This window comes from Typopeltis vanoorti, chromosome 12 (assembly GCF_054136105.1).
Source record: "Typopeltis vanoorti isolate ZY-2024b chromosome 12, IOZ_Tvanoo_1.0, whole genome shotgun sequence".
Taxonomy (NCBI): domain Eukaryota; kingdom Metazoa; phylum Arthropoda; class Arachnida; order Uropygi; family Thelyphonidae; genus Typopeltis; species Typopeltis vanoorti.
The window spans coordinates 103,087,942-103,376,299 of NC_143560.1; the positions used below are offsets into that span (position 1 = coordinate 103,087,942).

Genomic DNA, 288,358 nt, shown 5'->3' on the forward strand with positions numbered 1-288,358 from the left:
TCTCTCCTATCATATACTCTCTTTCTGTTGTGCATAAGGACCTACTCACAATAACCATTGATCCAATCCACAGCTTTGAAGAGGTACTACTCTCAACTTATCCTACTCATTTGAAAAACTATGCAGTATTCTGATATCTCAGGCTACAACTAATGTCTTAAACATTATTCTACATGCTATCTCCAAAGAGGCAATAACAACCTTGTTATGTTCAATGCTGCCAAAACATAGTTTTGCCTTTTCTCATGCAAAAGAGATCTCAGCTTGCCTACCCTTACTATCAATAATATCAAATCACCTGACAAGATCAGATCTCTTCGCTTTGACTAACGTTTGCCTTTATTCATTCCTGGCATAAACACATCATATCAATAACCTCCTCAGACCTAAGAAACTTGGCAATCTCTTACGTTCCAGAGCATGTTTTTCACCCATCCAACACTTCACTATATATCTGTACATATCCCAAATCCATCCATTTTAGAATACTACTTTTATGTTCTTGATGTCATCCAGTGGCATGCCATTAGGCTCATAGATGTATTCGCAGACTCCTTTCAATCTTTATCTCATAGGTGCAATGTTTCAGCACTGTGTCTATTCTACCTATTCTGCAATTACTCCTATGGTCACTGCTCCACTGAATCAGCAACTATGATTCCTTCACTTTATATATATATATATATATATATATAGTGGCAAATGAGTTGCCTTGACTTGCACTACTTTGAGGGTCAACTAGACTTCTAATACGTACAGGTGCAAACTTGACTTGTTTGTCTGTTTGCTTACTTGGGAAATGGAGTAAAGCCAGATTTAAAACAGCTTGGTATCTTTAACATTTATCATACCCAAGGTAAAATATTTTCTACATTTATATCTCATCCAGAGATTTTTATTTAATAAGGTTAAAATACCTTATGGTAACTTGTTCTGGTAAAATACTTATAAGTTCTGTATTATTAAAATCTTGGTATTTCTAGCGTGGCTCCCACTGATGTGACCTCGATAGGGGTCGGAACTGGTGGGGGCTGGCTTTGAGAGACTCTGCTTGGGAATAGGTTTTTGCCTGTCTCTGAGTAGGGCCACAGCTGAGATTATGGTTCTGGCTGGTGGTGGGGTGAGCCTGCCACTTGATAGAGCCAACACTAAGAAGCTCTTCCCGGTGACAGGGTGAGCCTGTCACTGAGTGGAACAACGCTGAGTTGGACGGTCTTTTGGCCACTATGGAGTGGTCTAGGGATCGTTCGAATTTTTAGAGAGGTCTTTACTAAAATACACCTCAATAAGGGTCGCAACGGGTGGGGGCTATTATGAGTTCGCTCTCTTAAGGTTTTTGCCTTAAGGGAGCAATTTGAGTGTCCAGGGAGAGTGTTTTCCGGCACTGCCCGGTGAGGGGCTTTGTCAGTGAATGCTTTTCTTCGGAATATGTGCGGTTCTGCTCGGTGGTGGTGGTGGTGGTGGGTGGAAGGCCATCACTGAGTGGAGCCAACGCTGAGATGGATGGTCTTTCACCCACAATTGAGTGGCCTAGGGATCGTCCGAATTTTTAGAGACGGCTTTACTTATTCATAAGGTCGAAACCTGTCTGGGTAGTGCTGTAGCCAATGAAGTTTAACTGAGACTCGTTTTGCCAATATGAGTTTGCTCTCTTAAGGTTTTTGCCTTAAGGGAGCAATTTGAGTCTCTGGGGGAAAGTGTTTTCCAGCACAGCCCAGTGAGGGGTTTTGTTGGTGAATGCTTTTCTTCAAAGTAGGTTCTGCTCGGTGGTGGTGGTGGGTGGAAGGCCATCACTGAGTGGAGCCAACGCTGAGATGGACGGTCTTTCGTCCACAATTGAGTAGCCTAGGGATGGTCCGAATTTTTAGAGACGGCTTTACTTATTCATAAGGTCGAAACCTGTCTGGGTAGTGCTGTAGCCAATGAAGTTTAACTGAGACTCGTTTTGCCAATGTGAGTTTGCTCTCTTAAGGTTTTTGCCTTAAGGGAGCAATTTGAGTCTCCAGGGAAAGTGTTTTCTGGCACGGCCCGGTGAGGGGATTTGTCAGTGAATGCCTTTCTTCGGAATATGAGCGGTTCTGTTCGGTGATGGTGGTGGGTGGAAGACCATTATTGAGTGGAGTCAACGCTGAGATGGACGGTCTTTCGCCCACTTTATTGAGTGGCCTAGGGATCGTCCGAATTTTTAGAGATGGCTTTACTAATTCATAAGGTCGAAACCGGTCTGGGTTGTGACCCCTTGCCTTTAATACATAGCATCATGCATCTCCTGAAGGAGATGGGCTGTGCATTAAGGGTAAATATTAAGAATAGCGATCAGAGCTTATTCTAATTTTACCATGAGTTGCCTTGCTTTCACTACTTTGAGGGTCAGCTAGACTTCCAATATGTGCAGGTGCAAACTTGACATGCTTGTCAGTTTGCTTACTTGGGAAATGGAGTAAAACCAGGTTTAAAATAGCTTGGTATCTTTAACGTATATATATATATATATATATATAACAGAAACTTCGTTTCAGAAGTTTTGATATTTTCGCCAGAAAGAGTTTGCACTACTTAAAAAACATGTCCACTAACTCAGTTCTGTATATTAGTCTTTTATTTGTGCATTTTAATAAATGTTGCAGATATTTACTGTTATTTGTAAGTTCTTTGATAGTTATTTGGAAGTTTTAAAATTAATTTGTCTCGTCAGGGGGCGTCGAGAGAAAACAACATGTGCATGTGTTGAGACGTTGGTTTTGGGTTATGTTTGTAAGATTTTAATTTTTAAATTAAGTGTATTGTAAATTTTCCAATTAACGTGATTTTTATTTAAAAGCAGGAAGTCTGAAATTTTCAATATGCAAGTTTCAAACCCAAATAATGTTAAAATTTATAATTTAAGTGTTGGAAAATCGCTTCCAGAGGTGAGTACTTCAGAATGGATCAGTAATAAAAATGATTAGTTTCGATATGTACTGTAGAGTAAAGAATTAGTTATAAATTGAACAAAAAAAAAATGGAGATATGCAGAATAAACCTAAGCATAAAACATTTCCCGAGACTTGCACTCATCAAGCTGTGCGTGAGACGAAAAATTATGTACATTTACTACGAAGTATAAATTTCATATTTTTGTATTTTCTGGTATATAATTATAAAACTAAGCAAATCCATTATGGGATTTTGTTTATCGCAAAAACCTGAAAAGGGATGTAAACAAGTATGAACCTAGCCCTAGTTATTTTATCAATTTGATAAAAGCACATCACCTGCTATTACAATTATTATTTAAATAAACAGGGGAATTGGGAGTGGTACACCTGATTCTACTAGCAATGGAATGTGCAAGCATACCATTTCATCTTTTTATCTTAGGGAAGAAAATAAGAAGAAAGCATAAAGCTCTGGATGATTTAACTGTGAAAAATGCAAACCTACTGCTATCATTTATCTCTGAACTCATTAAAATAGGATAAGGCAGAAGTATGAATGCCAGCTATTTTAGCAGTGAGCTGCAAGCATTTTTACCAAATGCCATCTATTCTGGCATTTGGTAAAAAATAAGGCATAAATAACCATGAATCTCCACATAAAATTCAGCGTTAGCTATTAAGTAACAAATGGTGTTTATTAGGTGATCATAAGAATAGCTGTCAAATAAGTACCATTAATTGTTTATAAGGGGAAAATCAAAAAGTTGCATATAACAATGGCAGTAGCATATCAGAAACAGTGCACTCGAAATCATCATATTTACCATATAGATAGCAACTTTGAACATGTCTTCCCATTTGAAATTGCTGATTTCAGTATATCTTATACAGCCTTGGATACAAGCTTTACTTTCTGATTGTGCTGTTATTGTACTTTCTGATGACATGCTGTCATCAGAAAAAGGTTTCATCTGCAATGAAACTGTAATATGTACAGAAGAAATTCTTTTGTTGTTGTTGTTTATGTATGTGAATATATATATATATATATATATATATATATATATATATGATCCATACACGCAAATGGCCACGTGATCTATAGCACATTAGTGCCATTTATTGACGGAATAGAAAAAAAAAGAGCATTTCATTCACATTTTGGGCTTCAACAGCTGAGGGTTGTAATCTTTTGGGGAAGGCATAGCAGGAAAGACTGTTCCAAAGGTCTCTGAAGTAGATGCAATGAAGGAGGTTGTTTGGTGAATTAGTTGGTTTGGTGAGTTTCAAAATGGACTGTAAAAGGGTGTTGGTTAGCAGGGGCTCTTGTTTTAAAATCAGTTTGGACTAGAATGAAGAAATAATAGTGGACAATTTGGCAGAGCACTGTCTATCTATGAAAGTATCTGATTAGGTTGACTCAGTCTAATCTTAACAAATAGGGATGCATAAAACTTCCCAAAATTTGGGAAACAATAATTATAAGATGTTTCAGTTTACATCCTTGCCTGCCTATAAACACCCATAGCAGGTGCACCACCTAGAACTTGAGAGTCACCCACGTGTTTCATTTAGTATTGTGTTGTTTTTGTGTGTGTGTTACAAGTGTTATGTATACTCCCTGAAGATGTCTCAGTGACTGAAATGAAATATTGGAAGCATTAAAATTAGTTTTTGAACCTTTCCTAGTGCTGTTAATACTCCATTAAATTTCCAATACGATATCCTCCCGGCACACTTAAGCCTTAACACACGGATAGTGAAAGTTATCTGCAAATACGATCTTCAGCCACTTTGAAACCTTTCATTCAGCTAGCTGCCTTCATCTGTTCTCTTTAAGATCATCTACTTCATCCTCTTGGACATCCTACATTGTATAATGAAATCTAGGTTCCTTGCGCTTGCAGTTTAGCCTACTTTGGACAGACTGGTAAATCAGTTAATATCTTCCTTGAAGAACACAAAAATTGTATCTACGATGATCTCTGTGGCAAGTTGGGATTGGCAGACCATGCAGGTTAATTCTTCACATGGAATATAACATAAAAATCATTGTTGGTTTGAGAGACTATTTTTTTTAGATCAGCATCAACTATGAAGCACTTTAGCAACCTCAAGCAGTATGTGGTTGCATTAATTTGCTGAAGATCTGGGAAACTGTCATTCTGAGACCTGATTGCCTGACTTCTTTATGATTATCAAAGACATCACATTGACTTAGTTCTGTTTCAGTTACAATTTGAATTGCTTTCCACAAAGATGCTAGGTAGAAAACCAGCAAAATATTGGTAAGCAAAAAAAAAAAAAAAAAAAAAAAAAAAAAACATTTTAATAAATGTATTTTTTCCTCACTCTCGGTCTTGTTTATGCCATGAAATGTACAGTTATGAATGACATGTACATTGTATTTGGAAGGAGAGTGCTAGGGTGTTGGCGGGATAGTGAGGATTGTCAGATATTCTGGTTGCAGATGGACTGTGTTAAGGCATTTATAATGTCAAATACATTTACATTCCCTACCTGCTTGATCACTGGAATTATAAAAGGAAAGCACCCTGTATATGATTACTATATACAGGGTGGCACATAAATCAGGAAGGGATTTAATTTACCAAATTTACCAAAATTTTTTATTTATTAATTATTTTTATTCTTTTTTTTTGTTGCATTGTTCAGCTGATTTTGGGGAGTTATTCTTTGACTGTTTTGCTAGCTTCATCTAAAAAATGAGTGGTATTGTATGAAAAAAAAAAAAAAAATCTCAAAATGTTGAGTGTGAGAAGGCAGGAATTTTGGATGCAGTTTAGAAGTGGCTGCTTGACCTGATGCTGTTGTTTCATCTGTAATTGAAACAATGCCATAGCCATTACTACAGCAGTATCCCTGATAATAAAAAAAGAATACTGGCAAAGTGGCATTTTTTTAATTGCAGCCAATTTCCACATGTTTTGTTTATTTATGTATTATTTTTATTTATATATTTACTGAGACTTATCTAGTAACATTTGTAGCAGGCAAGATTGAATTTTGCTTACTGGACTTAGAAAAAATTTTGCAGGCAATCTTTCCTTTATATTATAAAAATATTTGAAAAGAAGCCAGACAAATTAAATAATCTGAGGATGATTACTACGTACAGGGTGGCACATAAATCACAAAGGGGTTTAAACATTTAACAACTTTTTTATTTATTAATTATTTTTATCCTTTTTTTGTTATAATGAAATACGGAACCTGGAGATTTTTATTTTAATTAGTTACGAAAAATCACATCATGTAAATACCTTCCATTTTCAGCTTCACAAAGACAAGCCCTTCTACTGCATGTTTTATGACTGCTGTTAATATTTCTGGTGTTAGCACCCTAATTTCTGCACAAATGCTCTCCTACAACTGTTGGATTGTCTGAGGCTTGTTCACATACACCTTTTCCTTCAGATAAACCCCTAGGAAGAGGTTAGGAGCTGTCAGATCTGGAGAATGTGATGGCCACTTAATTGCAGATCTTCGTGAAATTATTCGTTAAATGTGCCTCAGGAGTTCTATTGTGGTTCTTTCAGTGTGGGCAGTTACTCCATCTTGGGTCTGTCCTCATTATGGCCTGATATCGCTCTCCAGTGATCGCTACTGCATTACCTTTATCTTAAAAGAAATAAGGTCCAATATGCTGGCCTGGTTGGCTGAGTGGTTAGCGTATCTGCTCTGCAGCCAAAAGGCTGCAGGTTTGAATCTCACTGTGGGCATGAATGTTTGATTGTCTGTGAAAATGCTAGTGGTACTGGTGGCCGGTAGATGCCGTTGGTGTAATTGTAGTTCATTGTAGTTGGTGGATTGAGTGATGGAGACAGCTGTACATTATATTATTATTATGTAATAATAATAATAGTAATTCCCTATGATGTTACACTGCACCAGACTGTGTGCTTGAGAGGAGTGCAATTCATGCTTATGAAGAACCCTTGGATTCTTCAAACTCCAAATTGCTTTGTTCTGAAACCATTGAGATGAAAGTGAGCCTCATTGGATATAATCAGATGGTGAATAAAGTCATTTTTTTCTCTAGCCCGATTGATGAAAGTGGACCACAAAATTTACATCTTGCCATTGATTTTAATTCTTGTGCCAGTTAGATCTTGTATGGGAAAAGATATAAATAGTTTTAAAATGCACTGCAGTGACATCCGAGACACATCCAGCTGGCCAAAACATCTTCAGGTCGACTTTCTTGGTTCTTCTTCAATACTCTCCTGCACATGTTGAATGTTTCCTCTCTCCTGGCTGAACGGAATCTCCCAGATCGTGGCAAGTTGCTTACAGAACCTACTTACTGAAAAGTAATGAATCGTTGTTTCCAAGGGATCATTTCTGGTATTAAAATGGCAACAATATGCACTTTGTATTAGAATAATCTAATGCTGATTTTCAAAATAAAACTGCACAATTTTGGTTTGTTGTTAGGTTGTGAACTTTCCATGATTAATTTTCCAAATGTTCCTTAGAATACCTGAAAAAAAAAAGAGAAAAAAAAATCAAAAAAGTTATTCACATTTCAAATCCTTTCTTGACTTATGGGCCACCCCATATATATACACACACACACCCATGTATAGTAATTTGTGAATTTAATCTTCATGTAATTCAAACCAAAAAGATGTTTAGCATGGTACTGTATTCTAATACAATTATTTAAAACAACAGTTTCACACATGTAAAGGAAAGCGCAATTTATTAAGTACACCCATATATTTTGCTCAATGTATCATGAGCATCATTCAGGGTGAAAGCAGAAGAATTGGCTATAATATTTAAATTATAAACACATAGGTGAGTCATACAGTATGTGCATACTTCCATGTGTATCTGTCTTAGCTGTATAAGTAGGAGAAAACTATTCAAGTTCCAGAAAAACAGCTATAGTTATGTAATTAATAATTATAAACAATTACTAGCAATTATTTCCAAAAATATTAGTGATAGGTATTTAGTCTGTTTGATTAAGATTGATAGTAGTGTAGAGCTTCACACGATTCAAGAAATGGATGATTAAATTTAATAAATTAAAGAGAATTTAATATAATTTATTAAATATAATAGAATTCAATAAATCATAGTTTCATTTACTTGTGTGAGATTGTTATTTTAACCCTCTCATGCATGAATTTTTATATTCATTTATAAAAAATTATAATGGCATGATACAGTACCATTTAATCTTACAGTATTACCACAAATTCATTAATTTTGCTAAATTTATGTCCTGTACATGTAAAAAATGATGCTCTCATCTGAGGACATCATGCACTAATGCCAACAGACTACAGACATATTTCTATGGAAATGACTTAGACTAAAGAATTTATTTTCATTGAAAGACATTACAAGTATGACAAAATAGATTATAAACAATTTATATTTTGCTGAAACACTGCATGAATGATCAAAATTTGGATTACTTAGTACATACAAAAAAGTAGAACAATTAGAATTTACAGTAGAGCTATGTAAATCTAGAAGTCTTATTCTCTTTGCCTCATTTTTTATGGAAAGACTGAAAACATTCTGGACAGATCGGAACCTCACATCTACCACAGATGTATCTTGTTTTACTCTTGCAGTGTACATCTCTGCAACGATTGGCATTAGCACCTGTTGTCATCTTTGGGAAGTGTCCACTGCTGTCAAAATGTTTCTCATGTGGCACAGAGTGAGTTTTGTGTTTCTTTAGTGCAGGTGGTGTCTGACTTGAAGGGCATCCTCGTTTCTTTGTACCTAGCTGAGCTAAACCTTGATATATCAAAGCAGTTACCACTCTTCATTTGAATTCCAACAAATCTAATTTTTCTTTTTCTTCCCATTTCCAAATGATCCATGCATTACAAACAAGTACACTCAACATATGGTAAAAAATTCCCATATACCATCGTTTGTTCCTGGTATCATTTCGATACAAAGCCACAAGAGAGTCCATAAAGTCCACTCCATTCATATGTTTGTTATAACCAGCTGCGAGGTAGTGGAATTTCAACATACTTTTTTTCCTTTCCGGCTGAACCTCTGACATACATTAACAGACTCCTTTCCTAAATAGCTGGATACCACATGTACTATTGAGTTATCAGCCCATCTAGTGACAGTAATACAATCAAAGGACGTGGTAACTGACATGTTTCCTCGTTCCATCTTCTGAAAATTCTTTTCATTTTTCAGTTTCTTGTCAGCACCTTGAAGTCAATTCTTCTGCATGAATCCATGTAATAAATATTATCTTCCTTTAGTTTCTTAATTAGGGGGATGCTCATGGCGAAGTTGTCTGCATATACCTTGACATTCTTACCAGCAAGATCATGACAAGGCCTAAATACTACATTTTCACTTGCACTGAATGAGTCTGAATTTTGTCTTCCAGGATCTGCACCTACATAAAGGTCGAAACAATATACATAGCCCACATTTTGAAACCCCATTTTTTTGGTTTCTTAGGTAAGTAAGTATTGTTTGAGTTGTGAACCCTTGAATGGAATCATCATCTCATCTATGCTCTAAAATTCTTTTGGGTTGACAGCAGCATGGAATGTTTCATGAAACTTTTGCAGCACTGGTCTTATATGTTTGCTTTGTCTTTATTGTTAGTAAGTATTGTGTCTGAATCAACAAAATGCAAATATCGCCTTATGTCCTCCCATCTGTTCACTGACATAGCATCAGCTATAACATCCATGTTCAGAAGACCAATACTGCCTTACACATGGGTATTTTATGTATGTCATGACAAGTATAATTCCAAGGTAAATTTTGAGTTCAGTCACAGTAAGTGCTAAATTATCTTTGCCTTTATGGCATGCATGCAGATTAGTGTGTTTCACAATTTCATCCATCAATTCATCTGGAAATAGCTCTGAAAAATAATCTACAGGGCTCTCTCCATGAATATTTACTTGGTGTTTTCCTCTAAACTGTGGTTCAGTACCAGCAGAGGGATTATCTTATTCACTAAACCACACTGGTTGTCTCTGCAATAGCATATGACGACCAAGTCATATGACAGTGGTGTTCAACCTTTTTTACTACACGAGCTACTTTTCTATAAAAAGTTATTTGGCAATCTACTCTCTTATATATAAGTTATTCGTCGATCCACTCCCTTATATAGATCACGTCCCCCCAACCTGATATCTGATTATGCACAAATAAACAACTAAAAAAAAATACACAACTAAAACTTTTATTTGTGTATTTAAAAATTTATTTATCACTTTTAATTATTTTAATACAACAACAAAAAAAAAAAAAAATATATATATATATATACAGGGTGTTCGGGATAAATTTGACAGTTTCGTAAGGAAAAAGAAAATCTTCTTTGTATCTATTAAATTTAATGAATTGACAAAAAAACATTACAGGCAGAGTTAATTACAATACTATCAACAAGATTTACTCAAAATAACCACCATTAGCATCGATCACAGCTTCAATTCTGCTTCGGAACCTCGAACAAGCTGATGCTACAGTCTCCCTGGGAAGGGCCGCAAAAACTGTTTTAATTTTATCCATTAACTGGGCTTTTGTATTACTGGAAGTGCGATTGGTGTCTTTTTCAACTGCGCCCCATACAAAATAATCCATGGGGTTAAGGTTGGGGAGTTTGGAGGCCAAACATTTGGACTGGTGAAGTCGTAGAAATTTTCAGACAACCATTTTTGACTTTTCCCAGAGGTGTGGCAAGGGGCCGAATCCTGCTGCCATACATACGGCCTACCATTGGCTAGCCTTGTTATCCAGGGCTTGACTACAGTTAGCAACTCCACGAACAAAGCCCGAATTCCAATGCCAGGGTTCTTCAACACCTGTTCCTGCAGATTTGCGAGGAATTCTGCTGTACGAACGCAATCAGATCGTCTGCTAGGGATCTTTCTTCTTGCTACATCTTCGTAGTCACCATTGCAAGTCTCTAGTTCATGCCTGATTGTTTTTACTGTATTCAGGGAGCATTGGGCAGCAGTCGTAATATCCTTATTTTGATGGCGGGCACGAATCATCATGATACAAGTTATTCTCTTCCATGATTCAGGTGGGTTCCAGCTATCCATCCTTTCTGACATCTTGTATATGAATGAAGAAGGGTCCAAACTTTTAAATGAAGAGAAGTGTGTGTTAATACATGTAACTTACGGAAAAATATAATTAATTATAAATATGTCAAATTTATCCCGAACACCCTGTATATATATATATATATATATATATATATTGGAATAAAATATTTATTTCTCTGTTTTGGAAAACCAAAGTTAGAAAAAACAACAGATTGATTACAAACTCACAAGTAACAGGAAATGCTGGTTGATTAAAAAAAAAAAAAAGTTAATATGAAATTTGGCATTGTTTGGACCTTGCAATATTTTCATAGTCAAGTTGATATGAAGAAGTGGCCAATCGCAGACAATCATCCAAATGATCATTTGTAATTTGGTTTCTTAATTGATATTTTATGACGTTCATATTTGAAAAAGCGGATTTTGACAAGTATGTCGATCCGAAACACGACACCATTTTTCGTGCAATATCAGTTAATATTGGTAATTTTTCATGTGCATACTTCCAAATGACTTCATTGTTTATTGATTTTAAATGTAAACTATTCTGAATGTTTATTATCTCAAGTTCTACTTCAGCTTGGTTTATATCAAACAGCCCACTAATTTTATAAGTTAAGGGGATAAAAATCCCTTATTGTTTTTCAGCCAGTAAGCGAAACTAAGATCGAAAACTACGATCTGTAACGTTTCATGCCGACGAACTGTCAGCGTATCCAAGCGTAAGTGATCACTTGGTAGTGCCACACCACGGCAACTCGTTGCAAAGGTGGAGCAAGCTCCCTCACTGTTCTTGATATTTTCTCATAATGTAAAACACACAGCTCTTAAGAGATGTAGTACTGTTTTACATTATGAGGAGAGGTCACTACCCAGACCGGTTTCAACCTTTTTTGAGGTCTCATCAGTGAGTAGCTAGACCTAGAATATCAGAGTTTAAGTGAAGAAAACTTACATACTTTTGCTATACGATTGCCCGAAAGGTGTGTCACTATATTATATTATAACATAGTATAACTAAGATGAAAAGCCAAACGGCTATTTTTTTTTTTTTTTTTTTTTTTTTTTTTTTTTTTTTTTTTCTTTCTGGCAAGGTTGATATAACAATAAGGGATTTTCTGAAAAACAATAAGGGATTTTTATCCCCTTAACTTATATCAACCTCGCCAGAAAAAAAAAAAAAATAGCCATTTGGCTTTTCATCTTAGCCCACTAATTTTATTTGAATTTCTGTGATGTTCAAGTTTTCTTGAAATGGATTATTGATAAAAGATGCAATCATTTCAGTTTTACTAAAATCTTTAAATCTTGAATTTATTTCTTCCTCAACTAATTCTATTTCACGAATATATTCTTTTAAATCATAGCGAAGTATTTTTGATTTTGTTCAAAAAAATTTTAATAAATATGGGAGATGTCTAAATTTGCAGTCATTTATATTTTTCTTTAATAAAAGTTAGTATTGTTGGAAAGTTTTTTATTGAACTTAACACGTCAATTAAATTTTTATCTCTACCTTGTAAGTCTAAATTTCAATTGCTTAATTTCGTACAGAAATTACTAAAAATGATAAGTGTAACAACCCTCTTTTATCACTCAATTGTAGATAAATATCTCCTTTTTCATCAAAAAAATTTTTATATCGTTAATTAATACAAGAAATCTTTCTAAAAATTGACTTCTCTGCTGACCCAGCGAACATTATTGTACAATAGAAGTTCCCTATCATCATCATCATCTGCCTATAATTTAAATAACTGCCATTGCAGGGCTTTTCCTCGAACAGAATTTACAATTTTAAATGTAATATCCAAAACATCTTTTGTGTTTAATCTTTTACTACACAGTACTTGTTGGTGAATAATACAGTGGATATTTGAAAAATCTGGATATTTGGCATCGTTTTTACATAATAAAATGAAGCCTGACTTATTACCTATCATTGCAGGAGCACCATCAGTAGTAATAGACACAAGCTTAAAAAGTGGAAGTTTGTGTTGTTTCACAAATTCATCAAATGCCGAAAAAAATGTCTTCTCCCCTAGCCCTTCCCAATAATGGTATAATTTTCAAAAGTTCTTCTTTACTTGAATAATCTTGAAATACCATGCGAATAAATACCATTAACTGATCAATATCAGATGAAGTTGTTTGATTCATCAAATTGTAATGAAAACGCAACACACTGGTGAATGTCTAACATTAACTGAGTATTCAGATCGGCACTTAAAATTTCAACTCTTCTCATAACCGTTGTTCTGGAAAGTTGTAAATCTTCAATATTCAAAATGATTTCATTTTTATTTTTAAAATCAGAAAATAATTCTGCTGCGGCAAGAAACGATTCTTTTATTAACTCTCCATCAGTAAAAGGTTTTTTTTGCTTTTGCTAATAAATGACACACTTTCAAAGATGCAATAGTGACCAATATCGATTTATTTATTACTTCCGAAATCATATTTTATTGTCCAGAAAGTCCTGCCTTTAAATTTATAATTTTTGATTTACGTATTTTGGAATTTTTGGGAAAATCTTCATCATATTTTGCATGTAGCGATCAAAAATATCTCTCAATATTACCTTTTTTTGGAATTGCTAGAGATGAATTATGAATTAAACAACAACACTTCCCATTTACCATTGTAAAGAAAAAATCCATTTCTCACCTTGTGAAAATGATATGTCTTCGATTTCTTTGATACACTCATGATTATCCTCAAAATAAATGAAACGCATACGGTGTGCTTTTGTTATACGTCTACTTTTGCTGTCCAGTCATTACTGTGACATTGTAAACTTTTATTATTATTTAACTTTGTATACTTGTAATTCCTATTAATTACTTGTGATGTCTTTTACTCTATACTTTATTCTCCGTTATTCTAATTTGCTGTGTGCGCTTTCTCTCTCTCAGAATCTCTCTTGTTTATCTTATTACATGCTATGTTTATCTATTTTTCACATTACAAGTCTTATGCCTAAGATATTAGAAAATTTATTTAAAATGAGACCGTGCCACTAATATCTTTGATTAGCAAAAAGAACTCAAATATACGGCTGGTAGATTTCTCTCTCTCTTTCTCTAACACAAATTCCTATGTTAAAACTTTCACAAACAATCATGGTCTATTCTTTTTCTTAATTTCATGCTTTGGCCAACTCACTTAGATTCCTACTCAACAAGTCCGATTTATTTTAGAAACAGTGCAGTTGTAAATAAACAAACAGGCAGCACTCTTTTAACAAGAAAGTCAAATGACAATTATTTACATTGCTATGAAATATACACAATTTTAACGTTAGGGAGATTGCTTTCTCTATCCATCTATAAAAACTCTGTAGCAAAAATTAGAACCTTCTTTCTTCAACATTAAATACTTTCTTTTAAGCTTACACGGTGATCCGAATGCATTTTTGAAAATTATGGAGACAACTACCGTGTTTGAATAAAAACTTTAGTTTAATATAACTAAAATCTACATTCGACGTTTCGACCTTTATGTCAAGGTCATCTTCTGGAGCATACAACTATACACAGAAAACAAGCTACACTACAATCAAACTAGTTTGTTAAAGACACTGACCAACCGCTACAACAATTGTTGGCCTGACCTCTGGTGGGAAAAAAAAAAAAAAAGAAAAAAAATTATACATCAACGCTAGAGTCCTATTATTAGTGTTATCTGTTGGTTGTAGAAATATATTGGGCACAACAACAAGTTTCTATCTATATTCATATATTAACATCATGTACATTCCAGCCAGTTGGTATGGAATGGTTTCTAATACTAGCTGAAGATTGGCTAGAGTCCTGACTTATGCTGGATCTTATATATTAGGTAGGCTGAATGTGTGCCATCCAGATGCTTGGAATTTTCATGCCATCTTTGTTGTTGATATTTGGGTGGTTTATCAGGATTTCGCAGGCTTCCTTAAATTTCCTTTCGTACCAAGTTTTTGTGCGGTGTAAAGAGCAGGTGCTTTTCCAGTTGATTTGGTGTAAGGTGTTGAGTGCGTGGTCTGAGAGGCTTGCTTCACCATAATGGTTATATTTAATGTGTCTAATGTGTTCTTTCTTGCATATAGGGATTGTCCGTCCTGTTTCACCAATGTACAGTAAGTTACAGGTGCAGCGGATGCAATAGACTCCAGGATGTGCTAATGGGAGGAGAGGAGTTGAATATGGTTTTAAGTTTAGTGGGTGGTTTAAAGGTGGCATTGAGGTTATAATGTTGTAGGATTCTGTTGATTTTTTCTGATAACCCTTTAATGTATGGAATGGCTATGGTTTTACTGTAATCTAGATTCGTTTTTGTGGTTGTTTTATGGAGTATTTTATTAATAGTATTTTTGTTATAGCCATTATTTATGAATGTGTTGCTGATGATTTTTAGTTCTTGTTTTAAGGCTTGCTGGTTAGACCAAATTGTTGTAGCTCTGTTTTTAATCAGGGTGTTAATGACTCCATTTTTGTAATGGGTGGTGGTATGAATTAGCATGTATGTATTGGCCAGTGTGTGTCGGTTTTCGGTAGACCGTGAAGGATAGACTGCCTGAAGGAAGATGTGTGACTAGTGTGTCTAGGAACGGGAGCGAATTTTGGTTTTTGATTTCAATGGTAAATTGTATGCATTCGTGTTGTTTGTTCAGATGGCTAAGGAATGTGTTTAGTGTTTGTCGTCCGTGCAACCCAGATTGCGAACATGTCATCAATGTATCTAAGCCAGACTGTCGGTCTTAGCGTGGCGGAATCAAGAGCCCTTTGCTCAAAGGTTTCCATGTAGAAGTTAGCGATTGGGGGAATAGTGGTGAGCCCATGGCTGTACTTTTTGTAGGTAAAATTTGTTTTGTCACACGAAGTAACCGGACTGTAGTACGTGGGCAAAGAGGGCCGTAATGTCGGGCAGAAATTTGTTCTGTAGTAGGAGAATTGTGTCATTGATGGGGACATTAGTAAAAAGGGCAGAAACGTCGAAACTGACTAATAAGTCATCTTTGTCGAGTGTTATGTTTTTAATTTTGTTTATAAAGTGTTGTGTGTTTTTTTATGTAGGAGGGGGAATGACCTACCAACTCCTTGAGTGTTGCTGCTAATTTCTTGGCTAAGTGGTAATTGAGACTGTCTCTTCCTTCCACGATTGGTTGAAGGGGCACATTTTGTTTGTGTATTTTTGGGACCCCATATATTCTGGGGGGGGGGGGAGGCATAGTGGGGTTTGAGTTTTTTAACCATGTCTGGTGACCAAGAAGTGACGGACTTGAGTAGTTTCTCTGTTTTATCCTTTATCCTTTTTGTTGGGTTATAATTTACCATTTTATATGTGTTGTTATCGGCTACTAGTTGATTCATTTAAAGTATGTATGTTGACCTGTCAAGGACAACAGTGGCATTGCCTTTATCCGCTTTCATTATTATTATGTTTTGTTTGGCTTTTAATGACTTAATTGCTGCTAATTCTGTTTTTGTGAGATTGTTCTGTACGGTTTTCTTAGTGTTCAGGACATTACTAGTTTCTAGTCGTATTTTATCTGCTATATTGTTAGGTAGGGACCTGATGCCGCTTTCAATGTGGTAGATAAAATCCAATTTGTTTACCTTTTTAGGTGCTATTGCATAGTTCCAAAATTCCAAGGATCTGGATGGCACACATTCAGCCTACCTAATATATAAGATCCAGCATAAGTCAGGACTCTAGCCAATCTTCAGCTAGTATTAGAAACCATTCCATACCAACTGGCTGGAATGTACATGATGTTAATATGTGTATATAGATAGATACTTGTTGTGCCCAATGTATTTCTACAACCAACAGATAACACTAATAATAGGACTCTAGCGTTGATGTATAATTTTTTTTTTTTTTTTTTTTTTTTTTCCCCACCAGAGGTCAGGCCAACAATTGTTGTAGCGGTTGGTCAATGTTTTTAACAAACCAGTTTGATTGTAGTGTAGCTTGTTTTCTGTGTATAGTTGTATGCTCCAGAAGATGACCTTGACATAAAGGTCGAAACGTCGAATGTAGATTTTAGTTATATTAAACTGAAGTTTTTATTCAAACACGGTAGTTATCTCCATAATTTTTAAAAATGCATTAAATACTTTCTTTAACACATAAGGTTACCTAAATGTGTGTTAAGTTATCTTTACACATTTGATACCTCTAACATGCTAATTGATTCTCTTATGGACGTTTCTTAACACTATTAAACATTTTTCTTAAAAGTCTTTCTTGTATCAACTGTAACAGGAATTATATAAAAGTTTTGAACATACAAAGGCACTGTATCTCACATACAGTCAAAGGTCTTTCACTAAAAGTTCTATGGCAATTATTTAGTCTCAGATCTTCTTCAGGAAATTTTGGCTCGGCTGCATCTCATCGAGAACGTAGTGGGCTCATTCAGCTCCAGCAAAAGGTTACTCTCCATCGGCGAAAAGAAAAACTTACGAGCAAAGGTGCTTCGGGAAATTTGCCTTGCCTTTTCTCCTCTGCTTGGGCTCGCCGAAAATGCCTGGACGACTGCCTTCTTTTTTTGCCGTTTCAACAGCAAGAACTGCCACCAACTGTTAACTGGATCTCTCTCTCTCTGGCCTGGAAACTTTTCTCCGGCAATTTGAAACCTTGTCTGCGGCCTAGAAGTAGTCTCTCTCTAGCGACGTCTCAAACTGAGAAGCTCCTTTCTGGAAGTGGGAAACTCTTCTCTCAAGCAATGTGGATCCGGGCAGCCTCTCTGACGGCGACTCTGGACCGGGCGGCCTCCTCTCTGACAGCAATTCTGGAACCTGGATCCCTTCTGCTTGCTTCAGGCCCTTTTTATTAGGACTCCTCTGAGACCTCGCATGAAGTTTGACAACCCCCAAAGAATCGGTATGAGTCTTTCATCTTAAGTTTCAAGTTCGGCACACCTTTGGTTCTCGTCTGCTTTCTTTTGATTGTAAGTTGCCGGCCATCGGAAAGTTGTTTGAACTCTTTCTGACTGACTTCGGAGATGTTTACACTTAGAGCCTGCAAGCCTTTCTCATACATACAAGTTTCAATAACAATCTTTCTAATGCCACCATGTACAGCTTCGGCGACAAAAACATTGCCTTTGTTTTTAACACTCTAACATATTCTTATTAAAGCAGTATATACAGTTAGCTTCAAAAGAGTTATTTACAAAAACATCTAATACAAACTATACCGAGACAAACAAAGTTTATTTTTTTACAATATTCACATGGGACTTAACCTAAGTAAAAAATCGATGTAATGTGTTGTGGAATATTTAATATTTAAGCTATAATCGAGTTTTTACAATTTGCTTATAATCGTATTCACTTGGCTCGCTGTTTGACTTCCACTGATCCAAATTAATTCATTTACCCGGACTTATAAGAAAATTACTGATTTGACAATTTTAACGAAAAATAAATAAACAATAGCAATACACTTAAAGCGAATTAAAAATAATACAAAATAATGGTAAAAAAAATTATTATTATTATTATTTGACACCTCCAGGGTGTCTAAAGACTCATCGAGGGAGAGTGTGCCAACATCATCGAACGATTTGTCCCCTTCCAACTACTAACTGCGCTCAAACTTACTTAACTATGCCATTAGTAGCAGAGGCTCTACCAATCGACCAACCTTTGCCGGCTATTATGTTTTCAGTTTTAATTAAATTTGTAAGTAAGGAAGAATACACAAGAGATCGACCAAAAATCGTTCTGCGATCGATGAGTTGAACACCCATGTCATATGACTAGTGTGCAAAATACAGCATATGCTGTATTTTGCACACTAGCTGGACATTGAGCATTGTGAGTCTGACCAACAGAGACACTAAACATTATTGTCTTCACTTGAACTGTCACTCTCTGTAGGATCATCATCAGAATCACTCAGCTCCAAACTATCTTCAGATTCCTCCAACAGATTTTCAATCTCCTCTTCAGTAAATCTCTTGTGGTAATAGTCCTTTTTTATGCCTGATGGACCTGGTTTTTGGTTATCCATCTGTAAAAGAGATGGTAATGCCAATTAACACACTTACTATTCATTATTCTGCGCTGTTAGCCTAGCGGCATATGCGCTTCACAAACATATGCCTGGGGAAGGAGTGTCCTGAGTTCGATTCCTATTGCCGACATGAGGAGCTTAAGGATCTTCCTTGGCCACAGCCAAGTTAGCCAGTCTGGGGTGTGGACAGCAGGGTTTTTTCCCTCAGTTTATCTGGAGTTTTTCATCCCATAAGCAGGCAAACCAGCCCCGTGTACACATGGATCTACAGCCATAAATACTTAACCCCCCACGAGGGGGCTCAGCTCGCCCCAATAGGGACGGGGGAGAAAAGTGAGGTAACTCCATATGAATAAATAAATAACTATTCATTATGTTTGCAAAAATGAAATAAATAAAATTATAAAAAATATTGTACAAGAACTTTCTAACCTCAATTTGCTACATTGATTACCTTACAAACATATTGTTCTCATGTGAGGACAGGTTGTTTTCAAGTTTGTTTTATGTATATGGTAATAAACACGAACAAATTAAATATTCACACTTCATCTATAAGGTATAACAATATATAAAACCATACTAGCCTTTCCAAAAAAACTGATAAAATCACCAAATTTAAATCAACAAAACAGCAGCTTTTCACTTCCTCCTTGATACCACCATGCACTGCAGAGAGATTGGTATTCCTGTAACTTTGTTGAAACTCCTGTCATCTGGTGTGGTTTCTAAGAACACTTTGGTCTTCTCAAATGAGGACTATATGCATGCAATAACATTAAATTATGAATGAATAATTATTATGAGGGAAAATATGTGTCCTCATATGAGGCTCTTATGCACGAGAGGGTTAAATACCTAATTATGTCTGCCATGCATGTTCCTATTAAATGACTGGTACTGTATTCGCTTTGAGATTCGTATGTGTTCCCTGTGTTGAATTTTGAATGAAAATATTTTTACTAAGAAATATCTCATTCAGAATTTTACAAGAAGAAAAAAACAAAAAGGAGAAATGCTTGTAAATAAGTGAAGATACCAATTTTGTTTAAAGAATTGTACTAAAATGAACTTTGTAATATTAATTAAAGGCAAAAGATGTCAATTTTTTGTAAAGAGATTATAATGTAAGAAGTTTCTCTATAAAGATATATGTTAGAGCATAATAAAGAAGGATCAAAGTCCATTAACGACAACTTCAGATAGATTGTGTAGCTGGCGGCAATTTGCTTACATGCGAACGGCACGCGCACAATGTTTTTTCTGGGAAGACGTGGCAATCATACGGAAGATTCCAGGAAGATAGGAATGAATCAGGAGTTGGGCAGAAAGTTTTGAGTGAAAGAGGGTGCTAGAGATAAGAGGTGTAAAACGTGTTTGTCCCCCTGTTCAGGGCTTTTTAGGTTTTTTTCATCGGGAGTTGCTGGAAAGTTCCGGTGGAGTTGGGAAGAGTTCCAGTTTGTGGTCTAGTCGATAGCGGGACAGCTATTCTCTGCTGTCGTTTCGCGATGTCGGGGGGGGGGGAGGAATAGACAAAGAAATGAGGTACCTTTCCGAGTAAGCCTGAAAAAACTGGCCGCCACATACACCCACGTGGATTGATTCAATCCATGCTGTTTCCATTCGAGAATGTGATGAAAGGACAGAACAAAAAAGGCCAAACCTAGCCGTGAGTTATAATCACCAAGGACAAGATCAAACATTCGGAGGGGAATTATAAAGAAAGGATAGACGGAATAAGTTACAGGAATGTGGTAATGTAAAACCCTTTATAGTTCCTTTGTTAACAAAGAACGGAATAATGTGTCATGGAAGAAATGTGATGTTAGGTTATATAACTCTAAACTTGTATGAAGGACTATAGCGAGATTTTAGATATCAGTGTTTAGAACCAAATAGCTGTTTCTTTAATATTTTTTTGAATGAGTAGTAGTTAACTTGCCATAAGTAATGATATATAGAATTATTGATGTGAATGTTTTAAGAATATGTGTAAGATAGTAAAGATATTTAAGCGATGCTAGCTAGAATTTTGTGTAGTGTAATGAGCCTATTCTTAGATGTGATATGTGAATTACAGTTGATATGTCTAACCATATAACTTGGGATAACTCTATTCCCTTTGAGTGTTTTTATTGTAAATGTGTAATCTTTTGAATCTAATAAATGTATCTTGATTATCTTAACCTGTTTTGTGCCTTGATTTGAATCCAATGCACCGCTTGCTAATATTTGAATCTGAGTGGGAGAGAAATATATGATAGAGACCACAACTGCAATCTAAAGTGTTTTAAGAGAGATAGACAAAATTAATATAAGGAGTAATTAAAAGATTGATTTACTTTGTATATTTTCTGAGGGCTACTTCTTGGTTAAAAGGAATTTCTAACCTAGGGATCTGGCTGGTGCAGCTTGAACAGATAAATATTGCCAGAACCCGATTAGGAGGTAATTCCAGACCATTATTGCTGAGGATCGGACTCTATTCAGAAGTCAATTCTTTGTCAATTTATTTAATATACGTAATCATTCTAAGAATCGGCCAAATTGTGTTAATAGATATAACGGCGAAAAAGATAAATGATATAAAAGATATAAGTGAGATAAGAGACAGAAGAAGAAGAACACACACACAATATAAAGAATAAATTAAAGCTATGAGAGCCAAATATAACACCTGGCTGATTTGTCTGTTGTAATTTCTTAAGGTGGAAAAAATTTTCACCTGTATAAGATATTGGCTAATTTAATTTTAGTTGTAAAGCACATATAAAGATCGTCTCATCTTAGATAGAAACTGAACCTTGGTTTGAATCATGTGAAGTCAAAAGGGAATTTCTGTTCCATCAACCATGTCAGAAGAAATTCACATTCCCAGTAGCCATATCATATACTGCCAGTTTCTTCTATTAGCAGTGACAGAAGATTTTTTCCCTTCTCCCAGTACAGGAAACCCTCGTATAACGCAGTTTCGATATAACGCGGTCTAAAATTGTAGTAACCCTTGTCGAACGCAGTACTTATACAACACGGTTCCAATAAAAACACGTCTACAAATTGTAGTAACCCTTTATCTTTTCATATATTTTTCACCGCGTGACTTAAAAATCAAATTTTATCTTCATTAAATTTGTGTCTGCCTGTATCCCGCATGTAATTATAAGTAGCGAATTTATATTAGGTGAAATACCCTTTTGCATGCATGTACCTCAATTGTTTACCATATAAAACGTTTATTGTTGAAAATTGTCCTTGTTTCTCCCAGGAAAGTGCATGCATTAAAAATCATAAGCGTGTTCATCTCAAGCTGAGCACTTTTATTTTCTGGTGAGTTACATACTATTCTAACTATTTTTAATGTTTAACTATTCTAATTCTGATGCCTATTTTAGTGTTCTTGTTTATTAAAATTCTCTTCATTTCCATGAATGCCAATTTAGCTTTGCCTATTCTATTTCTAATGTCCAACTCTGAAGTTCCTTTTTCTGAGATCCAGCAACCTAAATATTGAAATCGTTCCACTTCTTCTAAAATCTTTCCTCCAAATCTTATTTTTACATTATCTCCTATTTTTCTACCCATTATCATTATCTTGGTCTTTTTTGTGTTAATTCTTAGTCCATACTCTTTACAAGAGTTTTCAATTCTTTGAATAATTTGTTGTAACCCATTTTCACTTTCTGCCATCACCACTACATCATCCTCATATCTTAAGTTATTAATGATTCTTTCGTTTATTTTTATTCCTTCTTCTACATCCTCAAGTGCCTCTCTAAACATTTGTTCACTATAAAAGTTAAACAATAATGGTGATGACTTACATCCTTGTCTGATTCCTCTCTCCGCTGGGAATTCTCCTGTTTCCTCTCCATTTACACATACTGATGCTATTTGTGACCAGTATAATCTCTTTAAAATTTCCAAGTCATAAGAGTCAATATCAGTATTTTCTAAAATGTCAAAAAAGGCTTTAATGTTTCACTGTATCAAATGCCGTTTCAAAATCTAGAAATCCCCAAAACAACTTTCCACCATGGTTTAGTGTTTTCTCCCCAATAATTCTTAGACAAGTTATAACCTCTCTAGTTCCTCTGTTGGTTCTGAATCCAAACTCTTCCTCATTCATTTCTTTTTCTATTTTATTCCTAATTCCCTCTAAAATTATTTGCTCCAGAATTTTTGCTGTGTGAGTTATAAGAATTATCGTTCTAAAATTGTTACAGTTAAAACAACAGTTTGGAGTATTGCAAGTTATGGAAGTGAGTCATGGACACTCAGAAAGAGAGATATGGAAAGAATTAATGCATTGGAAATGTGATGTTATAGAAAGATGGAAAAGATTAGCAATACAGAAAGAATATCAAATCAAGAAGTTTTAAGACGAGTTGGGATGGAAAGAACACTGCTAAAGAATATTATGCAAAGAAAGACCAGATTTGCAGGACATCTTCTGAGAGGTTCTTCGGGACACCTGACAAGAACTATATTACAAGGGAAAGTTGAGAGGAAGAGAAGACGTGGAAGACCAACTAGAGAGTGGTTTAATGACATCGTTGAATTGACTGGTTTAAGAAAGATGGAAGCGACAGACAGAGAGAAATGGAAAAGAGCTGCTCATCTGCTGCAACCCCCTCTTGCTAGAGGATGCTACTGGACAACGACGAGTTACATACAATATGTAATGCTTGCTTTTTTGCAAGCATTACATATTGTATTACGTATTGCATTACTATAAAAAATTATTTTTATAGTAATGGCCACAAACTGCAACAAAAGGGAAAAACCAACATTGAAAACAAAATTAATTTCTCTCGAAGAAAAATATTCAGAATCTTAGATCGGTTGAAAAATGGAGAAAAACCAGGAGTTTTTGCAGGGACTTTGAATTTAAATGAATCAACAATTCGAACAATCAAACAAAATGAACATAAAATCCAAGAAAGTGTTTATTGCTGGGTCAGTGATAAGTGCAAAGCGCGTTGCTCGTGTACACGCTATTCTAATGGAGAAATCTCTAATGATTTCGATAGAAGATTGCACCTCAAAAGAAAATTCCTATGGATGGAAATCTTATTAAAGAAAAAACTCTCAAAGTTTATAAACATTTATAGTGCAGACCAGGTGTTCAATGCGGATGAATCTGGGTTATATTGGAAAAATGTGCAAAAACGTATCTATATTCGAAAAATGAAAGATGAGCTCCTGGATTCAAAGTTTCCAAAGATAGATTACTCTACTGTTTTGTAGTAATGCATCAGGTGATTACATGACAAAACCAGTGTTTATTAACCGATCCTCAAATCCTCGTGCTATGAAAGATTAAAATATGCACTATTTTATTTTGCCTAAAACATTTATGCATTATGTGCAATAAAGTTTAAGTACAATTTGTAATTTTTATACCATGTATTTGTTTCATAGTTTATATGTTTTCTTAACTTACATGAATTACCTGAAATTAAATAAAAATATATTTTTTTGTTGGATATGTCATTGTTGTTTATATAATTAAAAAAAACGATTTTGGAACATAAGCCCTTCCTTTTCTATGTGATCTGAGACTCGCATAATGCGGCATTTCTGCGCAGCCTAACATCCATGTTATACGAGGGTTACCTGTATATTATTCATTATGAACAATTTCATTTATGAACTATTAAGCTAGAAATCTAGCCTCTACAGCTTGTTGGTTTCGACGGAGCCCTTTGGTTGAAAGACCTAGGTTCGAAGAACCTTTTCAGGGCTGTCTCATACAGAGGTGGGGAAATTCTCTCCTGGAAACTTGGGTTTTTCATCAAAATAGGAAAGTTGGCCTCACAAACACACAATATCTATACAATCAGCTTCATCTGGCAACTTGGGATGGATGCACTCAAATGCAAAATATTTCCTCAGGGAACTGTAACACTTCCATCTAATCAGATAAAGGTGAAGATTCATCACTCCATCTCATGGACTTTCATTTCTTTTCAAACCAGTCACGATGTTCTTCACACTTGGGTAGGCTCTGCTGTTAATTGTCACATTGATGTCTGAGTTATATGCATCTATACTTCCATAGAATTTCCACATTGGACTTTCAAGATTTCTGCACTACCCTTCCTTTGGTCTCATGGCTTCCTGGGCCTTGCTTGTATTTCTTGGCTGGTGGGGGGTGGGTGGGTGGTTATCTACCAGTTAATAATGTTGCCTACAGTCGGTTTTGAGTGCTGTGGTCTTTTAAGGGTGTTACAAATTGATGTTAATTTAGCATCTTATTTACTTCTATTCCTCCTTCGCACAGCACAACTACTGCTTCAGTTCTTTTGATCCACACACCTGCTCAGACTAAATAACAAAGACTATCCTCACAGAAATAAAGGCTTTCATCCCTTATTCCATTCCAAATTCTCAGCCATCATCCAACCCTTGGTTCTCACAAAAGTGTGCCAATGCTGTGAAAGAAAAAACCTCTGCTTACTCAAATTGGCTCAAGAACCAAAATTCCAGCTGCCCTCTCTGCCTATACTGCAGCTCGCAACAGTTGCAAAAGAAAGGATCAAATGCCTCAAACTCACCTCCTGCCCAAATGGCAGTCTTCCTGGTCCCTCTAGGAGGACTGGAGGGACCAGAAATTGCAGCAAAGCCATTGGGTGCAATTTCTGCCTGCCCAGGTTTCCACCATTCTCACAACCCGATGGTACTGTAGTCACCTCACCAAGAAACAAGGCCAACTTACTTGCTTCACTCCAGCCTATCCCAAAGAAAGGTGATAAAAGTCAGTGAACGAACTACCATCAAATTGCTCTCACTTCTGTTCTCTCAAAAATTATTCAGGTCATCAACAACAAACTCTTGAACCACCCAGAGCCATACTAACTAATCGGTGACCAGCAGTATGGATTACACCACTTGCAATCTATAGTTGATCTTCTTGCTTTCATCACTCACCTATGGACTCAGGCCATGGAGAAATTTGGAGAAACTCATGTGGTTGCCCTTGACATTTCAAAGGCATTTGATTGGGTTTGGCACAGGAGCCTACTCTCCAAACTGCCATCCTGTGATCTTCCTTTCTCACTCTGTAACTGGATTGCCAACTTTCTCACCTGGTGGCTTACTATGTTTCATGGTGGAGGGTTAACTTTCCTCAAATTTCCCCACCAGTGCAGGAATACCCCCAAGGGTTCTGTTCTTTCACTCACTGGCTTCCTGTTGTATATAAACGACCTGCTCTCTCAGACTTCCAATCCTGTCCATAGCTTTGCTGATGACAGTATGCTCCATTCCTTTTCATTCAACAAACCTTGTAGTGCTCAAGTATTAGAATCCCCAAGATCTGCCAACCAAGGGCCTGAACTCAGATCTCCTAGCTATACACCAGTGGGGCAAGGACAACTTTGTAAACTTCAATGCCACCAAAACTCAGTTCTGCTTGATCTCTTGCAAGAAAGAGCTCGCATCCCTCCCTCTTTCCTTCAGCAATACTGAGGGATTCGAACATGATTAGATTTCTTTTCTTGGATTGACTTACACCTCTGATCTTTCCTGGCACAACTATATTTTAACTATAGCTTCTGCAGCTGCCAAAAAAATTTGGTGTACTTTTTCACACAAGTCACTACTTCACACCTTCACAGCTGCTAATTCTATACACAACCCAAAACCACCCAACCATGGAATATTGCTCCCATATTTGAGGTTTTGCACTGAAGTCTTCTCCAAAATATTATACATATTATTTCTGGGAAAATTTCCATGTTATTTCTCTAAAAATAAACTATTATTTTAATGGCTAATATAGCCTACTTTCATTTAGGAGTGCTCCTTTTTTTGCAGTGTCATTGGCTCTTTATCCAAATTAACATACGAAGAATAAAAATAGGAGAAATTTTGGACATACCTTTTTGAATGTTTTCTGTCTCCTTATTTCAATGATGTGCCTTCATATGCTGTTAAAGGAAGGTGAGGTTTTTTTTTTGTGGGGGGGGGAGTGGGGGATAAAGTAATGCTAGGGAATTATTTGAAAAAACCAGGGTTTATAATATATGTATAACATTATTATTATTAAGGGTTGGGTAGAGAGCGTTTTAAGAGGGGGAGTGTGAGAGAAGGATCTGAAGATAGATTTTTTTTTTTTTTTTTATAGCTTGATTCTATCCAGAAGAGGGCACTCTGGCTAATCCTTCTCTCACAGGCATTCAGGTTCTGCCTTGTGCCTCTTCTAAAGATACTTTCATGGGCAGTGCTCTGCTGAATTGGCCACAAAATCATTAAAACTATCCACTGCTAACCAACACCCTTTTACAGTCCATCCTGAAACTCACTGAACCAACTTCACTGTCTTCTCTTTCATTCCATCTACATCTGTCCTTTGGAACGATCTCCCCATTCTTCCACCCTTAAAGATTACAACCCTCAGCTGGTCAAGCAAAATGTGAGCAGACTCTTCCTCCTCCTCTCTTCTATTCTTCTTGCAAACACACGATGTGGAATATATATATATATATATATATATATATATTGATAGATAGATAGATATAGATATATAAACCTGTTTTTGAAGAAATCTTATGTTTTTCAGTCAGTGGAGTTGTAAATGACAGGAAAATACATATCAGTTACTGGAGAAGGCTCTGGATCTCTGCAAAGTGTTTGGCATGCCCTTGAAGGGTATCGCTCACACTACATGTTAGTAAAACTGAACACCTACTCTGGGGGCTAAACACAACATTAGCTAATTAAAAAGATGGCATTGGTGTTTTACTGAGTGATGATAATATCTATCACCTAGTAGGTTTAGTTGGCATTTTCTCCACTTAGGAAGATATCCCATGATATTGGGATTATTTTCTGATAACAGCCCTTAGTGGAAACATGCTACACCTGAAGAAAGGGAGTTGAGTTGACTTTTCTGGTAGAGGCTGTATATTGTCCATTCATATCCTAATTTTAAGTTGTCATTATTCAGTTTTCAGTTAATTTTCCATTGTGTTCTCTAGAACTATCAAGTGGTACTTTTTGATATACTAGTAAAAATCCAACTATATATCAAAAGTTAATGCATTTTTTATTAAACTTACTCCAATTTGGCTTAACTAGACATAAACTTTGCTTTTCTTAATTTTGCCACTATGAACGAGGTCAGTTGAATAACTTAACATATTTTAATAGAAATCTTGGATACTACGTTTCATTAAATTGTTTCAGTTGGTATGGTATGGATGATTCCTTTTGTTTGAATCCTAGAGACAAAAATTCTGCCTCTCTAGGATGTAAAGAACTTTTATGTGGAGACTTTTTAGCTGACAGTGAATTAGCCAGTAACATATGAGGGCAGCAGGGTTTTTCATCCTGCATTAAGTAAACCAGCTAATAAGGATGCAGACATGATACACTAGGATCATGGCTTTAAGTGTTTTAATCATAATTCCAGAACAACCTAAGCCATTAATTTCTTCCTAAACCAGTATGGAATTATTAACATCAGTGTGTTTGTCAATAAAAACATGCCAGTTGAAACTAAAATTGAACTGCACAGAAATCTTTTCTAGGAATCCATATTTTATCAAAAGCCAGAATTGATTATTGCATATTCGTCTAGCCAGAGGTCTATAATATCCGAGCACAGATAAAACAGCTCTTATAGATGATTGTGCATTTTTCAGAAAGCATTTTAAAATCTTTTAAAATGCATGCTTTTTAAACATATACAATATTTAATCATTGTTGTGTGTAAAAGTTTACTTTTCATAAAAATAACATAGTATGTGTAAAAATATATTAAAATTATGGTTGTGAATGATTCATACATTGATTGCTTGCATTTGGATTAGGTATGTGTAATAGCTGGATTGAATTTAGGTAAAGCAATTAGGTGAATCAAGATATTTAGAGTCAGGAGAATAAATCAAGTGTGAGTTAAATGGATGAATACCATCTTTAAGCTGGAGCTACAAAGACAAATTTGTGGAGGGAATTTGAGGTGAAAGGTGACCAACAGGCAGGTTCATGAGTAGTGCAAAGCATAGGCCAGAAGGGTGACCAGTTTGATAAGAAAGGCAGAAGCAGAGTATGAAAGGGAATTAGCAGTGCAAGCCGAAGATAATCCCAAAGAGTTCTTTTGGTATGGTGCAAGTAAAAGGAAGAATGTTTATGGCAGAATGATTTTAATGATATCACACTGGTGGTAGGAATAACAGAATCAAGCAAAACAGTAGAATTAAAAAGTGAAAACATTTTACAAGAGTATATCATCCAGGTGAAGACATTGCAGAACACGAAAGACAGACTATGAGGACAGATTGAAGATCTGGAAACTGAAGTAAATGAACTGTAGGTGCATAGCATATTACAGAAATTTAATTTGAATACAACTGTGAGATTAGATGGTATACCAGCCTCGAGTTTTACGAGAAAGTGCTAGGGAATTGTCAGTGGAAAAGGGGTGATATGATTGAGACATACAAATTACTCGAGGGTTTTTAGAAGATTAATACAGGGGAAATTTTTCAGAACAGGGTTGGCACTAGGGAGACCTAGAGGGCCATTCTTGGAAACTGATCATTAGTTAGCAGGGGTATGAGAATTAAATTTTTTGCTTCGAGATTGGTGAATGAGTGGAATGGATTGCCAGAGTCTCAAAGCAAAGTATGATAGATACTGCCCAAGTGTTTGATAGTGCTCGGAATGATCTTTAGGGCCTCCCTCAATAAGTCTATAGCACTCCATGGAGTAGTCCATAATAATATATTTTAATAACTAAACTCAATTATTTAAGATATATTTAAACAATTGAGTTTGGATTTAAGAGTATCATGAGTGAGCTCTGCTGAAAGATACTAGTAAATAAAAAAAAAAGTGATAAGCATTAAAGTAGGCAGATTGTGAATTTTTAATATTAATATTGATTAATTTTCTGTAAAAATTGGTCCATATTTTAAATCCAGAATACTTTCTTTAATCTAGTGGATTTCAGAAAGGAAGAGAAGACTTCTTCAAAAAAAAGATATTGGTAAGCTACTTTATTTTTATTCTGTTCTGTGCACTTATTATAGTTGTGCTGGTTGAGTAGTATGTTATACTTTATATAAATTCATGAATTTATATTCTTGTTCCTTTGATATTAACTGTATGGATTTCATCCAACGTTACAGAAAACGTTTTAGTAGATTAACCCATAACACTTATTGAGTTTGAAAAAGAATTTGATATAAAGTTAAAAGAAGTATTTTATTTAACATATTATTATTATTATTATTATTATTATTATTATTATTTGACACCTCCAGGGAGTCCAAAGACTCATCGAGGGAGAGTGTGCCAACAACATCGAACGATTGGTCCCCTTCCAACAACTAACCACACTCCAACTTACTTAACTGAGCCATTAGTAGCAGAGGCTCTACCAATCGACCAACATTAAAAGAAAGACAAATACCAAATAATATTCTAAAGGCCATCTTAAGTATATATGAAAATAATCAGATACAAATAAGATTAAATTATGAACTATCGTATCTGAGAGAGATAAATCAAGGAGTCTGGCAAGGATGTCCCTTTTAGCAACTCTTTTTGATATTTAATTGAATGAAATAATAATAAAATTGAATAAAAATTTCCATCAAGGGATTAAACTTTCTCCTATTGTAAACTTAAACACACTCCTTTTTTTTTTGCTTATGATGAAATAATGATTACAAATTCTGAAGATAACTTACAGAAAGATATTTTAAATTTAAATGAAATAGCCAAAGATTATGGAATGATAATATCAACAGAAAAATCAAAAACGATGGCCTTTAAAGGACAAAATCTAATAAGAACTAAAACAAGATTTTAGAACATGTGAATTCATTTAACTACCTAGGATGTATGATTGTATATGTGTATGTAGTATTTATGACAAAAAAGGTAAGTCAAAGGAAATGATTGTATTGGTTTTTACAAATGATTTGAGAGGCAAGAAGTATTTCATGATGGAGGATGTAAAGGAGTTGTTAGAAGAGGCAGAACTGAAGAGTGAAAAAGTGAATATTGTAAGTCTCCTACCGCACTATGATAAAGGTGAACCAAGGAGGAGGTCATTGATAGCCAGTGAGTCTATATATAGGTTTTGCAGAAGGTAGGATCAGTGGTCTGTGTTTGATAGAAAGAAGGATTTGTACAATGCTGTTCGACTGCATCTAAATGGTTTTGGTGTTACGTGTTTAGAGAGAGAGAGAGCTTTGCTCACCAGCATGCTAAAGCATAAATTCAGGGAAATTTAATCAATTAGGGTTGATTAAATTTTGTTATTAAATAAGAGGTTGATAATCAATTATTATCAACCTCTCCTTGAACTCATTATAAATGGGTTCAAGGAGAGGTATGATAGAATGGGTTTCCTGCGATGTTCAGTCTCCATGGTGGTATGTATAATAATAATAATTACATATGAAAATGAATTAATGTATTAATTTATAATATAACCAAGTGAAAAATTTTCAACAATAATCCTAAAAATTGCAAAATAAAAATATTTTGCAATTTTTAGGATTATTGTTGAGGATTATAATTAGACCCGTTAAAAATATCGGGTCTAATTAACTCTGTATTTAAATCTAATCTAGTTCAAACACAAACTACAAACACAAGCCTCTTCTAACAACTCCTTTACATCCTCCATCATGGAATACTTCTTGCCTCTCAAATCATTTGTAATCAAGTATACAATGCATTAGCCCTACCAGTCCTATTGTTTGGAAGGGAAATCTGGACAATAAAACAAAAAGAAAAACAAAGATTAATAACAGCTGAAATGAAGTTTATGAGAAAACTGCAAAGTAGACTCTATTTGATTACAAAAGAAATGAAGAAATTATGAAATAACTAAACCAGGAATCAGTAATAGAAAAAATAAAGAAATATAAATATATATGGATAGAACACATTGAAAGAATGAAAACAGAAATAATAATTAAACAGAATGGAAGAGGAAGGATTAGCAAAACAAGTGTTGTCTGCCAGGTTAGCAGGGAAAAGGCCCAGAGAAAGATTAAGATATAGGTGGATTGATATGGTCCAAAATGCCTTAGAAGATAGAAATATAAGATCTGATAGTGTTGGAGTCTTGACAGGTAACAGACTAATTTGGAGGAAAATTGTAGATAGGAAGTTAGTAATGACGTAAATTTTTCATGTAGTACTATCATATCCTGTACACCCCTTGAGGGTACATGATAGGAATTTGATGATGATGAGCATATGATGAAGGGGACAGGTATGGGAGAGTATTGGACCTGGTCATAAGATCAGAAGAGCTATCCATAACCAAGGTAAGAACATTGACTCCAATTGTTGAAATGACCATGTGGTCTTGACTTGGGAGATTGTAAAACATGAGGAATATTCTATCAAGAAGGGGTATTTGTGGAACTACAATGCAGGTGATTATGACATGCTTAGGAAGAAGCTTAAATCTGTACCATGGCATAAACCACTGCAGGATCAGGATGTTAGTAGTTCATCTTGAGGAAGCAGTATTAAATTGTGTGCTTAGGGTAAGGGGGGTTAATTGGGTAGGAGTTAGATGGCCGAGTAATATCATTAAGCACGAGCTGCAGAAGAAGATGCTGTGGAGGGTGTATAAAGAGAAAGGTGACCAGCAAAGTCATGAACATACAAGGCTCCTGAAAGAAAGATGACTTTGCAAGATAGGCAAAATCAGATTATAAAAAGAATCTAGCCAGGCAGGCCAAAGGATATCCCAAAGAGTTCTTTTATTATGTGGCAAGTAAGAGGAAGAATGATTATGAAAGCTTAACCTTAATGAATGATTGGTTATGAGGAGACAGAAGCAGATAAAATAGTTGAATTATGAGGGATCACTTAAGGGTATATAATCCTAGTGAGGTTACTGTTTGTGACAGACACTGATTAACCTTAATGAATGATTGATTATGAGGAGACAGAAGCAAATAAAATAGTTGAGTTATTGAGGGATCACTTAAGGGTATGTAATCCTAGTGAGGTTACTGTTTATGACAGACACTGGTGTGGGAACAGAGGTCGATCAATTGGAGGTTCTTAGTATATTGCAGAATCTCAATGTAATACAGCTTTGTGATTAGATGGGATATCAGCTAGGGTTGTGCAAGGATACTGGCAATGCCTGTGACTAGGCTCTTCAATTTCGCATCATCAGCAAGCAACTGATGATGTGAAATTAGGTAGAGTAATAGTTAATCAAGATGATGTGGAGAGTTGCAGGACGATTTAAATAGTCTATTAGTATGGGCAAAAGTTAATGAGTGTCAGTTTAATGTGGAGAAATGTAAGGTTATGCATTTTGGGAAAAATAGATTACAAGTTTTGTATCACATTGATGGCACTGTACTCTAGGAAATAGATGAGGCTAGAGATTTATGGGTGTGGTAGACAGAGTTAAAGTTTAGAGGACATATTACTAAGGTATCCCATAAGATTACTTGGCTATTGAAGAACACATTAACATGTAGAGATAAGGAAGTTGTTATTCCTCTTTATAACCCTGATATGCCCACATGTGAATTACTATGCTCAAGTCTAGTCCTCTTGAGTTTCTTGGAGATGAGGGAAGCGGTGGAAAGTATTCACCTATGGAGTGGTCTTTGGAATGTTCTCTATCAGGATATGAGGGATTAAGTTGGTTGATAGGAGAAAAAGAGGGGATATTATAGAATCATTTAAGTTGCTTAAAGGGTTTTATAGGATTGATGCTGGAGAAATGTTTCAGCACTTGCTAGGGAGGCCAGAACAAGGGTCATCCTTGGAAGTTAAATAAAGGTGTGGTTAGTAGAGGTGTGAGGACTAGTGAATGAGCGGAATGGGTTGCCAGAGTCATTTGTGAGTGCTTTGTCTGTTAATGGGTTTAAGGAGAGGTATGATAGAATGGATTTCCTGCGATGAGTGTTCGGACTCCATGGAGGTATGTATAATAATAATAATTACATATGAAAATGAATTAATGTATTAATTCATTGTATTAATGTAAAATTGTAACATAAACATTGTAAAATGTATTAATTTATAATATAACCAAGTGAAAAACTTTCAACAATAATCCTAAAAATTGAAAAATATTTAAAAATAACGAGTCTAATTAACTATGTATTTAAATCTAATCTAGTTCAAACACAAACTACATTAAAAGTATACAATGCATTAGCCCTACCAGTCCTATTGTTTGGAAGGGAAATCTGGACAAGAAAACAAAAAGACAAACAAAGATTAATAATAGCTGAAATGAAGTTTATGAGAAAACTGCAAAGTAGACTCTATTTGATCACAAAAGAAATGAAGAAATTATGAAATAACTAAACCAGGAATCAGTAATAGAAAAAATAAAGAAATATAAACATAAATGGATAGAGGATACTAAGGCAGGTGATGTGAAGTCATTAGCTTTTATATATGAGTTGCCCAGTCCTGAAATTACTTCAGGTTCAAACTTTGTTTGCTTACACTTGGATAAACTATTAAACCAAGAATATAATTTCTTGGCATCTTTAATTTATAGTATAACCAAGTGGAAAAACTTTCAACATCTATCTCTAATCCAGAGTATTTTAATAATGTGTGACTCCTTTTGGTTACTCATATATGGGAATATGACTTTTGCATTATTTCACCCTTTGTATAACTTCTGGATCTGGCTCCCACTGATGAGACCTCAATCAAGGTTGAAACTGGTCTGAATGGTGACCCTTCCCATAATGCTTAGCATTATGCATGTCCACAAGGTTGCGTGATTTGCATTATGGGATTCTAAGGCAAATGATGTTAAGTCATTAGCTTCTATATACAGGTTGCCCAGTCCTGAAATTACTTCAGGCACAAACTTTGTTTGCTTACACTTGGATAAAGGATTAAACCAAGAATATAATTTCTTGGCATCTAATTTATATCATAACCAAGTGGAAAAACTTCCAAAATCTAAGACAGTCTTTAGTTCAGCACCTATAGGCATACTGTTTATCTGGTCTTAGAGGGTATGCACACTGGAATTTTAGTTATCTCTTTTCCTATTACAGTTTAAATTTTTTCTGCTAATTATGATTGCAGTGTGCTTTTGTGGCATGCATACTGAAATACATATTTATATAGGAAGTGTTATAAATTTATAATTGTTTATTAGATAGAATGAATAATGGCCAGTGCTAGGCTTTTTTTTTTTTAATATCAACCCCACATAGGTATCCTGACCATTGCACTGTCGTGTACAACAGTGCAATGGAGGATAGAATCTTTGAGGGTCATAATCATTAGGAAAAATGGACATTTCCAAAGAATAAAGGTAGATATGGGATAAAAGAAAAAGAAGAGAAGGTGGTTTGACTGAACTATGTGTGGAAAGTGAATTTAATCATCAACTCTTCCTGTTCTTATATGTTTAGAGGAAAGGCCAGTTTGTCATTGCAACATCTATGAAAATACCTTTAAAAAGACATTGCAGAAACAGATTCTCTATAAGAAAGCAGCTGGAATGAGTTTGTGAAAGGTGTCATATTTTAAGTAAATTGCTCCTCTCTTCTGGATACCAGCAAAGATTCTTTGGATTGATTTTAGTACATTGCTGCCACCACCCCAAATGTAAGAACAATATTCTAAGGTTGGGCATATATGGGATTTCTACAGTATTAAGAGTTGTACGGGTGAGAGATAATGTTCTAAATTAAAGTGGATACCAAGTTTTTTGTTGCTAAGGTCACCTGTGGATATGTTTGTACCAAGTAATGCTAGATGTGAAAAACTGACTGGAGATCAAAATATTATCAAAAAATAAGGGAGTAGTGAAGTAAAATCTTTCTTCTTAGAAATAGAACATGGTTGTGTTTTGGTAACATTGAAATTCGTTGGATTACCTTCATCCTACTTCAGAAATGTTGAAGAGATCAATGTTTAGATGTTAGTTATGGAAATCTTTAAGTTTGAATCATTTGGTTATTGCAAGGTTTTTTTCAAATAAAGAAGAGGAATGGAGTCTGCTATTATCAGCAGGATTTGAGGTTAGTGAAAGTAGGCTGTTAATATATATGAGAAAGAATATGGATGATGAAATCACAGAATCCAAGGGTACCCTGACACTGAAAGCAAAGTTTGATGAGAGAAAACTATCTACCATGACATGCAATCAACAACGAGAAAGGAAACTGGCAACCCGGTTGCAAAGAGTAAAAGGCAGACACTAAGATGGTATCTTTATATGGAATACTAATTAAGGTGGTGAACACTGATTAATTGGTGGTATTCCATAGTGTAGAAATCTTAACGATAATCTTCATTATATTCAAGACAATTGAAGTGGGAGCAATATAACGATAGTTTGGCTGATTTTTATCTTCCTTTTTAGACGTGCTAGAGAAACGCATCCTTCCTTCCTTTGCTGTTGGTTTAAGTGCCAGATGAGTATGATAACTTGTAATACAAGTGATACAGGATGGATGTTAATTCTGGAGCATGAGACTTCAGCACAATTAGAGAGATACTATCTTCACTGACGTATTAGTGTCTAGATCAGTGGTTCTTAACCAATGTGAAATCTGTTAATTGGATGGTAAAAATCATCTACCACTGAAAGATATTCACAAACATCCATGTTACAGGGTATTTGAACCTACAGTTTGTAGGTTGGAAAGTGGGTATAGGAAAGGCAAAGGAAGTTGGTCTTAGAGTCCTAAAAGGTGCCCCCTAGTGGGCTAAATTGGATGCCTTGGCCATTGGGCTGACGATCTTAGAATGTAAGCTTCCCAAATTTGGGGCAGTATCATGCACCCAAATTTGTTGAGGTTTGGGAAGTTTTTCAGAGCTGAGGCTGATTCAAGAAATAATCTTTTGCATTTGTACTCCTTACGGTGTAATAAAGTGATCTTCTTCCAGTGTATTCTGTGGTGGGTGTCCAATGCATGGTCAGCAAGCCCTGAGCGGCTGTATTGGTGGAACTAGATGTAGTCCTTGTGTTCAAATATCCTGATATTGGTTGTCCTGCCTAAACTGACATGAAAAAGTACAGCAGGTATTCACTTAACATGCTACCACTTATTGTGACATCTGCAGTGCCATGATTTTCTTTTGGAGCACATCTAAAAAATATCAATGAAATCTGTTAGATCATGATTTTTCAAAACATGCACTTTTTTCCCTCCAAATGGGTGAAAGCGATAACACTTATTAATGACAGGTATATAGTTGGGAGCAGAGCAAAGTGTTGAACCTCATAACATGTGATGACATAAAATAAGTATTAAAGAAAATATGCATTCAATGAATTTTTCAAACCCACATTTTGCCTATTTATGTATTAGAGATTTCGTTTTACCTCCAGATTAGGTGATTTCATTATCCAGTGTGATACTCTGCTTACTATGTGGAAACCCTGCCATGAAGACCATGTTTGGTCTTCAGAACAAGGTTTCCAAATTATGTAAAAATTTTATAAAATATTAAAAATAATAAAGCAAATGTTTTGTCCACAGTGCTAATGTACTATTTTTACAACCTTTTGTGGATTGGAACTGTATTAATCTAGTTATTTAGGCACAGATGTCACTAAAGAGAATAAATTAAATAAAGAAAACTTCTCTGTCATATATATATGCTTTGACTTTGAGTATTCTGTTGTGAAATGAGTAATTGAAAGTAGCTTGCATGGCATTGTAAGCAATGTGGACAAAGCAAATCTGAGTCAGAAAGAATGTAGAATGAAATAAAAAAAGTAGAGCTTGGTATTGGTAAGAAAGAGGTGAACAAAAGTGCAACAGTAGAGAGAGTGGAAGAGTAGTATTGAAGTAGATATGAGAGATGTGAAAATGAATGAAGATATTAGAAGTGAATTGGTGGTGAGGTTGAGGTAGGAATTAATGCTGGTGCAAAATGAGAGAGGGATTTAATGAGTGCTTACTTTTCTAAGATAGATCAACTAGATGTGTGTAACATGGTGCACAGTGCTACACTGGATGAAAAGTTAGAGTGCATGAAAATGTGGTTGCAGAGCTGTTGCATAACCTGGATAAGAATTGGTCAATAGGGATAGATGTGTTAGATCCTAAATGAAGGAATCTTGGAAAGAAATCATTCATTTGGAATCTAACATATAAAACTTGCTGACAAAGAGAAATACCTGCACATCAGCTGTAATTAAAACTTCTTCACTTTATGTAAAATTTGTATTCTTTATTTTAAGTACTTTATATTTAAGCTGTGGTGATTATATTAAGATTTCATTTTAAAGTATGTCTAAAAAGAGAGATAATCTGATTTAAATTTAAGCCTCACTTAAGTTATGTATAATTTACTGTGAGTGATCTAAAAAGTTGCTAAGTAATAATTCCTGGAAGGCATAAAGCTACACGTGTACAGCGTAACGCTAGCAGTTATAGCTTACTCGGAAAATTACGTCGGCATGTATTCTGTGAATCCAAGCATAACAGCGTCGTAAAGGCAAAGGATGAACCCAAAGGGGGTGAAAAGATAAGGGCCGTGTGCAAAAAGGGGACTGAGAAAAGAGGGCGCTCTATAGAAGAATATAAGGGGTTGAGCCCGTATTGGAGGACTCTCTGGTCATAACATTTTCCTGTTTTGGTGGTTTGGAAGTTAGCGGGCAGTTTCGCGTAATGGGGGGGGGGTGAAGTGTGTGATAAGATGTCGGACTGCGAGTGTTCTTAAAATGAAGTAGGATTCTATGCAAAGCTGAAGGTAAAAATTCCAGTCCTAGCAAAATCAAACCGTCGCTGAAAAGTCCCATCGAGTTGTTCCTGAAACGCAAAGATTTGAGTCCGTTTTTGGCAGAAGGAATGAAGATAGCGTAACCCCTACGATGGCGTATGGACAGCCAATAGATGAGAAGTATCCAGACATACGTGTGGTGCAGAACGACGTGGAAAAAGTTCGTTAAGGTGCAATTAATCTAATTTTGTGTGAAAGTTCATTAGAAGAGAGAAGATTGTTTACGAATGTGAAATTAAGAACTGTATTCTAAAGAACTCTGTGTTTAGTCTCAAATTAGAAAGTTAACCTCCTTTGAGAGTAAGAAGAATTGTTTGGAAGAGATCTTTTGTAAATTTTGTATGTGATAGGATTAATTTAATGCGATAAGAATAGTAGAATTTAGCATCTCAGTGACATTAGAATGTTTGTTAGTTTTCTCTTACGAGTAATACTACTGAAAGGAATTTAGCTTAACTTCATATTATTTGCTATCTATCCCAATGTGCAGTTACTGTGTTTGGCATGCCTTATAAGATTTAATTAGTTTAGAATGTGTTAATCTCTTAGTTTGAGTTTTATTTAGTATTGAGCATAATTGAGTGTATGAATTTTGTATTGTGTTTTAGATATTCCAACAAACATGTCATATTTACCCGAACCTGAGTCATGCCTGATTACGATTCCAAATTACCACTTATAAAAATAGAACCTATTTGGGCAGGAAGGATTTAGAGAGTGAATATAAATATAGATTTAGGTCACGACTGCAATAATCTGAATCTATACGGCAGTTTAAATAAGATATTGTGTAAGAATCTAGTATTGTCTCCCTGAGTAAGGATCCTTTCTACTATAGGATACTGACTGGTGCAGCAAAATATAAATTTGCCAGTATCTGAAGAGGAAACAATCCTGTATATAAGAATAAGATTAAAGTAAGAGAAGAAAGAATAAATAACGAAAGGTAAATATATAACAATAGAGCAGCCGGTAGGATTTTGATTGAATAAGGTTTTAGGTAAGAAAGGATAGACTTAAGTAAAACAACTAATTAAGCATAAGCCATATAGAAACACTTTTTAACAGATGGAATATCAGCATGTTTGCTAAAGGAATGTTCAACTCAATTGGCTAGACCTTTCACATGTTTATATAACTTAAGTCTCAGCTCAGGAATGATACCACAGGAATGGAAGGAAGGAATGTATGATAGTTCCATTGTATAAGGGTGGTGCAAAAGCTGATGTGTCTGATTACTGACTTATCAGTATCTCTGATATGGTAGGGAAGATTTTAGAGAAGTTGGTAAGAACTCGCATACAGAAATGGATAGACAAACAAGCTATACTCTGCAAGAAGAAGCATGGCTTTACTAAAGGATGGTCATGTTTTAGCAATTTGCTCATATTTTATAGCAAGGTTATTTTGGATTTTGCTAAAGCATTTGATAGGATACACATGAAAGGCTGTTGCATAAACTCAACAATGTGGGATTAGAATATAAACGCTTGACTTTGGATCAGTGGATGGTTGATAGACAGATATCAAAAAGTGGTATACGGTGGGTGTGAATCTGTCAGATTTAAGGTGGTCAGTGGTGTACCTCGGGGTTCAGTCCTTGGGCCATTGTGCAATTGTTTGCCAATGATGGGAAGATAGGCAGGGCAGTCAGGGATGCTACTGATATCTAGCACTTGGAAAATGATTTAAATAGGCTGGAAATTTGGGCAAAAGAAAATGACTGTCAGTTTAAGTGTAAAGTTATGCACTTTGACGTGATGAGATTTCCAGCGGTGTATTATATTAGCAGAGTTATGCTACAAGAAACTGATGAGGCTAGGAATCTTGGCATAATTGTGGATAGGAATTTGAAGTTCAGAGGTCACATAGCAAAAGTTTCAAATTCAACTCAGAGGATAATTGCAATGTTGAAGTGAATCTTGACACGTCAGGATAAGGAAGTTATTTTGCTTCTTTATAAGGCCTCAATATGACCACACCTGGATTATAGTGTACAGATTTGGTCTCCTGAGTTCCAAAGGGATAAAGAAGATGTAGAAAGGGTGCAAATAAGGATTACAAAAATTATATCCAGATTATGAAAGTGAGATTATAAGGACAGATTTTGAGTATGCGGATTACAGACCAGTTTACAGGAAAACAAGGAGTGATATGATAGAGGAATATATAAACTTTTGAATGGGTGTTATAGCATATCGTCTGATGAAATTTTTCATTATACTGAAGGTGGGGAGAGAATACTGGGACATCCATGGAATTAAGTTTGTTTGTAGCCGAGCCTGTATAGATCAGTAGAATTGACGTTTGCCCTCTACAACGTTTGACCGCACGACGAAAGGTTCGAATCTATCTAGTCGCCGACTAGAGGAACTTTTTCTAAGACTTTTCTCGACCGGTTCCAGAGTTAGTCGATCTCTGGCATGGGCTAGCTGGTTTTTCGTCCTGTAAACTCAAGAAAATCGGCCGTCGAACCCACACTATTTTCAGACATTAAATATATTGGGTTAGGGACCACCAGATGGTGGCACTTACTAGCCATCTTCTTCACTGCATGCCGATCAATTAGTGATAGCCTTGGGCCAGCTATCTCTGATTGACTACCAGTGGAGATTGAACTGCCTACTCAGTCTCCAAATGTTAGATAGGGCTAAAAAAACGGCCTCGCCTACTCCTTATACGGGGACAAAAAGGCATTAGCTGATTTTTTTTTTGATTTTTTTTATTTTTTAGTCAAGAAAGGGGTAAGAGCTAGGTTTTCCTCTCACAGAGCAGTGAGTGAGCAGAATAGTTTGCCTTTAAGGGTAGTGAGTGCATATAATGTGAATGAATTTAAGAGAAGGTATAACAGTTGGTTTGCGTGATTTATAGCCTCCCTCGATGAGTTTTTGACTTTGGAGGTCTCAGATAATAGTAATAATAATAAAATGTTGTGTGTGTTGGAGAACTGTAATAGAAATTTGAATACAAAAGAATGCAGTCACATAGTAGCTAGAAAAACCTGTTACTGGAATATGTTATATAAAATGCATCTATATGTATATGTGTGCATGCTGGGATAAAATGTTATTGAAATATGTGTATGTTTAAAATATATTTAATACAATTGAGGATAAATTTTCAAAACTTTTGGAACAGAAAACCATTATAATGTAAGTTAGATAGGTGTAGTAAGTTTTCAGCACTTTCTTTAATTAATACATTCAAAGTTATAATTGCAACTGTGCCAGAGTTTAGTATTATCTCAGATCGGTAGCTAGTGTTTTTAATTTCTTGTTGAGCCAGAATTATGAGGTTTGGTAAGCTGAATATGACATGTTCATATTTAGTGATATAAATCTCATATGACTTCATGTTCCTGTTCCTGCAGCTTATTCTGGAATAAGCTGCAGGAACATGAACCATGCATGGTCAACACCAGGTAACAGCAATGGTGACAATTTGTCTTTTTGGAGAAGATAAAAAATTACATGTTTGGTGCATGGGTTTTTAAAGTGGTGGTGAGTTTGGAATTTCTTCAAAATCTTTGCTGCACTCAGCTGCCTTTTATAAGAAATAGGAATTCTGCAGACTGTGAGAGAACCAGAGTGTGTTGCCAAATTTTGATAGTAAAAAATATTTTTGTCCAAATTACAGCACACTTTTGCCTCTTTATACAATTATATTTATATAAAGCCTTCTGCCAGCCTAATATCCATGGAACATTGGGTTATTTTGCTGCAAATGCTAAATTAAAGTGCCACTAATTGAACATCATTAACATGACAATGATTACATCATCAACTACCGTAGGCTTAGTAGTTATTAGCACAGCTGCACTGTTAAGTTTAGCTATTCCAACTTCATTAGTTTGACTTGAACCTAATGCAAAGAAAGCCAAGACAGTGAACATACAGCATAACAACAGTTATTTGCAATTCTAATCTTTAAAGGTACCTGTGGCATGATTATAAATAATAAATTACACGATTACCACAGTAATTAACTTTAATGAAATAAAAATACAGATATTTCATACTGAAAATAATAGTACATCATCAGTGTGTAGAAACAAGCAATCAAAGGAACCAGATTACAAAGTGTTGACACTAAACGCAATATCCAGTGGGATAAAGCTCGTCTTCTCCATAGATGCAGGTGTAAATATGAACGCCTTTTCAAAGAAAGTTGTGAAGCCCTTTTACATTGGCCAAATCTGAATCGGAACGATTGTCTCCCTCTCTCCCAAAAGTTTGGGATATTCTTATCTTATGTAACCATCAAAAAATAGTTGTTTAATAATATTATTTATTAATACTAATTTCTAGCACGTGGCAACAGTTTTATTTGGTAAACCACCGACTGCTGTATGTACATTTTAATTCGGTTCCTTTGATTGCTTGTTTCCACACACTGATGATGTACTGTTATTTTCAGTATAAAATATCTGTACTTTTATTTCATTAAAGTTAATGAAATACTGTGGTCATCATGTAATTTATTATTTATTTGGAATTCTGGTTCTCATGGATGGGTGATTCTTCATACTGGTTATCGATATGTCGTATATGGTGAGACACTTTTGAATGAGTCCATGGTACAAAGTAAGTTTCGATGATATCTCGACACTAAACATTCATTGGTATCAAAACAAAGATGGCTCTTGTAACAAAAGTTTTGGAGAAAGCACCAGAAGCCAGCTCTCTTGGAATTGAGCTTATTACAAAGACCAGTTAGCCCCACAGCTGAAAGTCTGATAATGCCATGTTGTCAGGAAATAGTCACAGTCATGCTAGGCGAAGCTGCTGCTATGCAAAGGTCCTTTGTCTGACAGTACAATCAGTCATTTAATTGAAGATATATTGTACAATATTTTGGTCCAATTGGCCAGCATTTAGACATTCTTCATCAAAAGTTTGCTGCTTACTTTCTTGACATCGATGTTGCATGTTATGGTAAGTTGAGAAATCCATTCAGCCAGTTCACCATCTAGTGATTCAAATGCTGCAAAACTTTGTAGGAATATGTTTTTCATCATGCAGAAGCGATATCTGAGGAGAAAAGATAGTTCCTTAATCACCAGGCAGTGTTGTAAACACCAAATGCATGGAATTTGTATATCATGCAACTTGGCAGGTGCCAGGAGGGGGGTTTAAAAAGACTGATACAGAATTTTTCCCTTCATTCTGGTTATTAATACAGTCCACAGTGATGGCACTAACCTTTCTCCAGTGTACTTTGCTTGTGAAGCTGTATTACCTAAACAATTGCTGTTGCTGCACTCTGTGAATTTCATTGCTTGAACAAATGTCAATGAGGTCCACTATCTCCATGTGCTCTACAATGAATGATTAGTCGTTTTGAAGAAACAGGATCATCGGGAGTTAGACCTAGCAGAGGTTGCAAACCAATCAGTTCACAACAAGTGAATGAAGTTGCTATTGCCATTGTGGAGCAGGCCCTGAATGACAGTGTTGGTTCCTGCAGTGTTTAAGCTGTATCAAGATACATGGACTTACACAACTGTCTGGAAAATTCTGCGGAAGATTCTGCATTTGTACACATTCAAGATAACTCTGACACCGGAGTTGTGTCTGCTTGAGTTGGATGCTGTATGGCAGTGGATGATTTTGTGAGGAAATGAAGCTCACTTTCACCTGAAGAGAGCTGTGAATATCCACCATTGCCGGGTATGGGCTACCAAAACTCTCATGCAATCCAGCAAATTCTTTTGCATTCATCCAAGTTATTGTCTGGTGTGAGTTACAGCTGTGTTTATCATGGACCATTCTTCTTTTTTGAGGACATTCGAACATGAAATAAAAATGTGCTTGTCCAGTATTTCTCCATGAATAAAGAAGATCTGCGCCTCCAAACAGGTGCACATTTCACATTGAAAACAAGGCACTTGTATGATGACATTTAAAATCTCTCTCAAATTTTCATATTTGTCCTGTCTTACTGTAAAAATATATATTGCAATAGAATTTGAATATAGTCAGTGTAGTGTGAACTGTAAATTTACAGTTATTACATGAGCGTCCAGCATTAAGAACACAGGTGTGCCGTGATGGAAATTTGCATTGCCATGTGTGCCAGTCTGAAAAAGTTTGAGAACTACTGAAGTAGAAATAAGAAAGTTATTATCTCTCTTTATAAGACTTTGATGTGATTTCACATCGCTGGTTTATTGAGGTTCTTGGGAATGAGTATTAGAGCGGATTCAGTTGCAAGTGACTCAAATGGTGACAGAGGTACTCCATATAAGGATAGATTGAAGGTTTTATATGTTGCACAGATTGGTTGATAGGCAGAAAAAAAAAAGTAACATAGCCGAAACATATAAGCTGCTAATGAAATTTTTAATACCTGACACGAATACCATCCATTGGTCTGCTTTCAGCCTTTTGCAACTGGATTGCCATCTTCTTCCCAAGTCACCCACTACATTTGATGATAGATGATTTCCTCACCATTGCAGAAGTACCTTAAGAAGGCTGACTCACTGACTTCAGATCCTATTTGTAACTTATGCTGATGACAGTGCATTCAACTGTCCTTTTCATATGACACACGTGTTGTGCCAGTCATTAGAAGCCACAAATCCTCCATAACTAATGCCTTAAATTCTGATCTCCCCCACTACTCTTCAATGGGATAAGGGTAACCTTATGCACTGCAACATTACTAAAACACAATACTTCATAATTTTCCTGCAAGAAAGGTCTCATGTCACTCTCCCTCCCTAACTTTTCATAATACTTTGATATCAAAACACAATTAGATATTTATTATTATATTTACGGCTATTTTGCCTGCTTCTGTTTAGGAGTGCCCCTGTTTAACTGTCATTGGCTTTTTTACTCACAGATTCTTAGGGCATTGTAGATGTATATTTACTAATAAATATATGTAGCATAAAGGAAGAAAAATTTACACGTACCTTTTTATGGGTGTTGTGGCTTTTCTTCTTTCTGTGATGTCCAAACTACTGTGTGTGTGTGGGGGGGGGTAGGCAATGTGGGAGAATTAAATAGAAATGGAAAAAACCTGGGTTTTTTGAATAATATATATATATTATATTATTAGGGATGGGTAGAGCATTTTTTTATATTTATATAGGGTGGGAAAGGATGAATGGGTTAAAAATAGCAACTGGTTTTTAGAGGTGGGGGAAGGGTGGAGTTGACGGGGTGCAGTCCGTTTTGACTATGCTTGGTCATCGTCTGAACACATGGAGGAAGTGGATGCTATGTCAGGTCGGGTAGGTGTTTCTGCTTTTGAAGTGTTTGTGTTACCGCCTATTGGTCGGGGTTGTGACCTCAATTTTATGTTGTGAAGCTTCCAAACCTCGGAGATTATGTAGGGCCTGTGGACATTTATAGAGTTCGCGTCACATTTTATGGCTATTGTTTCCGATATTCTAAGCATTGTTTCATTGTCTTGTCTGTCTATTATGATGGCCTTGTCGATCTGCAGGGTATGTTTTTGTTCAAGGACGTGAACAGCTATTTCCGTTTTTCCTGTGTTGTGTGTTTGATTTTTCTTTTTGATGTTGCATTTTTTAGTGTTTAAATGTTCTGGAATAGGAATGTTACAATCGTGGAAGTGTTCTTGCAGTCTTGCCCATAAAGACCTGATGGTGGAGTGGAACCCGTGTAGGTGATATCACAGTCTTTTTGGCAGGGAAATTTATAGATTACGTTGTGGTGTTCAAATGTTTCTTTTTGTGTGAGATTTAGTGGGTTTTAGGAGATTTGCCAATTTTTGGTTTGTGGTGAATACCAGTTTGTAGTCAGTATGTTTGAAAATGTATTTATAGGCTTTGTATGTGTTTTGCGTGTATGGTAATTTGATAATTTTTTGTGTTGGGAAGTTTGTTTTGGTGGTTTTTGGCCGCCTTGTTTGCGTAATTTATTAGTTGTGTAGGATAGTTGCGATTTTTGAAGATCTGTATTAGTTTTTTTATTTCTGGGTTTAGATTACTCTGATTGGTTGAAAATTTGTATGCATTTATGAATTGTGATAAGGTGACCGATTTTTTAACAGAATATGGATGGTATGAGTGGAAATGGAGATAGTTACCGATATGCGAGGGTTTGTGGTATACTTTCTTGGCTATTTTGTTGTATGTTCTGATTAATATCGAGTTTAAGAAATTGATGGATTTGTTCTGTTCAGTTTCTATGGTGAATTTTAGTCTGTTGCTGTAACTGTTTAGGGACGCTTTTAAGGTTGTGATGTGTGTAGGATTTCCAATGAAATATAATTTCATTGAAACTGAAAATTAATTTCATTTGAATTTAATTTCAAATGGATTTCCAATGAAATATAATAGTTTGTTAAGAGGAGTAACATGGGAGTTTTCCCAGAAATAATATCCACAATCAGATATGTCTTCTTGGGCTGCTACACCTCCAGCTTTTCCTGGCACAAACACATCTCATCCAGAGCTTCTGCAGTTTCAAAAAAAAAAAAACAGCTTGATGAACATTTTCATACAAGCCACTACCTTGCATCTATGCAACCCATTAAGACTGTATAAATCCCAGATCCAACTAAACATGAAGGCTGCTTACACATTTGGGCATCCAAAGCCTCACCAGCATTGCTTAGTGCTATTCAAAAGAGGATGGTCAGATTAATTAATGGATTTGCTTTCTTTGTCTCTCAGAATCACTTTACTCCCTTTCTCACATAGATGTTCAGGTTTCTGTATTTTCAGGGACTTTCATGCTCAATGCTCTGCTCATTTGGCCTCTATCAATACTCCACTTTCTTCCAAAACCATAAGAACAGCCTTCAGCTATTCAGAAAGCATGTCAACAAATTTCTTCTTACCTACACTCAGCACTGATGTGCTGTAGGTCTTGTGACCTTTTGTTTATGGGTCAGATTAAAAGGTGGAATAAGAATGAGAGGGTTATCCCCTGAAAGATGAGTATATGAGAGAGAATGTGTTGGCAAGGATGTAGGTATAGATGCTTTGCTTGGAAAGTGGTGAACATATTCAGAGGATTTCTTACCAGAGGCAGTTGTGAGTTGTGTAAACAACTGACATAAATGTCTGAAAGTGGATGTATTATGGAATACTGAGGCAATATGATATGATGTAAACAGCCTCTATCTATACCTCTAATCATGAAGATAGTTCATAACCAAAGTTTGCACGCACTTTACCCAAATGAGTGCATAACTATGCATATAAAAGATTAAAACAAGAATATAATTTCTTGTTAAATATAATTTACTTTTTTTGGATACAGACAAGTATTAATTAGTACAGTATGTGTAAAACAATATGTGAGATTGATTAGGATTTGTTTTTATCTCTTTCTGGCATAAATTAAAGATTACATGAAGTTATGAGGTATATTGAAAGGATTTATCTAGATATGCAACATTAATTAGAACTAAAATAAGATGTTAATGGTTTCTCTTTCTTTAGGTTAATGCTCAATAACCTAATTTGAATGGAAAAGAGATGGAGTATAACTAGAAAATAGTTGCATTCACTAGATCATCGGTTCCCAATGGGAGGTACTTGCTGGGCCGTTCAGGGGTACACGAAAAAGAATCAGTAATGGTGGAAAAACAAGTAAAGTAAACAAAATGCAAAACGTTAGTTATGGAACAATAAATATCAGAATTTAAAAACAAGGGGTTCAATTTATAGAAATGGGTTTAAAAGGGGGTTCACAAGTGGAAAAAGGTTGGGAACCACTGCACTAAATTAACAAAGGAACAGCTTAGACAGGAATAAGCCAGTTTTTGGAAAACCAAAAGTTAGATAAAGACAGAAAAGTTTATAAGGATTCAGTGAATGTAGTGCCCATATTTGGATCATAAAAAAAAACAGGATCCGCGCGGTTAGCCTAGTGGCTGTGAGCTTTGCAACCTCACTGCCTGGGGAAGGAGTGTCCTGGGTTTGATTCCCGTTGGTGACGTGAGGAGTTGAAGGACCTTCCTCAGCCATAGCCAAGTTAGCCGGTCTTGGGCATGGACAGTAGGGTTTTCCCCCAGTTTATCCTGGGGTTTTTCATCCCACAAAGCAGGCAAACCGGCCTTGAAAACTTGAAAATCTCAACATGACAGACATAGGATACACTGGGGCGTAGGGCTGACCACCTTTTCCTCTGAACGGTTTGAGGTCCGATGATTAATAAACCCTCGACACTGCAAGGTAAAAGAGGGAAAAGAAGATGAGATGAGAAAAACAGGATAGATATTTGACATTGTTTTAATGCAAAAAAAGGTGGGAAAAAACAAAACAGATCGAGTGTTCCCATAGAAAAAGAAATCTATTTAAAGGTTGTTTAGAGGTGAACTAATATTGTTTCCTCAAATGACTAATTCATAGAAGCTGTGTATTTGTGTGGGGATAGGGATAAATCATATTTGGAATTTCTAAAACATAATACTTTTTTATTAAGTTAAATTTATTCTTCTGATTGCAAAAGATATTAATTTATTTCATGTTGTCAAATTGGGTATTCTCAGATGGCTAAAATTGGGAACTAGTATTTATATATATATATATATATATATACTTTTAACTGCCCGTTAAATGCCTAAATCCCTGAAAGGATGATGACTATTTATGTTATACTGAAAAGATTGAGAGCGCATAAGATTTTACTATTCTGAAAAACTATTTAGACTAAAATACACAAAAATTATTGAAGAAAAAATGAAAGAGTTTGAGAACAGGAATCAAACCTTGGAGATTCAGTGCTTGAAGAAAGCCCTGATTGATTCAGCTAGAGAGAGAGACATGTGGTGAAGTTGTCTGCAAGGATAGAAAAATTAGAACACCATGGTGGACACAGGAAGTTAAAGAGGCAGTTAAAGAAAAGAAAAAAGCATATCAAAAGTTCCTGGCAAATAAGTCAGCTTGTGCTCTTAGAGAATACAGAGACAAATGTAAGAAAGCTAAACACTGTGTGAAACTAGCTAAACAAAAGTCATGGGAGGACTTTGGCAAGAATATAGAAAATAAATATCAAGAAGATGGCAAAATATTCTGGAGGTTGTTGAAGAAGCTTAAGAATGGAGGAAAGAGTGCTGTAAAAGGAGTTAGAGATGATAAAGGTGACATGAAAATGGGAGAAAAAGATATTCTTGAAGTATAGAGTAATTACTTTGAAAACTGCTAAATGAAATGAGCAGTGATGATAGCACAATGGTAAAAAACACTGACCAGGCATGCAGTCAGGAATACATATCCATACTCGAAGTAGAAAAAGCCATCAAAGTTTTGAAATGTGGAAAGACAGCAGGAGTAGATGATATTCGACCAGAAATGCTGAAGTATGGTGGTATAAGAGTTTTACAGTGGCTGCACTGCATAGTTCAGAAAGCCTGGACAGAGGGACAAATTCCCGATGATTGGAGTAGAGCTCTCATAGTACCCATATATAAAAAGGGAAATAAAACTGAATGTGAGAATTATAGAGGTATTTCCCTACTCAGTGTTCCTGGCAAGATCTATGCAAGTATACCTGAGAAACGGTTGAGAAGAATTGTGGAAGAAAAGCTTGGTGAAGAACAAGCTGGATTCAGGCCAAATAGAGGCTGTCAGGATCAGATCTTCACTTTACGACAAATAGTCGAGAAAACATGGGAATATAACAGAAATCTGTATTTAAGTTTTGTCGATTTGGAAAAGGCATATGACAAGGTGCCAAGAGAGAAGCTATTCAATACGCTACAGTTATATGGTGTCAATGGGGCATTATATCAAGCAATACTTAGTCTGTATTTGAGTTTGTAAGTCAGCAGTTAGAATTGGAGGAAGTACAGGAAGATGGTTTAATGTTAAATCTGGTGTGAGACAAGGATGTACATTATCCCCTCTGTTATTCATTATCTATATGGATCACATTATGAAGGAAAGTGGTATTAAACACGTTATCAAAATTGGAGATGTTAATGTCAGCTCTTTGGTTTATACGGTTGATGTTATACTTCTAAATAAATTCGCTACAATTCTGCAAGATTCTCTGACTAAATTGAATAACTGTTGTAATAGATATGGTATGAAGGTCAGCATTAAAAAGACAAAGACAATGAAAATAGGCAGAATCATTGAAAATGTCAACTGTGTTGTGAATTGAGAACCTGTTGAACAAGTGAAACATTTCAGCTACTTAGGCATGATTTTTAGTGACGATGGTAAATTAAATATAGAAATAGACAACAGAATCAGCAAAGCTGGTATGGTGGGAAGTCAATTGAATAAATTCATATGGAATAAGAGAGAAATTAGTCAGAACACTAAATTAGCTGTATACAAGACAGTGTTCAAACCAGTTTTAACTTATGGATCTGAGAGCTGGGTCAGAAGTAAAACACTTGACCAAAGCCTAGAGACCGCAGATATGAGAGTCCTGAGAAAGATTAGAGACGTGAACAGATGGCATCAATGGCAATATCATATTAAAAACAAGGATATTAGGAAAAAACTAGACATTGTCAGCATCCAGGAATATGTTAGCAGAGCTAATCTCAGGTGGTATGGTCACTTAAACAGAATGGGCAAGGAAAGATTAGCAAAACAAGTATTGTCTGCCAGGTTAGCAGGAAAAAGGCCCAGATGAAGATTAAGATATAGGTGGATTGATATGGTCCAAAATGCCTTAGACGATAGAAATATAAGATCTGAATGTTTGAGTCTTGACAAGTAACAGACTGATTTGGAGGAAAATTGTAGATAGGAAGCTAGTAATGATGTAATTTTATCATGTAGTACTATCATATCCTGTACACTCCTGGAGGGTAAATGGCAGGAATTTGATGATGATGATGAAAAACTATTTTTAGATGGTTACTTGAAACGTTTTGCCAGTGTATAAATATATGTACTCTGCACTGGCTGATTGGAGCTGCCTTGTTCTTACACCAATGTATTCAACAATTATTCGTTCATTTTTATTTTGTATTTATTTATTATTTTACATACAGTGCAACCAAAAATTAAGTTATTCACCAAAAATGGAGCTGCATTATTTTTGCAGCAATGTCTTCAATTGTTGATAGTAGATACTTTTGTATCTCTACTTGATACAGTGGTAGAGTTGGAAACGTGGAATCAGAAGTGTAATTTGATTTATGAAAATCACCAAGGAAGATTACTTTTATTCAGAAAGTTAAGAGAATAAATAGCAGATTACAAATTATTGAGATAGTGGATCATAAGGCAAGAATTAGGTTTATAGTCTTGATATATGTTAGCCAAAGAACTTATATACAAATATATTTTTAAGATGGAAATGTGGACTGAATTAGAAAATGCAGATGTGCATGATCTTGTGAGTTAAAGAAACTGACAGATGAGTTTTGGTTTTTTTTTAAAAAAAAAAAAGAGGGAGAGAGAGAGAGAGTATAGTTCATAAGATTGCAGTGATCTTCACCAAGGTTACTCTTTCTTTTAAGGTTACACGGTGATCAGCATTCATATTTATGAATTTAGGGACACAAAACACGTGTTGAAAAGATTATTTTACTGATTAATAATAAAATAATAACTTTACGTTTCGACCCCTGTATTGAGGTCATCTTCAGAAGGATACATGTGCATAACACACATATATCCTTCTGAAGATACATGTAAAATAATAAAAAAGTAAAATAATTTTTTCAACACGTGTGTGTTTTGTGTCCCTAAATTCACCAAGGTTAGAAATGATGTTACATATCTACCTTGAACTCTTGAAATGAATCAGAATGTTTTGGGAGGTTTGACTTCTCATGAGGCTAAATAGCACAAGAAAGTTATAAACTTTCTCATTAAGAGTTTATTCTTAACCAGAAAGTTTTTATGACTTAGCATAATTTTGCTAGGAATATTTATATAAACATTTCTGTTTTATTAGGTTAATAGTTAAGAAATATCCTTTTTTTTTGTGATAAAACCATTTAATAAAAAACATTTTCCTTTGTCATACTCTTTAGATGTAAGGAAGCGAATAGAACTTATTCAGGATTTTGAAATGCCAGGAGTTAGTACTGGCATCAAAGTAACTAGAGATGGACAGTATATTCTTGCAACTGGTAAGTAAAAAAGATATGCATCAATTTTTAATTACTTTAATATTACAGTTTGTAATAATAATTATCTACTTGTAAAGTTGTTTGGAGAAAAGGTACGATAATCATTCACTCTAGAATGTTAATATTAATGCTCTTTTCTCTGAAATCATTAAATTAGAAATAGGAGATATTTTTATAAATAATTATGTTCTATTTGAATATCTGGTAGAATGTAATTATTTGGTGTTATAAAAGCTGCAAATCACTTAATCAACTGGCTTATAGGTTAACAGTTAAGAAATATGCTTTTGAAAATAAAAATTTTTTCACATTTGGCCATTGAGTCTCCATGGTTTGGCTCTTGTTTTAATTTCTCTGATCAAATATCAAATATGTATGTTTTAGTCTACAGTTTACCTCTGAAAACTACTCAACTTTTTATCCTTTTTAAAACTTTTATACATTTTACCTCCATTGTTTTTTTTTGTTTTTTTTTAAATTTTTTACCTGCAGAGAAGTAAACTATAGCATTAATGCCATTGGTGAGTTAAGGAATTTTTGTCCATTTTGACTCTTGTTTTAATTTCTCTGATCAAATATCAAATATGTATGTTTTAGTCTACAGTTTACCTCTGAAAACTACTCAACTTTTTATCCTTTTTAAAACTTTTATACATTTTACCTCCATTATGTTTTTTTTTTTTTTTTAATTTTTCACCTGCAGAGAACTAAACTATAGCATTGATGAGTTAAGGAATTTTTGTCCATTTTTAATTACTTTAATTTATTATTATTATTTTTTATTTATTTAATGTTACCTATTCTGGAAACCTTGTCCTATAGACCAAACACATCAAGCATATTCAAGCCATTTCTAGCCTCCAGTAAGCAAGGTTGCAATCTCGCATCATATAATGAAATTCATCTCCTATTTAAATTTAGACATTCATAAGCATCCATGCCCATGGTGAGATTCAAACCCACAGCTTGTCAAAACATCTATATCTGTAGTATATACAAATATGCAAAGACAAGCTGAGTTACATTTCACACAGTAAGCTAAAGAAACAATGATTTGATCACCAGGTATTCTACTGGCATGACCTCTAATGAAAAAAAAAAAAAGATACAGATAAAATTAACAATTAATTAAATATTTAGAAACTACATCAAAGCCAAATTCTATTTAAGATAACATGGCAGAAACATTCTTTCATATTGATAGTTTCCTTAGAGTAACAATGATGTCCTATTTTTAATATGACAGTTGTTATATTAGATTTAAGACTTAGACGTTGGTTATACATTCTTACTAAATAGCTTAAGAAAATTACAATGTACAATAGAATATACATTAAAATAAAATTTAATATACTTCCAATATTTCGGCAACGTCACGTTGCCGTTATCACAGGAACTTAAATACAAGACACGTGCACACAAGCACAACACACAGTAAATGAGGAACAAAGCAGGAAGCTATTCTTTCTCCTAAAAGTCCTGATGGTTCATCCCCCCCCAGCAGACAATGTTGGTATTCTTGGCCAATTGGGCTGAAGGTCTTGTGATCTAGGTTTCCCAAATTTGGGGCACCCATTTTATCTACCCCCCCCCCCCCCAAAAAAAAAAATCCAAAACGTATTGAAACCAATAAACCACAACCCCCTTCGCAACAAGGATTACTCTAAATCCATCACCGTTCCCTATATCTGAGGCACCTCGCAAAAAATTACAAAAATCCTAAAAAAAACATGACTTCTTGTTACAGACCTTATAAAAAAAATTGGCATCCCTTATCCGCCCCACTAAAGACCAACCTCCCCCCTAGACCTACCTGGTGTATACCAAGTCCCTTGCAGCTGTAAGTTGTCCTACTTTGGCCCAACAGGCAGGACAGCTAATATCAGAATTTTAGAACACAAGGACTACATCCGGTTTCACCAATACAGCCACTCTGGTCTTGCAGACCATGCGCTGGATTCCCGCAATAGAATACGGTGGAAGAAAGCCACAATACTATACTGTAGTAAATTCAAATACGAAAGGCTATTTATGGAATCAGCCTCAGCCCTAAGAAACAATCCAAACCTAAACAAATTTGGTTGCATGAGACTGCCCCGAATTTGGGAAACCTACATCAGAAGACCTTCAGCCCAATCGGCCAAGAATACCAACATTACCCGCTAGGGGGCACCATCAGGATGTTTAGGAGAAAGAATAGCTTCATGCTTCATTTCCCCATTTACTGTGTGTTGTGCTTTCGTGCATGTGTCTTGTATTTAAGCTCCTGTGATAATGGCAACTTGACGTTGCCGAAATATTGGAAGTGTATTAAAATTTATTTTGATGCATATTCTATTGTACGTTGCAATTTCCTTAAGCTATTTAGTAAGTAAGGAATGGTTACAGTTTTATTGTAGTCTGGTTTATCTTTGTTTTTTTTTATTGAGGTCTTGTAGAGAATTTTGTTAATGGTGCTTTGGCTGTAACCATTTTTTAGAAAAGTATTGCTGATAACTTTAATTTCATATTTCAGTGCTTGTTCATTGGAGCAGGTCTTCAAAGCCTTGTTTTTCAGAGTATTAATGACACCTAGTTTTTGTGTTGGGTGGTGGTAGGAGTTTATGTGTATATATTGGCCAGTATATTCTGCTAAACAGTGAAGGAAAGACTGCCAGAAGGAAGATGTGTGACAAGTGTATCTAGAAATGGAAGTGTTTCTGTTTTTCAATCTCAGTTGTGAACTGCATGAGTTTGTGTTGTTTGTTTAGATGGCTAAGGAAAGTGTCTAGTGTCTGGCGGCCATGGGGCCAAATCGCAAAAACATTGTCAACGTATCTAAGCCAGACTTTGGATTTTAAAGGAGAGGAATCTTGAGCATGTTGCTCAAATGTTCCATATAAAAGTTAGCAATAGGGGGGAGATAATGGCGAGCCCATGGCTGTGCCTTCTTTTCATCATCATCATCATCATCAAATTCCTGCCATGTACCCTCAAGGGGTGTACAGGATATGACAGTACTACATGAAAAAATTACATCATTACTAACTTCCTATCTACAATTTTCCTCCAAATCAGTCTGTTACTTGTCAAGACTCCAACATTATCAGATCTTATATTTCTATCGTCTGGGTCAAAGCTGTATAACTGAGAGGAGACCTCCACATAGCCTTTAAAGGAATGCGGAGAACCGACCAGGGCTTCTGACCTAATGTCCAATCCTCACCTTCTCGTGGTGCACCCTGTTGGGTATCTACTTTGATACTGAACGAACGAGGATGGGCTGGCAATTTGGGATTTAGCCGACCAAATTGTATTCTTATTGGTTAAACCAAAATAAAAAAAATGATGGTGCCTTCTTTTTTTAGGTAGAAAGCGTTTTGCCATACAAAATAACCAGAACATAATACATGTGCAAAGAGCGGCGTGATATCGTGAGGGAATTTGTTCTGTAAAAGGATTGTGTCATTGATTGGGACATGCGTAAAGAGGGCAGAGACGTCAAAACTGACTAATAAATTATCTTTTTTTCTAATGTAATGTAATGTCTTTGATTATGTTTATGAAGTGTTGTGTGTTTCTGATATAGAAACGAAAAAAAAAAAAATATAGAATTCTAAAAATAGTTATTTATAACATGGTTGTAAAGTTCAGAATTTCCAAAATGAATGGTGATCACAGTGCAATACTAAAAGAAAGGACTGTATATTCTTGTATCTTGAATCATTGAATCTTATTGACTATGTTATCCACAATAACATAGTCAATAAGATTTTTCCTTATATGTGTTCTCTCCATTTATGTTTGAATGTGGTATTAAGCATTGAGTAATCAATGTTCTAAACAGAAACAGGTGCTTGCTATTATTATTAGTTTTGCTCTTTTCTCCATGTTTTCTCCAAGCATTTCTAAATGTATAATATTCATTTCTCTCTCTCTCTCTTCTACTAGTTCAAGATTTTCTGTTGATACTTCTTATGTCAATGATGGCTGTCTTCAGTTCTGCTTAGACTGTTGTACTGTTTTTCTTCATTTGTAGGATAGCACATGGAAGCTTTGCATTTAGAGCACTGTACAAAACCTTGAAATTAGGCTTATTTCAGCAGTTTTTTTGTGACTCTCCCACTCAGGCCCGGCTGGTGGAGTGTGCAATATACACAGGTGCTGCAGAAGAAAAGGTGCCTAAAAGATGTCAAAAAATATGAGATAAGAGTTTAAACGAACAATGAATGGTACATATAATTATGAATGTACGTCGTAGTCTTTCGTTCAGGCCCCTTCAGATCTTCCCGGAAACACTGAATTGTATCCTGGACCCGATTATATTTTTGATTAAAATTTACGAAAATATACCTAAAATAGTTCTTCTTTATTTTTTGATATATCATAAATCAACTTATAATTGATTGTTGAGTTCCGTGTAAGGGCAGTATCCTAATTTAAATCGGATCAGATGCATGTGGTCTGACCTAAAAGTCGGCTTACTACTGGTAACTTATTCTTCTCGACATTTGAGCCTGTTATATTAGAGGCTGTTAGGGCGGCATCAGCGACACAAAATAATCGGCGAACTCTTGAGTCCAATGCGAAACATTCTTGTAAAATTCTCTTATCTATTTTCATTGAATCTTCAAAATTAATTTATTTATTAATGCAAAATTAATGTAAAGAATATTTGAATAAATCTCTTAACTTTATATTACTGTTTTATATTATTTTGAAAATTAATATAACTTGAAAAAATTTGTATAAGCAGGACTAATCCGTAGGTAACATTTGTACTGTAAAGCGGTTTTCATTTGTTTTTCATTTCCTGATTCGTTTTATTCACACTTTATTCAAAAAAAAACTTTTTTGGAAAGGCGCTGAACATTAATCGCACACACAAGAAAAATACTATACGCTGGTGTCCTGCTCCCACTCAGAAAAGATAAATTTGTAATATGCAAGTACTTTGGTCAGGCTAAGGATCAGATAATTCAAAAACTGTGTTTGCAGACTTGTTTAACATGTTTGATGTTAATTTTCAATCCACTTTGCTGATATTCACTCTAGATTAGAAAATTGTGTAGTATATGGAGGCATTCAAAATTTAGGCTATAGTGAGATTTGAACTTACATCATATATGTGGGAAAGTACAGAAACAACTATCTGCTTGGCCAACAATGTCAACACATGACTTATTGAATCAAAGAAAGATCCTCTCCATCAAAGCTGGGGATAATCTTTGAATTTATTTAGAGAAGATTATTGACATATAGGAAGAAGAGGATAGATAAATGGAACCCCTTCACTTTTTCTTGCATTGGTAGTTTGAAGGGAGAAAAGGCATCCTTCATGTGCGCTTTCTTGTGAATTTCATATCTGACAGGTGTCTAGTGAATGCAGTTTGCACAGAAAACATCTGACAGATCAGTTTACATTTCCATCACTCTTTGAAAATTTTAATTGTTTCTCTGAACCTTTCCATGACATATGTCCAGAGGTGAGTGATATGAACAAACTGATCTCTTGTAGGTGAGAAGTGGCAGGATTGACAGTGGACACTGATTACCAGTTAGAATATGAGCTTTAAAACCTTTGAATAGACCAGATGAAGTTGAGAGAATTAGCAGATATAAGTAAAATATCAATACATTTGAAACAATTCAAGAAATTCTACTAAAATGATTACACCACATCAAAAACCATGCTATTGCAGGCTATAATGTTATCCTCTTCTTAAGGTTAATAAAACTAACCTACAAAGAGTAAATTACAAGGGTGGAATTATCAAACTGATTTCCATTTCAAGTTTCAGATCTAGACAGCAGTTCCTTGTAGTCCACATCATTTGAACACATTCTAGCAGGATCCTGCTAACATCCAGAACTCATCTGAGATACTGCTGTGCTGTGTTCTTTAGGCTAAGGTTTAATTACAGTCCATTATGTGGACAGGTAAACAGTTATGGAAGAATGTCCAAAGAGCTGACATCTTTCATAGCTAATACCATGTGAAATATTAGAGCACTATAACTGACAGCATCAAGCATAGGAAGAATTAGAAGAAATGATTCAACAAAGGTGGTCATCTGCTAACCCATTTCCTTCATCAAGTCCTGTGGTGCTTTTCTTGAACCTCATAGCTTTAGATAGAGGGAGAGACCACATTTTCACTGCAGTCTGCAATGGTTGTTTCATTTTTCTTGAATTGCATAGTATATTGTACATGATAACAAATGATCATCAAATTCTTGTTTTTAACCATGGTGTACACAATATAATGATAGTACTACATGAAAAGACATCATCACAAACTTACTGTCAACAGTTTTCTTCCAAATTAATCTGTTATTTGTCAGGACTTCAATGGTGTCAGCTCTTATATTTCAGTCTTCTTAGGTACTTTCCATCAACACCTAGATCTTGGTCTTCCTCTTTTCCTGCCATCCTGGCAAAAAGTTCTCTTGTTCACCTTTTCTCTCCCATTCTGTTTAAGTGAGTATATCTGAGATTAGATCTGCTTACAAATTCCTGAATGCTAACAATGTCAAGTTCCTTCCTAATATTCTCATTTTTAATATGATTCTGCTATTGTTGCCATGTGTTCACTTCCTTCATCTTTCTCAGAACTCTCGTACCTTTTTTTCTCCAGTCTTTGATCAAGTGTTTTATTTCTAACCTACCTCTCAGATCAATAAGGTGAAATTGGTTTGAACAGTTCACATGGAGAGAAGAGGCTAGGAATAAGAAAAGTCTCATTGACTATGTTATTGTTGATAGTGATGTTTTCTCCCTAGTGCAGGACACCAGAGTGTACAGAGGATTTGAAATTGGAAGTGATCACTATTTAGTCTTGAGCAGGATAAAATTGAATTTCATATTGAAAAGAATAACATGTAAGAAAGTTTTAAAGCGAATAAAAGTTGAGCAGCTCTCAGATGTCAGCTGTAGACTAAAATACACAAACATGATTGAAGAAAAAATGAAAGAGTTTGAGAACAGGAATCAAACCTTGGAGATTCAGTGGCAAACTCTGAAGAAAACATTGATTGATTCTGCCAGAGAGGCATGTGGTGAGGTTGTCTGTAAGGATAAAAAAATCAGAACTCCCTAGTGGACACAGGAAGTTAAAGAGGCAGTGAAGGAAAAGAAGAAAGCATACCAAAAGTTCCTGTCAAATAAGTCAGCTTGTGCTCTTAGAGAATATAGAGACAAATGCAAGAATGCTAAACACTGTAAAACTAACTAAACAAAAGTCATGGGAGGACTTTGGCAAGAATATAGAAAATAAATATCAAGAAGGTGGCAAAATATTCTGGAGGTTGTTGAAGAAGCTTAAGAATGGAGGAAAGAGTGCTATAAAAGGAATTAGAGATGATAAAGGTGACATGAAAACGAGAGAAAAAGATATCCTTGAAGTATGGAGTAATTACTTTGAAAAACTGCTAAATGAAACAAGCAGTGATGACAGCACAGTGGTAAAAAACACTGACCAGGCATGCAGTCAGGAATACATATCCATACTTGAAGTAGAAAAAGCCATCAAAGGCTTGAAATGTGGAAAGGCAATAGGAGTAGATGATATTCGACCAGAAATGCTGAAGTATGGTGGTATAAGAGTCTTACAGTGGCTGCACTGCATAGTTCAGAAAGCCTGGACAGAGGGACGAATTCCCGATGATTGGAGTAGAGCTCTCATAGTACCCATATATAAAAAGGGAAATAAAACTGCATGTGAGAATTACAGAGGTATTTCCCTACTGAGTGTTCCTGGCAAGATCTATGCAAGTATACCTGAGAAACGGTTGAGAAGAATTGTGGAAGAAAAGCTTGGTGAAGAACAAGCTGGATTCAGGCCAAATAGAGGCTGTCAGGATCAGATCTTCACTTTACGACAAATAGTCGAGAAAGCATGGGAATATAACAAAGATCTGTATTTAAGTTTTGTCGATCTGGAAAAGGCATATGACAAGGTGCCAAGAGAGAAGCTATTCAATATGCTGCAGTTATATGGTGTCAATGGGGCATTATATCAAGCAATACTTAGTCTTTATTTGAGTTGTAAGTCAGCAGTTAGAATTGAAGGAAGTACAGGAAGATGGTTTAATGTTAAATCTGGTGTGAGACAAGGATGTACATTATCCCCTCTGTTATTCATTATCTATATGGATCACATTATGAAGGAAAGTGGTATTAAACATGATATCAAAATTGGAGATGTTAATGTCAGTTCTTTGCTTTATGCGGATGATGTTATACTTCTAAATAAATCCGCTACAAGTCTGCAAGATTCTCTGACTAAATTGAATAGCTGTTGTAATAGATATGGTATGAAGGTCAGCAATAAAAAGACGAAGATAATGAAAATAGGCAGAATCATTGAAAATGTCAACTGTGTTGTGAATGGAGAACCTGTGGAACAAGTAAAACATTTCAGCTATTTAGGCACAATTTTTACTGAAGATGGTAAATTAAATATAGAAATAGACAACAGAATCAGCAATGCTGGTATGGTGGGAAGTCAATTGAATAAATTCATATGGAATAAGAGAGAAATTAGTCGGAACACTAAATTAACTGTATACAAGACAGTGTTCAAACCAGTTTTAACTTATGGATCTGAGAGCTGGGTCAGAAGTAAAACACTTGACCAAAGACTAGAGACCACAGATATGAGAGTCCTGAGAAAGATTATAGGCATGAACAGATGGCATCAATGGCAGTATCATATTAAAAACGAGGATATTAGGAAAGAACTTGACATTGTCAGCATCCAGGAATGCGTTAGCAGAGCTAATCTCAGGTGGTATGGTCACTTAAACAGAATGGGCGAGGGAAGATTAGCAAAACAAGTGTTCTCTGCCAAGATGGCAACAAAACGACCCAGAGGATGACCAAGATATAGGTGGATTGATACGGTTCAAAGTGCTTTAGACGATAGAAATATAAGATCTGATAATGTTGGAGTGTTGACAAGTAACAGACTGATTTGGAGGAAAATTGTAGATAGGAAATTAATAATGATGTAATTTTTTTCATGTAGTACTATCATATCCTGTACACCCCTTGAGGGTACATGGCAGGAATTTGATGATGATGATGATGGTTTGAACAGTGACAGTATACATCTTGTTTAGTGTTTAGCCTCATTTCCCACTTATTTCATATAAATTTATTTTCTAATATATTTATTCTTTATTCTCATGATCTTCTACCACACCAGCTTTGCTAATTCTTGGGAGAAGATTATTGACATATAAAAAGAAGAGGATAGATAAATGGAACCCATTGCTTTTTCTTCCATTGATAGTTTGAAGGGAGAAAAGGCATCCTTCATGTGGGCTTTCTTGTGAATTTAACTATTTCCATATTTAATTTCCCATTGTCACTAAAAATTGTACCTAACTCACTTGCCAAAAAGTTTCGATATGCTTTCTTCTTTTCTCTGACTGCCTCTTTTGCTTTCTGAATCTACCATGAATTCTGATTCTTTTGTCCTTGTAGATAATCTCATCACATGCCTATCTTGTTTAATCATTGTTTTCTTCAGGATCTGCCACTGAATCTCCAGGGTTTGGTTCTCATTTTCAAACTCTTTCATTTCTTCTTGAATAATATTTGTGTATTTGAGTGTATATTTCTCCTCTGAAAAGTTGCTCAACTTTAATTTTTTTTTTAAAACTTTCTTAGTTTTCTTTTCAGTATGATATTCTAACTTATCCTACTCAAAACTAAATGGTGATCATTTCTTTTTCGAATCCTCTGTATACACCTAACCCTCGATTTATGCAGTACATTGGTTCTGCAAAAGTGTAAATGAAAAACCATGTAAGTGAAACTTATGTAAATCAAGATCTATGTAGAAAATGTGGGGATAGGTTCCTTAACACTCAATTAAATATTTATGCATCTTTTGAAATACATTTAGCACAACAAAAATTTAAGGATAATAAAATGCGCTATAATTAAACAAATACTTTTATTTAAACAATTTATAATTAAAGATATATACAGTACTGTGCTGTATGTTTGAATAATTGTCTCCTTATATTATTTTCAAACAGTTCACTTTAATAAATAATACAATAGTACTTATGCTAGCTAGTCGATCAGTTATATGCTTATAATAATAGATCATTTAAATCCACATTGTGTAAAATATAATTTTACAACTTAATTATTACATCTAAATATTGCACATGTGTCAGGAGCACTGATACCTCATTGTGCCATAAAATCAAACAACTGGCATGACATACTCAATAGCTGTATATGTTACCAGTGGGTATAAAACTCATAACAATGGGTATAGGTACCTGTATAGCTTTTTAATACAACACACACATATTTTTATTTATTTTATTTCATTTATTTATTTATTTTTGTTATTCTTAAACTGTGTTAAGCGTTAGCCAAAATTGCACTGTGCAAAATTAAAATTTTTGACTGTGCAACACTGAAATCATTCACATGAATTTGAATACTACGTAAAAGGGAGAGTTAAGTATACTTTTGTGTCTTGAACAGCATCAAAATATCACTGCCAACAATAACCTAGTCAATGAGACTTTTATTTCTTCTCTTCATGTGAATTTGTGCATGCCCATTTTTCTGTTGGAACATGGTGTTAGTAATAACTTGTACATGTCTTGGACAGAAATCCAGCAGGTACTTATGTTATTATTAGCCTTGCTGTTTTCTCTAAATTTTCTTAAAACATATAACTGTGTATTATTCATTCTGCGTAAGTTTCATGTAGATGCAGTTGAAAAATATTTAATTAAGATAGATTAATTAAAGATATTTTGATTCATGGATCATTGTCAATATAGTCCAATTGAAAATCAAAAAATTAAATGACAATAAAGGTAAATGGAATCTTTCTTATATGCAGTTGTGAGACAGGTAAAAAACCAGCGGTTACAATCCTGAAACAGTATAGAAGATCTCATCTCATCTCATCTTCCTTTTACCCTCTTTTACCTTGCGGTGTCTAGGGTTTGTTAATCATCTGACCTCAAACCGTTCACAGGATAAGGTGGTCAGCCCTTCGCCCCGGTGTATCCTATGTCCTGTAGTGTTGAGTTCTCAAGGCCGGTTTGCCTGCTTTGCGGGATGAAAAACCCCACGATAAACTCGGGGGGGGGGGGGGACCCTACTGTCCACGCCGAAGACCAGCTAACTTGGCTATGGCTGAGGAAGATCCTTTAGCTCCTCACATCACTGACGGGAATCGAACCTAGGACACTCCTTCCCCAGGCATATGGTTGCGAAGCACACACACCACTAGGCTTACTGTGCAGACCACAGTAGAGAAGATTACCAACCATTTTTCTCCAGCCTTTATGAGAAGATGTGTGTGTAGAGGCTTAAGTGCTGTGAGGACATCATGTTGGAGGCTTAATGGATTTTTTACAACACTCAAAAAGAATTAAAATAGAATTTAATACTTCCTATATTTCGTCCTAGTCACTAGGACATCTATGGGGATTACAAAAACAATTAATGTAACATATGCACAAATAACGCTCCGAAGGAAGTGCCGGTGCTTGACGTAATGGTGAACATCGAACGTGGAATCTGTCGCTTACCGTCGGAGATAGCTAACAACATCAGACTTGACGTAGCCAATATCCTCGCGCATTCTTCTCCGCCAAAAAGTAATTTATCATATGCCCAACGCACGGCTCTCCTGAAACTATGTAAAGAAAAAAGTATCGTCATCACCAGAGCGGATAAGGGTAATGCCACAGTCGTTCTTAATACCAGTGAATATAAGTGTAAAATGAACATTATCCTCCGCGATCGCGCTACCTACATCCCGCTAGAACATGACCCCACAAAAACACAAGTTAAGAAACTTAAAATTTTACTCAAAAAAGTATCTTCCTGGCCCCCTGATGTCACGAAAAAACTTAAACCTTTCCGCTCCCGTCCCCCCCCCCCCCCCCCGAATATACGGTTTACCAAAAATCCACAAACCCAATTCCCCACTCAGGCCTATAGTAGATGCTACCAATGCACCTTGCTATAGACTATCTAAACAGCTGGCCAACTCTCTGATCCCCCTCACCGGAAGGTCCCCTTCCTATATAAAAAACTCGACCCACTTTAAAGCCCTCACAGAAAATTTAACCTTGAAGAAGACAGACATATTGGTAAGCTTTGATATCTCCTCTTTGTTTACCAATATTCCCTTAATTGACACCTTATCTCTCTTAGAAAACGTTTTTCCCTCTGACATCTTAGATCTCTTTTCCTTTGCCATTCACTCTGGATATTTCTCTTGGAACAACAAAATCTACAAGCAGATAGAGGGAACTGCCATGGGTTTCCCCCTCTCACCCCCCCCCTTGCCAATTTCTATATGGAAGATTTCGAAAAACGAGCCATAGACTCAGCCCCACTCAAACCTTCTATCTGGCTAAGATATGTAGATGATGTGTTCTCTATTTGGCCTCATTGTCCAGACACGTTAGACTCCTTCCTCAGTCATCTCAATAGTCTACATCCAAGAATCCAGTTCACTATGGAAAAGGAAAAGAACAATTGTTTACCCTTCCTAGACACCTTAGTCACACGCCTGCCTAATGATACACTTACCTTCACCGTATACAGAAAACCCACACACACAGGCAGATACATTCACAAACTCTCCCACCACCACCCCTCTCAACAATATGGCATTATTAAAACTCTTACCAAGAGAGCCCACAATCTTTGTTCCAGTGGAACCGCCCTCACTAATGAGCTTAACCACATACACAGCACTTTCCTTTCCAATGGCTACAGCGATCACAGTATCAAAAAAAAATCAACTCCTCCCCCATTCCCCTTCCTTCTCGTCAACAAGATTTTAAAAATGCCATCACCATACCTTACATCCGTGGCACATCTGAAAAAATAGCCAAGATACTAAAACAGTACAATCTACACACAGCATATAAGCCCCACCGCAAACTGGCTACCCTTATCCGTTCTACGAAAGATCAGCTCCCTCCTCTCTCTCTGCCTGGAATTTACAAAGTACCCTGTTCCTGTAAGCTGGCATACTTTGGACAGACAGGCAGATCAGCATCCATCCGTCTAGAGGAACACAAGTCTTACATCTTCAAACACAACTATGGCCATTCAGGCTTGGCTGACCATGTTTTGGACACTACCCACAGAGTATCATGGAAGAAAACCACCATGCTCCACCACAGCAAATTCAAGAAAGAGAGACTTTTCTTAGAAGCAGCAGCAGCTCTCAAAAACCAACCAAATCTCAATAAATATGGTTGCATTAAGCTTCCGAAGATTTGGGAAACACTCATCACCAGAGTTCCCACCTTACATTCCAGGCCACCTACTACTGCCCTTAGAGGGCGCTCTACCTAGATAGGACTTTAGTGTCACCCACGTGGTTGGGCTTAGTATTGTTTGTTATTTGTGCATATGTTACATTAATTGTTTTTGTAATCCCCGTAGATGTCCTAGTGACTAGGACGAAATATAGGAAGTATTAAATTCTATTTTAATTCTTTTTGAGTGTTGTAAAAAATCCATTAAGCCTCCAACATGATGACCTTTATGAGAAGAGAAGACATATATTGCCATCCTGTTACATGAAATTTTACTAGCTCACTGATGCCACCTCCAAAAGATAAAATTTCATCTCTACTGCTACCTGGAGTCTCTTTAGTACCATGCAACTGCAAGTTATTCTGCTTTGAACAAACAGGACAATCTGTTTCTATATGCCTTTTTAACACGATTCCTTCAAGAAACTTTTTAACAAGATTTCCTTCAAGAAACTGAACAAATCGGATCTAGCAGACATGGGTTTACTAATACTAATTACAAGATTCCTTGGAATGACACCAAATTACTTGGCTTTTTCCCAGAGTACTTATTGTTACTGGGTACATCATCAGTTCCCTGATATGTACTCTCAATATATTCTATACGTATAGAATATATTGAGAGTATATATCAGGGAACTCATGATGATGAATTGCAATATGCTACTCGACCATGCAAAAAAGAAAAAAAAAAAAAGTAACTTTTTTTTGTATACTATAATCACACACTTGACATAATAAAATTATAAAATATTTTAGATTATACAAATTTAACTGTCTTTTCTTGACAGTTAAATTTGTACACTCTTGACATAATAAAATTATAAAATATTTTAGATTATACAAATTTAACTGTCGTTTCTTGCAATTAATAATGATAACATTTCATCGCTGCAAGGCTTTGCCAATCTTATTCTTTGTTTGACTAGTTGAACTTAAATTGTCTAGTAGTAGTCGGTGTGATGAATGGTGTAATCAGAACTTTATATTGTTCCTTAAAATGTAATGTCCTTCTTTCTTAAGTGGTAAAAAATCACGAATAAATTCTGAAATAAACATTAAGGATTAGTTTCATGTGTCTTATTTTGTACATCTTCAAGATTAAATTACATAATTAGAAAAGAAAAAAAAAATCTTTGTATTAACAGAGAAATTTCTAAAATAACAGCTGTCATACATTGAAGTAGCTAGATGTTGAATATAGCATCAAGATCAGACATATGACTCATTGGTGCTCATTGTGTAGCTTCTGTCATAACTATGCTGGTCTTTGACGTATACCAAAAATCTACATAGCTGTGAATTAGGTTATGACAGAAGTTACACATCACATCTGTAGTCATGTCTGGTGTCTACACCTGTTTTCCAAAACAGTATGATATTTACTGAGGTTCTACTGGAATTCTACAACTTTATTGCTGAACTGTATGCATGAAATGCATGCATTTCAGCACTAACTTGCATTAACTTACCTAAAGTTGTAATGTTACTAGATGCAACTGAAAAGTTATTCTGCTTTGAACAAACAGGTGCATTGCCTATTCAGACTTATGAAGCTCTCTACAGGTAGTAAGAAGCTGGAATTCCAAAAAATCTGGTGCCTGAAATCAAATTATGGCAGTCTAGCCTATGTAGGGACTTCAAAGGAGAAGTTACACTTGTTTGTAACTTCTCCACATAGGTAATGGTCATCTTATTTTTAGAGGGACCTGTAGCATAGTATAATTATTAAAAACAACACGTAAGTCCACAGTAATAACTTTAATTAATAAATAAGGTAGATATTTCGTACTAAAAATAATAGTACATCTTCAGTGTTACAAACAGGAATAGAATACAAGTAACGAATATTCGGTGTATCACTTATTAAAATACAATGTTGTCGCGAGCTAGGAAATGAAAGAAATTAATAAATAATTAATATTTAAGATAATTAGTTTTTTTAATGATTACATAAAATAAAAGTCTCCCAGATCTTCGAGAGAGAGAGAGAGAGGCAATCATTTCGATTTAAATTTGGTCGGTGTAAAAAAGTATTAAAAAAGTCGGTGTATTACCACTACCCATAATATCCAGTGGGATAAAGCTATTCTACTTCATAGATGCAGGTTCAAATATGAACACTGTTGTGTCATACTTTCTACTCATATAACTATCCTTTAGTCTTTGGGTCAGATCCCCGTTAAACTCTCATATGGGTATCGCGTGGTACCTCTGGGGGACAATGGAATTGCCTTGGGATCGAGGTAACACCAGAGTATCAGAGTGTCTGATATCAACCTCTCGTAAAACGCCAAGAAAATTTATATTTCGCTGTGCCACTTAGCGATTAGATTAAACAATATTATCAATCAAGAGGTGATCTCAAGACAGTACTTAAGTGATACCTAGCAACTTTGCAGACGTGGCCAAACTCTACTTTTCTCTAGTCTCGTATTACTTTTATAAGAGGTGCATCAGATTCCAAAATTTACAGATAGTCTTAGTTAGATACAAAAGCAAGGTTTATTAGATATCATAAATATCTACATACAATACAATAAGCTTAATTCCCATCTTAAGGGAGTTCCTGATAGTCAGTATAGAGTTAAAGCAATACAATAATATAAGTATACTTAAAACTGATTATGCTGTAATTCTCTAAAGTAAGATTCTTATTTATACTCTAAAATACCTTAATCATGCATGATTATCACAATAACTCTCTAACTTTGTGTAGTTCAATCAAACCACACAAGATAGCATTTATATCTTTTACAATCCCTTCATTAAATAGCAATTCCTCACTCTAGGCATATTCGTAACCTCCTATAACATATTAAGCAACTCTATCATAATAAGGGACAGTAAGATTTAAGGTAACCCTCTCTAAATCATAGCAGCACAGTCCTAATTAATATCATTAATGTTCTTTCTTCTGTGTTTTACAATGTGGCACAAATCTCATTCACAATCAGTAAAATACAAATGTAGTCTGCCCTTTTGTTCTGTATCGCGTCAACGATCTACCGGAATCTGCCTTTCCATAAACGAAGCGTCCACGTGCTCCAATCTGGTTTTCTATGGACTGCCGGGCTTATTCCTTCTGCAGAGATATGGCTGCCGAGTTCCGCTGCTGCCTTTATCGAAATCCTCCGGAATGGAGGCACTGCCACCCTTCACCTGCTCATGGCACTGCTAGACGAACACACCAGGAGATCCAAGAACAAAAAGCCTCTTCTGAGGGGTGCATGACCCTTAATTTCCACTTTTTTTTCTCGGCGTTTCTCACATTCCGCGATGTCCAGCCTTCTCTGCTATATCGCACATGTGCTAACGTACCGCTATTGCTTGAGGCAAGCCTCTCCCTCACGTTACTGCTCCGTGACCTTTGGACCCCCCCCCCCCCCCATCTTGAATTTGTGCTAATTTAATACATATTACTTTATAAAACTCTGCTAAAGGTTTACACTTCCATTATTGAATTTAACTCATTTGTGAGTGGTACAAAATGCACATTTTTTGTTTTTTCATAGTAAAAAATATTGCTTGATATATTTATATAGCATTAATTTAATACTCAGAGGCAATCACATGTACTTATATTCCTTTTTTGTTTGGAAACACATGTTAGATTGTGATAAGATAGGAGTTCCAAAAAATCCCAATCCAATAACGCCTCTTTAAAGAAAGTTTTGAAGCTTTTTTACACCAACTGAATTTAAATCAAAATGATTGCCTCTCTCTCTCTCGGAGATCTGGGCGACTTTTATTTTATGTAATCATTAAAAAACTGATTATCTTAAATATTAATTATTTATTAATTTCTTTCATTTCCTAGCTCACAACAACATTGTATTTTAATAGGTGATCCACCGAATATTCGTTGCTTGTATTCTATTCCTATCTGTTTCTAACAATGGAGATGTACTATTATTTTTAGTACGAAATATCTACCTTATTTATTAATTAAAGTTATTACTGTGGACTTACGTGTTATTTTTAATAATGGTCATCTTACACATTTTTTCCTATTGAAAAGTGATGACATGTTATGTGTGAGTTCTGTGGTTACTATCAGTTTTATCCATAAGGTATATCCTAATCAACTGTCATTATGTCCATGAGCTCAGTCATCTTAATAATTTGTTTGAGTCTTATATATTTATACTCAGATTTTACAATCAAATTTTATGTTTTGTCAATAATTCATTTTGTGTTTACATTTTTACAGAACATCAGTATTCACAATTATATATAGTATGTTTTATATAGTAAGTTTTATTTATAGAATGTACATATTGTATATACATTTGATTATTAATCAAATATGGAGTTGTTTTTATACTCAGTTTTATGTACTCTTTTTTTACACTACCTTTTATACGTTTGTTTGTATACACTTATTTATGCACTGCATTAAATACTAATTTTCCTGTATTTGAGATTCTGTTTATTTATTTATTTGTTACCTATATATGTATTACCCAGACCACTGTATTGACTCGGTGTGACGTTTGTTGTCTTTGTACCACTAAACCCCCCAAAACAGTCTGACATCTCATTGCTATGCTAAACATCTAGTTGTCTCACTGTTTAGTACAAGCTTTATAATTTTTTTCCCCTCCTAATTTTGTAATTTAATCTTGAAGGTGTATGTGTGCAAAACTATTTATTAAACAGCTTTTTTTTCCCCTTCAATGTATTATCGTTTTTATTAATTTTTTTAAAGTAAGGATAGGCAATTCACACACCATGGAAACCTCAGTTCAGTGTTGTCAACTAATTCTTTTTGTCACTTAATATTGTCATGTTGCCTTGCCTACTGCATAACCCTGAAGTTTCCTGAGCATTGGGTTTGTCTGACAAAACTCACAATGAACCTGAAGTTTTCCATTGCTTTGAAGGAGGGTTAAGCAGAATAATAGCTATATAACAGGACTATACATGTCTAGAAACTGACAGCCATATCCTACATTAGCATTTCAGAGATTTTCTTTTGGTGGGTCTTTGAAACTTGCCCTTGTTTGTAGGAATAGTATAATTCATTTTCACCTCAAAGTAAGGATTTAAACAGTTGAATTGAGGATAAACAGTATTGTGTTATTGCCTTTATTGCCAGAGAGGTTTTTTTCTTTATCTTTATGAAGTATCTTTCACGTAGATAAGAAACTGAATCCTCGTAAAGGAGTAACAAAAATATCAACTTAATTTTGTGAATCATTGCAGTTTTAACAAAAAATCCTGATCCTCATTAAGGCCAAAGAGGATCTGGGGATTTGATTTGCAGATTAAATATTTGTTCTGTTGACATTTATTTCTGAATATTGTTGGGAGTGTAATATTTTTTTTTTTCTCTTGACATATTTTCTCCTGTATGAGTGATGCTTTCAAAATTACACTGTGAAAACTTCCAACATTTCTCTTTTCAAGAGTACAGGTTTAAAATTATTATTATGTGACATCTCCAAGGAGGGAGGTGTCACATAATAATGTGTTTCGAGTTTTCAAAATTCGAATCAAGGAGAACTGGCCTACCAGTCCGGAACTCGGGGGGAGGTAGCCGTCAGAATGCCCCCTTTTGAAGACTAGCACTCAGGGGCTACCCTGAGTGTCGAGTCTTCGAAATTCGAGTCATCAGAATTCAAGGAGAACTGGCCTACCAGTCCGGAACACAGGGGGGAAGGGGGGGGGTGCCAGGTGGTGGAGCCCCCTAGTATATATATAAAATTAATAAAATAGAAAAATTTCCTTGACAACCCATGATACTAAGGTACTATAGATTTGCAAAATAAAAAAATAATAATAATAATAAAATATGCTTTTGTGGGTGGTTGCCACATAAGGAAAAAAAAAAAAGCGACATGCATATGTGAAAACACAACACACACACACACACACACACACACATGCAAAGCAAACAGTAAATTGTTTTTGTTTGATATTATTTTTCTTGAAATATGTTGCAGTTAATTTTTTTTTCATAGATTTGCTAGTTATGTTTTTAAGTTATTTTTCTGAAAATTATGATAAGCTCTAAGTTTTATTCCATTATTTTATTAATTTTTATTCACCCAGTAACATCTTTCTGTTTAACTATTTAATCAGGAATATACAAGCCACGGCTGCGATGTTTTGATGTTAACCAACTTTCAATGAAATTTGAAAGATGTTTTGATTCAGAAGTTGTTACATTCGATGTGCTCTCAGATGATTATTCCAAGGTATTCACCGGTTATTCTTATATTTGAATCCTACTTGTTTTATATTATTACTATTACTGCTACAGTCAACTCTCACTATAGCAAAACTACCAAAAAGAGTCCTAACCAAATTCCTGTAAACACAGTGCTGTTTTAAAGAAATTTTGCTATAGCAAACTATCCATATAACAAACTATATATGTAGTTTCTTCAAGTTTGTTGTAGTGAGAGCCATTTGCATTATAATAACCAAAGTATTATTACATTTTTGTTGTGATCATCAGTTTTGCACGATAGTGATATAGCTGTTGATATATTGATATCTTTTCATTGTTAAACTCTGTATTGCCAAAGAATTAATTGTAAAAACTAAAAGTTAGAAACTCAGTTTCATGTTTTTTTCCTTTCTAATAGTTTCAAATAACAAACATTTTGAATAACTTGAATATTCAGTATTATTCCTTTTCTAGTAATCAGTTTCATCTGAGACACAAACTAATGAAAGACATTCTTTACACTTGGAAGTTTTTTCACTTGGTTAGACTATAAATTATATATTTAGTTTAATCCTTTATCCAAGTGTAAGCAAACAAAGTTTGCACCTGAAGTATCTTCAGGACTGGGGCAACTCATGGTAAAGGTGGATAAATCTCCACATCACTTGCCTTAGTATCCCACAATGCAAAACACATCTCCTTGTGGACATGTATAATGCTATGCATTATGGGAAGGCTCACTACTACCCAGACCAGTTTTGACCTTAAGGCAAGTGATGTGGAGCTTATCCACCTTTACCACGAGTTGCCCCAGTCCTGAAGATATTTCAGGTGCAAACTTTGTTTGCTTACACTTGGATAAAGGATTAAACTAAATATATAATTTATAGTCTAACCAAGTGGGAAAACCTTCCAACATTCTTCTCTAATCCAGAGTAATTTAATAATAAGGTGTGACACCTTTTTTGGCAACTCGTATAGGTAGATATGACTTCTGCATTGCTTCGACCTTGATATAACCTCTGGGTCTGGCTCCCAGTGAAGAGACCTCAATAAAGGTTGAAACCAGTCTGGGTAGTGACCCTTTCCATAATGCATAGCATTATATATGTCCCCAAGGAGATGTGCTTTGCATTATGGGATACTAAGGCAGGTAATGTGGAGCTTTATCCACCTTTACCATGAGTTGCCCTACTCCTGTAGATACTTCACGTGCAAACTTTGTTTGTTTACACTTGGATAAAGGATTAAACTAAATATATAATTTATTCTTGACACTTATTTATGGCAAGCTTTGCAAGAGGTAGCTATTTTCCACTATTATCCCATTTTGTTGAATGGAATGAATTAATTTCAACATTTTTTTAATCTGTTACAGCTGAAAAAGGTTAAACTCAATACTCACTTTTACAATCCAACTTTAAGGTTGATTATTGTTTTTCTTACCTATATTAAGTTTATTTAAACATATCTGATTACTAGTTTAGTTCAGTATAAAACATTTTCTTCTTTTACCATAGTTATTAAAGTATGCCTTGCACAACAAACCCAACAGAGGTCATCATACTTTTTGCATGTGTTTTATTCCCTTGCTTTATAGAGAAAGCTTAAGCTTCAATGATAAGAATTTAAAGAGGCCAGAATGATTTCAGAATTGGGGAAGCAGCAGATGAATGTTACATAAAGAGGCAAAAAAAAAAAAAATCTTAAACCAAAGAAGGTCAAAAAGAGGAGATTCATAATTAGGCATCCTTTTCTTTAACATTTCCATGCTCACCAGTCCAAACACCATAATTGGAGTCAGTAGTTTGGTCTGTATCCTATGTTACTGTGTATTTCAAGAATGTTCTGCTGGTTGAAATTGGGATTCTGTGCAAGACTATTATCATTTGTTGTATTAAATTCTTAATATGTTTAGATTTAATACTGCAAATGACAGTACAGTAAACCCTCAATTTAAAGGACTAATAGGGGCTAAGGGGGTGTCTGTTAAATCGCGATTTTTTTAAATAAAAATATCTCTAACATTATACTGCAATTTTATCAATATTAGCACTGTAATAACAAAAGAAATTGTTTTAAACACAATTTTTAATACAATTTTCACACTTTTAGATAAGTTAATGTTCAATGTTGAGATGCTTGGTTTAGGTAAACTTTCTTTGAAAAACTATCAAGTTTTTTTTTAACTTTTGAATTCTGCTGTTTTTTTATAATTAACTCCCTAATTACGAAATTGTGTGTAATAAAACTGCCACAGAAAGTCATGCCATGCAACAAAAGAATCAATTACAATGCAATTAAAGAACCAATTACTGTAGTGATTCAGCCGACATAAATGAGTCACAGCTCATAAAACACGTTTGGCAAATGATTAAGACATGATCACACCAATCACCAAAATTTGTTAAAAATAACAGGAAATTAATAATAAAAAATAACCTGTTAATTTAAGTATAAGTATAAGCAAATCTTGGTTAAAAGCATTTTAAAATTAACAGGGTGTTAATTTTCACGTGATATATGGACTGAAATTTTGTCCATTCAATCGAGGGTTTACCCTCGATTTAATGGACATGTTCTTAATAAAGGAATACTGTGAGCAAACATATAAATACAATATTAATGACGGAAAAACTTACGTAAAAAGATTATTTAGTAGTATAATTTTCACTTGTGTGTCACAGGCATCTTCAGTACAAATTAAACAATAACTGTCAATTCCAAAATAACAGGAAATTGTTAAAAATAACAGGAAATTAATAACAAAAGTTAGCTGAAAGTTAACACCCTGTTAATTTTAAAATGCTTTTAACCAAGATTTGCTTATACTTAGGTGGCACTTTTTGGAATTGACAGTTATTGTTTAATTTGTACCGAAGATGCCTGTGACACACAGGTGAAAATTATACTATTAAATAATCTTTTTACGTGAGTTTTTCCATCATTAATATTGTATTTATTGCATAACATGCTTTATCCAGAGGTAAAGCATATCTTTCAGTGTTCATCTTTCTAGAAATTAAAACCAGTGGCTGAAATCCTTATCAAGAAAGCCATCTCCAGATTATTACACTTAGTCTAACATGATTCAATATGATTCCTCTGACATATGACAGCATATCATCCTCTGTCATATGTCAGAGGATGATATACTCTGACATATGACATTCCCCATCCACACATGCTCCTTGCCCATTTAATTAGAAAATGGTTCAGCATGATTCATCATTCCATATTATCAACTACAAATCTGTATGAACTAGTCACAGTGTTAATTATGGAAGTGTATCCTGTAACATATTGTTGCTTCTTGTTGTTGATGGCTTATGTACAACTGCTCTCCCACAGAAACCAAAATTGCATAGTGCCCTACTGCTAACACTAAATCCCCTGTAGATTCTTTGAAATCCTAATTCATTATTTCTAAATTAAATAATTAATCAACTAGGATTGGACAAATTCATTGAATTTGTGCAATGAACAACTTCATTGGACTGCCAAGAATTTTGTTTTCCACCTTTACAAGCACATCTCCATAGAAGTATCAAAAATCAGTAAAAATTTCTTATATCTATCTATAAATTTATATATCTATCTATCTATCTATCTATATATACAGGGTGTTCGGGATAAATTTGACATATTTATAATTAATTATATTTTTCCGTAAGTTACATGTATTAACACACACTTCTCTTCATTTAAAAGTTTGGACCCTTCTTCATTCATATACAAGATGTCAGAAAGGATGGATAGCTGGAACCCACCTGAATCATGGAAGAGAATAACTTGTATCATGATGATTCGTGCCCGCCATCAAAATAAGGATATTACGACTGCTGCCCAATGCTCCCTGAATACAGTAAAAACAATCAGGCATGAACTAGAGACTTGCAATGGTGACTACGAGGATGTAGCAAGAAGAAAGATCCCTAGCAGACGATCTGATTGCGTTCGTACAGCAGAATTCCTCGCAAATCTGCAGGAACAGGTGTTGAAGAACCCTGGCATTGGAATTCGGGCTTTGTTCGTGGAGTTGCTAACTGTAGTCAAGCCCTGGATAACAAGGGTAGCCAATGGTAGGCCGTATGTATGGCAGCAGGATTCGGCCCCTTGCCACACCTCTGGGAAAAGTCAAAAATGGTTGTCTGAAAATTTCTACGACTTCACCAGTCCAAATGTTTGGCCTCCAAACTCCCCAGACCTTAACCCCATGGATTATTTTGTATGGGGCGCAGTTGAAAAAGACACCAATCGCACTTCCAGTAATACAAAAGCCCAGTTAATGGATAAAATTAAAACAGTTTTTGCGGCCCTTCCCAGGGAGACTGTAGCATCAGCTTGTTCGAGGTTCCGAAGCAGAATTGAAGCTGTGATCGATGCTAATGGTGGTTATTTTGAGTAAATCTTGTTGATAGTATTGTAATTAACTCTGCCTGTAATGTTTTTTTGTCAATTCATTAAATTTAATAGATACAAAGAAGATTTTCTTTTTCCTTACGAAACTGTCAAATTTATCCCGAACACCCTGTATATATATGTATAATACAACATAACTGATTTACTCAGCTGAGAGATATAGTTTTTGAAAAGATTGAAAGACTAGGGTGCTTAAGGGTCAAACCTGTATAACTGAGAGGAGACCTCCACGTAGCCTTTAAAGGAATGCAGAAAACCAAACAGGGCTTCTGACCTAATGTCCAATCCTCACCTTCTTGTGGTGCACCCTGTTAAGTATCTACCCGGATATTGAACGAATGAGGATGGGCTGGCAATTTGGGATCTAGCTGACCAAATTGTATTCTTACTGGCTTAAACCACAAATAAAATCATGGTACAACATGACAGAATTTCATGCCACCAGGGGCATTGCCTAGTTAAACAAGGGCCCCGTTGCTTTCACCATGGAATCAGGGCAAATATCGAAAATTCAACTACTGGAACAAATCCTGATGCCCCCCAAACCAACATCACCAGAGTTCAAGATTGGTACTATCAACATAAGAAGCCTGAATGGCAAAGAAATGCAGCTGGCTGAGAAATTGGATAAGTACAGGTCGATATTGAGTGAAACAAACAAACGAAAAAAAAAAAAAACTGGTGAGATCTTTCTAAGCAGGCAATATAAAGTAGAGTGATGTGGGCACATAACAGAATGGGGAACTGGACAATGAAACTTATTTGTGCCTGTGGTCCCACAGAAGATTCTACTAAGGTAGAAGTGGAGTAATTTTTGAGGCTTTAGAGAAAGCAAGTTGGTCCTTGTTAGGGATCTAAATAGCAGAGTAGGAAATGATTGTCAGATATACAAAAATATTTTGGGAAAATTTGGAGAAAAGAGCAAAGCTAATAATAATGGCAAATACTTGTTGGATTTCTGCTCAGTACATGGACTGGTTATTACTAACACGATGCACCAACATAAAAATGTGCATAAATTCACATGGAGAGAAGATGCAAGGAATAAGAAAAGTCTCATTGACTATGTTATTGTTGATAGTGATGTTTTCTCAGGATAATACTAGAGTGTACAGAGGATTTAAAATTAGAAGTCATCACAATTTAGTCTTGAGCAGGATAAAATTGAATTTTATATCGAAAAGAAAAACTTGTAAGCAGTATGAGACTTTATAAAGTAAATAAAAAAAGTAAATAAAGTAAATAAAAGTCGATCAGCTTTCAGATATGAACGCTGCTCAACTAAACTAAAATACACAAACATTATTCAAGAAAAAATGAAAGAGTGTAAGAACAGGAACCCAGCCTTGGAGATTAAGTGGCAAATCCTGAAGAAAACATTGACTGATTCAAGAATAGAAATATCAGAACTCCATGATAAACACTGGAAGTGGCATTGAAGGAAAAAAGAAAACATATCAAAAGTTCCTAGCAAATAAGTCAACTTGTGCTCTTAGAGAATACAGAGACAAATGTAAGAAAGCTAAGCACTGTATAAAACTAGCTAAACAAAAGTCGTGGGAAAACTTTAGCAAGAACATAGAAAATAAATATCATGAAGGTGACAAAATATTCTGGGGGCTGTTGAAAAAACTTAGAAAATGGAGGAAATAGTGCTGTGAAAAGAATTAGAGATAATAGAGGTGGCATGAAAACGAGAAAAAAGATATCCTTGATGTATGGAAATGAAAGAAGTAGTGACAGTACAGTGGTAAAAAGCATTCAACAGGCATGCATTCAGGAATACATATCCATACTTGAAGTAGAAAAAGCCATCAAAAGCCTGATATGTGGAAAGGCAGCAGGAGTAGATGATATTCGACCAGAAATGCTCAAGTGTGGAGGTATTAAAGACTTGCATTGGCTTCACTGCATAGTTCAGAAGTCCTGGACAGAGGGATGAATTCCAAATGATTTAAGTAGAGTTCTCATAGTGCCCATATATAAAAAGGGAAATAAAACTGAATGTGAGAATTACAGAGGTATTTCCCTAATGATTGTTCCTGGTAAGATTTATACAAGTATACTTGAGAAGCAATTGAGAAGGATTGTGGAAGGGAAGCTTGGTGAAGAACAAGCTGAATACAGGCCAAATAGAGGCTGTCTAGATTGGATTTTCACTTTACGACAAATAGTTGACATTTACAAATTGTGAGAATAAGTAAATAAAAGTTGAGCAGCTTTCAGATGTGAACTGTAGACTAAAATACACAAACATTATTCAAGAAAAAATGAAAGAGTTTAACAAAGATCTGTCCTTCAAAACACATATGACAAGGTGCCAAGAGAAAAGCTATTCAAAATGCTAGTTATGTGGTATCAATGGGGCATTATGTCAAGCAATACCTAGTCTTTATTTGAGTTATAAGTTAGCAGTTAGAATTGAAGGAAGTACAGGAAGATGGTTTAATGTTAAATCTGGTGTCAGACAAGGATGTACATTATCACCTCTGTTATTCATTATTTATATGGATCACATTATGAAGCAAAGTGGTATTAAACCTGATATCAAAATTGGAGATGTTAATGTCATCTCTTTACTTTATGCAGATGATGTTTTACTTCTAAATAAATCTGGTACAAGTCTGCAAGATTCCCTGACTAAATTGGATAACTGTTGTAATAAATTTGGAATGAAAATCAGCAATAACAGACAATGAAAATAGGTAGAAGCATCTAAAATATCAACTGCATCATGAATGGAGAACCTATAGAACAAGTAAAACATTGCAGGTACTTAGGTAAAATTTTTAGTGAAGATGGTAAATTAAATATGGAAATAGACAATAGAATCAACAAAGCCATTATGGTAGTAAATCAACTGAATAAATTTATATGGAATAAAATAGAAGTTAGTCGTAATAGTAAATTAGCTGTATGCAAGACAGTGTTCAAACCAATTTTAAGTTATAGATCTGAGAGTTGAGTTAGAAAAAACACTTGATCAAAGACTAGAAACCACTGATATGAGAGTCCTGAGAAAGATTAGGGGGTGTGAACAGATGGAATCAGTGGCAATATTATATTAAAAACAAGTATATTAGGAAAGAACTTGACATTGTTAGCATCCAGGAATGTGCTAGCAGAGCTAATCTCAGGTGGTATGGTCACTTAAAGGATGGGAGAGAAGAGATTAGCAAAACAAGTGTTTTTTCTGCCAGGTTGGCAGGAGAAAGATCCAGAGGAAGACCAAGATGTAGGTGGATTGAAACAGTAAAAAGTGCCTTAGAAGACAAAAGTATAACGTGATAATGTTAGAGTCTTGATAGATTGATTTGGAAGAAAAGTATTGATAGGAAGTTATTAATGATGTAAGTTCTTCATGTATTACTATTATAATTCTTGTAGCAAGGCTTATATGTTGGTCATACATAACTAGTAATTAGTTTAAGGAATTAACAAAGCACATAACGAATATTAATTAAAGAAACTTTAATGAATGCCTTCAATATTTCGGCAATGTCACGTTGCCATCTTCAGGTACATACAAATATGGTATGTGCACGCAGGCACTAACAAAAGCGAATGAGGAAGAAAGCAAGAAACTAATATTGTTCCTCAAGTCCTAGTGCCCCCTAGCAGGCTAATTGCGTTGTCTTTGCTGTTGGGCTGGAGTTCTCATAATGTAGGCTTCCCAAATTTGTTGAGGTTTGGAACGTTTTTTAGAGCTGATAATTCCATGAATAATCTTTCGTACTTGAACTTGCTGCAGTGTATTATTTTAGTTTTCTTCCAACGAATTCTGTGGCGAGTATCTAAGGCATGGTCTGCCAACCCAGATGACTGTACTGGTGAAATTGGATGTAGTCTTTGTGTTCTGAAATCCTGATATTCGCTGTCCTGCCTGTTTGGCCAAAGTAGGACAGTTTACAGCTGCAAGGGACCTGGTATACACCAGGTAGTTCTAGGGGACTGGTTGGTCTTTGGTAGAGCAGATAAGAGATGCCAGCTTTTTATACGGTCTATAACACGAAGTCAGGTCATATCTTTTGAGGATATTGGTTATTTTCTCAGAGGTGCCCTGGATATAGGGGATGGTGATAGATTTAGTGTAATCTTTATTGTGGAGGGGGGGTTGTGGTTTACTGGTTTTAGTAATTTTTTTGATTTTTTGAGGGTTGTAACCATTGACTAAGAAAGTGTTGAGAATGTGGTTTAGTTCAGTGGTTAGGGCATCGTGATCTGAGCAGATTAATTTTGCCCTGTTGAATAGTGTTTTTATAACCCCATATTATTGTGAGAGGTGAGAGGGGATTGCTGGTGAATGTATCTGCCTGTATGGGTGGGTTTTCTATAAACAGAGAAAACCAAAGATCCATCAGGCTGGCGAGTGATTAGAGTGTGATTAGGAAGAGGAGGGTGTTGTTTTCCTCTTTTTCTTAGGTGAACTGGACTCTCGGGTGTGTGGGCTGTTTAAGTGTGTTAGGAAGGAGTGGAGTGTATCTGAGCCATGTGGCTAAATAGTGAACACATCATCCACGTGCCAAAGCCAAATAGTGGATTTTTGTGGGGCAGAGTTTAAGGCTTTCTCTCAAAGGTCTCCATAAAGAAGTTGGCCAAGGGTGGGGAAAGTGGTGAACCCATGGATGTCACCTCTATCTGTTTGTAGAATTTTCCTTTCCAAACGAAATAGCCTGAGTTCATTGTGAACTGATAGGGCTGAGATATCGGGAGGAAACTTAGTTGAATCAAGTCTAGGGTTCCTTGAGTGGGACATTAGTGAATAGGGAGGTGATGTCAAAACTGACGATTATGTCAGTGTGTTGGAGTGAGATGTTTTCTATACTGGCCTTGAAGTGGGCTGAGTTTTTTATGTGTGATGGTGTGTTGCCAGTATAGTGTGCGAGCGCTTCGGCTAAATGTTTGGCTAATTTGTATGTAGGTAAATCAATGCCATCCACTATGGGACGTAATGGCGCATTTTGTTTATGTATTTTTGGAAGACAATATAATTGGGGGGGTCTAGAGTTATAAGGTTTTAGTTTGTTAGTGACTTCCACGGACCAAGAAGTGACCTTCTAAAGGAGTCTGTGGAGAGTTCTAATCTGAGAACTTAGGGAGGTAGGTGGTACAGTTTAATACTAAAGCATTAAGCTTACCTGTGTAGTCCTCTTTGTTGAGAACCACAGTAGCGTTTCCCTTATCTGCTTTGGTGATTACTATTTTTTTGTTTTTCTTCATTTCTAGTAGAGCTGCATATTCGTCTTTGGATAAGTTGGTTTTTGGAGGTTTTGCTTTGGTGAGAACACTGGCTACATCCAGTCTGAGGTTGGCGATATGGTTAAGAAGGTTGCGAATCCCACATTCTATTTGGATCATGATTTTCTTGGCAGGTATTCGTTTAGGAGCTAGGGCAAAATTGTGGCCATGTGACAGTACGGTGAGTGCTTCAGGCTTTAAAACTGCGGAAGAGAGGTTGAGAAGCATGTTGAGTGGTGGCTGTGGTAAGGCAGTAGAATTCTTTATCCAGTTCTCATATTTGTTTGAATTCTTTTGTTGCCGAAGCGCATGAGATGTCATAAAGAATCATACAAAAATCATGGCCGAGAGTATCTGAAAGCTCTTCTTCTAGCGCCCATAAGGTTTTGTTTTCTTCAGCAAGGAGAACGCGCATTGCAGTGATTTGTTCTCTTAATAAGGCGAAACTAGTGCAGTTATAAATACGGAGAGCTTTCTGCAAAGTAAAACGGTGCTTCAATTTAACACAATTCGGGATTACCTTGTTATCCCGGCAGCGTTTTAGGAAGGTCAGATGATTTAGTTGTCTCGATATCTTCAACCTCATTTTGCCGTATTGGTGGGACTTTCATCTCCGTGGATGACCATAATTCTTGTATCAAGGCTTATACGTTGCTCATACATAACTGGTAATTAGCTTAAGGAATTAACAAAGCACATAACGAATATTAATTAAAGCAAACTTTAATGAATGCCTTCAATATTTCAGCAATGTCACGTTGCCATCTTCAGGAACATACAAATATGGTATGTGCACGCAGGCACTAACAAAAGCAAATGAGGAAGAAAGCAAGAAACTAATATCGTTCCTCAAGTCCTAGCGTCCCCGAGCAGGCTAATTGCGTTGTCTTTGCTGTTGGGCTGAAGTTCTCATAATGTAGGCTTCCCAAATTTGTTGAGGTTTGGAACGTTTTTTAGAGCTGATGATGATTCCATGAATAATCTTTGTATTTGAACTTGCTGCGGTGTATTATTTTAATTTTCTTCCAACAAATTCTATGGCGAGTATCTAAGGCATGGTCTGCCAACCCAGAGTGCCTGTATTGGTGAAATCAGATGTAGTCTTTGTGTTCTGAAATCCTGATATTCGCTGTCCTGCCTGTTTGGCCAAAGTTGGACAGTTTACAGCTGCTTGGCCAAAGTAGGACTGTTGACAGCTGCAAGGGACCTGGTATACACCAGGTAGGTCTAGGGGGAGTGGTTGGTCTTTGGTAGAGCAGATAAGGGATGCCGCCTTTTTATATGGTCCACAACCCCTTCCCCCCCCCCTCCACAATAAAGATTACACTAAATCTATCACCATCCCCTACATCCGGGGCACCTCTGAGAAAATAACCAATATCCTCAAAAGTATGACCTGACTTCGTGTTATAGACCGTATAAAAAGCTGGCATCTCTTATCTGCTCTACCAAAGACCAACCAGTCCCCTAGAACTACCTGGTGTATATCAGGTCCCTTGCATCTGTAAACTGTCCTACCTTTGGCCAAACAGGCAGGACAGCGAATATCAGGATTTCAGAACACAAAGACTACATCCGATTTCACCAGTATAGCCACTCTGGGTTGGCAGACCATGCCTTAGATACTCACCATAGAATTCATTGGAAGAAAACTAAAATAATGCACTGCAGCAAGTTCAAGTACGAAAGATTATTCACGGAATCATCAGCAGCTCTAATAAACGTTCCAAACTTGGGTGCATGAAACTGCCTCAAATTTGGGAAGCCTGCATTTTGAGAACTTCAGCCCAATGGCCAAGACAACCCAATTAGCTTGCTAGTGGACACCATTAGGACTTTAGGAACAATATTCGTTTCTTGCTTTCTTCCTCATTTGCTTTTTTTAGTGCCTGCGTGCACATACCATATTTGAATGTTCCTGAGGATGACAACATGACGTTGCGAAATATTGAAGGTATTTGTTAAAGTTTGCTTTAATTAATATCCGTTATATGCATTGTTAATTCCTTAAGCTAATTACCAGTTTAGTACTATTATAACATCCACTTGAGTATACATATCAGGAATTTGATAATTGTAATAATGATTAAATGACTATAAGCTGAGAGATAAAAAAATTGAAACACTGTTTTAATTAAGTAACCTGCACAACTAGTTTCATCTTCTTAGAAGACTTCTTCAGGTGCATAACATGATGGAACTACCAACAAACATTGCAAAAGGAAAAACACCTATACATTAAAGCATTAGCGTAAAGGTAAATTAGGTAAAGCATTAGCGTATTAATGTTTGAAGTTGTTCTGTCTATCGCTTCATAGATATTGTTGGGCATGTGCATGCATGCAAGGTCTCATGAATGGCAAAGTTTGATAGAAGCACAATGACAGTCTGTCCTGAATGTACTGGATTGAGGACGATTTATTTAGATTCTACAATTCTTCTTTTCAGTTCATCATAGCATCGAAATATATTTTCTAATTTGTCCCATATGTCTGGATGAATGGTAGTTTTTGTCGTTAGTGTCAGCAGAATTCAGGACATAGTTTGACAGAGCATGTCACATATGGCATAACCAGAGCACTTGCTCTGGTTCTGCCATATGTGAGGTCTCTTTTATGTTCCTCTAGACATAATTCAATGGATTTTTTCGTCTATCCAAAATAAATCATGTTGCAGTTGCACCAAATGTAGTAAATGCTGGGATATTTCAGGTTGTTATGTTTTTGCTTGTGCTTACTGAGCAAGGAACAGAGTTTAAGTAGATTAGTAAAAGAAGTCTGGATGTTATATTTTTTAAGAACGTTGGCTAATTTTGGGAAAGTGGAACTGATGTATTGTAGGGATATGTAGCCTTTTTCACTATTTCTATCTTCAATATGGCGATGAGGTGGATTAAATAGTAGCTTATTAACTGTTTGTTTCGAATAACCATTTTGCTGAAAGGTTGTAAGAAAAAATTGAAGTTCTTTGTTAATATCTTATATATAAATATTAATATATATATATATATATATATATATATATATATATATATATATATAAGCTTATACATAAGGTTTGAAAAACTTACAGCTCATCAGTTCCATGTGTGGTCAAGTGGTTAAGAAGAAAGGATGAACCTGTGTTTTTCATTAACATGTGTTGTGCTCCTTAGGGAATGCAACATGATTTTCACTGTTTTAGATGACTGGTGAATGGAACAAAAGAGAATGGGATATTGGTTCAGCAGATTGGAAACTAGACTGAAAATTGATATTGACCTGCTTTTTTTGCAACCTGGAGAGATTGTGGTGTGTAATATATGTGTTTATACTAGGAAAGGTAAAGTTGTAAGTTAGCATGATCTTGTCTGGAGAACACAGTATTATTAAAGCTAAGAAGATGGAGTGAAATGCTTCCATAGCATTGTTTTTGGTAGCATCATTGACAAGTTGTCCTTACACCATTTCAACGTGGTAAGGAATTTAGTGTTTATGGCAGCGATTCTCAACCTATGGGATGCAAAGAAAGTGGAAATCAAAGTAAAAACTGAAAAACTACTTTATTGAAACAAACGCATTTAGTGAAACTATTCATTGACACAGAAACTGTGTCAATATGACAATGAGGTGGATTAAATAGTGGCTTATTCACTGTTTGTTTTGAATAACCATTTTGCTGAAAGGTTGTAAGAAAAAATTGAAGTTCTTTGTATCTTATATATTAATATATAAATATTAATATTTATATATTAATTAATATATATATATACACAGGGGGCTCTGCCCCCCCCCGTGTCTCTCCCCCCCCCCCCCCCCCCCCCGAGTTCCGGGTTGGTAGGCTGGTTCTCCTTCAATTCTGATGACTCGAATTTTGAAGTTCTTTGTTGACTAACCCACTCGTACATTGAAATTATGTCGTTGTCGGTTATCAAATAGTTTCTAAAATTCTTCATCAACATTGCTAAATGATTTCAATAGTTTGCAAATAAAACTTTGATGTGTTGCTCTTCTGCCTTGTAGGTTTTGATAAATTCATCCACATTTGGAAACATTTCTAATTTTTGTTGCTTTACCTTTTTGTTCCATAACTAGTTTTTTACAAAAAACATTAACTCCGTCACTCATCTCTAATATATGGGTGTATATTTTCCTTGGAGTTGCAGGTTTAATATATTAAGTTTCTCGAATCGTGCCCACAGTAGCTCAATTTCATCACAAATAAGTGGTCTCTAAACTTCTTTGTGATTTTCCTCTTCCAAGAAGATTGCTATTTCGTCTCTTAATTTGTAAACACATTGTAAACATTTTCCCTGTGATAACCATCTTGTCTCGCAGTAAAACAGTAATGCTGAGTGTTCTGCTTCAGCCATGTCTTTGCAAAGTTGAGAAAACAATCCTTATTTTAAGGGTCTAATTTTTATATAATTCACCATGCCATGGTTATAACTGTTGTTAACACAATATTTAGACCAGGACTCATTTCCTTTGCAGCAACAGCTTTTCTATGAATCATGCAATGTGTCTAAATACATTGTGAGGATTTTCCCCTCACAAGGGCTTGTAAACTTTTAAACCTTCCAGGTAGAACTAGAGCACCAGGGCAAATTCCAACAGAATTTTTTTAATGTATGTTTGCCTTGCATATAAAATCGTCCAATATTTTGAACAATTCAGGTGATGTGGCTCTTCTTTCTATTGGTTTACCTAACAATAACTCTTCATCTGCTGATAATCATCGCAAAATTGAACATAAGCAATTAAATGACAATCTTTGTTGCTATCTGTTGCTTTGTCAAGCTGAATTGAGAATAATTGGTTACAAAGCTTCGACAAAAGTTGTTGCTGCATATCTTCACATATATCACCAATTCACTGAGCAACAGTATCATTTAATAGGGTATGCACTGTAGTTGTTTAGTAAAGCTTTCTCCAAGCATAGTTACCACAATATCGATCGCAGCTGGCAGAATTATGTCTTCTCTGATAGTGTCAGACGTTTTGCACCTAGCTATTTTATATGCAACTTTGTAAGAAGCTAGTAAAGCTTAAAACATTTCAGTTTGGCAGCAAAGACCTCTCGAGGTTTGTTAACATAATTGTTATGAAGTGTTTCCAAATGTCTTATAAATTTATTCAGTTTCATGCTTTCAGCCACCAAAATTTTCGAAGAATTAACACAGTGGTCTTTCTTCACCATTTACTTCAGTCTTTGTAAAACTGAAATCTAAATATTCTGCTGCATACTTTCCTGATTTTACTTTTGGAGTGATATTCTGTGAAGCTGAATTTGTTGACATTGACGCTCCACAGTCGTCAGATTCCCCACTTACATCCAATTAAAAATGTATCCATTTTTCTACACTAGAAAAGATTGTTTTTATACCTGTAACAGTTGTTGCAAATAGGAGTTAAATAACGTCGACCATCGACTTCTCACTGTTGCAGTGTTACTGCCGTCTTGCCATTTCAAGCCTTATTTATACTCACAGAAACATTCAAGACTTTCCATGATGAAAGCACGAATGTTTCCGAAAGGCCAATACGATTCAACGGTCTTTGCAGTGATGCCAGATCTATACAATTTTTGAAAGATTTGATGATGTATTTAAATTTGTATGAATATTTAAAAATTTTAATTAATTCATAGTTTTTTTGCTCTGCTAACTTTTATGGGTTTTGTCAGTGTCTCAACACTGGCAAGGGGGAAAAGGTGTGGGGGATGTGCCACAAAAGCTAATACTAAAAAATGGGATATACACACATGAAAGAAGGTTGAGAAACATTGGTTTATGAGAGATCTTGAATCTTGGAATGCATAAGCACTGAAAGGATTCTTAAAAGAGGAACAATGGTTGTATACTTGTTATCAGAAAATCATAGATAGAATTTGAGCTGATGAGAGATCATTTATTTTTTAAGATGTTTGGCTCTTTTCAAAGTTTTTGAGCTTTCTGTATTCCACCCTAGAATATAGTGAAATAGCTCAAAAAAAATATTAAAATGGTGGAAGCTTGGAATGTTTGCACTACAGGACTTGTCAGAAGCAGAGTGATGAGGTGGTGTTGTCATCAAATCCATGGATAGGATTTGAGGTGATTAAGGTGTATTTATATTTCAAGGTATTTGGCTCTTTTTTTTTTAACTGTGCTTTTACCATTCCAACCTTGAATATAGCAAAATACCGCATAAAAGGCTTGCATGGTAGGAAAACAATATTTTTTTAGCGACTCCCAATCATTAGAGATAATAATCTTATAATACCTTAAGTGTTATTACTATGGGTGGGCTGATTGTTAGATAATTTAGAAGTCTACTCTAGAGAGCAAATTTGGAACTTTTTCAAGCTACTTAAGACCACCAATAAGTGGTACGGCGGTCTCACATCAGGCAGTGAAATTCATCTACCACATAAAGGCATTGATAATCCTATATGCCCGTGATACTAATCGATAGCTTGATGGTTGAGTGTAGAAGTGCTGTCTACTTGATCAATCAGGCCAGCAAAACCTTTGAAATTTAATATAAACTCTCCATTTTCATAAGTAATATACATTTTGTTTACAAGCAAGTTATTTTAGCAGTTGTGCATTATTGAAAAGATGGAATGAAAAAGATCTTCATACCTTAAATAACATATGTTATATACTTTTAACTTCACGGTGAAACTATTTTGCCATAAGCAGATTAAAAAACATATTACAACTTCTACATCCCATTAGGTTTTTAGTTCAAATATCTGCTAGGTGGCAGGATTTTTAACTTTACCTTCTTCCTCCTGATCAGAAGAGGGCCAGTTAGTTTCTAGCTAGAAGTAGCAAGAGTCAATATTTGAAATCTGGCATAGGTTCTGTCTAGCACTTGCACCGTATAGAAACATTTTTGGTTCCATGTGTGTGTGTAGCAAAATTCAAGTTATCTGTTTATTCAGGCAGTGTCATTGTCTTGGATAATGATGATAGAATTTTGGCTTTGTTCATTGTATCAGGAAAATGTGGTTCTTGTTTTCTCAATCATTACACCTGAATGAAACTTATCTGGCCTTTAGTTACAAAAAGAGTCTGGATTTTTATTTGAACAAATGTAGAAAAGTGGTTTGAGAAAATGCCATTCTTATTTAATTTGCAGCATTAACTAATGTTTAATGTTATTCCAGTTATTTAAGTTATATTTTAATTTGCTTTATTACAAAAAAAAATGACTGGTTTTTCAGAGAATTAAAATATTTTTTTTCTTGCACTCAATTGCTAAATGAAATATCCAGACCTGAAATTCATGTTGCATTTTTATATGTGATATATCATTATTGTTGTTTTAATTTGGGCTGATAAAAATGCATTACATGGTTCAGTAGATTAAAACTCTTTTTGTAACTAAAATGAATAGTTAGATGATACTAAAGTATTTCAAGATGTTGAATCTAAATCTGCAATCCAAAAAATTCCATCACCTAAAGATTCATTTTACAGAAATATATGCTTTTAATAGACTATCGTGAATTATCAGTAATAATACTAAAACGTTTACATTATTGTCACTTAATTGTGCTTCTACTTTTATAGCTGTTGTGACTCTTAAGGCATGTAGTGCTATGCCGCATGCCTTGAGAACCTAGAAATAATGTAAGTATTTCAACACCAACTTGTTCTGTTAGAGTTTTTATTTGTTCTCCAATATATTTGAATTTCTCCTTGCTTTTATAATGTGTGGTTTGTGTAACAAGAATCAGCAGCAACATATGTGATAAGAACTCTTACTTTCATTACTTTTGATATGAAATAAGGGACTAACTTTTTTTTTTAAAGCCTCATTATTGTTGCATACTTTCTAAAGTTAATTTGACTCCATGGATTCAGGTAAAGATCTGACTTCTGGGTGCCAGTGATTTAGAGAACTAAACAATTAGGTAGCACATTGTTACCTGTTTAACAAATGCATCCGGATCTTCTATGAAAACAGTCATTTGATAGCACACCCAAACTTTTTTCTGCCATAGATCATTACCCAGTATCCACTACTTGACTATCACTGAAAGATATTGCAGTACTGATGGATGAAGAACTTTCTTTTTCTGGTGTGGGTAGGAAGCCATTGTCATCAGATGAAAGCAATTTTAAAGCTGTCACAAAACTCTGTCCACTTGAACTAATCTAATCTAATATTTATCCAAATTACACCTGGATAAAGGATTAAACAAGAATATAATTTCTTGGCATTTTTAAGTTAATATGGTGAAAGACATGCCTATATGACATCTCTCAAGTGGTATTTCAGAACTTTCATCTGCTTCAAATTTTATTTTTTCTGTCATGATCTACAGCTTTTAATGAAGTTCATGAGCTGAAAAATTGGTACTTGTGTGAATGTAAACACATTCACACAAGTACCAACCTTAAAGGCAGTGTTTTGCATTTAATAACATATTTCATACCTTTTGATTTAATAAGTATGAAGGAGACTTGAACATATGCCAAGCTGATGGAAGTAGTACATTTCAATGCCTAACAATTGAAATAATTGTGATTTAAAAGTAATTGCATTACTTCTGGAAGTGCAAGGAGGGTTTCAAAAAACATGACTTTTTAATGCTTTTGAGACAGCTTAGCAATGATTGAACATTATATGTCATGTTTTGAAATATAAGCATGCCATAAATAATTTTATGCCTGGGAAGAGAAAATTATTATTATTATTATTATTACATGACACCTCCAGGGAGTCCAAAATCTCAGGATGAGAGGTCTGGCTCCCACCGACGAGACCTCAATAAAGGTCGAAATCGGTCTGGGTAGTGGCCCTTGCCTTTAATCATAGCATCATACATCTCTGCAAAGAGATGTGCTTTGCATTAGGGGAAAATACTAAGGAAAGTGATCGGAGCTTACTCCACCTTTACCACAAGTTGCCTCACACTTGCACTATGTGCAGGCACAAACTTGACTTACTTGGGAAAAAGGATTAAAACCTAGTTGTATAAAATTTCTTGGTATCTTTAATATACTCTATACTCAAGGTAGAAAACTTTCTACATCTTACTCTCATCCTGAGATTTTTATTTAATAAGGCCAAAGCACCTTGTGGCAACTTGTTTAGGTAAAATTTATAAGCTCTGCATTACTTCAACCTTGGCATTTTTAGATCTGGCTCCAACTGACGAGACCTCAATAAAGGTTGAAACTGATCTGGGTAGTGGTTCTTGCCTTTAATGCATAGCATCATATATCTCTGCAAGGGGATGTGTTTTGCATTAGAGAAAAATACTGAGGAAAGTGATCGGAACTTACTCCGCCTTTACCACGAGTTGTCTCAGACATGCACTACGTGCAGGTGCAAACATGACTTACTTGTCTGTTGGCTTACTTGGGATAAAGGATTAAAACCTAGCTTATAAAATTGCTTGGTATCTTTAATATATATATATATAAGCCAATTGGAAAGAGAAGGCAAGGTAGACCTCAAAAAAGGATATTGGATGGATAATGAGACTGGAAGAGACCAATATGATCTATACCCGTATTTAATGTTATGATGATGATATATATATATATATATATATATATATATATATATATATATATATATATATATACACATACATATACACAGGTAACCCTCGTATAACGCGGTCTACAAATTATAGTAACCCTTGTTCAACGTGGTACTTATTACAACGCGGTTTTGATAAAAACACGGTCTACAAATTGTAGTAACCCTTTATCTTTTCATATGTTTTTCACCATGCGACTTGAAAACCAAATTTTATCTTCATTAAATTTGCATCTGCCTGTATCACGCATGTCGTTATAGGTAGCGAATTTATATTAGGGAAAATACTCTTTAGCGTGCATGTATATCAATTGTTTACTGTATAAAGTGTTTATTGTTGAAAGTTGTCTTCATTTTCTGCCAGGAAAGCACATTAAAAATCATAAGTGGGTTAATCTCAAACTGAGCACTTTATTTTCTGGTGAGTTACATAGGTAATATGTAATGCATTTTTTATGTAAAAAATTTATTTTTATAGTAATGGCCACAAACTGCAATGAAAGGAAAAAATCAACATTGAAAACAAAATTCGTTTCTCTCAAAGAAAAAATTAAATCATGGATTGGTTGAAAAATTGAGAAAAACCAGTGGTTGTTGCAAGGACTTTGAATTTAAATGAATCAACAATTCGAACAATTAAACAAAATGAACATAAAATCTGTGAAAGTGTTTATTGCTGGGTCAACGGTAAGTTCAAAGTGCATTGCTCGTGTACGCGATATTCTAATTTAAAAAAAAATGGAGAGATCTCTAATGATTTGGATAGAAGATTAATTATGAACTTTATTTTATTTTACCTAAAACATTTATGCATTATGCACAATGAAGTTTATGTGCAATTTGTAATTTTTATAATTTTATACTATGTATTTGTTTCATAATTTATATGTTTTCTTAACTTATCTGAATTATCTGAATTAAATAAAAATATATTTTTGTTGAATATGTCATTTTGTTTATATAATTTAAAAAAAAAAACGATTTCGGAACCTAACCCTATTTTTCTATGTGATCTGAGTCTCGCATAACGTGATTTATATAACGCTCCATTTCTGTGGAACCTTACATCTGCATTATACGAGGGTTACCTGTATATATATATATATATATATATATATACCACAGAATGAATACTGGAATGTCTCTGAACTTCATTTTCCTGGACTTCTTTCCTTAAAATCTTAGTACATTGAATGACAAACAGCATTAACATTCCACTAGGGCTTCATGTTTATGAAACAGTACCAGAAAATGTTGAATTCTAGTATGAAGATGTTTACAAGGTGAAACCGTTTTTAATTTGTATTCATTGTTTAATATTTCTTAATTTATATTTTCTTACTTATTGAAAATATAGCAAAGTGTACAAGTGCTCGAATTTTGATTGTTTATATTCATTTTATGAAGTAGTTTTGAATTATATATATGTATGTATTTGTGTGTGTGTGTGTGTGTGTGTGTGTGTGTGTGTGTGTGTGTGTGTGTGTGTGTGTGTGTTAAAGATACCAAGCAATTTTATAAGCCAGGTTTTAATCTCCCTTTTTTCCCAAGTAAGCAAACAGACAAGTAAGTCAAGTTTGCGCCTGCATGTAGTGCAAGTCTGAGGCAACTCGTGGTAAAGGTGCATACACCATGAGTTGCCTCAGACTTGCACTACATGCAGGCACATTAATTGATTTACTTGTCTGTTTGCTTACTTGGGTAAAAAAAGGATTAAAACCTAGTTTATAAAATTGCTTGGTATCTTTAACATAGTATATACCCAAGGTAAAAAACTTTCTATATATATATATATATATATATATATTGGTTTGATTTCATTTTTTGCAAGTCATATCAAAATATAATTAATTTTGATTTAAAAAAATATTTTTGTTAGGTTCCAAAAATTATTCTTGAATATTTTTGACAGTAGATATAATGCAAGGAATCAAAGTAAAAATAAGTGGAAAGAAAATACAAGTGTTTTTTTTTTTTGAAACAAAAAAAGATTTACACGAAAATTATTTATTCATGTAGAAGTTTTATAAAATTTATGTAAAATATAAAAGGCATCTTCAGAACATTGATGGAACACAAAATACAAATAATAGAATTATTTTAAAATGTGCCATCATAGTAAGATAAGACAATTACTAGTCAATAAAATTCCTAATCGACTGGTTTTTGTTGTCTTGTGCTATAAGGGCGCATTTTTAAAATAATTCTATTTGTATTTTCATTGTGTTCTATTGTGATTGTACTGAAGATGCCTTCGATATTAAGGCAATAATTTTACATTAATAAAAATAATTTTCACACCTTTTTTTCCATCTCAAATTATAAACAAATATGACTATGTATCTATTCTGAAACCATGATTGTTTTTTCTTCTTTTCTTTTTGACATAACTGTTGAAGTTTATAGGAAGGAATATTGCTACATAGTACCAGTGGTAGAATAAAGAAAACAGTAAAGGAAAAAATATATTATCAACATTACTCTTAACCACCAACTTATTGTTGGTGAATGGAATACAGCTGAAGAAAAGTTACGATTCCAGCACATCAAATGATTTTAGCTTTGATATTATAAGACTGATGCTGAAAAGAAAATTACATTTTGATATGGAATAGTAACTCTTTCAGAAAATTTACATTTAACGTATGCATTATTCTGCTCATTACATAGATTACACTCTACACTGGAATTGTTAACTATACAATTATTGAAATTGAATGCCTGCACTTCAACTTTGTATACAGTACTTTTGCAAAATGGATTGCAATATATAAGGATTCTTCAGTATTACTTAAAATGTAGAAGGAAAAAAAAGTACACACTGAGTACAAAATAAATTTATCTTTTGGGGAAGTGTATTCATTCATATTCATAAAAAGGAGAAGAAGGAAGCTCTTATTTTCCTTCACTATTTTTTTTTCCTTGAGTGATCTATAGTACATATTACTAGTATCAGGTAACCAAAAACGGTTATGGGGTTTTTCATAAAATGCTTTATTCATTAAAATAAGCACCTTCACAATTTACAACTCTTTCCCAAAGAGATACAAATTTGTAAATTTCGCTTTTATGAAACGTTTTGTCTTTAGAAGTACTAAACCTAGCAACCTCCACTTCAATTAAAAGTGTACACACCAAGTTAGAGTTTACCAATTGACTGATGCATATCTGTGCCTTATGATGCACCAGGCTAGCACTAACCTTATTTGTGATTGTTATTATTATTTATTTATTTACTTATTTTTTTTAAGAACCTTTTTAACTCAAATAGCCTCCATAGCTCAGTTGGTTTCGATGAAAACTTTAGTTGGAAAGATCTGAGTTTACCAATTGACTGATGCATATCTGTGCCTTATGATGCACCAGGCTAGCACTAAGCTTATTTGTTGTTGTTGTTGTTGTTATTATTATTATTATTATTTATTATTTATTTACTTTATTTTAAGAACCTTTTTAACTCAAATAGCCTCCAAAGCTCAGTTGGTTTAGATAAAAATTTTAGTTGGAAAAATCTGGGTTTGAATCCCATCTATGATATGAGGAATCTTTATCGGGCGTTTTCAATCAAATGGTGAGTTAGCTAGTCTCATATGGAAGTGGAGGAATTGTCCTCCCTCAAAACAGGCAAACTGGCTGGAAAAATGCATGTTCTTCCAGCCTAACCACATTGGGTACTTGAGGAATAAGCATTAACTAACCTATTCCATCAGATTTGGTTTTGAATACCTGTACGTGCAATTCAGATCTATATGTAAGTGTAAATCAAGATGGATTAACACAAGGAACCGATCCAGAATAGGATTTTAAAGGCATCCATGTGGGATTCAGACTTATAGTCTTTGTATTTTTATTCTTTCGCAAACCAACTGTAATTTCATATGTTATTGCAATGTATGCATTGTCTCATTTAGAATTTCCTTGAAAGTTTTTTCTGGTAAATATAGATATGCACAAGTTTTTTTCCTCTATAATTTTTTTTTTCTGTCTGAAAATTTGATAACCTAACTCTATATTATAATATATAATTATAATACTAATAATTATTAGTATGGTTAAACAGTCATAATATCTGATATTTAAACTAAGATGCTTAAAAATTAAAAATTCTCATTATTAAGAACCTCTTAATAAATCAGTATTTTTATTTATTTTAAAATAGCGATTAAAACATCTCACTTTTCATAGAGATGAGGTAGTGTGCATTTTTTTAATGCATGTGCAGTAGTAGCTGTATTTTGATATACAATTAAAAATATATTTATGAATTAAATATTAAGAGTATTTAATATTCCATCTATTATAGCTTATTTTGCTTCAATCTGACAGACATCTGGAATTTCATGCTGCGTATGGTCGCTACTATCGATTGAGGATTCCAAAGTTTGGTCGAGACATTGCATATCACTTTCCTTCATGTGATTTGTACTGTGTTGGTGCAAGGTTAGGAGCTGAATTATTTCATTTCAATATATTAAAGGTTCTATAATGCACTTTTTATTTTTTTTATTTCTCTTTATAAATAATATATATGTATGTATATATATATATATATATATTTTTTTTTTTTGTAAAGCTGACATTCCTCTCCATTTCTAATATAATAAAAAAAAAATACTCAGATATTTAAATGCAGCAGAAAACTTCAGTTTTTGTTATTTTGATGTTTTCATCATTGCATAACCAAGATAAGAATTGAACAAAAGGGACAGATGGGATATCAGCAAATGTTAAAGGAATTGTCAGCTGAACTGGATGGTCCTTTGACATGTTTGTATAATTTGAGTCTCAGTGTGTACGGTAGTCATGCTGTAGTGTAAAAACTGATATTTCTTACTACTGCCCTATCAAGGATCTCTGGAGTAGTGGTGGTGAACATTTGAAAGAAGTTGGTAAGAACTTGCATACAGAAATGAGTTGACAGACAAGCTGGGATAGGTAACCGCATAGAGTTATTAAATGAAGGTCATGTCTGAGCACTTTGCCCATATTTTATAATCATGTTACAGTTGAGGATAAAGGGAATGGATACTGTTTGACTTTGCTAGTAATTTGTTAGGATAGCATAGGAAACGCTGTTGCATAAACTGAAGGATAAGGGATTGGAATATAAACTATTGATTTGGATAAGTGGGTGGGAGTGAATCTGCTAGATTTAACACGTTCGTTGCCAACTACGAGTATACTTGTAGTTGATATATGAGCCTCACAAGCCAACTATGAATATACTCGTATGTTGATTACCGACCTCCTATACTAAGCATGAGTTAACCCTTAGTATAAGTACCTTAATTTGGACCCTTTGCTTATGAATAATGCAGAGAGCACATCGGGGGGCTTGGTAGAAGGGAAATAATTTCAGCTAAAATATAGTATATTATATATGTGCCTCAGAAGCCAACTACGAATATACTCATATGTCGATTACCGACCTCCTATGCCATGCATGAGTTAATCCGTAATTTGTAAATCAAATTAAAACTAATAAAATCAATAAAATAAAAACCAATTTATTCAAATTATGAATGAAATGCTTTAAAACAATTTTCCATGCATAATGGTGGTTTTTCCTGGCAAACAGGACAAATGTGTTTCGTGTACATACTCGGCATGGCTTTGTTGGGTGATTCTTTTTTTCTGTAGGTGGTTAAATTTCCAAATAATGAAATCCTGAATCTTGCTGATATTCAGTGATGCTGTAAGCTCATCCATTCCAACAAAAACTGAGATAAATTGATCTCTAAATTTTAACGCAGTCACATTTCTGGTAATTATATTATAAAATTTATGTGCATTTTGAATGTATATTCAAGTCCCAGGTTCAATTCCCGTTGTAGACGTGAGGAATTTAAGGATCTTCCTCAGGCATAGCCAAGTTAGCCAGTCTTGGACGCGGTCAGTAGGGTTTTTTCCGCCAGTTTATCTGGCGTTTTTCATCCCGCAAACAGGCCCCGTGAACATACGCCTCTACAGTCAAAAATATATCCCCCCCAGCGGCAGACTAGGCGACAGGTCGGTTGGGAGTAGTACTAACAAGAAGTCGCATCTAAGTAACACGCGGACCCTGCATAGGAAGTGGGAATAACACGTAGAAGAAGAAGAACAAGAATATCAAAAATGCATATTGCCAATTTCTTTGGCCATCTAATTGTCTTTCGTAAGGCGGAAAAGTAAGAAAGCATTTGATCATGGATAGATCGATGACTGACATACCCAAATTATAGTCCCTAACGATATTTGGTTTTAATCGAATTTTACCATTCCAATTTTTCACTTCAACCATTTCAAATTTGTGCATATTTGAAATGGAAAGAACTTCCCTCTTATCCTTCCATTTGCGATGATGAATTCATTAAATTCATCATAGCTCATATTAGCGTAAGCTTCTAATTCTTTATCAGGGTTTTCTTTTACTGGTCATGGCGAAGCTGAAAGTTTTTAGAGACTAGATGCAATAAACATGGTCATCAGCGCATGTAATATGTATAGGTGGGGGTGATACAAGACACTCGTAGTTGGCGTATGAAACAAAATTCTGTCTGATAAGCCAGCTATGAAATTACTCGTAGTGACCTTGAAGACGTGGGTAATACGAGATTACTCGTAGTTGATGTATGAAACAGAATTCTGTCTGATAAGCCGGCTACAAGATTACTCGTAGTGACCTCGAAGATGCGAAAGCGCTTTGTGTGTGGGAACAAACTATGCCCGAGGAGCGTGGCAGCGAACGTGTTAAGGTTACCAGTGGTGTAACCCAGGGATCAGTCCTTGGACCATTGTTGTTCAGTTTATACATTAATGATATTGGAAAGGATCTGACAGGTGATGTTCAGTTGTTTGCTGATGATTCAGAAATAGGCCGTCATGGATGCTACAGATATGCAACACTTACACAATGATTGGAATGTGTTGGATCTGTGGACAAATGATAATGGCTTTCGATTCGATGTTAATAAGCATATTTGGGTGTGGCAAGATTTCCAGGTAGTATATTATATTGGTGGGATTATGCATGGAGAAACTGAGGATACTAGAATTATGCTGGATAGGAATTTAATGTACAAAGCAGCAAAAATTGCAAATACAGTGCGCTGAGGAATAATTGCAATGCGAAAATAAACATTGACATGTAAAGATAAGGAAGTTTTTTTTACCTCTTTAGCAATCCTTGATATGACTGCACCTGGACTATTATGCATAGATTCAATCTCCTGAATTCTAGGTGTTGAAGAAGCTGTAGAAAGGATGAAAAGAAATTTTATAAACATGGTATCAGTTATGGAATGTAGATTATGAGAATGGATTGAGAGTAAGTATTTGGACTTATAGACGCTTGTAAACAGAAGAAAGTGAAGTGATATAGTTACCAGATAATGATACAACATCCATGAGGTCTGTATTGGCAAGTATGGTACTATCTTATCAAACTATTATAGTCATTGGTTATAATGTATTTTTCTCTGTCAATTGCATTTTTTCTCCAGTTTGGGGGACAAAAAAAGTGAAGTTTCTGGGAGAAAAAAAATTGCCACCTTGGTATGAGACCAGCCAACTCACCTTCAGTGGAAAAGTCCTATAAAGATTCCTTGCATAGACATGATTTGAATGTAGTTTTGCTAACCAAAGAACATCATCATCATCCAAACTGACTGAGCTACAAAGGCTAGAGGCCTTATAAACATCTGAAAGGATGATATAGAATATCGGTTGAGGAAATTTTTTTAAAATATGAAAGGTGATGAGCGGACAAGGGCCATCCATGGAAGTTAAGTTTTGTGTGTGATAAAGGAAGGAATGAGAGCTAGATTTTTCCTTCATAGAGTAGTGAGTAATTGGAACAGTTTGCGTTGAAATAGTAAGTGCATCTAGTGTAAATGAGTTTAAGAGAAGGTATAACAACTGGTGTGGATGATGCATGTCTTTATATGTATATATCTGTGGGGGGGGGTATTTATTTTTAATTACTTATTTCCTCACATTCCAAGTAGTTATAATCTTAATTTTAAAATAAAAAGAAAACACTGTGACTAAACTCCAAATCTAGCTTGCACACAGATATTCATATCCCAGGGCATCGCATTAGCATCTTATCTTTTAAATTAATCCAATAACCATTTGCCTGTTAAGAAATTGAGTCTTCAAATGCCTTATAGCCAAAATAAAAATTTTTAATTTACAAGCAGCAGTTGTATACAACATCCACTATTTTACTACACAAGCGGCACTGTTTTCTTTAAACTAACTTCAAACAATGTGAAAAACTGAAGCTACACAGCTTCCATTTAATTTTTATGAGCAAATAGTTATCCTGTATAGATAAAACTTCTGAAACTTTAGTCTTTTGCTTTTTTATGAAAATTATTTCTTCTTGAATTCACACAGGAGAAAGACTAACACAGAAACTGCTCTCTATATGACAGCAACATAAGCCAGTCAAATTGAAACTTAGATGTAAAATATCTAAGCTGAAGAAAACATATCTTCATCCAGTGCATTTCAGTATTAGAATGAATTAACTTTTTATGTGAAAGTCTCAACATTTTTCTTAAAAACCTTATCAAGAGTTTTAACTTTTCAGAACAAATTTGTCTTCTAAAGAGTGCTTCCCAAAGTTATGGATGTCAAGGCCCCCTTTGGAAAAATTAAAAGATTTAACAGCCCCCATCAAAAAAAAAAATCCTAATACAGATATATATTATTATAATATTTATAGTATTTATATTCAATACAAAACATACACATCAAGCATATTTCCTTCCCACCATCGCAGCACCTGTGTACACTAGCAATGAAACATTAATTTAAAGCGTGAAAAACTTGACCATTTTAAATGAGCACAAGATTTTGCATTTGTAAGCTTTTTTTGTGCTTCTTATCAATACCTTTGAAATAAAGCTTATACGAATAAGCATATATTTACTAATATTCATTAAGCGCCGAAATATGCAGGAAGCAGAATTTGTGAACCAACACCAATGTGATTTTTTCCATTAAATATAAAAAATAACAAAAAAGAAATAATAAAAATTAAATATGTTTCTTTTAAAGATAAAAAATATCTACTTAGTCTTAAAACATTTTAAATTTGTTTTCATTATTTCATGTCCCCCCTCAACAAAACTAGCTGCAGGGGGGGGGGGGCATGCCCCACAGTTTGGGAAGCGCTGTTCTAAATATTTAAAACCATATCAAATGTTAGAAATCATTTACAGACTGAAAATCTTAAATAAAGCAAACTTTACTTGAAATATATCTATGTGAACTGGAGAGTAATAAAGCTCCTTTCAGCTTTAACTAAAATAATCCTATATGGATTAACGACTGCAAAAAAACTTCACTTATCTCTTCAATCAAGGATATCCTCTCTCATTCTTCCATCTCTAACTTCTGTTCAGTCATCTTATATTGAAAACATAGACGACCTTAATTTTTCTCCTGCTGTGGTCCTTTTCTACTCCCCCAACAGCTGAACCCTTAGCAATTTTGATAATGTTCTTTTGCTAGTGTGCATGCTCGGAAATGCAACTGAGCAAATTTTGCTTTGGTCCTCTATTGTGCACTACTTTCAGTGTTCTACATGAAATGACAAAGTTCTTTTCATAGTAGGAAAGTTTATTTGATTATAATTTCAAAATGAAAGTAGCAGAAATTATAAGAGTTCATTTCACAATTTTCTCACATTGAGGTAAGCTCATTTAATCACTTCTGATGATATAGTGTTCCTTTGTTATTAACAACATATTTTGTAAATGCCTGTCTAGATACAAATATAACACACAAACATTACAAAACTTTAGACAGCTATTATAAAAAAAAATATGATTAACCTAATATCTAAGATAAATAAATTTATCTTTCATCTAAGCAAGACTTCAGTAGTCAGAAATAAAAATTATATCTCAAAATGTGTTGCTCATCACATACAAAAAGAAACAAACATTGAACTAGTTACTTTTATAATATGCCTTATTACTACTGATACTTATACTTAATCTGAATTTTAATACAGATATCCTGCAGTCTCTCTTAATGAGTCATTTACTCCCTAAGGTTACTGATGATAATAATTTCCAGTATGAACAAAAAAAGAAAAGACTTAATAAAAAAAAAATTTATTCCACCCTTATGGTGTACATCATCAGGAATAAAATGTAAAATTGAAGAAATTTGTATTAACAGATTAATTACTAAAACATAAATTATGTTTCAGATATCAATCTGTTAATACAGGTTTTTTCAAAAGTATATTTTATTCCTGATGGTGTATGTCATAGAGCATAGAGAAACTGGTTGAATTAACAATTTTTGTTGTTCATACTGGAAATAATATCACTGACTCTTTCCACTCTGGAAGCTTATTGTCCGTTCAGTTTTTCCATAATCAGAATTGAATTTACATGATATCTCCTAAAACAATCAAAACAAAAACTTGTCCTTATGTTGGAAAGATGGATTGAAATCACATGTAGAATATGACCTTTTTTTTTTTTTCAGCTGACGATGACGTAACTGATTGATTAATCAATTGATGGCAGAAATGTTAAAATCTCATGCCAGTGTTTCCACAGCATATGAATGATCTGTGTGGTACAAATTCCTTTATCACCATAATTATGCATGTGATAGTTAGCATCAAATTGTATTGCCTTAGATTGTTTGGAAGATACTTCTTTATTAACATATAATGCATGCAAGTTATTTGTGTGCTTTATTTTATTACATGCTCTATTATCAGTAAAAGAGTAACAAAAAAGAAAAGAAAATTGTGTTATCACCCACGGCATAACAACACCACATCTATTGTGTTGTGTCGCATATATGAAGCAGAATTCTTATTATTATTCCTTCCCTCCTCTTTTACCTTGCAGTGTCGAGGGATTTTCTACATTTAACCGCTACTGTATCACGGATGAGGTGATTAGTCCTGTGCCTCCCAATGTGTCCTATGTCTGTAGATGCACGTGTTCACGGGCCAGTGTACCTGTTCTGGGTGGCGAAAACCTGATTTTCCTGGTGAAAAAACCCCCTACTTCCATATGAGATTGGCTAACTTACCTTTAGTCGAAAGAGATCAGATAAAGGTTCTTCGTGTCACTGACGGGAATCGAACCCAGATCTTTCCGACCAAAGGGCTTCATCTATACTGACTGAGTTACGAGGTTCCTCCATGAAGCAGAATTACGTATTACAAATTTGTCTGCTACATGCTACATAAAGGTTATCTTCATGAAAGAGATTATTTTGAAGATGAAGTGTCCCATTTCATATTATTAACATTGTAGCATTCATATCTAGGGATGTGAAAATTTGTATGCATTCATTGAATACATGGACTGAAAGCATAAAAATGCTACTTTTTGATGTTCCAAAAATTTTATTATTGTTCTCTTTCATCTTCCATTTTTCTCAGAAAATTGCCATTGTATTATATATAATATGGCGCAAAAAAAAATTAAAAAAAAACTACTGAACTTTGACACCCTCTTATTTTATTCAGTAGGTTTTGTGTGTGTGTGCGTGCGTGCGTGCCATACTGTATATAATGCAGTTCTTTCTCAGAAAATCAAAGATTTTCTGAGAAAGAACTTTTCAAAGAAAAAGTTTCAAAGTTTGGTTTCTAGAGCTGAATCTCCAGATTATCCACAGTACTAGTGTATTTTAGGCTAATAGCATTTTGTGATTGGGCCCAAGGGTGGGATTGACATTTTAAAAAAAAAAAAAAAATTCCTAGCCAATAAATGGACAAAAGCAACACAGAAATTTGGCAGATAATTTTTGCCATCTTATTTTCATGTCATTTTGCCTCTTTATAAAGCTTTGATAAGACAACACACATGGATTATTGTGCACAGATTTGGTCTCCCAGGTTCCAAGGGAATAAAGAAACTGTGGAAAGGGTGTGAAGAAGAGTTACAAAGATTATATCCGGATCATGGGGTTTAGATTATGAGGACAGATTGTGAGTATGTGGATTGCAGACTCTGGTTAACAGTAGAAAAAGGGGTGATATGATAGAGGTCTATAAACTTTTGAATGGCTGTCATAGGATATCAACTGATGAAATTTTTCGTTATATGGAAGGTGGGGAGAGAGAACACAGAGCATCCATGGAAGTTGTTTGTTCACAGTCAAGAAAGGGGTAAGAGCTAGGTTTTTCTCCCAGAGAGCAGTGAGTGAGTGGAATAATTTGCCCTTAGTGGTAATGAGTGCATATAGTGTGAATGAATTTAAGAGAAGGTATGATAGCAGGTTTCAGTTTTTTTATAGCCTCCCTCGATGAGTTGTTGACATCCTGGAGGTCTCAGATAATAATAATAATCCTAGCTGAGTATTGAATATCATGTGAGCTTTTTCTAACTTTTGTGAATTGTAGGGTTAAAATCTGAGTTTCTTTGTTTGGAAAATCAAAATCTCCTTGATTGACTGGCTCAGAAAAAAAAAAGGAATTGTAACTCCTCTAGTCAGTGAATAGAATCAAACCTGGATACTTTTTCTGCATCTGCCCAGTCTTAAACACTTGAAAGAGACTGCATCATAAACAAATTAACCTGTAGTTTAATATTAGTCATTAGACAATTATACTATCACATTTTATTAGTATGATAGTACAATTGTGCACCATACATTGAGTAGATATGAATAAGTGTAACATGTCAGGCAGAGACAGCTTGACATCTCACATTACTGACAAGGTTTTAAGCTTATATGAGCTTGAGTAAGTACAAATCTTTTTAGTTTGCAAAGTCATTGCATTTTAGAATTATATAGAATCTCTTAAATAGAATTATTGTCACTGATTTTGAATTGTCCTTTTTATTTTTAATAGTCCAGATGTGTATAGATTGAATCTTGAACAAGGACGCTTCCTTAATTCTCTTGTCACAGATTCAAGGTAAGAATAAATTCATATAATCATTGTTGCTTTTAAGAAAATAGCATATTTTTAGAGTTTGCTTAGGCTTTTCATAAAATAGATGCTGTCCATATTCTCACTTCTTGTCCACAATCTTTTTTTATATCTAATGCCTTTACAGTTAAGAGTTAAATGAATATTTTAACAATAAACTTGAACACCTATTCTTTTCTTGAATAATGATAAATTCAGTACCTCAAGTCAAATATATACAACTTGTGTGCCTTTTTCCTTTGTTTTCATTACACACACAGCAGTAATGTTAACCATGTAGTAAGTTTTAGGTCTTGGTAGTCATTCAGTTTATGTATGAGATAATAAACAATGGTAAGAAGAAATATTTATTAAGTAACTGATGTTTCGCTGGATTTCAAACCAGCATCTTTGAATCACAAATAAATTGCAGTATGTAGGCGATAATGATTTGTGTTGGAAATAATATCATATTGTAATGAATGAATTTGAATTTCCACATTGAAATTTCTGGAACAGAAAACTATGCAGATATGGAATGTAAATAAATAATTTACTAGTTCATATTAATTATCTACAAGCCAATGTTTCACTAGCTTAAGCTAGCATTATCAAAGGCAATTTAATACTACACACTCACTGAAGACAACAAACCAAAATGACCTGGATAACAAGGACAGTTCACGTGCATGGAAGGTGACAGTGGTGCTCTTTGTGGTGATTCCTGTTGTTAATGTTGATGGATAGATAGGTCATTGCACTAAAATCTATGTGAAAGCATACTATCAGTTCTGTTACAGTTAATCAGGTTCTGTAGAACTTATACTGCTTCCAGGAACAGTCTCTCCGATTTAAATTGAGATTTGTGAAGTGGCCTGGTGTTTTTTCCATCTTATGAAGTGGTCTTTCTCTAAGGAATTTTAAGATAGTTTACTTTTTGGTTCTCCATTCCAAATGTATTTTTGTATTCTTTTTTTCCTGACCAATATAGTTTGTCAGGTGATCCTGTCTGTCCAAAATATTGGGGTTCCACATCAGCAAGGAATGCTATAGACACCTGGGGGGAGGGAGAGAGGGGGTCCAGGTGATTGCAAAATAATTGCAATGGCCACACTGTTTGATTTCTAATTAGATGACAGAAATTTCATCGCCTTGTTAAATACATTCACCCTGCTTATCAAGAACATGATGGAAAATTTCACATTTGGTATCTAGAGCAGGGCTTCTGTATAATATGTTCTTAACCTAGCCAAATAGTGTGGAGGGAGGAGCAATGGAACAACAGTGGGATTATTAGTGCTATCTGTTGGTGGATGACGAGTACTCTTGAATTAATGAATTTTGAGGACCCTGTATATCTAAGGTGGTTTAGAATAGTAAAGTTTCAGTGATGTTAAAGTTGCATAATCCCTTAACTAAAGCATCTATTACTTCTTGTGTGAGAGACATTGATGATAAATTAACTATTATATGATTCTGATGCAGATGCTGGATCATTGTTTAAATTTTGTCTCATTTCTGTAAGAGAACATTATTAGCTTCTGATTTGTGCTAAACTTGTCTCTATAATTCATGTTATTTTATTTTTATATATTTATTTTTGTCATTCCCACTCATGAAAGACTGTTATCACATTATGATTCTGGTATCTGGAATCAGGATAGTGTTCTTAAACAGCCTTTGGCCAAAGGTTAGATAATCTTGAAATTCTACTCTGAATATCAAATATGGAACTTTTTTTAAAGCAGTATGATGGTCGCGCATTTAGAAATGAAATTCATCTACCACACAACATCCATAACCATGGTAAAAATCAAACCCACAGCACCATATTAGAACTAAATAAGCTGTGAATTGACTGTTCTGCATTGTTATAAAATACATGGAAAATACAACAGTTAATAAATGGAAATTAGCAGATTGTTTTACTATGAGCTAATATTGCATGAACACATGTTTAAAATGAAGTATTTTTATCAATAGAATAAAATAAAGTTTTTTCATTAGTCAAAATGAAGAATGCCATAATTTTTTTTTTGTTGCATGTTTAATCATATTTAGTACATCCACTTATCACAACTTAATTTTAGGACCTCCTGAATGATGTGAAGTAAGAAAATTATGAGAGTTTTTACATGTCACCATCGTCAATTGTAAAAGTAGAATAAACACATTTTTTTACATTATGATGGAAGATATATGGATCCCTTATTTTATAGCCAAATTCAAAAGAAACCTAAAACAGTTCTGAAAATTTACTAGAGAGCTTATGTAAATATAACATCCAGCATCAGAATTTCCTTGGTTTGCATTACACCACAAAAGACACAAGGTCTGCTCAGGAGCACATACCCATCTTTTATTAGTGCATTAATTAGGTTTCACTGGCCTGACAGCTGTTTTGAACTGCTTGTTCTCAACAAGCCATTCGAAATCGAGGATTTTATATATTTGGCTATAAAATATGGCTGGATCCATAATATCCTCCATCACAATTGTTTTTTGTTTTTTTTAACAAGTAATTTCAACTATGTTGACAATGTAATTTCATATTGCTAGGATTTGCAAAGAACAGGTGCTACAGTTTGAAATGTTTATAAAATTTTTGTTCTGCTTTAATCAATTTTACTTATTACTTATTTACGTGATAAAAATATTTAGCATTCATGACTGAAGTGCCTTAGAAGCACAAAATGTTAAATATGACAATATTGGAGTTCTCAGAAGTAATAGACTGATTTGGAGGAAAATTGTTGATAAGAGATTAATAATAATTAATTATTAAGTAAACTTAATCATATGGTGTTATTACAGTAACCTAAACACCTCTTGAGGATACATGTTAGAAAATTGATGATGACTTAAATGTAATTTATTTTTCCAGCAGATGTAATCTTATCATCAATTTTAATAGCTACCATCATAAATGCAGCTGACAAGCATTCACTCATAGTAAAATAACATTCAATTCTCAAGTGACTGCAATAACTTCAAAGTTCTCCTGAAACAAAATAGTAGATTGGCAGACAGCAGCATGCTTATCAACTGGGACACACCTGACACCTGTATCCTGCCTAATAAGAAAAATTCTTATTTTACGAGAAGCTTTTCTTTTCTTCACAAGGTCTTCACTGAATACAAAAAAGAAATTTATACTAGCATTGTTGCTAGAACAGGACTTAAACGTTGTTTGTGGTGGGACATGGGACAGTATGTGAGTTAGCCACAGTTCTGCACCTTCTACAATTCTTACAGGTTTCGACATAAGAATTTAGTGTTTTATATAATTCCTACTCATATCTTACTCTTTCCTTAATTAACTTATTATTATATCAGATTTTAAAATCAGAAGAGACCATGATTACTCTTAATGACTATATTATTTTATCACTTTAGTTTTATCAAAATGCTGTTCATTTTTTTTGGAAATGGAATGACAGATTTCTTAAAAAACAGATTAGAGTTCCTCCAATTTAGACATTCAGCACTTTGTACTTATAGAGAAAAGTTAATTTTTATAGCATTCATTCAGCTATTTTTTACTCACCTATTTACTATTATCACATATCACACCACTTAAATCAGATTGATTGAAAGAATAGAATCAGATCAATTTAACTTTATAACCACTTTATTTGTCTCCTCAATGTAACTTTGGTTTCAAAGTTCATCATCATCATCATCATCAAATTCCTGCCATGTACCCTCAAGGGGTGTACAGGATATGACAGTACTACATGAAAAAATTACATCATTACTAACTTCCTATCTACAATTTTCCTCCAAATCAGTCTGTTACTTGTCAAGACTCCAACATTATCAGATCTTATATTTCTATCGTCTAAGGCACTTTGTACCGTATCAATCCACCTATATCTTGGTCTTCCTCTGGGTCGTTTTCCTGCCAACCTGGCAGAGAACACTTGTTTTGCTAATCTTTCCTCTCCCATTCTATTTAAGTGACCATACCATCTGAGATTAGCTCTGCTAACGCATTCCTGGATGCTGACAATGTCAAGTTCTTTCCTAATATCCTCATTTTTAATATGATATTGCCATTGATGCCATCTGTTCACGCCTCTAATCTTTCTCAGGACTCTCATATCTGCGGTCTCTAGTCTTTGGTCAAGTGTTTTACTTCTGACCCAGCTCTCATATCCATAAGTTAAAATTGGTTTGAACACAGTCTTGTATACAGCTAATTTAGTGTTCCGACTAATTTCTTTCTTATTCCATATGAATTTATTCAATTGACTTCCCACCATACCAGCTTTGCTGATTCTGTTGTCTATTTCTATATTTAGTTTACCATCTTCAGTAAAAATTGTGCCTAAGTAGCTGAAATGTTTTACTTGTTCCACAGGTTCTCCATTCACAACACAGTTGACATTTTCAATGATTCTGCCTATTTTCATTGTCTTTGTCTTTTTATTGCTGACCTTCATACCATATCTATTACAACAGCTATTCAATTTAGTCAGAGAATCTTGCAGACTTGTAGCGGATTTATTTAGAAGTATAACATCATCCGCATAAAGCAAAGAGCTGACATTAACATCTCCAATTTCGATATCAGGTTTAATACCACATTCCTTCATAATGTGATCCATATAGATAATGAATAACAGAGGGGATAATGTACATCCGTGTCTCACACCAGATTTAACATTGAACCATCTTCCTGTACTTCCTTCAATTCTAACTGCTGACTCACAACTCAAATAAAGACTAAGTATTGCTTGATATAATGCCCCATTGACACCATATAACTGCAGCGTATTGAATAGCTTCTCTCTTGGCACCTTGTCATATGCCTTTTCCAAATCGACAAAACTTAAATACAGATCTTTGTTATATTTCCATGCTTTCTCGACTATTTGTCGTAAAGTGAAGATCTGATCCTGACAGCCTCTATTTGGCCTGAATCCAGCTTGTTCTTCTCCAAGCTTTTCTTCCACAATTCTTCTCAACCGTTTCTCAAGTATACTTGCATAGATCTTGCCAGGAACACTCAGTAGGGACATACCTCTGTAATTCTCACATTCAGTTTTATTTCCCTTTTTATATATGGGTACTATGAGAGCTCTACTCCAATCATCGGGAATTCGTCCCTCTGTCCAGGCTTTCTGAACTATGCAGTGCAGCCACTGTAAGACTCTTATACCACCATACTTCAGCATTTCTGGTCGAATATCATCTACTCCTGCTGCCTTTCCACATTTCAAGCCTTTGATGGCTTTTTCTACTTCAAGTATGGATATGTATTCCTGACTGCATGCCTGGTCAGTGTTTTTTATCACTGTGCTGTCATCACTGCTTGTTTCATTTAGCAGTTTTTCAAAGTAATTACTCCATACTTCAAGGATATCTTTTTCTCCTGTTTTCATTTCACCTTTATCATCTCTAATTCCTTTTACAGCACTCTTTCCTCCATTCCTAAGCTTCAACAACCTCCAGAATATTTTGCCACCTTCTTGATATTTATTTTCTATATTCTTGCCAAAGTCCTCCCATGACTTTTGTTTAGCTAGTTTTATACACTGTTTAGCTTTCTTACATTTGTCTCTGTATTCTGTAAGATTAAAAGCTGACTTATTTGCCAGGAACTTTTGATATGCTTTCTTCTTTTCCTTCACTTCCTCTTTAACTTCCTGTGTCCACCAGGGAGTTCTGATTTTTTTATCTTTGCACACAACCTCACCACCTGCCTCTCTGGCAGAATCAATCAATGTTTCCTTCAGAGTTTGCCACTGAATCTCCAAGGTTTGATTCCTGTTCTCAAACTCTTTCATTTTCTTTTCAATAATATTTCTGTATTTTAGTCTACAGTTTACATCTGAGAGCTGCTCAACTTTTATTCGCTTTAAAACTTTCTTACATGTTATTCTTTTCAATATGAAATTCCTGCTCAAGGATTTTATCCTGCTCAAGACTAAATAGTGATCACTTCCAATTTCAAATCCTCTGTACACTCTGGTGTCCTGCACCAGGGAGAAAACATCACTATCAACAATAACATAGTCAATGAGACTTTTCTTATTCCTAGCCTCTTCTCTCCATGTGAATTTGTGCACATTTTTATGTTGGAACATGGTGTTAGTAATAACCAGTCCATGTCCTGAGCAGAAATCCAACAGATATTTGCCATTATTATTAGCTTTGCTCTTTTCTCCAAATTTTCCCAAAATATTTTTGTATGTCTCATAATCATTTCCTACTCTACTATTTAGATCCCCAACAAGGACCAACTTTTCCTTTTTCATTGTGTCAGTTGCTTTTTCTAAAGCCTCAAAAAATTCCTCCACTTCTACCTTAGTAGAACCTTCTGTGGGACCATAGGCACAAATAAGTCTCATTGTCCAGTTCCCCATTCTCATATTTGCCCACATTACTCTACTTGAGACTGACTGCCATTCAAGAAGATTAGCCTCGTATTTTGTGTTGAATACTATGGCTACTCCTTCTTTTCCTTGATTGTTATTTCCTGAATATAACATTTTGTATTTATTGCTCAGAAAGATCTCACCAGTTTTGGTCTTTTTTGTTTCAGTCACCCCTATTATGTCGATCTGGTACTTATCTAATTCCTCAGCTAGCTCCATTTCTTTGCCATTCAGGCTTCTTACGTTGATAGTACCGATCTTTAACTCTGGTGATGTTGAGTTGGGGTTTGTTTTCAGATTTGTTCCAGTAGCTGACTTTTCGCTGTTCGCCCTGGTTCCCTGGCAAAAACAACGGGGGCCTTGTTTAACCGGGCGACGCCCCAGCCGGCATGAAATTTTGTCATGTTGTACCATCATTTTTTATTTTGGTTTAACCAATAAGAATACAATTTGGTCGGCTAAATCCCAAATTGCCAGCCCATCCTCGTTCGTTCAGTATCAAAGTAGATACCCAACAGGGTGCACCACGAGAAGGTGAGGATTGGACATTAGGTCAGAAGCCCTGGTCGGTTCTCCGCATTCCTTTAAAGGCTATGTGGAGGTCTCCTCTCAGTTATACAGCTTTGACCCTTAAGCACCCCTTTTCAAAGTTAGCCATTTTTAATTTTTTGCACGTTTTGAGATACTTTTTTTTTTCATAAAATAAAAAGCTTCAATTAGATGATTTTGGCATACATATTCCAATACATGCATAAATGAAACATGCAAAAAATCAAAAGTTGTGGCAACATAGAGTAAAAAATGGGGAGTTTGGGGGGGATTGGAGAGCACTTGAATACCTAAAATGGATGACTGTCATCTTGGGAGGAAAACTTGTTGGTCTGAAAATGCAAATAAGAAGTCAAACACCTTGAACATTAAAATGGCAGTTTAAAAAAAAAAAAAAAATCAGAAATGGGACAATCTGGAAATAAGTTGGCTAATTTTAAAAATCTTCCAAAATTGTAAAATACTCTGTAAACCAATAAATATCTGGAAGGTGGAAGAATGGCCTGGAGGCTATTGAAAAAAAGTTTGAAAATGGAGGAAAGAGTACTATAAATGAAACTAGTGATGATACAAGCAATATTAACCCAAAATAAAGATAATTTGGATAAATGAAACAAGAAGTAACAGAATGGTGATATGGTAGAAAATCTTCAAGAGGAATGTGTTCAGCAGTAAATATCAATACTACCTAAGGGAGAAAACACCATCAAAAACCTGAAATTTTCAAATTCCAAGTATATGATATTCAGTCATCATCATAACACTAATTAAGAGTATAGACCTAATCTTGTCCATCCAATATCCTTTTTTTGAGGTCTACCCTGCCTTCTCTTTCCAATTGGCTTATATTTTAGTATTTGTTTAAGATGTCGGGTGTTGGCCATTCGGTTTACATGTTCAATCCGTTTTTTGTTTATAATTGTTTAGTTTTTCTTCTATTGATTTTGTTTTTAGTTCTTTTAAAATGTTTTCGTTCCTTTTTTTGATCTAATAATGTGTATTTTGCAGTTTTTCTCATGAATCTCATTTCACTTGTTTTTATTCTTTGTTTATCTTGTTTGTTTGTTGCCCATATCTTCATATCTCATACTTTAAATATTTCTGTGTTTTTTAAGATTGATATAACAAAAATTGGTAAAATAAGTATTTTTTTCACTCACTATTTTCGCTTAATTAAACGCTTGAGGCCCGATTATTAAAAATAAAAGTTGAATGTAGCCTGCGAGTCTGAAAAGGTTGCCAACTGCTGTTATAGATAATTGCTATGCATGAATATCCTACAGAATTTTATTGCACAGTTAATTTTCTTTAATAATAATAATCAACATTTGATTTTATTTTTCTAGCTCACTCAATAAATGTGCCATTAATCCAGTACATCATCTCTTTGTTTGTGGGACTTATGAGGTAGGTGTAACTTTTCCTGCAGATATGCAAACCCAATCAAAAAATAGAGCAATTTTTGATTAGGATACTTAGAATTAGGATAGGAAAACTTACGAGGGCATGCTGAAAAGTTGTGATAATCACCATGAAGGAATTGAAGAAAGCCTCAATTGGGGTGCCTATCAGAATTTTTCAGCCCCCCCCCCCCCATATAGTCACTGTGAACAGTTAAAAACTATAAAAATTAATATTTAAGGTAGCCTCTCTTATCCTTTGTGTGTGCGGTCATGCATACAGATCATGCATGTATGTGTGCACATACATGCATGATCTGTATTTTTTTGTTCCTGTAATTTTTTTGTCCCTAGTGTTACAAATATATTTCTGGCTTAAGATCTACTGCACTATCACCTCCATCTAGTAGATATTTGGTTTTTAACAGATTCACTTTCAAGCTCCCAATCTTTGTAAGCACCCAACCAACAGTTTTTCTCATCTGATATTCCACATCTGCTTTGTCTCTGTGAGAATCACTTGATCAGCAAAAAAAGAAGAAAAGAGCTTTCCTGTGAATACACTCATTCAGCAGCATTGCTGAATACTATTGAATGAGTTCCTGATTCAATCTTCCAAGGCTGCATCTAAATTGATCTTAAACAACATTCGTGATATACCACATTCCTGCTGAAGTGAGATGCTAATATTAATTCCTCTGAAAGTTCATCACCAATTATTATAACAGATCTAGATCCCTGGTACCTCCTCTATACTATTCCTTCATCTTCTTTTGTAATCTGTAATTTTGCATTATGCAAAATATAGTGTGCCCATGAGGTCCATTTTCATATGAATGATTATGTTTACAAGAATATACACCTCTTAGCTGGAAAAAAAAAAAAAAAACAGGCATGAATAATTGGTGACATCATTACACCCCAAAAATTCATTTTGCACTCTACTCTTAATATAATATTGTTGAATCAGTCTTTGTGTGTACTGTAAATGTGGAGACCTATATCTTGTGTTCACAAGAAGGGGATAATTGCAAATGTAGTCATTTTCATGACTAGATAATTTTTTAACATTTTCCATTTGTCATGTCCTTTCCATTTTCTTCAGATATCAATCTGTGAGTGTTTGCTTATAAGGTGTTCCAGGTCACTATTTACAAAAATGACTTATCCTGTTTTGGAAGGAAAGAGGGAAATTTCAGCAACTGTGAACAAACTCCAGCTGGAGCTGTGCAAAATTTCCAATGATATTACAATTGAATTGGATACTTATAATTAATATATTGAAAATTCTTTCACTTGAACCATTCTTCTAGACCAGGGGTTCCCAGCCCTATGCTCATGGGCACCATAGCCCCCTTCGACCAATTTGTGTGTGCCCACCGCTGTTCAACTGTGTGCCGTATAGTTTGAAATAATCACGCAACAATTCATGGCATGCGTTAATGACACATGACGAGTATTAAACTCATACAATGTAAAGTAGATGCGCATTCGAAGTTGTTCATTCCAGTTTAAGAACTGGAATATCATCATATTCTCCTAATTATGAAGCACTGGCCAATGAAATGCAATGCCAAATATCACACTAATTTACATATATATATTTAAACTTTTATATAATGTAAACTTTTAAGTAATAAAACATTTGATTATAATGTAAACTTTGTATGTATTCATTTAACAAAAGAATTCAAAAAATTTGCTTGAAAAAATAGATGGTGCCCGTCACCCCATCGGTATTTTAGAATGTGCTATAGGAAACAAAAAGGTTGGGAATCCCTGGTCTAGACAGTTTTAATTTTAATCAAGCAAACATAATATCTGTATTATTTGGTAAACAATAATTAAAACAGGTGTCTCTTTTCAGAAATTAGAAAATGGGTTCTGATTTGAGTATGCTCTAGACATGTATGTATACATACATACATACATACATGTATGTATGTCTTGAGCACACTCAAGTATATGTATATATTTATGATTTAAAATCAGATTTAAAGTGCATAATCATATGATAAAAATATGATTTTTTTTTTGCTGATAATATTTTTTTCAAATGTAATACTTTTTTAGTAAAACATATTTCCCATAGTATTTGATCTTAATACTGTGTAGCATAGTATTATCACTATTTTTGTTCAATTACTTCATAGGGTCGGGTTGAGGCATGGGATCCACGATCTAGACAGAGAGTCGGCCTTCTTGATTGTGCTCTTAGCAGTGTTACTAAAGATACTCAGTAGGTATATTATATCTAATATGCTTCTAGCTGTCACTTTGCTCTTCTCTGTAAGTTGAATTGAATAATACATGTTCATGTCTTAGATGTAATTTATTCTCTCTTAGAAGATTAAGTACAGTCATCTCTCATCATAACAAATCCATTCATGACAACATACCAGATGAGTCACTCCACATCACCATAGTAACAATAGTATGTTAATGGCAATTCTCTATAGCAGTGGTTCCCAAACATTTTTGATTCTCGGCACCCTTGCTGAATCCAAGTTTTCCCAAGGCGCCCTATGTCAAATTCTAACAAGTACACTTTGTGAAATAGCGAATCTTTTTTTTTTTAATTAAAGGGCTAGGTAAAAATAAATAAAACACTTATTTAAGATCACAAAAAAAAGTAATTGAACAAATTCAACTAATTATCATTAGTGGGATGGATGAGCCTGTTGATCACTGCACATTTTCTCAAATCTTGGAATCAAACTGGACACAACCACCCTCATTTCCTTCTCCACGTTGATTTTCGTGCGATACTTAGTTTTTATCACAGTGACTGCTGAAAATCTAGCTTTGCACAAATAAGAAGTCGCAAATGGAATTAAAATTCTCTGAGCTTTTTCACTCAGAAGGGGATATTCATCTTTTACTGATATCCAAAATTCAGTTAATTCCATTCTGCTAAATTTTGTTTTCAACATATTGTTGCAAGACAACTCATGAGATTCTCTTCTTCTGCAGCAGTAAATTCAAACGGAGCACTGGCATTAAATGGATCTTGAATCCATGCAAATTTATGGATATTATAATTTTGAAAATATTTCTCAAACCAGGTGATAAGCTGTGATAAGTGTTCTTCAAAAATAGATTTCATGCCTTGAGAGAAATCAACTCCATTGGAGGCCAAAAACTGTTGCAAAAGGGGAAACATTCTTTGCCTCCATCTTCATTCATTTTTCTTTTCCATAGTTTTAATTTTTTTTATAAAAGCTGAAATTTTCTCAATCAACTTTAAAAGCTGCATGTTGCACCCTGCAAGGTGAGATTCAGAGCATTCATCTTTTCAAAATTATCACATAAGTATGCTAGTTTTACCAAAAAATCTTCATTCACAAAATTTTATACTTGTGGCCTTCCTCTTTAAGATAAATGTAAATTTCCTGTTGCAGTTCAAACATACGAGACAAAACATTACCATGAGAGAGTTATCGCGAAGTGCTGTAGTACAAGAAAGACGTGCTCGGATCCCATATCCTCGGAGTTTTTTGAAAAACCTTGCCTTCAACGGCCAAGTTTTTATAAAATTTACTACGTTCACTACATATTCTAAGACCTGGTTCAATGTAGGACTCAGATATTTTGATGCGAGTGCTTCCTGTGAATAACGCAATGGGTCCACAGTGCATCGGGGGCTTGCTTCGAATAAGTGCCTGCAATCCTCTATAACAGCCAGACATAGAATGAGCACTATCAGTACAGACACCACTACATTTAGTCCACTTCAAATTATTTTCGGATATAAAAGTATCAAGGATCTCGAACAAGTCTTGAGCCTTAGCACCGGCAGCGATACGTTTACAAAAGAGGAGGTCTTCTACAATTACCATCTATAAACCGTACATAGCAAATCAAGTGAGCATCATTATTATTATCTGTGGTCTCATCCAGCTGCAACCCAAATTCCTACACTTTTATTTTTTCAATTAATTGATCATTGAGGTATTCTGTGATTGATAGTGTTATTGGACAAAGGCACTTTAGAAAGCAGTAGACTCACCGATCATAATGTTCACCATATCTACAGCAGCCGGTAGAATGAGTTCTTCTGCGATGGTATGAGGCTTCTTATATTTTGTGATTCTATGTGCCACCTTGTAATATGCTAGCAAAGCATTGCTTAGTATTGATGCCTGCTTATAAAAACTACCTTTTTGTTCATTTAACTCTTTTAACTTTCTGGTAAAGTAGTTATGAGATGTATTAACCATGCTGGGATGATTGGTTTCTAAATGGCACTTCAACTTACTTGGTAGCATACACTCTGGTGCCAAAACTGTCATACACAGTACACACATTGCAGCCTCCCTTCACCATTGACTTCTGTCGACGTAAAACCAAAGTCCAAATAACTGTCATCATATTTTTGATATTTACGCTTCTTCACACTCTTGCCACTATTTGGTGGTGTGCCCTCTTCATTTTCTCTCTCACAACGCTTATTACTGTTTAGTAAAAACCAATCCATTTTTAAAAATACATACGAGAAGAAATATTTCAAAAACTTCACTTGACTAAATCACAATAATATTCAGTTGATACAATCTCCAAAAACTAATTCAACACTAAGACCTCGTGAAACCGACAGCTATTTATATACAAACACAAAGTACTGAGAAAGTTCGAGAAACTTAATCATTGTAGAGCGTCATCTAGTAACCATTTGTAGAGGCTTCTGCAAACAGTTATTACTAAGTGGTTACTGGTTTGTACCAGGTTCAATCGAATTGAAAATGGAAATAAAATCATGAAAATTTTGTAATTGCGGCACTCCTATGAGGAAGCTGCGGCACACACTTTGGGAACCACTGCTCTATACCAAACTTTTCACTACAGTTGAGTGAAAAGTTTGGTATAGAGAACTGTATGTTAAAATGGCTAGTCAAGTCCTTCTGGCTATTTTTTTCTAAGTTGCTGTGCCATTTACAAGTACAGTAGAATCCAGTTAATCAGGGCAGCCACTTATTTGGGACAGATCTTAAAGAACAAAACCATTTCAAGAAAATTGCCAGAGCTTTCATTTCTTATTTGGGACAGGAGTTTGCCACACTAAAGATTATCCCTCTGAGGTAGTTGCTTGTAGATGGTCAGTGGTTTGAGGATTATTAGCACAAGAAAAGCAAAGGTTTTAGTATCAAACTACAGCTTATAAATGACTCGTCATTCCTCTCATTGACTCAGGTTACACAGCACATTAACTTCTTGGGAGGCGGGCACAGTTTCTAATTAGCATCAGTTGTATCTACTTGTCATCTTTCATGCTTAGCAAGAATCTAATCAGTAAAGTGTAGAAAATTTTCAGTGCTCTGTTTTTGGACAATTTTATAAAATTTTGGATCCTTACCAAGATGCCATATAAAAATTTTTTGCTAGCTAAAAAAAAATGGTCTTACTAGATCAAATCAAAGGCAGTTCATTCAATACTAGTCATCATCATCTGGCAGAGGTAACTGGAGTACAAAAATTTACGATTGCAGGAAATATACACATCTCATCTGTATTTTAAGTTATTACTCAGACTGCTGAACACCACTGTTAACTTCTGCACCTCATTTCCAATAACTATCAAGACTACCAATAAATAATAAGGTGTCATAATATTAGTATCTATTATGTGACCCCTTTATTATGATAGACATCTTTGAACAGACGGCACGGCAGGTTAAATTCTTAGCGTTACAGTGGTTTTAAACCACCCAGAAGACGAGGCATGGTGTGCGCTGAGGCAATAGTACTCAGAAACCAGTTGCTGTGATTGGTTATTTTGTCAACCAATCAATCAGTGTTGTCATTTGTCACGAGTTACCGTGTTTAGGACACTGATATAGACAAGTTTTTAATATATAATTTTCTGTAACTAATTTATAACTTTTTTCACCCCTATTTATAGTGGGAAACAGTGTTGACAATCTACTGAATGTCCTGTTTCCTGCCAGTTTGCAGAATGTATGATTGTAGTCAAAGGAAGTTGGAACTTGTGTTTAAATAAGTAAAATGAGTTATTTCAGCCTTTCTTTGGTTTAATCCAGAAAAATAATAATTTACCAAGTGATTACATTTTTCAATGTGTTTATTATATGTCTGTATCTCAAAATCATATCAAAATTCAAATTATCTGTGTCACACTTTAATATTTCCGATGATCTAATCTTATCACAAAGCATAAAACGTTTGTGCTTCTCACATAAATAGCATCTATAGCTGTTGTTCATTTGACTTTTATGCTTTCCATATTTAAAATTATATTAACTGATAAATTAAAGTATTCAGTTATCCTACAATTAAATTGCATTGGACCAATTAGGATAAGAGCTGATGTGCTGTGTACTCTTAAAACTTGTATATCTCAATAAAAATGCAGTCATAGTTCCGATTGCTCTGAATTTTATCGTTTGGGTTGCATAAGCCACATGACAGCACACCCATCGTAATGGGCACGTAACACCACTGATATCTTTCTCTATGTATATGTATATACATATATATAGATAGATATTTAAAAAAAAAATTTTTTTTTTTTTTATTTAACTTGTTAAAATATACATCAGACGATAGGTAACAAGGAGTATTTACATATTATAAGTATATATATTACAGAGAAAGAAAAATTTTCCTTTTGGATATACAATAGAGAATGCAACGAATGAATTCAACATTACAGTTCATTTTCAGTCTTAGTTATCTTTCAGATGAAGCATATTGTTGTCAACAATCCAGAAGAGGGTACCAGTTGGATTCTACTCCTCTATGAATTTCGCGACAGTTCTTGTTTCTTTGTAGTACTCAAGTTCCAGTGAAAGCCTGCTTTTTAGTTTCCGACAGAGGATATACATAAGGGTTTGCGCAGTTTCGGTGATGGATGGGTGCTGGTTATTTCTTGTGTGTTTTAGGTAGAAGCTGTAAATGATGGCCTTAGCGCAGATGAAGAGGAAATTGCATATTCTATCTATTTTCTTCTGTGTGGACTAAATTCCAGTAGTGTTGTTGGCTGTGTTCATAGTTACAGGTGCTAGAGGACATAAGTGATCATCACTTTGTTTGTGGGACAGGTTAGATATGTGTGTTCCAAGGTACCTGAAACGTCACAGAATAGACACAGATCCGTTTCTCTTAGCTGAAATCTGTAGAGCTTAGAAGGAGTTGGCAAGATGTTATACCATAGTCTCCACTGTATGTCGGAATCTAGTTTGGCACACTATGATTTATATGGAAGATCCCACTGAAAACTGGGTGGCATATGCAGCCTTGTAGATGAGAGGGTTAAGGATGAATATACGAAGGGCGAGGTTGAAGACACTGACATGAGGAAGTTGTATATTTTCTTGTAGTTGGAGAGAAGAATTGGAAGTGAGGCTTCAGATTGTACAAGATGAAATATTGGCCCTGAGCAGTTTCTAGAAGGAATACGGATTTCCTGAGGTGTAGCGATATCTGGATAGGCTTTTATAATAGCAGCTTGCACCTGTTGATATTGCTTTTCAGTTTTTGGGTTCTTCAGTGGTAGGCTTGTGAATGTTTTTCACTTTAGGGTCTGGGTTAGGAGCTCCTCTATGACTCTTATTCCTGCTCAGTTCCATGTAGGGAAAAGAAAGGGCTGGCCAGTTGTGAGACTTGTTATGTTTCTGTTCGAAAATAGTGGTTCTGTAAGTACAGCTGACTCTGTTGATCCTGTCAGTGTGTGTGTGTGTGATGAAGTTCTATGTTTTTCCACCGCTGTAGAGCATCTCTATAAAAATGAAGTAGTTTAGGAGGAGATGGTGCAGGACTGGCCATTCGGAGGATTGTGGAAAGTGTAAGTCCTCTGGGCGATGATTTCATGATGTAATCGAAGGTGGGTACATAAGTGTGATTGCATTGAAGTGTCTTTAGGAGGAGGATTATCTTGAAAAATCTAATCTTGTTTTCAAGGGAAATGAGGTCTTGACCTCCCTTACTGAGTGGCTTGCAGAGTTGATGGTATGTTGTCCAGTGAGTTTTATTCCAGAGGAAATGTTTGATTGCCTTTTGAATGTGGTGGAGAAATTCTTCAGGAGGTGTGAGTACTTTGAGGGTATGCCATAACACGCTCGCAGCCATCTGGTTAACTATTAGTACTCTTCCTCTAAGTGAAGACATGGAACGAATGCTGTTCCATTTACCTAGCACCTGTTTAAAACAGTTGTGCAGCTGTGTCCAGTTCAGTGTGTTATATATTTTGATGTTGCCAAGGTGCACACCTAAGTAGCTTTGTCCTTCGCTTGACCAGGTACATTCAATCGGGGAACCATTTCTAGCCTTCCATCTGCCTAACCGTGAGCCAGTGGTTTTTGCAGAATTTAATTTGGCCCATGAGGCTTGTGCATATAGTCTGTGTGCTTCCTCAGTTACTGTCATTTCTTCTGCATTTCGGACTATTACAGTGACATCATCGGCATATGTTGATAGGGTTATTTTTTGATATGGCTCTATTATGCTGGTTTCTTTTGGAGATGATGGTATCGTATACTCTTTTTAAGAAGAGTTCTATGGCCAGTATGTATAATTGTCCAGAGAGGGGACATCCTTGCTTGATCCCTCGAGAGTATGACAAAGTGCGAGTGAGCCTGTTGTTAATTTTTTAAACAGAAGTGTGCATCTCTGTAAAGCAGTTGCACTGTTTCAATGATGAGAGGACCATAACCAAATGCCTTTAGGACTTCATAAAGATACTCATGCTCTACCCTGTCAAAAGCCTTCTCCAGATCAAATCTGATGAGTGCTAGGTTTTCATGTTGGCTATTTGAGATGTGGATGAGATCTCTTATTAAATGGAGGTTATCATGCATTGATCTTCCTGGGACAGAGTACGTTTGATGTTGGCCAATAACTTCAGGCTGTGTTGGCTTTATTCGGTTTGCTATAACTTTGGAAATGATTTTGCAATCGGTATTAATTAGGGAGTTTGGACGCTAGTTTCGGATATTCGTGTGGTCTCCCTTCTTTGGTATCAGTCGTGCTACTGAGGTTGTGACGGATTGTGGGCCCATTAAGGTAAGCTTCTTGCAGTGTTTTGAGGAGAAGTGATTCCAGAAGACTTAGAAAAACTCTGACGTGAGACCATCACGGCCAGGAGATTTGTTCTTTGGCAAAGATGTGCATGAGTTTTCAGTTCATCTAGCATGATTTTGATTTCTAAGTGGTTCCGATCTGCTGCAGAGATTTTTTTTTTGTTTCTTTCAGTATTTTGTGAATGGCATGATGGGATGTTCCTGTAGTGCTGTATGCATTCTTGTAATATTGCAGGATTTCAGATGTGATTTTACTTGGATCTTCTGTGATGCTGTCATCTTGAAGTCTGATAGTAGAGATGGAGTTTGCTGCCTGGCATTTTTTTTTTTTTCAAAGAGAAAAAATATTTTGTGGGGGCATCTGAAAGATTTATTTGTGTATGCCACGATCTAAGTAGGGCACCTTTTGCCGATAATTCTGCATGGCTTAGAAGGCAGAATGATATTCAGGGCTTTCTTCTGGGAGATACTTGAGCTGTTCTTCAAGTTGTCAGATTCTAATGTTCCTCTGTTGATTTTTCTGGTGACTGGAGATCTGTGTGAGGGATTTTATTTGTGGCTTTAGGTGGGGCCCATGTTTTCATTGGTTCTGTATCCCCCTTCAAGTGAGTGAGGTTGGTTATTAAAGCCTGAGTGTTTTTTATGTAATCTGGATCTTTGAAGAGGGTATTGTTGAAGATCCAATAGGCACTTCCTGGTTTGGATACTTCCAAAGATAATGAAAGTTGCAGCTTGATGAAGCAATGATCTGAGATGTAGGTAGGAATGTGTGAGATGTTTCTAACTAGAGGAACAGTGTGTTTGGTAATGTAGTATCTGTCCAGTCGTGCTTGGTAGAGTGGTCTGTTAGTTGCTGTGATTGCTGACCTCCATGTGTAGGCCTTCTTATCTGGGTGGTGATGCCAAAAGACATCAATGAGTTCATTATTGTTTATCAGTGTTTGAAGTTGGTTTATTAATGAGCTACGATGTTCGGTGCATTGAAGTCTGTCTTTTTCTTGGTCAAGAGTGCAATTAAAGTCCCCAGCTATTATGATGTGTTCTTGGTCAATGCTGGAAAGATGGTTTTGAATGAAATCCAAGATTTGTGATGCCATAGAATCCTGTTGTGGTATGTAGATATTGAACACATGCAGGGTATTATGGTTTGGTGCTTTTATGTGAGCATACAAGGCGTATCCTGGTATATCAGCAATCACTTTTAGTTTGTAGGGAGATTGATGACATATCCTAAGCTGACCCTTGCTCCATGATGTTGTTGGGTTGCAGAGTGATGTAAGTCATAAGGCCACTCTGCCCATCTTCTAGATAATTTGGATGAAGAGTTTATATTTGTTTCTTGCAGAAGTAATAGGTCTATATGATGTTTTTGTACCTGGTCAAGGACTATTCTGTTGCGTAAAGCAGAGGCGCATCCTCTTGCATTGAGAGAAAAAATGCTCAAAGACATTATGTTTATGAAAGTTTAATGGTAGGTTGAATCTAATATTGGTCCTGGTATTATGTTTGTAGCCCATTAATCAGGTAGTAGATTCACTTACTCCTGTTAACCTCTGCTCTGCCCTTTTTACATTTTAATTTTGAGTGTAGATCCTGAAGTCGAGATATTAGTTCCGGGATTCTTGTGGTGTATTTAAGGGCTATAGTTAATTTGTGAGGGGAGCCTTGCACTTTCTGTATGAAAGATGACAGCTGCTTCATGGTTAGGGGACCCTCAGTGTGGGGAAGTTCCCCCTCAGCTTCTTCCTCATCTAAGTCGTCATGTGGGAGTACAGTTTCATCATCGTCTGAGAACTCTCTTTCTCCTTGGCTGGCTGCAAGTGATGAAAGGCCATGTTTCTTCTATCGGATGAGGTTTTGAATTAGTGGGAGGCTGGGTTGGTGATTCTGGTTGTTGTGTCTGGGGGATTGCTTTTAATTTGTTCATTCGAGTCATCTCTGTTGGGAGGATCCGTGATTTCATGCTGTTTGTGCTGTGAGACTTCATTATCAGAGCTTTGGATCTCATTAGTTGACTGGATCTCCTCTTTTCCAGTTTGGGATTTTCTTGGTTCTGAAATTCATGATTCTGAGAGAATTTTAGGTTTGCTTTTTCTTATGCTTGGATTTTCTTCATGTACGATGTTGTTCTATTCAACTGGTTTCGTATTCTGGGCTGGGATATTTGTTGATGAATCCTTGGTAATATAGGGACATTGTTTCCTAATGTGACCATCTTCATGACAGAAGAAGCACTGTGATGAGGAAGATAAGTAGAAAGTGTAGGTTATTCCATTTATGTCTGTGTTGATTAATTTTGGCAGGTTGCGTAGTGCGTCGTTGTTTGGAAAGTGCATTAATGCCTGTCTTCGAAAGCTTTTAACATGGGCAAATTTGGGCTTTTTCGTGGCTACCGGCAATGTGCATATTTTTCCTGTGACAGAACTGTATCTTGATAACATGGATCTGATTAGTTGATGTGGAATTTTAGGGGGAACATTTGATATGGTTACTTTTGTCGAGGCCAGTGCTATTGGAGCTGCTTCCAAACTTTTGGTTTAAATGAAAAAGACGATATAGCTCTTGTTAATATTTTTAATAAAGTTTTAATTGTTAATAAAGCAAACATTATAGCCAGTTTAGATATTATTTCATTATTTACAAATGTACCAACTGAAGTATTAATTTTACTAAAGGATAAATTATCCAAAAAAATGTTTGCTTTATAAAAGCATTTATTAAAGAAGTAGCCAGATTGAACGCAATGCTTTTATAAAGCAAACGTTTTTTGGATAATTTATCCTTTAGTAAAATTAATACTTCTTCAGTTGGTACATTTGTAAATAATGAAATAATATCTAAACTGGCTATAATGTTTGCTTTATTAAAGCATTGCGTTCAATCTGGCTACTTCCGATATCAAGACACCATCTATAAACAGAACCAGGGCTTGGCAATGGAGAACCCTTTAACCCTGATTCTGGCGAATATTTACCTTGAGGACTTCGAAACAAGAGCTATATTGTCCTTTTCATTTAAACCAAAGTTTGAAAGCGTTATGTAGATGACATTTTTACTATATGGAGTCATCACAAAAACTCTCTCACGGATTTTATTCATCATCTCAATAACCAACATCCAAAACTCACAGCCGAACTAGAACATGAAAACTCCCTACGATTCCTGGATATAAAACTCACGCTGCTCTGGAAAATTTAGAATCTCTATGTACAGAAAACCAACGCATACTAATAGATATCTTCACAATCTTTCTCATCATTTTCCACCACAAAAACTTGGAATTATTTCCACCTTGGGATACAGAGCATGCTCTCTTTTAAACGATCCAGATGAACTTCAAAAAGAAATTAATCACCTCTCACATGTCTTTGAACAAAATGGATATTATAAAAAAACTATTAAGAAATTTGTTATAGATCCTCCTAGGCACCACAATATAGAAACTACCAATTTTAAAGGTAGCATCTCAATCCTATACATCAGTTCAGTCTCCCAAAAATTGGCTAAAGTCCTTAAGAAGTACATCAGGATGTTATTCACTACACTTCCAAAAATCCAATCTCTTATAAGCCATCCTAAGCATCACAATTTGAAATATCCTGGCATATATAAACTATGGTGTGACTGTAATGTTCCTTATTATGGTCAAACTAATAAGTCTATTGAACTTCGTATGGAGGAACATAAAAGAGACATCTATAAAAGATCACATGCCAGTGCCTCATCCAGCCATATTCTTTTCTCTAACAATCCTCATGATGATTTTCAAGGTCACTCAATTTCCTGGGATAGATCTGAAAATATTTTCCATTGCCATGATGAATTTGAAAGAAAGATAGTGGAATCCAGGGAGATCGTCCTTCATCCTGAACATTTAAACAACAATTTAAGCTATAAATCCCTGATAGCCATACTGCTGTTATTCAGTACTGGCGTTCTCGAGAGTCTGCTACCACGCATACAACAAACAATGGCACGTAAAATAGAACAACTTGAATGTTAATACAACGTTTTTTATTTCAATTATGTACTGCAATTATCTGTGCTTCTCAGTTTTTTAGAATCTGCAGTTTTTATTATTGTTTCCTCTTCCTAAAAAGATACCTGATGAAGGTAAAAAGCCGAAACTAGTTGTGTTTTTTATCATTAAAGGTTTTAATTAATTCTCGGTTTTTTAGTCATTAAATATCTTTCTATATATATATATATATAAACTCATAATCCCACTAATGAGAAGTTTCTAAACCTGCATCTCATCGGTGTTGTCAGTGAGCTAATGGTGAGATAGAGAGATCAAACATTATACTTTTCATGTTTTGTGTCTTATCAACTACCTTCTGATGGCCACTTCCAGCCTACAGTCAGGCCAGCAGTTCATAGAATTTTGTTTGCTCTTTCAGATTTCCATGCATTATACAGTTTTGTTTTTAAAAAAGTGAATAGTACTAAGGGACTATCCACCTTTCAGTATTTTTGTTCAAACACAGAAGATCCAAAGCATTCAAAATATTTCACTTTGAACTCCACATAATAGTGTTTGGATATTTTTATTTATTGAAGACCTACTAAAAGTTTGTTAATATAAAATATCATTGTCAGTGATTTTCATTGAACAAGTGTGTTTAGAGAAACTGCAGCAAGATAAGACAAGGCTTGTCATGACTGTAGTTCATGACAAGCCTTTTTAGTTTTCTCCACTTGTAAGATAATTTTTGTGACTGTAAATCAGAGCTTTTAAAAATGTTTGAAAAAACGGAACAAACAAAAAATTATTCATTAAATAATTTATTATATTTTATCTTATAGTGTAGATGGATTGCCATCAGTTACTGCTCTTAAATTTAAAGATGGACTACTGATGGCTGTTGGTACAGCTACAGGGCAGGTATGTGCAATTAAATTGTCATTATTTGTTTTTTAATTTAATTTGATAATCTTCTTCTCATCTCAGGAAATAATTTTTATCTGCCCTCCCCAACCACCTTCCTGGTGTTGTAATAAATGCAGTGCAAATCCTTTTTAAATTAATCTTTGTTTGTTTAGTCTTATATGTAAACTTTTAATAATTTCTTTTGAATAAATGAAGTAATTGTTGATAGAACTATCAGATCTGCTACAAAATCTTTTCACACTGGTGGCTATCATCTTATTACTCAAACATTTAAAAAAGGGGGTGCTTAAGGGTCAAAGCTGTATAACTGAGAGGAGACCTCCACATAGCCTTTAAAGGAATGCGGAGAACCGACCAGGGCTTCTGACCTAATGTCCAATCCTCACCTTCTCGTGGTGCACCCTGTTGGGTATCTACTTTGATACTGAACGAACGAGGATGTGCTGGCAATTTGGGATTTAGCCGACCAAATTGTATTCTTATTGGTTAAACCAAAATAAAAAAATGATGGTACAACATCACAAAATTTCATGCCGGCTGGGGCGTCGCCCGGTTAAACAAGGCCCCCGTTGTTTTCGCCAGGGAACCAGGACGAACAGCGAAAAGCCAGCTACTGGAACAAATCTAAAAACAAACCCCAACTCAACATCACCAGAGTTAAAGATCGGTACTATCAACGTAAGAAGCCTGAATGGCAAAGAAATGGAGCTAGCTGAGGAATTAGATAAGTACCAGATCGACATAATAGGGGTGACTGAAACAAAAAAGACCAAAACTGGTGAGATCTTTCTGAGCAATAAATACAAAATGTTATATTCAGGCAATGACAATCAAGGAAAAGAAGGAGTAGCCATAGTATTCAACACAAAATACGAGGCTAATCTTCTTGAATGGCAGTCAGTCTCAAGTAGAGTAATGTGGGCAAATATGAGAATGGGGAACTGGACAATGAGACTTATTTGTGCCTATGGTCCCACAGAAGGTTCTACTAAGGTAGAAGTGGAGGAATTTTTTGAGGCTTTAGAAAAAGCAACTGACACAATGAAAAAGGAAAAGTTGGTCCTTGTTGGGGATCTAAATAGTAGAGTAGGAAATGATTGTGAGACATACAAAAATATTTTGGGAAAATTTGGAGAAAAGAGCAAAGCTAATAATAATGGCAAATATCTGTTGGATTTCTGCTCAGGACATGGACTGGTTATTACTAACACCATGTTCCAACATAAAAATGTGCACAAATTCACATGGAGAGAAGATGCTAGGAATAAGAAAAGTCTCATTGACTATGTTATTGTTGATAGTGATGTTTTCTCCCTGGTGCAGGACACCAGAGTGTACAGAGGAATTGAAATTGGAAGTGATCACTATTTAGTCTTGAGCAGGATAAAATTGAATTTCATATTGAAAAGAATAAAATGTAAGAAAGTTTTAAAGCGAATAAAAGTTGAGCAGCTCTCAGATGTGAACTGTAGACTAAAATACAGAAATATTATTGAAAAGAAAATGAAAGAGTTTGAGAACAGGAATCAAACCTTGGAGATTCAGTGGCAAACTCTGAAGGAAACGTTGATTGATTCTGCCAGAGAGGCATGTGGTGAGGTTGTGTGCAAGGATAAAAAAATCAGAACTCCCTGGTGGACACAGGAAGTTAAAGAGGCAGTGAAGGAAAAGAAGAAAGCATATCAAAAGTTCCTGGCAAATAAGTCAGCTTTTACTCTTACAGAATACAGAGACAAATGTAAGAAAGCTAAACAGTGTGTAAAACTAGCTAAACAAAAGTCATGGGAGGACTTTGGCAAGAATATAGAAAATAAATATCAAGAAGGTGGCAAAATATTCTGGAGGTTGTTGAAGAAGCTTAGGAATGGAGGAAAGAGTGCTGTAAAAGGAATTAGAGATGATAAAGGTGAAATGAAAACAGGAGAAAAAGATATCCTTGAAGTATGGAGTAATTACTTTGAAAAACTGCTAAATGAAACAAGCAGTGATGACAGCACAGTGATAAAAAACACTGACCAGGCATGCAGTCAGGAATACATATCCATACTTGAAGTAGAAAAAGCCATCAAAGGCTTGAAATGTGGAAAGGCAGCAGGAGTAGATGATATTCGACCAGAAATGCTGAAGTATGGTGGTATAAAAGTCTTACAGTGGCTGCACTGCATAGTTCAGAAAGCCTGGACAGAGGGACGAATTCCTGATGATTGGAGTAGAGCTCTCATAGTACCCATATATAAAAAGGGAAATAAAACTGAATGTGAGAATTACAGAGGTATTTCCCTACTGAGTGTTCCTGGCAAGATCTATGCAAGTATACTTGAGAAACGGTTGAGAAGAATTGTGGAAGAAAAGCTTGGTAAAGAACAAGCTGGATTCAGGCCAAATAGAGGCTGTCAGGATCAGATCTTCACTTTACGACAAATAGTCGAGAAAGCATGGGAATATAACAAAGATCTGTATTTAAGTTTTGTCGATTTGGAAAAGGCATATGACAAGGTGCCAAGAGAGAAGCTATTCAATACGCTGCAGTTATATGGTGTCAATGGGGCATTATATCAAGCAATACTTAGTCTTTATTTGAGTTGTGAGTCAGCAGTTAGAATTGAAGGAAGTACAGGAAGATGGTTTAATGTTAAATCTGGGGTGAGACAAGGATGTACATTATCCCCTCTGTTATTCATTATCTATATGGATCACATTATGAAGGAATGTGGTATTAAACCTGATATCGAAATTGGAGATGTGAATGTCAGCTCTTTGCTTTATGCGGATGATGTTATGCTTCTAAATAAATCCGCTACAAGTCTGCAAGATTCTCTGACTAAATTGAATAGCTGTTGTAATAGATATGGTATGAAGGTCAGCAATAAAAAGACAAAGACAATGAAAATAGGCAGAATCATTGAAAATGTCAACTGTGTTGTGAATGGAGAACCTGTGGAACAAGTAAAACATTTCAGCTACTTAGGCACAATTTTTACTGAAGATGGTAAACTAAATATAGAAATAGACAACAGAATCAGCAAAGCTGGTATGGTGGGAAGTCAATTGAATAAATTCATATGGAATAAGAAAGAAATTAGTCGGAACACTAAATTAGCTGTATACAAGACTGTGTTCAAACCAATTTTAACTTATGGATCTGAGAGCTGGGTCAGAAGTAAAACACTTGACCAAAGACTAGAGACTGCAGATATGAGAGTCCTGAGAAAGATTAGAGGCGTGAACAGATGGCATCAATGGCAATATCATATTAAAAATGAGGATATTAGGAAAGAACTTGACATTGTCAGCATCCAGGAATGCGTTAGCAGAGCTAATCTCAGATGGTATGGTCACTTAAATAGAATGGGAGAGGAAAGATTAGCAAAACAAGTGTTCTCTGCCAGGTTGGCAGGAAAACGACCCAGAGGAAGACCAAGATATAGGTGGATTGATACGGTACAAAGTGCCTTAGACGATAGAAATATAAGATCTGATAATGTAGGAGTCTTGACAAGTAACAGACTGATTTGGAGGAAAATTGTAGATAGAAAGTTAGTAATGATGTAATTTTTTCATGTAGTACTGTCATATCCTGTACACCCCTTGAGGGTACATGGCAGGAATTTGATGATGATGATGATGAAAAAAAAACCTTTGGTTTCAAGAAAAATAATGTGAACAAAAGATCTTGCACTGGGATCACCTATATCTGCTTTTAACCAATTTATTTATGAAGTACAACTTACATAAACACGAACAGTTCACTCTTGAACTTGAAAACATCAAGGCATAATTCCTAGAGGTCTCTGAAGACAACAGTCTCATTTACTTGGTATATAGGAAACTTGTTCACACTGTAAAATACCTTTATTCTTGATCTCATCACCATCCCATGCAAAAGCTAGGAACAATTAAAATGCTGAAGGCCATAGCATGCATTTCTAGTAACAGAAAAGGAATCAAGAACTTGAATGGCTCAGCCACACTCTATTTCAAAATGGATATAAGAACAAGATGATCAACAATATCCTACAACCCCTTCCATAAATGACCATAAAACTCAAGAATACAAAGATGCAGTAACCCTATCTTGTATCTGGCATGTAACAGGCAAAATCATTAAAATATGCGACAACACTGTATAAAAGTAACCTTCATCTACCTGTGAAAGATTTCAAGATTTTTACATTCTCCTAAACTACCCATCTATTCCTTAAAAATCAGGGATTTATAAAATTCACTGTTCATGTAGGATATGCTGTTAGGACAAACAAGACAGTCCAGGAAGATCTCCATGTCAGATCATATTGAAGATATGAAAAACACAAATCTAGAATAGCCTATCATACAACCATGAAGCTCATCTTGTAATATTTCTGGGGAAAACAAATCTCACACATAACTGCATTTTTCCGATTCTCAGAAAATTCAGGAATCTTCAGAAACACAGGGCAGTGAAAACTAAAGCACCATTCTACATCAAGAAGTCTTGTCATTATTTGTCTCACATATATGCCTTGGATATGATACACATTATGTTTTTAAATGCATTTACCTGGTAGTAGTTTAACGATGGATGCGATCAGGCATCATTGCTAAACCAACCACTTTCCGCTGTTATAGAAAGTGGTTTAACGGTACAGTAAAGGTCTCTAGTTTTATTTCACAATTTCTTCCAAATTTCATTTTAATTCCTATCTTAGACTTCATTCTAGTACACTGAAAGTATTCAAGCCAGTGAAATTTTGGAGAAAAGCAGCACTGGTCTCATTCTCATTTGTTTGCATGTGTGCACAAAATAATTTTTATCCTTTTTACATATTCTGTATTGTTGTAATGCTAATAAAATGATTGTGGATATTTTCTTTCTTCAGTAGCTTCAGGACAGTTATTCTGTCTTTGGAGAAAGCTAGACACTGATATCAGTTCGTACAAGATGGCACCAGATGCATAAATTGATTAACATATAAAAAAATAAAAAAAAGTTATGTTTAATTAACTGTATATGCTTGATAGAATGTGTTTAATTGCAAAAATGCAGATATTTATATCTCTTTCATTACCAATATTTAATCATTACAGATACTTATATATGATGTTCGTTCAGATAAACCCCTTCTTGTAAAGGATCATATGTATGGATTAGCCATACAGGATATTGAATTCCACACTGACCAAGACTTGGTAATGTCTATGGATGCTAAAATTCTAAAGATATGGAATCAGAACAATGTGAGTAATTTAAACTTAGTATCTCTCCTCTTGTAAATGTTTTACATAACTGCTTTACATGAATAAATGCTTTAATAAATATATAATTGTGCATAAATGCTTTACATGAATAATTACATCAAAATAACTTGACCTTTCAGCATGTGAATATGCTGTTACATTTTAGTCACAGGCATTAGACATCTGTATCTGTTTTCACAGATATTCTAATAGTCTTGATAATAAATGCTTCTTTATTTTGTTTATTTATTCACTTTATCTGGTGCATGCAGTTGTAGTTTTCCATTTATTTTGAGCAGTTGTTTATGACAACACTTAACTGGATGGGACATCATGAAAGCCTAACCTCATATCCATCTCAAAAAACTTTTTTATGTATAGGCAAGTTTAACCAAAAATATACATTTTTGGTTAAACTTGCCAAGAAATTATATTCTTGTTTAATCTTTTGTCCAGGTGTAAGCAAACAAAGCTTGTGTGTGAAGTATCTTCACAACTAGGCTACTTGTATATAGAGGCTAATGGTTTCACATTAATTGTCATGGTATCCCATAATGCAAAACATCCATCCATTTGTGTCTGTATGATGCTATGCTTTAATGGAAAAAAGTGGTGAAACTACTTGTGTATAAGAAGTATGATTTCTGTATTACTTCAACCTTGGGATCTCTTTCAGATCTACCTACCACTGAGGAGATCTCATAAAGGTCAAAAACTGGATGGATATTGGCCCTTCCCATAATGTAAAGCATCATACACAGCCAAAAGGATGTGTGCTTTGCATTATGGGATACTGAGGCAACTAATGCGAAGTCATTAGCCTAGTTGTGAAAATACTTCATGTGCAAACTTTGTTTACCCTTGGATAAAGGATTAAACAAGAATATAATTGCTTGGCAAGTTTAATTTAATTTATAACCAAGTGAAAAAACTTTCTGCATACATTTTTGATATTTTAAGTTGGTTTCTACACATAACTGGATAGTGTAGTCATGAGGATATCATGATATATGTTTTTTGAATTGGAAGATCTAGAACCCAAAGAACTTTTATGAAGGCTGTGCTTCTGAAATTTCTGTAGTTATGTCAAAATTCTTGAGAGTTCTGGTATAAAGATCAAATAATTCTAAGATTTGAGGGGGGGGGTGACTATTAATATTACTTTCTTATTAAATGTGTGCATTTTTGCATGCTTCTTTCAGGAGATGTTTAGATATAAGGTAAATGACAAGAAGCCTTTGCTGCATCATGGTTTACAGGAATCAAATTAGTATTAAAATTAAATTAAAATCAAATTAAATGGTTTAACAATGGATACATGATGGCATACATACTTATATGGAACTATTGCATTTCAAACCATAATATGCATCATATCCAATGTCTGAGTATATGTGAGTTTTTGATGAACAATGGCAAAACTTGTTATTAAATGTTACCTTAGTTTTTATTGCATTAAGTCGGTGTGCATAGCATTTCTGAAGTTTCCTTGAATTTTTTGCCAAAGTATGAGATAACTTTCATATTGTATGATAGGCTAATCCAGTTTTGTGTTTTATCTTCCTTTCCATGTTCGGACATGCAGATCTGGATTGTTCTCCATCATGTGCAGAACATTAGTAATATCACATGAATATTAAATTTTTTTTAAAAACACCTGGTTTTTTGTGGAGTTTAGGAAGATAATCCCAAAATATAAGGTGTGCAACGAATTCCTGGAATGCACACTTAAAAGCTATATTTGCTTGCCGATAGACTAGTTCCACTGGTCTACACGCAAGTCACCTTCAAAGTGATTCCCTTGTTCCACAATGCATTTAGGTGATTTTGTTGCTGTTGTTCAAAACATTTTTGAAACTTGGTCTTCTGAAATGCTTGCTGTTACTCTCACCACATGATATTGGATGTCAGAAAATCTGTGTCTTTTGAAGGCATTCACTTTGGGAAAATGTCAAAAAAGCAGTCTGATGAATATGGAGGATGGTCCAATTTTGTGATTTATTTTTTAACCAGAAACTTGCAGACATTATTGCATCATGTGCAAGGACGTTGTCATGACGGATGATCTGTTTGCTCATTCAAAATTCAGGTCCTTTCTTATGAAAATCTTGACATACTTACCGGCATTTCTAAATAACATTTCTTCATTGTTTTACCTTGTTTAATTAATTCAAAGTGAAGTGCTTAAGAATCAAAGCTGTATAACTGAGAGGAGACCTCCACTATAAAGGAATATGGAGAACTGGCCAAGGCTTTTGACCTAATGTTCAGTCCTCACCTTCTCATGGTGCACCCTTGTTAGATATCTACCTGGATACTGAATGAATGAGAATGGGCTTGCAATTTGGGATTTAGCCAATCAAATTGTATTCTTATTGGTTTAAACCACAAATAAAATGATGGTGCAATATGACAGAATTTCATGCTGGCTGGAGCATCGCCCAGTTAAACAAAGCCCATGTTGTTTTTGCCAGAGAACCAGGGCAAACAGCAAAAAGTAAGCTACTGGAACAAATCCTAAAACACACCCCAACTCAGCATCACCAGAGCCCAAGATTGGTACTACCAACATTAGAAGCCTGAATAGCAAAGAAATGGAGCTAGCTGAGGAATTAGATAAGTACTAGATCGATATAATAGGATAACTGAAACAAAAAAGACAAGAGCAAATGAGATCTTTCTAAGTTATGAATATAAAATGTTATATTCAAGCAATAACAATCAGGGAAAAGGAGAAGCTGTAACATTCAATACTAAATACGAGTCTAATCTTCTTGAATGGCAGTCAGTATCAAGTAGAGTGATGCGGAGAAAAAATTTGGAGAAAAGAGCAAAACTAATAATAATGGCAGATACCTGTTGGATTTCTGCTCAGGACATAGACTGGTTATTACTAACACCATGTTCCAACATAAAAATGTGCACAAATTCACATGGAAAAAAGAAGCAAGGAATAAGAAAAGTCTCATTGACTATGTTATTGTTGATAGTGATGTCTTCTCCCTGGTGCAGGACACCAGAGTGTACAGAGGATTTGAAATTGGAAGCGATCACTATTTAGTCTTGAGCAGGATGAAATTGAATTTCATATTGAAAAGAATAACATGTAAGAAAGTTTTAAATCAAATAAAAGTTGAGCAGTTCTCAGATGTGAACTGTAGACTAAAATATACAAAGATTATTGAAGAAAAAATGAAAGAGTTTGAGAACAGGAACCAAACCTTGGAGATTCATTTGCAAGCGAAGAAGAATATCCTGATTGATTCAGCCAGAGAGGCATGTGGTGAGGTTGTCTGCAAGGATAGAAAATTCAGAACTCCATGATGGACACAGGAAGTTAAAGAGGCAGTGAAGAAAAAGAAGAAAGCATATCAAAATTCCTGGCAAATAAGTCAGCTTGTGCTTTTAGAGCAGTGCTTCCCAAACTGTGGGCCGCGGCCCCCTTGGAGGCCATAGGTTTTGTTGAGGGGGGCCGTGATATAATGAAAACAAATTTAAAATGTTTTAAGACTAAGTAGATTTTTTTTATTTTAAAAGAAACATATTCAACTTTTATTATTTATTATTTCTTTTTTGTTATTTTTTATATTTTAATGGAAAAATTCACACGTTGGTATTGGTTCACAAACTTTGCTTCCTGCGTATTTCGGAGCTTAATGAATATTAGTAAATATTGCTTATTCATATGTTTCATTTCAAAGCAGTGGTTAATTGTATTTACTTCGAATGCTCTCCAGGGAAGCTCCAAATCTTCCTGTCCCTTTCATCACGTGTTTGTAATCAGGGACTGTTGATATTGACTTTATATACATATCAAAACTCGTTTTATATTATTACTGTCATCCGAGATAGTTTTCTGTTACCAATAAAAGTTTTGCATATACTTCACACATGAAAAAAAGCTTAAACTAGTTCATGTGGAGAGATAGTAACTCGTTTGCATTGGTAAACAACACCCCTCCCTAATAGCCACTATACTGCAGAGGCAATAAAAACAAGTACTTTTATTATGCCAGTGAATAAGGTATGAGGAGTCGGTGTAATATATTTCTCAACAAATAGTGCAATTAGAGACAACTGGGATAAAAACACACTAATTAATGAATCACATGTCCCCTCATACAGAAACTATGCTGTATAGACTGAAACAAAACCATATGTTGCATGGGCAAACACGGTATCTAACTAAACACTACTGTTATTAATTAGATGTGTGTGAGTTCGATTTCTCAAGGCAGCAATAAAATTCAATTGAACGTGTTAAAATTCGTTAAAGTGTTAAAACTAAGTAATATATATATATAATGAATGTTATGGCAGTTTCACATATGGAATTCGGTTGAAGAGAGTTAGCATTTCAACTCAATTGTCAGCTATGCTTTTATCTTTCGGTTGCGCCATCTTTTGTTAATACTGCACCAATCATATGCACGTTTTAATAACCTGCCTTTGCTGTCTGTTTCACGTTAGGCTTAATTACCGTCAAGGGAGAAAAGTCACAAAAGAGAAAAATGTTCTTGGTCCGGGGATTCCCTTATTCAGGTAACATTCACTAATTTCATGTTATCAGTCTGCGGTGTGCCAGTATCGGTAAGTGGTGATATTATTTGATCTATTCTACATTAAAAAATTTAACCCTGAGATGGGTAAGTGGCTGATAAAAAATAAAAAAAAATCCCGCGAACAATCAGAAGAAGCAGAAACAGACTCAAAAAAAAAGGACAGTATTTCATATTTTCCAGAACAGCTCACATCGTTTTCAGAACCAAACGGTAAGAGGCAAAAAATGTAATATATGCATTTGATTTTTGCAATATTCACTGTGTATGTTTTGTATTGAATATAAATGCAATAAATATTATAATAATATATCTCTCTATTACGATTTTTTTTCCTAGGGGGGCCATGAAATATTTTAATTTTTGCAAAGGGGGCCCTGACATCCAGAAGTTTGGGAAGTACTGTTTTAGAGAATATAGAGACAAATGCAAGAAAGCTAAACACTGTGTAAAACTAGCTAAACAAAAGTCATGGGAATACTTTGTCAAGAACATAGAAAATAAATATCAGGAAGGTGGCAAAATATTCTGGGGCTTTTGAAAAAGCTCAGAAATAGAGGAAAGAGTGTTAGAAAAAGAATTAGAGATGATAAAGGTGACATGAAAACTGGAGAAAAATATATCCTTCATGTATAGAGTAAATTCTTTAAAAAATTGCTAAATGAAACAAGCAGTGACAGCATGACAGTAAAAAAATTTCTGAACAGGCATGCAATCAGGAATACATATTCATACTTGAAGTATAAAAAGCCATCAAAAGTCTGAAATGTAGAAAGTTAGCAGGAGTCAATGATATTTGACCAGAAATGCTCAAGTATAGAGGTATAAAAGTCTTGCAGTGGCTGCACTGCATTGTTCAGAAGGCCTAGACAGAGGGACGAATTCCAGGTGATTAAAATAGAGCTCTCATAGTACCAATATACAAAAAAGGGAAATAATACGGAATGTTCCTGGTAAGATTTATGCAAGTATACTTGAAAAACAGTTGAGAAGGGTTGTGGAAGGGAAGCTTTGTGAAGAACAAGTTGGATTCGGACTAAATAGAGACTATCACAGCATTTGGCACGGTCAATTAATTCGTTAAATGAGTTTTTTATATCGGTTTTTGGGATACTGTTGAGGGTTGTGGTTACTGTCGCTTGAACGTTTTCGATGGTATCGTATCACTTTCCTTTGATCAGCAAATGAAGTCAGGGAAAAGGTCAAAGGGTGTGCTAAATCAGGTGAATATGACAAGTGATTCAACACACAAACTTGGTTTTTGCTCAAAAACTGTCTCGCACTGTTCGAACAATGAGATGGTGCATTATCATGCAAAAGTGACCAGTTGCCTGCATCATGATATTCATTCCGTACACGATGAATTCTCGCTGTCAAACATTTCATACTTCTAGATAAAACTCACCATTGACCGTTTGGCCAGGTGGAACAAATTCTTTGTGGATAATGCCCTTGGAATCATAGAAACAAATCTTTACTTTTGACTTCTCCAAGTGACTTTTTTTCAGATGCCCCTCTTCTGGTGGTCTCCACTCAGCACTCTAGCACTTTGGGCTCATACTCAAAACACCATGTTTCGTCACCAGTAATGATCGTTTCAAAGAAATTTGCATCCTTACAAGCGGTTTTAATGAGGTCCTTGCAGTGTTCAGTTCGATACGTGTTTTGGTCATCAGTCAGCTTGTGGGAAACAAATCACGAATTCAATTTACAAAGCCCCAAACTCTCGGTCAAAAAAATGTTGTGCACAGTTGATATTGGAATCCCCAATTCATCTTCGATCAGTCTCATGAACGATTTCGGGTTTTCTTTGATGAAATCACACACTTTTTGGATGTTAACTTTACTCAGTCCAGTTTTTGGATGGCTAGGCTGTTTGTCATCCTCAAGCATCTCACGACCACTTTGAAATCACTTAAACAACTCATAAACTTGAGTATGAGATAAGCATTCATCACTGTATGCTTTTTGAAGCATTTGATGCATTTCAAACACACTGTCATCACTTTTGGCACTATAACTCGGCTTCTAATGAAACAAATGTTATAAATATTTGTCACAACACTAATGAAGATTGCCACTTTTGACAACAAAAAGATACAACAGGTAGTGTCGTTAGCTTCTTCTATTTTCGAAAAGTTCAGTTTCTTTTTGAACAGAAGGTGTATTACAAAGATTTCTATTTTAAGTTTTGCAGACCTGTAAAAGGCATATGACAAGATACCAGGAGAAAGCTATTCAAAACACTACAGGTCTATGGTGTCAATTGGGCATTATATCAAGTAATGCTGGCAATGCTGCTTAGTCTTTATTTGAGTTATAAATCAGCAGTTATAAGTCTGGTGTCAGAGAAGGATGCACATTATTCCCTCTGTTATTATCTATATGAATCGCATTATGACGGAAAGTATTAAACCTGATGTCAAAATTAGAGATGTTAATCTCAGCTCTTTACTTTATACAGATGATGTTATACTTTTAAATAAATCCAGTACAAGTCAGCAAGATTACCTGATTAATTGAATAACTGTTGTAATAAATTTAGTATGAAAATCAGCAATAACAATACAAAGACAATAAAAATAGGGCAGAAACATTGAAAATATCAACAATGTCATGAATGAATGGAGAACTTATAGAACAAGTAAAACGCTTCAGCTACTTAGGCACAATTTTTAGTGAAGATGGTAAATTAAATATGGAAATAGACAGCAGAATCAACAATTAAATAAATTAAATATGGAAATAGACAACAGAATCAACAAAGCTGGTATGATACTGAATAAATTTATATGGAATAAGAGAGAAATTAGTCAAATTACTAAATTAGTTGTATTATTTCTAATCCAGCTGTATTAACTGGGTTAGAAATAAAACACTTGACCAAAGATTAGGGGCATGAACAGATGGCATCAATATCATAATAAAGACGATGATATTAGGAAAGAACTTGACATTGTTAGCATCCAGAATTATGTTAGCAGAGCTAATCTCTGGTATGATCACTTAATCAGAATGGGAAAGGAAAGATTAGCAAAACAGTTGTTCTCTGCCAGGTTGACAGGAAAAAGATCCAAAGGAAGACCAAGATATAGGTGGATTGGTACAGTAAAAAGTGTCTTAGAAGACAGAAATATAAGATGTGATAATTTTGGCGTCTTCACAGATAACATTGATTTTGAGAAAAATTGTTGATAGGAAGTTAGTAATGATGCAACTGCTTCATGTAGTACTGTCCTAATATCCTGCACATCCCTTGAGGATATATATATATATGTCAGGAATTTGATGATGATGAAATGTGTACTTATGATTTGAGTGATTGCCCAGTTCGTTTGTCATCTATCACGTCTTTCTGTTCCTCCTTAAACCTCTTATTCCACTCAAATGCACTGGACTCTTTCATGGCATCATCATCATAAACCACTTTTAACATACCTAGAGTTTCACTTGCACTTTTGTCTAACTTTGCAAAAAATAACTTAATAATAATACATTGTTGTTATTTCCCTTCACTCGATTTTTCCACTGGAAATAACATATCTGTTACTTTTGGTGAGAAAAAGACCGAAAACTACTGGCTCGATTGTTTTGGATATGACTCGAGGTGAAGCATCAATATATTCATTGCACAACCACATGGTTTTTCCAGGAATTTAATTGTTGCACTTCATATGTTTCTATTGTACTGTTTCATCATTTGGCAGGTTCAGTGGAACAACTTGAATTCTAGTCATTCCATTTTTGCTCTTGAGCTAGAAAAACAACAGGATCCTACAATTTCTTGATATACTTCTTGGAAGTCATCAAAGAAAAAGAAAAAAAAAAACTAATTTACTCAGTTTATAAGAAAGACTCGATACAGGAAGATACTGCCATGTTACATCTCCCTACCACCCTTTGCAAAAGATAGGAAGAATTAAAATGCTAAAGATATATAGCATAGCTAGTAACATAGCAAAAAGGGATCAAGAACTTAGATAACTTTGCCGCATCTTATCTCAAAATGAATACAGGTTCAAGTTGATCAATGATATCTATAAAAATTATATAAAATTTGGTGTTGTTACACTTTTTGGAAATCCTTTACGTGGATAAAAATTTATAGTTCCTTTATTTTCCATAATACAATCATGTTTCTTTGTTGTCTTCTCATACTTTCCATTTGCCAAAAATATATATATACAAAACCACATATCATTAGAAATTTAAATTTCTTCATATTTTAACTACTCTACTTATTTTTGTATTAATCCAAAAGTGTTCATGCAGAATTCATCTACAAAGGTGGTCTGAAAAGTTCTTGGCCTCAACCATAGATGGCAAAACTATTGGCAAGGTTTTTTTTTTCTAAGTTGGTACATCTGTCATAAGCATCCATGTGAAATTGCAAGTCATTCTATCAAGTAGTTTGTTTTATACAGCTGCCTGAAGCAAAAGTGTTGTCTGTATCCCTTAAAATCGATAAAATTGAGTATCTTGCGGTTATAAAATTCTTTGTAAAAGAAGGTTTAACACCAAAAGAAATTCATCCGAAGTTAATAAAAGTTTATGGGCACTCTTCTCCTTCGTTTTCGACAATTAATAAATGGGCTGCCGAGTTTAAACGTGGCCGTACCACCCTTGAAGATGATCCATGTGAAGGACTTCCAAAAAGTGTAACAACACCAGAAATCATTGATCAAGTGCACAATATGGTATTGGATGACTGGCGAGTCAAAGTGCGTGAAATTGCCGAGACTATAGGCATTTCAAAAGAACTTGTAGGATATATTTTGCACGAAGAATTGCAAGTGAAAAAGCTTTGTGCAAGATGGGTGCTGCACTTGCTCACAGCAGATCAAAAATGCACTCGCATGAAAATCTCTAAACAGTGCTTAGAGTGTTTTAACAAGAATAAAACTGATTTTGTGCATCGATTTATTACTATGGATGAGACTTGGATTCACCATCATCATCAGTAGGAAAGGTCATGGCATCAGTGTTTTGGGATACTAAAGGCATTTTGTTTATTAATTACCTTGAAAATGGTAAAACAATAATCGGGGAATATTATTCCGATCTTTTAAGCAGGCTAGACGAAAAATTTGTGAGAAAAGACCTGGTTTGCAGAAGAAAAAAATCATCTCTCATCAGGACAATGCATCTACCCACAAAGGTGTTTTGGCAATGGGAAAATTAAGGGATCTGCACTATGAATTGTTGGAACATCCACCCTATTCCCCAGATTTGGCTCCCTCTGACTTCTATCTCTTTTCAAAACTAAAACTCTTCCTTGCTGGTCAGCAGTTTTCTTCGAACCAAGAGGTGATTGCAGTTGTAGAGGGGTATTTTGCAGATCTTACTGAGAACTACTACAGGGACTGGATAATGGCACTGGAGCATCACTGAAATAAATGTATTAGTCTTAAGGGAGATTATGTTGAAAAATAAAATCGAAATTATAAATCTGATTTTTCATTGTTAGGCCGAGACCACCCTCATAAACACACAAAAAATTCTACAGAATATTATGGCTAAAACTCTGGAGGACCTCTCTTCCTTCTGAGATGTAGCAGGATTGATTATTATTATTGTAGGCACCAATAACACCTTAGCTCAGGAGTTGGCAAATGGCGGGCCACATGCAGTCCAAACGTGCATTTTGGTGGCCCGTAAAAGGTTGACCATACTTACATGGCATGTGGCCCGTATGTTGAATTATTTAAATAATACATTTTATAACATGAATAATAAATTAAAAATAATTTCATACCTATACTTCATGATATTGGCATGCAACTTGATGCAAGTCAATCGTGTGATTCATCATGATTGGGGATAACAAAGGCGATTTCATATGATGACAACTGAGATTTTGGTGCACTTTTGCAGTCGCATTCCCTGGTCTGTCTTTTTATATACTTCAATAACATCAGCTATTATTTTCAGAAAATATATATTTATTAAAAATAATTTCAAAAATGGATTCAAGAAAACATAAAATTGCAGATGAAGGTTTAATTATGAATGGAACAGCAAGTACTTCTTTATTGAAAATGGGAGTAAACAAGCCCCATTGTCTTGTTTACTCCCATTGATATTATATGAAGGAATATAATATCCGACATCATGAACTTAGAAAAAATCAAATTAATAAATTATGCTTTTTTCATATCTCATACATTAAATATTTCTGTGTTTTTTGAGATTGATATAATAAAAATTGATAACTTAAATATTTTTTTTTACTCACTATTTCCTCTTAATTAAATGCTTGCGGCTCGAATATTAAAAATAAAAGTTGAATGTGGCCCTCGAGTCTGAAAAGGTTGCCAACCCCAGTCTTATCTAATAAGAAACATAATCAAATGTATTAAGATTTCTATTGCTACATTATTATTCATAGTATTATTCTATTAACTTGCAAGACTTATTCTTAGCTGACAAATGATAAGCAAACATGCTAATTACTTGTTGTCTATGCATTCACATTTTACTAGAGGTATGATGTTTAGGAATGTCTTTAGGTAGTAGATTAATTTCATTTGGCAGTGTGAGACCATAGCTTTATTAGAAGCCTAAGTGGCTCAAAAAAAATTCAAGTGTGATCTTTAGAACATGGGGTTCCAGATTTTCTTATCCTTAGCTCACCATGCTGTTAATGTATTACAGCATAACATCCTTTTGTGAGTGAGATTCAGATTAAAAACGAAAAACTGTGAACATATCTTTTATATCTTCCAATAAATAATACATAGATATGTATTTTGTATACAGTATTATTGACACCACAGCTACTTCCATTGGGGAATATTATCAGTGATTTTCATAACAAAGAATGAATCCCAAATCAGCATATGTTCAGTAATGTTCACCAATAGTTGGGAGAAAGGGCTAATGTTTGAGTGTATGTCATTGACTGCTTAATATCTTATTACATAATGTGGATAAATAGGTAAACATTATTCAGATAGCACACATTGGTATACATGTCCAGCTGTATTATTAGTCTACTCTTCTTCATGTAGACATTCATGAAGAATTTCTGCTTGCCTCCATGTCTGTGCATTATTACATAATGATGGATTCTAGGCAATGTCTAGGAAACGTTACATGATGCAGGATTGTTTCTCTATCACACAGTGAATTCGACATTTTCTGAGTGGAGTTGTACAGCGTTAAATGCCTGGTATTGTTGGTGACCTGCTAATTAGACATACATCTTTCAGCAAGGCGTGATTGGTTAATTTTTGTAATTGAACTTTCTGTCCTCTTATTAAACATTTCTGGTCTCTCATTATCTAAATGAGCAGTTAGCTCTTTGAGAGATATGCTGTGGTGACATACAGAATTTGCCATAGTGATCAATCACTAATCTCATCTTGCTGGATTTCCATATGCATATGGTTACTTGAAAAAACATGATGTATGATTGCAAAGTAGTCATATAAGACCAATTCATTGTAGCAAATTACATTAGTGGATGCTGTAATTAGAGTTCATAGTCAGAATGTGCATCCAAACTGACATCGTCCATTTTAAAACGATTATTAAACTGGCTGCACATGTAATGAAACAATGTAACCTTTATAATCAGTATGATTGTTTCAGTTATCTACATCTCCTTAACAGTTAAAAATTTAACCCATATGAGTTTTTTGATTAAGAAATGTTCTTGAGAATAAAATTTTGAATTAATGACTGAGTTGCTACGCATCATGTATATATTTTATTGCTTTTATTTTATTAAATTTTTTTTCACATCAGTAATAATATCTTATTACATAAAAAAAAAAAAGCATCAAACCTATTGCTTTGTGACTGTAGTATTCATTACCGTAGTAATAGATTCTGTCAACTTGCCAGTGATGTTAGCAAATTGTACGGTTATTGTTATGCATGGTTATATACTTCTATTGAATTTCATTTCCACGATTTAAATGTTCTTAATCTCAGTTGCCAAATTTTCATGAGTCTCAGTAATTGAGTTTCATGATATATGATATTCATAAAATATTTGCACAATAGATGATAGATAAAAAAAAAGCTGAATTCTTATTTATTGTTATTATTTATTTTAATGTAGGGAAAACCATTTACTTCTATTCAACCGCCATCAGCATTAAATAGCTTATGCTTAGTACCCAAAACAGGTTAGTAAAATTGATATTATTTACAATTCAGAATTTAGTCTCAGTGAATAAGGAATAATATATATATATACACACATACTGGTTTCCATAAATTAAGGAACAAAGAGAAAAATCACGATAACTCAAAAAACTGGTGAATTTTTAATCAATTCAGTGAAAAGCAGGATCTTATGAGATGTGAAAGAAACACCCAAATAAACATTTTAATTCATAACAAATGGGTATATGAAGACATTGGTCAAAATGAGATTAAAAAAGTGCCTCAATAAGGAATGTGGTCCCTTCTCACAGCAATACAGCTCTCACAACAATGTATCATACTGTTTATAATGGTGTCCAGGAGCTCAGTTGGTAATAACAACCATTGCGTGTATAAACATGCTCAATAAGATTAAGGTCAGGAGATTTGGCTTGCCAGTCCATGTATATGATTTTGAAAATATTGGTCCACAAACATTGTCTTGTAGGATAAATGTCTCCCCTATCTCACTGGCATATGGGTGAGCATAAGGATCCAGGGGTTCCATGAAAGTACAGAATATGAAGAAACAGAACTATGACAAATCAGAACAGGACCTCCTCTTATAAGTTGCAGCGTTCATGGTTCTGCTAGGAAGCACATTTTCTCTAGTTTTCCCCCAGATCAGAGCATTTACTTTGTGGAGTAAATCAGGACTTGTGTGTAAACATTACAATACCGGCCCCTTATTGGTCTTGGGTCTAGTTGAAATGGAACCTGACCCATTTCAAACATTCTCTTGTGGTGTGGGGGCATGCAGACTACATACAAATATTCCTGTAGGCAAAGTGAGTTCTGACTGTAAAAGATTTTTCTGTTTCAGCAAGTAGATAATAGGAGATATCTCCTATTATCTACTTGCAATCCACTGTAGTTATAGGCTTGGCCTTCCTTTACTGTATTTTTGCTATTTGTGATTGTTGGAATTGGTTCACAGTTTGTGAACCATGGAACAACTCGCATGCAACCATCTAGCTACCTGACATCTCACTTTGCCTGCTCTCTAATCTTATGATAGCTCACCATCCGAATTCATTGGTTAAATGATATCTTGGTCCTCTCCATGAATTTTGCTAACATATGTCTTGTTCCCATTCCAGACACGAAACAAAAAACCATTCCAAAACATCCACTTTTATGCTGTGACATATTTGCATATACCTGACAGCACCACTCATTCATATATGATAACCAGACTTAGCATCACTTTTTACATAATATACTGACTTTTAATGTTTTTTTCCTTTTCCTCTCAAGTTATCTAAATTTTTCTCTTTGTTCTTTATTTTATGGAAACCAGTGAAGAGGTTACCTTCACTGAGATTATGATTATACTAAACATCCTTAAGGAAGGTTTACTGTTGAAATTTCCTTAGAATGGCAATGATGATGCTATGGGACCTTAGTCAGGACTTCTCAGTAGTTTGTTATAGTGAGTTCATTAAACAATGTGCATTATTATAAATGTTGGCTGTGTTATAGTCAACTCTCATAATATCAAACTTCTACTATGCACCTTGTAGGCATCAACTTGGCAAATGCTATCTTGTTATGCAGAGAAATCTTAACTGCTCATTCAACAACTTGTTATGCAAAAATGCATTTGAGTGCTTCCCATTGTCTTTTCTAGGGTATTTTGCCAAAATCTGTGCTAATTTTCTTACATAGCTTTGGATACTATGTATGCATGCATTGCTTATTGACACTAAACACATGCAATTTGTTTCTTGTTGATCAGTCACATAGGTTATTTGATACACACACACACATAAACACAGCATCAAGTTATGATGCTTACGTAGTAGAGCATACTGAGTCTACTACAGTATAATGGTATGCATAGCATCATACTGTTGTTTAGTGTAGTGCAGTATATGATTGCAATAAAACACAGTATTAATTTTGCAGCTATAGAAAAAGGTATATATATATATATATATATATATATATATATATATATTGTGAAACATAATCAGGTTCCTTCATGCGAATATTGCCTTCTTTGTTCATTACTTAGTCAACAGAAGTTAAAGTGTATGCAGAATGCTGCCAAAAACAGGTGAAACCATCTTCTACTAATGAAGCTGTAAAGGAGTATGGAAAGTGGATGTTTAAACGTGATGAGAAAATTGTTCAGTACCTCAAATGGACTAACTGAAAATTAATGTTGCTACAGTTTACAACATCACAATACAGCATGAAAGTGTAGGAACATTAATACAGATGATGATTCCCCACACACATATTCAAGTTTACAGAGATGAATACCCGCAAGACTTTCTTTCCTTACCAAAGGATCATGATCATCAAAGTAACTTCTGTAGAGTTGGGGGTGGAGGTGTTCTGATTCGATAGTCAGTGTTCCGTTCCTGCTGCATATTTTGCATGCAAAATGAGCTGATGAATCCATTGTGCATGGTGCCTATTGTCCATTCTGTAGAAGAGCTACCATGGTATTTGCTGTTTTCTGGTTAGAATTAGGACTGTTATTGAGTATTGACTTGTGTGACCTATAGGAACTATCATTATTGTATAGCAGACCATATGTATGTTTAAATATTGTACCTGTTCTCAGACAGTCTTCCAGTATGATGATGCATCATGGTACCCAGCCTATACTGTAAAGAATTAGTTTGAGGAACACTTGGCAAACACCATCATCAATCTGGGATGGCTAGTGAATTTACCTGATCTCTCAAATTGAATATACATTGGATATTCTGTAACATGCCATGAGACATATAACAGCTTGCATACTAAAAGTATATGCCATGCTATATTTCATTCTGTTACAGTGATGAATACTACTTTTGTTTGAAGGCTTTTGTAGTTCAGGTATGAGGACAGTGTTCAGCATTTGCCTTTCAATTTCTGATCGTACATATCATGAATTTAACCAGAAATTTATGTTCATATTATTATAACTTCCTCTCAACTATTTTCCTCCAAATTAATCTGTTATTTGTCACCCCAGTATTATCAGATCTTATATTTCAGTCTTCATTTTTATTATTATTTTATTTTTATTTTTTTATCTTGCATCAAACATTTGTTTTGCTAATTTTTTTCTTTCCCATTCTGTTAGTGACTATATTTTAAATTAGCTCTTCTCACATATTTAAATAATAATAATCTCAGGTTCCTTCGTAATATCTTTATTTTTCATAGGATTCTGCTATTGATGCCATCTATTTGTTCCTTTAATTTTTCTCAGAATTATCATATCTGTTGTCTGTAGTCTTTGATCAGCTGTTTTATTTCTAATCTCTGATCCATAAGTTAAAATTAGTTTGAACACTGCCTTGTATATATACTGCTAGCTTAGTGTTTTGTCTAATTTCTCTCTTATTTTATATCTCATTCACCTTATTCTATGCTGTATCTGCATGATATCCAAAAGTCTGAGGGTTTTCTCACCATCTGCAGCAACAAAAGTATTTCTTAAACAGCATTGAAGGCAGCAAGAACAACCTGGTTCATGGGTTGCAGGAGTGAGGTGGTATTTGATGAACATGTTAATGGAATGGCTATCATGAGTTGCATATGTTGTAAATCAAGAACTGACTATATACAGGGTGTTCGGGATAAATTTGACATATTTATAATTAATTATATTTTTCCGTAAGTTACATGTATTAACACACACTTCTCTTCATTTAAAAGTTTGGACCCTTCTTCATTCATATACAAGATGTCAGAAAGGATGGATAGCTGAAACCCACCTGAATCATGGAAGAGAATAACTTGTATCATGATGATTCGTGCCCGCCATCAAAATAAGGATATTACGACTGCTGCCCAATGCTCCCTGAATACAGTAAAAACAATCAGGCATGAACTAGAGACTTGCAATGGTGACTACGAGGATGTAGCAAGAAGAAAGATCCCTAGCAGACGATCTGATTGCGTTCGTACATCAGAATTCCTCGCAAATCTGCAGGAACAGGTGTTGAAGAACCCTGGCATTGGAATTCGGGCTTTGTTCGTGGAGTTGCTAACTGTAGTCAAGCCCTGGATAACAAGGGTAGCCAATGGTAGGCCGTATGTATGGCAGCAGGATTCGGCCCCTTGCCACACCTCTGGGAAAAGTCAAAAATGGTTGTCTGAAAATTTCTACGACTTCACCAGTCCAAATGTTTGGCCTCCAAACTCCCCAGACCTTAACCCCATGGATTATTTTGTATGGGGCGCAGTTGAAAAAGACACCAATCGCACTTCCAGTAATACAAAAGCCCAGTTAATGGATAAAATTAAAACAGTTTTTGCGGCCCTTCCCAGGGAGACTGTAGCATCAGCTTGTTCGAAGTTCCGAAGCAGAATTGAAGCTGTGATCGATGCTAATGGTGGTTATTTTGAGTAAATCTTGTTGATAGTATTGTAATTAACTCTGCCTGTAATGTTTTTTTGTCAATTCATTAAATTTAATAGATACAAAGAAGATTTTCTTTTTCCTTACGAAACTGTCAAATTTATCCCGAACACCCTGTATATAATAGTAGTAAGTTTTTTTCACTTGGTTATAATATGATGTTGAGTCATTAGCTCTCTAAATCTTACCCACACCTAATCATTATGGAGAGGTGAATGGGAGATGTGGATGAAGTATGTTGGAAGCTTGATCTTCCAGCAGGGCCACCCCACGCATGAAGGCTACATCAGTATTCCCGGCTAACGTGGGAAGCGTCTGGTGATTGGGCCAGCAACCCATCATTGGACGTAAAGTAGTATTGCTTGAGAAACCAAGGCAAAGATGAATCAAGTGGAAAAAGTGGATATTGATTGGAAACAGAAAAGAAAATGATGCAGAATAATTAAACTAGCAACAAGGAATATAAGATCAATTAATGGAAAAGAGGAAGAACTTATACAAGAAATAGCCAAAAGAAACATTAAAATATGCAACATAACAGAAACAAAAAAAAAAGAAATGGAACAATGAACATACAAGACTATATATTTATATACAGTGAAGTAAAAAAAACAAATAGAGCTGAAGCCGGAGTAGGAATAGTAATACATAAAGAGTTAAAAGAAAATATAGAAGAATATAAATATATAAATGAAAGAATATTAACAGTTAGGATAAAAACAGATAGAGGTAAAATAAATATAATGTATATACAGCAGAAGAAGGAAGAAAAGAAGAAAACAGAAGCTTTTTATGAGGACTTACAACAAATAATTCAAGAAATAAAATCAAATGAAAAATTAATATTAATGGGAGACTTAAATGCAAGATAGGAAATATACCAATAAATGGAATCAAGCAAAGATTTAATGAAGAAACAATAAACAATAATCGAGAAACATTGATACAATTCTGAGCAAATAAGTTAAAAAATAATGAATACATTTTATTAGCATAAAATAACTTTTGGAAACACAAGAGGACAGGAAATCAATAATAGATCATATTATATGTAAAAAAGTAATACACCCATCAGAAATAGAAGATGTTAGAGTGTTAGCATCAGCAGAAATTGGAAGTGATCATAATCTGTTAATATGTAAACTAAGACTTTACAAGAAATGGGTGAAAATAAAATCTAAAGAAAACCAACACAGTGCCAAATAAAATTTAAAGTGGAATTATTAAAAGAAGAAAGTATAAAAACATTATACTACAATAGATTAAAACAAAAGTTTCAAGATAATCCATTAAGCAGCAAACATGTAGAAGATAACTGGAAGATTTTTAAAACAAATTTAACTGAAATAGCAACAGAAGTATTAGGGATAAAAAAAAGAATAACAAAATCAAGAAGATGAGCTCCATGGTTTAATGAAGAAATAAAAATATTAACAAAAAAAAGAAAGATAAATATCCTCAAATGAAAACAACAGATAATTGGAACAAATATAAAGAAATAAGAAATAAAGTTAATCAAAAGAAAATAGAAAGCAAAAATCATTTTGGGAATCATATACAAAAGAACTTGAACATGATTTCTATGGTATATAGAAACAAATGTCGAGATTTATTAATACACAAAAGAAGGAAGAAGCAGAATATATCCCAAAATTAAAAGTAGAAATAGAGGAATTAGAAAATTATTTTAAAAACCTTTATAACCAAACAGTTGAAACAAAAGTAGAACTAGATAAACAAATAAATCAAGAAGAAGAAATAAATACAACAGAAACGAAAATTGAAAATGCAATTAAAAAATTGAAAAATAGAAAATCACCAGGTCTAGATAATATCAATAATGAATTATTAAAAAATGGTAAAGAAATTATAATTCAGAGTTTAAATATATTATACAACCAAATAATAAATACAAAAAGATACCGGTAGAATGGAAGAAAAGTATAACAATACCAGTATTTAAAAAAGATGATGAAAAGATACCAGAAAATTATAGAGAGATAAATTTATTAAATACCTCATTAAAAGTACTAACAAGAATCTTAAATAATAAAATAACAAAGGAAATTAATAGTTAGCTTAGTGTCTGTGCGCTTCGCAACCATATGCCCTGGGGAAGGAGTGTCCTAGGTTCTATTCCCATCGGTGACGCGAGGAACTGAAGGATCTTCCTCAGCCAAGTTAGCCAGTCTTGGGCGTGGATAGTAGGGTTTTTTCCCCAGTTATCCTGGAGTTTTTCATCCTGCAAAGTAGGCAAACCGGCCTTGAGAACTCAACACTGCAGGGCACGGGATACACCAGGGCATAGGGCTGATCACCTTATCCTGTGAACACTTTGAGGTTCGATGATTAACAAACTCTCGACACCGCAAGGTAAAAGAGGGTAAAAGGAAAATGAGATGAGAAGAAATTAATCTATTAGATGAACAGCAAGGTTTCAGAGAAGATAGATCATGTACAGATGCAATATTCATAATCAGACAATTGATAAAGAAAACAATAGAATACAATAAGATTATTGTATTCTATTGTAACTATTTATATGCTTTATAGATCTGGAAAAAGTATATGACAGAATATTAATTCAAGATGTAATAGAAATATTGCAGAGAAGAAAAGTAGCAGAAAACATAATACAAATAATTAAAGAAATATATGATAATAATAGCCATATAATAAAAACACAAAGAATTAGTAAAGAGATACAAATTAGTAATGGTATTAGACAGCCAACAGTATTCAATATAATAATAGATGAAATAATACAAAAAGATAATAAAATACAAAATGCAAGAGTGAAAATAAACAATAGACTAATAAGAACTATATGTTATGCAGATGATGTAATATTACTTGCAGAAAATGAAACTCAGCTACAAATATTACTACATACATTTAATAAAGCAGCAAAATTGTATAATATGAAGATATCAAAAACTAAAACAAAATGTATGACAATATCACAAGAACCACAAAGATGCAAATTAGAATTGGAAGGTACCATTATTGAACAAATAACGAATTACAACTATTTAGGTATACAACTGAACTGGGAAGGAAGGCCACATCTAAAAGTCAGAGAACAAGTTGCAAAAGCTGCAAGATTATCAGGATGCTTGAATGAAACAATGTGAAAAAATAAACATCTTAGAGTAGAGACAAAACCAGAATTTATAAAGCAGTAATCAGGCCTATTATGACATGTAATGCAGAAACAAGACAAATGTTAAACACAAGTGAAATGAATATATTAAGAAAAATAGTAAATAGAACTAGATTAGATAAAATAAAAAATACAGATATAAGAAAACAGTGTGAAATACAAGCAGTAAACAATTGGGTAGCAATCCGAAGAATAAAATGGATTGAACACGTCACGTGGAAAGAAGAAGTGAAGATAGAATAATAAAACAAGTCTATAGTTGGAAACCAAAGATTAAAAGAGATATTGTTAAAGAAGATGAAGTATTGATCGCAACAGATGCTACATCTAATGTGTGAAGAAGAAGAGTCATTAGCTTCTATATACAAGTTGCCCACTCATGAAGATACTTCACATACAAACTTTATATGCTGACACTTGGATAAAAGATTAAACAAGAATATAATTTCTTGATTGTATAATCTATGTATATCATAATTCTTTGTGTTGGTGCGTCTGATAACAGTATGCACATCATTTGTATTAGCTATATGAAATAAATGGTTCTAATTTATTTAGCACTGTATTATTTAACTACTATACAACTGGTGCAACTAGTATTCAGATTAAAATCAGTTTAATTATTTTAATTATAGGAATGCTTTTCCTTGCAAATGAAGATAAGAAAATATTAAGCTATTATATTCCGGTAAGTTTTAATGCTAAATTGTTCTATTAATACTTATTCTGTAGAAGATTATTGTTGAATGATGTCTTCCAACCATCAGAACCTTTATGAGTTTTATGTTTAAAAACTTAAACAATGCTTAGAATATTGGAAACAATAGCTATAAAATGTGACAAAAACTCAATAAACGTTCACTGTCCATATATAATCTCCGAGAGGTGGAAGCTCCAAAATATAAAAATTAGGTCACAACTCTGACCAATAGAAAACAACGCAGATACACCCAAGACAAAAGCACCAAGCTGACATGACATAGTCTCCACTTTTCCCATGAGCTCCAAAGATGACACACAGGAGTAACAGTTCACACCCTGTTACTACCACCCTTAATCTTAGTTCATCATATTCTATCCTTCTCCTTTCACCTTCCTGAAGAATTCACAGCCCACCCTTAAAACCCAGGTTTAAATTTTGCATACCTTGTGTCTTACCTGCAATTCTCCCACATCTCTCTATCTCCACATTTCTATTCCCCTCCCCTTTTTCAGTCATACTTCAGTAATATCATCATATGCCAAATGCTGCTCAATAAGAAGACCACCAGGGACATCCTACAAAGGTATGTCCAAAATTATTCCTTCCTTAGATTTCTTCATATATCTATATCTTTAAAATATCAGTAATGCCCTAAAAATTGAGTAAAAAAGACAATGACATCATAAAAGGAGTATTCCTAAACAAAAATAGGCAAAATAGCCATAAAAATTAATATTGAAATATTAATATTTATTAATCATAATTTTAAATTGAAACAAAAGTTTTTATTTTTTTTTTTTTTTTTTTTTTTTTTTTTTTTTTTTTTTTTTTTTTTTGCATAGTATTTCTTTTAATCTTTAAAACACACAAAATGGAATACTCTGGTTTGCTACTCTCTTTCCAGACACCAGAATATGTAATTGGATCGCAATTGCATATTGGCATGCCATAAAGCTTACACCAAACTACATAAAATTGAAATACTACTACCAAGGTATATCATTTACAAGGATTCAGTAAGTTTGTTATTGGTATGAAGTCTAGTGTGTGCAACCCATATTTGGTGCTCTTTTGTATCCAGCATGTTTGGTCAGATCAGGAGGCTTCATTTAGACGTTTGCTTATGGCTGATCCCACGCTGCATTGGATTCAAGGGAAAAAAGGCTGCAGATACTGCAGCTTTGTTAAATTTATCCCTGCATGCCCTTTATACTGGCAATCTGACTACAAGCACATAAGAGAAAACTGAATATCCCAGTGGCAAACATAATGGAAAAGAGATTAATAACAAACTGTACCAGATCAAGCCTGAAATTAAACTCTGGAAATTTGGTCTACTCAGGGACCACACAGAGGAAGTTATTCATGTTCAGTTTTATACACTCCTTCCTAATGAGGGTTGATGACATGCCTGTGGGTGGGGCAAGGGGTCCTGTGATTCTGTTTTAATCATCCATCATATTTCATCAGACTGTCATCATTTCTCTATAACTTTTTTTATCAGTTTTGCTATGCCTTATTGCTCTCAGGCAGCTTTTATCCCCTTCATCAAATATACTTTATATATTTAAATTTCTTTAAAAGTTAATCTTTATAATTATATGTAATAATGTTTTAAAGTTAGAACTGTTATATTAATTTTACCTTTTATACTTCTTAGAAAGTTTTATATACTGATTTTACGTTATACTGGCATATTGAACAAATTTTCAAAAAATAAAGAATTTAAAAAACAAAGATGTTTAAAGAAATTTTCAAAGATGAAAATTTGTTTAAACATCTTGATGCGATTTCACCCAGAACCAATTTTATCATTTGGAAACAGGGAATATGTATATAAATATTGTTATGCATGTTACAGTTTTAAACTATATGCTGGAATGATATTCTAATTATTGTTTTGTAAAGGAAACTGTATTTTTCATTTCTTAATCTCCAGAAAGCTCTAGGAATGATTAAGTCTGACCACACTTCATGGAAAGCAATATTCACAAATTTCCAAGTGATTTTATCAAATCAGAATTTCCTCTGTTTGATCTTTGGCTAAACATTTCTTTGTCTCATTTTATCAGATTCATTTGTTGTCTTATTCTCCTAATGCTGCCAACCATTATGTACTTTTTTTTTAAAAATTTCCCTTCTTTTAAATGTTGATTTTCTCCTAATAGTGCAGTGATATTTGAACCTGCAGTCTGATGGTTGGAGAGTGAATATGCTATCTACTCGACCAACAACTAGGCCAACATTGTATAATTATGTAATCCTGTCATAATGTCCCCAACAGTTATGTAACTTTTAATATCCTTTCTTTAATTAAGAAAACTTCCCTAAAAATCCTTAACACTGTCCACATGAGAGCAATTCGACTTAGCAACAGAAAATGGAGGAATGATAGTTTCTATCATTCCTCCATAGTTCAGCAAAGCAATGACTGTTAAAGTACCTATGGAATAGACACTGCTAAAATTGCATCTGTAAGATAGAGGTTGAAGTGAATGTGTAAGATAGGGATCATCTATGACCTGTTAATAAGAGCAGTAGCTGCCCAGCATCCCTTTAATGTGTATTTGCAAACACACTAAACCTGCTTCTTCTCTTCCTCTTTTATTCTATCCGCCTCTGGAACATCCTTCTTCACGAAGTATTCCCAAACAAATGCAACCTGCAACTCTTTCAAGAAAAAAAAAAAAAACATTAATAAACTTCTATCTCTGTCTTCATCTGCACCTCACACATGGCACTTGATGTTCTTATGGGTCCTTTGACCTTCGATGTATAGGATCAATATAAAAAAATAAATGTTTCTCTAGTCCAACTTTCCCTCTTTGGAGCTTTTATGGTTCACAGTTTCAACTGGATTTCCTTTTCCAAATACACTGATAAAGCCAGTCAGGATGCTGAGGAATTGCCATCGATCTCACATAAATTGCTCAAATGCATACCAAATCATCTTAACCACTCTTCAAACACTTGATCTCTTCCCCATTAGCAATTCCTTTAAGTATATTCTGAATGCTGTTCATCACTAGGCCAGCGCTTCCAAAACTGTGGGCCGTGGCCCCCTTGGGAGCCGTAGGTTTTGTTGAGGGGGGGCGCTGTGAAATAATGAAAAGAAATTGAAAATGTTTTAAGACTAGGTAGATTTTTTTTATCTTTAAAAGAAATGTATTTAATTTTTATTATTTCTTTTTTGTTATTTTTTATATTTTAATGGCAAAAAAATCACACATTGATGTGGATTCACAAATTTTGCTTCCTCCGTATTTCAGTGTTTAATGAATGTTAGTAAATATATGCATATTCTCAAATCAGAAATCTAAGAATTGCAGTTTCAAATATTTCACCCAATACTGAATTTTTTGTGTAGCAGTATTGAAACACATTCATCACATTAATTTGTTATTAAACTTCTTTTATGTTTTTAATTCTTTCTTTATTACTAATCGTTTTACATTTCATGTGCTTGTACTGCAAATGTACAATAACAATATATCTATCTATATAAAAATATGAGATAATGTGCCATGTCAAATGTGTATGTAGGATGTTAAAAATGTAATATTTGCATTTGATTTTTGCAATATTCGGTGCATATGTTTTGTATTGAATATAAATACAATAAATATTATAATAATATATGACTATATTACAGTTTTTTTTCTGAAGGGGGGGGGGGGCTTGAAATATTTTAATTTTTCCAAAGGGGGCCCTGACATCCAGAAGTTTGGGAAGCACTGCTCTAGGCAATTCATATAACAAAATTGGGTACTGGTTTTTACTGCTTTGTTGCAACACCCATACAGCCATTCTCATTCGCAAGTTATCTGTCATTATGAAAATGCAACATGGTTGCACTTTTTGATTTCTGTGCCTCATTTCCTTGGATTATTGTTTTCAGTCTTTCAGCCCTAAGAATTGTAGTGAAATCATCATTAAAATAGTTTTTAAAAGTATGGAATATTCATTCCCATTCCACTTTAAAATCTCTTTCCTCCTCTTAAGCGATCAGATCGATCTCATCTGAGCCTTCCCATTATTCAAGAAACATACCAGTATTGTTCAGAGAACAATCAAACTGTTCACAGCTAGTTTCCATCAAAATATTCATCTTTCTTTTCTGCATATATCCTGTGTCAAAATATGCTACTCGGAAAGAAATCAACATACCCATTTTTTTCTCTAGTAATATCATATTTGAGTTTACAGTTCATATCTATATGTGAAAACAAACTATATCTATATGTGAAAATCTGAAAACAAACCCCAACTCAACATCACCAGAGTTAAAGATCGGTACTATCAACGTAAGAAGCCTGAATGGCAAAGAAATGGAGCTAGCTGAAGAATTAGATAAGTACCAGATTGACATAATAGGGGTGACTAAAACAAAAAAGACCAAAACTGGTGAGATCTTTCTGAGCAATAAATACAAAATGTTATATTCAGGCAATGACAATCAAGGAAAAGAAGGAGTAGCCAGAGTATTCAACACAAAATACGAGGCTAATCTTCTTGAATGGCAGTCAGTCTCAAGTAGAGTAATGTGAGCAAATATGAGAATGGGGAACTGGACAATGAGACTTATTTGTGCCTATGGTCCCACAGAAGGTTCTACTAAGGTAGAAGTGGAGGAATTTTTTGAGGCTTTAGAAAAAGCAACTGACACAATGAAAAAGGAAAAGTTGGTCCGTGTTGGGGATCTAAATAGCAGAGTAGGAAATGATTGTGAGACATACAAAAATATTTTGGGAAAATTTGGAGAAAAGAGCAAAGCTAATAATAATGGCAAATATCTGTTGGATTTCTGCTCAGGACATGGACTGGTTATTATTAACACCATGTTCCAACATAAAAATGTGCACAAATTCACATGGAGAGAAGATGCTAGGAATAAGAAAAGTCTCATTGACTATGTTATTGTTGATAGTGATGTTTTCTCCCTGGTGCAGGACACCAGAGTGTACAGAGGAATTGAAATTGGAAGTGATCACTATTTAGTCTTGAGCAGGATAAAATTGAATTTCATATTGAAAAGAATAAAATGTAAGAAAGTTTTAAAGCGAATAAAAGTTGAGCAGCTCTCAGATGTGAACTGTAGACTAAAATACAGAAATATTATTGAAAAGAAAATGAAAGAGTTTGAGAACAGGAATCAAACCTTGGAGATTCAGTGGCAAACTCTGAAGAAAACATTGATTGATTCTGCCAGAGAGGCATGTGGTGAGGTTGTCTGTAAGGATAAAAAAATCAGAACTCCCTGGTGGACACAGGAAGTTTAAAGGCAGTGAAGGAAAAGAAGAAAGCATATCAAAAGTTCCTGTCAAATAAGTCAGCTTGTGCTCTTAGAGAATACAGACAAATGCAAGAATGCTAAACACTCTGTAAAACTAGCTAAATAAAAGTCATGGGAAGACTTTGGCAAGAATATAGAAAATAAATATCAAGAAGGTGGCAAAATATTTTGGAGGTTGTTGAAGAAGCATAGGAATGGATGAAAGAGTGCTGTAAAAGGAGTTAGAGATGATAGAGGTGACATGAAAACGGGAGGAAAAGATATCCTTGAAGTATGGAGTAATTACTTTGAAAAACTGCTAAATGAAACAAGCAGTGATGACAGCACAGTGGTAAAAAACACTGCCCAGGCATGCAGTCAGGAATACATATCCATACTTGAAGTACAAAAAGCCATCAAAGGCTTGAAATGTGGAAAGGCAACAGGAGTAGATGATATTCCACCAGAAATGCTGAAGTATGGTGGTATAAGAGTCTTACAATGGTTGCACTGCATAATTCAGAAAGCCTGGACATCATCATCATCATCAAATTCCTGCCATGTACCCTCAAGGGGTGTACAGGATATGACAGTACTACATGAAAAATTACATCATTACTAACTTCCTATCTACAATTTTCCTCCAAATCAGTCTGTTACTTGTCAAGACTCCAACATTATCAGATCTTATTTTTTTATCGTCTAAGGCACTTTGTACCGTATCAATCCACCTATATATTGGTCTTCCTCTGGGTCGTTTTCCTGCCAACCTGGCAGAGAACACTTGTTTTGCTAATCTTTCCTCTCCCATTCTATTTAAGTGACCATACCATCTGAGATTAGCTCTGCTAACGCATTCCTGGATGCTGACAATGTCAAGTTCTTTCCCAATATCCTCATTTTTAATATGATATTGCCATTGATGCCATCTGTTCACGCCTCTAATCTTTCTCAGGACTCTCATATCTGCGGTCTCTAGTCTTTGGTCAAGTGTTTTACTTCTGACCCAGCTCTCACATCCATAAGTTAAAATTGGATTGAACACAGTCTTGTATACAGCTAATTTAGTGTTCCGACTAATTTCTTTCTTATTCCATATGAATTTATTCAGTTGACTTCCCACTATACCAGCTTTGCTGATTCTGTTGTCTATTTCTATATTTAGTTTACCATCTTCAGTAAAAATTGTGCCTAAGTAGCTGAAATGTTTTACTTGTTCCACAGGTTCTCCATTCACAACACAGTTGACATTTTCAATGATTCTGCCTATTTTCATTGTCTTTGTCTTTTTATTGCTGACCTTCATACCATATCTATTACAACAGCTATTCAATTTAGTCAGAGAATCTTGCAGACTTGTAGCGGATTTATTTAGAAGTATAACATCATCCGCATAAAGCAAAGAGCTGACATTAACATCTCCAATTTTGATATTAGGTTTAATACCACATTCCTTCATAATGTGATCCATATAGATAATGAATAACAGAGGGGATAATGTACATCCTTGTCTCACACCAGATTTAACATTAAACCATCTTCCTGTACTTCCTTCAATTCTAACTGCTGACTCACAACTCAAATAAAGACTAAGTATTGCTTGATATAATGCCCCATTGACACCATATAACTTCAGCGTATTGAATAGCTTCTCTCTTGGCACCTTGTCATATGCCTTTTCCAAATCGACAAAACTTAAATACAGATCTTTGTTATATTCCCATGCTTTCTCGACTATTTGTCGTAAAGTGAAGATCTGATCCTGACAGCCTCTATTTGGCCTGAATCCAGCTTGTTCTTCACCAAGCTTTTCTTCCACAATTCTTCTCAACCGTTTCTCAAGTATACTTGCATAGATCTTGCCAGGAACACTCAGTAGGGAAATACCTCTGTAATTCTCACATTCAGTTTTATTTCCCTTTTTATATGTGGGTACTATGAGAGCTCTACTCCAATCATCGGGAAGTCGTCCCTCTGTCCAGGCTTTCTGAACTATGCAGTGCAGCCACTGTAAGACTCTTATACCACCATACTTCAGCATTTCTGGTCGAATATCATCTACTCCTGTTGCCTTTCCACATTTCAAGCCTTTGATGGCTTTTTCTACTTCAAGTATGGATATGTATTCCTGACTGCATGCCTGGTCAGTGTTTTTTATCACTGTGCTGTCATCACTGCTTGTTTCATTTAGCAGTTTTTCAAAGTAATTACTCCATACTTCAAGGATATCTTTTTCTCCTGTTTTCATTTCACCTTTATCATCTCTAATTCCTTTTACAGCACTCTTTCCTCCATTCCTAAGCTTCTTCAACAACCTCCAGAATATTTTGCCACCTTCTTGATATTTATTTTCTATATTCTTGCCAAAGTCCTCCCATGACTTTTGTTTAGCTAGTTTTACACACTGTTTAGCTTTCTTACATTTGTCTCTGTATTCTGTAAGAGTAAAAGCTGACTTATTTGCCAGGAACTTTTGATATGCTTTCTTCTTTTCCTTCACTGCCTCTTTAACTTCCTGTGTCCACCAGGGAGTTCTGATTTTTTTATCTTTGCACACAACCTCACCACATTCCTCTCTGGCAGAATCGATCAATGTTTCCTTCAGAGTTTGCCACTGAATCTCCAAGGTTTGATTCCTGTTCTCAAACTCTTTCATTTTCTTTTCAATAATATTTCTGTATTTTAGTCTACAGTTTACATCTGAGAGCTGCTCAACTTTTATTCGCTTTAAAACTTTCTTACATGTTATTCTTTTCAATATGAAATTCAATTTTATCCTGCTCAAGACTAAATAGTGATCACTTCCAATTTCAAATCCTCTGTACACTCTGGTGTCCTGCACCAGGGAGAAAACATCACTATCAACAATAACATAGTCAATGAGACTTTTCTTATTCCTAGCCTCTTCTCTCCATGTGAATTTGTGCACATTTTTATGTTGGAACATGGTGTTAGTAATAACCAGTCCATGTCCTGAGCAGAAATCCAACAGATATTTGCCATTATTATTAGCTTTGCTCTTTTCTCCAAATTTTCCCAAAATATTTTTGTATGTCTCACAATCATTTCCTACTCTACTATTTAGATCCCCAACAAGGACCAACTTTTCCTTTTTCATTGTGTCAGTTGCTTTTTCTAAAGCCTCAAAAAATTCCTCCACTTCTACCTTAGTAGAACCTTCTGTGGGACCATAGGTACAAATAAGTCTCATTGTCCAGTTCCCCATTCTCATATTTGCCCACATTACTCTACTTGAGACTGACTGCCATTCAAGAAGATTAGCCTCGTATTTTGTGTTGAATACTATGGCTACTCCTTCTTTTCCTTGATTGTTATTGCCTGAATATAACATTTTGTATTTATTGCTCAGAAAGATCTCACCAGTTTTGGTCTTTTTTGTTTCAGTCACCCCTATTATGTCGATCTGGTACTTATTTAATTCCTCAGCTAGCTCCATTTCTTTGCCATTCAGGCTTCTTACGTTGATAGTACCGATCTTTAACTCTGGTGATGTTGAGTTGGGGTTTGTTTTCAGATTTGTTCCAGTAGCTGACTTTTCGCTGTTCGCCCTGGTTCCCTGGCGAAAACAACGGGGGCCTTGTTTAACCGGGCGACGCCCCAGCCGGCATGAAATTTTGTCATGTTGTACCATCATTTTTTATTTTGGTTTAACCAATAAGAATACAATTTGGTCGGCTAAATCCCAAATTGCCAGCCCATCCTCGTTCGTTCAGTATCAACGTAGATACCCAACAGGGTGCACCACGAGAAGGTGAGGATTGGACATTAGGTCAGAAGCCCTGGTCGGTTCTCCGCATTCCTTTAAAGGCTATGTGGAGGTCTCCTCTCAGTTATACAGCTTTGACCCTTAAGCACCCCTGGACAGAGGGACGAATTCCCGATGATTGGAGTAGAGCTCTCATAGTACCCATTTATAAAAAGGGAAATAAAACTGCACGTGAGAATTACAGAGGTATTTCCCTACTGAGTGTTCCTGGCAAGATCTATGCAAGTATACTTGAGAAACGGTTGAGAAGAATTGTGGAAGAAAAGCTTGGTGAAGAACAAGCTGGATTCAGGCCAAATAGAGGCTGTCAGGATCAGATCTTCACTTTACGACAAATAGTCGAGAAAGCATGGGAATATAACAAAGATCTGTATTTAAGTTTTGTAGATCTGGAAAAGGCATTTGTCAAGGCGCCAAGAGAGAAGCTATTCAATACGCTACAGTTATATGGTGTCAATGGGGCATTATATAAAGCAGTTCTTAGTCTGTATTTGAGTTGCAAGTCGGCAGTTAGAATTGAAGGAAGTACAGGAAGATGGTTTAATGTTAAATCTGGTGTGAGACAAGGATGTACATTATCCCCTCTGTTATTCATTATCTATATGGATCACATTATGAAGGAAAGTGGTATTAAACATGATATCAAAATTGGAGATGTTAATGTCAGCTCTTTGCTTTATGCAGATGATGTTATACTTCTAAATAAATCCGCTACAAGTCTGTAAGATTCTCCGACTAAATTGAATAGCTGTTGTAATAGATATGGTATGAAGGTCAGCAATAAAAAGACAAAGACAATGAAAATAGGCAGAATCATTGAAAATGTCAAATGTGTTGTGAATGGATAACCTGTGGAACAAGTAAAATATTTCAGCTATTTAGGCACGATTTTTACTGAAGATGGTAAATTAAATATAGAAATAGACAACAGAATCAACAAAGCTGGTATGGTATGAAGTCAATTGAATAAATTCATATGGAATAAGAGAGAAATTAGTCGGAACACTAAATTAGCTGTATACAAGACAGTGTTCAAACCAGTTTTAACTTATGGATCTGAGAGCTGGGTCAGAAGTAAAACACTTGACCAAAGACTAGAGACCACAGATATTAGAGTCCTGAGAAAGATTATAGGCGTGAACAGATGGCATCAATGGCAATATCATATTAAAAACGAGGATATTAGGAAAGAACTTGACATTGTCAGCATCCAGGAATGCGTTAGCAGAGCTAATCTCAGGTGGTATGGTCACTTAAACAGATTGGGCGAGGAAAGATTAGCAAAACAAGTGTTCTCTGCCAGGTTGGCAGCAAAATGACCCAGAGGAAGACCAAGATATGGGTGGATTGATAAGGTACAAAGTGCCTTAGACAATAGAAATATAAGATCTGATAATGTTGGAGTCTTGACTAGTAACACTGATTTGGAGGAAAATTGTAGATAGGAAATTAATAATGATGTAATTTTTTTCATCTAGTACTATCATATCCTGTACACCCCTTGAGGGTACATGGCAGGAATTTGATGATGATGATCATCTATATGTGAACTGTTTAAAAAAAAAAAATTCTAAAAGCTGGACTTCATTGTTTTTAAACATTCATACAAGTTTTTTGTTTTCAATGTCATACTCATTTTATCCTGCTCAAAACTTGATGACTTCCTGTTTCTAATTCCTATATCTTGTATCTTGGACCATTCTGAAAATATTACTCTCAATTAATGCATAATTGACAAGCCTTATTTGTATATTGTCTGCTCTCTCGCTCTCTCTGTTTTGATTTTTGTAATTCTTGTGGTGTTAGCGATGAATTATCATGTCCTGAACCAAACATTTCTATTGGATTGCGATTGATTTACTACTCTGCTATGCAGTAAACAGCAAGAAACAACATATTTCTTTGTATCATCAGCTTTTTCACTGCTGGCACCTATAACAGCACTGTGGGCTACAAATAAATTCCACTTCATATTTTCTCATTATTAAAAGTTTTCTGTTTTGATAAGTTGAAATCATACTGCCACTATAATAAGAAAAAAGTACAGTGACATGTAGAAATAAGGAGATAATTTTGCCACTGTATAAAGGACTGGTCAGATCACACTTGGACTCTTGTGCTTATATTTGGTCACCTGGTTTTCATTGTGATGTGGAAACATTGGAGAGGGTCCAGAGATGAGTTACTAAGACAATATCAGGACTCCAGAACGTTGGCTGCAGAGAGGTTGAAAGAATCTGGATTCTCTCAAACCTCTCTTTGGAAGGTCAGAAAGAAGTGATATAATAGAGACATTTAAGTTAGTGAGGAGATTTTATTGATTAATCCAGAGGTGAATAGAAAGTGAGAGGGGAAGAACCAGGGGCTATCACTGGAAGTTATGTAAGAGTGTGGTGAAGAAGGGTGCAAGGAGTAGATTTTTTACATGGAGAATTGTGAGTTAATGGAACACACTAATGGGAATGTGTTGTTAATGTAGGGAGTATAAAGAATTTTAAGATTCAGTGTGATAAATATGTTGTCGATCGAATGAACCTTCCACAGTGAGTCTGCCAACTCCACAGAGGGTGTAATGATAGTAACTCCAAGATCTCTTATCCTCATCACTTATTCCAAGTATAATTCCACCAATAAAATATGCTGTTGGATATTGCATCATGCCAAGGTACATAATTTTATATTTACTAACATTGAATTGACAACCATTATCATTTGCTCACACTTCCAGCTTATTCAAATCACTGTAAATACTGTATATCAGTAGCATCTCTAATTGCCCTGCCTATCTTTATATCATCAGTAAATAACTTCAAGATCTCCAAGGACTGATCCCTGTGGCACACCACTGGTCACCTTAAATCTGGTAGATTCGCATTCCCCATATACCCATTTCTGATACTTGTTTGTCAGCCACCCACTTGTCCAAGCTAATAGTTTATATTCCAATTCCACATTCTCTAGTTTATGCAACAGCCTTTTATGTGGTATCCTATCAAATACCTTTACAAAGCATCATAGTCTATTCATTCCCTTTATCCAACCCCTCTGTAGCATTATTATAAAATATGAGCAAATTTCTCAGACATCACCTCCCTTTAGTAAAGCTATGCCATTCCTTGCAAAGTATATCTTGTTTGTCCACCCATTTCTGTATGTGAAGTCTTACCAACTTCTCTAAAATCTTTTATAATTAATCCAGAGATACTGATTAGTTGATAATTAGACATATTAGTCTTTGCACCACTCTTGTGTAATGGGATTATGATATATTCTTTCCTGATTTAAGGAAAAATTATACAAACATGTCAAGGACCTAGCCAGTTTGGTTGAACATTCCTTTATCAGACATGCTGATATTTCATCTATCCCAATCGCCAAATTCTTATGAAAGGTATGCAATAGCTCTGGAATCTCCTTCTCATGCTCCCCCCCCCCCCCCATCTCTTCATCCAATGTAGTGGTAGCACTGAATACTACGTTACTATGTTGATAGATCTTGGTGAAGTGAGCACTCATTATTTGAACTGCCTCATCTGGTTCTGATACTAGAGTACCATCTGCAGTCAGTAACGTTATTCTTCTGCATTCATTCTTTCTTTTACTGACAGCATAACAATAAAATTCTGTTGGGTTGTCTTTAGTCTGTGCAGTCAATTTCCTTTTATACTCCAGTTTAGCTTTCTGTACAATACTTTTAACTTTTCATAACTCTTCTCACTCTTATTCTCACATCATCTTTCCACACCATCTGCTTACAGATTCCTTCCACATCATCTGCTTACAGAGCTCTGTAAGCAGATGATGTGGATTGTTTAATGAGATTGCACATCCATTTCATTCCCATTCTATTTGTTCTTTGAAATCTAGGGATATTTTCATATGCCACATCATTTGAAGCATGTACAAATCTTTCTATGCACTGCTGATACCCTTCCCATTCAACAACTGATACCATGGAACCAGAGATAGTATTCTCCCTGTGATTATCATAATTTCCAGATTTGTAGTTCAGCATATAACCTGCCTGATTGGAACATCTATATAGTTGGCCGCTTCACAGGTCAGTATAGCATAATCACCAACTAGTGGCAAATCTTTAACTGAAACACTTTCTGATGCTATGATCAAATCTTATACTCTTCATCCTCAAGTTGATTCTTTCACATACTTCTTGAGAAAGTTGTCACACAATGCTCAATAAATTCTCTCTGTTCGTATCATGAGTTTTCTCAGCTACTCAATCAATATTCAGATAATTTAAGTCACCTATAATAATTAATTATTTTGTACTCATCGGGGGTTGGGGTGGGGCATTACTTCATCCCAAGCAATTGAATTCAACAGACCTTGTTTCTTCAAGGTTTGTAGCATCCCACTCTATATTTCACAATGCTAGCCTTCATTTCATACCATATAGCCTCAAACTTAGTGCTACATGGGACATTATTACTATTATTGCTTTCATGTATTTCTATCCTAACTGGACTCAAGTCATCTAATATCATTAGTAGTACTCCCTCTCCTCTCTTTGCTCTTCTGTCATTCCTAAAAATACATATCATTTGCACTCAATTCTAGTTTTGCATCATCCAACTCTGAGAGCTGGTGTCACTAATGTCTACAATTTTAGGCCACAGTATATTCACCAGAGCAACAAACTTAACCACTTTATTTCTAATGCTCCTTGGCATTTGTGTATAGACATATCAAGTTACCTCCTCACTTTTTCTAATACTTAAATCTATAGTCTGCTTAGCTCAGTTTGGCTACTTTCTCTTTTTCCTCCCCACACACACTTAAAATGCTCAAACCTAAAGCATAATCCATCTGTTCAGCAGATTCATAACCGTGCTCACTGACATTTGTATCACTATCATGTCTACAAATTCCAGCTGCACTTACGCATTCACAGTATTCTTCCCAACTAGTTTTACTTCTTTTTTTTTTTTTTCTTAATTCTTCTGATTCAGTCCTTATTGCTAAAATCAGTTTGTCTAGAAATGGTTCTCTTTTCTTAGTGTACCTATAATTTCTGTTGTAATTTTTCTTTACCTCATTACATTACGTTACATGCATCAATAACTAATATAGGGTTGATGTGTAGACTGATTATTGCTCATGTTGATGTTTATAGGAGAAAACTGTCTAGGGATAATAATAAACTAAATTTACTTAGCTATTAAAATCTTTCTGAAATATTTTTCTTTGGCTTCCCTCTTATATAAATCCTTTCTACCACCATCACACATTCAAAAAGTCAACAGTCATTTCTTCACAGCTTATGCATTGAATTGTCTGCTATCATAGCCCTTCTTCTTAATTCCGTTTTATCATATCTAGGTATACAGGGTGTTCGGGATAAATTTGACATATTTATAATTAATTATATTTTTCCGTAAGTTACATGTATTAACACACACTTCTCTTCATTTAAAAGTTTGGACCCTTCTTCATTCATATACAAGATGTCAGAAAGGATGGATAGCTGGAACCCACCTGAATCATGGAAGAGAATAACTTGTATCATGATGATTCGTGCCTGCCATCAAAATAAGGATATTACGACTGCTGCCCAATGCTCCCTGAATACAGTAAAAACAATCAGGCATGAACTAGAGACTTGCAATGGTGACTACGAGGATGTAGCAAGAAGAAAGATCCCTAGCAGACGATCTGATTGCGTTCGTACAGCAGAATTCCTCGCAAATCTGCAGGAACAGGTGTTGAAGAACCCTGGCATTGGAATTCGGGCTTTGTTCGTGGAGTTGCTAACTGTAGTCAAGCCCTGGATAACAAGGGTAGCCAATGGTAGGCCGTATGTATGGCAGCAGGATTCGGCCCCTTGCCACACCTCTGGGAAAAGTCTGAAAATTTCTACGACTTCACCAGTCCAAATGTTTGGCCTCCAAACTCCCCAGACCCTAACCCCATGGATTATTTTGTATGGGGCGCAGTTGAAAAAGACACCAATCGCACTTCCAGTAATACAAAAGCCCAGTTAATGGATAAAATTAAAACAGTTTTTGCGGCCCTTCCCAGGGAGACTGTAGCATCAGCTTGTTCGAGGTTCTGAAGCAGAATTGAAGCTGTGATCGATGCTAATGGTGGTTATTTTGAGTAAATCTTGTTGATAGTATTGTAATTAACTCTGCCTGTAATGTTTTTTTGTCAATTCATTAAATTTAATAGATACAAAGAAGATTTTCTTTTTCCTTACGAAACTGTCAAATTTATCCCGAACACCCTGTATAGTAAATACATAAATAGTTAGTATACTAACTGTTTTCACTTTTTTACTCTTGACTCTCACCTCTTCCTGTAGTCCTTTCATATCCTTTCTCATACTTTATCAATAGACAAATAATTTGTTCTTGCTAGAACTACCATCTCTTTTACTTTTTTCTGCTCTTCAATTACATTCATTAAAGTTTTGATTTTTAGTACTTGGAGAACTTGAAATAGTAACACTGTCATCAGTTGATTTTACTTACCAGTTATCGTTACACAATATCTTGCCTGATTCAATGCTTTTTTGTCTCACTTTTTGTTAATTAGCATTATGTCCATCAACTGCCTCTCTTATCACTTTCAACTTTTTTCCAATTCCCTCATTGTCCATCTAATGATTTGCTTCACTCTTTAGATATTTTGAAAGTTAATTCATACTCAACATCTTCATTAATTTTCCTAGCATTACTCTTTACTGTCGTTGTTCTTGTGAGGTTTTTGATGCTGTTTTATGATAGGAAATATTTATTACAGATATTCAACAAAATAGGAAATATGATCAAATATTATAAATACATGAAACCATCAATCATATTACCATAAAAACTAGTTCATTTAAGAAAATAACCTAATAAAACAGTAAAAATCCCTAATTTCACACAAGTGTTAAAAAAAAATACACTAACCACTATATAGCCTCAAGCCAGGAAGTTTCTCCTCTAAACATCAAAATGTGAGATATATCAGAAACATAATGCAAAAACTGCAAATTTATTGTTTTTGTTATACATGAATGTAAGACATTGCATAAACTTTTTGTTTAAAAAATAAGTATGCAGTCAAAATAAGTTTTCTGTAGTTTTTATTTGTTTAAAACATACCTCCAAAATATGATGAGTATAAATGAAAGTAAGCTGAGTATTTATGATTTTGAGTGCTAACTCTGATTTTGGAGGTTTTGCTTTGGAAATTGGTAGATATTTATTTTGTCTCCTCCCAACATTGATGAAGTTGAGTGCATTCCCCCAGCGTGATAGATAAGAGGCAATGTTCCTATAACTAATACTGTTTATGTTTGTATATACACTTTGTGTTCTACAGTCATTCTTGACAAATTAAAAATCAGAGTTTATTCTTGGGGGGGGGGGGGGGGAGAGCACTGTTTGCTTGCACCAAAGACCAAATAATCTTTAAAATGGCTTGAAACGCATAGAAAATGTTCTTTTGTCATTGACTAGGATTATAGGATTAATCCTATATGGTTTAATATATGCTATGTTCTCTTCTGAGGAGGCCTAGTATCTTGGGAGTCACAGTAAGGCTATTCAAACCGTCAAAATTTATTTTGATGAAATAAAGGACGTTTACTAAAATTTGTCATCCATATTAAATTTTGGTCTAATTCAGATATTTGGAACTTTCTCCATGAAATTATTTGAGCTGATCTTTGATATTCTCGGAGTTATATATGCTTGGTAATTAATGCATGTAGCAAACCTACATAGTCGGAAGATGTCATCTTCATAACAGCTTTTTGGCTTCTGGTAAGTTATCCAGGCTCACAGAGATGGTAATGCTTTCTTCTCTTCTACACTAAAGTTTTTACTTTGCAAATAAATAAACTGGTTAGAGAATACATACAGTTGTAGAAAATGCCCTCATCTCTTAACCCTAGTTGTTTTTACTATAATCTAACACACCAGTAACATGAAGACATTATGGGATTTACACTGTTTTACAACTATTGTAATGTGAATTATCACTGAATGAGGTGATACTTTCCTGCAGCGAGTAAAGAATGTTGTTTCTTTGTCTAAAACACTTATCTTTATGCATTTTTTTTTCAGTCTTCTATTTCATAGCACACAATTTAATAAATAAAATGAGTAAAAAAATGCACGAAGATTAAAAAAACCTTTTTTTGATACCAGAGGCAATCTGAGGTACAGATCACCTCTTGTATCTCAACCATTTGAAGATATATATATAATCATATGAGATAGCTTAAATTTTAGCTATGTCCAAGTTCTATTCTGAGAGAGTGACCATTTCAAAACCACTTAACCAAGTAAATCTATTTTTGACAACTGGTTACTTAAAATCGGCTCCTCAGTAATTATACAATGTTTATAAAGTTCTTCAGATATACACTGCTTGAAAAGAAGTCAATTTACACCATAGTGCAAGGAACAATCTGCCATGGCACTTACTTAATATGTAGGACTTCCTTTTGCTGCAGTGACTGCAGTAATAGGAAGATACAGAACATACTTTCCACAATTGTATTATAGCTATCAATGGGAATTTTGGACCATTCTTCCTGTAGGCATGTCATGAAGTCCTGGACTGTTTGGGGTGGACGTCACCCAACCTCACCTGATGCTCCAGTTCATCCCAAAGATTTCAGTAGGATTGAGGTCAGTGCTCTCTAAGCCAGTCAAACCTTCCCATCCACAAGCCATGCAATAACAGCAACAGCCTTATGACACTATGACATTGTCTTGTTGAAAGAGTGAATGGTCACTTCTGTAGAAATGCCTCAAAGTATTTGCATTGTCCAGAATGTTCAGTTATCTCTTAGAGTTCACTGTTTGGGGCACCACAAACAGAGATCCGAGGCCAAACCAGGAAAAATAGGACCATACCATCACATTGCCACCTCTGAATTTCTTAGTTGGGGGTTATGCACTCTGGTAAGAATCATTCACCAGGCATCTGCCACACCCACACCTGTCCATCTGCTCGGTAGAGGGTGTAACATGGTTCATCACTTAATAACATGGCTTTCCAAACTTCCATGTCTCACTGTACACATGCTTTGCATCACTGAAGATGAAATTGCATGTTAATTCAGGCCAATCCCCGGAACAGTAAATTCAACATATCATCCAATGAATTTTGGAAGTTTATTTTGCACTTGATTAGACTATTATAAATTTAGCTTATAATAAATTGGGGGTTATGCACTCTGGTAAGAATCATTCACCAGGCATCTGCCACACCCACACCTGTCCATCTTCTCGGTAGAGGGTGTAACATGATTCATCACTTAATAACATGGCTTTCCAAACTTCCATGTCTCACTGTACACATGCTTTGCATCACTGAAGATGAAATTGTGTTAATTCAGGCCAATGCCCAGAACAGTACATTCAACATATCATCCAATGAATTTTGGAAGTTTATTTTGCACTTGATTAGACTATTATAAATTTAGCTTAATCCTTTATCCAAGTGTAAGCAAACAAAGTTGACAACTGAAAATATCTTCAGGACTGGGGCAAGGTGGTACATTCATAGGCAACTCATAGCAAAGGTGAACCAAGCTCTCAGCACTCCTTGTCTCAGTATCTCCCACAATGCAAAGCACATCTCCTTGCAGACATGATATAAATACCATCCGATGAATGGTATTTTTTGCATATTATCCTTTCATAGTACCTTACAGTCATGTTTAGTGAGTATTGTGGTGGATTGTCCACTACGGGTAGCACTTGCAGTTGACTCCTTGCACTTCCATCTCAGCATGGAATCACTGGTTGTGGACCTGGGATGATCCAATTTGACAAACCGATGGGCCAACAACAACATGGCATCCTATTACAATACCTCTCAAACTCCAATTCCCATCTTGCATCCATTTCACCCAGACACAGTTGCACACTGACTTGTGAGTATCATATTCATCCAATTTATACCAACTATAAACACACTCATTACATGGCACTATGCCTTGCCAACGGGAGCATCCACGGACTTCTTTTCTAGCAGTATATCTCCAGTGTGAAATATACACTCAATCTCATAGATCTTGAGTAGCATTTTGTAAAAATATATTGCTACTGCTGGAAAATGATTTTCTTCATCAAACCATATATGAACTTGGCTGCAACTCTCCAGTTAATGTTAAAGGACATATTACAGACATACTCACTATGATTAAAAATCGAAAATAAAAGCACAGCAAGCATAAATGAAGATTAAGCATTGCAAACATGAAGGTAAAAATTGGATTAGTGTAGAGTAACACAAAAACAATGCCAAAATCCTAACAATGTTTTAAAAATTAATTAAATTTTTAATTATTAAAGAATTAAATTATTAAATAAATTTAAATAATTAAACTAACCCTAGATGAACAATATTGAGGAGAACAATTTTCCACCAAGGGGATAATTGTAACCCATTAGTTATCCCAAGCTGTTGAGATTATTGTTATATAACAAGGTCTCTCAGCTCTTTGTTCATATGTGCCACAAGGAAACTGCTCTTATTTAAAACTTTAATCTTTTCATCAAAGAACCCTGTGTTGGGAGTAGATAGAATATTCTGCAAGTATTTGTCACATAATGCTTATAAATTGGTAAGATTCTTCTTATCACTTTTCAGTAACTGTATACAAACTTTAAATATAACTTCCATAGACTTCAAAAGTTTACATAATAATATTCAGTATGTATATTTTAATGTGTGTGCTAATTTGAAATATCCTATTTTTTTGCCTTTTGATACACATAAGTTGATAGGTGTGTGTGTATTATGAATGTTTTTTGAAAATATTTTCATTATACATTTTCTCACTTGTTAATGATATAGAAATGTGTAACATTTTAAGGTTTATTGGAATATATTTTTATAAGATTAATGTTGCATAATGACTTCAGAACCTTGGACCAGCACCTCGTTGGTGTTCTTTCTTAGACAGCCTAACTGAAGAACTAGAAGAATCTTCGCATGATACAGGTAAGCTATAATTTTCATTATGTTAATTACTACTTCTCATCTTTTGATGTTAACTAAATTAAAATCTGAAATCTTTTTTGTGTAACTATGGGTGAATGCAAAGGAATTTGCTGGATAGCATGCAGGTTTTTTGTAACCCATACATGCCAGTTGTGGATATTCACAGCTCCATTCAGATGAAAGTGGGCCTCATCTCCCCACATAATCATCCACAGCCACTCAGCATCCAACTCCACTCAATCAAGGAATGTTAAAGCAAATGTCAGTCAACTTTCCAAGTCCTTTGGGTGAAACTTGTGTCTGGGTTACCTTGAATGGGTAGAAATGTAAAATCTTCGGTAGAATTTTCCAGAGAGTTGTGTAAGGCACATCCATGTATCTCGATATAGCACATGCGCCACAGGAACCAATGCTGTAATTCATGACCTACTGCACAACAGCAGCAGTAACTTCATTCACTTGTTGTGAACTGATTGGTTTGCAACCTCTGTCAGATTTAACTCCTAATGATTTCATTTCTTCAAAAGGACTAATCATTTGTCGCAGTGCACAGGGAGATAATGGACTTTGTCAACATTTCTAATGGCAACGAAATTCATGGAGTGCAGCAACAGCATTACAATTGTTTAGGTAGTACAGCTTCATGAGCAAAGCATGTTGGGTGAAAGATTAGTACCATCACTGTGGACAGTATTAACAACCAGAATGAAGGGAAAAAAATCCATATCCATCTTTTAAACCTTCCTGCACCTGCCAAGTTGCATGATATGCAAATTCTATGTGCTTGGTGTTTACAATGTATTTCTGCAAAGTTTCACAGCATTTGGATCACTGGATGACATTTCACAAGGCCTTAAACCAGAGATACAGGGTGTTTCAAAAATGGGGATATACAACATTGAATGATTATAGAAGGTAAATAGTGATAGATGAACAATTTTTATTACTGTGCAAATGTAGCATAACACTTGAAGTTTCAATACAGACATAAAGTTTGATATAACTGCCTCCAGTAATTCTGCATGCGTTTCATCTGTAATCAATTTCCTACAACATGTGGCAGAGCATATCTGGCGTAACTTCAGCAATGGTGGCAGTAATTCTGGAATGCAGCTCATCCATATTGGCTGGTAGTGGTGGTACAAACACTCAATCTTTCGCAAAGCCTCATAAGAAAAAATCTTAGCTGTATAAGGTTGGGAGAATGCAGTGGCCATGCTACAGGTGCCCCTCTATCAATCCATCTGCCTGGAAAATAAGTGTGTCTGTCAGGTAATTAGGAGGGTCTCCATCTTGCTGGAAATGTAAGCATCTGTTGTGGTCATCGTTGCGTAATTCTGGTATTAGATACCTTGTAGCATGTCCTGATACACACCACAGTAATATAGCCTCCGAAGAAAAAAAAAAAGAAGGGTCCATACACTTTTTTCTTGCTTATGGCATGAAAAACATTATCCTTTGGGGTGCCGTGAACATGTTCTAGGATGGTGTGTGGATTTCTCTTCCCCAAATTCTGCAGTTGTGAGTGTTTACTTGCCACCTTATGTGAAAAAGTGCACTCGTTACTGAAAACAGTCGTGTCCATAAAGTCCTCATTTTGTTCTATCGTACTGAACATTTCCATACAGAAATCCTGGCATATCTTCTTATCTTCAAATGTTGTACGAGGTTGAATTTCTAGGGCCTTAAACATAGATACTGTTGTAAAATGTGCCATAGTCACATGTGGAATTCCAATTTGATGAGACGCCTTTCTTGTTAACTTTCCAGGGTTTCTCTGGAAACTTTCTGGTACTTCTTCCACAACAGCACGTGTCCTTCCTGCTGACCAATGATGCACAGAATAGCCTGTTTCCACAAAACTCTTGTGCCATGTGGAAACAGGCTATTCTGTTTCCACATGGCACAAGAATTTTTCTCGTGCACCTACTAGGAGGTTCTTTGCTGTATTGCATGCAGAAATTCCTCTGAACTTGTTTCAGACTTTTGTTTTCTTAAACCAAAACACACAACATGCTCACTTTACACTATCGAAAGTCATTTCAAATGGTGTGATGTATCATTCTATCTAGTGTTGTCATTTAGTAATAAATTTACATGACCAAAAATTGATGCGTTTCACTACATTATGACCCTCACTCAGCTTTTGTACGTCAGAGTTGTTCTCTGTTCTCCTGCAAAGTTGTATATATCCTTTTGTGAAACAAAAAGATATATACAAGTTTGATTTTATATACAAATTTGATTTTATCATGGAACCCTGTCAATTCAATAAAAAATTGCAAAACTATTTTGCAATTGTTTTAATATATATCAAACACACATAAAATAATATAAAAGTTCTTAATGAGAAGAATACATTTTCTTTTTTCTTGGAGAATTCTTTCAAAATTTGGTTTAATGCCATCATCATCATCATCAAATTCCTGCCATGTACCCTCAAGGGGTGTACAGGTGGTTTAATACCTGAAAGCTGAAATTCACCCATCAGGAGTGGCATTTAGTCAGTTTTGTATTTAGTTTTTGTCGAAGAACCCCAGATTACACTTTACTGAACTCTATGGTTCTGCAGAACATCATTTAGGAAAAGTTTTAAGGTGAGGTGATTTCTGTATACAGATAACCCTTGTATAACGTTGGCGCTAGCGTCGCCGTAGCACGTGGCGGTGAATTTGAGCTGTGCAGAAGAAAGTGATTTTTAATCGGCGAATAGTCCGCTTTTTTTCCCTGTTTTTCTACGTTTTTGAGTGCTAAATTGTTTCTCTGAATACGAGTGTACTTCAGTGGTTGTTTTTTGGAAGTTAGTTGCTGTCGCGATATAATATATTTTGGTACCATCGGAATCGAACGCGTAACGGTGGAAGACAAAACGAAGCTAAGTTACTGTATTTAGTTATATTTCATTTTATTTAATTATATTTAGTACTTAAATGTTCTGATGTTTGTACTTTTTTCCTCTTATTTATTAATTGAATAATTATTAAAGATTAAGGTATAATTTGACAAAACACGTCACAGATAATAATGGCACCTGTGCGAAGGAAAATGGCGGCCAGTAATGAAGGTTCGCCATCGTTATCAAAGAACGGTAGCATAAAAGAAATGAGTCAATGTACTAGCTGTGAAATGTACGCTTTGCGGAGTGCGGTCGGAGTGTGGTTAGATGATAATAAAGGATTTAATGTGTGTAGAAAATGTAGGGAGAATGCGGAATTGAAGTGTATTTCGGATCGTGAGTGTGATATTTTTGTCAACCTTCAGAATGAAGGAAACAGGGATATGACAGGAAACGGCAAGGTTGTACATGAAAATTGTGAGAGTGTGAATGTAGAAAGTGTGAATGATAGTATAAATGGTTTCTCAGAGAACAAAAAAGATGAGATAGATGCATTGAGTGAGATCGCGTTGTTGAATAGTGCGATAGAAAGAGCAAAACAGCAGCTAGAGTGCATGAACAAAAGTAGACTGAATGAACCAACCAATAATAAAAGGTATGACAGGAAAAATAGACGTATGAATGTGAACATGAACAAAATGAAGGATAGAGTGCTGTATGGAGACTCGTTAGTACGAGGTGTGTTAGTAGAGGATTTGACAAAATCGTACCAACCTGGTGCGACCATAAAGGACGTAACTGCGTCTATTAGAGAGCAAAAGGAAAGGGTGAAAGAAATGATTGTTGTGGCAGGTACGAATGATTTGAAAGGAGATAAAATGGAAATGATAGAAGACCTGAATGAATTGTTTGAGGTAGCAAAAGAAAAGAGTGAGAGAGTTAGAATGATTAGTCTTTTGCCACGGTATGACAGTGAAATGTTTAAAAGGAGGGCTATAATTGCAAATGACTTTATGCGTGGGTTATGTATGACGAGTGGTGTGGAATTTGTGGATGTGTGGAGTGAGTTTGATGGGCGAAAGGATCTATATAAGATGGATGGCTTGCATTTGAATGGTTACGGTGTAAGAAGACTTGAGAAAGTGTTGCTGAATGTAGTGGATGTGCAAATTCAGGGAAACTAGATTTGTTAGGGGGGGGGAGTAGAGATACAGTCCTTATGGAGGCAGTTGAATGTAAGAATGAATATAATATGCCAGAGCAAATAAGGACAACAAATCTGAGTGGGATAGTTAATATAAGGCATCAAGGTAGGGTTGGGGCTAATGGGGGTCTTAAATTCATGTACACTAATACTAGGAGTATTAGGAACAAGAAGGAAGAGTTTTTGGCCATGGTTGGCACTTCCAGACCACAGGTTATAGGTATTAGTGAAACATGGCTGACTGTAGATGATATAACTATTGGGATTGAATGTGATGGGTATAGTGTGTTCAGGAATGACAGAGAGAATAAAATGGGGGGAGGAGTATTGTTGATGATAGCTGATGAGCTCCAGCCAAGGAGAATAGAAGTTGAATTGCAGGATAGAGAAAAGAGCACATTTGAGGCCATTTGGTGTGAGATTGTGGCTAGCAGAACTAAATATACAATTGGGTGCTGCTATAGACCAGGTGATGGAAAAGATGGTGGTGACAGTATGCACAAGCAAATAGAAGAAATGGGTGGAAGGAGGGTGATTATTATGGGAGATTTCAACTATGGTCGCATTGATTGGAGTGAGGAGAGGACACACGGGAGGAAGGAACTGGATTTTATGCAGTTATTAAGGGATAACTATCTGCGACAGCATGTAATGGAAAATACTAGGGGTCAGAGAGTGCTTGACCTAGTAATTACATCTGAGGATTTGGCTGTAACAAATATGACCACATTGCCACCAATCGGTGAGAGTGATCATAGGGTCTTAACTTGGGAGGTGGATAAAGGTGTAGAATTTTCAATTAAGACAGGGTACATGTGGAATTATCGGGCTGGAAAGTATGACAAGCTTAGGAGTTTGATTGGTTCAGTGCCATGGCATGCACAACTGCAAGGACTAGAAGTTGATAGTGCATGGGAGGTAGTTAAGAAGTGCTTGCATGAAGCAATGGCTGACTGTATACCTAGAGTCCGAATAATAAATCAAGTAGGGGTTAAATGGATGAATAACACCATTAAGCTTGAGTTGCAAAAAAAGAAACAACTATGGAGGGAATTTAAGGAGAAGGGTGACCGGCAGGCACATGAACGGTATAAAGCGCAGGCCAGAAGGGTGACGAGTGTGGTAAGAAAAGCAAAAAAGGATTACGAAAGAACATTGGCCATGCAGGCTAAAGAGAATCCTAAACAGTTTTTTAGATATGTAGCAAGTAAAAGGAAAAATGTACATGGCAGATTGATTTTAAAGAATGCCGATGGTAGGGAGGTAACTGAATCAGTTGAGATAGTTGAGTTACTGAGTGAGCACTTTGCAAAAGTATATCATCCAGGTGGTGACATTGCAGAAATGAATAAACCAGTAGATTATACGGGAATTGTGGTTAATGAAGTGGAGGTGAGTAGTCTATTGCATAACCTCAATGTCAATACATCTGTGGGATTGGATGGTATACCAGCTCGTGTTGTACGAGAAGCAGCTAAAGAATTGTCAGTACCCTTGACCATTTTGTTTAATTTGAGTCTCGGGTCTGGGTTAGTCCCGAGCGGGTGGAAAGAGGGGAAAATAGTTCCACTGCATAAAGGTGGTTCCAAGACTGCTGTAGTAAATTACCGACCGATTAGCATATCAGGAATCATTGTCAAGGTCTTAGAGAAAATAGTCAAGAGGAAAATACAAGATTGGATAGAAGAAAATGGGATACTGTATCGGGGACAGCATGGTTTTGTGAAGGGTAGGTCATGCCTCAGTAACTTGCTCACGTATTATAACACAGTGACGGCTGAACTGGATAAGGGTAATGGGTTTACGGTGATTCTACTGGACCTTGCCAAGGCCTTTGACAGGATTCCACATGGAATTCTAATCAGTAAATTGCAGCATATGGGAATGGACATAGGGTTGGTGAGATGGATAGGAGGGTGGTTGACGGAGAGATATCAGAGAGTGGTTTACTCGGGAGTAGAGTCCACAAGACGGCCTGTGACTAGTGGTGTGCCACAAGGATCTGTTCTTGGACCACTGCTGTTTAATTTGTTCATAAATGATATAGGAAATCATCTGAGAGGAACAGTTCATTTGTTTGCGGATGATGCGAAGTTGGGTAGGGCAATAGTGAATGCAGATGACGTCAAAATTTTGCAGGATGATTTGGATAGATTGGAGGTCTGGGCTAAGGAGAATGTATGTCAGTTTAATGTGGCAAAATGTAAGGTTATGCATTTTGGGGTGAAAAGATTGGCGGCAGTTTACTGCATTGGTGGAACCGTGCTCCAGGAAATTGATGAGGCACGAGATTTAGGAGTGTTGGTAGATAAGGAATTGAAATTTAGGGGACACATTGCAAAAGTGACCAAAACAGCTCATCAAATCACTTGGTTGCTGAAGAATACGATGACAAGCAGAGACAAGCAGGTTATTGTTCCTCTGTATCGAGCCTTGATAAGACCCCATCTAGACTACTGTGCTCAGATTTGGTCACCTAGGTTTCTTCTTGATGGGGAGGAGGTGGAGAGGATCCAGAGGCGAGTGACCAAGATGATAGCAGGTCTGTGGAATGAACCGTATGAGAACAGGTTGAGGATTTGTGGGTTGCAAAAATTGGTTGATAGGCGGAGGAGGGGAGATATGATTGAGACATTCAAATTACTGAAGGGTTTCTATAAAATTAATTCAGAAGATATTTTTGAGAACAGGGCTGGTTGTGGGAGGACTAGGGGACATCCATGGAAACTGGACAAAAGTGTGGTTAGTAAAGGTGTTAGAGCTGGGTTCTTTACTTTTAGAGTAGTGAATGAGTGGAATGCGCTCCCTGAGTCTGTGGTGGATGCTGTGACAGTGAATGAGTTTAAGGCGAGGTATGATGGATACTGTATGAGTGTCAAATAGTTGTGATGAATATGATTTGGGGCCTCCCTCGATGAGTCCAATGACTCCCTGGAGTTGCCCGTAATAATAGTAATAGTAATAGTAATAACGCAGTCTACAATTTCTAGTAACCCTTTATTTTTTTTTTTTTTTTTTTTCATATTTTTCACCGCTGGACTTAAAAATCAAATTTGATTTTATTGTATCACTGAATAAGCCTCTGTACAGAGGCTTTTGCAGTCTGTGTCATTCTCAACAAATAGTGCAATTAGAGACAGATGGAATAAAAACAGTGCTAACAGAAACTATGCGGTATAAACTTAAGCAAAGCCATATGTTGCAACGAAACACAGTATCTAACTAAAAACTATTTTCCAATTTTTCAATTATGAAATAAGTGTTTGTTTTATTGCACGTGAAATTCTCGATATCATTATGACAGATCACAAAGGCTAACTTAAAATAAAAGACTACCAAGAATTGAAACATGCCATATAATGAATGTGTGAGTTCGCCTGCCAAGAAGCCATAAAATTCAACAAAGGGTTGAAATGTTTGTGTGAGTTTAGCCAGTCAGTAATGAGAAGTTCCATCGGAATGATAAATGACACCCTGTTGTGAATGTTGTTATGACAGTTTCAGATGTTATGGAATTCGATTGAAGAGAATTAGCATTTCAACTCAACACTTGTCGGTTGCTTTTGTTTTTGGGTCGCATGATCTTTTATTAATACCGCACCAATCATATGAACGTCTGAATAATTTATAAGCATATAAAAGGATATCACCCTTAAATCATTGACATGCCAGCAAAATTCTCAGACGTGCCACCTCTGGCACAAGTACCATAGGTTCGTCATCTAGAGTTTACCGTAACAATAAACACTTTATACATATGTATAAAGTGTTACGGTAAACTTTATACATATAAATATGTATAAACATATGTATAACTTTATACATATGTATAAACACTTTATACATATGTATAAAGTGTTTATTGTTGAAAATTGTCTTTGTTTTCTGCCAGGAAAGCACATTTAAAATCTCAAGCTGAGCAGTTTATTTTCTGGTAAGTTACATACATATGTAATGCTTTTCTTTATGTAAAAGTTTATTTTTATTGTAATGGCCACTAAAACTGCAACAAAAGGGAAAAACCAACATTGAAGAGGAAATTCATTTCTCTCAAAGAAAAAAATTAAAATCTTGGATCGTTTGAAAATTGGCGAAAAACCAAGGACTCTGAATTTAAATGAATCAACAATTTGAACAATCAAACAAAATGAACATAAAGTCCGAGAAAGTGTTATTGTTGGGTCAACGGTAAGTGCAAAGCCCGTTATTCGTGTTTGCGATATTCTAATAGAAAAAATGGAGAAATCTGTAATGATTTGGATAGGAGATTGCACTCAAAAGAAAATTCCTTTGGATGGACACCTTATTAAGCAAAAAGCTCTCAGTTTATACATATTTAAAAGAACTCGATCAAGATTCTTCAGAAGAAATCTCTCAGCATGGATTTTGTGCCAGTAAAGGTTGGTTTGAAAACTCTAAAAAGCGGTTTTCTTTGTATAATCTTAAAATACAGGGAGCATCAGCAGACATTGAAGCTGCCTGGAAATACCCAGCAGAACTTTTAAAAATCATTAAAGAAGGGTTACAGTGCAGACCAGGTGTTCAATGCAGATGAATCTGGGTTATATTGGAAAAAAATCCAAAACGCACCTATATTTCGAAAAATGAAAGATCAGCTCCTGGATTCAAAGTTTCCAAAGATATAATTACCCTACTGTTTTGTAGTAATGCATCAGGTGATTACATGACAAAAACCAATGTTTATTAACCGATCTGCAAATCCTTGTGCGATGAAAGGGCTCAACAAGTCCATCCTACCCATGCCTTTTGTTGGCGGGCCAACAAAAAGGCATGGGTTACAGCTAGCATGTTTGAAAATTGGTTTCTCAAGTGTTTTGTACCCACTGTAGAAAGTTACACAAAGAAAAAGAATATAAACTTCAAAATTCTACTAATTTTAGATAACGCACCAGGCCACCCAACAAATTTAAGCCATCCGAATATTAAAATAACTTTTTTGCCGCCTAATACTACCACACTTATTCAACCACTCAACCAAGGAATAATATCAACATTTAAATCATATTATATTCAGCGGACATTTGAATTAATTTTGGAAAAAATGGATTTCATGTAAACATGGAAAGAGTTTTCAATATTGAATTGTGTAAAAATTATTTCTCTGTCCATTAAGGAATTACAACCCTCTACGCTGAATGCTTGCTGGAAAAAAATATGGCCTGAAGCCGTTCTGGAACAAAATTTCGTACCTCTAGTGGATGCTGAGCTATGTCGTATAATAAACGTTGCACACATTTTTGGTGGAGAGGGCTTTTGCGATATGGTTGAAAATGAAATTAGTGAATTAATTGATGGAGAAACATATTTAAAAAATGAGGAGGAACTGGTACAATTAATAGATGGCGGCGAAAGTTCTGAAGATTCTGATTGTGATGAATCCATTAAAGAATTCAGTTTAAAGAAATTAGCAGAAGGATTGGACTTGGCAAGAAAGTTAGGAAGTTATTTTACGGATAATGATCTCTCAGTGGAGTGCTCAGGAAAATTCATGAGACAATTGGATATTTATTTGTTTAGTGCCATATTATGTACTTAATAAAAAATTGCAGCATAGTGGAAAGCAAAGTCTTATTACTGACTTCTTGATGACTAAACCAGCCAAAGTATGCAATGAGAATTATACTAATGTTGTCCAAGAGAATTCAAGTGGTGATGACCTCCAGCCACTTAAGGAACATCTACAAAATGTTATTTCTGAAGACAGTGATGATGATTAAAATATGTGCAATGAAATTTATGTACAATTTGTAATTTTTATAATTTTATACTACATATTTGTCTCATGGTTTGTTTTCTTAACTTAATGAATTACCTGAATTAAATAAAAATATTGTTTTTGTTGGATATGTCGTTGTTTATATAATTAAAAAAAAAGAAAAACGATTTCTGAACCTAACCCTACTTTTTCTATGTGATCTAAGTCTCGTATAACACGATTTATATAACGCACCATTTCTATTGAACCTAACATCTGCATTATACGAGGGTTACTTGTATTTTGTTTTGTTAATAACTAAACACTTCATTTTTAAATAGGTAATTTTATATATAAGTCTCCAACACTAAAGGCTGCAGGGCCTGTGGTATGTTAATACTGTATGGGCTAAGAGCTGACAAGAAAGATAAAAATAATTTGTTAATATTCTTTTTTTTTTAAATTTAACTACTTATTTTAAAAATTTTCATATTTCCAATAGCATGAGATTTTTATTTATTTTTTTGAAATAGATTTATATCATCATCAAATTCCTGATATACACCCTAAGGATATGATAGTACTACATGAAAAATTACATCATTACTAACTTCCTATCTATAATTTTCCTCCAAATTAGTCAAGACTCCAACATTATCAGATCTTATATTTCTATCTTCTAAAGCACTTTTTAATGTACCAGTCCACCTATATCTTGGTCTTCCTCTGGGTCTTTTTCCTGCTAATCTTGCAGAAAACACTTGTTTTGCTAATCTTTCCTCTCCCATTATGTTTAAATGAACATACCACCTAAAATTAGCTCTGCTAACGCATTCCTGGTTGCTGACAGTGTCAAGTTCTTTCCTAATATCCACATTTTTAATATGATATTGCCATTGATGCTATCTATTCACACCCCTAATCTTTCTCAGGACTCTCATATATGCAGTCTCCAGTCTTAACTTCTAACCCAGTCTCAGATCCATAAGTTACTCTTCTAACCCAGTCTCAGATCAAGTGTTTTACTTCTAACCCAGCTCTCAGATCCATAAGTTAAAATTGGCTTGAATACCATCTTATACAGCTAATTTAGTGTTTTGGCTAATTTCTCTCTTATTCCATATAAATTTATTCAGTTGACTTCCTACCATACCAGCTTTGTTGATTCTGTTGTACATTTCCATATTTAATTTACCATCTTCACTAAAAAATCGTGCCTAAGTAGCTGAAAGGTTTTACTTGTTCTGTAGGTTCTCCATTTTCAATGTTTTTGAACATTTTCATTGTCTTTGTCTTTTTAATGCTGACCTTCATACCATATCTATTACAACAGTTATTCACTTTAGTCAGGGAATCTTGCAGACTTGTAGCAGATTTATTTAGAAATATAACATCATCTGCATAAAGCAAAGAGCTGAGATTAACATCTCCAATTTTGATATCATGTTTAATACCACTTTCCTCATAATGTGATCCATATAGATAATGAATAACAGAGGGGATAATGTACATCCCTGTCTCACACCAGATTTAGCATTAAACCATCTTCCTGTACTTCCTTCAATTCTAACTACTGACTTAAAACTCAAATAAAGGCTAAGTAGTGCTTGATATAATGCCCCTTTGACACCATATAACTGTAGTGTTTCGAATAGCTTCTCTCTTGGCACCTTGTCATATACCTTTTCCAGATTGACAAAACTTAAATACAGATCTTTCTTATATTCCCAAGCTTTCTAGACTATTTGTCGTAAAGTGAAGATCTGATCCTGACAACCTCTATTTGGCCTGAATCCAGCTTGTTCTTCGCCAAGCTTCTCTTCCACAATCCTTCTCAACCGTTTCTCAAGTATACTTGCATATATCTTACCAGGAACGCTCAGTAGAGAAATACCTCTGTAATTCTCAAATTCAGTTTTATTTTCCTTTTTATATATGGGTACAATGAGAGCTCTACTCCAATCATCTAGAATTCCTCCCTCTGTCCAGGCCTTCTGAACTATGCAGTGCAGCCACTTTAAGACTTTTATACCACCATACTTCAGCATTTCTGGTTGAATATCATCTACTACTGCTACTATTCCGCATTTCAGGCTTTTGGTGGCTTTTTCTACTTCAAGTATGGATATGTATTCCTGACAGCATGCCTGATCAGTGTTTTTTTCCACTGTGCTGTCATCACTGCTTGCTTTATTTAGCAATTTTTCGAAGTAATTACTCCATACTTCAAGGATATCTTTTTCTCCTGTTTTCATGTCACCTTTATCATCTCTAATCCCTTTTACAGCACTCTTTCCTCCATTTGTGAGCTTTTTCAACAACTTCCAGAATATCTTGCCACCTTCCTGATATTTATTTTCTATGTTCTTACCAAAGTCTTCCCATGACTTTTGTTTAACTAGTTTTATACTGTGTTTAACTTTCTTACATTTGTCTCTGTACTCTCTAAGAGCACAAGCTGACTTATTTGCGAAGAACTTTTGATATGCTTTCTTCTTTTCCTTCAACTGCCTCTTTAATTTCCCGTATCCACCATGGAGTTCTGATTTTTCTATCCATACAGACAATCTCACCACATGTCCCTCTGGCTGAATCAATCAGTGTTTTCTTCAGGGCTTGCCACTGGATCTCCTAGGTTTGATTCCTGTTCTCAAACTCTTTCATTTTTTCTTCAATCATGTTTGTGTATTTTAGTCTACAGTTTACATCTGAGAGCTGCTCAACTTTTATTCGCTTTAAAATTTTCTTACATGTTATTCTTTTCAATATGAAATTTTATCCTGCTCAAGACTAAATAACGATCACTTCCAATTTCAAATTCTCTGTACACTCTGGTGTCCTGCACCAGGAGAAACATCACTATGAACAATAACATAGCCAACGAGACTTTTCTTATTCCTTGCTTCTTCTCTCCATGTGAATTTGTGCACATCAGTCCATGTCCTGTGCAGAAATCCAACAGGTATTTGCCATTATTATTAGCTTTGCTCATTTCTCCAAATTTTCCCAGTATATTTTTCTATGTCTGACAATCATTTCTTACTCTGCTATTTAGATTCCCAACAAGGACCAACTTTTCCTTTTTCATTGTGTTAGTTGCTTTTTCTAAAGCCACAAAAAATTCCTGCATTTTTACCTTAGTAGAGCCTTCTGTGGGACCACAGGTACAAATAAGTCTCATTGGCCAGTTCCCCATTCTGATATTTGCCCACATCACTCTACTTGAGACTGCCTGCCATTCAAGAAGATTAGCCTCATATTTTGTGTTTAATACTATGGCTACTCCTTCTTTTCCTTGATTGTCATTGCCTGAATATAACATTTTGTATTGATTGCTCAGAAAGATCTCACCAGTTTTTGCCTTTTTTTGTTTCAGTCACCCGTATTATATCGATCTGGTACTTATTCAATTCCTCAGCTAGCTCCATTTCTATGCCATTCAGGCTTCTTATGTTGATATTGCCGATCTTGAACTCTAGTGATATTGAGTTGGGATGGTTTTAGGATTTGTTCCAGTAGGTGATTTTTCGCTGTTTGCCCTGGTTTCATGGCGAAAACCAGGGCTTTCTTTAACTGGGCGATGCCCCAGCCGGCATGAAATTCTCTCATGTTGTACAATTATTCTATATTTTGGTTTAAGCCAATAAGAATACAATTTGGTCAGCTAAATCCCAGATTGCCAGCCCATCCTCGTTCATTCAGTATGCAGGTAGATACCTAACAGGGTGCACCATGAGAAGGTGAGGATTGGACATTAGGTCAGGAGTCCTGATCGGTTCTCCACATTCCTTTAAAGGCTATGTGGAGGTCTCCTCTCAGTTATATAGCCTTGACCCTTAAGCACCCCAAATAGATTTATAAAATCATTTAATTATATTTTAAGCAAACATGCTACCAAGTAATATTCGCTCATGTGATTCTCAGCTAATGGTTTATAATGCTTTTGAATACCTAATATGTTGTTTTTCGATTTAAAAAAATTTTTTTGGTTAGGTTTGTATGATTAGAAATTTGAAATTTCTGGTGTGTGGGTGTGTGCGCGCGTGCGAATGCATGCTGTGCTTTCTGATGGACCACCATGTCTACATGTATATTAGAAGTGTAGGGCTGGCTGGCTGGAAGGTTTTCATAAGAATTAATTTTAAGATGTTCTTTTGTTTTTCGAGGATAATTTTTGTGAATGAGTAGTGAAATGAGTTTGTTTTTGATCAGAGATTATTAAATGTTGCAGTGATATGGTCCACTTTCTAATTTGTTTATCTGTGATACTCTGTAGTCTTGCCTTGCATTCTTTCGCACCCCCCCCCCCAAGGATAGGTGTTAAAATAAGGATAATGGGGTTAAAAGTTGAATTCATCACACATAGACTTCTCTTAAATAACATATTGTACAATAATGTAGATTGCTGCATACTTTGTAAAATATTATCTCTACTTTAATTTCTACTCTATCTTTCAAAAATTTTCCTTTATCTCTTTGCCCACTAAAATTTCCCTTAAGTTGTATTCATTTCTTATATATGCGTGCATTTAGTACCTTATTCAACTTAAACTAAGTAAATTGTATAATCCATCAGACAAATACCAAACAAAAGCTCTTAAAGGCCTATCACTTACTCATCATGCAACATTTTTAATTGGACATAACATACACAGCACTTAATCAACCTATATACAACAACTTGGCCATCTTGAGCTGCCATTATGTTTAGCTAAACGTTCTATTTAGACATACATAAGTTAGCATTTAGCTTCTCTCTCTCTCTATTCCTGTAACTAAATAATTAACTAATCACAATTTAACCTCAATAACTATATATACAATCTCAGGTACAACCACTGTAACATTAACAGATCAGAGCTTACATTTGTGTTTCACACACAAATGTAAGCTCTGATCCTAACATTCATACAGAAGTATTGTCCTAACAACTTGGACAATACTTCTGTAAGTTCTGCTATACTTTGCCTTTCTTCCTGGGTGCTGGCTATAATTTGAATGGCTCTTGGCGGTCTTTCTGTGGCAGATTTTCCAGGACAGTCTAGATTGAATCTCTATCAGTAAACTGGAACCACTGTTGACGCCGCGAGTTCCACACATTCGTGGCATGTCTAGCTGCTACTGGAAATACATCGGATGCTAATGGCCTCTCCTAGATTCCCGTCCCCCTTGCCTGGGGTCACACACACCTGGAGCCAAAGTCTCGACACAAACAAAACTGAGAGAGAGAGAGCTCCTAGAGCCCTTTTATAGCCCCGTTCATTCTTTGTTCTTTGGCTATAACTCCCCGGATCTTCTGCGTGCATGATGACATCACTTGGGCTACCTTCGTTTTTTGATGGCAATTTTTTGCATTTGTATGCCCTTTCGAACTTTTGTTCTCACTGGGTCAAACATAATCCGGGCTAATCCCTTATTTTCCGTTACACATAGGCTTTCAATATACATCATCATATATAAGTTGATAGTAGAATTATTATATTTGCTTTAAAACTTTACAATTTCTGATTTCTACATATTTTGAAACCTCTGTAAAAGCAATCACGAAAAATGTTTATGAAAAATTTACCGCGAGAGATTTTACAATATCAGTCTCACTGAATTTGTAGAAATTTCACTTCTTTTGTTTGAAATGTTATCAGTGGGAAAGTATATTCTAACAAAGGTTTAATTAAAAGGATATAATGATTAATTAATGAAGGATTAATTGAAAATATATAATGACTACAAACATCTTTAGCGATTGTTAAAGTAGATATCCAAAATAATAATGATTTTATCACACAAAGTTAAACTACCCAGTGATGAAGTAGAACAACAATTTTGGAATATTTCCATACCACTACCTGTCAGTCCATATACAAAGTATATGGTTTTCTTTCCAGTCTTCAATTTCACCAATTTCGTTGATGTTAATTGTCAAAAAATTCAAGGTTGAATTTAAAAAATTCAAGTTGCATTAACTTCTGAATAGGAACTTATATAATAAGGAATCCACAGAAAACCACCAGGCTGTCATTATTTGATTTCTCCTATTACTGTTCTTCTCTCTGTATATCTTCTTTTTTCTCATGTTCATCAACTGTTCTACTCATATCACAGCATATCATGCTCTGTATTCTCCATGAATAAACCTGCGATTAAATAAAAAAATAATTTCAATGAAGCCTGTGGGCCACTAAGCTATGCTGTGGTGTTTAGAATTGTAAGATGCTTTCCAGATTCACAAGGAACGCTGTGCATTTGATACTTTACATAAAATCCTATAAAAATAAATATCACATAGACATGATTCTTCAACCATCTACCAGCTCCAAGCAGTACTAACATCGCAGGTAGATGGCTGAAGCAGTAGTTCGTTCGAGTGCGCTGTCTAGTGCCTTCCAGATACATCTCGAAGATTCTCGATACTTTGTTATTTTCATATAAATACAAGAGGATCTCATCCACAGTCAGTCGCGAATGGTGTGATAATTGTATATAAGCGCACGCAGGTTTGTTGTGTCAGCCATAGCATATTGTGGTTTTATATTGCCCCACTTTTGTCATTAGTGTGAGACATAGTCAGTGGATAATAACCATTACATGGCCATTTTGGATCATTTTTTGGGTTCATCTTCCATCACTATGGCGTCTATGAGTAAAAAGCGTAAATCAAGTGATTCTTGTTGGGTTTTTAATGAAAAGTGGACCAATTTGTACTTTTTTGTGCCAGTTGATGATAAGCCAGTGTGTTTAATATGTTATGAGTCAGTATCAAAAGAATACAGTATAAAACAACACTATGAGACAAAGCATACATCCAATTTCAATCACCTTCAAGGGGGGCTTCGTGTGGACAAAGTGAGCTGTCTCCAAATTGATTTAAAATGCCAGCAGGGTACGTTTAAAAGGCAGGGGGAAGAGAGCGAAGCGTGGGTTGAAGTAAGTTATGTAATAGCTGAAAAAAAATGCTAAAAATCAAAAGCCTTCTTAGACAGTGAGTTTGTGAAAGAGTGTCTCATCGCTGCTGGGGATATTCTGTGCCCAAATAATAAGGAAATGTTTAAAAAACTGAGTTTGTCTGGGGTAACTGTAGCATGACATGTCAAAGAACTTGCCAATGACATTAATGGAACTTAAAACAGTCATCTGAATTTACATCATAATCACTTGCTTTAGATGAGAACACAGATGTGAAGGATACAGCACAACTGGCTAGTGCTTGTACCTATGAAGGGAACGAAGGAGGGCACTGATATTCTTGAAGCCACAAGAAAAGGCTCCAGCATTTTGACCTCAGCTTAACCAACCTCGACAGTGTAGTAACTGATGGTGCCCCTGCTATGGTGGGAAAGAACGAAGGGTTTATTGCACTGCTATGGAAAGAACCGCAACTAGAAGGAAAAGATTTTGTCCATTGCCACTGTTTAATCCACCCGGAGAATTTGTGTGTGACTTAACTCATTTTCAGCTTCTTGCTGAGTCTAACTGTTTATCTTGATGAATACGCTACAAAATTAGCCATGTTGTGAAGTGAGTTTAAAGAGAGAGTTAGTGATTTTTGTAACCAACAGTCTTCTTTCGATTTATTTTCAATGCCATTCATTGTCAATGCTGACGAAATACCAGGCATAGTACAAATGGAGCTTCTAAACTCCAAAACAAATCTTCTTTCAGAGAAAAATTATTCAATGTGCCCTTGCTTACATTTTACGAAGACTACATTCCTGAGGACGTATTTCCTAATCTTCACCAGCATGCTTTCAAGATGTGAGCTTTGTTAGGAAGCATATACTTATATGAACAGTTCTTCTCCAGAATGAAGCATGTGAAGTCCAGGACAAGAACTCAGATTATGGACCAACATCTCGAGAATACTTTGTGCATAGTGACTTCCAACATTGATGCCAACATCGACAAGCTGGTCAAGGAAAAACATCGCCAAGTTGTCCATCGACATTGTAAAAAATGAATGTTTTCTTCATTAAATTATCTTTTTTCAAGTATCGATTGTATTTACGGGGTGCTTAAGGCTCAAAGCTGTATAACTGAGAGGAGACCTCCACATAGCCTTTAAAGGAATGCAGAGAACTGACCAGGGCTTCTGACCTAATGTCCAATCCTCACCTTCTCATGGCGCACCTTGTTGGGTATCTACCTGGATATTGAACAAACGAGGATGTGCTGGAAATTTGGATTTAGTCAACCAAATTGTATTTTTATTGGTTTAAACCAATATACAAAATGATGGTACAACATGACAAAATTTCATGTCGGCTTGGGCGTCGCTTGGTTATAAGAGGTCCCCGTTGTTTTCGCCAGGGAACTAGGGCCTACAGTGACAAGTCAGCTATTGGAACAAATCTGAAAGCACACCCCAACTCACCATCACCAGAATTAAAGATCGGTACCATCAACATAAGAGCCTGAATGGCAAAGAAATGGAGCTAGCTGAGGAATTAGATAAGTACCAGATCGACATAACAGGGGTGATTGAAACAAAAAAGACAAAACTGGTGAGATCTGAACAATAAATACAAAATGTTATATTCAGGCAATGACAATCAAGGAAAAGAAGGCGTAGCCATAGTATTCAGCACAAAATACGAGGCTAATCTTCTTGAATGGCAGGCAGTCTCAAGTAGAGTGATGTGGGCAAATATCAGAATGGGGAATTGGAAAATGAGACTTATTTGTGCCTATGGTCCCACAGAAGGTTCTACTAAGGTAGAAGTGGAAGAATTTTTTCATGCTTTAGAAAAAGCAACTGACACAATGAAAAAGGAAAAGTTAGTCCTTGTGTTGGGGATCTAAATAGCAGAGTAGAAAATGATTGTCAGACATACAAAAATATTTTGGGAAAATTTGGAGAAAAGAGCAAAGCCAATAATAATGGCAAATACCTGTTGGATTTCTGCTCAGGACATGGACTGGTTATTACTAACACCATGTTCCAACATAAAAATGTGTGCAAATTCACATGGAGAGAAGAGGCAAGGAAGAAGAAAAGTCTCGTTGGCTATGTTATTTTTGATAGTGATGTTTTCTCCCTGGTGCAGGACACCAGAGTGTACAGAGAATTTGAAATTGGAAGTGATCACTATTTAGTCTTGAGGATAAAATTTAATTTCGTATCGAAAAGAATAATATGTAAGAAAGTTTTAAAGGGAATAAAAGTCGAGCAGCTCTCAGATGTGAAATGCAGACTAAAATACACAAAGATTATTGAAAAAAAAATGAAAGAGTTTGAGAACAGGAACCAAACTTTGGAGATCCAGTGGCAAGCCTTGAAGAAAACCCTGATTGATTCAGCTAGAGAAGCAAGTGGTGAGGTTGTCTGCAAGGATAGAAAAATCAGAACTCCATGGTGGAAACAGGAAGTTAAAGAGACAGTGAAGAAAAAGAAGAAAGCATATCAAAAGTTTCTGGCAAATAAGTCAGCTTGTGCTCTTCGAGAATACAGAGACAAATGTAAGAAAGCTAAACACTGTGTAAAACTAGCTAAACAAAAGCATGGGAGGACTTTGGCAAGAACATAGAAATTAAATATCAAGAAGGTGGTAAGATATTCTGGAGGTTGTTGAAGAAGCTTAGAAATGGAGAAAAGAGTGCTGTAAAGGAGTTAGGATGATAAAGGTGACATGAAAACAGGAGAAAAAGATATCCTTGAAGTATGGAGTAATTACTTCGAAAAATTACTAAATGAAACAAGCAGCGATAGCACAATGTTAAAAAAACACTCAACAGGCATACAGTCAGGAATACATATCCGTACTTAACGTAGAAAAACCATCAACAGCTTGAAATGTGGAAAAGCATAAGGAGTAGTTGATGTTCGACCTGAAATGCTGAAATATGGTGGTATAAAAGTCTTACAGTGGCTGTACTGCATAGTTCAGAAAGCCTGGACAGAGGGACGAATTCCCGATGATTGGATTAGAGCTCTGATAGTACCCATATATAAAAAGGGAAATAAAACTGAATGTAAGAATTACAGAGGTATTTCCCTACTGAGTGTTCCTGGGAAGATCTATGTAAGCATACTTGAGAAATGGTTGAGAAGAATTGTGGAAGGAAAGCTTGGTGAAGAACAAGCTAGATTCATGCCAAATAGAGGCTGTCAGGATGAGATCTTCACTTTATTACAAACAGTTGAGAAAGCATGGGAATATAACAAAGATCTGTATTTAAGTTTTGTACATCTGGAAAAGGCATATGAAAGGTGCCAAGAGAGAAGCTATTTAATACGCTACAGTTATATGGTGTCAATGGGGCATTATATAAAGCAATACTTACTCTGTATTTGAGTTGCAAGTCGGCAGTTAGAATTGAAAGAAGTACAGGAAGATGGTTTAATGTTAATTCTAGTGTGAGACAAGGATGTACATTGTCCCCTCTGTTATTCATTATCTATATGGATCACATTATGAAGGAAAGTGGTATTAAACATGATATCAGAATTGGAGATGTTAATGTCAGCTCTTTGCTTTATGTGGACGACGTTATACTTCTAAATAAATCTGCTACAAGGTTTGCAAGAGTCCCTGACTAAATTGAATAACTGTTGTCATAGATATGGTATGATCGTCCTCAACAAAAAGACAAAGACAATGAATATAGGTAGAATTGTTGAAAATGTCAATTGTGTTGTGAATGGGGAACCTGTGGAACAAGTAAAACATTTCAGCTACTTAGACGATTTTTAGTGAAGATGGTAAATTAAATATGGAAATAGACAACAGAATCAACAAAGCTGGTATGGTAGGTAGTCAATTGAATAAATTCATATGGAATAAGAGAGAAATTAGTCGGAACACTAAATTATCTTTATACAAGACAGTGTTCAAACTAGTTTTGACTTATGGATCTGATGGCTGGGTCAGAAGTAAAACACTTGACCAAAGACTAGAGATCGCAGATATGAGAGTCCTGAGAAATATTAGAGGTGAACAGATGGCATCAATGGCAATATCATATTAAAAACGAGGATATTAGGAAAGAACTTGACATTGTTGGCATCCAGGAATGCATTAGCAGAGCTAATCTCAGGTGGTATGGTCACTTAAACAGAATGGGCGAGGAAAGATTAGCAAAACAAGTGTTCTCTGCCAGGTTGGCAGGAAAACGACCCAGAGGAAGATGAGGATATAGGTGGATTGATACGGTACAATGTGCCTTAGACGATAGAAATATAAGATCTGATAATGATAATATTGGAGTCTTGACAAGTAACAGACTGATTTGGAGGAAAATTGTAGATAGGAAGTTAGTAATGATGTAAATTTTTCATGTGTACAGGATACTATCATATCCTGTACACCCCTTGAGGGTACATGTCAGAAATTTGATGATGATTGTATTTGCAGTAGTATCTACTGTACTATAATGTAAAACTTAAAAAAATAATATGAATTTATTTTATTAAAAAATGCATTGTTGAGGATTTTTATTTAAAAAATTGCATGGTTCAGTACATAACTTAATTTGCGTAAAAAATATCTCTTTCTTGTACACAACACAAAAAAAAGTTTCACAAAATAACGCACAAAAAAATGTGTTTTTTTTTTTAAATTTTTCTGTGAAAAAGCCACTGATTTTCTTTTGCTTCTTGGAAGCTAAACTTTTTTCGAATGCTTCTTCTCGGAGCTGCATTAGCAATACAATTTTGTGGAATGGGTATCATTCTGTTTAGTCAATTCTATACGCATATTAAACTGTCAACTGCCTCTCCATGTTTTACTTTTTTTTTTCTTCAAGTTCTTTATCGTCATCATCGTCTACTAATTCATTCTGTAGCATCATATTTATAATTTCAGCATCTGATTTGATTTCGAATTCACTTTCAGTTCTACCTGTAATCCATTCCTTAACATCTATTTGTGAAATATCAACATCTGGATTTATATTTTTAACTAAATTATGGACATTTTGAATTTCCTCTATTTGTATATTACTGTAGTTATCTTGGTAAATTCTAGAAGGCCACAGTTTTTTCCATGACGCTCGAATTGCTCAGGTTCGAGGCTTCCCAAGCAGCAGCAGCTGAGAATGTTACATCCTTCAAATTTATATTTTTTTATTGATGTGGTAATGTCGTAATTTTGGGAAATTACATTTAAAAGCAGGTCTTTACGAGCTTTTAATTTAATGAATTGTATTTTGTTCTGATCCATTGGAGGCAAAATAATAGTACACAAAATAATAATATGTAATAAGTAAAACTTTTTTTCTTTCAAACTGCAATTCAAATTACTGGAGGATTCGTATTAGCAAGATACCACTGTACTTGTCATGAACCCAACTCCTATCTATGCTCTTAAAGCTGAGTTTGTTTATTTTTATAGGATTTTGTGTAAAGTATCAAATGCACAGTGTTCGTTATGAATCTGGAAAGCATCTTACAATTCTAAATACCACAGTATAGCTTAGTGGCCCGCAGGCTTCATTGAAATTTTTAATGCGGCCCGCGCTGTCTGAAAGGTTGAAGACTGAAGACCCTGCTTTACAATATACCAACCCAGTGTTAATGAATGACAAAGATGGTATTTCCAGTCTCCCTCAGGTGCTTTGTTTTATTGAATTTTTTTTTTTTTTTCATGAACAGCATTCAAATTAATTGTTTTCAGTCATCTTTCTTTTTTTTTTTTTATTTCATGTTTATTTGTTTTGTTTTTCAGTTTATGATGACTATAAATTTGTTACAAAGAAGGAATTGGAAGACCTTGGATTATCTCACCTTATTGGCTCTAATTTGCTGAGGGCATACATGCATGGATTTTTCATGGATATTCGCTTATATCATAAGGTAAATGATTTTTGTTTTCATTTCTGTGTAGTGTTATGTAAAATAGCATGTACGTATAACTTTTTTGTATTTGCTAACTTGACACTGCCAGAACTCTTTCAAGAACTGCATATGAAAATGATGAATTTTATACTATCTATTTTGTGAATTTCTTGTCCCACTACTTTTTAATCACCTTTTTATGATGATAACCAGGCAGTAAACTGGTATATGATATATTGATTACTTTAATTAAATATACACATGCATACACAATCCAATCAACATATTATGACCATCCCTCTTATTTCCCATTTGGGCATTTCACCTTGCCATTTAACACTACACTCATATCATGGTAAAAGCTAGTATATTGATATTGAAGGTATGAGCCATACTGTTCATTGCTAATTTACATGGGTAAGGAATGCCATATAACAAGATTCGAAAAAGACCTGATTGTAAGGTATCCAGGAAACTGCCAATATTGTAAACCGTTTGTAGAATGCTGTTGTTAGTGTTCCAATAGTAGAAGGATACAGAGTAGAATAAAAGTCGCCAGACCATTGATAGAGACCTGCACCTCATCAGTGCTCATGGTAAACTTAGGTTGTTGTCCCACCTTGTGCAAGTCCATAGTAAGAAATGGTTGATCATGGAATTTAACCATGAGACACAATCCAACATACCTTCCTCTTCCATATGGGCCTCTGAAGTAGGTGCCCAATCATGGTATCCTAGACTTCATGTGTGTGCATCCTAGTTCCCCTTTAAAAATTGTAAGAGTTGAACTTCCATTTCAAGAGAAGCAGTTTTTAATAAATTTTTTTTTTTTTTTTTTTTTTGTCAAAATATGAACTGGAATTTTGTCAACTGAGTTTGGTGTTTGATTTTTCACAGTTGAATACAGATAGTTTTCGACTTTATGAATTAATTTGTTCTATGCTCATAAAGCAGGAATATTATTTCCTATAGATGTAATAATGAAAAACAGGTTACATATTCAACAATAAAATTTGAACATAACTAATGTTAAATAAAGGTCACAAAGTATGCTTAAACAATGATTTATTTATTCAAAGAAATTTTGAAAGAAACTTTTTATTTTTCAGAAAAGTTCATAGCATGAAAACAGTTATTAAAATAAAATAAAGGTTGAGTCATTTGTTTCCAAGACAGTCTTTTCTATATGAATTTCACCATTATATGCATAAGCATTTTTTTAACTCTTTAAGGTGCTTTTTATGGTATCAATCCATCTACATCTTGGTCTTCTTCTGGTCTCTATCCTGCCAACCTGGCAAAGAGCGCTTGTTTTGCTAATCTTCCTTTCCCATTCTGTTTAAGATTAGCTCTACTAAGACATTCCTGAATGCCAACAATGGCAAGTTCTTTCCTAATATCCTAATTTTTAATGTGATATTGATTGATTCAATGTGCCATTGATGCCATCTCACTCCACTAATCTTTCTCAGAGGTCTCCAGTATTTAATCAAGTGTTTTATTTCTAACCCAGCTCTCAGATCCATAAGTTAAAATTGATTTCAACACCATTATATACAGTTAATTTAGTGTTTTGACTAATTTCTTTCTTATTCCATATAAATTTATTTGGCTGACTTCCTACTATACCAGCTTTACTAATTCTGTTGTCTATTTTCATATTTAATTTAACATCTTTACTAAAAATTGTCCTAAATAGCTGAAAAGGTTTACTTGTTTTTTAGGTTCATGATTCTGGATACAGTTGATGTTTTCAATGTTTCTGCCTATTATCATTGTCTTTGTCTTTTTATTGCTGATTTTCATACAAAATTTATTACCACAGTTATTCAATTTAGAAGTCCACATGGCTAGCCTAGTGGCTGTGCACTTTGCAATCCTGTGGAAGGAGTGTCTTAGGTTCAATTCCTGTCAGTGACGTGAGGAGCTGAAGGATCTTTCTCAGCCATAGCCAACTTAGCTGGTCTTGGATGTGGACAGTAGGGTTTATCCTGGGGTTTTTCATCCCGCAAAGCAGGCAAACCAGCCTTGAGAACTCAACACTACAGGACATAGGATACACTGGATTGTAGGGCTGACCATCTTATCCTGTGAACGGTTTGAAGTCCAATGATTAATAAACCATCGACACTGCAAGGTAAAGGAGGGTAAAAGGAAAATGAGATGAGATTCAATTTAGTCAGGGAATCTTGCAGACTTGTAATGGATTTATTAGAAGTATAACATCATATGCATGAAGTAAAGAGCTAATATTAACATCACCAATTTTGATATCGGATTTAATACCACTTTCTTTAATAATGTGATCCATATATATAATAAGAGTGGGATATTCACCCTTGTGACACACCTGATTTTACCTCAAACCTTTCTGTACCTTCTTCAAGTCTAACTGCTGACTATGTATAGATAGATTAAATAGAGACTGTATTTCTTGATGTAATATTCATTTATACCATATAACTGTAGCATTATGAAGAGCTTTTTTCTTGGCACCTTGTCACATGCCTTTCCCAGAGCAACAAAACTTAAATAAAATCCTTGTTATATTCACAAGAGTTCTCAACTATTTGTCTTAAAGTGAAAATTGATCCTGACAACCTCTATTTGCCTGAATCCAGCTCGTTCTTCACAATTTCCCTTCAACAATTTTTCTTGGCCATTTTCAAGTATACTTGCATAAATCTTACCAGAACACAGTAGGGAATTACCTCAGTAATTCTCGAATTACTTTTATTTCTATTTTTATAGATGGGTAGCTCAGCTTCAACCATCTGGAATTCGACCCTCTGGCCAGGCCTTCTAAATTGTGCAATGCAGCCACTATGAAAAACTTTCATACCTCCATATTTGAGCATTTCTCAGATATAGAGGGATGGTTGCCCTCAATATTTCAAAGGCATTTGATCGATTTTGCCACAGGGGCCTACTCACCAAACTGCTCCTATGGTCTGCCTTCCTCACTCTGCAACTGGATCACCAACTTTCTCACCGGTCGCTCACTACATGTCATGGTGGACAGCTTACTCTCCTCAGACTTCCCCCACCAATGCAGGAGTACCCCAGGTTCTGTTCTTTCACCCACACTCTTCCTCTTGTATATAAACGACCTGCTCGCAGACTTCCAGTCCTATCCATAGCTTTGCCAATGACAGTACACTTCATTCCTATTTTTCATTCAACAAACCTGTTAGTGCTCAAATATTAGAATCCTCAAGATCTTCCACAACGGGACCTGAACTCAGATTGCTTAGCTATATCCCAATGGGGCAAGGACAACCTTATAAATTTCAATGCCACCAAAACCCATTTCTGTCTGATCTTTTGCAAGAAAGAGTTCACATCCCTCCCCCCTTACCTTCAGTAGTACTGAGATATCCAAACACAATCAGATTTCTCTTCTTGGACTGACTTGCACTTCTGATTTTTCCTGGCACACCCATATTTCAAATATAGCTTCTGCAGCCACCAAAATACTTGGTGTATTTTTTCACACAAGACACTGCCCAGCCGTGGAATACTGCTCCCATATTTGGTGTGGTGCACCAAAATGCTCTCTAAGATTGCTCGATTCTATCTGAAGAGAGCAATCCAGCTAATTAATGATCCTCTCCCAAACCCACTTCAACACCTCTCTCACAGATGTTCAGTTTCTGCCTTGTGCCTCTTCTACAGATACTTTCATGAACAGTGCTCTGCTGAATTGGCCACTATTATTTCTCTACTCTCCTCCAAAATCATTAAAACAAGCGTTACAGTCCACCTTAAAACTCACCAAACCAACTTCACTGCCTCCTTTTTATTCCATCTACTTCTGTTCTTTGGAACAGCTTCACCCACTCTGCCTTCCCCAAAGATTACAACCCTCAGTTGTTCAGTTCAAGCAAAATGTGAACACTCTTCCTTTCTTCTATTCCTCTTGCCCACACACGACACTAGTGTGCTATAGGTCTTGTGGACTTTTGTGTGTGGATCAGACATAAAAATTAAAAAATTCTGGTCGAATTTCCTCTAATTCAGCTGACTTTTCACATTTCAGGTTTTAGATGACTTTTTGTACTTCAAGTATTGATATGTATTCCTGTTGGGAGTTTTGTATCATTATGCTGACACTGCTTGTTTCATTTAGCAGTCTTTCGATATTCTAGATGTCTGGAGTAATCCAGACATCTAGAATATCTTTATCTCTAGTTTTCATCACCTTTATCATTTCTGATTATTTTTACAGTATTCTTTCCTCCGTTTATAAGCTTTTTCAATAGCCTGCAGAATATTTTGCCACCTTCCTGATATTTATTTTCTATGTTTTTATCAAAGTCTTCTCATGACTTTTGTTTAGCAATTCATTTCAGTAAAATTATGGAGATTACAACCATGTTAGGAATAATTACTTTAATTTCCTGATGTTTTGACATCATATTAAGGTCATCGTCTGGAGTATATATATATATATATATATATATATACACACACTCACACACACAAAGACAAGCTATATTTCATACATTATATTTCAAACAATATGTCAAAGTGACTGATTTGATTAACCATTATTCTACTCGCCTGACCTCTAGTGCAAAAAAAAAAAATAATAAAAGTACATCAAAGTTGTATTCTGTTTATAACATCATCAGAGGACAAATTCATATAGATAATTTTAATATAGCAAAAGTGGTGTTCTAATCCATAACTTAACAAGAATGTTGTTATATTAGAGTTAAGATCATAGATTATTTACAGTTATAATTAACTCTTAGACCAAAAGGTTAAGTGGGTAGAATATGTGTCATTCATATTCTTGGGATTTTTAGACCACTATTATTGTTAAGATTAGGGTGGTTGATAAGAATTTCAAGGCTCCTTAAATTTATACTCATATCACGTTTTGGTGTGATGTAAACAACAGGTACCTTTCCAGTCAATTCTATGTGGAATTCAAGGTATGATCAGAAAAGCCAGGTTTACTATAGTTATTAAATTAAATTATTAATTAAATAATCTAGGATCTTAACTAATATAACAACACTCTTGTTAAATTAAGGATTAGGCCACCACTTTTGCTGTATTAAAGCTGTTGATATGAATTCGTTCTCTGATGATGATATAAATAGAATATAATAAATTTAGTTTAATCCTTTATCCAAGTGTGAGCAAACAAAGTTTGCTCCTGAAAATATTTTCAGGACTGGAGTAAGGTAGTACAACACCAGGCAACTCGTAGCAAAGGTGGACCAAGCTAACATCACTTCTATCTAAGGATCTCCCACAATACAAAACACATCTCCTTGTGGATATGTATAATGTTATGCATTAAGGGAAGGGCCACTACCCAGACTAGTTTTGACCTTCATTGTTTTGCATTATGGGACATGCTTAGATAGAAGTGATGTTAGCTTGGTCCACCTTTGCTACAAGTTTCCCGGTGTTGTACTACCTTACCCCAGTCCTGAAGATATTTTCAGGCACAAACTTTGTTTGCTTACACTTGGATAAAGGATTAAATTAAATTTATTATAGTCTAACCAAGTGTAAAATAAACTTTCAACATCTTTCTCTAAATCCAGAGTAATTTAATAAAAAGGTGGCACACCCTTGGGCAACTCCTATAGGTATAGATGACCTTGCCATTGCTTCTGCCTGGTATCTCCACTTCTGGGCCTGGCTCCCATTGAAGAAACCTCAATAAAGGTCGAAACTAGTCTGGGTAGTGGCCCTTCCCTTAATGCATAACATTAGACATATCTGCAAGAAGATGTGTTTTGGATTATAGGAGATACTTAGATAGAAGTGATGTTAGCTTGGTTCACCTTTGCTACGAGTTGCCTGGTGTTGTACTACCTTACCCCAGTCTTGAAGATATTTATTTTCAGGCGCAAACTTTGTTTGCTCACACTTGGATAAAGGATTAAACTAAATTTATTATAGTCTAACCAAGTGTAAAATAAACTTTCAACATAAATAGAATATAGATTTGATGTAGTTTTTTTTTCCACTAGAAGTCATGCCAGTAATATAACAGTTGATCAAATCATTGTCACTTTGGCATACTGTTTGAAATGTAATAGAACTTGTCTTGGCCTTAATATGAAGGGCGAAATGTTGGGAGATTCAAGTAATTATTCCTAACATGGTCGTGGTCTACATAATTTTATTGAGATGATTGCTGATCACCATGTAACACTAAAGGATTTTGTTTAGCTAGTTTTACACAGTGCTTGCTTTGTTTTCTTATATTTTTCTCTGTATTCTCTAAGCACACAAGTTGACTTACTTGCCAGAAACTTTCGATATGCTGTTCTTCTTTTTCCTTCACTGCTCCTTTAATTTTCTGAGTCCATCATGGAGTTCTATATAAGGATTTTTCTATCCTTACAGACATCCTCACCACATGCCTCTCTGGCTGAATTCAATGTTTTCTTCAGGATTTGCCATCGAATCTCCAAGTTTGGTTCTTGTTTTCAAATTTTTTTTTTTTTTCAATATGTGTGTGTATTTTAATCTACAGTTCTCCAAAAGCTGCTCAGCCTTGATTCATTTTAAAACTTTCTTACACACACTATTTTTCAATATAAACTTCAGTTATATCCTGTTAAACTAAATAGTGATCACTTCCTATTTCAAATCCTCTCTATACTCTTGTGTCCTGAATTATTATTAGCTTTGCTCTTTTTTTCCAAATGTTCCCAAAATATTTCTGTATGAATGACAATCATTGCCTATTCTACTATTTAGATCTCCAACAAGGACCAATTTTTCCTTTTTCATTGTGTCAGTTGCTTTCTCTGAAGCCTCAAAAAATTCTTCCACTACTACCCTAGTAGAATCTTCTGCTAGACCATAGGCACAAATTAGTCTCATTGTCCAGTTCCCCGTGCTGATATTTGTCCACATCACTACTTGATATTGCCTGCCAGTCAAGAAGATTAGCGTCGTACGAGGTGTGTGACAATTTAATTCCTGGGATGGCCATGTAGTGTCACCTGTGGTGATTTGGTTAGAGTCATGTGAGTAATCGTCTTTGTACATGTTTTAACTAATGCGTGCCTAAACCTCAAGCTAATAGAGCCATTTGCTAGTTGGCTATTGCAGAAACAATAGAGATCTGTATGTAAACTTTGGCATAAAAATGTGTGGTTGGAATTTGGAGGAGCATGTTAACATCAAATTTTGTGTGAAAATTGGCAAAACTGCTACTGAAACGTTGGAGCTGTTGAAAGTGGCATATGGTATGGATGCTCTGAAAAAGTCAAGTATCTTTGAGTGGCATAAGAGATTCAAAGGTTGGCAAGAAGATGTGATTGATGACTTCAGAAGTGGACAGTCAAAAGCAAAAATGACGGATGCAAATGTGAACTGAGTGTTAGATTTGGTATGATCTGACAGACGATTAAGTGTGCGATTAATGGCTGATGAATTGCAAATGAATCTAGAAGCAGTCAAGATAATTTTAAATGAAGAATTGGGCATGTGAAAGATTTCTGTAAAGTTTGTGCCTCGGATTTTGATGGACAAACAGAAGCAGCAGCGACTTCAAGTTGCGACTGATCTTTCTGCTCATGTTTCCAAGAGGTGACGAAACCTGATGCTTCCAGTATGATCCCAAAACAAAATGGTAGGGCATGCAGTGGAAAATCCCGAGTTTGCCACGTGAAAAAACATGCATGTCACATTCGCTGTTTAAGACCATGCTGGTGTGTTTCTTTAATCACAAGGGGATAGTTCACTGTCAATTCATTGAACAGGGACAAACAGTCAACCAACAATGCTATTTAGAGGTGCTGAAAAGATTACAAGATTCTCTTCAGAGAAAAAGACCTTGAATTGTGTCCTGACAAGTGGATCATCCATCAGTACAATGCACCAAGCCATAGTGTACTCATCGTGAGAGAGTTTCTGGCCAAAAAATTGATTAGTGAAATAGGTCATCCTGCTTATTCACTTGACTTAGCTCCCTGTGATTTCTGGCATTTTTCAAAATTAAAGACTGCTAAAAGGGCAAAGATTTTCTGACATCACTGATATTCAGCATAATGTGATAAAGGAACTCTAGAGTATTCCGGAAAGAGTTCCAGGCCAGTTTCCAGAAATGGGAACACCATCGAATCCAGTATATAAATGTACAAGGAGACTACTTCGAAGGCAACAGTTGTCACAGTTCTGAACGTAGGTTTTTTACACATGCATTTCGGGAATTAAATTGTCACACCTCATATTTAGTGTTGAATAGTATAGCTGCTCCTTCTTTTCTCTGATTGTTATTGCCTGAATATAATTTGTCCTTTTTATTTAGTCACCCCTATTATGTTGATCTGGTACTTATCCAATTCTTCCGCTAGTTTTCCATTTTTCATTGCCATTCAGGCTTCTTATGTTGATAGTACCGATCTTGAACCCTGGTGATGTTGAGTTGGGATGTGCTTCAGGATTTGTTCCAGTAGCTGATGTTTTGCTGTTCACCCTGGTTCCCTGGTGAAAATGACAGGGACCTTGTTTAACCAGGTGATGCTCCAGCCAGCATGAAATTTTGTCATGTTGTACCATCATTTTACATTGTGGTTTAAGCCAATAAGAATACAATTTGGTGTGCTAATCCAGCATCCTTGTTTGCTCGTTATCCAGGTAGATACCTAACTCAACTATTCTTAAGGTATAATATATCAAAATGAGATCTCTTTGATGAAAAGATATGTTCAGAGCATAAAGATCCAAGAGTGACTGTCCTGAGGGATGTATTCTATAATGTCTACATTTGACTCATCCAAGCCTCCAACATTGGTAAAAGCAGAATATCTCAAATGTCCTTTTTTTAGGCTCTACATCCCTAAGAATCCACAATTGGCATGTCCAAACTACCTGTTTGGCTCTACCATCTGCTTGATGGTGTAATAAAGAGCATTATTATAAATCTTGCTTTACAAGAAAACTTAGGTCAACTGTGAGGAAGCCCACCCAGCAATACTCCCATGCATGCTGAAGGTGGAAGGATTGAGGTGGGGAAGATGCAAAGGATAAAATTCAAACAGAACATCTTCTATTAGGATGCAGAGAGAAAGTTAGCCACCACAATACCTTTCCTGAAATCCTTTTATGTAGAGAAGGTGGTATTTATGAAAATATCACATTACCTATTACAGTCTCACTCCTGAAATAACTCCTCAATTATCCTGCTGAATGAGAACCCACTTGTCAAGAGAATTGTGAAAAGTGAATCAGCAACAAAAAAAAAAAAAAAAAAAACCTACAAAAAAAAATAGATACATTCTGTATCCACTTCATGTAAATTAAACACATGAACTAATGCTTACTTATCAGATAAGATATTAAACATTTTTCCAGAAGAGGTGGACACTGGCCATCCAGTTCTTTTCTTTTATGGGAAATAGAAATTCAGGATGATATTTTAAAAGGGATGCTCTAATTGAGCATCGCTTTAAAAAAATCATCCTAAATATTAATATTGTGGTGGCTAACTTTCTTCCTGCTTTTATTTAATTCAAAATTAGAACTGGAACACATTTGCCTTCTATGTGAAAGACTATGGTGGAAAAAAAAAAAAGTAATTGAAAATCAAATTTCCATGTAATCAATCCAGTCTTCCATCTAATTTCTCTCAGCTGATATCCTACTTTTTCATATTTTCCTTTGCAGGGAACCACCATGCATCATGCTTAAGTCACAAAAAATGATAGCATTACATTGCCATTATGATTAATCATTGAAATGCTTTTCTTGAAAACTACTCGCACACTGTAAGAAAAACAACTGTGTTTCTTCTTATCGGTTATAAATACAGTCAAAAGTTAATACATCAGATTATATTGTAAGATTTAAAATATGATAACTGTTTTTGCATTCATTCAAATCGTGAACTGAATGAATGCGAATTGAACAGTGTGCAGATTTTTTTTGTTAAAAGGTAATTAGGTGTTTCAGCTTTTTTCACATTATAATTATATTAACAAAAGTAATTTATTAATGTAATTAACAAATTACTTTTTACAATTAACATAAGTAATTACAGTAACTTATAATTATAATCAAGAAAGGCAACTTACACATTACAAATTCAACTTGCAAATTAAATAAAGTAGCATATCTGTAACACATACAGATGATCAAAGTTTTTGAAATAATGTTAAATGTTTATTTGAAATGGCCCTTAACTATTATAATGTAAATCTTGTCTTTCTCCGGTTTGTAAAATAAAATTGAGGAATGAATAAATCTATTCATTTCATCTTCAGGAATAAATGTTTTCAGGCTATAAAATACTATGTCAGTAAATCTATGCATATCACACACAGAATTTAGCAAGAATACTTGAGCTGCATCTTTATTTCCAAAAACCAAATGTTTACTTTCAAAGTGTTATACTCGAAGTTTTTCTTTTGGATGCAATATTTGAATGATTTCGTATGACGATGACACTTCAATTTTATAATGTAGTGACTCATCATCATCATCATCAAATTCCAGACGTATACAGGATATGATAGTACTACATGAAAAATTTATATCATTACTAACTATATATCTACAATTTTCCTCCAAATCAGTCTATTACTTGTCAAGACTCCAATATTATCATTATCAGATCTTATATTTCTATCATCTATGGCACATTATACCGTATCAATCCACCTATATCTTGGTCTTCCTCTGAGTCGTTTTCCTGCCAACCTGGCAGAGAACGATTGTTTTGCTAATCTTTCCTCGCCCATTCTGTTTAAGTGACCATACCACCAGGAATGCATTAGCAGAGCTAATGCATTCCTGGATGCCGACAATGTCAAGTTCTTTCCTAACATCCTCGTTTTGAATATGATATTGCCATTGATGCCATCTGTTCACGCCTCTAATCTTTCTCAGGACTCTCATATCTGCAGTCTCTAGTCTTTGGTCAAGTGTTTTACTTCTGAGCCAGTTCTCAGATCCATAAGTTAAAACTGGTTTGAACACAGTCTTTTATACAGCTAATTTAGTGTTCCGACTAATTTCTCTCTTATTCCATATGAATTGATTCAATTGACTTCCCACGATACCAGCTTTGTTGATTCTGTTGTCTATTTCCATATTTAATTTACCATCTTCACTAAAAATCGTGCCTAAGTAGCTGAAATGTCTTACTTGTACCACAGGTTCCCCGTTCACAACACAGTGGACATTTTCAACGATTCTACCTATTTTCATTGTCTTTTTAATGCTAACCTTCATACCATATCTATTACAACAGTTATTCAATTTAGTCAGGGACTCTTGCAAACTTATAGCGGATTTATTTAGAAGTATAACATCGTCTGCATAAAGCAAAGAGCTGACATTAACATGTCCAATTCTAATAGCATGTTTAATACCACATTCCTTCATAATGTGATCCATATAGATAATGAATAACAGAGGGGATAATGTACATCCTTGTCTCACACCAGATTTAACATTAAACCATCTTCCTGTACTTCCTTCAATTCTAACTGCTGACTCACAACTCAAATAAAGACTAAGTATTGCTTGATATAATGCCCCATTGACACCATATAACTGCAGCGTATTGAATAGCTTCTCTCTTGGCACCTTGTCATATGCCTTTTCCAAATCGACAAAACTTAAATACAGATCTTTGTTATATTCCCATGCTTTCTCGACTATTTGTCGTAAAGTGAAGATCTGATCCTGACAGCCTCTATTTGGCCTGAATCCAGCATGTCCTTCACCAAGCTTTTCTTCCACAATTCTTCTCAACCGTTTCTCAAGTATACTTGCATAGATCTTGCCAGGAACACTCAGTAGGAAAATACCTCTGTAATTCTCACATTCAGTTTTATTTCCCTTTTTATATATGGGTACTATGAGAGCTCTACTCCAATCATCGGGAATTCGTCCCTCTGTCCAGGCTTTCTGAACTATGCAGTGCAGTCACTGTAAGACTTTTATACCACCATATTTCAGCATTTCTGGTCGAATATCATCTACTCCTGCTGCCTTTCCACATTTGAAGCCTTTGATGGCTTTTTCTACTTCAAGTATGGATATGTATTCCTGACTGCATGCCTGGTCAGTGTTTTTTATCACTGTGCTGTCATCACTGCTTGTTTCATTTAGCAGTTTTTCAAAGTAATTACTCCATACTTCAAGGATATCTTGTTTTCCTGTTTTCATGTCACCTTTATCATCTCTAACTCCTTTTACAGCACTCTTTCTTCCATTCCTAAGCTTTTTCAACAACCTCCAGAATATTTTGCCACCTTCTTGATATTTATTTTCTATATTCTTGCCAAAATCCTCCCATGACTTTTGTTTAGCTAGTTTTACACACTGTTTAGCTTTCTTACATTTGTCTCTGTATTCTGTAAGAGTAAAAGCTGACTTATTTGCCAGAAACTTTTGATATGCTTTCTTCTTTTCCTTCACTGCCTCTTTAACTTCCTGTGTCCACCAGGGAGTTCTGATTTTTTTTATCCTTGCACACAACCTCACCACATGCCTCTCTGGCAGAATCAATTAATGTTTTCTTCAGAGTTTGCCACTGAATCTCCAAGGTTTGATTCCTGTTCTCAAACTCTTTCATTTTCTTTTCAATAATCTTTCTTTATTTTAGTCTACAGTTCACACCTGAGAGCTGCTCAACTTTTATTCGCTTTAAAACTTTCTTACATGTTATTCTTTTCAATATGAAATTCAATTTTATCCTGCTCAAGACTAAATACTGATCACTTCCAATTTCAAATCCTCTGTACACTCTGGTGTCCTGCACCAGGGAGAAAACATCACTCACTATCAACAATAACATAGTCAATGAGACTTTTCTTATTCCTAGCCTCTTCTCTCCATATGAATTTGTGCACATTTTTATGTTGGAACATGGTGTTAGTAATAACCAGTCCCTGTCCTGAGCAGAAATCCAACAGATATTTGCCATTATTATTAGCTTTGCTCTTTTCTCCAAATTTTCCCAAAATATTTTTGTATGTCTCACAATCATTTCCTACTCTGCTATTTAGATCTCCAACAAGGACCAACTTTTCCTTTTTCATTTTGTCAGTTGCTTTTTCTAAAGCCTCAAAAAATTCCTCCACTTCTACCTTAGTAGAACCTTCTGTGGGACCATAGGCACAAATAAGTCTCATTGTCCAGTTCCCCATTCTCATATTTGCCCACATTACTCTACTTGAGACTGACTGCCATTCAAGAAGATTAGCCTCGTATTTTGTGTTGAATACTATGGCTACTCCTTCTTTTCCATGATTGTCATTGCCTGAATATAACATTTTATATTTATTGCTCAGAAAGATCTCACCAGTTTTGGTCTTTTTTGTTTCAGTCACCCCTATTATGTCGATCTGGTACTTATCTAATTCCTCAGCTAGCTCCATTTCTTTGCCATTCAGGCTTCTTATGTTGATAGTACCGATCTTTAACTCTGGTGATGTTGAGTTGGGGTTTGTTTTCAGATTTGTTCCAGTAGCTGACTTTTCGCTGTTCGCCCTGGTTCCCTGGCGAAAACAACGGGGGCCTTGTTTAACTGGATGACGCCCCAGCCGGCATGAAATTTTGTCATGTTGTACCATCATTTTTTATTTTGGTTTAACCAATAAGAATACAATTTGGTCGGCTAAATCTCAAATTGCCAGCCCATCCTCTTTCGTTCAGTATCAAAGTAGATACCCAACAGGGTGCACCACGAGAAGGTGAGGATTGGACATTAGGTCAGAAGCCCTGGTCGGTTCTCTGCATTCCTTTAAAGGCTATGTGGAGGTCTCCTCTCAGTTATACAGCTTTGACCCTTAAGCACCCCCTTCTTGATATTTAATTTCTATGTTCTTGCCAAAGTCTGCCCATGACTTTTGTTTAGCTAGTTTTACACAGTGTTTAGCTTTCATACATTTGTCTCTGTATTCTCTAAGAGCACAAGCTGACTTATTTGACAGGAACTTTTGATATGCTTTCTTCTTTTCCTTCACTGCCTGTTTAACTTCCTGTGTCCACCATGGAGTCCTGATTTTTCTATCCTTGCAGACAACCTCACCACATGCCTCTCTGGCTGAATCAATCAGGGTTTTCTTCAGGGCTCGCCACTGAATCTCCAAGGTTTGGTTCCAGTTCTCAAACTCTTTCATTTTTTTCTTCAATAATCTTTGTATATGTTAGTCTACAGTTCACATCTGAGAGCTGCTCAACTTTTATTTGCTTTAAAACTTTCTTACATGTTGTTCTTTTTAATATGAAATTCAATTTTATCCTGCTCAAGACTAAATAGTGATTGCTTCCAATTTCAAATCCTCTGTACACTCTGGTGTCCTGCACCAGGGAGAAAACAACACTATCAACAATAACGTAGTCAATGAGACTTTTCTTATTCCTTGCCTCTTCTCTCCATGTGAATTTGTGCACATTTTTATGTTGGAACATGGTGTTAGTAATAACCAGTCCATGTCCTGAGCAGAAATCCAACAGGTATTTGCCATTATTATTAGCTTTGCTCTTTTCTCCAAATTTTCCCAAAATATTTTTGTATGTCTGACAGTCATTTTCTACTCTGCTATTCAGATCCCCAACAAGGACCAAATTTTCCTTTTTCATTGTGTCAGTTTGCTTTTTCTAAAGCCTCAAAAAATTCCTCCACTTCTACCTTAGTAGAACCTTCTGTGGGACCATAGGCACAAATAAGTCTCATTGTCCAGTTCCCCATTGTGATATTTGCCCACATCACTCTACTTGATACTGCCTGCCATTCAAGAAGATTAGCCTCGTATTTTGTGTTTAATACTATGGCTACTCCTTTTTTCCTTGATTGTCATTGCCTGAATATAACATTTTGTATTTATTGCTCAGGAAGATCTCACCAGCTTTTGTCTTTTTTGTTTCAGTCTCCCCTATTATGTCGATCTGGTACTTATCTAATTCCTCAGCTAGCTCCATTTCTTTGCCATTCAGGCTTCTTATGTTGATAGTACTGATCTTTAACTCTGGTGATGTTGAGTTGGGATGTGTTTTCAGATATGTTCCAGTAGCTGACTTTTCACTGTTCACCCTGGTTCCCTGGCGAAAACAATGGGGCCTTGTTTAACCGGGCTATGCCCCAGCCGGCATGAAATTTTGTCATGTTGTACCATCACTTTGTATATTCGTTTAAGCCAATAAGAATACAATTTGGTCAGCTAAATCTCAAATTGCCAGACCATCCTCGTTCGTTCAGTATCCGAGTAGATACCCAACAGGGTGCACCACGAGAAGGTGAGGATTGGACATTAGGTCAGAAGCCCTAGTCAGTTCTCTGCATTCCTTTAAAGGCTATGTGGAGGTCTCCTCTTAGTTATGCAGCTTTGACCCTTAAGCACCCCATGTAGTGACTCATAAAATGAAATTAAAATATTTTTATTTTAGTTTGTATATAAGTTCTTAGTGCACAACATTCTTGTATGGTATGACCTTAAATTTTTCCTGCTTTAGCCATTTTTTTTGTTGGGTGAGTACTACATGTGCCATGCTACTTAATCCTTGCCATTAATCAGAGACAAAGCATTTATTAGTTAATGAGGTACAATAATAGATTTACAATAATGGTTGTTTCATGGTTAACTTTCTTCCTATCTAGGGATGTGTTTTGAATAAAGATCATCAAAATATCTATAATTTCATGACATATACATTATTTTACTTCTTTTCCTAGTAATAATTGCACCCATGAAAATTTAGAAGAGTAATTTTATTTGCATAAGCACCAATTAGATTTGTAATTGCTGAAAGAATATTGTCCAAACGTATTGTGCATAATGGAAGTAATGAAACATACATTTGATGTTAAATGAGTGCTTCATTAATGTTTTAACTTCCTCATTACTCCCTATTCTAGAAAAACGGTTTTTTTTTTATTGTGTAGTGAAAAATAAAAAATTAATATAAATAGTAGGGGCAGTAACAATCTAGACTGCATGAATGAGTTGGAAGTATTGCTGTGATGGATTATCTAATTTGTGTATCTTTAATAGAAATAACTTCTAAAAGACTTCAGCTTGGTTATGTTGAAGCCAATCTTGAAGTCTTTGAGCAGTATTGAATTTGATAGATGCATTATGAAGTAATGTTGCAGTTTTGTTAGTATTACCAAGCTAATAAGAATGGATGCTTTATTTCTTTAAAATTAAAGCTATGAAATGTATATATAACTTAAAAATTTTAAATATAAATTTAAAATAAGTTTAAATTCAATTTCACAATTTTTTTTTTATTATTTTAACTAGGCTAAGGCTATAGTTGATCCATTTGCTTACCATGAATATCGTAAAAAGATGATTCGAGAAAAGATTGAGGCAGACAGAGGAAACAGAGTAAAGATACATGTAAGTCTTCAGAATTTAATATATGATTATTATAACATCAGTGATATTATAATTCTGCATCCATTACAAATGTACTGTCATGGTGAAATTCAGTATTACTGCATCTTTTTTTTTTTATGCATAATAATTGTTATTTCCTCAAAATATTGATGTTTTTATGAGATATCTACAATATTCAAAATGATATTCATTGTATGTCTTGATACTGGGGATGCTTGATATAGCAAAACTCCTAAGGATCAGAGACAGTTGGTTATAACATAAGGTTCACTATAGTAAATTTAGGGTAAAAATACTACTTCCTGCACTCTATTTCTGCTAAACCAAAGAAATTATAAGAAATAAAACAAAAGAGGTTGCAAAAACCATATTTTATTTACTATGATTTAAATTTTTCTGGTTTACTTCCTGTGATTTTCTTATGTTATATTTTCTGCGATTTTTCATCATTGTATTTCCCAACATTTCCTTTGTCTCTTGATTGTGACATCATTTGCTAGTTCAATTCAATGCAGCAAAGATTTTCAGCTTTTACTGTTCATAATAGTGAACTTAAAATAGCATTGGTTCTAATGGACTTTTGGTAGTTTGTTATAATGCTTCATTTTGTTATAGTGGTATTTGATGTAGTGTATGCCTACTGTAGTTAAGTAATAGATGTTTTCCCCCTGGCATACTAGCCATAACTTCCTTTAGGCAGTGAAAGTCATATATGCTTTACACTGATACAAGGAGTATGAAGATTTTTATAGCACATTAGAATCAACATTTTTATTTGAATCTGAGACTACACTTTATCATACCTTTAAGACAAATGTCATAGGTTACCTAAGAATCATGATATCTTCTTATCTTAATAAAGATTTGATTTATTCTTATCAGGAAATGGTTACCATTACCCAGAAAACACCTAGGCATGTGGCATTATTTGAAGATAGTATATCTGAATGTTTATATATATATATATATATATATATATATATATATATATTTAGTGAGACATATATTTGGATGCCAATATAACACTGGAAAGTAAGACTGAAACACAGAAGTGAATGTACAGATAAATGGATCATAAACCTATCTCTCTGTCCATTGACTAATGATGAATTTAATGTTCTTACTAAGGGATATGACATTGCTATTGTATCAAAAAAAATTTTCTATCTGAATTTCTTACACAAAATACTGAATGAAATATTCACTACCTTATAAGTGATGAAGAGTAAATTATGCTTTATAATTACCAAAATTGTTTATTGCTCCATATAATCCTTCCCAACATTTGTCTAATAGATTGCAACACTTTTTTTATATGAATCCCATTAACAAAAGGTTGTGGGTGTTTACATTAGTACCATAGTGGGCTAACAATCATGTACTTTGGCAGTCCAGCTCTTGAGACCAAACATGGAACTTTTTCAAGTCACTTCAGATCTCCAATAAGCAGGATGCTAATCTCTCACTGGACATTGAAATTCATCTACCATCAAAGAATGTTTACAGCCATCCCTGACTGTAGTGAGATTTGAAACTACAACTTATTGGTCAGAGAGATAACAGAGATACTATCCACTTGGCCAACAATATGCCATCAGCTAGTGTATTTATTCATATGAGGTTTCCCTCCCCTGTTCCTCCACTGTCCCATATGACTGTAGATGTGTGTGTTCACAGGGCAGTTTGCCTGTTCTGAGGGATGAAAAATCCAAGTTTCCAGGTTAAAAAACCCTCTACCTCCGTATGAGACCGGCTAACTCATCTTTAGTCAAAAGAGACCAGATAAAGGTTCCTCACATCATGAACAGGCATCGAACCCGAGGTCTTTCTGAAAGTCTGTCTGTACCAACTGAGCTATGGAGGTTCTATCATCAGCTAGTAATAAAAGTTCATCATTTTGGCATATTAGTCTTACAGAAAGTTCCACATTAGCCTTAAGGGGGTAGAGTTCAAATCGCCTTTTTTTTTTTAAGCCACTTCTTCTTTTTGAGAAAATGTCATCTTTAAAATTTCAATTCTGAAATTTTAAGGATGGCATGATGTAGTCTGTAACTTTATGTAGAACTCAAGCACCATGCATTTAAAAAAAAAAAGAGAGAGAGAGAGTTAAGTAATGAAGATTGATAAAATACAGTAATATCCTCAATATGAATAGTTGAAAATTTTTCTTTAGGCACTTGGCTGTCAAGATATAAAAGTTTAGTATGTAAATAAATGTTTCTGTGATATCTGATATTGTTACCAAACTTAATTAAGTTGTAACAATAATTTTTTGGCTTAAAGAGAAATCATTAAATATATATACACATATATATTGTGAGTCTCCAATAGACTATATATCGTTGTGCTTTTGATAAAAAGTGGTCATTAATTTATGTTGTGGTTATGTATGCAATGAATAATAAATGGAATGTGTATATGTTGGTGAAGTTTGTAGTCTCGTGCATAAACAAAAGTAACTCTGGTTTCATATAGACTGTTTGGATTTTTGGATTTACAGATTTTTTAAATAGTCCTCTCAGTTAGTCTGTGAAATTGAGGATATACCATATGGTTAATTAATCAATCCAGCTGTTTTCTGAATGACTGTGACTGGTCAATTTTAGCGCACAGTGCCTCTCTCATCATGTCAATTTTTAAATAAAGAGAAAAAACAGGAATTTCCTGGAATTAAAAATTGCTATCCCCTACCTAAGATGAACTAACAGCTTCAATTAAAAAACCTTGAACATATTCTTCTTACCTTTAGTGAAATTTGAAGGCATTTTGTCCTGAGTGGAAATGAGGATTTTTAAAAAAGTTCTAGGGATTCTGCCTCAAGTATGGGAATGGTATTTATTCTCTTATAGAGTAAATTTGGAATTTGCACAAATATAAATAAATTAAGTTGTCCCTACTTTTGAATAGAGCATCTGTAGCTCAGTTGGTAATGAATGATAATGCCCTCTGGCTGGAAAGATGAAATAAAATAATTTCAATCAAGATAGAAGTAATATCTCGGATGAAGTTAAAGAAATTATTAGAGGTAAGTGTTATGCTATATAAAGAGGGAAAATAAAATTACTCTTGTCCAGAGATCAGGATTTTATCAAAGATGAAATTAAGCAAACAGGGGTCTAAATTTTGTAGATAGTAGAATTCCTATCACAAATTAAGGTGATATGAATTCTTTGCCCATCAAAGTATATATACAGGAATTGTAAGAGACTGAGGAACAATATACTAAGTGGTATTATGGAATACAAGCAATACAGAGGAGTATAAACAGGTGTAAGATGATGCACAATGCCACTTAGTATATTGCTCCTACAATTTTGGAATATAGAGAGACATACTGAGTTATTCTAAGTACAAACTATATACTGTGTAGTCAAACTGACACTTCTTAACTTCTCCTAAGGATTCTCTTCATCTAAAGAGTTGGATTTTTAATAAAACCAAATCTGAAAATTCTGATATAGTAAGCATAATCACAAGCATTACCTGCTTATTTACCAACAGCCAACATATTGCGTTTTGATTAGTTCATATTTCCTGTTCATTCACATATCAGAGAAAAATGCCCAGAAATTTAATTTTTGTAGTGCTATATCCTCAATTCCTTCTTCCTTCCTAATTTGTTCATGATACACTTAGAAATCAAGGCACCAAACATTTTCACATGTGTAAAATTATTTTGATGCACTACATACTTCACATGTTTGCAGTTTGACTTTTGCACTAAGAAATATTCTTGATACACTATTGACAAGGTTTCTGCTACCCAATTTATTAAATATATCAATGAAAAAGGTTTGCTGACAAGAATACAAGGTTTATCCAAATGTTGGGCAGTAGTAATAAGACAGAATGGAGATTATATTGAAGGCCTATAATTGTGTTTTGTTAAATAGGTGGTTAATAACAGAACAGTGTGCAGAACTTGTGAAATGACTCTCTTGTATACTCAGTTATCAGCAGATACAAAAATAGCATTTTTGTATCTGCTGTACATTTCATGTGCTTTCTTGATCAGTAGAGTGAATGCTGTTTTGCATAGGTGAGTGTCAGTATGACACTCACCCACCCAGGAGAGTCGATATTATGAATTGTTGTGCAACTGCAGTTATAGACAACAGTGCAATCAAAATCATTGCGTGTACTCTGCAACAACAAATAAGCTGCTACACCAAAATGTATTTCACAATGTCATTTTTAACATATAACACCATATAATTTGGACTAAAAACTGGCCAAATTAAGGAATTAAGAATACATCATAGGTGAGCTCCATTTGTGAAATGATCTTTTCAGATGTCATCAAAACTGACTGACTGCTTCATCCCGTAGTGAATTCAGTTTGCATTCCTTCTCATTGTGTTATTAAATATTCATTTGGTCTGCTAACCCCTTTAATTTCATCATTTGATTTCACTAATGGTACCTTCTGGTGAAAAGCCCTTATAATAGTTATTAAAGAACATGTAAGTCCACAGTAATAAATTTTAATTAATAAATAAGGTACAGATATTTCATACTAAAACTAATAGTTCATCTTCAGTGTTACAAACAGATAGGAATGGAATACAAGTAATGAACATTCGGTGGATCACCTATTAAAATACATTGTTGTCGCGAGCTAGGAAATGAAAGAAATTAATAAATAATTAATATTTAAGATAATTGGTTTTTTAATGATTACATAAAATGAAAGTCTCCCAGATCTTCAAGAGATAGAGAGAGACAATCATTTTGATTTAAATTCCGTCAGCGTAAAATAACTTCACAACTTTCTTTAAAGAGGTGTTCATATTTGAACCTGCATCTATGAAGGAAAATAGCTTTATCCCACTGGATATTATGAGTAGTGGTAATACTGTGCTAAACCAGACTTTTGCAGTTTGTTGTAATCAATATAATATTGATGTTCTTTAATTCTTTTTTCCACAGAACAGCCAGTTTGTCCAAAATAAGAAACATCGCATTCACATGGTATTTGGTAAATGCCAGCCAAAGATAGAGATGACAGTTTATCTTTCGTAGAAGGTAATAAGGAAGAAATTTTGTTGATGTGAATATACGTGGGAATCAATTGGTACTTTTTTAAAATTCTACCTGTAGGTTCTGAGATTTCTGGAATGTAGGGGATTGGAACATAAGGTTCAGTTATCTGTTGAATTTGATTAGGGTGGTAATTATTAGATTCCATTAACTTTTTAATAATGGAAAGTTCTTGTTGTAAGATTTCTGGAGAAGAGCAAACTTTATGTGCTCTATTAATTAGAGATTTAAGAATGCCAAATTTTTGAGATGTGTGGTGAGCAGACTTTTTATGAATATATATGCCAGTAAATGTGGGTTTTTGAAAGACGCTTGTAGATAAGGTACCAGAAGAAGTTCGAGTAAGCAGGATGTCCAAAATGGTAAAGTACCAGAATTTTCCTTTTCCATGGCGAATTGGATACGAGGGTGAAGGCTATTTATCTGTTGTAGAAAGCTCATCTTCAGTATGTGACCAAATGGCAAACACATCATCGACATAACGATACCAAAGAGATGGCTGAAGGTGAATGGATGAAAACATAGTTTCTTCGAATTGTTTCAAAAAATAGTTAGCCAAAGGTTTAGATAAAGGGCTACCCATGGCAGTACCCTCAACTTGTTTGTAGAACTTGTTTTTTCAACTAAAATAACCTGAATAGATTACAAATTCAGAAATCTTTGTGATATCTGGAGGGTAATCTTCATATAATAATTTGATTGTGTCGGCTAATGGAATATTGGTAAACAGAGATACATGTCGAAACCAACTAGCAACTCACTCTTTGATTTGTAGATCCTTGAATTTGTTATCTATTCAGGTTATTTTAGTTGAAAAAACAAGTTGAGAGTACTGCCATTGGTAGCCCTTTGTCTCCACCTTTGGCTAACTATTTTTTGAAACAATTCGAAGAGACTATGTTTTCATCCATTCACCCTCAGCCATCTGTTTGGTATCGTTATGTCGATGATGTGTTTGCCATTTGGTCACATACTGAAGATGAGCTTTCCACTTTTCTACAACAGATAAATAGCCTTCACCCTCGTATCCAATTCACCATGGAAAAGGAAAATTCTGGTACTTTACCATTTTTGGACATCCTGCTTTCTCGAACTTCTTCTGGTACCCTATCAACAAGCGTCTTTCGAAAACCCACATTTACTGGCAGATATATTCATAAAAAGTCTGCTCACCACACATCTCAAAAATTTGGCATTCTTAAATCTCTAATTAACAGAGCACATAAAGTTTGCTCTTCTCCAGAAATCTTACAAGAACTTTCCATTATTAAAAAGTTAATGGAATCTAATAATTACCACCCTAATCAAATCCAACAGGTAATTGAATCTTATGTTCCATTACCTAAGGTTTCTTCAACAGTCTGCAGAGTTCCAATCCCCTACATTCCAGGAATCTCAGAACCTATAGGTAGAATTTTAAAAAAGTACCAATTGATTCCCACATATATATCTATCAACAAAATTTCTTCCTTATTGCCTTCTACAAAAGATAAACTGTCATCTCTATCTTTGGCTGGCGTTCACCAAATATCATGTGAATGCGATGTTTCTTATTTTGAACAAACTGGCCATTCTGTGGAAAAAAGAATTAAAGAACATCAATATTATATTGATTACAACAAGCCTCAGAAGTCTGGTCTAGCACAACACAGTATTACCACTACCCATAATATCCAGTGGAATAAAGCTATTTTACACTGACCGAATTTAAATCGAAATGATTCTCTCTCGCTCTCGAAGATCTGGGAGACTTTTATTTTATGTAATCATTCAAAAAAACGAATTATCTTAAATATTTATTTATTATTAATTTCTTTCATTTCCCAGCTCACGAGAACAATGTATTTTAATAGGTGATCCACCAAATGTTCGTTACTTGTATTCCATTCCTATCTGTTTGTAACATTGAAGATGTACTATTAGTTTTAGTATGAAATATCTGTACCTTATTTATTAATTAAAAGTTATTACTGTGGACGTCCGTGTTCTTTAATAATTATACTATGCCACAGGTTCCTCTAAAAATAAGAACCTTATAATAGTTCTTATCCTAGACAAAATTCAAACCCAGATCTTTCCAGCCAGAGGGCATCATCGTTCATTATCAACTGATCTACAGATGCTCTGTTCAAAAGTAGGGACAATGATTATCATACTTGTAGTCAGGTGTAGTTATTTTGCTATGAATATAACAGGACAGGTTTTAGAGAAGGCAAGATTCAAATATTGTGTATATCATGGATGTATTTCACATCATCTTTTCATCAATTGTTTTTATGTGAAAATAGTATGCTACTATCTTTTTTAAAACCACGCTGGTTTCCAAGTTGTTTGATAACAAAATAATTGAAATCGGACCTTGAGATACAGAAATTGTGCTGTAAACTGCTATATAAGAAACCATTCTGCCTTTCAAGTTTTTATTTATCATGGCTATACCATTATGGATATATGCTTTCTAAAAATTGTGATAAAATGAACTTGTCAGATTTGTTATTCATATCATTTGATTTATACAAACCATCTTAATTTATTATAAATTAATTATAATAATCAATTTGGAATATTATACTTTTTTATGTTCTATTTGCTTTCAGAGATTACCTAAAGTGAATAAGGAACTTGCCATTAAGTTGCATGAAAAGGAAATGGAAATTAAAGTGAAACAAAAGGTATTGCTTCTGCACATCAGTATATTTAAATATCACATTTCATGTAAATATCTATTTTAAACTTAGTTAATTGGAAGTGCATTTCTCTCTTCTATCTAAAGTATTCTGTTCAGTAATATCTACAAGGATCACTTAAAAAATTATCTCTTGTCTTGAATCATGCAATCCAGTTATAAGAGAATTTTACATAACTATATTGTTTATTAGACTTATGTTTACTACTACTAACTACAAAAAAAAAGCTAAATTTAATTTGGTTCATGAATAATTATGGACTATAGATGTTATACTCACAGCAATAATCAGTACTCAGTTATTATAGCTCCTTTTGTGACTGTTATACCATTAGAAAGTGAGTGACATTTCATTGAAAGAGAGGGGAGTGAGCCATGTGTTTTGTGCTTAATCAATCCTTATTACAGGATATGTAGTTATCCCATCCTCTCCTGTTCCCTCAGCCACACGGCTGGTGGGGATAGCTATACGCTACTATACTAGGAAGATGATTATGAGCAAGCGGTTTCTTGTTGCCTTCCTTGCTGTAGTATATTTTATGACTGTAACTGTGTGTTCATGGGACTGGTTGTCTGTTTTGAGGGTTGAAAAACCTGAGTGTTACCATATGAGACTGGTTAACTCACCTTTAGTCGAAAGAGACCAGATAAAGGTTCCTCACGTCACTTGGGAATCGAAGTCAGGTCTTTCCAACCAAAGGGCTTTGTCTAGGTAATTATAGAATTCTTTAAATACCAGGACTATTCTTTTCCCTACTCTTCCATGATATCATATGAGCACTAGTACAGTATTAAATATCTCTAGAAAAAATGCTTTCCTTTTGCAAGGATTTGCCAGCCTGGTTGGCTGAGTGGTTAGCATATCTTCTCTCCAGCCAAAAGGCTGCGGGTTGAAATCCCGCCATGGAAGTTTGTGATTGTCTGTGAAAATACTAGTGGTGGTGGTCAATGGTAGATGACATTGGTGTAGATAATGAAGGTAGTTGTGGTTGGTGGAGTGGTGGAGACGGAGAGCTGTAGAGTAGGTGCCCTCCCTTGATGAGTCTTTGGACTCCCTGGAGGTATTACATAATAATAATAATATTCACCTTTTTTACCTATCAGCTTATAAAGTAGTTTTAATGAGTTTGTTTTGTATCATAACATTAATATTCTGCATTGTAATTTTTACTTCTGCTTTTGTTTTAGTTACTATCTTTTCACATGCAGATGATAATAATAACCACCAAAGTCAAATTGGCCATACATTTAGCCAGCGAAAGTGCTCTTCCAGACAACTGGCAACACCTCATCACACATTAAGAACATTTTTTGTGGTTCCCACCCATGAAAGGTTATTAGTAAACATATAGTACATCTGTATGGTGGGTGGGCTAAGGATTTTTTTCTTATTTATTTTTATCAGTTTCATATATTTTTTGTAATTTTTTATTTATTTTTACATAGTCCAGAAACCCTGCTCTAGAGACCAAACATAACTTTTTCAAGCCACTTCAGGCCTCCAATAAGCAAGGCATTGGTCTCACACCAAGTGATGAACTTCATCTCCACTTTGCCCACTTGAAATGTAATATAGAAAACCTCAATTGTCACAGTACTGACCATCTCCTTATTATTTTCCAACATTCCATTTAAGAACATCATCTCATCTCGTCTTCCTTATACCCTCTTTTACCTTGCGGTGTCGAGGGTCCATTGATCATCGGACCTCACTCCATTTACAGGATAAGGTGGTCAGCCTTATGCCCCGGTGTATCCTATGGCCTGTAGTGTTGAGTTCTCAAGGCCAGTTTGCCTGCTTTGCGGGATGAAAAACCCCAGAATAAACTGGGGAAAAAACCCTGCTGTCCACGCCCAAGATTGGCTAACTTGGCTATGGCTGAGGAAGATCCTTCAGCTCCTCACGTCACCGACAGGAATCGAACCTAGGACACTCCTTCCCCAGGCATATGGTTGCGAAGCGCATAGCCACTAGGCTAACCACGAGAACATTTGGGTCTAATTCAAGTTGAATTTCCTTCTATTATAGCATGTTTTAATTCATTATGAACTTGAGCTGTTTTGTTTGACAAGGGAAAATTTACAAACAAATATAGGATATATGCAACCATGGGTTCCCTACTTTCACTCTATAGCTTACTTCTTTGTAGATATGTTTGAATAGAACTCTGTCCCACAGAAACACCATTCAGTCACTATGCTGACATTGTATTCTCCCTTGGCCACATGGCCATGACACATTGAACACCTAGTCTAACACATTTCAACAGCCACCATTCTGAGATCCAGTTTACTTCAAAAAAGGAACATATGCACTTTCCTAGACAACCTGATTCCATCATCAACTTAGTGAATGATTTTTACTGTGTCTGCAGGAAACACACACAAGTAGATAGATCTACTAACAGTCACACCACTATCTTCCCTCCAAACAGTGTGATTATGATAACAGAAAAGAATTGGTATACTCTGATGATTATGCCATTTCATAACATCACCTTTAAGCTTTGCTTTTACCTTAGTTCTCACTTACTCATAGCGTCTCCATCACTTATATTTACTTGTCTATTGATACTAGTTTGATTTTGGAAAACTATAGGAAATAATAAATAAATTATTTTAGTTATTATCTCATCTGTGTAATATGAGTCATAATTATCATATAAACTTCAACATTAAGCAAATATTTACAAAGGGTGGGAGGCAGACCATAATGTAGCAGCCCTCTGTGTCAGTCCCTATAAGTACCTGCCGTGTGCAACAACACAATGATTTTTCTGAACCTTTCCATAGCTCACATCATGAAGTGGATGATGTTTGCAAGAAGTACTAATGAATCTAGAGTAGTGAATCTGTACTAGTGGTCATTTAGATGGTGGTGTTCTCTAAATAGTGAAGAAGTTGATGGTTAATGATGTTCTCCTTTTTTTTTTTTTTTTATTAATACAGAGGACTGAGATGAAGGCGATGGATAAATAGTTTAATGGCATTTTCCGTCTTGGAATGAGTTGAGTATAGGCCAGCATTTTCTTGTAGATCATAAATGATTGTAGAGATAAGGTTTCAAACGGGTTTTAGTTTTGAAGCACAACATTTGAGTACTCTTTGGGTACCATTTGTATCAAACTCCTTTTTAGTGACTAGATTATTTTTGATTATTCTGATATATTTCTGGCTATAGGAAGCTTTTATTGCTCTATTTCTGTTATGATTGGAGATAATTTGTCCTTCTTATCTATTTAGGAGTTGGCCACACAGTCAGCTTTGTGTTTAAGTGCTGTTCTAATGCTATCTAGATAAGGATGAGATAGAAGTACATAAGAACTCTGTTGCCTTTGTAAGGGATTAGTTGACATAGCTGTGATTTTTATGAGAGATGGTTTTTCTGCATTAAGCTATTTCAAAATCATATTTAGATTTATTGATAGTTATTATGTTGCATTTGGTGGGCTTTGGTATAGGCTGAGAGAATGAAAAAGTACAATACAGACTGATTGAAGTTAATTTACTTTTGTTAGTAGTAACAAATTACTTTTTTTATTTCAGCAGATTACATACTTACATATATCATGCATCTCCACCTCCCCCACCCACCCCAACTATTATGTATACATAATGGTTAGGAGGGAAGAGAAACTGGTTCCCAGATATATAAGGTTTGGGAAATGCCTTTCTAAACTATTTCATTTCCTTTTGTTAATATTGATTTTTTTATTCACAGTTTCAACTGGCTTTCCTTTTTGTGATTTAAATGCTAAGGGATTTCTCATTCCCATTGTCCTTACCACATCAAACACTCTTGATCTCTTCCTCACCAATTATCCTTCTGGATATACTGTAGATGTTTGTCCTCTGGACAATTTTAATCATTACAACCTGATATTGTTCTTTGTTCATTAGCAATACTCGCACAGCCATTCTCATTGATATATTGTCTGGCATTATGAGAATATGTGGAATGAATATTTTGATTATTCAATGCCTCTTTGTTGGATTATTGTTTTCTTTTCATCCTTTTGATTCAATCATTTACACTGAATATACTACTGAAACATTTCTTAAGCATAGAAATATTCATTCTTATTTCAATTTAAATTTTCACTCTTAATACTGTGGATGGTGAATATCATCATTCATAGTATGAAACCACCCACTTATTATTGACTGAACTTATAAAAGTACTGTGTTCTTTCTCTGGCATAGTTTCTGCATCACCTTGCCCTTAGTCCCCATCCATAGTACTAATAGTAATATTAGTACTATGTGGGTTTACAATTTTTTTTTTTTTTTTTTTTATGTGGAATTCATATGTATCAGCCATGCTTTCTGATCTCTTGTCAGAACTATTGGCATAACTTTTCGTCAACCCTGCTGCTCTTTGGCACTTAAATGTGGTTCTGTTGCAATTTACCCATAGATGCAGCCTGCTTTTTACTTTTCCTCACATTCTTTCGTTGAATGCTTTCTTTAATTTTTCACCAGACATAATTCAGGAGAAGCTTGTCCAAACTAGATGAGAGAAAAAAGAAACACTCTTGGTTTAAATAGCTTTTTTTTTTTAAATATATACTCTCCTTTCAGTCATGCAGCTTAGAAATGAGCCCATATTTAACATATTCCCATAACAGGTACCAAACTATTTCATCCATTTGCTGTCGTCACTGAAGTTCTTTTTAAAGTGATCCATGAATAGTCTGTTTCTGTACTGCTTGGAAATCTCCCAACTAATAAGCAGAGAAGTTTCTTATCTGCTCTCTCCCTTCTGTATATTATTAAACTTCTTCAGTTAATCAAATCAAATCCACATTTTTGCTGATACATACACTTTTCTTCTTCCCATTTGACAAACATTGATGTATATAAATTACATAAAGGTAATATATCTACCTCTATGAACCTGAATTCTGATTTCCACATCATTTTCCAGTGTGATTCTGGCAGTCTTTCTTTTGAGGATGATTTTAACTGCCAGTTTTTCTTGACAGGTATTACAGACATTGCTTTCTCAGCATGTAAGAAATCAGGGCTTTCCTTTTTGCACAAAGTGTTACTTTTCCTTGGAACAACCATTAACTCTGTACAGATTGCAAAACCACCAAACTGTTGACATCTGAAGAACTATCCCCAACTGTTTTTACATTTGGGATGGTTTTCCAATAGTTCCCTAAAAACTTTCTCTCACAAAGAAAAACAATCATGTTGGCTAATATCACATCTTTGAATCAATGCATATTTCATTTTCAGTTGCTACTGCTTGCATTTTTGTATTTCTATGGTTACTGTTCATTAGAATTGAAAAGGGGAAAACAATGCTCAGTTGTTAATTTCAGTAATGATGGTAGTCTTATTCTCTAAAGAATATAAAAAATACCAATGAGACATCTCATATTAGTGCATATTATATGCTTCATTTCATTGTCTTTAAAAAACCATTGTTATCTTTCACATAAGTTATCTTCATCTTCATCATGTAGCTTCCTCAGTGAGAGGATGCAGCACCATGTCCTTCCAATTCTCTCTCTGTTGGTGGTTTTCCTTTTTGTTTCTACATAGCCATGTGATCTTGTCCATGATCTTATATCTTCAAGCCATGTCCTTCGTTTTTTACCTATTGATCCTTTTCCCATATTTTTCCTAAAACTGTTACTATCCTCTGTCCTGCTGAACCTCTCAGTACATGTCCTGCCAATCTCATCTTTCTCTGGATCATTTCCTGTAATAAAGATCTCTGTGTTCTCATTCTCTGTAGGACATCAGTATTTGTCACGTAATCTGTCCATGAGATTTCCCGAGCTCTTCTGTAGCACCATCTGATCTAAAATATAATTTTTCATGATGTCCTAATGTTATCTATATAAATTAGTAACATGTTGCTGCTGCTATTGTATTACTGAACTTTTAGGGAGACATTTAAATTCTCAGCAAATTAAAATAATATTTCCAGCCAATTATCTTCTTCTGAATTGTGCCACCTTCCTATTTCCTTGGTGCTTGGCTCACTTTTTTTCTACATATAAGATGTTTTCTTAGGAAATTGTTGAAGTAGGTAAACAACCATTCAACAAATGACAAAATCACTTGAACAATGCAACTTGTTTATAGTGTATTGAGATTTCACAAAACCGAATTTTTATTATAGTATGTAGTAAATTTGCTTTTGTTGCAACATATAATAAGATTGATAATATGTTTCCCCAAAATCTTCTATAAATTTATATGTAATTTGTGTTTACATACTACGAGCATAATAATTTTGCAAGATATATGCACATATAAATTTCTAAATCTGACTTTTTAAATTTCAGAAAACAGCCAGTATTCTTCATGATAGCCGATTCACAGCCCTATTTCACAATCCAGACTTTCAAATTGACCCAACTTGTGAGGAATATAGATTACTTAATCCTGTTATAGAAAAATCCAAACCAAAAAAGATAACTGTATTAGAGAAATTTCAAGTTGTAGAGGTAAGTAACATGGTGTGTGTGTGTGTGTACAGTAGATTCCAGTTAATTGGAACACATCAGAACTAGAACATTTTGACCCAATTAAGTGGCTGCCCCAATTATAGAGTTTCATGATAATAATGAAAAAGATAAAAAAAGACAAACTAGCAATTCACTGAGCAACAAATATTTACTCAAATTAATTATGATAGTGAAACATATTTAAATTTCTCTCATTGTCTCAGTATCAGCAATGACAATGATCTGTTGCCCTTAAAGTCATTCAATATAATCCTGTTCAAAATCATCATGACCCATCATAGGACCACTTACATGCACTCCTCATCCATTTATAAGGGAGAACCACTGATTTTGGGTGTCCTCAGTGTCAGGATCCTTGCCTTCATGCTTCCATTTTTGGATGTTCCCTGTTTTCCATGGCATGTCTGTTCTTCTCACAGTTTATCGTGCTGTTGTATCAAACTTGGAAGCATAGATTTCAGTATTCCAGTTATCTCGGCCAGGCGGCGATGATATATTAGGCAAATAGCCTTTGATTTAGTCTGGTAAGGATTTTTTTTTTGGGTGCTTAAGGGTCAAAGCTATATAACTGAAAGGAGACCTCCACATAGCCTTTAAAGGAAAGTGGAGAACCGACCAGGGCTTCTGACCTAATGTCCAATCCTCACCATCTCGTGGTGCACCCTGTTGGGTATCTACCTGGATACTGAACGAATGAGGATGGGCTAGCAATTTGAGATTTAGTTGACCAATTGTATTATTGGCTTAAACGAATATACAAGGTGATGGTACAACATGACAAAATTTCATGCCTTCTGGGTTGTCGCCCAGTTAAACAAGCCCCCCCCCCCCCCCCCATTGTTTTCGCCAGGGAACCAGGGCAAACAGCAAAAAGTCAGCTACTGGAACAAATCTTCTTATGTCGATCCGGTACTATCAACATAAGAAGCCTGAATGGCAAAGAAATGGAGCTAGCTGAGGAATTAGATAAGTACCAGATCGACATAATAAGGGCGACTGAAACAAAAAAGACAAAAGCTGGTGAGATCTTTCTGAGCAAAAAATACAAAACGTTATATTCAGGCAATGACAATCAAGGAAAAGAAGGAGTAGCCAGAGTATTCCACACAAAATACGAGACTAATATTCTTGAATGGCAGGCAGTCTCAAGTAGAGTGATATGGGCAAATATCAGAATGGGGAACTGGACAATGAGACTTATTTGTACATGTGGTCCCACAGAAGGCTCTACTAAGGAGAAATAGAGGAATTTTTTGAGGCTCTAGAGAAAGCTACTGACAATGAAAAAGGAAAAGTTGATCCTTGTTGGGGATCTAAATGGCAGAGTAGGAAGTGATTGTCAGACATACAAAAATATTTTGGGAAAATTTGTAGAAAAGAGCAAAGCTAATAATAATGGAAAATACCTGTTGGATTTCTGTTCAGGACATGGACTGATTATTAAACACCATGTTCCAACATAAAAATGTGCACAAATTCACATGGAGAGAAGAGGCAATGAATAAGAAAAGTCTCATTGACTATGTTACTGTTGATAGTGATGTTTTCTCCCAGTGCAGGACACCAGAGTGTACAGAGGATTTGAAATTGGAAGCGATCACTATTTAGTCTTGAGCAGGAAAACCTTGATTAATTCAGCCAGAGAGGCATGTGGTGAGGTTGTCTGCAAATATAGAAAAATCAGAACTCCATGGTTAAAGAGACAGTGAAGGAAAAGAAGAAAGCATATCAAAAGTTCCTGGCAAATAAGTCAGCTTGCTCTTAGAGAATACAGAGACAAATGTAAGAAAGCTAAACACTGTGTAAAATTAGCTAAACAAAAGTCATGGTAGGACTTTGGCAAGAACTTAGAAAATAAATATCAAGAAGGTGGTAAGATTTTCTGGAGGTTGTTGAAGAAGCTTAAAAATGGAGGAAAGAGTGCTGTAAAAGGAGTTGGAGATGATAAAGGTGGCATGAAAACCGGAGAAAAAGATATCCTTGAAGTATGGAGTAATTGCTTCGAAAAATTGCAAAATGAAACAAGCAGTAATAGCACAGTGGTAAAAAAATATTCAACAGGCATACAGTCAGGAATACATATCCATACTTGAAGTAGAAAAACCCATCAAAGGCTTGATATGTGGAAAGGCAGCAGGAGTCGATTTCTGGTCGAATAGATGATATTCGACCAGAAATGCTGAAGTATGGTGATATAAAAGTCTTACAGTGGCTGCACTGCATAGTTCAGAAAGCCTAAACAGAGGGACAAATTCCTGATGATTGGAGTAGAGCTCTCATAGTACCCATATATAAAAAGGGAAATAAAACTGAATGTGAGAATTACAGAGGTATTTCCCTACTGAGTGTTCCTGGCAAGATCTATGCAAGTATACTTGAGAAGAATTGTGGAAGAACAAGCTGGATTCAGGCCAAATAGAGGCTGTCAGGATCAGATCTTCACTTTACGACAAATAGTCGAGAAAGGATGGGAATATAACAAAGATCTGTATTTAAGTTTTGTAGATCTGGAAAAGGCATATGTCAAGGTGCCAAGAGAGAAGCTATTCAATACGCTACAGTTATATGGTGTCAATGGGGCATTATATCAAGCAATACTTAATCTGTATTTGAGTTGTAAGTCAGCAGTTAGAATTGAAGGAAGTACAGGAAGATGGTTTAATGTTAAATCTGGTGTGAGACAAGGATGTACATTATCCCCTGTGTTATTCATTATCTATATGGATCACGTTATGAAGGAAAGTGGTATTAAACATGATATCAAAATTGGAGATGTTAATGTCAGTTCTTTGCTTTATGCGGATGATGTTATACTTCTAAATAAATTCGCTACAAGTCTGCAAGATTCTCTGACTAAATTGAATAACTGTTGTAATAGATATGGTATGAAGGTCAGTAATAAAAAGACAAAGACAAGAAAATTGGGTGGAATCATTGAAAATGTCAACTGTGTTTTGAACGGAGAACTTGTGGAACAAATAAAACATTTCAGCTACTTAGGCACGATTTTTAGTGAAGATGGTAAATTAAATATGGAAATAGACAATAGAATCAACAAAGCTGGTATGGTAGGAAGTCAACTGAATAAACTTATATGGAATAAGAGAGAAATTAGTCAAAACACTAAATTAGCTGTATACAAGACAGTGTTCAAACCAGTTTTAACTTTTGGATCTGAGAGCAGGGTCAGAAGTAAAACACTCGACTAAAGACTAGCAACCACAGATATGAGAGTTCTGAGAAAGATTTGAGGCATGAACAGATGGCATCAATGACAATATCATATTAAAAACAAGAATATTAGGAAAGAACTTGACATTGTCAGCATCCAGGAATGGTGTTAGCATTGCTGGATGCTGACATTTACAAAATGAATCTGGTCTTTTCTCAGTCTCTGATCAGCAGTGAAAGAGGATGTAAATGATAAAAAATAAATTACAAAGTAATAGTATCTAGTTAAAACTTTCAAGTTTTTGAAATATAACTTATGCTATTACCTTTGCTTTAATTAATGACAACTAGTGCTGTAATTATTGCCCTGAAGTGAAAAACATTATTTTGATTCATATACACAGTGTGTGTATGAATGTGATGAGCTTAATATGAAAATGAAATTAGAAATAATTGTAATGCTAATATAGCTATAATTAGCATTACAGTTTACAGTTTCATCATTAACTTAAATTATAAACAATGGGGAGATTCACGTCATCATGATAATTATAATGGTGTTTGTAATGAGACTTTTAAACTTATCTCTTCGTAGTTGTTCCTCGAGTGTTTCATGATATCTGATCTTGTATTTGATAGAAGGCGCATGTGATTTTCTGATTCATTGATGCGATGATTCATGATATGAAAGTTGAATAGAAAGAAAATTTTAAATGTATGGGTGTGGGAACGTAAAGCATAAGATTTACTAACAGGAGCAGTTTTACAGATATAGACAGGGAAGAAGCAAGGCAGATATTTCATCCACTATATATATTTACTTGTCATGTATCAAATACTGGTGCTGTATGGAGATATTTCATATAGCCATCTCCCCAAGAGTGAGTAGATCATATCTTACATACTAGCTTATGGGATAAGACAACATGATTAGGGGTATCCGTGAATTCTTTAGATGGGTGAAAATATGAGAAAAATTGAATAAGATTCCATGACAAAAAAGTTTGACTATCTCTTTCTAAACAAAGAAAGGGATTTCAGACTTTAATGTTCATTTTAATAATGAAGGCTGCATTGAGTTAAGGGACATTCACATTGAACAGAGACAGGAAAATGTTACCCAGTCTTTAAAGGAAGCGAAATCAGAAATGAAATGGATAACTAAGGTACAGCTAACTTCATTATAGAAAACTCATAAGAACCACAGGAATAGTTTGTATAATAGGTAACTTATTATAATGAATTTATTTAGAATAATGCCGTGCCTTATTTGTAGTTTGCTATAGTGGCATTTTCTGGTAAGGTTCATGTTAGTTGATTTGGATCCTTACTGACTGAAGCAACTCAGGCTGTTAGGCCAGTGTATTTTGTCTGTTAATCGTGTGTATTCTAATGGCCAGTTTGCTTGTTTTGCAGGCAGAAAAAATCCTGCCACATCCATATGAGACCAGCCAGTAAGGATTACCTGTAATAAGTCAAATAATGAAGTCTGTTGTTAAGGGTGACCTATAATGACATTCAGATGTCAAGAAAATTATAACAAATTACAACATGGTTGTTAATGGCAATTCCTGCTGAAACAAACTTAAATTGTTGCTATTATATTATAAATCTTTTCAACTTAATTTGTTATATATTATAGTGTTATAAGAATTAGATGCTAGAAGTAGTTTCAACATCTAAGTTTAATGTCTAGATTTACACATGCACCAGTGTGGGGAAGGTTGTGGCATTCATTAAGAACTTAAAATGTAAAGTCCTACACCTTGGTTAAAAAAAAATAAATAAATAAAAAATAAATAAAAAAACATAGGCTAACAGAATACTATTTGGATAAAAAGAAACAAATGTCATTGGAAAATGAAAACAGCTAGGAATAAGCATTTTAACAAAAGTGAACTGGCAAGTCTTATTTGGAGGTGGTGGGGTTTTCCCTTCCCAAAACTCAGGGAACCCCTCAAATACATTGACAGAGAAGCAATGTATCAAAAGTATTGACTACCTTATTTGATCTTAATAGGTGCCTGGGTCAAATACATTAAATCGAGGATGGGTTGAAAAAATTCATTTGTATTATTCTGAAGATTTCCATATTATTTAGTAGCCTGAATAATATGCTGAAATTATAGCATAACGGAATTGAAATGACAATTCCGTTAAATATTGGTTTTAGTATATCCTGAATAAACACATTCTTTTCACCTTCTACAGATTTTGGTTTCCATTAAAGCAAATTCAACATATTTCACTTAAGGGAGGGAAAGAACGGATGTGAATAGAAATACTTTCATCAGAGACAAATGAATTACAAGTGACTTACAGTTGTGGTATTATGTTTGTGTCCAGTAAGTTGCTGTGACTTAGAATTGAATCTACATATTATCCTAAAATTTGACTTGCATGTTTGCATGTATAATGAGCATTAAAAAATTTATAATGAAAAGGTAAAGAGATTTGCTGCAAAATAAATAATTAACCAATAATAAACCATGCCTGTATATATAACTAATAATTTAATAACTATAGGGAGGGAACATATTGATTGAAGTGATGGTGTTAATCAGATAACTGATCTAGGCATAGCAAGAAGTACATATGTGTATGTTGATGGAGTTCTAAGTGAGCAAAGTATCCTGTAGAGTTTTTTTTCCCCATGGATAACATTTTTTTGAAGATTACTAGATGCACTCCTTTTTTTTTTATAACATAGGATTCATTTTTATTTACAGGAATAAACATATTTTTGCTTACTATGCCTGTTCTTTCTGAAGATTAGACTAAAAATGTCCTGTACACTGAAAACACCCCTTCCCTCCTATTCACCCTGCTAATGCAGACAAAATAAACTAGAAGTTTTATTGTATCATTAAACGGAGACAATTAATCTGTGTTCATTTATGATATATATATATATATAGATAGATAGATAGTTTGACCCTGGATAGTGAAACACAGCTACCCTTCCTCAGATACTACACTGCATGGGAATGCAAGCAAAACAAAGTAGAAGCTTTATTGTAGTGCTCAATACAATATCTGACTAAATGCATTCCTAACAGCTTATTTCAGGTTTTCATATGCAGAAAATATGGTCACACTTGTTCATAATACAGTCATTGAGTGCAGAAACAGAAACCAACTTATTTATGTAATTTTTAGAAGCAAATAAAGATATATATATATATTATTACTATATGTATTACTGTGTGTGTGTGTGTGTGTGTGTGTGTGTGTGTGTGTGTGTGTGTGTGTGTGTGTGTGTGTGTACACAGTAAAACCCCCTTTTTTACACTTTTCAGGGGACTGATGGAAAAAAGTGTAAATAGCAGGGCTAGCAGGAAATGGAAAAAACATTAAAAAAGGCTAAAATATGACTTACTGCTAGTATGTGAGTCTACATACTCGATTACAAAATTTAATAACTGAAAATAAATGAATTTACAATTACTTACATTTATCTGTTTAAAAAATCTTTTTTTTTTTTGAGATAGCGCCAGATTGCTTTGCATTGGGTTCAATGCTTGACCTGTTTTTTACTATCGGGAACACGGAGAGTCCAAAAGATCTTTTGCTAAATGCACACATGTTCCGGCATGCCATTCTACACGTTACAGAATTGCCATCTTTTCTTCTACCGAAATACATTTTCTGTCTTTTTTCTTCATGTTACTAACATGGCTAATCCACCACCGCAACTTGAAAGCAATTTTCACACACTAAATTACTTAGCAGAAATTCTGCAATATCAATTCGTACTGTGATTGAAAAATCATGGTATCGCTCATCACTACATTACTGCTGCAAGCGTGCAAGTCACTGTGATGGCGGAAACGAAACTGCAGCTGATAGCAACGCCATCTGGGAACAGAAATGCGCAATTTCTGCAGAAATTGATTCGAAAATCAGTATTGCCACTGGATAAAAAAACGCAAATGACGGAAAATAACGTTCACATCAAGTTGTTAATGGCGGGAAAACAATATATCGTAAGAATAGGCCTTAAGACAGGACCAACGGAAAATGACGTAAATGGCAGGAAAACATAAATTGCGGGAACGTAAAAATGGGGTTTTACTGTATATAAAATTAAAGGATATATAATATATATAATTTTTTAATAATAAAATTTTTTCAGTCAGTAACAACAATGAAGTACTTCCCAAATCTCAGTGAATATGACTGCATTAATTTATCAAAAATTTCAGAGCCTCGTTTTAAGACTATCTGCAACCTAAACTCTTTTTTTTTTTATCTGTTAGAGGACACTAAAATAGGACAATAGTTCTTTTTTGTCCATTACAGTTTTTTTTTTTTTTTACTGCTACCTGATGGTTAGCCTACATGTTTGAAACAAATTGTTGGTGTTTTGTACTCTGAAAACGAACACTGGTAATATTAGCAGCTTAATTAAGGCATCTTTATTTGTCTTTTATTTTATTCCTGCTAGTCAGGGCTACTAAGGACATCTTTATTTGTCTATAAACACATATTCTTAGACCATTTTGTCTCTTGCAAAAGTTTTGGTGTAAAAAAATCTTTCCATCTCTATTCAAGACTGTTTAACTTAGCACTGCCTGAAAAAGGCCTGATAAAGTTCTTCCATCACAGGTTTTCAACCTGTATCTCTTTGTCAAACATTACATAGCCAATTAGCTTTGTAGAAACCTGTTCACTGATTATGGTAGGACAGTTAATCTTATCACATCGTCTACTGTCTGTAAATTGCATGTATTCTTCTAGCAGGTTTGCCTATTTTGTGGTTTGAAAAAACCCTAGTTTCCATTAGGAAAACCCTGCCACCTCCCTTTGAAATTGGCTGACTGACATTCATTTGAAAAATCCTCCATACTCAATAATGATACTCATTTGGTATCGATTCAACTATGGAGACTTTCCTCTCAGTACCTTTATTTGAAAAAAAAAAAAAAAAGGAAAGAAAATTGTTGCAATTTTTCAACTATTGATACCTTCAAAATACGATAAAAGTGAGAGGTCATGCATTACAAATTTGCATGATTTGTTCATGCTTACAACCTGTGATTGTTGTGACATTCATCTTCATGAATGTGATACCTGCATTGAGTTTCACGTAAGATGTTTTTGTTTTTCCACTAAATAAAGATTCAAATGGTATATGCTAAATCTGTTAATTCCTTTTATTCCTCATAGGGAATAAAAGGCATTAGCAGATTTAGTAGAGAGTAGACAAGATTCAAACATGAAATGAAATTTTTCAATTTCATCCAAAATAGTTTTCTCAATCCCCTTTACTATTGTTCGTTTTGTTAACACTATTTACAATATAATATATTACTTTCAGTGTATGCTACAAAGATATTGTATACCAACTTAGGAATACATTCAGCTATAGTGAATTTTCTTGAAAATATATAAGCTAGTTCATTCCAGTACCATTCTGTATACACACACACATGTGCATGTTCATGCTTTTATATAACAAAATATCTGAGCACATTGATAAAACTGAATCAGAATTTCTGCACCAGTTGTTGTATAACACAAACCTGTGACAGTTGCAGTAACTAAAAATACTTCTGTCACTTGTCACTGCTGACCCATTTTATTTTAGCTTACGTATATTTTTGTAGGGAGAGGTTGAGGGAATGAAGAGCTCTGAAGAAGAAAGTTCAGATAGTGATGATTATATGAAAAATGATAGAAGACCTAAACAACTTCAACCAAAGTTTTATGAACTTAAACCTGGAGAAGAATTTATTGGTTTTAAAGCTGAAAGCAGGCAAACTAAGGACAGGTGAGTTTGTTTTTGTTACAAAGTTATATTGTGAAATTTGTACCTCAATTATTGATATGTATGTCTGATTGCATTCGACTTCAACATTTTCTACTACCATTCCTCTTATTTCTTGTGTCATTTAACGATCCTTCACAGTAATTACTTCATTCTTCCAGAATATTTTAATCTTCAGTTCTCACTGTCACATTTATTATCTCTGATTCATTTTACTGTATTGTTTTCTCCATTTCTAAGTTTTTTCCCAATAGTTTTCAGAACATTTTACCACCTTCTTGATATTTATCTTCTATGTTTTTTGCTTTCCTCCTTTTTCTCTTATTCTCTCAGAACACATGCTGACTTACTTGCTAGCAACTTTGGATGTGCTTCTTGAGTCCACCATGAGTTCTGATTTTTCTATCCTTTCAAACAACTTCACCACATGCCTAAATGGCTGAATCAGTCAATATTTTCATTAGATCTGTCCCTGAATCTACAAGATTTGGTTCTTGTTTTCAAACCCTTTTCTTTTTGTTGAGTGATATTTGTATATTTGAGGCCGCAGTTCACCTCTGAAAGCTACTTAACTTCAATTTTTAAAAATTTTGTATATATATTTCTTTTTAATAAGAAATATATTCCTATCTTCTTCTAAACCAAATGATGCACCGTCTCCTATTTCAAGTCCCCTGTATATTTTTTATCCTGAACTAGTATGAAGACATTGCCATATAGTAATATATTGTTATTTCTTATGTCTTCTCTCTGTGTGAACTTGTGCACATCTTTATGTTGAAACATGTTATTAGTAATGACTTTACAATATAAGGGTAAATATAAATACTTCCAACAAGGAGATTTAAACAGCAGAGAAGGAAATAAAGGAATTACATTGGCTGTTTTTGTTTAATGAAAAAATAAAAAAATTTCTCCTGTGGGATCATAGGCACAGATAAATATTTGTCCAGTTCTGACTTTAAATGTTTGTTCATATCATTCTGCCATTTAAGAAGATTATCTTCATGTTTATTGTTAAATATAGTAGCTGTTCCCTTCTTTCCTTGATCATTATTGCTGAAATAATATAACATCTTGTATTTGTTATTTAGAAGAATCTCAACTGTTTTCTTCTTGTTTCAGTAAAACCAGTATCTTGCCATGATACTTCTGTAATTCTTCTGCCAGTTCTACTTCTTTTCCATTGATACTTATGTTGATGGTGCCTGTCTTAAATTCTGCTGAGTTTGAGTTCTTTTTTAGCTGACATTTTGCCATTTGCTTTAGTTTCTTGATGAAAACCTGATGATTCCTTTTATACATAAGATTTCATTTTGTTGAAACATTATTATCTTTTTGTTTAACTACCCAATCAGCCTTGATGTGTATATATATCAAAGTTGCCATGGATGCAAAATGCATATTAAATTATTATACCACTGATATTACATTGAAATATATGACAGGTGCGAAGTGCATGAGGAGCAATATATTTTATCCAGTTGGCATTGATGTGTGCTAGTACAATACAGAATACAATACATTCAGCTAAATCTGATATTGCCAGCCCATTCTCATTCATTGAAAATGGGTTGGCAATGAGAAAGTGATAATTGCACATTAGGTCAAAAGACCTGGTCAGTTTTCTTTAAAAGGAAGGATATGTGGAGATATCCTCCCAGCTATCTAGCTTCGACACTTAATCGACAGATGCTTATATTGCTTGATATATTATTTTTCTGCTTTTTTTTGAGCCATAGAAGATGTCTAATTGCACTATTTTCTTGCCAATTCTGAGAATAATTTTTAAAATCATAAATTTATGTACATGCACACTTCAGAAGAATCTGTGCTTTGCTTTAAAAATGCAGCAGCTTCATTTTAATTTTTGTGATGCTCATTTCCAACAGTGCTTATCGAATGTAGTTATATTTTCTAATTTTTTTTTTTTTCTTCATTTTATGTAATCAGTCTTTTTAAAATATTTATCGTAGAGAATGTTTGAAAATATACATGTTGAATAAATATGTGCATTCAGGAATATTCACTATGAAATATTCCAGTTACATATTCTCTCCTTTTCCCCACCCCCATCACACACACAAACACAGATATGTACAAACAAGTCAAACTATGACTGTTTAGTACTGCATTATACTTTATCTGTAAATTATTAGTGCAAATTCTTTCTTTAATTTATTGATTATTTGGTTCATAAAAGCAGGGACATTCATTTTTGACTCATCTCTAGAAGTGTACCTGTATTATCACTGCAAAATTCTCTTTGATTTACTGAGCATTTGATTAATAAAATTTGCACTACAGATATATACACAGACTATTTGGTTCATGAAGAAGTAATCTTGTGAAGGCATGAGTTTAGTCCTATTTGAGTGGTTCAATCAGAAACAAGTGATTGGAATTCATAAAGCCAAGTTATTTCATACTGCTATTAGGAAGCATCTTATTGATTTTCTAAATAAATAAAAATCAATTAATTACAGATTATCTGATTAAATAATGTGTATTAATAAACATTAAGAGAGCCATTTAGTTAAAATAAGTTATATTTGTAAAATCCAATAAAATATGAAGTTGACATTATCCAGTTTTCAATTAACTGTGCATACCTTCCTCATCCCAACCCTCCATTAGCCTAGATGATTAGAGTACACACACACACACACACACTGGGATTTCATGCTAGGTTTGAATTTTCCCAGCATGAATATTACATTTTTAAACAACTTTCCTAGCTTACACATGTAACAAAAAATGTATAGGATTTTATTGAAAAACTCCAATATATTTCATCCAAATGTTAAGTAATGCTAGTTTGAATTATGGAATGTTGATATATAAGTATTTAATTTATTATTAATTTATTTCATTCTTATTCCATGCAGTTGTTTTTCCTTTGACATGAGTGAATCCTTTATTATAGTTAGAAAAGGATGTCTTGATTAACAAAAAACTTGTTTATATGAACTAGCATCAGCACATATTCCACATGTAAACCCATTGAGGTTTTTTTTTTAATTTACTGTTCAACTTCCATTCTGTAGAGCAATCTTTCTCTTCTTGTTTTCCCTAAGGAATTCAGCTTAGCTTGCTCACAAAGAATGTCACTGAATTATTTCTCCTTTTTCCTCAATCTACACACACACACAGAGGGAGAAAGTATTGGTACATAGAATTTGTGGTAACTTAGAAGTTATTGAATTTTTAGAACATAGCATCTAGAAAGTGTAACAGACTATGAAAATAAGTTTCTTTTTATCTAGAACTGGAAAATCCAGGTATAAATTTAAGAAATGTGAGTAAAGCTAAATACAAAAAAAAATTATGGATATGAGTACAAACTATCAACTAAATTGACTGAGTGAATAACATTCCTCTATGTAGCCCATAGGTTTAAATTACACTTTGGCATGGATGGTTCTGTAAGTTCTTAGATGGCATAGATGATTTTTTCCATCAAACCAGTGTGATACCACCATCCTGTTTGTTGGAAGCTTAAATGACTTGAAAAAGTTCCATGTTTGGTCTCATAACAAGGTTCCCATATTATCTGACCATTAGCCTACACATGTATTCTAAATAATTTTGATTGTTAATTTTTTTTTGTGGGAGGGAAGAGAATTTTGATATAAAAAAAATAATAATTTCCCAACAGCCTCATATCTAGCATGCCTAGTTACATATGGTTAGGTTTTGTCAACAGGTAATGAGTTTTTTTATTCTTGTTGAGAGGCTTATACGCTGGTTAGACATGATAACTAATATTTAAGGAATTGACAGTGTATACTAGAAATATAGATTAAATAAACTTTAATATATACATTCCGATATTTCGGCGAACGTCACGTTGCCATCTTCTTGGGAACTTACTAAAAGACACGTGCACACAAGTACTAATAACAGCAAATGAGACTGAAGCTAGGAAGCTAGCGTTTCCTAAAGTCCTGATGGTGCCCCCTGGCGGGCTATATTGGTAGTTCTTGGCCTTTGGGCTGAAGTTCTTCTGATAAAAGTTTCCCAAATTTGGGGCAGTTTCATGCATCCAAATTTGTTGAGGTTTGGCATGTTCCTAAGGGCCGAGGCTGATTCCATGAATAGTCTTTCATACTTGAACTTGCTGCGGTGTATTACTGTGGCTTTCTTCCATCTTATTCTGTGACGAGTATCCAGAGTGTGGTCTGGATACTGTGTGGTGTCTCTTTTTACCAATACAGCCACTCTGGGCTTGCAGACCACGCTCTGGATACTTGCCACAGAATAAGATGGAAGAAAGCCACAGTAATACACCGCAGCAAGTTCAAGTATGAAAGACTATTCATGGAATCAGCCTCGGCCCTTAGGAACATGCCAAACCTCAACAAATTTGGATGCATGAAACTGCCCCAAATTTGGGAAACTTTTATCAGAAGAACTTCAGCCCAAAGGCCAAGAACTACCAATATAGCCCGCCAGGGGGCACCATCAGGACTTTAGGAAACGCTAGCTTCCTAGCTTCAGTCTCATTTGCTGTTATTAGTACTTGTGTGCACGTGTCTTTTAGTAAGTTCCCAAGAAGATGGCAACGTGACGTTCGCCGAAATATCGGAATGTATATATTAAAGTTTATTTAATCTATATTTCTAGTATACGCTGTCAATTCCTTAAATATTAGTTATCAGGTAATGAGTTTGAATCTTCTCACTGTGATCATGATGCTTGTGAATGTCATCTCTCATTGTGATACCATAACCTCTTATTGTAGTCTTTAAGTAGCTTGGAAAAGTACCATGTTTGGTCTCTTGAGCAGGGTTTGCTTAATTATTTGACCCTTAGCTCACTTACTTTATAAGCTGCATCTCTTTGGTATTTTGGATGTTGGTCTTAAAACTCTCAGGAGAATATGTAAAATGATTTTTAAAAAATGTACACAAGATGTGATCCCAAAGGTTCTGTGATTGCTGCTATAATACAGAAACATTTTGAGATAGGGCTTTTTCCCCCCTCTCTCTCTCCCACTTCTTGTGCATCCTGCACACAAGATTACAGCAAAAATTCGAATTGTTTACATTCAAGATGTTTCAGAAAAGATATAAGGTTCTCCACAAATATAATCCCCATGACTGCTCTCAAACCACACATCCAACTAGCAATCTGTTCTCATGAGAATTCAGCTTTTATTGTTTTTAGAAGAAAAAAAAAATTAAAATGCAACAGTTCAGGCTTCATTCTGAGAAATAAGAGTTTGGAAAGCTTCTAATCAGTAATCAGTTTTTAGCTAGAATAGATTTTAAAGATTATCTTTTTACTATTATTACAGTTTGTTTTTATTATGCAGAAAATATGATAAATTGTTATTTGCTTGTGAAATATTTTCTGACTTGCTTATTTTCTCTCTTTAAAATAGGCTGCAAAAAGATGTACCATACAAATTTCGTCAGCGTAGAACTGCAGCACAGAAATTAGATAAGGTATGACACATACCTTTAATACTAGTTGCTGTGTGGTGTCTCTTTGCAATCAGTATTTAAATCTTTTGACAGGTACTTTGCAGGTATAAAGCTAAAGTTTTTAGCATGATAATGATGATGTGCATATGATGATCTGAGTTGATAATTCTCATTATCACAATTGTTGAGGTTATTTATTCTAATAAGTAGTTTTTCAAGGATTGTAATAACCAGAATAGGAATTCAATGATTCAATCCAGCTGAACAGCCTTTATCCAGTGAATGACTATTCCAAATCAGCAGTTGATGATGATGCAATGGTACTGGCATGTGATCACTTGAAAGATGTCTACTAATTAATTTGTTACCCGAAGAAGAGCATATGTGATGATATGTGCCACTTTCCAGTTTGGGAGAATCTATATTTTATTTTGTACATATCGCATATTTTATTGGTATAGATATACTATGCCACTATCCATTGGAACTGAATACACTATGATGATGATGATCATGCTATGTAAATTAAAGGCACTTTGTTTCAAATGTATATTTAATACAGAATTTTAGTACATGTATATAAAATGGACTTAGATGCAATTTTGCGTATGTGAACTATTAGAAAAAAGGAGTCGATTGCGTTACACAGAATTGTTATAAAGAATGTATATAAATTATTATCATAATCATGATATTATGATATATTAATATGACATAAATGCTGTTGTTTGAGGTTATAATATTGGAGAAAATCTCTGATGTAGAAAAAAAATGAATAAAAAGCACAGTGAAAAGAATGTGCATTTTTTCCATTAAGCCTTAGGCTTTGTTCACAGAAAAAGAGTAGCAAGTAACAAATTGCTTGTAACATATGGAATATTAAAAAATCTCTAATTGATGATATTGTCTTGATTTAAAAATAATAATTTTCCTCAAAACTTTCATATTCAATTTCAAATCACGGATTAGCCATAACTCTCAGATCCTTGTGGTAAAATTTGATTTAACTACTCTTATATAATAGGCTTAGGTGGGTGCGTCAACTGATTTCTCTTATTGTTTCTTGATATGTATCTAAATAAGGTGTACAGGATACTACTTCTAAGGTACTACTGACTGTATCAACCCACCAAGAGATCATGGTCTCCTGGCTCTATTTTCATGCCATCTTGGCGTCAGACATCTGTTTTAATAACTTTTAATCTAGAAACCCTTGGAGCTACCCCTATACTGCTTGGCCTTTTAATTCCTTAAATTAAAGATTTTATTAATTGAGGTATGTGTTAAATATACCTTTGCTGGAATACGGAATTTCCACTGCAAATACCTTTTTAAATGCATTTTACAAAACGGAATGTTTGTAGTAATCATGGCTAAGTTGAAGCACATTGGTAGAAGAAAGGTATTAATTCATGTATTTCCACTGCAAATATCTTTTTAAATGCATTTTACAAAATGGAAATTAAAAATTTGACAATGAAAGCAAAATACAAAGATTTTTATGTAAGTGTGTTCTATGTTGCTTCATAACAACATAGAACCTTGAAAACCATGGCAGGTAAAAAAATAATTCCAAAACATTCAAGAAAGAGTGCAAATATTACAGTGCAATGTCTGCCTCTATTATTAGAATCACTAATACTTACTTTTTTTTTTTTTTTTTTGAATAATTTTATGTCTACTGTGCATTTTCTACTCTGCTGTTTAGGTCTCTAACAAAAACTTACCTTTCATTTGTCAGCTTTTTATAAGTATCATTGTCCAGCTTCTCATTTTAAAATTTTCCCAAATCACTCTACTTGAAATTGTCAGTTGTCTGCTATTCAGAAAGTTATCTTTGTGTTTGGTGTTGGATACTGCAGCCCTTCTTTCCCCTCCCTGGTCATAATTGTCCCAATTCTGCATTTGTTCTCATAAAGCAGTGTGCCTGATTGGAATAACTTGCCTTTAGAAGTGGTGAGTGCAGGTAGTGTGAATGAATTCAAGAAAAGATGTGATAGCTAGTGTGGTTGATATGTGTCCTCCCTTGATGAGTCCTTGACTCCCTAGAAGTCTCTCATATTAATAACAATGATAACAAACAACATTTCATTATATATCTGTAATTTCTCTGCTAGTTCCACCTCTTTTTCATTGATGCTTCCTTCTAATGAAGTAATTATAAATTGTAGCTTATCAGAGTTTATGTCTTCTTCATCTTGGTAACATTAAGAGCTGTGTTTGCTCTCAAAAAGCAGTGTCTGATAAGTTTACATGAAACATTTTATGTAGCTTAAAATTTTTGCTTTATTATCTAGAACATCTTCAGTATCACTTAAACAAGTAGAATAGATAACTGGAAGACTCAACAATTAAACATATGAACAATATGTGCATGGCATGGTCTAAAATACATGCTAACTGATCCTAACTGCTTAAATTGAAATAAATAAATTATTAAAAATAATAATAATAATAACAGTTATGATACAAATCTGTTGAATATGGAACATATGAAGAACCATTTTCCATATAAGGGATAACTTCAGACCATCATTTCTGTATGGATTTGGATAGCAAAGCAAGGTTTCACAATTTTCTTTATATAAACATTCCATGAGATAATTGCTTTTGTGAATGACCTTAATCTTTTTCCAAAGGATGTGATGTTTGGTGGAGATAGCATGTTCTGCAAGTTCCAGCTCATGGAATTCACTGTAATCAATATGTTCATCACGTGTAATTATTGCCGATCTATCTGTTTGGCTAAAAGTGTAATAACCCACACTGACACGGTGTAATTTGTAGACTAAAATCCCAAAAATCAGAAATCTTTTTAATATGACAGAAGGACTCCAATGGATCTAAGCAATTTGTCTGTTCCTTCAGAAATACCTTTAATGATGGACCAATTCTTAGAAGACAGGTGAAGTTATAAATAATTTATAACTTTTATGTAGCTATTAACAACTTTCTTGACATAAGACTCACTGAAACCATTATCAATAAAAGTGGAGTTAATGTAATTAATTTCTTGAGACAGCAGAACTTCAGTACAGCACAAAGTGAGTTTGATGTACAAGAGCCCTAATTAGTGCTAGATTTTTGACAAGGGTGATTATGATGTAAAGTCCTGTGCAAGTTTTCTTTCTAAAAATTGAAAAGTGAAGACTGCCATCTGGCTGATGAAGATGGAGGACTAAGAAGCAATCTGATTATCTTCTACTTCAAAAGTGACTGGATGCAATGATTTTAGTTAGGTTATTTTAGATTATTTCAGCTTAACTCAATAAGTTGTATATAAAGTTTAGTTTCACATTTTATGAGATTTCTTGATTTTAACATACGGTATTTAAAAACTTTGTTCATTAATTAAATTGCTTCAAAAGGATGAAATTTGAATTTTATGTGTTACAGATGCAATTCAAGCTATGCATGTTATAAAACATAGTCTGCTTTTCAAAATAGTAAGCATTATTATTATATAGGTACTCAGTTGTGCAGAAATGTGAATCAACATTTACAAAAACTTCTTAAGTTTCAGTCTCGGCTAATTGATATACATTTATTTCTAATATAGCAGATATGTCTTGTTGTAGGAAAGGTTATTTTTTCTCATTAATTAACAGTTAAATGTAATTTGAGTACTAATTCTAATGACTCAGGAATAATTAATAAAAAGAAATAAAAAAATGTACTCTTTTGATGTTTCGTTCATTTTAATATTCCTTACTAACTATAGGTTAGTAACGAATTCAGATGACAAAGAAAGCAAATTGAGTACTCCCCTACCTGTTTAACTCAGTGTCTGTAGGAATAGTAAGTTTTTAAGTCTGTCTTATTCAGATCAGATTGTTCACTGGGCATCTACAGATGCCTTATGGTCACTCCGATGCTTGGTGATGTGCCACACCAGGCCTCACCATGTAGTCCTGTTGTTTGCTTTTCTGGCAGCCTCAACTCTCTGAAGATCAGTCACTCTACACACATCATCCATCCATCTCGTTGATGGTCTACCCCTGCCTCTTTTTCCATGAACTTTACCTTCTGTTACTGTTCTGAGAAGTCTCCCTTCCATCCTTTCTATGTGTCCAAAATATTTTAACTTTCTTCTGTCAATATCCTTAAGGAGCCTTAAAGTTCTACTGATCTTTTCTAACACCACATCTCAAAAGCAGATATTCGTTTCTTATCTGACTTCTTCAGGTTCCAAGTCTCACATCCATAAGTCACTGTTGGAAAAACAACTGCATCCAAAATCCTCAACTTTGTTCCCATGGAGATAAATCTATCCTTCCAGATTTTAGACAGGTCTCTGACTGTTGTTTTTGCCATTCCTAACCTTTTTCTGACATCTTCTGAACAGCAATCCTTCACATTAATAATGGATCCAAGGTACTCAAACGTGCTGACTTCCTCAATTCTTTCTCCATTAAGGCACACTTGTTTCTCAAGAGCTTCTCTGCTTGTATTTCCTTTGATAACCATAATCTTTGTCTTGCTAGGATTGGGTTGAAGTCCTCTGTTATTACTGATCTTGCTAACTTTGTCAAGAATTAGTCCTAGTTCTTCCATGTCATTACAAAGGAGTACTGTATCATCAGTATTACTGATCAATCCACCTCCTATCCTGAGCTCATCCAATGCTTCATGCATGATGTCCTCCACATATATACTAAACAAGTGAGGAGAAAGTAAACATCCTTGCCTAACCCCTTTTCCAACTTGAAGCCAGTCAGTCAATCCAACACCTGTTCTTACCGTGGCATCTTGCTCTCTGTACAAGTTGGCTATCAACCAGATAGTGTGTTGAGGAAAACCCATTCTTTTTCCCTCAGTTCATTCTTCATTATCATTCATCATTATTTCCCTCAGTTTTACATGCTCAACACTGTCAAAAGCTTTAGAGTAGTCTAAGAAACACATTACCAGAGGGACTCTGAATTTTTTATATTTTTCTATGATCTGTCTAATGCAAAGGATCTGATCTCTGGTGTGCCCTTACCTTTCCTAAAACCTGCTTGTTCCTCAGGCATCTCTTCCTCAACTTTGGCCTCAGTCCTATTTAGCATGATCTTCAATAAAATTTTGTTTGCATGAGATATCAAACTAATAGTTCTATAATTCTTGCACATCTTCATATCACCTTTCTTATGTAGTGGTATGAAAACTGACTTCTTCCAGTCTCTAGGCCATGATCCTGTCTCCCATATCCTTGTAATCAATCTATGAAACACTCTTATCCCTCCCTCCCCTGTGGCCTTAATTAATTCTTCTGGGATTTCATCTGCATCTGGGGCCTTATTGCTGTTAAGCTGCTTAACTGCTCTTTCATCTTCATGCCTAAGTGGAGTTGAATGCTCCCTATATAGCAAACTCTTACTCTCCTTTTTTAAGTGAATGTTATATCTTTCTATTTATTTTTAATCCATATAACAACTTAACCACCTCAGCGGCCATTATGGATCAAATACAGATATGCTTACGCTTCGTATCCATCACATATTTCAATGTAATAACAATGGTATTAAAATTTTAATATGCACTTCGCATCCATGATAAACTTGATGTCTATAGACGTCTTGGCCGGTAGCGTGGTTAAACCATTTCATAAATTTTATGAATTTAATGTTCATCTGTGAGTAATGTTGTAATCACCCATCTTTGACAATAGTGGATGAAATATATCAACCATCTTATTGTTCATATCTTTGAAGATTGAAATAACGTGGATTGAACACTTTGCATCCATGTTTTGAAAAATGATCGTCATGGCATTTGGGTAATAGTTAGCATTATCATTCTAGTAATAGATCCAATAAAGTGAGAAATACAAAGCTTTTATATCTATCCTATATATATATATAAAATGATAAGCCTTTTTATGTCACATTTTTTGAAATGTTTTGAAACTCGGGGGCTACCCTGAGTGTTGAGTCATCAGAATTTAAGGAGAACTGGCCTACCAACCCCCCGTGTTCTGGACCTACCAGTCCAGAACATGGGGGGTTGGGTGCCGTAGGCACCAGAGGGCATATATATATATTATTTTCAAAACTGACATCTTATTGTTTAAAATTATGCTTGGTGGCATACATATTTTCATTTCACACTCCATCCAAAATTGCTTCCCAATTTTCAAGCCATCGTTTCTTAACAGGTATACAAAGGCAGTTCAAGAGAATAAAAATCATTGCATTTGCATTAATTTGAACAGATGGTGCAGCAGGTCAAATTCTTAGGACTCCAGGGTTTTAAACCTCTCAGAAGGCAAGGCAGGGTGTGCACTGAGACAATAGCACCCAGAAACCAGTGACTGTGATTGGTTATTGTGTCAACCAATCCAACTGGAATGGTCATAGTTGCTGTTTTTGTTTTCTAAGTTTCATTTTGCTTGCGTGAAATGTGAATTGACATGTTTAAGACACTGATATAGACAAGTTTTTAATATATGATTTTCTATAAATAATTTATAACTTTTTTGTTGACGATCTACTGAATGTCACATTTTCTGCTTGAGCTTTTGTGGATCATATGATTATAGGCAGAGGTTGGAATGTGTATAAATAAGTAAAACAAGTTATTTCAGCCTTTCTTAGGTTCAGTATGGAAAAATAATAATTTCTCAAGTAATTGCTCTTTTCTTTTTCTGATTTCTGTGTATGGCTGTATTTAAAAATTGTGTCAAAATTCAAATTATCCATGTCTCACTCTGGTATTTGCCAATGATAATCTAACCTCACCAGGAAGCATAAACTCTTTTGTCCTCACATAAACAGTGCATGTGAAGCATAGCTATTGTTCATTTGATCTTTATGCTTGCATTTAAAATTATATTAGCTGTTAAAGTATTCATTATCCTACAATTAATTGCAATGGATAAATTAAGATGTGTGATGTGCTATGCACTCTTAAAACTTCATCATCATCAAATTCCTGACATGTACCCTCAAGGATTGTACAGGATATGACAGTACCACATGAAAAATTTACATCATTACTAACTTCCTATCTACAATTTTCCTCCAAATCAGTCTGTAACTTGTCAAGACTCCAACATTATCAGATCTTATATTTCTATCATCTAAGGCACTTTGTACCACATAAATCCACCTATATCAGTGACGGCGAACCTTTTTACCGAGGTGTGTCAAACATCTTTTTTTAAATATTGACGTTATTCATGTGCCACTTGCATACATGCATTATAAATTTAACTACATAATCATAGATGGTGACTTATACATATCATATTAGGCTATTTATTTAATACAACATTGATATGAAATCTATGAATTCATATTATACAATTAATTTAATAAAGTGAAATTACAGACTTACATTTAATGACTTTTCTGTTGCTGAGCGCTGGTAGAAAGTTGCTTTATAGAAGGGCTATAGTGTGTACATTTTAATGCTACACAGGCAGCGCTCAAATCATTGCTCAATCTATTTCTCCCTTTCGATTTGATATTATTTAAGGCAGAAAATAGTTTCACAAGAGTACGTAGAAGTTTTTACGCTAAGTTTTTATAATATATGACTATGCAGAAATTATAATGATTAAGAAAGAAAATGTAAACTTAAAACGCTCGTTGTTTATAGGCTAGTTACAAAATAAAATAAAAATAAGCTAACTACAAAATAAAATAGAAATAGGCTAACTATAAAATATAATTCTTTCAATGAACCGAAACCTACCTTCGCCTTAATTGAGAGCGATCTCACACGATTTATCGCAGTTTTTCCATCAGAATACCAACATCTTTCAACATCCAAGGTGTGTCAGTACTGACATGCGTGTCATAGGTTCGCCATGACTGACCTATATCTTGATCTTCCTCTGGGTTGTTTTCCTGCTAACCTTGAAGAGAACACTTGTTTTGCTAATCTTTCCTCTCCCATTCTGTTTAAGTGACCATACCACCTGAGATTAGTTCTGCTAATGCATTCCTGGATGCTAACAATGTCAAGTTCTTTCCTAATATCCTGGTTTTTAATATGATGCCATCTGTTCACACATCTAATCTTTCTCAGACCTCTCATATCTGTTCAGTATCTTTGGTCAAGTGTTTTACTTCTGACCCAGCTCTCAGATCCATAACTTAAAACTGGTTTGAACACTGTCTTGTATAGTTAATTTAGTGTTCCGACTAATTTCTCTCTTATTCCATATCAATTTATTCAATTGACTTCCTACCATACCAGATTTGTTGATTCTGTTGTCTATTTCCATATTTAATTTACCATCTTCAGTAAAAATCCTGCCTAAGTTAGCTGAAATGTTTTCCTGTTCCACGGGTTCCCCGTTCACAACACAGTTGACATTTTCAACTATTCTACCTATTTACATTGTCTATGTCTTTTTATTGCTGACATTCATACCTTATCTATTACAACAGTTATTCAATTTAGTCAGGGAATTGCAAACGTAGCAGATTTATTTAGAAGTATAGCATCGTCCGCATAAAGCAAAGAGCTGACATTAACATCTCCAATTCTGATATCATGTTTAATACCACTTTCCTTCATAATGTAATCCATATTGATAATGAATAACAGAGGGAATAATGTACATCCTTGTCTCACACCAGATTTAACATTAAACCATCTTCCTGTACTTCAATTCTAACTGCTGACTTACAACTCAAATAAAGACTAAGTATTGCTTGATATAATGCCCCATTGACACCATATAACTGTAGCGTATTAAATAGCTTCTCTCTTAGCACTTTGTCATATGCCTTTTGTAGATCGACAAAACTTAAATACAGATCTTTATTATATATGTATTCCCTTGCTTTCTCAACTATTTGTCGTGAAGTGAAGATCTGATCCTGACAGCCTCTATTTGGCCTGAATCCAGCTTGTTCTTCACCAAGCTTTTCTTCCACAATTCTTCTCAACCGTTTTTCAAGTAAACTTGCATAGATCTTACCGGGAACACTCAGTAGGAAAATACTTCTGTAATTCTCACATTCAGTTTTATTTTCCTTTTTTATATATGGGTACTATTAGAGCTCTAATCCAATCATCAGGAATTGGTCCCTCAGTCCAGGCTTTCTGAACCATGCTGTGCAGCCACTATAAGACTTTTATACCACCATACTTCAGCATTTCTGGTGGAATATCATCTACTCCTGCTGCCTTTCCACATTTCAAGCCTTTGATGGCTTTTTCTGCTTGAAGTATGGATATGTATTCCTGACTGTATGCCTGTTGAGTGTTTTTTTACCACTGTGCTATCACTGCTTGTTTCATTTAGCAATTTTTCAAAGTAATTACTCCATACCTCAAGGATATCTTTTTCTCCCATTTTCATGTCACCTTTATCATCTCTAACTCCTTTTACAGCACTCTTTCCTCCATTTCTAAGCTTCTTCAACAACCTCCAGAATATCTTTCCACCTTCTTGATATTTATTTTCCATGTTCTTGCCAAAATCCTCCCCTGAGTGTTTAGCTAGTTTTACACAGTGTTTAGCATTCTTGCATTTGTCTCTGTATTCTCTAAGAGCACAAGCTGATTTATTTTCCAGGAACTTTTGATAAGCTTTCTTCTTTTCCTTCTATGTCTATTTAACTTCCTGTGTCCACCATGGAGTTCTGATTTTGCTATCCTTGCAGACAACTTCACCACATGCCTCTCTGTCTGAATCAATCAGTGTTTTCTTCAAGGCTTGCCACTGAATCTCCAAGGTTTGGTTCCTGTTCTCAAACTCTCATTTTTCCTTCAATAAGCTTTATGCATTTTAGTCTACAGTTCACATCTGAGAGCTGCTCAACTTTTATTTGCTTTAAAACTTTCTTACATGTTATTCTTTTCAATATGAAATTCAATTTTATCCTGCTCAAGACTAAATTGTGATGACTTCCAATTTCAAATCTTCTGTACACTCTGGTGTCCTGCACCAAGGAGAAAACATCACTATCAACAATAATATTGTCAATGACACTTTTCTTATTCCTTGCCTCTTCTCTCCATGTGAATTTGTGCACATTTTTATGTTGGAACATGGTGTTACTAATAACCAGTCCATGTCGTGAGCAGAAATCCGTATTTGCCATTATTATTAGCTTTGCTCTTTTCACCAAATTTTTCCAAAATATTTTTGTATGTCTGACCATCACTTCCTACTCTGCCATTTAGATCCCTAAGAAGGACAAACTTTTCCTTTTTCATTGTGTCAGTTGCTTTCTGTAAAGCATCAAAGAATTTCTCCACTTCTACCTTAGTAGAACCTTCTGTGGGACCATAGGCACAAATAAGTCTCATTGTCCAGTTCCCCATTCTCATATTGCCCACATCACTCTACTTCATGTGGGCCTGCTATTCAAGAAAATTGCCCACATCACTCTACTTGAAACTGCCTGCCATTCAAGAAGAAGATCTTCGTATTTTGTGTTGAATACTATGGCCACTCTTTTTCCTTGATTGTCATTGCCTGAATATAACATTTTGTATTTATTGCTCAGAAAGATCTCACCAGTTTTTGTATTTTTTGTTTCAGTCACTCCTATTATGTTGATCTGGTACTTATCTAATTCCTCAGCTAGCTCCATTTCTTTGCCATTCAGACTTCTTATGTTGATAGTACCGATCTTTAACTCTGGTGATGTTGAGTTGGGGTGTGCTTTCAGATTTGTTCCAGTAGCTGACTTTTCGCTGTTCGCCCTGGTTCACTGGCAAAAACAGTGGGGCCTTGTTTAACAGGGCAATGCCCCACCCAGCATAAAATTTTGCCATGTTGTACCATCATTTTGTATATTGGTTTAAGTCAATAAGAATACAATTTGGTCAGCTGAATCCCAAATTGCCAGCCCATCCTCGTTCGTTCAGTATCCGGGCAGATACCCAACAGGGTGCACTACGAGAAGGTGAGGATTGGACATCAGGTCAGAAGCCATGGGTGGTTATCCGCATTCCTTTAAAGACTATGTGGAGGTCTCTCAGTTATACAGTTTTGACCCTTAAGCACCCCTTTTAAAACTCAATAAAAATGGAATCATATGATTGACGTGAATTTTGTAGCACAGGTTGCCATGAGCCACACAACAACACACTCATCCTAAATGGGCATGCGACGCCACTGATATCACTGTTACAGAATGTAAGATAAAGCTGACTATCCGGCATAAGTTGCATGAAGTCTAAATTTTTTGGATCTGGAAAAATGATTTTAATATTTACCTTCAGTTGAATCATTTATTTCTATATATTATTGTTTTCATGAGTGTTTGCTTGTTAGGATCATTTGTTTAACCCTGCTGTTTTAAGAGACGTACTCATTATGCTGTGTTGTAGGTCATATTGATGTGTAGAACAATAGTGGGTGATTGCAACATGCGATTTTGTTGGCTTCAGCATGCGAAATATATGCACTTTGTAGAATGAACGATTTATTAAAAAGAACGAAACTAGTGAAGCAAGAGCCAGAAGTTTGAGGAGAGTAAGACAAATGATAGTGTTGAGTTGATTAAGGGAATGCAATTGAGAATGGCCAGGTTGGTGATAAGCATACAATAAGAATGAAATGATGGAAAATGGAGAAATGGCCAAACGACAATGAGAGAGATAGTTCATATAAACAGAGTTCTTCATAGAAGAAATGATTGGAGAAACATGTGATGTATGTGGTATTGACACAGAAGGGAGAGATGCAAGTGTAGGGAGCTGAGTGTGAAAACAAGAGAATAAGGATTGCATTTTATATAGCGATTCTATGATAAGAGGTGTGCTCGATGAGAGCGTAACCATGTGTGATGCTCTAAGGATGCCAAGAAGGAAGGTGAAAGAAGTGGTTATTTTGAATGATACTAATTATCTAGTGGGTAATAAGTATGGTATGAGAGATTGAGAGCGAATAAAAGTTGGACTCTACTGCCACAGTATATGATTGAAGTGAGCTGAGACAAACCTATAATTATGAATGAGTTTAATGCCTAGGTTGTGTAGGAAGAATGGTGTGAGATTTGTGGAGTGAATTAGAAGGGCGGACTTATAAAGGGTGATGGCTTGCATTAGTGGATTTGAAGTTAGGTATCTTGAAGTGTTATTCAGTGAGAGTTTTGAAATGCAGAATCAGGGAAACTACAATATTTAGGGCAGAAAGCAGCGAAGTGTGATTCTAGGTTCCCTTCAGGCAAGTAAGAGAGTGATCACATGATAGTGAATGTAGCATTCCAGGTTCTTAACTTATAGTGCAGTAACACAATGTAAGATGTTATGAGATAAAGGGGAGAGTGTTGCAGTTAAGGAGTTTTTGCCATTGGTTAGATCAACTTGACCGAAGATTATAGGCATTAGTAAAACTTGGTTGACTGACTGATTTAGTCATAGGAATGGACAGCAAGGGATATAGTACTTTTAGAGGGAACAGAATGCAAGGTACACCAGGAGGATATGGGCTGAGAGGGCAGTTTATTTGAGGCCAACAGGATGAAGTATGTAGTTGGTGCTGTTGGTCAGGAAGTATATATATATAAGGGAGAATGTAGCTGGCATTCATTGGTAAATCACCACAAAGTGTATTCTGAGTATCATGGGGAATTTCAGCTATGAGACACATACTTGAAGGAGATGAAATTATACAGCTGCTAAGCCATATTCTTGATTACGTAATGGATGGTACACAAGATTCAATAGTGCTTGGTCTAGTCTTAGCATCGACCTATCTAGCCATGTTGCTTCTGCTTTGGGGGGAAGCACTCATGACGTTTGTACTTGAGAGATTGCCAGACATTCGGAATTTTCTGTTGTGGGAGGGAGGGGGGGAATTATGACAAAGATTGCAGAAGTGCCTTGGCATAAGAATTTTGAAGGGAGAGAGATGGTAATGTATGGAAAATGGTCAAGGGGTGTTTGAAAAAAGCATATCCAGAGTCAGGAGGAGAAATCAGGTGGATAAATTGCGTCATTAAACAGCTGTTGCAGAAAAAGGGAATGAATAAAAGAAAAAGTAATCAAGCATATCGTACAAAGCACAGGCAATAATAATCTGTATGGCAAAGTAGGCCAAAACTAATTATGAAAGCTAACTAATGAGGTGTGACAAGTAAAAGGAAGAATGATTATGGGAGAATGACACCTTAAATAAGTGCTTATGGTTGGGAAGTAACAGACGCATATGAAATAATTGAGTTACCGAGTGATTATTTTTATTTTGCTAGTGTACCATCCAGTTGGTGATAATGAAGTGCCAGATGTAACATTGACTGAAGGGAGAATAGAGGATATTGTCGAACGTTAATGTAAACATGGCCATAGGATTACATGATATATCACACCATTTGTTATGAAAATATACAAGAGAATTGGCACCTCCTCAGATCAAGTTGTTTAATATCCTCCCCCCCCCTGTGGAAAGGTGATAATGAAGTAGGATGCAGGCGAAGTATAAAGGAGGCTCTAAAACAGAAGTAGCAAGTTATAAACCAATATCTCAAATATTGGAGAAGTTGATAAAAAAAAGGTCAAGACAGTGGACAGGAATGTGATACTTTATAGGGACTAGATAGTTTGTGGGGGGGGGGGGGGGGGCTTTGCCTTGAAATATTCAGTTGTTTGCTGGTGATGCAAAGAAGACCAATCCATTAGATGGCACCTTGGAATAAACTGGTCTAAACATGTGCTCCCATATTTTATTGTCAGTTAAAATATTTTCCTCCAAAAATACCCAGCAAACGAAACCAGAACAGCAGGTACTAAAGAGCTGAATACTACTACACAAACCATAAGTTCTTTGCCTCAAAACAGTTTTTCTCAGCTTAATATCATTCGTGTAAGCACCGCTATACCTACCATAGGATGTAAAGACAGCAGCAACAAAGGCCAACAACTGCAGAGCACTTTCGGTTCTCGCTAGAGCAATGCAAGCGAGCACCGACTGGTGCACTCATCTACTTGCTGTGCAAAGATGAATTGGCACGCAAACCATAACCAGCCTTTGTTTTCATTGTTCCTCGCATAGGAAATGTGCTTGATCCATACAGGCTCTGTGGGACATATATTTCACCATATGGTCAAATATATTATTATTAAAGAGACCAGAAAGTTAGGAGGTAATCGAGGGAGGCCACATAGTACATGCACCAGTTATCATAATTATTCTTGAATTCATTCACACTGCTTGCACTCACAACATCCAATGGCAATCCATTCCAATCACGCACCACTCTGAGAGAAAAATCTAACCCTCAGGCCCCTTAGCAGCATTCATTCTCAGCTTCCAAAGATGCCCTCTTGTCCCTTCCCAACTCCGTAAAATGAAAAATTCCAACTGAAATTCTGTATGATCCTTTCAGAAGTTTGTAAGTCTCAATCATATCACCCAGCTTTCTTCTGTTTGCTACTGTCTGCAGTCTACAAATTCTCAATCTGTCTTCATAATCAGTATTCCATAATCCTGATATCATTTTTACCACTACTTTGCACTCTCTCCAATATATCAGAATCACAATGGAAGCATGGAGACCAGGCCTGTGCACCATAGTCCAAGTGAGGTCTTATCAAGGTCTTGTAAAGAGGCAAAATAACATCTTTTTATTTGCATGTGAACGTTCATTCCAGCATTGCAATTATCTTTTGAGTTGTATTGCTATTCAATTTTTACATTAATGATATTGCGAAGGATTTGACAAAAGACATGCAAAGAAATAATTCTCAGTTCAGTGCTAATAATAAAGTTATGCATTTTGGTGCACTGAGATATCCAATGACATACTGGGGGAAGGGATCATGCTAGAAGAAACTGATGAGGCTATGGAACTTGGAGTTTTAGTAGATAGGAAGTTGAAATTCATGGACCATATACCAACGAATGCAACATTGAAACAAACATTGACATTTAATTAAAGATAGGTTATTTTGCCACTTGATGTAACCTCCCCTGGGATATTAAGAGGTAAGTAAGATGTAAAATGACATCCTCATCTTTACATGTGAACGTTCGTTTCAGCATTGCAAGTACCTTTTGAGTTATATTTGTGATCTTTGTTACATGGCATCCCTGAATTTCAACTTCCTATCTACTAATACTCCAACAATCTTAGTCTAATCAATTTCTTCTATCATAATCCCACAAATATAATACTACATTGAATATCTAATCACACCAAAGTGCATGACATTACATTTATTGACATTCATTTTCCCATGCCCACAATTCCAGCCTATTCATTATGCAAGTACTGCATAGCAGCAGCATTCTTGATTACCTATCTTTGCATCATCAGCAAATAGTTATGTCACCTTTAAATCCTTCCCAATATCATTAATGTGCAGATTGAATAAGAGTGAACCAAGTACTGATCCTTATGGTACACTACTTGTTACCTTAAATCTTGCAGTCACCATCTCCTCCTCCCCCCACCACTTTTGATATCTGTCAGTCAGCCATCCTGTTGTCCAAGCTAATATTTTATAATCCAAACCTATATTCTGCAATTTCTGTGACAGTCTTCCATGATGTATTGTCAGAAGCCTTAGCAAAATCCAAAAGTATCTTGGTGTATCCATTCCCCTTGTCTAGTTCAATAGTAGCATTATAGAATGTAAACAGGTTACCAAACGCGACTTCCCTTAGTAAACCCATGCTGTTCATTGCAATGTAGGGATTCATTGTCAACCGATTTCTGAATTCAAGCCCTGACCAATTTTTCCAAAATCTTCACCACCACTCCTGAGATACTAATTAGTAGATACTTTGATACATCGGACCCCATGTGGTGACCAGGGTTGAAGAATAGTCCCAATGTAGCCCATGCATATCGTAAAAGGCGACTAAAATGGGTACCCGGAGGTATAGCCGGGTTCCTTCTTGTTAAGTTAAAGGAAAGTCAAAAGGAAAATTAGCCAGACGGACTTCGCGAGACAACAGATAAAGGATTATGAATATTGGTTTGGAATCTGGAATGTCTTGAGCCTGAACAGACCAGGAACATTGAAGAGAGTGTGTGAGGAACTACAGAGATATAGAGTCCAGATAACAGCATTGCAGGAGGTGAGATGGAAAGGAAGTGGCATATTTGATACCAGAACACATACTATTTTTTACAGTGGAGGAGATCAAAAAGCCTTTGGCACCGCATTTTTTGGTTAATAAGAAATGGAAACACTTGGTTCTTGATTTTAGACCAGTTAATGAACGACTTTGTGTACTGAGAGTAAAGTTTAAGATATTCAATATTTCACTTATATGTGCACATGCACCAACTGAGGACTCTTGTGAAGAAGACAAGATGAATTTCTATGAATTATTGGAGAAGATACATGATCAGGCACCGAAACATGATGACAAAATGGTTCTAGGAGACATGAATGCCAAAATAGGAAAGGAAGAGACCTTCTGACCAACAATTGGAAGAGATAGCGCACACACAAAGAAAGTAATGAAAATGGCATGAGACTAATTGATTTTGCAAGTAGCAAAAATATGATCATATGTACAACCTGTTTTCCGCATAAAAAAGTACATAAAGTTACCTGGAGATCGGCAGATGGAATAACGGAAAATCAGATAGATCATGTGATGATTGATAGACGACATGCGACAGATATCATTGATGTAAGAAGTTTTAGAGGAGCGGATTGTGATACGGATCATTACTTGTTAAGAATTAAATATAAACAAAGGATAAAAATTAATAAAGTAGGTAGAGGAAAGAGAACACCAAGATATACATCCAAAAATTAAAAGATGGAAAAATCAGATAAAAATATATTGAAAGATTGAGAGAAGAAATAAATGAAGAAAATGAGGACGAACATATAAATAATATGACTATAGATAAAAAATGGGAAGGAATCAAGAATAAAATTATTAAAGTGGCTGAAGAAGTCCTGGGATTCAGAAACAATGATAAAAGAAATGAATGGTATGATTTGGAATGTAAAAAATGTGTTGAAGACAGAAATACAGCTCGTCTAAAGATGCTTGAACGAAACACTCCAGCAAATGAGAATGAATATAGAGAAAAACGAAAACAAGCCAAAAGATGTGTAGAAGAAAGAAACGTGAATGGGAAAAGGCAAGGCTAAATGAAATTGAGATTTTGAAGAATACAGGACAAATTAAGAAAATGTAAAAGATAAAGGAAATTAAAGGCGGATTTCAACCCAGAACAACTTTCTGCAGAGACCATGAGGGAAACTTGCTCAGTGGAAAGGAGGACATTTTGAGAAGGTGGGCAGAATATTTTGAAGATCTCCTTCAGGACAAAACAAGCTTGGAAAATAACGTCCCAGAAGAAGACAAGTTTAATAGTACGAACCGCTGGCAAGTATGGGAAAAGCTGAGACAGAGGAAGCACCAGAATTAAACGAGGTGGAATTAGCCCTAAAGAGAATGAAAAATAATAAAGCACCTGGTGAAGATGGAATACCAGTTGAGCTATTAAAATACCGTGGGCAATCGCTATTAATCAAAATACATAAGTGCTTGTCAGAGGTATGGGAAACTAAATCTATGCCTACTGACTGGGACTATGCATAAGAAAAATGACAAGTCTGTGTGCCAAAATTATAGAGGAATATCACTGTTAGCAGTAATTTACAAAATATTTGCAAAGGGTACTGGCAACTAGATTGGAACCCTTTATAGAAAAAACGCTGGGCCACTACCAATGTGGCTTTAGGTATAATAGATCAACAACAGACCAGATTTTTACGGTATACGAACTATAATGGAGAAATGCTACGAGTTCAGTATCAATTTGCACCATTTGTTTGTGGACTTTAAACAGGCCTATGATAACATCAATAGAGATAAGCTATTTAAAGTCATGAAGGAATTCCAAATTCCACCTAAACTGATAAGATTAGTTAAACTGACACTCAGAAATACCATGGGTAGAGTGAAAATACAGGGCGAACTCACACTTGAGTTCAGGATTACCAAAGGATTACGACAAGGAGATCAACTATCGACAATGCTTTTCAACCTATGACTTGAAAGAGTAATACGAAATGTAATTATAAACAGAGGTGGAACTATTGTGAATAGAAATCTACAGCTTTTGGCTTTTGCGGATGATGTGGACTGTATTGCAAGGACTGAGAGAAGCCTTAGAGAAGGTTATAGACAAATGAGAGAGGAGGCAAGGAAAATGGGACTACAAACAAACGAAAATAAAACAAAATATTTAATTGTTGCCAAAGATAAACAAAAATTGGGAAACAGCCAAAGTTTCACAGTAGATGAAGAAACCTTTGAACGAGTCCAGCAGTTCAAATATTTGCGTTCAGTAATAACAGAAAGTAATGATATATCAGTTGAAATTACCTATAGAATAACTGCTGCAAATAGAACTTATTATAGTAGTCAGCCAATATTAAAATCTAATTTGATTTCGATAAAAAGTAAAATCCAGCTATATAAAGTAATCCTCAAACATGGGAACGAAAGGTATTAAGAAAGATCTTTAGCCCAATTAATGAGAATGGACTTTGGACAGTGAGGAATAACAAAGAAATAATGGAGAAATTCAATGAAGTGGATATTATTACTGAAACAAAGGTGAGAAGACTGAGATGGCTAGGACATGTTCAGCGAATAGGGGATGTTAGAGCCGTAAAAAAAGTCTTCATGTCTGGACCAGGTGGATCTAAGCCCAGAGGACGATCAAAAAGGAGGTGGCTTCACGATGTGGAGGATGATTTAAAGAAAATGAGAGTAAAGAACTGGAGCAGCAAGGCACAGAATCGTAAAGAATGGAAGGTTATCCTGAGACAGGTCCAGGTCCTAAAAGGACTGTAATGCCAAGGAGTAGTAGTAGTTTGATACATCGGTCATTGTACCACACTTGTGCAATGGAATTACCATGCATTCTACTTCTGTGGAATGTTCCCTTTTTTAAGACTCGTTATATATCCTGGTGAAAGGAATGGCCAATTCAGCTGACCACTTTTAACCCAAGTGCTGATATCCCATCCATCCCTATTGCTGAATTCTTACTCAGTTTGTGCAACAGCTTTAATTCCTCATCTTCTTCTTGTGCCTTATTCCCATCTGTTTGGGGTCAGTCTTTTGCATGATGTAACTTTACACACACGATTCGAAACGACTTGTAGTAGAGCCTAATTTTGATCAGGGGAGGTATTTTTATCGCTGTAGAAGTGTGTTCACAAGGCTGGTTTGTTCTGAGGGGAGAAAAATCCATATGGGACCAGCTAACTCACCTTTAGTCGAAAGAGGCCAGACAAAGATTCCTCACCTCATGGACGGGAATCGAGCCCAGGGCTTTGTCTATATCGACTGACAGTCAGTCGATATAGGTGCTCTCTGATTCCTCATCCACTGAAGAGGTAGCAGTGAGTTCAATGCTGCATGCACCAGGTTGATAACTTTTAACAAAATGGTCACTCATTAATTGAAATAACCTCTGGCCATCTGCATTTAGAAGAGTTATTCTTTCATATTCATTCTTTTACTTGCAGCATATCAATATAATTCTTGTGGGTTGCCTTTAGCATGCAGAGCCTGTACAACACTTGTGACTCTTCTAGCCTGCTGCTTATAATTTTCATAACAGCCCTCATCCTTATGTACATGGTATTCCTTCCACAGCATCCTTTTCTTACAAATCTCTTGTTTAATGAGATTTTGACTCCTACCTTATTTATTCTTGGAACTCTCGGGCCACATTCTGATATTGCTTCATTTATGTATTTTTTAAATACTTCCCAGTCACTGTCGATATCCTTCCCATCCATCAACCGATCCCACTCCACTGAACTCGGTATACGCTTCAGTTTGTCATAATTTCCTGCTTTGTAGTTCAGCGTGTAACCTTTTCTGAATGGAACATTCATAAACTTAGTCACTTCCTAAGTGAGTACTGCATGATCGCTGTCACCAACAGGAGGCAGAATGGTTACATCTTTAACTGAAACACGTCTAACACTCTTTGACTGAGTTCCTTCTGTCACATGCTGCTTGAGGAAGTTGTCTCGCAACAGCTCAATAAATTCATTTTCATTCTCATGACATTCTACTGTTACCCAATCAATATTTGGATCAATAAAGTCTCCCATTATGATTATGATTTCTTACTCATCTTTTCTATTTGTACTTCATGTACTGTCCATCTCAGCTTTCCTAATTACACAGACTCGTTTCAACCAAAGTGGTGATGTATATATTTGTTCTGACATCGTGCCAAAAAGCATCCAACCTAGAATTACCAGACTTCGACTTTGTTTGGTTGAAAATCTCCCTATCTGCTCAAATTCCTTTGCTGTTTCTAGCTTTCCTAATTTGGGAAAATTTCCAAAACTTCTCCATAGTATTCGTCCACAGGTGGATGACATATGTGTGCAGATCTCCTGTTGATTGGCAGCGACGGAATTCATACTGGCGGTGGTTTATGAGGTGGGTGCCTTCAAGGTAGGGTAGGAGTTGGGAATTGATGATTTTTTCCATTACTTTAGACAGGAGTGGGGTAAGCGAGATAGGGAGGTAGTTGAACGGCAGTGACTTGTTGCCCTTCTTGGGAATGGGTTGAATATAGACTAGTTTCCAGGTTGTGGGATATATATATATATATATACCAGTGCAGTAAGAGAGTATATATAGGCAACATAGGGTAGGATAGTAGTCATTTCTGGTGCACAAACTTTCAGGACAATTGGAGAAATGCCATCAGGACCAGGAGACTTTTTTGTGTCTAATTTGGACTGTATGTTTCTGATCTCTACCTGGCAAAAGGATATAGAGGGCATTGTATGTTGGGTATTTGGAATTGTGTATGTGAGGGGGGGGGGATTTACCATTGTCAGTTATGTGTACATTGGAAGCGAAGCGTGAAGCCAGATGATTGGCTTTTTCTGTGAGTGATGATGCAATAGAGCCATCTGGGAATGATAAGGATGGGAATAGTGTTGGGCAGAAGTTACAGCCAATTGCTTTGGCCAGAGACGAAAAGGCTCGGCTGCCGTTTGGACAGGCTGATAGTTTCCTGCTTTTTTGCTCTTTCGAAAACTCTATTTTGGAAGCATGGATTTTTTTTTTTTTTTTTTTTTTGCATTTCTTGATTTGAGCCAGTTATGGCATGTTTGGTTTTTCATTTGTACAGCCTTGGTGCACCAGGGAATGCAGTATATGTATGTTTCCATGAACATACATGAATGTGGGGAATGTTTGTTTCAGTGCCGATGAGGATTACTATGGTAATAAGCTCGGTGCATATGTTTGGGTTGGAAGGCAGAAAGCAATAGTTCAACCATGGGAATGTGGCATAGAAGTTACGGAGGCTGTCCCACTTGGCACTGTTATCATGCCAAACTGTCGTATGGGAGTGGCTGTGTAAGCGTTGTTACATGGGGGAAGAAATGAGTACTAGATTGTGATAAGAATTATCTAGGGGCCCACCACTTTCACTGTGTATTTGGAAGAGTCAATGGTGAGGAAGAGATTTAGGGTGTTTGGGGAGTGTTTCAGCTTATCTGGTATTCTGGTTGGCATGGAGATTCATACTGGACGTCATTAATAGTGAATGTCTCTTCTACCTAGAGGCTCACCAGTTAATATATGGCCACCAGTATGGATGATGCCACTGCAGCCTCACAACATATCTCAGTCTATATCATCCAACAGTGAACACGCCAAGGAAATGTTTTTGGATAAACATATTCAGAACTTTTGTTCATGTCAGGCTTGCTGACAGACATGCTCGATAAATTGTCATAAATTAATATGATTAATATCCTCTCTAACTGGGTAGCCAGCTTTGTTCAAGTGTTCACAGCATGTCTTGATGGATGACTTCCTCTCTTGGAGCTTGGTCTCCAAGAGAGGAAGTCATCCATCTCCAGTGTAGGAGTTCCTCAGAACTCTAATTCCTATAATTATGTTATGCTTGAGGAATGCAGAATGTGGAATGCAGACGCTATAATGCTTTTTGAACTTTTCCACGGATTCTGACATATGCAATGTGGAAAGGTGTTGCATAAGGTGGTAGATATGGGCTAGAACTGCAAACAACTGATTTGGATTAGGGAAGGGCTGATGGAACGATATCAAACAGGGGTGCTCAGAGGTTTTTTGCACCCTAAGGATCGGTACTTGTTATTGCTGTTCAATTTTTACATTAGTGATATTGAGAAGGATTTGACAAAAGACATGCAAAGAAATAATTCTCAGTTCAGTGTGTATAAAGTTATGCATTTTGGTGCGCTGAGATATCCAATGGCATATTATACTTGGGGATTATGCTAGAAGAAGCTGATGAGGCTACGTATCTTGGAGTTTTAGTAGATAGGAAATTGAAGTTCAAGGACCATATAGCAAAGCATGCAATGTTGAAACGAACATTGACATTTAATTAAAGATTAAGTCATTTTGCCGCTTCATAAGTCCTTGATGTAACCTCCCCTGAGGTATTTTGCTCAGACCAGGTGCGTTTTCTAAAGTAAGGCAGAGAGGGTTAAAGGTGATATTGGGATTGTGGGATGTAAATTATGAGCACAGCAGGAGAACTAGCAAGTAGGAGAAAGAGGAATGGTATTATAGAGACTATAAGCTTCTGGAAGGGTCATAGGATACTGGTTGATATTTTGTTTCTTTGTATGGAAGATTAAAGGACAAAAGGGCATTCATGGAAGTTGAACATCAATGCAATCTAGAAAGAGATGAGAACTAGATTTTCTCTCATAGAATGGTATATGATTCGAATGGCTTATATCGGAAGGGATGAATGCGCGTAGTTTGAATAGTTCAAGAACAGTATTATTGTGTCACTTCCCTCAGTAAGTTCCTGACTCCAGGGAGCTTCTGGTAATAATAATAATAATTATTATTATTATTGTGTACAGTTTTGTGTAATGTCCTGATTATGTTGTGTCAGGTTGAATATTGAGTTGTACTATCTGTTCATTGTGTTTTTTTTTTTTTTTGGTTTAACACTTCTTTAATACATGCTAATAAGTAAGGATACCAAAAGAATCATAGCTGGATAACTATAAGGATAACTAAAGACTAAGCAGACGAGACCTCTGCTTAGCCTTTTAAGGAATGTGAATTACCTATCAGGGCTTCTGACTTAGTGTCCACTCCTTACCTACTTGTGATACACCCTGTTAGCAAGGTATCCATTCTGGGTACTGAATTCTGAAATTATTGATGAGATTGTTCAGATCAACGTTGTTTCCATCTAATAAAGGAAATTAGGTGTTTCTCTTATAGCAATACAGTCAACTCTGACTATACAAACCATCATTGCAGCGAAAGTAAACATAACTAGCTATCAAATACTCCTGGCTAAGGTAACAACCTACTTCTTTCTTTGATAGATGTTTCTACACAGAGCACTAAATTTATATCTTATAATTATTGGAAAAATGGGAAAACAATATCTTGCCTATGGCATCCTGAGAATTCTTTAGGTATGCTTTATTACAGAGAAATGTTCTTTCTTGTTGATACAAGCATGGTAACATGAGACACCACCTCTGGTGAGTGGACAATAGCGCCAGATATATATGGGAAGCAGCAAGAATTTATCCCTTAGATCATAGAAAATCATACACTAAACTACAGAAGACAAACAGTCAAACGGCAAAAGTTAGCATTAATAAACTGATAAATTGCCAATTAAGAAACTAATTATGATAGCACCACCGCCATCATCATCCCTTTCCTGATATATCTTAAGCAGTGTGTAGGATACAATGAAGTATTAATGATTGCATTTGCATTAGTACTAATTTGCATTAGTCTGTAGTCGATTAATTTTTCATTTTTCACTTAGCTCTCAAATCCATAAGTTAAACTTTATTTAAACATACAGCTAATTTAGTGATCGACTAATTTCTCTCTTATTTCATATAAATTTATTCAACTGGCTTCTCAAGATGCTGATAGTATACATCGAAATCAACGACTAAAGTTGTATTCAGTAAAATCAGAAGAGATGAAAATAGTAATCCATTATATTTTCAACTGCATGTTCGGCAAACTTAATCTCCTTTCATATTTCTAACCGTGCTTTATAATTTAGCACTAGGCTGTACTGCAGAACTCGTCAATTCAATTCCCATACATTTGTCTTTTTATTTCTTCTATGTGAACTACTTTGTTGTTTTAAGGATACTTGCGACATAAGACTGAATGATATAATCACGTAATCACAAGAAAGATATTTATTTAACCAAATATTTCGGTCTGGAAATAGCAGACCATCGTTAGAGAAGAAGCAGTTCTTCTCTACTTAAGGCTAAACTTCCTCCTTCTAACATATCTCCTTCTGAAATGAAATCTTTACAGTCCTTGAGAAAAAATAATCACCTCATTATCAGTAAAGCTGACAAGGGAAAAGCAACAGTAGTTATGGACTCAGTAAATTACAGAAGAAAACTTTCTCTTTTGCTTCGAGATCGCTCCACATATCAAGAAATTGATTATAATCCAACCAACAGACAACTAAAGAAATTAAATTCTCTCCTTGATGAAGTCATCAGTTTGGATAAAGACACAATTGAAAGACTTAAAACTCATTTTGCAAGACCTCCTAGATTTTATGGCCTTCCAAAAATCCATAAGATTGACTATCCTCTTCGTCCAATAGTAGATTGCATTGATTCTCCTACTTACCGTATAGCCAAATATCTAGCTAAATTACTGAAATCTTACATTGGCAACGCAACTCGAGTTCTTTTTTAAAAAACTCCTCAGATTTCTTAGAAAAATTAAAAGATGTCTCATTACAACCTACAGATCTTATGGTTAGTTTTGATATAGAATCTTTATACACCAATGTACCTCTTAAGGAAACTTTAAAACTACTTGCTGACATCTTTCCTCAAGATATTATAAAACTTTTCGATTTCGTTATACATTCTGGTTATTTCATATGTCAAAACAAATTTTATAGCCAAGTAGAAGGAACAGCCATGGGAAGTCCTCTTTCTCCAGCTTTAGCCAACTTTTATTTAGAACATTTAGAAAAAGTCCTCTTCACATCTAGTTTCCCTCTACCATCTTTTTGGGTAAGATATATAGATGACATATTTGCTATTTGGCCTCACAGTAAAAACACTTTATCTTCCTTTTTAAACAGTATTAATTCCTTACATCATCGCATAAAGTTTACTATGGAATTAGAAGAAAACAACCAGTTATCTTTTTTAGACGTTCTCCTCATCCGATCATCTTCAAATATTCTTACAACTACAGTATACAGGAAACCAACATTCACAGGTCGTTATATTCTGAAAGAATCAGCCCATCATCCATGTCATAAAACAGGAATTATAAAATGTCTCATCAAAAGAGCCAAAACTAATTGTTCTACTTTTGATTATCTACAGAAAGAACTTTCTACTATCCAGCAACACATGAAACTCAATGGCTTTTCTGAAAAAAGTATTCAACGTCTTCTTACATCTTATAATCCTCCACAAAACAACAAAGATTCAATACGTCGAGTACCTATTCCTTATATCTCCGGTATTTCAGAACCTATCGCAAGAATTTTGAAGAAATATGATTTAACAGCTACGTATTCTCCTATTAACAAATTGTCTTCTCATTTTCCTTCTCCTAAAGACAAACGCTCAACTTTATCTCTTCCTGGAGTTTATCAAATTCCTTGCAACTGTGATCTCTCTTACTTTGGACAGACTGGACGTTCTCTTGAAAAAAGAATCCAAGAACATCAATCATCCATTCTTCACAATAAACCTGAAAAGTCTGGTTTGGCTCAACACGGGATTGAAACTGACCACAGCATCCTTTGGTCCAAGACGCGCCTCTTACATAGATCCCGTTACAGGTTCGAACGTTTGTTCAAGGAAAGCGTGGAGGCCTTGCTCCATCATCCCAACCTGAATCGTAATGACTGCATATCTATATCAAAAATCTGGGAAAGCCTAATCAAGATTACTCATTAATTTTTTTTTTTTTTTTTTTTTTTTTTTTTTAATAGCAAATTCAATCATGTTTCTACTTCAAAATATTTCGTTTCATACTTAGTGATATAACATCACGCGGCATGTTCTAATTTCAACGATCTATTGTTAGTATTCTAGCTTGTATATTTTTTAAACTGTTCTTGTAATACCACCGACGATGGTCTGCTATTTCCAGACCGAAATATTTGGTTAAATAAATATCTTTCTTGTGATTACGTGATTATATCATTCATGTGAACTACTTAGCAATCAAAACATATTGGAAACAGCTGTGTGATTGCATGTTTCATATACCCGGCGGTAGATGGCAACGTGTGTCTTTAATATTAACTTACGACAATGTTAGTGGTAAGTGACAACTGACATACGTTTTTTACTATTGAAAATTAATTCGAGATGGAATACTAAATTATAGAAATTATGAAGTAAGGAGTATGAAGAGACTATCAAATAAATAATTAATTCAAGCAAGTAATAAATTTAACTAGGGAATAATTGCAATTTAAATAAACGTTGTTCGAAATTTCCTGCATAGTCGAAATAGTCCCTATTATAAATAGTAAATTGTTGAAACCAACCATAAAGCACAAAACGCAAGGTATTAGAACTTGATTATATAAATAAGAACTTGTTTATATAATAGAACTTGATTATATATAATAATGATAAAATAATAATAATAAAATTAAGAAAATCTCATGCTATCTCCCCCCCCCCCCAGCCGGGAATAGGCGAAGTCGTGTTAGTTTTTGAAGATTGGTAACAGCCAATTTCCACCCTTACCAGTCACTGATCGATAGATTTTAATAATTTTCAAACAACAACTTTCTATGAAATCCGTCCAGCTAGAGTAGAGTTCTTAATTCCTACAAATGACAACAACAACAATTTATTTAATTTATTATTATTTTTAGTAGACTGACGTCTGATGTTTTATTTGCCAATATTTTGGACACAAAGTAGTTTAATGCTTCGTTGTATAAATATGTGGTTAGTTTGATAACCGTTGTATTTATTCGGGAATGAGCCAAAACATGTAAGCCTATTTTGACATTCTCATAAGGGCTTTTGCTTCCTCGAACTTTGTCTTATCAAGAAATGAGCACATGCTATTCAAATCATGGTGTGCTGTTAGTACTTCGAACGAAGATTCTATCCAAATGAAAAACTCTTAGTCCTTTCATTTGCAAACGATAAATATCACTTCTTCATCGTGACTCCGCTACGCAGGCGCCCTCTCGTGTTTTAGTGATGCACTTTAACAGTTCTGCGAAAATGTATAATTTCGGAATGTGCCATCTGATAGGACAAAATAAGATTAGGAGAAAAACAATAATCAAAATATTCAATGCGGTCCATTCGTGAGAGCAAATAGTTTTTGATGCGAAATAATGTTAGGAATCACTCTTGCTGGCAATTTAACGTTACCAGAAAAAACAACTGGACATGTATCACAAATGAGGAAATATACACTCAGTTTTTAAAATTGTGAATAAATAATAGCATATCCCTTTGAGGCATGCTGTACAATATGACTCATAGGCAATATATTCATTACTTAAAACATCTACTGATGTTTTGCTGCCATGTCAGAAGTCATCCAATAGGAAAGGGATGTGAAAATCGTTAACCATGCACAGTCTTCCTTTAATATAGCGATTTCCTCGTTCCGATTTGATTTTTCTTTTAAATTTCATTGAATAAATTAGAAAAAAAAATTATAAATGCCTTTACGGGAAAATTACTAAAGATAGGTTGAGGAACACTGGTTTAGATGATTCTTTGAAATGGCCATTTGATGTCTGGAGACCAAACATTGAATTTTTTCAAAACGCGTTACGTCCCTAAAGGAAAACTGGTAGTCTCACACTCGGTGATTAATTCATCTAGCGACCTAAAAGCATTCAAAAAATCTCCATGCGGTTCGATTCCACAGCCTGTTGATTGGGATAATTACCTGAGTATCCAGGAAGGCAAATTTATTTCAGTAATAGAGTCAAATGAGGTCATACCACACTCAAAAGTATCATCCAAATTGATTGCAGTTATGAATTCGCAAGAGATTCGGTTGGAAATTATAATTGCTGAGTCAGACAGTTTCCATTTTCTGTTGTACGTGTCCATCTTCCTTAGAGAAGGTTGCTCTTTGCATGCAGTGTGCTGAATGTATTTTGTTGTAGAGCATACTCGCTCTCAGAGCTACTTCTTTCTTACTTTATTTGATGAGTATTCACAAGTGCCATTATCCTTTTCTTCTAGAAATTTAGAAGTTTCCGATAGGACCAGACTTAAGCCGATTTAAATTAAAATTTTTTTTATAAAGTTTTTTTTTTATTATTATTTTTTATTTTTTCATTTAAATAAAAAATGATGGTACAACATGACAAAATTTCATGCCGGCTGGGGCGTCGCCCGGTTAAACAAGGCTCCCGTTGTTTTCGCCAGGGAACCAGGGCGAACAGCGAAAAGTCAGCTACTGGAACAAATCTGAAAACAAACCCCAACTCAACATCACCAGAGTTAAAGATCGGTACTATCAACGTAAGAAGCCTGAATGGCAAAGAAATGGAGCTAACTGAGGAATTAGATAAGTACCAGATCGACATAATAGGGGAGACTGAAACAAAAAAAAGACCAAAACTGGTGAGATCTTTCTGAGCCATAAATACAAAATGTTATATTCAGGCAATGACAATCAACGAAAAGAAGGAGTAGCCATAGTATTCAACACAAAATATGAGGCTAATCTTCTTGAATGGCAGGCAGTCTCAAGTAGAGTGATATGGGCAAATATCAGAATGGGGAACTGGACAATGAGACTTATTTGTACATGTGGTACCACAGAAGGCTCTACTAAGGTAGAAATGGAGGAATTTTTTGAGGCTCTAGAGAAAGCTACTGACACAATGAAAAAGGAAAAGTTGGTCCTTGTTGGGGATCTAAATAGCAGAGTAGGAAATGATTGTGAGACATACAAAAATATTTTGGGAAACTTTGGGGAAAAGAGCAAAGCTAATAATAATGGCAAATACCTGTTGGATTTCTGCTCAAGACATGGACTGGTTATTACTAACACCATGTTCCAACATAAAAATGTACAGAAATTCAAATGGAGAGAAGAGGCAAGGAATAAGAAAAGTCTCATTGACTATGTTATTGTTGATAGTGATGTTTTCTCCCTGGTGCAGGACACCAGAGTGTATAGAGGATTTGAAATTGGAAGTGATCACTATTTAGTCTTGAGCAAAGATAAAACTGAATTTCATATTGAATAGAATAACATGTAAGAAAGTTTTAAAGGGAATAAAAGTCGAGCAGCTCTCAGATATGAACTGTAGACTAAAATACACAAAGATTATTGAAGAAAAAATGAAAGAATTTGAGAACAGGAAACAAACCTTGGAGATTCAGTGGCAAACTCTGAAGAAAACATTGATTGATTCTGCCAGAGAGGCATGTGGTGAGGTTGTCTGCAAGGATAGAAAAATCAGAACTCCCTGGTGGACACAGGAAGTTAAAGAGGCAGTGAAGGAAAAGAAGAAATCATATTAAAAGTTCCTGTCAAAATAAGTCAGCTTGTGCTCTTAGAGAATTTGGAGAGAAATGCAAGAATGCTAAACACTGTGTAAAACTAGCTAAACAAAAGTCATGGGAAACCTTCGGCAAGAATATAGAAAATAAATATCAAGAAGGTGGCAAAATATTCTGGAGGTTGTTGAAGAAGCTTAGGAATGGAGGAAAGTGTGCTGTAAAAGGAGTTAGAGATGATAAAGGTGACATGAAAACGGGAGAAAAAGATATCCTTGAAGTATGGAGTAATTACTTTGAAAAACTGCTAAATGAAACAAGCAGTGATGACAGCACAGTGGTAAAAAACACTGACCAGGCATGCAGTCAGGAATAGATATCCATACTTGAAGTACAAAAAGCCATCAAAGGCTTGAAATGTGGAAAGGCAACAGGAGTAGATGATATTCCACCAGAAATGCTGAAGTATGGTGGTATAAGAGTCTTACAGTGGCTGCACTGCATAGTTCAGAAAGCCTGGAGAGAGGGACGAATTCCTGATGATTGGAGTAGAGCTCTCATAGTACCCATTTATAAAAAGGGAAATAAAACTGCACGTGAGAATTACAGAGGTATTTCCCTACTGAGTGTTCCTGGGAAGATCTATGCAAGTATACTTGAGAAACGGTTGAGAAGAATTGTGGAAGAAAAGCTTGGTGAAGAACGAGCTGGATTCAGCCCAAATAGAGGCTGTCAGGATCAGATCTTCACTTTACGACAAATAGTCGAGAAAGCATGGGAATATAACAAAGATCTGTATTTAAGTTTTGTCGATTTGGAAAAGGCATATGACAATATTCCAAGAGAGAAGCTATTCAATACGCTGCAGTTATATGGTGTCAATGGGGCATTATATCAAGCAATACTTAGTCTTTATTTGAGTTGGAAGTCAGCAGTTAGAATTGAAAGAAGTACAGGAAGATGGTTTAATGTTAAATCTGGTGTGAGACAAGGATGTACATTATCCCCTCTGATATTCATTATCTATATGGATCATATTATGAAGGAAAGTGGTATTAAACCTGATATCAAAATTGGAGATGTTAATGTCAGCTCTTTGCTTTATGCGGATGATGTTATACTTCTAAATAAATCCGCTACAAGTCTGCAAGATTCTCTGACTAAACTGAATAGCTGTTGTAATAGATATGGTATGAAGGTCAGCAATAGAAAGACAAAGAAAATGTAAATGGGTAGAATCATTAAAAATATCAATTGTGTTGTGAATGGAGAACCTGTGGAACAAGTAAAACATTTCAGCTGTTTAGGCACGATTTTTACTGAAGATGGTAAATTAAATATAGAAATAGACAACAGAATCAGCAAAGCTGGTATGGTGGGAAGTCAATTGAATAAATTCATATGGAATAAGAGAGAAATTACTCGGAACACTAAATTTGCTGTATACAAGACAGTGTTCAAACCAGTTTTAACTTATGGATCTGAGAGCTGTGTCAGAAGTAAAACACTTGACCAAAGACTAGAGACAACAGATATGAGAGTCCTGAGAAAGATTAGAGGCGTGAACAGATGGCATCAATGGCAATATCATATTAAAAACGAGGATATTAGGAAAGAACTTGACATTGTCAGTATCCGGGAATGCGTTAGCAGAGCTAATCTCAGGTGGTATGGTCACTTAAACAGAATGGAAGAGGAAAGTTTAGCAAAACAAGTGTTCTCTGCCAGGTTGGCAGCAAAACGATCCAAAGGAAGACCAAGATATAGGTGGATTGATAAGGTACAAAGTGCCTTAGACGATAGAAATATAAGATCTGATAATGTTGGAGTCTTAACAAGTAACAGACTGATTTGGAGGAAAATTGTAGATAGGAAATTAATAATGATGTAATTTTTTTCATGTAGTACTATCATATCCTGTACACCCCCTTTGGGGGTACATGGCAGGAATTTGATGATAATGATGTTGATAAAGTTTTCCTAAACAAAAAAATAAGGAAAATTTCTTTATAATTAGTTTCTTGTTTCCCAAAAGTGTAATGAATAATATTATTTAATTTTTAATATTGTTCAACAACATGCGTTACCGATTCTTAATTATCTGAAATTAGCTCCTCCTCCACACACACGAAAACGATCCCAAATTTAGATGCTGTATTTGCTAGAGTCAATATAGGGTCAATTCTTCCTAATTGACCCACAGAAAGCTGCATTTTATGATGTGACGAACAAGTCAAATGTGTGCTTGATGCCATTTATCGGTGTTGATGATCTGAAAATTATTTATTGCCTAATGGTTTGGGAAGTGCATTAGTGTTTGTGTTGGAGACTCCTGTTATGAGCCAGTCGGTCGTATGTTTTTTTTATGATCTGCTTTGTCTACAAAGTAGAGCATATACGGCAAACAAATATACCCCTTCAGTTATGCTTTGCTTTATATATAAAGCAGAACATAAAACATACATTCGTCCGTACGTTATCCTTAAGGTAGTGCTTTATCTTCTTATGTGACTCGATTCCTCTCTGAGAGCCGTTCATTTTTAAAAATTTGTATACATGACATTTTTTTCACCTCTGCTACGAGTAATGTTAGGCTGCTTTTAGCTCATACACAGTAGCTTTACCATACATCTCTTACTGAATACCTGGACTCTTTGTCACCTGCAAAGGATTAGCGACCATGGCAACAGAAGAGCTCGCCACTGAAATGAAGAAGAAAACTAGGGACACCACCACTCTACACAACGAACGAAGACTGACCTTATAGACCGAAAAACAAGCCGGTGATTTTCATTACTTTCGCCAATATAACAGCTTATCTAAATTTTTGTCTTCGCTTAAACAACCGACTAAATAATACTTCAACTAAGAATTCACAATCAATTTCATTTTCCTGGAGAATTAAAATGTTATTTTCGTCACTAAAATGCACACCGTTGGATAAATATTTGAAAGAGATTGCCTTGATGACAATTCAAAGAAAATGTCCAGCTCAGCAACTGTGGAGTGTATTTCAATAACGAACAGAGAATAGACAGCTGAAAAAGGACATTATATCTGTCTTATCGCTTAGACGAAGTTCTAGGAGCACTCTTATCCAAACGTTTATCCAGAAAAATTTCTCATCAGTGGATTCTACGCCATATAGATATTTAATAACAATAATAATAATAATAAAGCTATCTATATATCTGTCTGCCATTTTTAAATGAAAAGTTTCATACAAAATAAAGTGTAGCACGTACGTACAGTGGAGGCTACAGTACAGCTTGCGTACTCCTAATAAGCTCAAAATTCCAACTTAGAGAATCGCATCTCTCACTCTTCTGCAAACATATCCGAATATTCTGAGAACAGATCATCACAGATACCTTAGACATTGCATCAAGCATTTGCAACTACACACGCAGCCAAGAACCCTACGATACATATAACAAGAGATACAAATAAGAAACTTCCTCTTCGGACACCAGCTGCACTTTTTATTTTAAACAAACAAGAGATAAACAATACCCATCACTCACAGAGTCGGAAAAATGAGGGGCTTACGCAGAAAACTACAAAGCAGGCTTTTCTTTCAGCACTACTATAAATAGGAAAGAAGAACCCTAGCCCATATGCTAGGAAGAGTGTAAACAAACTGTTAAACCTTTTGGAGAAGAACAGTGTACTTCATGTAACAGAAATTGATCCAGAACTGTAATGTCTTCTCTGTTACAAGAAAGACTGATTCTTTCATTATTATCATTACTTGCCAGTGTTCTGTTTCTTTCTAACATGTGTTTTCTAAAATGTAAATAGTCTTTGGTTAAATAACAAAAAAATTCTAAAATTATGAAAAATAGAATAAAAATAAATTGGAAAAAATAATAAAAATACTCCTCAGCCTACCCAAAATAATACCCAAACTCTTTCCATTTAAACAAATACTTCCGTATTTATTTGACCATTCGAGGCATGCATGCAAACATTAGTGACATCCATCACCTCTTACAGACATCAAAATCTTGTCTCTTTTTCATAACAGAACCTTAGACATCCTTCACGACCACAGTCCGCCTCAACTGTCCCAACTATATCCTACACGATGCATACCGCAAAAAGGAAGAACAAGTGCTTCCGTGAAATTTGATATCCCCTTGTCAAAGGCTCAAGATTTACTCACCTCACTTTACAGCCTTCATTTGCTGCCTTTATCACTATTTTAACTCTAACAATCCTACTGACCTTTTTTTGACAACCTATTACTAAAAATTGATTTCTTACAAACACATTATCCAAATTGTGCGATTGACATCCTTGGGGATTTTAACGCGCATAACAGAAAATAGCTGCCCTACTCTAACTTCATAGATCAAGCTGGAAGGGAAGCTGAATCATCTGCCATCAGTCGTGACCTAACACTAATAGTCAATCTGCCAACCAGAATACATGACAATACTCATCATTTTACCAGTATTCTTGGCCTTTTAAACCAGCTCTCCCTCCAAATACACTGTGGACGTATGCTCTCCCCTCGGCAAGTCTGACCACAATCTTATTCAACTCTACTTCTCTACAGTTCATTCTCCTCTCAGCCAATCTCAGATACCCTATGGCGCTATAATTGTGCCAAATGGGATGATTTCCGGAAATTGTATGCCACTTCTCCATGTCAGATTACTGCTTTCGCTCTCCCGATCCTGCACTGAACCAATAACCGAAATAATCCTCACCGGAAAAGTGCCTTCATTCCCCACTCCACTGCAAAATCCCGATCTGTATCCAAACCCTGGTTTTGAAATGCAGCTTATGTTCAATGACTTAAATTAAAAACTTCAGCTTCTCATTCAGCTTACGCAACAACCAGAAACGTGTAAAAATTATCAACGATTCTAAATTAGACTTTATAAAAATCAAATGCAATAAACTTGCCTCCTGCTCAACTGCCAGTAAAGTCTTCTGATCCCTTGCTAATTCTGTCCTTCCCTCTTGCATCCTGATGTCACTATGGCAATCTTACCCAAGGAAAAGACAGATCTCTTGTCATCAGATTTTTCCTCCAACTCCTGTCTGGACTAACAATATCAAATCACTTCTCGTACTTCCACAACCTAGTCACCATGCCTTCTCTGAACTTTCGCCAAAAGGACATCAGAAAAACCCTATTTGCTCTTGATACTAATAAGGCTCCTGGTTCAGATGGTATTCCTCTAGTTGTATTTATTTCAGACTTGTGCTTCAGAAGTGACACATCCTGTATCGCCTATATAAACTGTCATATTCTGCTGGCATTAATCCAACAGTATGGAAGCAAGCCTATATCCAGCTTGTATCCAAAAAAGGAGACAAAAGTCAACCATCTAACTGGTTGATTACCTCTTGCTCCCAACTCAGTACTTTTAAAAGTGATGGGAAGGTTATCAATAACCAGCATCTTCAATTCCTGGAGAATTAGCGAACACCAATATGGATTCCGCCATTCTCGTTCTATAGCCGATATCATAGCTAATCTCTCCACCCTTTAGACACAGGCCGTGAAAAGATTTGTAGAAACTTGATATCACTCAACGATATTTCAGTCATTTGATCGTGTTTGCCATTGAGGTCTCCTGAACAAGCTGCCATCTTATGGATTCCCTTCTACACACTGTGATTGGATGGACGGCTTCCTCATGGGTCGTTCATTGTGTGTCATGGTATATGACTTCCTCTCATCATTTCATCAATGCTGGAGTGCCCAGGGCTCCTCTTCCTCCTTGATATCAATAACTGCCTTTGTCTGATTTCAAATCCTATTCACAGCTTCGCTGATGGCAGTACTCTTCGTTCGATAAATTCTGCAGTATCCTAATGTTAGATCCCTCAAGATCTTCCATAACCAGTGAGTTGATACTGACCTCCTCAACACCCTCAAATGGGGTGAATATAACTTAATAAATTTAATAATAAAATATAAGCCTGTCTTATTACCTGCAAGAAAAATCCTACCTCATCCCCTCTTATTTTTGAAAACATTTCAGTTTCTTTTCAAGACCAATACTCTTTTCTTAGATCGACTGTCACATCCAGTGACAGTCGTTTATCCTGGCATAAACATATTAAATACATAAAGTTTATCCTGGCATAAACATATTAAATACATAGCGTTTTCATCTTCTAAAAAGCTTGTCGTTCGTTTCCTTGATCTCTGACATATTCAAGGAATAGTCATCTGCATAGTTTCCGTTGTAGGTTTGCATGAGGTTTTCCTTTGATCCCAAAGTTTAATGGTTATGATTATTTTTTCTCTTAGGTGTTTTAGGTGAAACTGTAGATAATGACTTCTGCAATGAAGAAGGTAGTTGCATCTTCTGTGTATTTTCTTATCTGTATGTAGTGAGTGTTAGTAGCCTTCTGAATGGCTGTGTATTTGATTGCACGCATCCTGGGCAGAGCTGTTCATTGCCTTGTTTATAGAGCAAATCTGATATATGGTATAAGATTCGAAGTACATTTCAGAATATACAAAACTCGGAATCTAGAAGCTGTAATTTGTTGAGCTTTATTTATTTTTATTTATTATTTTAAGATTATGGATCCATCCGTATTTTATAGCCAAATATAAAAAGAAACTTAAGGAAGTTTCGAAAATTTACCAGATAACTTGAACAAAATCTTCGGCGTCAGAGTTGCCATGGTATGCACTACTTAAAAGATACAAACTTTGCCAAAGAGCTCTCATCAGAGACCAGTCAGAAACCCAGAGAAGAAAATCACTCCAAATACCGTAACAATCCATGTCAGAAGTGAACTCTTTGTAGGTGCATAAACAAATGACTAAAATATAGTTTCGAAAGGCTTCAATTTCGCATAATTAAGATGATAAAATGGAGGATATTATGGATCCAACCATGAGAACCAACGAGTTTGAAGCAGCTGTTAGGCCAGTGAAATCTAATTTAATCGCTAATAAAAGACGCACATACTGGCTCCTGGACAGAGCTCGCGTGTTTTAAGTTGTGCAAATCAAAGAAGCTCCATTGTCGAAGGTTATATTCTCATAAATTCCCTAGAAAACGTTCGAAAAGTTCGTAAGCTTCTTTTTATGTTTGGCTATAAAATATAGATGAATTCATGAAATACTCTAGTATCAAGTTTGAAATATGCCAAATTGAAGCCTTCCGGCTCTATATTTTATTAATTATTATTTTATATTTGGTATTGCAAGATATTGTTGTACAATATCCTTTCTTACCAGGCACCAAACGTCTGGTTTCGTGCTTCCTACCGTAAGAAATGTCCCAGTAGAAATTAAATTATTTACGTATGGATGTAACGAAGTAGACTGGTTGAATACAGGACCATCAGGTGGCGCCATATTTTCTTGTATTCAGTTGATGTTATGAGTAAAGAAGTGCGAAATAATAAGAGTTAAAACGCAAGTTGGCTGGAATTTCTGATGCAGATTTTTATTTTTTTTTAAATGTGTTTCCCACTCACAAAAGGTGATAAACCCATAGTATATCAGTACAGTGGGCGAGCTAGGGAATTTTTAATCATTTACTATTTTATTGATTTTTCACATAGTTCAGAACACCTGCTCTAGAGACCAAACATGGAAACCACTCAAGCCACTTCAGGCCTCCAATAAGTAGTGCGATGGTCCTGTCCTGGCCGATGAAATTCATCTTTCATCTAATGATAATCCCAAACATTCAAGGCGGAATTTCAACCCCGTAACCTGTTTGTTGGAGAGCGTGTACGTTAACTACTCGGCCAACCATTTGAATGGCTTGGGCTTTGGCAAGATCTGAATAAGGTTTTTGGATTTCGAGTTTTGCTTTTCATGTGTTAATGCCATTTTACATTAAAAAACAAAGGAATATCAGTCTATTGTCACATAATTCACACCTCAGTTCTTTCTAAAATAATGGAGCAAGGTCAAATACATTGACCTTCATTACTACCTGGAGGAACAGAAACGAATCAAATGCCACTAAATTATACAATCTAGCACTCTTTATCTACAGCGGATCTCTTACCAAGGCAACATAAAAGTTGTATTTACTACCCTAAGCAAGCCTTCACCATTAAAGAGCTATTAGTTAGATGAAACCCAGTTTACTCTGTCATATAACCAAAAAGAAACATAACATTAGTTAAAAGAAAACCAAAATGTCTTTTACCTTATAACAGTTGCATATGAACGTTCAACGACATGCTGGAAACGACTTATTCACCTAAATTGTGACTTATTCACCTAAAAATCTCCAGTAGCCAATCAGAGATAGTTAGTCCATGACTATCACTAATTGCACATTACGTGCGGTGAAGAGAGGCGACTGAGAAGTGTCGACATTTCGTAGTCCCTAACACTATGTTTACTGTCTGAAAATAGCGTGGGTTCTACGGTCGATTTTCTTGAGTTTACGGGACGAAAAGCCCGAGTTTCAGGATGAAAAAACCGCTTCCGCGTGCCAGAGATTAACCAGGGAACAAATCGAAAAAAAGGCTTAGTAAAAGTTCCTCTAGAATTGAACTCACTACGCTTTCTCTTCGGCCGATCTAGCGCCGTGGAAGACACATGCCAATTCCACAGAGCTACGCAGGTGCTCTAAATAGTGCTATAATATCAAAGTTTAATGCCCCCCCCCCCACACACACACAACGTTCTTCATAAGAACGTTGTATGTTCTTATGAAGCAGTTTAACGTAGAAGCGATTTGAAGTAAGATGTCAGCTTTGGTCATTGTAATATATATTTTAAGATATAATGTAGTTAAAATATCCTTTTTAAAAGACTTGACTTTTAACGATGTCGTTACTTCTCAGTATATTTAACATATTTTAAGTATATCTTCTGTAATCCTAATCGTAAGCAGAAAGGATTGCGCATCTAGTAGATTTAAAAAAAAAAATAGTGTACCGTAGGTTGCAGTGAGCAGTTTCAAATAATGGCGTATGGTTGCCCAAGTCTCTAAGGCCCAACTTTTAATCAAGTTTTCCACACACCATGAAGTTTAGTGGTTTCGCTAGTTACGATTCAGTGTCGCGTGCGACGAAATAGCCTCCATTTACTCCGTAAATGCTCTTTCATAATAACAGTCTACTCGGAATGGGATGTAAATGCTATTTCTGTACATCTCAGGACCTTTTATATCAACACGTGGTATAATAATTCTGTTAACATGGCGTGAAACTAAGCTAACATGTCCATCTGGGAGGATGATTTCTATCACTTCGCACCACTTTAGGTTTTCCACATTTACACAAAATCTGTTACACACACACCTCGATATTTTATATACTTCACGGTATAATTAAATGTACGTTTTGTGTAATATTCGTTGGGAATGTGAGCAATATGTTTAAAGGTCGAATTAAGATTACAACGAGATCTTCGAATGATTAGTTTCTAATTTGGAGGGGGGGGGGGTCGTGGAAGGTTCAAAAATCATACTACTCACACTTCCGATCTTTTGCCTAATCTACTATTGGGATTTATCTATTGGGATTATCAATAGTAAATCACTGATGTACTGAAGAAAGAGATTAGTACATCAGCGATTTACTATTGATAATCCCAAATCCTATCCATAGTTTTCCGATAAATATACACCACATGTTGCTTCTTAATTCTTCTTCTTCATCCTTAATTCTTCTTCTTCATCCTGCTTCTTAAGCCAAGCAACGTTCAACCAGCCAACGCTTCAGAAGCTTCTGTGACTAATACTTGAAATTCTACCCACCATATTATCCATGTGGGAAGAACAGAAATCTAATGATCTTTTACACAAAAAAAATAGTCCAATCTTCTCTTCCCCTAAAAATAGAAACTCTTTCCTCAGTTTTGATATTATCCACATTCTTCGACGTACAATTATTATTCAGTGATTAATTGCTCGAGAACAATCACATACAGGGTGTTCGGGATAAATTTGACAGTTTCGTAAGGAAAAAGAAAATCTTCTTTGTATCTATTAAATTTAATGAATTGACAAAAAAACATTACAGGCAGAGTTAATTACAATACTATCAACAAGATTTACTCAAAATAACCACCATTAGCATCGATCACAGCTTCAATTCTGCTTCGGAACCTCGAACAAGCTGATGCTACAGTCTCCCTGGGAAGGGCCGCAAAAACTGTTTTAATTTTATCCATTAACTGGGCTTTTGTATTACTGGAAGTGCGATTGGTGTCTTTTTCAACTGCGCCCCATACAAAATAATCCATGGGGTTAAGGTCTGGGGAGTTTGGAGGCCAAACATTTGGACTGGTGAAGTCGTAGAAATTTTCAGACAACCATTTTTGACTTTTCCCAGAGGTGTGGCAAGGGGCCGAATCCTGCTGCCATACATACGGCCTACCATTGGCTACCCTTGTTATCCAGGGCTTGACTACAGTTAGCAACTCCACGAACAAAGCCCGAATTCCAATGCCAAGGTTCTTCAACACCTGTTCCTGCAGATTTGCGAGGAATTCTGCTGTACGAACGCAATCAGATCGTCTGCTAGGGATCTTTCTTCTTGCTACATCCTCGTAGTCACCATTGCAAGTCTCTAGTTCATGCCTGATTGTTTTTACTGTATTCAGGGAGCATTGGGCAGCAGTCGTAATATCCTTATTTTGATGGCGGGCACGAATCATCATGATACAAGTTATTCTCTTCCATGATTCAGGTGGGTTCCAGCTATCCATCCTTTCTGACATCTTGTATATGAATGAAGAAGGGTCCAAACTTTTAAATGAAGAGAAGTGTGTGTTAATACATGTAACTTACGGAAAAATATAATTAATTATAAATATGTCAAATTTATCCCGAACACCCTGTAAGTCCATGGTCTCATAGACTTAGTTAGCTTCCACGTAAATACAGCCAACGAAACTAAATGATCCGATAGATCTGTTTTTATTCTGAGCGCCTTTTCATAGGGAAGTAGAAATGTAGATGTGGCAAGTCATTCAAGTCAAGTGGATCATTTTAGAGCATCGATAATAATTAGAAGCACGGAAACCATACTAGATGTAGTTCAATTTAACGGATCACAGGATTAACGATTTCAGCACACACATATGGATTGGACCTATTGGATGGAGTTATGTTTCCATTCTTCCTTTCCCATTTATTTGTTGGCTGTGGGGTTTCATTTTATTGTTTAAAAAAACAAAGTTCTAAGCTTAGTGAACTTCTGCTTCATCCTCCACTTCCTATCTTTCTCCTTTCCTCTGGCAGCCTCGTCATAAAGAAAAGTGTCCAGCAGTATAGTAGGGGAAAGCTGACTGTCGCATTAACATATCTCCTTTGTTTTACAGTCAGAAGAACAACGTGTCCATTTGTTACATAGACATGAGTTCAAATCTCGTCTACGTGGCCATAAGAACATTTCATTTAAAGTCCCTACGGAGGTGGAATTGTGTGTCCTCTCTCAAAAAAGAAAAGCACAATCGCACGGATTGTAACTATTAAGATTCAATCTTAGAGTAGCCGAATGTTCCTTATGTTTCTCGAAATTAATATTAATGTTGCGAATGTTCACAGCATTAAAACATTTCAGTGCACATAATTATAATTATTGCACTTAGCGAAATTCGTGTGGGCAATTAGAAGGCTTAAATGGATGGAACATTGTAAGCCTTTAAGAAATTCATAATATGTGTAAATCTTAATAATATATGTAATAGTAACTTGACATTTGTTATTTTCGTATACTCTTATTTTATTAAATGAATGACTTACCATTGCTACCGGTAGAGTGAGCAGTAAATGTCAGATACTAAAGAAAACGTAAAATTAAACACCGAAATGAAATTAGAAGAATTTCTAAATTTCTATACAGAATTGTGGACAGATAAATATTTTTAAAAAAGATAACTGGCAAATATTTAATGAAAATGAAAAGGAAATAACTAAAGAAGAATTAGAAATCAGCCTGAAAGAAACAAAAAAATGGAATCACCTGGAGAAGATAAGTTAGGCTTAGAATTATATAAATATGCAGGAATAAGGTTCAAAGAAAGACTCCTATTATTTTTAAATAAAATCTATTCAACAAGCAACCCACCAGTAGAATGGAAAAAAGCAATTTTGATTCCTATCTTTAAAAAAGGTAATAGAGATGACCCTAAACACTATAGAGGTATAAGTGTTCTAAATTCCTGTTACAAAATATATAGCAGAATTTTAAATAACAAACTAATAAAACATTCTGAAAACTTTATTTTAGAAGTACAGAATGGATTTAGGAAAGAACGATCATGTATAGACCCGGTCTTTTGCCTAAAATTAATAATAGAGAAAAGAAGAGAATACAATTTAGAAACGCATATTGCATTTATTGACTTTGAAAAAGCATTTGGCAAAGTTAAAAGAAACATATTATTTAACATATTAAAAGAAAGACAAATACCAAATAATATCCTAAAAGCTGTCACAAGTATATATGAAAATAATCAAATACAAATAAGATTAAATCATGAGCTATCATATACAAGAGAGATAAACCAAGGGGTCCGACAGGGATGTCCCCTCTCAGCAACTCTTTTTAATATCTACTTAAATGAAATAATAAGAAAATGGAGTAAAACGTTACATCAAGGAATTAAACTTTCACCTACAATTAACTTAAACACTCTCCTCTTTGCAGACGACCAAATAATAATTACAAATTCTGAAGATAACTTACAGAAAGCTATTTTAAATCTAAATGAGATATCCAAAGATTATGGTATGATAATATCAACGGAAAAATCAAAAACTATGGCCTTTAAGGGAAAAGATCCAGCAAGAACTAAAATAGTAATAGATAACAAGATCTTAGAACGGGTGAATTCATTTAACTACCTAGGATGTACGATCACATATGAAAATGAAAATGATATAAACGTAAAAATTGCAAAATATTTAAAAATAACAGGTGTAATTAACTCTGTATTTAAACCAAACCTAGTTCAAAAACAAACCAGACTAAAAGTATACAATACATTAGCCCTACCAGTCTTGTTGTATGGAAGCGAAATCTGGACAATAAAACAAAAAGACAAACAAAGATTAACAACAACAGAAATGAAGTTTATGAGAAAAACTGCAAAGTATACTCTATTCGATACAAAAGAATTTATGAAAATACAACCAGAGATTGCGCTGGAGGAGTGTCCAGCGCATTATACAGACAACCATTGAACATACCATGGTTGTCCAACAGAAACAAAGAACTATGGATGCCGTATGTAAAAGAACATTAGCATTAGACACTAAATGATTGGCTAAATATTCCCATGGATTGGTAAAGTTTTATTTCATTTATTTCATGCAAAAGAATGAAAATTTCGTCCTACAAGAGTATGACAAGAATAATAGAAAATCATGGGCCTGTTAAGATCAGCAACGCCCTTAAACAATGGCTGGATGATGTGTGTAAGTGAACATCGTTGCTTCATCAGATCCCATTCTTGTGAAATCTTTAGGATGTTTGTGATAGAAATCCACTGCTAGCAAATCTGGTGGAACTGCAGAAATTAATCATATTCATTGTGGGGGAAGGCAAAGATAGGACATCAACGAAACATTTCTGGCATCTCGTGAAATTGATGCTGTGCTGAAAGTTTAATATAATCCTTCACGTTATCTCTTAAAATAGCCACTCAGTGAATAGTTCACTGAATGGCAATTTTAGAGTGTTTTTTTTCCCCTTTAAACAAGGAAAGCATAGATTTTCAGGAGGCAAAAGAACCAGAACTTCTGACTAATAATAACCATCCCTTCTGTGGATGAGATTTTAGCTTCGGTATTTCTCTGGAACAGTCGAAAGATAAACAGCGACATATGCCTTAGGTTTGAAAAACCGGGTTCGTATTATGTCAGGACATAAGAAACATTTATAAAATTTTCCAGCTTTTCATACAGGTAATGGAAGTATTCATGTACGAACTCTCCTTCCAGAGGGTCAACACGTAATCATTATACGTCATGTGATTGGTTCAATGAACATACCAATGGCAGGCACTTATTTGTGGGTGAGGGAACATCTGAAATGAGATTTGACATGTTTATTGCAATTTAATTATTTGAAGAATCTTTCTGAGGAAGGATTCTTCAAATAATTAAAACGTAATCCAACAAGGATGTTGAAACCAAACTTAAAACCAAAACTTTTGCTTCTAGACAGTTTGTGATAAATCTACTTTATTCTAAAAAAATGAAGCACATTTTATAAACAGTTTCTCCTTTCTTCTCCATGTGCGATCAGTAAAAATATTCAAAAGTCTATGGGGGTTGTCTCGTTGCGTTTCACGGATTAGTCTTTTAATTTTTTTTCCCCTCAGAGTCTGAAGATATATTCCACTGAATTAAACTAATGAAAATTCAACGTGTTTTTCACTGAGAAACTTTTATTTCATATTTATGTCCACGAGCTGACAAAATTTCTTTAAAGTTTTCTGTTTGCACAGCACAGACACTAAAACTCTAAAATAGTTTCCCAACTCTTACACCAATGTCAGTGAGAACGTGAGCAGACTGGTCATGATACAAAGTGTATTAAGTATGCGTCACGTGTTGTGGACATCCTTTTCCGCCTAAGGGTTGAACAATACCTAGTTTTGCGCTTGGTGAAACAAAATACTCATGATATTAATTTTCATTACATGGTTCTACAGATAATTATTACAATAAAGCCTCTCTCTCTCTCTCTCTCTCTCTCTCTCTCTCTCTCTCTCTCTTTTGTAAAAGTATTGGAACGCGTCAAGTGAAGTATATTCCAAGTATTGGGCTGCAAACTATGACACCGAGGTGTCTTAGATAATTTGACATGTTCCCCCATCCCCTCGTGGGACTAGATGCATGTTGTTTTCTTCCTTTTTTTCGGTGGGTCCGTCCAAATAATTTTCCATCTATCTCACATATTTGAAGTGTCAGTTTTTGAATATATTTGTGTCTTGTTAGTATCACAACTCAACTAACTAGTCTTAATGGTTCGTTAATCAAGTGAAAGAAGGAAAGAGAAAGATTCATTGCTAAAAAGTAATTTTTTTTAACTTCATATTAGACATTCAGTAACTTCGTTAACCATTGATATTTATTCATGCGGACGGATGTCCATTCAACATTATGTAAGCACTAAACAAGTTAGCAATATATCTGCGCCTTCTGTCTCTCTTAGGAGTGCAAAGGATGCAACTAGTTTATCGATGTTCGCATGAACTGTAAGCTAATTATGAAACTGACAAGAATAATCTTTATTGTTGTCTTGGCAACAGGCCAATGGAAAACAGCTGAGAAATAAGTCTTCATCTTAATCTAGAAAATGACATGGGAGCAAAGGAGAGATATTAAAGACAGGACACCTTCTTCGGTTCTTTAGCCTAAGGCAGGTTATCCCTTCAACAACAGTGTAGTTTTTGAATAAAATATATTAATATTTTAATTTTAGAATAAAATTAAAATATGACACCACGGACGCTGTCTGCGTATATATTAGTACTCTTTAAGTACATCGTTTAGATAATGTTGGAAACTTTAATGAATTATTCCAATATCTTAGATATTTCTGAATAAAGTGATCGCTTTGAATTCCGTTAATGCAAATAAACCAGAATCCTCTGCAGTCATTTTCAACTCTATCCCGTAATCTCCATGCGGATTTTCTAATTACAAGTGCAACTGGTACGATTTCCATCGCATTCACTGGAGATAAAGTATCTCTTTGTAATTCTGTACAGTAATTGAAAGAATAAAAAAAATGCCATATTATTCTACGACGTAGTCTTCATCCTTGCCTTCAAATTGAATGCCTTAATTCACTTGTGAGAAATCCAATACCAATGTACGTAGCCCAGAGGTTTACCTTGCTCTATAAAAGCCAACAACTAACATCCTGGCCACTCATCGAATATCTCAGGCAATCCTCCTAGCACCAGCGCGAGCCTAGCTGCAGGTGCTCAAAATAACCCGGTCGTTATGGTAACAGGTTGAGCTTCCGAAATCCGAGCCATCTTTACAACAATTCATCCTCTAGTTTCGCGATGTATATCAGTGTTCGATAACCCACAAGCTATGTGTTTCAATATTAAAAACAAAAAAAGTACCACCGAACTGGACGCCCACCTTCGGTATTTTTTGTGATTTTTTTTTCGTTTAATTTTGTTTATTTATTTATTTTATTTTTAGTTCCGACCGACCTACTCTAATGGCTCTTTCCTCTGAAGTCGTGTTCTGATTGGATCAATGTCTAGGCCCTCTAGTGCGTGTCAAGGTCGCTCTCATATCTAACCATAAATCGATTTAAAACAGAAAGAAGAAAGATGCAGCTATGTAGGGTTGAACTTTTCTTTTTTTTTTTTTACAAAGTTATGGTTCCGGCAAAGGACAACAATGTCCTCTTCAAGAGAAATACACAGGCGCATCTGTTACGATACCTACTTTGGTTCTATACGTTACACAAAAGTCGAACAAAACCAGATCTCGCTGTGTGTGTGTGTGTGTGTGTGTGTGTGCGTGCGTGCGTGTGAAGGTCATCTGAAGCTCCATTATCAACTGAAGGAAAGTTAGTCCTTTTTTACTTACGCAAGAGGCGTTATGCTTTACATTGAATCCAAAATAAACCTCTCATCGGATCCATCGTTTTCTTCCTACTAACATGAAATACTAGTAGCTTGTTTTTTTGCTACGCCCACTTGACAGATGCTTCTTTAAACGAATTTCCGTGGGCATAATCCTGCTCAGAATGAAGTGCCTTTCTATTGAGACGCATTGAAGTACTTTAAAAGCCTCGACTTAAAACATTAAACATAACTTTTTACTCTTGTTGTTACTCAGTTTTGTTTAGTCTATCTGAATGCAAGATTCGATTCTAATGGTCGCTTGGTGACCACTGAATTATATTCTCCTCATGAATAAGAGAGAGCAGAATTAGTCACTAACGAGTTTGTGTCCACCTAACTAATGACAGTGTCTTTATAATGACTGGCGTAAATCATCTTAAGTCCTCTTAAAGTCAACTTACGCGTTTTTATCTGATGCAGAATTACTTTACATGATTAAGATCTGGAGATTTTAGTGGGTTCATGTTTATAATTTCACCTTCCTGGACGCCACTATATACATTTCCTTCCTCCTCTAGATAATGATATAATAGAAAACATCATTTTCAAGACCTATCAGTTGAAGGAGAGTTAACCAGTCTCATGCGGAGGTGAAAAAGTTTTTTTTCCCACTGGAACTCACTTACTCCTGTCTTTCTTATAACAAAAAACAAGATATCAGGTAAAACGCACGCAGTTCAGTGTATCTGAAGTTAAATTTTAATTTTAAAATTAAAATTAAATTTTAAAAAATTTAAAATTGAGCATTCTTAGATAATGAATAGCTTTCAACAGCCGACATTTTACTTTTTGCAATTTATGGCAAATTTTCGTATACACAACAATAAAGAAGTATCCTTTTATATAAGCAGTTGCCTATCTAACTTGTGTGAGAAGCTTTGTCTCTCTTTATTTCTATCAATGCGTCTGGTTTTCTACACGCCATTTATTTCCTTTTATTGCAGTAGCCAATAGATGGATTATATGGAATTCATTGTTGCCAACACGTCATACAGGAGGTGGCGCACTCTGTATCGCGTGTGCCATTGTTAAATATCTACAGGTTATTACTGGTGATCTGTACTCTCTTACAGCTCTTGTCATAAGGAATATTTTTTCCTTACTCCTAGTGCTGGGGTGTGTAATATTTCCGCTATTGATCTGTCAATCCTCTAGCCGTAAATTATGACTTGAACAGGCTATAATCAAGGCATCTGTCACTGTAAACCAATTGGGATTCGTTTTTGCTAGGTTATCGGACAAGCATTTGACCAAAATACATTTGGACATTTATTTTATTCTTTATTTGACAGAGGTAAAGGTAAGACACTTGCTCGTGTCACTCAAAGAGTTTCTGCTCAAGATAATTTGGATGCATCGATGATGAAAACGATTAAGAAATGTGATCCTTGACGGCTTCTCACATATCTGCTCTTTCGAAACACTCCATTAGGCACTTAAACGAATTTAAATCGGTTAAATTGTGAGTTGTTTATGGGCTAATAACTCTTTTGTCCTTGTGGCTTTGTCATTTAGAATGTCCGTATTAAATGGCCTACTTTTAAGCTGACAATGCTCTTTAGGCATGGCTGATGATTGAGGAAGTGATATTCTACCACTAAAACGAATATGTCTGTTAAGCGATAAACGAAATTCTGTTACCTATTCATTGTTGAAGATTAATGACCAAGCGAAAACTGAACTAGTATGAAAATGAAAACGAAAACAACAACAAAAAAAAAAAAAAAATAAAAATGACATTCAGTATAGTGACGTCACTATGACTGTTTGCTGAGGTAACAATTGAAAACACGTGTTGTAGACACATAATTTTCTTTTCCCTAATTTTGCCATTGACGGCGCTACTGAAATGACCAATTTTAATTAATTATTTAAAAAATAGGCACTTATGGAGTTTAATAATTTTACACAAATTATCGAAAACACTTAAAATCTAACATTCTTAATGAAGAAATTTGAAGGGGACAAAAAAAAGATATTAACAAGTCATAACTCATATTTTATTACTTTGGATTTTAAAATATTCTTACGAGTAAACAGCTTAACCTCATATTGACTAAACTTTTTCTCTGCTTAATATAGGACAACATGAACAAGTTGACTTCTAGTGACTTTCTCATTAGCCGCTTATATAGTATGGTGAGCGGTTTGAAATTA

General features: G+C 35.1%; 1 protein-coding gene across 2 annotated transcripts; it reads left to right on the forward strand.

The window, feature by feature from the left end:
- Positions 1–2,722: 2,722 nt before the first annotated feature.
- On the forward strand, positions 2,723–241,123 carry l(2)34Fd (nucleolar protein 10 lethal (2) 34Fd). Of its 2 annotated transcripts, none has more exons than XM_090401368.1 (19): positions 2,723–2,909; positions 29,969–30,014; positions 52,676–52,774; positions 72,169–72,284; positions 95,747–95,883; positions 104,267–104,332; positions 112,605–112,665; positions 114,812–114,897; positions 126,500–126,578; positions 131,652–131,801; positions 144,429–144,495; positions 152,682–152,734; positions 172,701–172,779; positions 195,195–195,322; positions 211,543–211,641; positions 219,279–219,353; positions 225,673–225,834; positions 234,636–234,799; positions 240,183–241,123. In XM_090401368.1, the coding sequence occupies exons 1-19, from the start codon at positions 2,844–2,846 to the stop codon at positions 240,250–240,252; spliced, it is 1,803 nt and encodes a 600-aa protein (XP_090257494.1). In that variant the 5' UTR covers positions 2,723–2,843; the 3' UTR covers positions 240,253–241,123. The 2 variants fall into 2 exon arrangements, with proteins under 2 accessions (XP_090257494.1, XP_090257496.1); XM_090401370.1 differs by lacking the exon at positions 2,723–2,909 and adding an exon at positions 26,907–26,965.
- The last annotated feature ends 47,235 nt before the right edge of the window (positions 241,124–288,358 follow it).